The sequence below is a fragment of the Acanthochromis polyacanthus genome, chromosome 6 (assembly GCF_021347895.1).
Source record: "Acanthochromis polyacanthus isolate Apoly-LR-REF ecotype Palm Island chromosome 6, KAUST_Apoly_ChrSc, whole genome shotgun sequence".
NCBI lineage: Eukaryota > Metazoa > Chordata > Actinopteri > Pomacentridae > Acanthochromis > Acanthochromis polyacanthus.
In genome coordinates this window covers 23,188,676-23,427,168 of record NC_067118.1, presented here as the reverse complement: position 1 = coordinate 23,427,168, position 238,493 = coordinate 23,188,676, and the positions used below count along the sequence as shown (strand labels likewise).

At 40.2% G+C, this 238,493-nt stretch overlaps 1 long non-coding RNA gene and 1 pseudogene across 1 annotated transcript; both read right to left on the bottom strand.

Annotated features, from left to right (window-relative positions):
* Positions 1 to 15,459: 15,459 nt before the first annotated feature.
* Positions 15,460 to 220,163, bottom strand: LOC110952971 (IQ motif and SEC7 domain-containing protein 2-like; annotated as a pseudogene).
* Positions 56,092 to 64,079, bottom strand: LOC127534582 (uncharacterized). Its single transcript, XR_007942753.1, has 3 exons — positions 63,733 to 64,079; positions 63,504 to 63,648; positions 56,092 to 62,601 (listed from the first exon to the last, which is right to left on the bottom strand). It is a non-coding gene; the product is annotated as an uncharacterized LOC127534582 (long non-coding RNA).
* Positions 220,164 to 238,493: the final 18,330 nt, after the last annotated feature.

The following is a 238,493-nucleotide window of genomic DNA, read 5'->3' as shown; positions in this document are numbered from 1 at the left end:
CAACCTCGTTTTAATATCATTTTGATATCATTGCTGATATTTTGTTGGATTAATATGTGAAATGTAACAATGCTAAGCAAAATTTGGATCTTATAATACTATGTCATTTGGTAGATCCTGCAAGCATATATCATAGTGTCAAAAACGGTATCATTAAAAAAATGAACAAATACATAAATAAAATGAGTGCAGTTTAGAAGTGCTGTTATAATAGAAACTAAAATAAAAACATCATAGCACACCACTCCTCTAAAGCAGAATAAAAAGCTAAAAATAAATAAATGTTAGGTAGTGCACCATAGCAAACAATGTATAAATGCAACGCTAACTGAAAAAATAATATTCATTTATATTATCGTTATTATGATTCAGAAAGATATCTATAACAGAATATGTGCAGGTGATGATGAACAAAATAGATGGGGATATGCACAGATCAGTGAATATTCATCTTCATGGGTGTTAGCAGTACAAAAAGTCTGTGGTTGGCACAAGAAGAGGCACTGACTTTGACTAAATGCTTATATAATATCATCAGTGATCGTACGATGCTGTCTCTGCATCAGGGCAGATGTGTGTGATCTAGAGCATTCTGTTTTTTGCTATATCTGCTGAACTAAACTGAATATTTGACCCACTGAGGAGCAAAGTGAAGTCACATCGAGCAAATTAATTGTTATTTGTACAGCACATTTAAAACAACAGATGGTGAGCTAAAATTATTTCCAATAGAGAAGTAACTTCATGACAAATCTACTTAACAAATTTAAATAAATGAAGCCATAAAACATTATCCATCCATTATCTATACACTGATTATTCCTCAGTAGGGTTACAGTGGGGGCTGGAGTCTATCCCTACTGACTAATGGCAAAGGAAAGGGACACCCTGGACAGGGCAACACATAGAGACAGTCACACTCACAGCACATCTGTTGACCATTTTGAATTATAAGTTAACCTCAGCATATTTTTGGACAGTGAGAGGAAGCTGGAGAACCCGGAGTAAACTCACACATGCACAGGGAGAACATGCAAACTCCATGCAGAAAGATCCCAGGCTGGGACGCGAACCGGGGATCTTCTAGTTGTGAGGCAATAGTGCTAACCACAGTGCAACCCCACACAACATTATGTGTAATGCAAGTGTATGTGAGCAGTGTAAATGTTAAGGTTAATATTCCAATTGGAAAACGCAATCTAAAGACTCCGTATGAGCAGCATATTATCAACACAGAGAAACCTCCAGCGGCAGCAGGCTCAGGGAGGGCAGCCATCTGCCTCTACCACAGTCAGCCATGGTGTCTGCAGATTTGCTTGATTATGTGTGATTACGTATCTTGGCAACAGTACTCTCCTGTAGGTCTGATCAAGCATACTTTGCATATGTTTGGTCAGACATGTGGTTTATAATATACATATGAGCTGCTGAGCTTCAGAGTAGTAATGACAATTGTCAAATTTGACTTTCCTTCCGCTTAGCATTGTTTTCCATCATCATGTTTTACATTTGTTTTCATGACATGTTTTTGTCAGCCGTTTGGAACTGTAATTGCTGCTGGTTTATTTCTGTTTGATCTACATTATCTTTTGGGGGCCCCCAGAGTCATGACTCAATCAGCTATGTCTTTGCTACCAAAGAGTTATTTCATAGATTTCTAGTCATGATTCTTTCAAGTGGCCATTCTTTCCCTCATAATGGCCCTAAATGGTTTCTTCTCTTTGCCTTACTGCTTCCACTCTTTATGCTAAGTTGAGTGAACAACTACAGCCCTGATTCCAGCTATGTACACAAACATGAAATAAATTTTCATCAAACATCTCAGTTTGAGCATCAAACACTTCATTTCCTGCATTCTGGTGAATCTTCTTCAGATAAGATAAGACAAGGTAAGATAAGATCTACTACGTTATTCCCGGAGGAAAATATATAAATATATATTTTTCATGCATGACTTTGTGTCATTTTTGCATCAATATATAGTGGGGATGTCTTTTCTTACATAAAGAAAAATAAAGTCACCAGGTCAAACTGTAATGCAACATATATTGATCTAATTACATGTTCTAATTGGATTTAATTAAATTCTGTAGTTGTATGAGCTCATGATCAGGGGTGGACTGGCCATCTGGTATACCGGGCACTGTCCCGGTGGGCCAGTGTCTAGTGGGGCTGGTCAACAGGTTCCCCTGGACCTGTAATCAGTAAATTTTAATGACATTTTAAATTTCACGGGTGGCTTCTATTATCTCAGCGCAGCTTTTCCAGTGTTTACGTCGTTGGTTAGCAGCTCAGGAAACACACAGACCAATTACATACGAATTCAGGCATCCCCCGTGACGCTACTCAGCCAATGAAATCTCTGCATTGTAGTCGCTAAGCAAGCTCAGCGTTCAGAAAACAGTTTAGAGGCAAAGGACAGACAAGAGGACAGAGTAGATAGAAAGACAAATAACGTGACCCCAAGAAGAAAGTAGCCCTGCACATGCTGATTATGTTCGGCTAAACATACAGTTATGAGGCAATTTTCTCAACTATGAATATAATCCGAACTAAATATTGTACCAGACTGAGCAATGAGCTCCAAATGTGTTTGAGAACGACCCTGACACCATTCGGACCACGATTCAAAATACTCACAGGACAACCTGCAGCTCAGCTCTCCCATTAAAGGCATGAATCAGAAACATTAGCATTGGCTGTGTATGGCTGCCTCACCCCCCTCTAACCTCCCCCCTCTTAACATTTACGAAGAAACGCCCCCCTCCAGAAACTTGCGTAGGACTTGTGAAGTTGCCTACAGCCGCAGTATAATACAATAATACATTTTACCTGTCCAGAAGGAATTTAGCAACCAAGGCATCTGTCTTTAGGTCTATTTGTTGCTTGAGCTGACGCCATCGCCCAAATGACTCACCAATAATCACTTTTGTTTTTGCATTCTCGCGATCCAGTTGTCTTTTATTTTCTCTGACCTCAAAAAATAACTTTCTTTTACGGCTGGGTCCCCCTGGATCTTTATCTGCCATTATGTCAAAAAGATGAGCAAATCAAGTCTCCAGCTAACTAAGAAGCTATACCAAAGCAACACATACAGAAAACACGTAAGTCCAAGACGTACGTAATCTACGTAACTAGGCCTGAGCCGGAAGATTTTTGATTGACAGGAAAGGGAGCAAAGCAAACGCCTCGGTCCGAGTGCGTTGATTGGCTGATGTTTTTCAGGTCCTGCCATGTCCACAGTTTTTTATTTTTTTATTTTTTATTTTTTTTAGAAACCATACATACAAGTCCACTAAAGGTCAGTATATTCATTTTATGTAAATCAGACAAATTAAACAACAAAAACATCCTCCATAATGCCTTTAAGCAGCAGGGATATACATACATGCATATAAGGGGAGAGATATAAGACGGGAAAAATGTGAAAGCCTTCAATTCAGTGGCGAATCTTCCATGGGGGCACGTGGGGGGGCAGTGGTCCCCTCGTGATCTGATTGGTCACCCCGTGGCCCCCCCCCAAAAAAAATTTAGTTGGAAAGTTCCATCCATCCATCCTCTATACACCGCTTTATCCTCATTAGGGTCGCGGGGGGTGCTGGAGCCTATCCCAGCTGACTTGGGCAGGTCGCCAGTCTGTCGCAGGGCTACATACACAGACAAACAATCACACCTATGGGCAATTTAGAGTACTCAATTAACCTCAGCATATTTTTGGACTGTGGGAGGAAGCCGGAGTGGCCGGAGAAAACCCACGCATGCACAGGGAGAACATGCAAACTCCATGCAGAAAGGTCCCAGGCCCACCCCTGGATTTGAACCAGGGATCTTCTTGCTGTAAGGCGAAAGTGCTAACCACTACACCAATGAGCAGCCCTAGTTGGAAAGTTACATTACTGAAACTAAAGATTTCCGACGCTCATGAACGCAACTTCGTTGTCCGACTGCACTTGAATGCACCAATGACAGTTTGATCTTTTGATTATATTTCCTTTTGATTCGAAGAAGCTTTGAAGACATTTCCTGATGCCAGAGGAGACATCTGACAGCATCACGTCAACCAGAAAGAAAAGAAAATGACTTCTTTCTGATCACATCTGTTCCTCTGCTCACATTCTTCACCTTTATAGTCTACTTTTAAAAGTTCAGCAGACAGGTGCTCTGCTTTGGAGTGTGACGATGTCGTTGGTGATGTGGAGAGTGAAGTTTCGGGTGTCCCCTGCCTTCGCCCGAGTCAGCTGAGATAGGCTCTAGTGCCCCCGTGACCCTCGTGAGGATAAAGCGATGGATGAATGGATGTTCAAGCAGTTACTCTGATTGAAGCTACAGTGAATACATTCTGGAGCTTTTTTGTACAAGTTCTTCTGCACAAAATAGTTTAACAGTTATAAGTCACATAAATAAAACCATTCAAGATGGGTTTCATAGTTGTTGATTCACAATTATTTATTGAAGAGGAAGTAACATAACAAGGTTCATGTTTCAACAGCTGAAATCAATAAAACAGAAAATAACATGAGGAGTTAGCAAAAAGGCATAACAGAATGACAGTTAAAAAAATTATAAGCGGGCGAAGACAATCAGAATCACATCACTTTCTGCCATGTGATCATTATGAGTTTTAAACAATAATGAAACTACAAAGACAGATAAAGAGCAAATTACAAGTTAGAATGTATTTTATACGCACAGATATGAGAGCAGCCAGGATTTGGACAAGTGATGGACAAGGGTTGATAGTTTTCTAATTTAGAAGAACAGTCTTGGTGAAAATTATTCCTTCTAAAAATTAGTACGTTGGGATTATAATCATGTTGTCATGCGGATGTTAGCATTTAGCTCAAAGCTCTGTTGTTCCAAAGTACATTCTTACAGAGCTACTAGAGACTATTAAGTCTTGTTATTTTCATAATTGATTCAATTGTATATTAGCACTGAATAAAATAGCTCACTTTAAAGTGAAATAATTGTCACTGAACTCTGCAGCTCTGTTCATATTTTCAGATGTGTTTAGTTTTGTCCTAACAGCTCCTTTACTGCTTGGGTCAGCCTCAGTGCTCTCATCAGCTTCATCTGAAGCCTCAGCAGACTGGTAAACAAAATCCAACATCTAGCATTTAAAGACCCAGATATATTTCTACGAAGTAGTTTGAGCTGGGGCGGGTGCCTGCTCTATGGAAAACATCCTGTATTGTACCGGTACCAAAAATCAAATGTCCGGCTGAACTAAATGACTACAGACCTATTGCTCTAACCTCACACATCATGAAAACTCTGGAGCGGCTGGTTTTACGTCTACTGAGGCTTGAGGTCAAAGACAAACTCGATTCCTTGCAGTTTGCATACAAAGAACACATTGGAGTGGATGATGCCATCCTCTTCATGCTTCACCATGCCCTGGAGGAACCTGGAATTTATGTGAGAATCATGTTCTTTGATTTTTCAAATGCATTCAACTCCATCCAACCCACCATCCTCAAAGACAAGCTCACAGAGATGGGAGTGGATCCTTCCTGTGTTTCATGGATTATAGATTACCTGACAGGAAGGCCGCAGTTTGTCAGGCTGGGGAACTGTGTTTCTGGGACATTAATGAGTAGTACTGGGGCTCCACAAGGAACAGTCCTGGCTCCATTCCTGTTCACTCTGTATACATCTGACTTCAAATACAGCACTGAGTCCTGCCACATTCAGAAATACTCTGATGACACTGCTATCGTGGCATATATCAGAAATGGACATGAAGCTGAATACAGAGATCCTGTTAAGTGCCTTCAGTGACTGAAGTCACAAAAATTGCCTGCTACTGAACGCCTCAAAGACAAATGAAATGATCATCGATTTCTGCAGATCCAAACCCCCTCTTCAGCCAGTGAAGACTTGTGGCGGGGACAACGAGATGATGACATCATATAAATATTTAGGTGTCCACCTTGATAATAAGTTGGACTGGTCTACAAATGTAGACTTCATCTACAAAAAGGGCCAGAGCCGACTTTATTGCCTCAGAAGACTTAGATCACTAGACATCTGCAGTAAGATGCTGCAGATGTTTTATCAGTCTGTGGTAGCAAGTGTTCTGTTTTATGCTGCAGTCTGTTGGGTAGGCAGCATAAAACAGAAGGATGCAAGGATGCGTCTGAACAAACTGATTAAAAAAGCTGGCTCTGTGGTTGGAATCAGATTGAACACATTGGAGGATGAGGTGGAGAGACGGGTACTGAGCAAGATGGAGGCCATTCTGACAAACATGGATCATCCACTTCACATCTGCCTCAATGAACAACGAAACATCAGTGGACGGCTCCTATCCCTGCGCTGCAGGACTGAAAGATTTAGGAAATCTTTCTTGCCATCAGCAGTCAGGCTATTCAATTCAAAATTAAACAGATAACAACCCTGACAACTGAATTTCCCTTCGGGGGATGAATAAAGTGATTCTGATTCTGATTCTGATTCTGAGACCGTCCATCCATTCATTATCTTTACACTGCTTAATCCTCATTAGGGTAATGAGGGGGCTGGAGTCTATCCCAGTTGACTTGGGGTGAAGGCAGGGGACACCCTGGACAGGTCACCAGTCTATCCCGGGTCTACATATACAGACAAACAATCACACTCACAGTACCACCTACGGACAATTTAGAGCTACCAATTAACCTGAGCATCTTTTTGGACTGTGGGATTAAGCCAGAGAACCCGGAGAAAACCCACATATGCACAGGGAGAACATGCAAACTTCATGCAGAAATATCCTGGGAAGGCGGGGACGTGGACCAGGGATCTTCTAGCTGCAAGGTGAAAATGCTAACCACCAAGTCACTGTGCAGCCCCAACCAGACGATTTTAAGCAAATTTTTAAAAAAATTCTAACTTCTTTTGGCAAAACAAAATTGAAAGACACTATTATGTTCAACTAGTATCTGTTGTGTCTTTGTTACATTATTGTGTCATCAAGACAAAAAAATCACCATTACTATATTGTAATCTTTTTTGTCTGTCATTCTCTGTATCTTATGGGATGCAAATCTCATCATTTTGCATGTTCAGTGTTGTTTTTCCAACACACTAACTTTCTTGCTCTAAATAGAAACAGCAGAGGTAACACCAGAATACTGGGCAGATTAAACCAGATACCTGTTACCCTCATCACACAATGAATACTTTCTCCTGACACATACAGTACAGCCCAAGCCAGATTCCAAGCAAATCTCAAGACCAGCACTCCCAGTATGGCCATAATGGTGTAGAATGCCCTCTGCTTTGATTGGTCAACCCTCTCTCTGCCCCCACCCTGTTCCCCTGGACCTGGACGAATCAGAACACAGAGAACAGAAAGGCTACAGAAGGAGACAGCTGTTACAGATGATATCAAGAGGCAGACATCCACAATGATGAAGACGTCCTCGAGCATCAACAGACTCATCACCACAAAACTAAGCAGCCATACACAGCCAATGCTAATGTTTCTGATTCTGATCCCTCTCTCTTTTCTCAGGCTCAGGTAAGTGATGGGATGAACCACAGCCAAGTAGCGCTCCACACAGGTCAGGACATGGAAGAACATTTCTCCGAACCAGGTGAAAGTCAAGAGAAGTACCCCTGCTAACATTATGTTCAAATGATCAGTGTAGATACCACAACAGCAGAGAATACACCCAGAGAAGCCAACCAGCTCAACAGTGATCAAGTGGTAGGTGAAGCTGTCATAGTGACTCATGGTTGCTGCTGAGGAGGTGGAGAGCTTTTGTCTCCATTGTTGGAGACCATGGTGCACGATGAAGATGCAGAGAGGAAGGATAAGAAAGGTGACGGTGATGAAGAACATGACAAAGATGATGGAGCCTGGCCAGATCATGAGACAATACGTGTCTAAAGGGAGGTTGTAGCTGGTGGAGCAACGATTTGGACAAAGAAGGGAGTCATTGGATGATGATGAGGAGATTACAGACATGTCTGGAAAAGAAAAAGATATGCCGATCAAATCAAATCACTACATTGTCATTCTCATCCACTACCTTGTTGGTTTAAATGAATGTCATGCAACACAGAAAACATTAAACATCACTGAGTCCTGCAGAATATTGACCCAGATTTCCTGCAGTTGTGTATCAAGAAGCACTAGATGTCAGTAATCCACCACATTTCAGTCTGCATCCAAGTCATGGACACACATAGGTCATATGACTTTAAAGTATTATTTTAACATGAGCTGTAACTTTAATACATACACTGTCCTACATCAAGGCAGACTATAGGCTGTTTTTGTTTCATATAATCATTATTATGAGGAAAAAACAATCACAGTATTTGAATTATTGTGAATTAAAAATATTTTTTCTTTTTCCAACAGACTCCCTGCAGTTCTATCAAGTGAGATGTCATTCAACACAGTGCAGCTCATGCTAAAAAGCTAGTGTTAAGTTAGCAAACGTCACCTTTTTCACTTTTTGTGGGATGTAGCTAAATTACTCAAAAACTGGACTAAAGTACAATAAAGTATTAAGTAATTGAAATTAGTCTAAGCAATGATTCTAATTAACTAATTTGTATTATTTTGAAGTTGGGCATTTTGCAAACGCCTTTGACTTCAGGTACTTGAATATATTTTGATCTCAATATGTTTGTACTTGTACTCTTGTAGGATTTTGAATGCAGGAGTAACTCTTGAGTATTTTTACCCTGTTTAATTGCCACTTTTAGTTCAGTAAAGGACCTAAATCCTTCTTCCATCAGTGATTTGGACTAAAGAAATAGTTTGAGTGCCACCACTGGCACATGACACAAAACATTATCACTGAAAAAACTAAACAAAAACAAAACTGTATTACATGCCATTGCTTTATTCTCTTTCTCCTGCTGTCTGTCAGATTCAGGATGCTGAAATACTGGCACTCTTTACACACAAGTTACTACACATCTGATTTGGAGGAAGGACTGAACCACTTCCATTTAAAAAGAAAACATTGCAATCATGACGATAGATGAATAATTAATTTAGGAAAAAATATCCAGTGTTCGAAACAATTTATAGCTCAAGTTGGTCACAGGTCCTTTTATTATCTTTTCATATTAATCAATATGAAATCATTCATTTCAGCTCCAAACAACATGAACTAAACCTGTGATACGCGATTTAAAGGACACCCACCTTGTCAGTAGTGTTTCTTTCTGACCTTCAACCTGCTGCTTTACAGAGTCACAGACTGCTGGAAACTGAGATCTGATCCTAATAAACAGAACTTTAAAATACTAGTTTGTGCATGATTGTGTAACAGGTAGAAGGAGGTCTGAGGGATTTTGCATGTTTAGTCAATTTACACCTTGTCATTATTTTTTATACAGTTCATTTCTGTAGGCAAATGTTCTCCTTGTTCTCTCCTTTTCCAGGGAGACGAGAGCCCAAACTGCGGACCGACTCAGACTTGTTCAACAATACGTCAGTGGTTAATGATCTGTCCATTAAGGTGAACATTTATCAAAATTCAAATAACTTTTACATCATCAGTGACTGGTGTATATTCAAATCAGATAAAGTGGTTGAGCCTGGAGTGGCTGTTCATTCAAATATGAACCTGCAGATAACTAAGCAGAGTTGATACGTGAGATGGTAGATTAACTTCTAAAATTACTGAAACACATTTTATTTCTGTTTGTTTATCGCTTTAAGTTTAACAAGTTCAGTTTTAAAATCTAGTAACACTTTAAGATGACATTAAAGTTGCAAAGAGGGTGACAGACAGCAGCACAGACAAATAAATAAAGAACAGAGGATGAGAGCAGCAGATGAAGGGTGAGGAGAAGGAAGAGAGAGGGAGAGAGCAATGTCACCTAAAAGAAAGAAAACCTCCATTTAGGGAGTAAAAAGGAAAAAGGACAGATCCACATGTGAGTCATGCTCATACTGCGGTGGATAAACTGTCCATCATGGTGTCAACGGGTCAGTGTAACAGCTAAAAGTGTGTAAGAATGTGGATCAAGGTAACCGTCTTTGCAGTTTTTCACCTTCAGAGCTACAACAGCCACAAAGAGACAGAAACTGAGTACAACTGCAATAAAGTGAAGCAGAAGAAAAATGAGCAGTGAATCCATAGTAAATAAGAATGTTGTGTTTTCTCGACAAAGAAACCTTTCAGCAAACTTCAGATGATCCAAAATGCAGCAGCACGTCTTCTTACCTAAACTTAAAATAAACAACACAATTTTTTGGCCCCCTGTTCATTTTAGAAGATATGATTTAATTTTCCTTTCACAATCTCTAACTTAACTGGCTTTTCACTATTTTATCAGGTGGTGAGGTCTGCCTCCTCAGTATCATTAAAGTCCTTTCTTAACTCTTAAGAGTTGAATCCCTCTGCGGAGGTCCATTGTACAGTCAAGCATTTGGTCCGCAAGGCTACTTATCATAAGTTGTGTGCATGTAGAGAATACGTAGACAACAGTCAATAGTGATGTGCTGTGCACATAATGTGTCTCCAAGCAGACTACAAAGTAGCATAATTTAAAACAGCATGAGTTTGGTGTCTGCAGCTGAGCGGCTGTAAAGGAGGTAACTAATTCATGTAAATACATTCATGGCTCTAAAGGTTATTAACAGAAAAATAGTGTGTCTTTGTGTAACAGCAGTAGATGGAAAAAGGTTAATTTCCATAGTATTTTCCTGTTGCTGTCTGAAAATTAGTACAAAGTTCATGAATATAGAGTAGCTCAATGCAACAAACTGATATGTAATAATCAGTGGTGTGCAGTCAGGGTAGGACACAAGTACACTGGCTGTTCTGCTTTCCATGTTTGCTGTTTGGCAGCACCACTGAAAAGGTCTGGACTAATGCTGGATATTGTGATTTGAACAACTTGCCCTGTGCCATAGCCAAACATGAAAAATCGATGGTCCACATTCAGAGCCAGATTGCACTGAAAACATTTGGCCACAGCAGAATTGACCTGGCTTTGGACGAGCAAAGGCAGCTGAGCATTAGCATGCACAATGAGAAGGTTAAGAAGAACAGAGAAAATCCTTAAGAGTCTCGTATATGTTGTATGTTTCCTTGGTAAACAAGAGCTGGCTTTGCATGGGAACAATGAAATTGAAAGATCATCCGGGGAAATTACATTAAACTGCTGCACCTGCTAACCAGCATGGATGCAAATCTTGCCCCCCACTTGGCATCATCTACAGTGTTTTTCGTCACTTCAGACAAATTCATAGTGACTTGATTGAAGTGATTGCAGATGTTGAGCGGGGCAACATTAAAGAAGAAGTGAGTGTGGCGCAGTTTTTTGCTGTGGAGGTAGATGAAACTACATCACAAATAAGGCTCAACTCTCTGTTATTTTAAGGTACGTGCCTGGCAGTGAGGTAAAGAAGTGTTTTCTAGGCTTTGATGATATCAGTGATGACAGGAGAGTGACAGCAATCGCTAACTATGCTTTAGGTGTACTGGACAAGTTAAACTGTGCACAAAAGTTGGTAGTGCAAACATGTGACGGCACATAAGTTATGCCATTGCAGCTAAATGAAATGCAGGCAAAAATAACTGTTCATTGTCAGTGTCAAAGCATTGTTTACTTACTGTTATGGGCACAAACTGAACCTTGTCTTATTGCCATCAGCACAGTTGATCGCTGAATGTAAAGTCTTTTTCAAGACTCTGGAAGGCCTTGCAGCTTTTTTCAGCAAGTATACAAAGCACAGCAATCTGCTTGATGAAGTGGTGAAAAGGCGTTTTCCAGGCGTAGCAACTCAATCTCCAAACCTGTTTAGACCATCATGTTCCACTGTGCAGAGCTTTGTGAGGTGTTCAACCTTATTCAAGAAAACTCTGATAACTGGGATGGACAAGTTCTGACTATGGCCTCTTGATTCAGTCTCTGGCTCTCAAAAGCATCTAGCTCAGAGACAGAAGAATTGTTCCGTGTTCTTCAGGCCAAGGTGATAGACACAGGATCCTGCTCCCTTCGAGTTAGTGGTACCATGAATGCCTTGAGCAACCAGTGTGAGTTGTTTGACTTATTTTATGAATTTTTTCAGGAGCGGTACAATGCGCTGAACTTGATCGACAGCAACATGCCCAGGAAGCGGCTGACCACAGATGAGAGACAAGAGCTGTTTTACAGCGTCCTGGACATCATCAACTTGCAAATTGAGGCAAGATTCAAAAATTTGGGAAAACTTGATTTTCTGACTTTAATTAACTGTGAAAAGTTTGATAAACTGACAGCCCATTTTGATGATGCAAATTGCAGAGCCTCACTAAATATGGCAAGCATTTTGATTTTATGAGGCTAAATGCTGACCTCATTGGAGATCACATTTGGATTTACCAGGTGTGTCCAGCAGCCTTCCCTGCCATCACATCCAACTCAGTTTTGATCAATTGACAGCTCTGCTCCTCACGTCACCCAGGTCTCAAAGACATATGGCCGCTAGTCTGGTGATACAACTACAAAGTAAATCATCAGCCTTTGGCCTAAGGTGCTCTGGTACCAATTACACTTCTGAGGCACCGTATGCTCGAACACGGTGTTTGCTATGACAAATCCGTCAATGCATTGATTTTCATTTTACTGTACAAAGAGAAGGATTTTAACATCTTTTTCTTAACAACAAACTAAAATCAATTAATTGGTATAAAAACTAATTGGCAAATGATTTGTTAGCTGACAACTAATCATTTTATAGTGCAACTTTATTTGAAAGTGCCGCTACTGTTAAATTTTCCCTCTTGACATTTTATCTTCTTTTCCCGTCTTTTCTTCTAATTTTCAGGCTATTTAAGTGTCTCAATTCCTCTTAATCATCTAATGCCCTCGTTTCTCCCAACTTGTAACCCTTCTCTTTTCACAACAACTTCTTGATCTGTCTCTACTCCAGCACAGTGGCCAGTCTGTATCTACTGCATTCAACATACCACAGTCCTCCTCCTCATCCCTCACTGCATCCTCATCCTCCACGTGAGACACGAGTGATGGCTGTATTAGAAGTAGTACAGGCCTTTATTTGTCATATCTTTATCGCACAATGAAATATTTTTTCAGCATATTCCAGCTTGTAAGGAAGCTATGGTCAGACTGCAGGAATCTTGAGTCTTATTTACATTCATTTCATTATGTTTTTATATGTACATTAAAAGACTACATCTCCCATTAGTACGTGATAAAGAAGCAGGGATATTTTAAGAGTGTGGCCAGACTTCTTAGACCTTTAGTGTGCTAATTTAAAAATATACCAACAGTAATAGATTGTTCATGTAAAGCAACTTTAAACTGCAGTCACAATTATACACTCAAAAAAATATATAAACGCAAAACTTTTGCTTTTGCTCCCATTTTTTATGAGATGAACTCAAAGATCTAAAACTTTTTCCACATACACAATATCACTCTTTCTCTCAAATATTGTTCACAAATCTGTCTAAATCCGTGATAGTGAGTACTTCTTCTTTGCTGAGATAATCCATCCCACCTCACAGGTGTGCCATATCAAGATGCTGATTAGACACCATGATTAGTGCATGTGCTGATCGCGCTCCGACAAGACTGCTGCTCCTTTGGTCATGCCGCCTCGCCATGTGCTCTCCACTCGCGCAGATCAGTCCGAGTTTTCACTATAATTCCTCCAGGTACCGACAGACACAAGTGGCTTTCTCAAACTGATGAATTTATTGAATCCACCGATTCATAAATAGCACCGTGAAAACTAAAACACAGACGAGACAACAATTAGCTTAAAGAAAACAAAGACAACTGACAAACTAAAACTACTACATAATAAAACAGACAAAATACCTCGTTGGCTGAGTACCGAAAGAGGAATTAGCCTGGGTTTTCTTCTTTCTTATCTTAAATCTTCTTAAACTTTTAACCTTTTGTCTTAGTTTTTCTCTGAGATCGCTTCTTCATGTGAAATTAACCTTACTCAGCATACAACATCTTACTCTAGCGCCACAGCGCCTTCTAGTGGCATTAAACATAACATCAAAATACACAGAAAATACAGGGAAATGAAAATGTGGCAGTTACAACTATTAAATGTATAGTGTGTTGCTTATTGTTGTTATTGTATTTGATTTAAGAATATGGAGTATTGATAGTGTTTATTATTGTTCCCAGGTTTACTATTAAATGTACAGAGTGCTACTTACTGTATTTTAAAATTTACATTCCTGCACAGAACATTTCAGATTATTTTACCACAGATCAAGGGTACAGGTTGTTGTTGCGCACTGTGTATTGGGTAGTACTCATTTGATTTAGACTAATTAGTATACAGAACCCTATGATGTTTCTGGTAGACAGCTGAGAACTAGTTGCTAAAAGTACAGAATATTGTTTCTTATTGTAGGTGTGATAATTGTCAGTAAACATTGTAAGAAGTGGAAATTGACAAGGTTTTATATAGTGCTGTTCTTGCACAATATTTGTCATTTAATTGCCTTCAGGATACTGTCGTTGAGCTTACTAGTTTTACAAAACAGGCAGAGGCTGCAGCTAATGATGTTGTAGTTCACATAAACAAGGAAAAAAGTCCATCATAATTTGAATGTTAACAGTCTAAAATGAAAAGGTCATATACAGCTTTCCTATTGGGTTTAAGAGCCAAAAAAAAACACATGAAAAATACTTTTTAAAAGCGAGAGGTCGGTAGCAGCTTTCATTTCTTCTTACAATTTACAACCAAATATCTTTTGTATCCCCCCCCCAACTAAAATTAATCTGGATCCGCCCCTGGTTCAATTGTTTACATTTTTCAGATTTAGGCATTGTTAACGATGTCTATAAGTTGGTTCGGGTTGTTCAGTCATTTTTTTAATTTCTGCACTTTAAGATTTATAGTTATATAAAAAGTTATTTATAAAAAAATGTTGCCAAAATGGTTTTTGAACCGTACTGAATTTTTTTGGTTTTGATAGTTATTGGTTACATGCACATGCTAATAAAACGAGTAGGTTACATCAACATATAGCTATCGCACTAATTCACATTTGACATTATAATGTTCTGGACCTTTGCTTTAATACATTTTCTCAGACTGGACCGCTTTAAATTTTAGTTGAATACCCCTGCTCTACTGGATTGCAATTGTTTTTTTCCCAACTTGTCAACAAGTTTGTATAGGTCTCTTGGGATGTTTTTGACTTTTTGTTCTGAAAAGCCGATCTCTCTGTCAGTTTTTTGCCATTCCAAAGTTAGTGCTTGATTCAGTCAACCGACAATGTTGTCTGGGACAAAAATGCCACAGCTGATTTTTTTTGCCCCAGTCCACCTCTGCTCATGACTCATATTTTGAGGGTAAATAAAGGCCCAGCGCTGAAGAAAAAAAGACAACCTCTGTCTGAATATTTTTTTCTTCAGTTTTTAAAGACTTTTGCTTCTTTCATGTTTCTGTACTAATTATTGAGGGAGACGTATCCCCTGAGAGTGTGAGTGTACAGCCACCCAAACAAAACAGGACACATGTTTCCATCCACATGAACAGATTTTTATATCTTTAGAGCAATAAATATTTCCACTTTTTCCATATCTCTGCAATTTCAAAAACAAAGTACAAGTAATATATATTTATATACACAGCTAAAATTTTCCATACATAATTTTTAAAATAATGTCTCTGTTGACACATATTTGACACTTTACTCATACAATTTTACAAGGACTATTCCAGTCTCTCTTTGCTCTACATTATAAACAAGAAAGTTTTTTTCTCCAGAAAGCGGTCCATTGTATTATCACGAACAACTTAACCCCCCCCGCCCCATCCTTTGCCCTTGTATAGATACACATAACATAGACTGGCTTTACACAGGAACAGAAGAATCCAACTTTTTTAACTTTATTTGACTCAGATCTGATGTGCTTTGATTTTTAAAAATGTTCCCTGTTTTGCCTGCAGCTGTCAGACCAGATCTGTTTCTATTTGTGTTAAAAAAAAATAGACCTTCCATTCCCGAGGTAAACCCAGCCACTGACAAACCACCCGCTGCGGAGCAAAGTGAGTATTCGCATTGTTATTTTTAATCTAACGACTGTTATGTACATTCATGTTTATAATACAGTTTCATTCAGTGCAGATACTGTAATAAATACCACATGCAAACCGATAGTGGAGAGCAGACCCGGGCAAGAAATAAAGACTTTAAACTGAGCATTTAAAGGGCCATACCTGGCTTGCTGCATGTTCTTCAATGGTATGTACTGAACATTACCTCTGCAAACCACTGAATACATTGAACATTGATTTCCTACCTTAAAGAAAGTTACAGATTTTAGTATGTTTCATTAAAAGTGTACTTGCAGAGACTTGAATCCTGCTGCAGATAACAGCCAATTGCTGGCAAGTATTGCATTGACAGGCTTCGCTGTCAGTAAATCAATTCTACAGTCAACAAAGAAATCAAAAAATGGACTTTGTACAATGATGAAGGAAGGTTTTTGTTTTTTTGTTGCACTGAAAGTTTGCTTACAGCATTCCTCACTTTCCAAAGGTCGGTGGAGTAAACCTGGAAGTGGGTATATCAGAGTCCAACCACCAGAAGGAACTTGCAACTAGAGACTTTTTCTGACTTCATTATTAGTTTCTGTATCCTTTATAAATACTGATGGGAGATCTATCTGCAGCAAGTGTCCAGTCCTCTGCCAAGTGAAGGTAGCAAATCTGTAAACTGTAGGGGTGACTTGGAAAATGGTTTCTTGTAATCTAAAGTACATACAATTTGTAGCGGATGTGCTACAACATGTAACAGCACAGATATGGACCTCTAATATGTGACTGAGGATGTGCTTGATTTAGCTCGGCCATGCACTGAGACAGGGTGAAATGTGTAGTCCTGTACGAGGAAGGTTTGATCCAGTACTCCTCGAGAACTTCATTTTGATATTTCAACTATTTGAGTGGATGTAGTTACTGTAAGGCCCTTGCTAATAGGCAAACATTTCCACAGGCATTTGTAGATACATGGTGGGGACTCAGAAATCCTAGCAGCTCAGCATGAAGTGCTTATTTGTATGTTGTTTGGTAGCAGAAGTGTTGCTTGTTTCCATTAAAAGGTTGGTGAGAGGCTTCGCGATGATTCAGTGGTGTGCAGGCGTGTGTGTTTGCTCGAGCATGCCGTGGGTTGTTGAGTGAAAGTAATTATCACAGTCTGTATTAAAAGTATTAGAACAAGTTGTATGTTAGTCACAGAAAATTGTTGGTTTCGTTGTAAACATATTAAAAATTAAAAAAAATTTAGTACTTCCATAAGATGCCCAAATTAGAAAAGAAAAAAAATCATCTCACATCGTAAGCACATAACAAAATTAAAATGCTAAAAATACAAAACAGCCCAAGGAGTACGTTATGTTAGTAGAAGCTTGTCACACAACAATATTGATAATATCAGTAGCACACTCTAAAAGTCAAAGGGGTTCTTCAGGTTGAAATAAACAGGGGACCCAAGATGGTTCCCTGAGGAACTCCATCAAGTATTATAATTCATGACAGCATTTCCACAAGCCTCCAATGCCAGAAAAAGGAAAAATAAGAAAGAAAGAAACATCTTAGAGATTTTTATTGTTTTGTTTTACTAGTGAGGAACCCTAAGATGCTAAGAGCGACTGAAGAACCCACATGGACTTTTGGTTTTTAGAGCGTACATTTTGTTAATTCAAGCAATTCTGAACCTCAGTTACAGATCAATGCTGTTGGCCCCATTGAAAATAGAACACACTGTACAGTTTATATCTACAGTTGGTGCATTCACGTCATCACAGGGAAACTAAAAACGTGTCATTGATGTATGCATTTAGTGGAATTTCCCATCATCCACCAGTTAAACGCTGGTAAATATTTATATGAGGCTGCCTAAATTAGCCTCTATGACAGGAACGCAAACAGAACTGAGAGTTTTATGTCTTGTCAAAAAATGCAAATGGCTGATAAAATAGTTCAAGTGATGGATGAACTTTCTACAAGCCATTGTTGGCTTCCTGCTCTGACCTCTGCTGATCTTGATTAAACAGAAAAAAGGAAATACACTTTAATACTGGCATGGTATGTTCAAACTGAAAGTGCAAAAATAATGACTAAAAATGACATAAAGATTATTTCCCTTTAAAAGATGTTCTGCACTCCAGTTCTGTGAGATGTTAGCTAGTCCTTCCAGAAGATATGATGAGGTCCAGGTTTCAGGTTCCTTTTTGTCTTTTGTCCATGACGAGGGCAGCAAAAGGCTCAGTCAGTCAGCCAGGTTTTAAAAATGCAGTAAATGGCTTCATATTTTCTATTGTGAACAGACACAATCAATCAATATATTACTGATTTTGATGTTGAATTGTCTTTATATTCTTAGAATCATTATACATTGTACCATTCGTATGTCAGAAGGCACCTTATTTTCCATTTCACAACACATTGAGTGGTGAATGTTGGGTTAAACTTCATTCACCCTCGAGTACACCAGAGTTTTTTTTAACTATTGAGAGATACTAAAGCAGTCTAGACTGGGTGGGAAATTATTTTAAAACATTTTTTCCACAAAACTATTGGAAAAGTCTTTGTCTGTGCTGCTGAAAAAGGTTGGAACTTATCTTCTGACCTCAGAACCAAAATATTACCCAGAGCTGCTGACCAAAGGTGAGGGCTGGAACGTAGATCTCTTTGGTTTTCCAGCTCCTCCTGAGGGGTTCCGAGGCATTCCAAGGCCATATGAGATATGTAATCCCCTCTAGTGAGTTCTGGGTCTACCCTGGGGTCTCCTCCCAGCTGCTTGAAAGGGGTGTAGCCCATAAGGCATCCTAATCCTGAACCACTTCAACTGCATCCTTTCGGACATAAAGAAGCAGCAACTCTCTTAGCTGGCCAAGCTTCTCATCCCATCGGTGTTATCCTAACACTGAGCCCAGTCACCCTACGGAGAAACCTCAAATAAGCCACTTTTATCATTAATTTCATTCTTTCGGTTAATACCCCAAGTTCATGACCAGGATTGGAACATATACCAACTGGTAACATATACCAACTTTGCTTTCTGGCTTAGTTCCTGCTTCACCACAGCAGTTGATTCTGCACCAATAAATCTGTCCACCTCATGTTCCATTTGCAATAATTTCTAAACAAGATCCTGATAATTACACTTATTCACTTGGGGCAGTAACTTACCCTCAACTCAGACCACAAGGACAAAGGAGCAGTAGCACCTCGCACCAAATAGGTAAATCAAGGCCACTTCTGCAGCCCGTCCTGGGAGGGCAGCTTGCCCGTAAGGGTCTGGTGGCAAACCTGAAACCTTTGGGCTCAGCTGGGCACAGACCGAATTAACAACGTGGATCCGCCTTCCGATGAGCACGCCTCCTGCAGGGATAGGGGTTTAGGTCGTGTACACTGCAAACAAAGGTTGGGCACAGAGGTATGCAGCCTGGTTCTAGGGACATGGAATTAGAATTTATAAACTGAATGTAACCTTTTTTAATTTCCCATCCAGTCCTGTTAACATACCTGCTGAGAAAGGTACAGAGAAATTTATTTTAAGAAGACTTTGCTGAACATAACCTGAAATGACACTTTGATTACTTTCCTTATGTTCTGCAGCTCAGTGACTTCATTAATGGCAGACAAGCCACTGAAACCAAAGGCTGCATTTCCCTGTTTGGCACCTTTCAGCGCAATCTCCTTCTCTGGCAACATTAGACAGTTTTCCACTGCAGGAACTTGCATGTCGGTTTATGGGGCAGACTAAATCTTAGTGTGGGTTCCAACCACAGAAACTGCCCCTTTAGAACCTGTTTCACGGCCATTTTGGGGGAAGAAATAAGTACATGTACATACTTCTGAAAGCTGCTTTATGGGTTGCAAAGTTGATTTGTTTAACACTCGGGGGACAAGACTTGATATTTTTCTGCCCTCTCTATGTCCTCATCTAGTAGCAAATGTCCCCTTTTAACATAAAATACACCACATAGGTTAGCATAGCAAAGCTGCATTGTTCTATTTTCTATGTGCTCATAGAACTAGAGTTACACACACTCACTACTTATTCGTCATTGTTTTGGTGCAATCGGAGTTAACATTGCAGTGGAAGCTGTTGGATCCTACAAAGCAATGGAAACAGAAAGGCTGAAAAGGCTGATAAGTCCATTCCTTTATATGTTCATACCACCTTATGTCTGCCCTGATTTCCTGCAGTGGAAACTGCCTATAGAGGGTCACATACAATATGGAGCATGATACAGCTAACATATATTGTATTATAATTCTTACAAATTGAGGTTTACACTCTATATATACTTGATAAGTAGGGAGAGCTTTCACAGGTTTAATACAAATTATCAAATAAATACCCATTTTACAAGAATAAACAATTGGGAAAAGTCCCAATCCAAAACAACAGTATTGCGCCCCCTGCTGAAACCCTGTAATCCACAAAGGCTTTTAGTAATTTTTGCAAAACACAAAGATAAAAAGACACCTGTAGTTTTTGTTATGATGGCTTATTTAAAGGTTTTAGAGAGTTTACTGTCCATTTAGAAAGTCTTCACTTTTCGTGGCCAAATAAACACACTGGATTGGGGCTTTAAATCACAACAAATCCCTCCTCCTGCATATAGGATTTAACCATAGACACACTGACACTCATTAGCTATTGCACAGGTCATGCATGCCTGTCTAAGACACAGAAACTGCACCATATTAATGCTAACCACTTCTGCTTCTCAGTCACGATTCATGGCTTGTAAATATGTCAACAACCAAAACAACGATACAAGTGCTCTTTGTGCGGAAAACAAGGTGCTGTAAGACTACTGTGATTTTTGGAATCAGGACTCTTTGTGTTCTCAGGCTACCTAAAAAAAATCTGAACGATCCCTTCAAATAGTGTTAGCATCGAGTGCTAACCTTTGTGTTATGTTCTCAGGCACTGTTCCCTTTACGTCTGGTCCCTGAACCATTTGTCCATGACAGCAACACACAGATTCGTACTCACAATATGACATGAACACTTTCTCTCAATGAAGAACTACAAGCATGTCCTCCGGAGTCCTAGCTCACCTCTGAAGGGCAAGGGAGATGAAGACGTTTTCAGCGAGACAGCAGGACTATGTGGGAGTTTTCTTCATCTTCATGTGACTGAAAATGCCATGATTCTTGGTGCTTGTTGCTCCATGGGCAGGTTTTCCAGGAAGATTTGCCCCTGCGGTGTGCAAGTTCCCCGATAAACATCTTTCAGTATGTAAGAGGGTTTCTACCTGCGTGGGAAGTGGATGTGAAAATAACATAGGCTGAGCAATTTCCTCTTCCCCGCTCTCAGTGCTCTCTTCCTCACCAGGTGGCCGCTTTGATACACCTGCATTTGCCCTCCCGCTCCTCCTCCTCTCCTTCTCCCTCTCCTGCTGCCTCTCGCTACTGCCCCCCGACGGCTGACAGCGGGGTGGCGCACCACTGTCCTCAGCTTCTGCCTCCTCACACGACCGTGCTGATCCGGCTGACAGGTTTCGATTTGGGACCGCCCCCTTGGCCTCCCCCCGCCCCTGGTGGGTGCGGCGAGAGAGGAGCGGTCGATGGCGGAGGTAAGGGGGAGTGCGGAGGGGGAGGCGGGATGGAGGAGAGGGGTGGATACTGAGGCGTATAAGGCTGCGGAGGTGTCTGGGTGACGAGGCGTGCCGAGGGAGTCTGGGGCGGCGGGGTGGAGAAGATGAAGTGGGTGGACTGGGAGACGGACGGGGAAGGGCTGAGCGGGGAGTGTGTGTGCACGGCGTGGTTGTGAGAGTGAGTGTGAGCGTGGGGGTGGGGCTGCGAGTGTGAGATGGTCAGTGGGAGCTTGCCGCCTCCACCCGGTCGTCCCACCACGGGGTGCGAGTGGAAGAGTCCGTGTGGGGTAGTGGGGGTGACAGGGGAGTGCGGAGACAGCGGTGGGGGCGTGTTGAAGCCGGACGCCATATTGTAGCGCGGGTGCTGGGCAATGCCATGTTGCAACCTCTGATGCTGCTGGATATGAGAGGGAGCGCAGCCGGATGGACCTTGCCGTCGGGGTGCGGAGAACCTGTGCGAAAGGGCGTGGTGCTGTGGGACGCTCTGCATGTGGTAGCGGTGATGGTGGTGGTAGGGTGGGGGCGGAGTCTGCTGCTGCTGGTGCCCAGTAACACTCACTACGCCTCCTCCACTGTTGCCGTGGCAATACTGGGCGTGCAAAGCCTGGAGCTTGGACGGCACCCCTCCCGTACCGCCTCCCCCGCCAACTCCTCCTGAGTCCGATGGCCCGAGGTTGGCCGATGGGGAGGGGCATGGGGAAGGGGAGGATGGGTGGGGGATGGGAGGTGCGGGGGCGGGGTAATGGGGGGTGATGATATCATCAGGGGACTCGGGGGACCCTGAGGAGGGGGCGATGTCATCGTCAGGGGACCAGGAACCTTGCCTCTGCGACTGCCGAAGAAATTCCCCAGCAGGCCGCCGCCAGTCGGACCGCCCCCACCCGGCATCCCTCCTCCGCCCCCAGCCCCTCCCCCGCTCACGAGTGGGGAGGTTGTAACCCCTCCCTGGTTGTGACAGAGCCCCGGCCCACCCCCCACCCCCGTACCGGGGCTCTGAGTAGGGCGGTGCGGCCGGTAAGCTGCTGGAGATGAAGGGACCATCATGGGGCTGTAGGAAAGACCTCCGGCTGGCAGTGGGCGCTGCTGGTGAGGTCGGGGACTGCTAATAATGGAACCCTGAGAGGAAGAAACAGGAATGAGAATGAGAATGAGACACCGAACCAGACTTCTAATTACTCTAAAGACACCTACCACCTCATTTCATTATCAATCATTAATCATGCTTTTATTGTTTTTCTAAAGAAAAGTTGTGAAGTATATTGCTGCAAGGCCAGAAAAAGAAAAATGATTAGTTTCATGTTATATTGTAAACAGTTCATTGGTATAATAATATATTTTCACATTATAATGGGAAATCTTTCACAGTAAAATATCAAAAGAAAAAACAGATTCCTGTAGTTTTTCAAGTTTGAATTACAAATTAATTTAAGGATTATCCAGTGATACTCAGGTCATACGACTACTTCTATGAACCCCAATGATTTTAACATCTGCAAAGAGCCTGACAGGAGAGAGTATGGGTCTGTTGACTGATAGACTAGATACAAAAGAGTAGGTATCAGTATTACTGTATTTCATGTTTCACTTGTACAAGATAAAAAGCTTTAATGATGAGGTCTCTGATTAATTAAGATACATCAGAGAACTTTCTTAAAATTTTGTGTTGATAAAGCTTGATCAGAGTCATCCTATATTCAGGCCAATGTGATACTTCAATTTGTTCCAGAGTTGAAGACACATCAATGCATGCAGACAGATTTCAGCTGATGGAACATCACAGTACATGTAAAGAAATATTTTCACAAACAAACGCATCTATCATGAAAAAGACAAACGTGCACTGGACAGGTGTGACAAATTGCAGCTGCATGCTGGGAGATCAAAGATGCATGCTTTTAGCCCCGCCCCCCACCACCAAACTTACTTCAATGGTACTGTCCAATGACCCCACACTGTTCCTACGACCTCGCTTCCCTGTTAGCCAATCAGAATGAGGCGGGTTACAATTTCAACATGTTATCAAAAATTATAACCACAGTCTTGTTTTTACAGTCAGTTAAATAAACAACATAAATGTTGATCCCTAAGGTATTGATAAGTGTGTTGTTGTTTTTTTACTTTAGACACAGCATGCCTAGTTGTTCCCCTCTGCTTCTAGTGTTTATGCTAAGCTAGGTTAACTGTGTCCTGACTACAGCTTCTTACACCACACTATACTAAGATTTCTTTAAGAATTTTCAGCGGTGAAATGTAAAGTAAATTAGTTTTATTCCTATTTAATTAATCTTTTTGCTGACGTACACTTCTATGCCATTACATAATACACAAAAATATTAACGTAATGCATTTATTTGACAGCTCTAGCTACTACTTGCTTTATAAAAACTTCATACTGTACAGAGCCCCCTAAAGGCCACAGTGAGAATATTTTGAGAATGAGGAAGTTTTCCATCCGTTTGTATCAACTTTACTGCTACTTTTGCATTCACTCAAAAGAAGTTTCCTGTTGCCTCGCGAAAAGTTTTGCGGCCCTTTTCAAAAAGCTTCCTAATGCCTCGCAATTAGTTTTGCGTTCCCTCATAATAAGTTCTCCATTAGTTTATAAGGAATTGTATTCTCTTGCAATATTTTTGCATTTCCTTGCTGTAGATTTTGCGTTACTTTGCGATCAGTTTTGCATTTCCATTAGAAGCTTTGCGTTCCCTTGCAATAAGTTCAGCATCCCCATTGAATAAGTTTTCAGTTCCCTCATAATACTTTCTGCATTCCCTTGTAAATTGTTGAGGTAAATTTGTATTACCTCGCTACATGCTTTCCATCATTCTGAGCCATTTGGTGTGTTGGTCCAGTCTAATTGTAACATACTGCCAGCTGAGGTAGGCAGTTTAAAGACAGGAAATATGATGTAACTATTCTGTTTATTTATTATTAGTCATATTGGGGACTGGAAAAGCATTGCAAAGGAAAGCAAAAGCGTTGCAAAGCTAGGCAAATCAGAAAGTCTCCATAGTGCTAAAACATATGAGCACATAATAAAGTATTATGTAATGGCACATACTTAACTGTCAAAATCTATACGAAGCAGCTATTTCAAATAGATGCTAGCAGAAAATTAGCTCCACCTCAACTAGATAAAGCATGAAAATACTGCTCAGATATTTGTGAATATGTTTTTTATTGGATTGCCCTGCATTGACGTAAGAACACCATACAGTAAGATTTAGAGATGCACGACAAGCAGATAGTTCAGTTTTTGTTATAATGCTTACAGTAGAATTATAGTAGCGCAGAGAGTACCGATGTACATTTAAAACCCCAGATAGCAGCAGAGCCCTGCCCATGAGAGAACAAGGGCCTGAGTAGAAATGGCATTTGACAGTGTCCTTCATAACACTGGGAGGAAAGGGTTCCCAGCTTAGCTTTGGAGATGGCCTAGGTTGTAATGTTCCCTGATAACATCCTGACAACAGCAGACTGGTCAAAGACCAAATAGTTGATTTGTTTCTGTTTGATGTATTCTTTACCAATAAAGGTTTTCATGTGTTACTCTTGCACGTCCACAGGTATTTTATTTGGCATTGGCACCACACATATCTAAAGTTTATTAGTATTATTTATGTGCTTTTATTTGGCTTAGTGATCCATAAATCAGTAGTGGCTCTGTATGAGACATATTCTAATATTAACGTGCAGCTATTAATATTGGCAGGATATCATCTAACAATGTTAAGTCACACCAGTAGTTCATGAAGTGCAGCTTCCACAGTAAAAGCGACTTCTTTTTATATTGTAGTTCCTTCAGTTGTCCATTAGGTGGAGACGCAGCACCCTAGCATCACATGAAACTTCCATCTTACTGTAGTATTTCAGATTTCATCACTGTTTCATCAGTTGCATAAGAGCGCAGATGTAGGTTTGTTCTGAGTCATACTAAAGCCATTTGCAGTAAAATATCCCATTTGCTGAATTTCGGTTAGGATCTCAGAAAAAACATGTGCAGTGTTACATTACAGGAGAAAGAAAACAACACTTTGTAAGAGGCTTCCAATGATATATCCGTCACAATGATCTCACCTGTCTCTGAGAGGTCTCTGAGCGAGGAGCTGAGCGCCGTGCGTTTAAGTCCGTCCACAGAGGCGTATGTGTCGTCGAGGCTCGGCCTACCCAGGGTGCCGTTCACCACCTCACTCTTGACGGGCCCCCCTCCGATGTTGGGCCCACTCCCCTGCGTCCCCACTCCTCCCGGTCCTCCACCCGTCAACATGCCAGGCCGCATCACACCTTTCTGCTTCTCGAGTTCAGCTGGAGGAAGAGAAATAGGGCGTTAAATAAAATAGCAATTTCCCTCAGAGTGGAAAAGAAAAATGTGGATGTTCTTTGAATATTTATTCTTTATAGACGAGAAAGAAAAACCTGTGCAACAACATGTACAACATTTTTCCAAGGGCCCACAGGTGTTGGTAATACTGGAAGAAATGTTGGCCCTGGATATTTAGCTATTTACAGTTTTAATTGGCTTTGCTTGTTTTCTTCCATCTGCTCTACAATGCAAATGGTTTATTTTTAAAAGAGACATGAAGAATTAAGTAATTTTGATGAAATTGTCATTATTTTAAGTCTAGATGTGTGGAAGTTTGCCAACTGCACTGCATCTCATAGAAAGGTAGTTTGAGGGCCTTGGGAAACACTTTGGGTACAATTGTCCATCGTGCCATTTATGTATGAGTGAAATGTGTACATAGTCTGTTAATGGAGCTTTGTGCTAATTCATACAGTCACAGAGTCAGGGTGTCACAAGGCCCTCTTCTGTCCACTTGTTTACTACTATATCCAGCCTATCCACTTAGCGTGCTTTATAACCGAGGCAGTGTTCATTCATTCTGCCTGCTTCACGCTCACCACGTCGCTGCTACATTAGCCTCCAAGGATCTGCAAACATCCCCCTCCTCCTCAACCTCCTCCTTTTTAAAGGTTCAGTTTCATAACTCATAATTTTACAAAGACGGCTTCAGCAAACCTCTGCATCTACTCTGTTAAGCCAGGCGAAGAAGACCTGGAACCGGCTGGGTGCAGTGCACATCTGGTCATTACATCTTGACAAACTGCAAACCTAAACTGCTCTTCCAGAGACAGCTTCTAATCCGTAGAGGAAAAATTAATTAAGGGAACGGATGTTTCTCATATTTTGTGTGACTTTGGAACACAGATTGTTCAGGATTGCACGTTAAAACTATGCAAATTGGATTGTGTATAATGACAGCCATTTAGTTGGTCTCCTTGTTTCTGTGTTCACAGTGTGTTCATTCAAACGTTGTGAATCTTAGGCTCTGCTGGGGGGTTTGTGATCTCAGGGACTGTCTGTGTCCTGCTTGTTTGTATTGAGAATCACTGGAGCAGAGTCACTGCCAAACACAAATGCACATCATTCCAAAAAATGGTTAAATCTGACAATGTGTCCTGTCTGAACTATCCTTAAATATGATCTCTATTCCACTTTTGGATTTTTGTCTGGTTGTTACTCTACCAAGGAACACGTTGGAGTTATGTGACAATCAGCATATGTATGTCTATCTGTGCGCAACATTACTCAAAGACGGACAAACGAATTTGGATGAAATTTTCAGGAAAGATCAGAAATGACACAAGGACCAAGAGCTTAAATTCTGGCAGTGATGCGGCTTATAGTCTGGATCCATGGATTTGTTAAACATTTCTGTATCATTGCAAGATAGCAGCATGGTGTCACTGTAACTATGACAACACGTGAACACTACGTCAGTTACCTGCTGACGATCACATGATTGAAGTCTCACTACAAATCCACCGCTGTGGACTAATCCATCAGAAATTATACTGTACTACGACTGAGCAGCCTTAACGGAGTACTGCGCTCTCCTCTTGTTTACTACGCTTCACTTTTATTTAGCTGCTACAACATTGTAAATTTCCGATGAGGGATCAATAAAGTTTATCTTAAAGCTCAAAATGATTCTCTCTGTGTATACAGTTTCTGGCGGACAAATGATGTCACTTTAGTGATTCTATAACAACAATACTCTTTTCAAATTTGCCTGTGAGTTGTAAAAAAAATTGTTGTCATACTGAGCAAGTAAACACATATCTGTGAGAGTTATTAAGTTGGTGCATCATAGCATGTTTCATGCGACATTCTTTCTGTCAGAGTTTTCTCAGACGAATAGTACACTGACTGCAAGAAAGAACTGTAAAGCCATCTCTACTCTGAAACCTGAGTGCACAATTCATAGAAAGAGCCCCCATATTAAAAGTTTAACAGGATTACAACCTGCTCTCACTCTCAAATTGATTGATCTTAAAGCCGCAGTTCAGTTTCTATGATGTATCTACAGTAAATAAATGATGCTCTGTCCAGCCTAGGTTTGGAGATCTGGTGTGGATGAGGTCAGCAACAAACTCTATGTATTTTATTTTATTTTTAACTGGCGCTGCTATATTGTTCTCTTTAAAGCAACCAGACTTCATTGACAAAAACAGCAATTTTGCATGAACACAAGAGTAACTGGTCTACTATTGCCTTACTCACTTAGTTTTATTTATTGTACAACCTTTACAGTGTTTGTCAGTAGAGTGTGGTAGTTTAGAAGAAAGAAATGTAACATCTTAATTTTTTCATTGGACAGTGCTGTCTGGTGAATATATTCTAAATTTCAGTTTCAAATTGTAGTTGTACAGGTTATCACTGGACATAAGGACATCATATAATCCCACTTCAAAGAACACCAGAAGTAACTTATCTGTGGTAATGACTGGTCCACAAGTACTACTACAGGGTGACCCAAAAGTTTGGAAACAAATGAAAAGTCTATAATCCAAATAATATATGTTATTTCAATAAATCCGTATCACAGATATATTCAGAAGAGTATCAGATTTGTGTAAAACAAACATATTTCAACATATTCACGTTTGTTTCTTATAGAAAGACGTGAACGTTTCCACCAACTGGTTACACTGGTTACACTGGTATCTTCTGGAATATACCTTCATTTATGCTTAGGAAGGTTCCTCAAACTGGCCAGTAAATGTTGCCTCATAGTACTTTTTGATGTTTAAAAAAAATTAAAACTGTCATATACTTTACCATCAAGAGTTTTGAAATCTGACACTGATGGCCTGCATTTTGAAGTTATGCTCCAGCATACCTGGACCTTATGGTTCTATTAATTTTCTTCCGAGTTATTGCACTCGGCAAATACTATGCTTTTAAGTTATTTTATTATGATGTAACAAAAATGGGTAAAATAAGAGTGAATTCATGCACCCCCAACTGAAATAGACACTGCAGTTAAACTTTGTTTCCAAACTTATGGGTCACCCTGTACTACATATTCCATAATATTATTAATCCCATAAGTATTTGTAGTACTACCTCTGTATCCTCGGCTACAATGACTGCTGCTTCTACAATTACTAAACCTCTGAAAATAGCAGTGCTAGAATACTGCTAATTAAATACTAAATCAATTAATGTAAAAATCTGTTATTAAAATAGCATGACTACTGTCACTACTGCTATCAGTAGTGCTGCTATATTACTACCATGTCTATGATTACTACCAGTACTGTGACAGGAACACTTACACTCCACTCGGTACTTCTCCATGTCCTGCACCTCTGCAATGCTCTCCCGGAGGTCGGAGGTGAATCGTGCTCGGTCCTGCTGGCTCGGAGCTGTGAAGACAATCAGCACCTTCCTCTCTCCTCCCGGGTTGGCCGACGTCAGCCTGATACCGTGAGGGTAGTCTGAGTGACACACAACACACAAACACATGTAACCTCTGCTCAAAAAAAAAAAATCCTCTGAGCTCCCTGTGAAGAGCTGGAATGAGGCAGCCGTGAAAACCAGAAGAGGTGACATGTCCAGCAGCTGCAGAAAAAGGTTCAGGATCAAGGTTTAACATGAACATTTGTCAATTAAAAAGAAAAGGATATCAAGAAGAGTAAACTAAATATAGTGTTCCAAACAGGGTACTGCTGTGCTACCAGCTGTGGGGCATTGAGCTTAACGCTAACATTCTGAATTTTGTTCTAATTCATGCAGTCAGCATGAATTAAACTGAAACTAAAAAAAAAAGCTGGATTGTTTCACACTTTAAGGTTGCATTTGAAGACAGCAATACTGTGATGAAGACTGTTCCTCTTTGAAAGCTGTTTCAAATACATCCTTCTTTTAACAGGCAATGAAAGATCTGGATGTTTCCAACCTTTAGAAATACAAATGTTAAAAGATTAAGGGGATGTTAATAATGTTACATTTTGTTGAAACAATCAGTGAAGCTACGAAACATTAGTGATTGCTCACATCCTTTGAAAGTAAAGCCTTTAAAGCTATCACTTTTAAACTTAAAGGCTTCAGATGTTGGCCTTTATTTTCATGTGACTGGGCAATTCTATTGCATTGTGAATAATATATATACTTCATATTGCCACAACAGAAAAAGCATCCCATTTACAGACAGGGGCTGCACAGTGGGCTTGGTGATTAGCACTTTCGCCTTGCAGCTAGAAGATCCCCGGTTCGCTTCCCAGCCTTCCCAGGATTTTTAAGCATGGAGTTTGCATGCTCTCCCTGTGCATGTGTGGGTTGTCTCTGGGTAATCTGGCTTCCTCTCACAGTCCAAAAACATGCTGAGGTTAATCGGTAACTCTAAATTATCTGTAGGTGTGGATGTGAGTGTGCTTGTTTGTCTCTATGTGTAGCCCTGTGACAGACTGGTGTCCCGTCCAGGACGTCTCCTGTCTTCACCCCAAGTCAGCTGGGTTAGACTCCACCCCTCAATTGTGACCCTAATGAGAATTAAGCAGTGTATAGATAATGGATGGATTTACAGACAGAAATGTAGCAATCAAGATGCTCCACAGCAACATCACCATCAACAGCAAAGACCCCAAAATGCAAGCGGCTCATTCACTCTTGCATTGTTTAATATTAGAAATTAGTTAAAACCTTTTTTTTTAAAAATCTATAAAAATAAACACTATTTTTTTGAAGGAGAGCAGCCTTACACATAAAGATGAGAAGATGTCTGCTTCTGAGACATCCTCCCACCAGTCTGAATCTGAATTTTGGCAAAAAATAAATAAAAATAGTGTGTTCATGTCTGATCATGAGTCCTGACCACTGAAGGCTGATTAAGAAAAGAAGTTTTCATTACACACACCTTCTTACCTGCCTCCCACACAATGCACACACACATTCACCCGCCCACACGGCCGATGTATGATTGTGCTGATGAATCATATGGGACAATCTGTCCTGGTCACAGTCATCACCACAGTCTGCCAAGATCCATTTAGCTCCAACTGGAGAACTGTCAACAACAACAACTAACCAACTGAACAAGCTCTGAGACGACACTGTGGATCCCTCAAGTATCTAACACAGTACATGATGCAATAATGTTGACCTTTAAATGTGACGCAATCTCACTTAATCCAATGAAATACATTTTCAGGGAAAACTAACTCGAGAACTGCAGGTCAATGAAAAAAAAATGCTACATCAATCTCCTCTGTGCTTGTCATGGATTTGTTGCCATTTTTGTCACTAGTTTTTCATAGATTATCAAGGAAGCTGGCAGGGTATGAAGGATTGTGTCCACAATAAAATCCTTCTTACAAAGCTCGGACTAAACATAGAGAAGCAGCATTTAGCTGTTATGCTGCAAACAAGTGGAAGAAACTGTCAGTGGAGATTAAACTTTCATCAAACGTAGACACTTTTAAATCCAGGTTAAAAACATTTCTTTTCTCACTGGCTTATGCATGAAATCTGCACAGGCACTGACATGCTGGACAGTCAGGCGCTGCGTCTTGCAGCGGACCACATTTCTGGTCCTATATGTGACATCTTAAATAAATGTTTAATGCATGGCATATATCCCACTATCTGGAAAGAAGGTAAAATAATTCCCATACCTAAAGATGGCAGACTAGCACTTACTGGACAGAACTGCAGACCCATTACCATCCTCCCTGTACTCAGTAAGCTGATGGAGAAAATTGTCAATTTACAAATACAGGAATATTTCGACTGCAATAGTCTATACAAAATATCAACATGCTTACAGGCGCAACCACTCTACATGTTCTGCACTTACACAAATGACTGATGACTGGTTAAAAGAGATGGATAACTCTAAAATGACCAGAGCAGTGCTGCTGGATTTTAGTGCAGCATTCGATGTCATTGATCACAATCTCTTGACAGGTAAACTGGAATGCTATGGATTTAAACCAAATGCCATCTCATTGATTAGGAGTTATCTTTCTTGCAGAACTCAATAAGTTTATTATAATGGAAGCTGGTTGAACTCTAAAGATTTAGAGTGTGGTGTGCCGCAGGGCAGCTGCCTTGGACCACTTCTGTACTCCATTTTCACAAATGACTTGCCATCTATTTTGCACAAAGCGAGTGTACAAATGTATGCCGATGATTCGACACTGTATTATGCCGCAAATACTAGCAGAGAGCAAGACAATGTTATGACTTCTGAGTTGGATTTGGTCTTTGATTGGATACAATGAAACAAGATGGTATTGAACATCTCAAAGACCAAATCTATTATTCTGGGATCAAGTCACAAACTGTCATCTAGACCAACATTGAGACTGAACTTGTCTGGTGAATTTATAGAGCAGGTTGATCAGGTTAAATTATTAGACATTATAATTAGTCAATTGTCATGGTCAGAACACATTGACACTACAATCAAGAAAATGGGTAATGGCATCTCCATGGTGAGAAAATGCCTTCCTGATGTTACTGAACACATTTTGGGTCAGGTAGTTAAGTCTTTAGTTCTAAGTCACTTGGATTATTGCTCACCCGTTTGGTCCTCGGCATCAAAGAGCCTGCTAAATAAATTACAAATTGCCCAGAATAGAGTCACCAGACTTGTTGTACATTGCTCCATCAGAGCAAATACAGAAGGTATGCATCATAAACTCTCATGGTTAAAAGTAGAAAAAAGGCTGTCTTCAAGTACAGTCATATTCTTTGGCAATGCTGTTTATTCCACCAAACCTGAGTTTTTACATAATCAAATTATCAGATGTAGTCAGATTCATAATCATTCCACTAGATTAGCAGATGACGGTCAAATTACATTACCATGTCCAAAATCCAATGCTTTGAAAAAGGCAGTTATTTATCGTGCCATTAGACTTTGGAATAACTGCCCCCTCCACATACGACAATCTAACAGTAAGGCCTCATTCAAATACCATCTTAGAATGCACTACTTATTGGCTGAGCAGTAATCCAGTCTGACAAGTATTATGTCCTATTTATGTGTTGTTTCTTGTTCTGTTTGTTGATGTTGTCTGAATGACTGGTCTAACATCAACTTGTCACCGTAAACAGATGTACATCAAATGTGTATTTTCATAGATGTGATCTAGATGCTTGATCTTTAAATGTAACATTGTTTTTTAGGACCCCAGGAAGACTAGCTGGTGCCACTGGCATCAGCTAATGGGGATCCTTTTTAAATAAATAAATAAATAAATATCCATTAACTTATCTAGACTGTTGCTTGCTTTTAATCATTTTAATATTTTAATGTTTCTATTTAGTTACTGTACATGATTTTATTATGATTTTTGCAATGTCTTATGTACTTTTTAATGTTTTATCTGCACCCCACTGTCATGCTTTTACCGCTGTATGTAAAGCACTTAAAATTGTTTTGGACATGAAGTGTGCAATACAAATAAACTTGCCTTGTCTTAGTCAATTCCTTCTCCAATTGCCTTTAATAGACAAGACGGAGACACAGCTAGAACAAGAGGCTGAAAAAAAAATCTGAGTTTCACTGTCCTCTCCGTTAGCAAGTTTTAAAGTCCCCTTAGTCTGCACATTTACAGGTTTATAACTGTATTTTGGAGGTGGATACTCTTAAAGGCCCTTCTGCCGAAAAGCCCAGTCTGCTCTGATTGGTCAGGTGGACCAATGACAGTGAGATAACACTGACTACGTGTTGTTAATGATTATAAGTTGTTAAAGTTTAAGTTGAACAGCCGTCTCTAAACCTCTAAACAGAGGAGGGGATCTACGACACTGCTTATCAGGTACTTAGAAATGCAGTTCTGAAAAAAGTTTCACCACCAAATAACACCTGGAGTCGTGTCTCACCAGGCAGTTTCACAACCATTTACACTCTGAGAGTGAGCATGTCTTGAGAGTCTTGAGTCTTTGAGCTATTTGATATTGGGGAGATAATAAATATCTGGTACTCTCCACCAGTCAGTTACAGCTGACGAAACCTCGTAGATAAGAGGTAAAAAGTCTTAATGTACAAAGAGGAGAAGTCTGAAGCACTTAGGATTGTAGTTTATGGTTATTTTTTACGATAGTGAGTCCACTTGCCAGCAGTGTGAACCAAGAAATATATTGAGAATTCAGGTGAGTTATATTAGCATATTAGCATACAGTGTGGATCCCCAGGAGCTGGATGCTAACTTGCAAAGGAAATTTGCACAATTGGCAATAATGTGAAGCTATGTGGACAATATTTCAGAAGTTGCATGGTTGATATGGGCAATACTAGATGTGTTTGGTGTACTAAGGATGCAGAATGCATTCAATAAATGCTACGTATAAATGCTAGGGAACCATACTGTGCACTTCTAACACCAAATTTGGTTGTACTCAACATTTCTGGGTTCTCAGTTGGGCTATATAGGCTGGCAACAGACTACAGTATATACAGGCTATTCTAAAGTGGTGGAGAAGTGATTGTGCAGCCGAACTCACTCTGTGAGTGAGGCATCCTGTTAACAGGTGCTGAGGCACATTTGAAACTCCAATCTGCTGCACAGAACTGAGAGCCAATTCATCTCCGCTCAAGTAGAGGCTTGGAAACCACACACACCCACAGACACATACACAACCCTATATGATTGTGTAAACATCATTATTGAATAATGTGTCAGGTGAATGAGTCATGATTTGAGGAATACTGCTAAGCAGCAGTGTTTTCAGATTGACAGACGTATATTTTGGAAATCCTGTGATGTGTTTCCACAGTATTGCTTTGAAACAGGCTGTCGGTGTTCGGCGGTGTACCGACTACACTTGTGGAGACTGACGGTGCCTTACATTTAATGAAAAGCCTGGCAGACAACTGTAATTGGAGAGGGAAGTGACACTATGTTTTGCCAAGTGATTATTAACAGATTGTTGAGAACATTTCCAACTAGGACAGAGCCTCCAAATTTTGTCCCACATGCATTTTTGGTGCATGTTTCAAAATCGAACATAGTGTCACGCTTTGACCAAGTTCTGGCATATTAATTTAGATTTATGGGCTCAAAAATTACCTTCTGCAACTACAAACTGCAGTGACAAAATTAGCTTACAGTGAGTAAAAAGGGACAAAATCTGCTCACGGTTCAGAGGGTTTATGAGCATCACTGATGCTTTGTAGTTTCTACAGTAAACACAGAAAATACCTTAAAAACTGACAACATTCTGGATGACTTCATTCTTATTTTAGCATGGTTGGAATGAATTGTAACATTAACCCTCTGAACCCTAAGTAGATTTTGCTTCTGCCACATTTTTCATCTTTCACTGCAATATAAAGTCCCACACCTCTATGGAAACAGCACAACATGACTAGAAGAAGAGAGAACTCAAATATGTCATTTGTGCAGTGTGACACACTTACAATGCTATAAATCATTAAAAAATGCAAAAATTAAAGAAAATGTACACAGCATGTACAACATTTTGTTTCAGGGTTCCAGAGATATTTTAGTGTTACATTTTTAATTTATCTTCACACTTGTCTCCTGTTTGCTCTGTGTAAACACAGCCTGAAGTTTAGCCCAGTTCATCTGAAAAGTTGGCTTCATGGTTTGCAAAGATATTGACTTTTAAATGAGACATGAAGATTAAAGTGAATCTTATGAAATATCAGAATTATTAGCTGAGATTTGGTTAAGCTGTCTGACAGAAAGGCACGTCACAGAGGAGTAGTTCAAGGAACGCCTGGGAGTAGAAAATCCAATGATTTTTAGCTGTAAAATACAGGACCCATGAAAAAATGAAGGAAAACTGTAAAGCACAAACTATACAAAGCCCTGGGCAGTGACAAGTGTACAAACAGTCTTATGTGTTCTTTGTATCTCTTGCATTTCTGCATGTGTGTATTTTCAGGGTCCCTGCAGACTGGGGAGTAAAAATAGAGAGTTGAGCTCGGAAATAAATAGAGGTTTAAAAAAACAAAACGGCGAGAGACTGAGACAGATGGAGAGAACAGATGGATGAGAGCCAACAGAGAGTGGTGCTTACAGGTGTTTTGGAAGGTGTGCACCTGCATGTCGACCAGCGGAAACGATTGTCTGAAGCTGTATGTCACCGAAGTCTTCTTCTTCTGGAAGATCTTCGTGACCTGGAGAAGAAAAATAGGATCCGAAGTTAAGGACTGAGGAGAGTGACAGTAAAGGAGAAGCAGAGTGAAATGAAAGGATGAAGGGAGGAGGAGAGGAAACAGCAAAAGAGACACAAAGGAGGAAGGAGTTCTGATGAAGTTAATCTCCATCTCTATTTGTTTTGTGTTTTCCTTTCGAGATGAGAGATTTTTGAAATCCCCCACTGTGACGTTTTAATTGCTTTCCCATAAAGTGCAGATGTTTCCTTCTGCATGCTTTTCACATTATAAACAAAATATAAATGACTGAACAGAGCTGAGTCAGAGGAAAAAATCATTTAATGTAAGTACAAACGCAAGACACACTTTTGGTGACGACTGTATAGGGAGACCCAGAAGGTAGTTTAAATCATTTAAGTAGAGGAGAGCTTTTATTCAAATTTACATATTCACACCTGCAGACGGTTAGGCTGTTTGTTTTCATCTTTGTGGGACCTTTTTATTATACTTTTCCAGATTGGCTTACATTCATTTCATCAACTCCAAGCATTTTTTAGGCCTTTTTCTGCATATGAGATGTTTTTAATCACTGTGGGCTCATTTGTCAAGTCCTGCACGTCTATGGAAACAGCACACCAATGGCTAGGAATAAAGAGGGGTTGAGAACATCCTCTGTGCAGTATCAGACATTTATAATGCCACAAATCATAAAAAGCTCAAGCTGAAAGTCTTTGACGATTCATTTAACAAAAATTGAGGAAACCCAGAATTGACATTGACAACATTTTTCCACAGATGTTACCAACACTGAAAAAAATCATGAATGTACATTCTAGAGATATTTTACTTCTTAGATTTTTGAATTTGTTTCCATACTTGTCTCCTCTCTATGTGAATGCAGTCTGTAGTTCAGCCCAGCCAAAAAGTCTATGAATTTCTGTCATTTGACTTTTGGTCATTACTGTCTTCTCGGTTGTGTTGAGGAACACAAGAATGTTTTCTTTTTGTAGAATCTGGCTTGAGACTGATCATTTTGGCACATTTTTAAATGAGACATAAATAAATAAAATAAAACAGAATAAAATGACACAGATCAAATATCATGACTTTAAAAAAAATGTCAATTTGACCTTCAATTTGGTTCATTTCAAGGACTGGCAGAAAGACTGTAATACAAATTGATGCTTTGTTTTTGTTTTTTTGTATTTTTACAGTTTCTGGCTCTGACAAATGGTGTCATTTTGACAATATAAAAAACAAACAATACGGATCCCCAGCTGCACCAGGGGTCAATATTTATATAACTCATTTATTTGTAATTATATTTAGACCTAAAGTTATACATCATTAAAGGCATGGCCACAGTTGCACAACAATATACACTTCAGCCTCACTTACTCCACGTCTTTGCTCATTTTTGGATTATCTGTGACTTAGCACGACTCAGACACTGCTTACATAGCCACTCTGAGCTTCTCTGAGCTTCAATACCGGTCTGCAGGAAACCTAGGGTGATGCCATCTGTATTTACAGTTTATGGCTTATATAATACCACCATGATCACATTTTAAATGCAGCATGTAAAGTTAGCAAACACATCTCGCTGTCACAGAGCAACATTATCATCCCATTAGAGATGCGTTTGTGTCTCAGTGATGTTCACTTGAGGTTGGCTCCCAAAATGAGTCAATCCCCACAGGACCCCACATTAAAATCTCAAACTTTACAGCAGAAATTAACATGTTTACAGCCTGGCACAAAAAACAACTGTGGTCTCTAATTTTCACATTTGTAACAATTGTGAATACGGACTTTCTTTTAGCTTTGTTTTTAGTCCCTACCATCTCATTCTTCTCTGTTAAATGCTCCACTATTTCCACCAGCTCATCTCTAGCTGTGTCTGTCTATCAGGGCGGATGCTGCTGGAAACACAAAGACTCAACCAGACAGTGAAGTGGGAAACCCTAAAACCTAAGCTTCAATGGAAAAACATGAGATTTGAAGGGTAAAACTTGCTGACAAATCCTGTTTATTTCCCCTTTCTTTAAAATCCACACTTTAAGACTTTCTGACATTTCTGGAGCGTGGAATTAAACTGCAGCATGGCATCATGGGATAAACTGGTGCTCTAGTGAGGCACAAGCTCTGGATCTGCCTCTTTAGGCTCTGTGCAGAGAATTTGTGGCGCACAAAGAAGCGGTGATTACCATCAGCAGGTCGTTGAAAAGGAAGACTTCTCTCTGATGGACGCCGCTCCTCTGAGCTCTGTTTGGATCAGGAACCTCGAAGAGCTGACAGCAGCACACCAACCTGCGATGAGGCAGGGACAACACCTGCAACACACACATTATACTTCATGCATATAAAGCAGACACATACAGGGGTACAAGTTTTCAGTTTAAGCCATTAACTGTGATGATTACATAAGAAGCTGCAAAGCATTTAATATGGACCAACTGGTTGGTTAAAGAAAAGGTAAGATATCAAATATAGCCCTAATCCTCGCTTTATCCTTAGTGCCTGAAACATTCGTGCACGTGTTCGTGTGTTTGTTCGGGAGCTTCTTACAGGCTTCTTGCCGACGACCATCCTCTCCACCGCCTGGACCTGTGACACGTGGTCATCATTTGTTCTCAGCTCCCACTTCTGGATCCTCCCATAAATTGCCACAAGCAAGTCTCTGGGTATGTCCTGACCGTTATCAACACCTGATGGAAACATACGTATACATATATGACGTAGTGGAACAGGCTAAACAGTGAAAAGTAAGAAGTGAGAGTCTCTTCCAGTCCAATCTTTGATCTACATTCATCCTTATAACCTGAAGTACACCACAATTTTTGCTCCTGCACCCAGCTCTCACACAAAACTGGATGGTTGGTTTTGTTCACATTATCCAAATGTTGTGAACCTCAGGCAGGATTTGGTCAAGAGCGGAACACAAGCAGTTACCAACCAGCATTAATTTGTGTACATTTGGAAATAAATGTTTGAATCTGACAGAAAGTGGCTCACCTAAGCCTGCTGCGTGTCTATAAAATGTGAATTTAAAACAGATCCAAACAGCTAAATTACATTAAAATGAATAGAAAACTGCTCTTCCTTTAAGGCTCTTGTAAAACTTTACAAAATGTAGTTTAACTCTCTGTTGTTGCCAAGCTCTTCTGGCTGCAAATCAGACACTCCAATCTGCTTTTAGAAAAGTCTTACTGTTATGAGTGAAGATGACAGCCTGCAGCATTTCTGCCACTTTCCAGCCAAGTAGTTTTTAAAACTTTTCCAAACCTGGATTATTTAAAGCACTGCTTGCATGAGATGAGCTACTGACTTACCCCGCAAGTTTTTGATGAAGTCCTCAAGCTTCATCTTCCTCTCTGGCTTGACGTTGGGGCTGTACATGTCCGTGTTGAGGAGGATGATGGCAAAGGCCAGGATGAAGATGGTGTCTGGGTTCTGGAACTGCCGGATCAGCACTGGGTTACAGACACAGTACCGCTGACTGCAAGGACAGAGAAAGGCAGTGAAGGACACATCACAAGCTGTAAAACTTGTCCAATTCCTACCTGCAGTGCAGTTTAATACCTGAAGGCCTCGACTAGTCGCTCCACCCGCTGAGCTTCACCTTGAACTTTAATCTGAGCTTGGAACTTTCTTAGAGCGTCATCCAGATCCATCCCCGAGAAATCCATCTCATCCAGGACACAGCTGCACACAGAGACAGAGAACACTGATCATCATATATAACTGCAACCCATGAGGTAGATCACTCCATACATTATATCACACTGCATTTTTTAAGAACATATTGTGAACAATAACACACAATAGCTGTTCTTTGGTCAGCCGTGGATAGATAGATGAGGCATCTCAGATGTTTTTGTGGGTGTTTTTCAGCTGAAGACTAAAACCAAAGGCGTTTAAAGCCTCCATCGGCTTTTGAAAGTCGTGGCTTATCTTCCCTTTTCTGCAGCTGTGGCCACAGCTGCTTTTCAAGTTAGAAATTTGTCCCAGAAAACTACTTATGCATTTATGACCTCAGGGATGAGGCAGCTAATGGAATTATGATATTCTATCATTAGTTGCAACTTCTCGTGGCTCCTAACTGAACAATATCTTGACTCTTGGGTCTTTCAGAGGTAATAACATCTGCAGCCTTAAAGACATCATCCTCTGCAGAGATATGGCCATTAAAATCCTCCAGTATCAACAAAAATGCTGTCCTGCACTAAATCTGACATGAAGTTGCTGCGCTATCGTGATTCAGTGACGATAAACACTAACAAACAGGCCTTTTATCGTCGTACCTGTATTTATTTACAGTAACAACGAGATAACCACACCATGATGAGGTGAAATGGGAAAAACAACATTACTTGCTATTAATTGCTTTCAGAATAATAACATTAATAATAACAATAATAATATTTTATGAAAAATAAAAACAGCTATCACTTTTACACATTTTGGATTGCCAATAGTACTAGAAAGTTGGCATTTTTGCAGCAGAACATTGTTAATAGTTTGAGAAATACCAGAGAACTGAGAGCACAAATAAATGAATAAAACAGGGTGTAACATAGTCTACCACAGCCTTGAATCAGATCAAAGTCTACTGGACATCAATCAGACAAAGCCCCAGGCTAGTTTTAACATTTAAACCTACATAAACCTGCCTATGTTCAATAAGGAATAGCTTCACAACTGTAAAACCAAAATGAACAACTTTTGTCTCTATGAATATGAGACACGAGAGAGAATTTGGAAATACCACAAAAAGAGACGAAGACAACCACAAAACTATCCTAAAGACGCACAAGTTACACACAAAGAGATGAAAAATGACCAAAGAAAGATGCAAACAACCAAATGAAATCCAATAGCACTCCTCAAAATTGCACATTTAAACATGAAATGACATTAAATTCCTGACCCTTCACCCAAGCCAATGAGATGAGAGGAAATACACACATGGACAAAATTGTTGGTACCCCTCAGTTAAAGAAGGAAAAACCCACAATTCTCACTGAAATCACTTGAAACTCACAAAAGTAACAATAAATAAAAATTTATTGAAAATTAAATAATCAAAATCAGCCATCACTTTTGAATTGTTGATTAACATAATTATTTAAAAAAACAAACTAATGAAATAGGGCTGGACAAAAATGATGGTACCCATAACTTAATATTTTGTTGCACAACCTTTTGAGGCAATCACTGCAATTAAACGATTTCTGTATTTGTCAATGAGCGTTCTGCAGCTGTCAACAGGTATTTTGGTCCACTCCTCATGAGCAAACAGCTCCAGTTGTCTCAGGTTTGATGGGTGTCTTCTCCAAATGGCATGTTTCAGCTCCTTCCACATATGTTCAATGGGATTCAGATCCGGGCTCATAGAAGGCCACTTTAGAATAGTCCAACGCTTTTCTCTCAGCCATTCTTGGGTGTTTTTGGCTGTGTGTTTTGGATCGTTGTCCTGTTGGAAGACCCATGACCTGCGACTGAGACCAAGCTTTCTGACACTAGGCAGCACATTTCTCTCCAGAATGCCTTGATAGTCTTCAGATTTCATCGTACCTTGCACACTTTCAAGACACCCTGTGCCAGATGCAGCAAAGCAGCCCCAAAACATTACTGAGCCTCCTCCATGTTTCACCGTAGGGACAGTGTTCTTTTCTTCGTATGCTCGGTTTTTGAGTCTATGAACATAGAGTTGATGTGCCTTACCAAAAAGCTCCAGTTTGGTCTCATCTGTCCAAAGGACATTCTCCCAGAAGCTTTGTGGCTTGTCAACATGCATTTTTGCAAATTCCAGTCTCGCTTTTTTATGAGTTTTTTTCAGCAGTGGTGTCCTCCTTGGTCGTCTCCCATGAAGTCCACTTTGGCTCAAACAACGACGAATGGTGCGATCTGACACTGATGTACCTTGGCCTTGGAGTTCACCTTTAATTTCTTTGGAGGTTGTTCTGGGCTCTTTGGATACAATTCCAACGATCCGTCTCTTCAATTTGTCATCAATTTTCCTCTTGCGGCCACGTCCAGGGAGGTTGGCTACTGTCCCGTGGGTCTTGAACTTCTGAATAATATGAGCCACTGTTGTCACAGGAACTTCAAGCTGTTTAGAGATGGTCTTATAGCCTTTACCTTTAAGATGTTTGTCTATCATTTTTTTTCGGATGTCCTGGGACAATTCTCTCCTTCGCTTTCTGTTGTCCATGTTCAGTGTGGTACACACCTTTTCACCAAACAGCAGGGTGACTACTTGTCTCCCTTTAAATAGGCAGACTGACTGATTATGAGTTTGGAAACACCTGTGATGTCAATTAAATGACACACCTGAGTTAATCATGTCACTCTGGTCAATTAGTTTTCAATCTTTTATAGAGGTACCATCATTTTTGTCCAGGCCTGTTTCATTAGTTTGTTTTTTTAAATAATTATGTTAATCAACAATTCAAAAGTAATGGCTGTTTTTGATTATTTAATTTTCAATAAATTTTTATTTATTGTTACTTTTGTGAGTTTCAAGTGATTTCAGTGAGAATTGTGTGTTTTTCCTTCTTTAACTGAGGGGTACCAACAATTTTGTCCACGTGTGTATAGCAAAAGCTGGCTTTTTTTTTTTAAAGTTTTTTTTGTTGGCCTACTTTTACACCTTTGTGATGTCCAATTACAGTAACCCATTTTCACATTTGCTAGCTGAGTTTGACTGTCTGGAATTGACAGTATAGCTCTCAACATTATATCAACAGTTAGAGATATCTGTATTTCAGTTTTGACAAGCTGAAATAATAGGATGTCTCAAACGTCACAAGTCTGAAATGTTGGGCATGACGACGCTCCTGCAAACTTAATGATATCTGAAGTCTGAGATGTATCTGAAATGATGACTTAGAAGAACTGAAATAAGGATATCTGCAATAAACATCCGGTGGAGATAATAAATATTAAAATAGCTTGCCATAATCTGATCGTTTCTTCCTGATCTTACCTTTCTAAAACCAACAGTCTAACACTCTCGCCCACTTCACACAGTGACAGGTCAGTTACATGAAGGTGCGTCTTCAGAGTTCATCTGAATCATACCAAATGCTCTGACTGATTACACAGACAGACAGGAAGAAGCAACACAACGCCTCTACAGAAAACACACACACACAACCAGAACGTTAAGACTATATTTCCAACAAAAACATCAACGGAGAAGATTTTGTGATCATGTCAATCAAGGCTAATGTGGGAGAGAGTATAGGCTAGTGTACAGTCACATCAGCCTGTAATCTCACTCTTCTTACCTGCCGTTCCTTGTAAGGACTAAAATACCATACACAGATCTGAAGTCACATAAATGTTTTGACTCACTCAAGGACGTCCTTGTTGAACTGCTGCCGGCTGCCCAGGAACTCTCCAATCATCTGCCTGCTCAGTCCTTTCCTCTCCAGGATGAATCTGGCAATGCCCACCGGCGTGTCAGACACGAAGCCCCTCTCGATCAGGTACTGGATCCCCTTCTCCGGCTTCCTGTATGGCAAGTAATCATGTCCTTTTTAGCTAGTCTGTTGCTTGTCTACACATTCTTTTTTAGGCTTGCACTACACATGATAGCTGGAGCATCTTAAAATGACTGATTTCTTACCATGTACACAGACCTTTTTCCACAGCACACATTTTACCTTGTCACAGTATGAGAAGGGCAGCCTAAATCTTTATGCTTGTTTAGATCACCAGAACCATCCCAGCAGAACCTCTTTCAGGGCTGGGTTCAAGAAGAAAAAGTCTCTACTCCAGGGTAGACACTTCGGATTAACCCTTAAAAACTGCAGTGTAGTTCTCGATGCTGACTGGTTAAAGTAGGAGTTGACGATTTCTAATCAGTTAAACTCAGAAAGGAGAACAAGCAATATTTTACGACCCTCTCAATGTCCTCACCCAGTAACAGTCTTCTCCTCTCTAACATCACCATGTTCAATGTAAAATTCACCACATAGGCTAACATTACATACATTTCTCCATTAGCTACATACTCTTAGAATTGCAGTTATATCAAGTAGCTATTGTTTGTTGTTATTTTGGTGAAAAGAGAAAGGGGAAAGTTCTTGTAGACTCTGAAAGACAGAAACTCCAGTCATCTTTGCCTTATGGTTTCTTTTACTGTCGACTGCAAGCAATTCCAGAGCCATGTTACTATACTATTGGCCTTTATATCGGAATATCAACCTAAAACAGAAACTGAATAAAGCAGTCAAGCTTTGTGCTTATTAGATTTGCATTAAACCTGGCTTACGCATGAAATTTTGTCTGCTGTATATCCAGATAATTCCCTTTAAGTTGCACATTCATGCCTGATGTCAGGTAATATTTAGCCTTCAATTAACTCTGAATGAGAGGAGGAAGATCTGGTATCTGAATCAGAGTTTTATTGTGGACTATTACACTAATGTTTACAGACAAACAAATGCTCACTTGTTAAACAGGTTGAGTCCAATTCGGTACTGCCGCCGCTGCACCACGTCGTTGTTGAAGGCAGGTGAGTCCCAGCTGTGACGGCTCTCTCTCTGATAGGTCTGCTTCCCCAAAGTGGCTCCTCCGATTGGCTCCCGCAGGCTGTCACGCGACGAGGAGCCGGAGCTGCAGTTGTTGACCGTCGTGTCGTCGTTGGAGTTGGTGGTGGTGGAGTTGACGCTCTCGTTGTCGCCGTCTGAGCAGAGCAGGTGGTGATGGTGGAGGTGGGGGTGGTGGCCGTGGTGCTGCTGCGCCTCCATGTTTTGTAGTGCCGAGGACGAAGAGGAGGACAGTGGCGAGGGCGTGAGCGGTGGCGGCAGTGGCGAGAGAGGTGTGAGAGGCGGGACGGGGGAGGGTAGCGGGGAAGAAGGGGGTTCTGGGTAGGCGTGGGGGAGGTGGTGGTGGTGTTGGTGGTGCAGGTGGTGGTAGTGGTGCTGGGCGAAGTGGTGCTGCATGTAAGGGCTGCCGCCGTGTCCGTGGTGCATGTGCATGACGTGCGGCTGGCTGTACTGCGGGTGGTGGTGGAGGATGGTGGGGAGGTGGGGGATGGGGGAAGGGTGAGGGTGTTGGTGGGGGTGAGAGTGCGTGTGTTGGAGGGGGTGAGGGAGTGGATGAGAGGGCAAGGTCCGGGCTGAAGGCATCGGCAAGGGCACGTTGGATGGGCTGCGAGTCTGTCCCTGCGCCGTGGCGACCGAGCGGCCATTTGGTTTGTGTTTGATGGTTCCCTGCGGAGAGTCAGCTTCACTGCTTACTCCACCTCCTCCGCCTCGCTCGTCCTCCCCACTTTCACCTTCCCCTCCTCCTCCCCTCCGCTCCCTCTCTCCTCCACCTCGCTCGACTCCTGAAGTCTCCTGTTCGTATACCAGGCGTCCGATAGACCCTCGCTCTGACCTGAAGATTTCAAGGCAACAACAACAAAACACAGGGTAAGACGTGTAACACACTGTCGTCACGTGCTGCAACTATTCAACCACTGAGGAACGCTAACAATTAATTGATGCTACAAAATCATCCCAGGCAGGGTGAAAATGAAGTTGAGAATGTAGTAATGTTTTCAGGTAGCTTCTGTATTTATTGTGACTACAAATATATGTATATGTCACTCTGCATACCTCACCTTTCTGCAACGCCCCCTGCTGTTTGGATACCAGCATTGCATATCAACTCACTGAACCCCAGAATGATTCAGCTGTGACCAACAGCCATGGGATCAAAATTCAGTTAGGGTAATTAGCTGAACTGCAGAATGTGTTAACACGGAGAAAAGAGTAGTAATTGCGAAAGAGCAAAAATCATGCAGAAACTGCTTTGGGTTCAGAGGGTCAATGAGCAACATTCAACGTCCACATAGAAAGGGGTGCTGCAGGAAAAGCTTAATTGTAGTCACCACAGAAAACACCCTGTCCTGGACAATGTCCTTCATTTTCACCATATAAGGAACGAGTGTCAATCACCAACCCTCTAAACCTCAAGCAGTTTCTTTGCTCCTGCCACATTTTTACTCACTGTGGGCTCATTTTTCTCCACACAATAAAGTTATGTACCTCTATGGAAACAACATGGTCATGGCAAGAAGTAAAGGGAAATGAAAAATGTGTAATGTCACAGTTATGATGCCAAAAATCATAAAAAGAAGAAAACCAAAGTTGTTTTTCTCTAATTATCTATTTGACAAAAATCTGAGTGAGCGGTTCAGAGGGTTAACCAAAGACTAAAATATATTAGGAAATATTCCCATATATATAGAGGGCTAGGTGATGTGCTGACCTGTCACTCATGTCCACTGAGCTGTCGCTGGGCGGTTCGATGGTCAGGACAGGGAGGTGTCCGCCTCCTCCTCCTGTCCTCCCTCTGTACTCCCCTCGACACTCTGTACAGGGAGTGCTGCTCCTCCGGCTGGCATTGCTGCCTCCCTCCGTCTCTCTGCTGTCCTCCCTCCCCCCTGCACCTCCTCCCCCTCCTCCCCAGTATTCTGTATCAGAGCTGGAGGCGGGGCGAGAGAGCGGCGAGGAGGGGAGGCAGCCCTCGTCCATGTAGAGCGTGACATCACTGAAGGAGGTGGTGGTGCTGTCCTCGTGCATGGCGGCGCTTCCTCCCACGCCTCCCCTCCCTCCTCCGACCCGGCCTGCGGCGCGTCGGGAGGATGCACTGGTGTTACGCCACGCACACTGTCTGTAGTCTTCATCCTCGTCTTCCTCTTCGTCCTCCTCCCCTTCTTCCTCCTCTTCTTCCTCTTCCTCATCTCCTTCCTCCTCATCCTCATCGTCGTCCTCTTCTCCCTCTCCTCCTGCTTCTTGGGAGTCTTCGCGGCCGGATTGGCAGGTGAGCGAATCGTCCATGGAGTCAGCCAGGGACTTAACCTGCAGTGAATGCACATTGAGAAGGTCAGCTTGAGAAAATAATGGTCAGAATTAAGAGATGCACTTCAGTTTGAGGAAATGACAGAAAGAAAGGTCACAGGAGCCAGAACTTGCAGGTTGGGATGAAAAATTGCTGTTTTGGTTTCATTTCGCAACAGGAGATTCTGGTACACATCTGTGTGCATGTAAATATATATATATATATATATATATATATATATATATATATTATATATACAGCATGCATCTATCCGTCCCTGCAGCCCAAGGAGGGCATTCCAGATTCTTCCTAGCAATGTTTTTGAGTTCCTTCTGAGGATCCTGAGGCATTCCCATGCCAGATGAGGTACAGCATATAATCCCTCCTGCGACATCTGGGCCTCCCCTAGGGAAGGCCCAGATGTGAACAACCTGGAAAGCAAAAGACATCTTGAATGCATCCTAATCAGATGACAACCTCGGCTGGCTCCTTGCGTTGCAAAGGAGCAAGGACTCTACTCTGAGCTCCGTTCAGATGTCTGTGCTTCTCATCCTATCTCTAAGGCTGAGACCAGCCAACTTGCAGAGGAAACTCATTCTGGGCACCTGTATCTGCAATTTTTTTTGGTCACTACCCAGAGCTCATGACCAAAGATGAAGGTTGAAACACAGATCAACTAGTAAATGGAGAGCAATGCTCCCCAGCTCACCCTGTCTTCACCATGATGGTCTGCTAAAACCCTTGCATTACTGCTGATGCTGCAACAATCTGTCTGTGCATCTCATGCTCCCTTTTACAATCACTAGTAATCAAGATCCTGAGGTACTTAAAGTCATGGTGCAACAAATAATCCCAGAACAGGACGGACTCATTCACTAGTTTCTGACAGAGAACCTCATACTTGTAGGTAAAGACTCTTTTCCGGCTGCTTCACACTCAGTTGTAAACTGCTCCATTGCATGCTGAAGGTCGCAGCTTGATGAAGGCAACAAAACCACACCATCTAAAGGAAACACAGACAATGTTCCTTGGCCAATCACCTTCCTCATCCCTGCTGCCCCTTGAGATCCTTTTCAGGATTGGGAGCAAGGGGTAGCCTTGGTGGAGTCAACACCGACCAGAAATATGCTTGACTTTGTGCCGAGAATACAAACACAAATCTCACTTTGGTTGAACAAGGATCGATGTAGCAGTGGTCCAACAGTATCCTGACAGAAATGCAGTTATAGGTCAAAGCCACCACACACATGTACACTAGATGGTGAAGCTCCCATGGTCCACTGATTGGCTCCACAATGGTAAAGAGCTGCTCTACTGTGCCACTACCAAGACGGAGTCCTCTTTGCTCCTCTTGAATGTGGATTGGCAAACTGTTGGAGCCTGGTAAGACTGTCCCATCTTTTACAAACCTTTTTTAAAACACATTGCACCGACTGATCTTCCTGATATCCTTTACCATGTCTACTTAGACCTGTGCTTTTGTCCAACTGAAATTTGTGTTTTATGTTGTATTGTTTGACCACTGTAACTTCTTGTACTCCTTTTTTTGCTGTAAGTCATTTCTATAAGGCATCTTGTGTTAAAAAAAAGAACTCTGTCACTGTCATTATTACTACATTGAATGTCAAGGAAGAAAATGTTTTTACCTGCTTAGAGAAAGAGTCGTCCACATCTCCGGCATCCTCTGAACCCTGTTGACCCGCTAATCCCTGACCCTGTGGCTGACGCTCATCGAATGAGTACTGCACCCACCAAAGAAACAACACAGAATTAGACGTTGTAAACTCTGACATGAATGTGGTTTGATTTTTGTACTTGTACATGTGTATACCTGCATCCTCATGTTAGACAGGATGATGCGGCGGGTCATCCTGCTCTCTGAGGCAGAGCTGCGAAGCCTCTCAAAGTTCTTGTTCATGCGGTACTGTCTAAATGCCGTCTGGATCGTCCTCGCCGCCCGCCGGGACACGAACTGGCCCCCGTACTTCCTCTCCAGCATCTCCACCTATCAGGGTCATACACAGATAGCCAATCAGAGAAGGTAGAACAACATGGATTTCTGCAATTATAGGAAGTGATAGAATAGAAACCAAAACACCAAAACAGATTTTTACTTTACGGTGAAGCTGTAGAGCTTTAAAGGATAATTACAGCTCATTTCTAAATGTTACATTTTCCCTTAATGTGGTTAATGTGTCTGTATGGTTCATGTCAACTTTTCACTCTTTTTCTGCTTCAGAGGTTTGATGAAATGAGGAGTTGCACAAAACAGCTTGTGAATGGCATTTAGTTGGACAATTAGCAGAAACTACCTGTAGACATGAAGCATTCTATTTCTTTTCAGTCTGACTGAAAGAAAACACAGACGGTAACCATCCAGAATGGACATTTCCCTATGTGTATTTACTTCTACTGACAGTACTGATACAACGGAGCAAACTGTAAATCTCCTGTAACACATCTGCTGACTAATTTAGATAATAGCATTCCATCTTGCCTCATTTATCTTGTGTGCCTTTCATTTTCTTCTGTACATTTATGGTTCATTTTTAATTTCTTTATTTTTCCAGACATGTTTTTCTTCTTCTGCCTACCATCTGTTCACTTCCTTTACTTGTCCTTATGTGACTCTAAGCTGCCGGTATTAGCACTGCAGAAAAGCTCAAACACTACAAAGAAACAACAAATAGAATGCTTGAAAAGAGGTAGCAAAGAATCGGTGCTGGTAATAAGACAGGCATATCCTGACACGTCACCAAGCTTCAGCCCACGAAGGTGTCCGTGTGAAAAAAATCGGTGTGAGTGGGTTGAGCACATTTGCATTGTGCTCTGCTGGTGTGTGTTTGCAAAGGCTGCACTGGAAGATGGAAACCTCACAAGAGCTCCCCATAAGGCCAGGGAAGTTTTTGATCTAAGAGGCTGACTTGATGGAGCATCGCACCTTCTTGTCCTGGAGGTCTGTAGAGAGCTCATAGCTGTCAGATAGAGCCTTGCAGCGTTTGCTCTCCTCCTCCTCTTGCTTGCGGAGCGCCAGGCTGGCCGGCTGGTGTCGACTGCGCTGAGCCCAGGCGAGGCTTGCCGGGCTGGGTGGAGAGATGGGAGAGCTGCCCTGGAGGAGGGGGAGACAAGAAAGAAATCATCAATATAGATGTTTCTATTTTATATATTCAGGGGAGACTGACTGAGTGTTACATATGTATGCAATGAGAAATTCAAACAACAGCAAATAAGTGTGGGGATAGACACACAGCTGCATGCAGGTTGTACAAATAAACCTGATGTAAATTAAATTTTACATTTCACACCCACACTTTATTACACAAAAAAGCAACTGGCACCGTTGGAAAGGTCAATTCACACGGTTACATTTGATATGTACTATACCTCGCTGCAATAAATACTTCAAGAGCAATTCAACAGAGAAAAAGTGATGTGAAAATGGATGCAAAGTGTGTCCATCAAGCATACACTGCTACTAGAGGCCAACTGATGATTAACCTGGTCAATTTTCTACATTTGTCTGAATATCGTAATGCCTTTTGTATTAATTCCGATGAATTAGTTTACCATTGTGCTACTCTGTCTCGAATGCAGCTGTGGAGCTCAATCTATAGCAATGTCCTGTTCACAGCACTACCTGATTATTTGTCAGATATTGATCACTATCTGATTATTGATCATTGGCTGTTACATCAAAAGTAATATCCAATAATCAACAATGAACGATAAACAGTGAAATGTTGTCTTATAATTAGTGCTGTCAAAATTAACACATTAATGCGGATTAATCCATCATCACAATTAATCTGATTACAAATTTTAATGCAATTAACCCATCTACAGCGCAGAATGACTCAAAATGTCTCTGGCAACGCACTTTAGGCAGTTTGTCCAAGTAGACTTACTGTCGCACATGCCACCACACATGCGCAAATGGGCAGTTGATCCGGTAGGGCCGGACCAAGTAATTACAAATGGAAAACACTAAAACAGCACGTTGGCCGCCTCAGTGGGAAATGTAAATGCAAAAAAAAAAAAAAAAAAGTTTTTTTGCTAACACAAACCTTTAAAGGTGTTTAATAAACATGTTATGTGGATATATATTCCCTTCTTTCTTGAGACTGTTTGCTCGTGCAAAATGAAACGCTATTAATATACATTAAAAATGAATGATATTTAATCATGATTAATCAAAATTAATCCACAGCAACCCCGTCATTAATCTGATTAAAATTTTTAATCGTTTGACAGCACTACTTATAATTAAACATGTCAAGTTTGTATCTGAATTTTGATGACTAGAATTTCATTTTTACTGCAAAACGATATCCAAATATCATTTACTACTCTCCCTGATTACTAATAATTGGTATTCAAAATGAAAAACATATTGATCTAAATGGATTTAGTTTTGAACAGCAAATTTTTTTAACGTCAAATACTTTCCTGTATTTCATGCATTTAATGCCTTTTCTACATCAGTTTATGAGGGTTATGTCTTCATTTGTTTGACAGAAAGCATGAAATCCACAAACAATTCAAAATGCTTTCTACAGTCTAAACTATCTTTTTAATATGGAAACCCCATAATGGTACAAAATCATAAAAAAACAGACCAAAACCATTTCTATCCACCCAATTCAAGTAAAGTTGCCCAACTGGGGAAAAAAACAGACAATCTGGCGACGCTGGAGGTGATACTCATCATAAACTTCATGCACCTTGAATGGCTGCTGACCTGTTGTGGTGTGCTTGTTTTAGTGTCAGTACCTGTGTGTGAGTGTGAGAGGCTCCCAGGGGCCCACTGGAGGAGGGGGAGCTGTAGGGGTCACAGGGGCTGGTGAGGGGACTGTTGCTATAGCGATGGAAGGGAGGCGGATGGCCAAAGGACGAATCAGAAAAAGTGAGCGCCTCCGGACACTGAGGGTCGCCCTCCACACTGAGAGAGAGAAAAAGGGAGAAAGAGCGTTACTCATCTGCTGATGCTCAAGGTCAAACTGTTTTGTTTCCTGTCATACGAGAAGAAACACAGACATAAAGAAGCAAAATGTGGGAGAAAAACAACAGCATGGACAGGAAGAGGAATGGAAAGTTGATCTAAATAACAGTGAACAGAATTAGGACAAGGAGAACGATGAGAAAGAATGGAGAAAATATGAAAACAACAGAGATGGAAAAGCGGAGAAAACTGCATGGAGGAGAAGAAGAGTGGATGGTAGAAAGGGAACACAACAGGAAGGGAAGGACATAAATAAAACAGAGTAGAAGAATAAAGTGGTGGCAATAGGGGAGAAAAAATTCTAGAAGACAAGTCAGCAGCCAAACAGACTAAACAGGTCCAAATCAGACTTAACCTGAAAGAAAAAAAAACTAGACTAGACTCAAGGATGGATCACATGAGACAAAGTGAACTGAACAAGCCAGAAGAAGGGGAAGAAAAACTCCAAAAATATCAAACCAGACTTGACTGAAATAAACCAGATAAAGTCGACAAAAAAAGCCAAACAGACCAGATCAGACTAAACTGGATAAAACCAGACAAGACTCATTGGAGGTATGAAATAAGCCAAAAAGATTTTAATCTAAAAAAAATGGAATAAACCAGAATAAATTTTACCAAGCTAAACAGACTAGATAAATCAGTTGATCAAGCTAGTCTACCTTGGACTGTACCAAAGAAGAAGATAAGAGATGAACAGACTACTGAGTATGAGGCAGCTTCTTGAATTAGAGATAAAAAAAACAACCTTCAAGAGCCAAACAGACCTGAAACTAACTAGAACAAACACATCAAACTGGATCAATCTAGACTAAATTAGTCAGTTTAAACTGGACTGGACTGAATGAATAACATTAGTGAAAGTGAACTTGGCCAGAAAAAAAATGACTAATCCAGAACAAATTGATCCAAACTAGACAAACTTGAATAAGCTATACCAACCCAATCAATACACAGTAAATTGGAGTAGATCAAACTTTAACCACATAGAAAAAAATGAAACTGGTCCAAACTAGACTAAACTAATCAAAATGAATGCATCAAATGATAAAAACTGAACTGAACCTGAAAAAACTGAAAGGATCCACAATAAACTGTCTGAAAAGAACAGAAAACTAGAACAAATGGATAGATCGGACGCTACCACATGAAAAATGGTCAAAACTAGTCTAAATCACACAAACTGGACTAAAATATACTAACTGGATCTATCTAGGCAAAATTGGACTAGACCAATTGGACCAAGCCATACTTAGCTGAACTAAACTAGACTCAGTTACAAAATCAAATGAAACAAACTGAAGAAAGCCAGAAAAAGGGAAACAATCAGAATCAGCATTAATGGCCAATTACGTACACAACATACAAGGAGTTTAGTTTCAGCTGTTGTTGTCACCCTATGAATAAGGAAGGAGAACAATAAAAATAAAAATATATAGTAGTAACAAAAAAAATACAGCACGATATATACAGACATTTACAAATCTCGAAAGGAATATATAAACACAGCAGTGCAAAATGAAAATTGCTACAGTGATGATACAGTGCAAAAAGCAGAGAATGATGTTCTTAGTGCAAAAATTAACGTACATATCCATTGGTATATTGTATATTGTACAGGTGTGGAGGAATGGTTCAGCTGTTTGCCAGGGTGATGGCAGTGGGGAAGAAGCTGTTCTTGTGTCTGGTGGTCTTGGTGTACATGGCTCTGTAGTGCCTGCCAGAGGGGAGGGGGAAAACAGTTTACATCCAGGGTGACTGGGGTTTCTGATGATGTTCCCTGCCCTCTTCCTGGTTCTAGTGGAGTACAGTTCCTGGATGGAAAGCATGGTTGCTCCAATGACGTTCTCTGAAGTCCGCACCGTACCAGTCTGTTTCTGTCCTGCTGTGTGGCTGATCCAAACCACACAGTGACAGAGGTGCACAGGACAGATTAGATGACTGCAGTGCAGGACTGGATCAGCATCTCCTGTGACAGGCCGTGTCTCTTCAGCTGTCACAGGAAATACATCCTCTGCCGAGTCTTTTTTTAAGACGGAGTGGATGTTCGTCTCCCACTTCAGGTCCTGAAAGATTGTAGTCCCCATCAGCTTGAAAGACTCCATAGCTGACAGGGCTGTTGCTGATGGTGATGGGTGAGCAGTGACGAGGGCTGTCTCCTGAAGTCCACTATCACCTCCACAGTCTTGAGCTCCAGGTTGTTCTGGCTGCACCACATCCCTAGCCGCTCAACTCCAGCCGATTTGCAGACTCGTCAAGGTCCTGGATCAGGTCGATGACTGTTGGGCCATCTGCAAACTTCAAGAGTTTAACAGCAGGGTGCTTGGAAGTGCAGTCGTTGGTATAGAGGGAGAAGAGTAGTGGAGACAGGTGGTCCAAAACCCAGCACTTATTTAGCGCTGACAAAGTTGAAAAAAAAAAACAAAAGAAAAAAAAACAAAAAAGGGGGGGTTGTCAATTCTTCTGCAACTTGATGGCAACACCTTTGATCAATCGCACTTGAAGCACTTTTGCACTTACTACAGGTTTTTCCTTATGTCTGAATTCTTGCTTGTGTTGTACGTCGCTTTGGAAAAAAGCATCTGCTAAATGAAATTGTAGAATTGTAGAATTGTAGACTGGACACACTCCTGGGGGGTGCCAGTGTTGACAGTCTGGGTGGTTGAGGTGACATCTCCCAGCCTCACCTGCTGCCTCCTGTCTATGAGGAAGCTGGTGATCCACTGACACATGGAAGGAGACACATTGAGGTTGGGAGGGTTTGGTGGACAGGATTTCAGGGATGATGGTGTTGAATGCCGAGGAAAAATACATAAACAGGATCCTTGCATAACCCCCAGGGTCTACAGGATGTAGTGCAGCCCCAGGCTGACTGCATCATCAGCTGACCTGTTTGCGCTATAACCACTATGGATTTCAGTTAACTCAACACAAGTCTGTCGAAGGACTCCATGACCACAAACGTCAGAGCCGCTAGCCTGTAGTCATTTAGTCCTGTGATGGAGGGTTTCTTGGGAACCTGGATGATGGTGGAACATTTGAATGTAGAAGGGACTTCACATTGCTCCAGGGAACTGTTGAAGATCCTGGTGAAGACTGGAATCAGCTGGTCAGCACAGGCTTTAAGGTCGGAGGGGGACATTCCATCTCAGCCTGATGCTTTCCTGGTCTTCTGCATCTGGAAAAGCCAGTTCACTTCTTCTTCACGCACTGTGAGTGTGCCAGGCGGGGCAGTTTGGGGTGCAGCCTGAGGTGTGACAGGGGTTGTTGGGTGGGTAAGGGGTGTGAATGTGTCCCTTTCAAACCTACAATAGAAGGTACTGAGGTTGCTGGCCAGGTCTGTGTTTGTCTCAGCAGGGCTGGAAGGTCTCCTGTAGTTGGTGATGTCTCGAATGCTTCTCCACACTGAAGCAGGGTTGTTAGCATAAAACCTGTTCTTCAGCTTCTCAGCTCTTCTTAGCCACTCTGATCTCTTTGTTCAGTGCGTTTCTGGCCTTCTTAAACAGGTCTCTGTGCCCACTCCTGTAGCCATCCTCCTTGGTGTGGCGGAGCTGTCGCAGTTTGGTGTTGAACCATGGAAGAGTCAAACTGAACCAGAAAAACTTGAACTATGCAGTACCAAACTGAACCAAAAGGCAGATCAAATGAGTCATCCTAGACTTGTACAGAAATATGTGATATAATTCTGTCTAACCCAAAAGAAACACAACTAAACTGGAAGAAAAAGTGGATTAAATTGGAAAAGCAATGAACCACACTGAACTGTAAGAATTAATGTAAACAAACAAAAATAAACCAAATGAAAGTAGACTCAACCTGAATGATCCTGATCTTAATAAGAGAAAATACACAAACTGCACCAAAGCAAACTAAACCGGACTAATTCAGATATAACTGGATCAAACCAGACAAGGATGAAAACAACATAAACCGCATCAAACTGGACCAGAATAAACCAGTCCAGTGGTCAGCTGACAGCACAACACCGTTCATTGGTTAAACATCCTCAGAGAGATGCTGCCAGCTCCGCCCGTGCACACGGATTACTGCTTACAGAAACATTAAGAGAGATAGGTGATCAATCAACTTATTGATGAAACGAACAGCAGATGAGGAGAAAAGAGGAAGAATCTGTGTGATGGATAGCTTGTGCCTTTCATCAAAAAGGCTCTTCAGTTTTAATCTAAGACACCCGTGAAGCTGGCAAGGAAGCTAACGTGGGCACTGCCAAGCTAACATGCACGCACACATGCGCGCACACACACACACACACACACACACACACACACACACACACACACACACACACACACACACACACACACACACGAGGGTGACTCACGGCTAACAGCAGTGTGTGTCTTTGTGTGAACGTGCGTGTGTGTGTGTGTGTGTGTGTGGGCGTACAGTGTGTGTGAATGTGGGTGTTCAGTGTGTTGTGTTTGTGAGAGGCACAGCATGAGTGTGTGGGAGACAATGTGTGCGTGTATTTGTACAGCTATCTTTGTGAGGACAGATTTGAGTTTTAGACCTTGAGAGTGAGGACATTTTATTGAAGGTGAGGACATTTAAAGGGTTTCGTCTTCGTTTAAGAGTTCAGGTTAGTATCAGGTTTAGGTTTGCATCACAATCAAGGTTTGGCATTTCTTTGTGATGGTTAACCTTTTCCAACAGATACAGGCCGTATCTGTTTTTACAACACAACACAACGGCATTTTTAGAAGGTTGCCAAGTTTGGCACATTCCTGGAAGTTTTCTCCTGGTACTGCTGTGATGGAAATGGATGCAGCGTTGATGTGCTGCATCAGATTTTGTGGAGTTGCACTTGAGAATTTGTACAAATGGCTCAGTATCATCAGTGTCACTGACTCACTGTTATATGGCTGTTATTTTTCTCTAATTTACAGTTTTGATCCGCCAGAAGTTTAATTGTCATGTTTTGCTTTAGTTTTTCAGATCTCACTCTGACCTGGTAATGAGGACACAGTGAGCTAATATGGTTTAAAATTCTACTAAACATGTTTGTGATGCAAAAAGTCCAAGTTGTTAACTTTAGGTTTACAGCAGACGAGCTGTGACTGACTATTTGGGGATACTATTTCCAGTGGTGCAACTGGGGCTGATTTTCAGGACTTCTTTTATGCGCTTTCAGTATGCCCTAATAGAAAAGCGCTATATAAATCTAATCCATTATTATTATTAATATTTTAGAATAGAGGCTGGTTAAAAACTGCATTAATGTGAAAGTAATTAATGAGGTGATTGCTATACTGTGTTGTAAATAAATACATGTTGTTTTTTTTAATGATAATGGATGAGCTGCACAGCTGTCTGGCTACTGCATCTCATGCTGCTTTCACTTGCACTCGAAAATGTGATTTTTGAGTTATTGTGAATCAGCTTGACCTATCAAATCTGGGGTGGCTACAGGGAAGGCTAATGGGAATTCAGGGGTGGCTGTGCCCTCTAGGGGTAATTCCAGTTGTATGAGTGTGTAGGAGACAAACAATGGAGATTTGCTATATTAATCTATATGGTCATTTTAAATTTTTATGTTGCTGTTGGTGATGTTTGAGAGGACAAGACTTGCTACTGAATGAGACATCGAGAAGGCAGAAAAGTGGAGTTTGGAATGCTCCCTAAGCTTAACCAATCGACATTTAGACCCATATGTTGCTTTATCAAGGACACTCAGAAGCACCTATCATGGAGTAGGTCATGTTTTCTCCGCTGCAAACAGCCCAGAAAGAGTTCTATATTGGTGGTTCTTACAGTTGGTCGCCCCCAGTGTAAACTGTCCTTGCGGTAATGTGTTAAAGCACAATGATCAAAAAACAAGCAGTGCATACAGATACAGCTTTTTTAAATGCTGGCTGAGATGAAATGCTGCCAGTACTCAACCCATCATAAACACTATGCACTGCAAGCCCACAGCAGAACTTCAGCCCAAACCTCTGAGCAGGGACGTTTTGGAGGGTAAATTAATTCTCCAGCAGCTTAATTTAGTCTCTGGTCTCTGCAGAAAGTTGCTGTAGTTGAAGCAACCCTAAAGGAGGCAACTGGAGTCCACTGAAGTCATTGTCATGATCATGAGACCAGTTTGTAAGATGGTGCATTATCCTCCTAGAAGCTGTCTTTAAGGGAACGTAAACTGTGGCCATAAAGGGATGTACAAGCTCAGCAGCAATGCTCAGACAGGATGTGGCATTCAGTCCACAACTGACTGGTATGAAGGGAACCAAAGGACGCCAACTAAAGCCAACAAGGGGTCAACTGATTACCACAGATTATCAGCTTGGATATCTCACAGTTTACCAGGTATTGGTATTTCTTTATCTGATCCCTGATGATAAATTAAAAATTGCTACTTTGGCTCTGCAGCTGCCTCTCTCTATCTGTAGTCAAAATGGCAATGCCTAACCTCCAGACAGTGAGGCACACACAACTAACAGTGAAAGACAAATGTTCTTTTAAAATTAAAATTTTGTAAATCAAATTTAGTACAAAACATATTGTGTTGCCATATTGTATCTTTCTAAATTTAATATCAGTTTTTGTATTTTTACTGCAAATGTATATCAGCTCTCTTAATTAAGTGTGTCCTTGATTACTAATAATCAGTACCAGCCTTGAAAAAACAATATTAGTCGATCTCTTATCATGACGCCTCCACCATGAGCCTGGACTGTTGACACAAAGCAGGTCGCCTTCGTGGATTCATGCTGCTGATTCTGACCTACCATCTGCAGCCTCAGCAGAAATGGAGATTCATCGGAGCGGGTTACATTTTTCCATCTTCAACTGTTGGGTAACAGCATGAATAAGCAGGTGTTCCTATTAAAGTGCTCCACTCCGTCTGTGTCCCCACAACATGAGTAATACAAACAGACACACACAGCCGAGCAATGGCTGCACTCATAAATCCCAGCGTGACTCTGCAGTAAAAACTGAGAGGAAGCTACTCTAGATAATTGCTAACTGTCTCTGCTTTCCAAATCCTCTCATCCTCATCATCGCTCTTATCTCCTCTGTCACTACCTCTGCTTTCCTCACTTTTTCCTCCCGATTCCCCTCCTACTTCTTCTCCTCTCCTCCCATCAACTCCTGTCCTCCCTCTGTCCTCCACTGCTGTCTCATTTTCCTTCTCACTTATCCTCACCTGCTTCCTTCCCTCTTCTCCTCCCTTGTCCTCTCACATCATCTTATCTTGCGTTCTCCTTTACACATTCTGTCCTTTCCCCCTTTTCCTTCCTTTTACTTGCTCTCCTCTCCTCAGCCAGCTGACGCTGAGCCAGCTGCAGGGTTGAACTGAAGAGAGGTGTGTTTGATTTATACCCCAGTCGTGCACTGAGCTCTACATTGCCAGCCTCCTCTGGCAGGCTGCTGCACACTGAGGTCACACAATAAACTTCGGATGACCCCAGCACTGGAGAGCCATCACATCTGTGCCAGACTCTAGGCTTTTTAAAAGTTCTGTACTTGAAAGTTGTTCATGCTACCTACATTACATCACTGGAATGAGCTGCAGCACACAATCTATACACAATACTTTTGTGACTTTTTTTTTTTGCAAAATTGATCTTTGTCTTCATTAGATGTCCCACATAATTATAGCTTTGAAAAACTGAACAGCAGCTATTGGTGCTACAAGTGGTCTGCAGACATTGTAGCCCCATGTTTTATCTCTCAAGCTCATAAGTTATGGATAAAGGAGCAAGAATCAATACGAGGGACTCCCCACCAGTCAGTGAGAACTGAGGAAGCCTCTTGGATGAGAAGTGAAACATCGTCGAGGACCAAATAGAGAAATCCAGTTGAAATCCACTGATGCAATTAGGATTACTGTGACCTGGATGACTGAGAATTGACACAACCACTTTCACCGGTTGTACCGATGTGCCTGACATTTAGCTAGTGTGTCTGTGTGTCTCAGGGCAGCAAAGCGAGGTAGATAAAATTACTCAGTTAGTGCTGAAGTAAATGTGATATTAGAGTGCCTTATTTTATGCTTTTACGTAACTTTAAAGTCTAGCGACTGAGTCGGGACTATACGATTCTCTGTGCACAGCTGTCTCGTAGCATATCCTGATGTGCATGTGATATTTAGGGAACATTTGTAAATTCTAGAGTCTATTGATGCATGAAATGAGTTTAGAGAACATTAGCAAATTGTAGCTTAAGAAAACAACTTGGGCTGCACTCTCCCCATCTACACTGCATCGCTCTCTGCATGCATATCAGTCACACCACGCCACCCACCACAAGTAAATTCTCAGCCTGTGGGAAACACTGAGATATGATACAACAGCCAACATTATGCAATTATTACAGAGTGCAGCCAACCAAGCTATGGCTGGGAATAGAGGATTTTAAAAAAGCACGATGTCTCCTAGAAACTCATCCTGCACCATGACAGGTGCGTGGCCGGCAGAGCAACCCCCGTCCCTGCAGTGTTTTAGCATCAGGCAACAAACTGAAGCAGTGAGGAGGGAAAAATGAAAACAGTCACTGCTGCCAATATAGCCAAATATATATATATATACATATATATGTATATGTGGGTGTATGTGTAGTTAAAGCAATATAGTGAAAGCTACTATATATCTGCAGCTTTATTCCTATTTACAATCATTTACATGATGTGTTAAAAAATCATGTGTGCTGGATCTGACAAAAGAAGATAAAATGTTTCAGTCAGTATCAAAAAACGTGGTGAAAATTTTTAAATAGAAAAGGTACACACACAAGTGTAATTACTGAGCCCAGTCTGCATCACTGCAAAAAAAAAAAAAATCCTTCACAAAATCTACTTTTGCAACCACAAAAACACAATGCCAACATGTAGAATCCAGCACAGTCACTGTATGTATAAACCTGCAGCAGCAGGCAAACATGACGACACTCACATGTAAACCTTGGCTCTGCTCAGCAGCTTGTTTTTCCTGTGAAGCCACATGAGTCCAGGTGAGACTCACTCTCACGCACGCACACACACACACACACACACACACACACACACACACACACACTACCCAGGTTCAATACAGCTTTTCATATTTACTCCTCTTTCTGATCTATATCTGGTATTCCTTTCAGACACGAATCTAATTTTCATTCACGCACAGGAAAACACACTTAACTACACACTGTTCTGTTCCTGCATTCATAGCCAGGGGTGGTAACTAACAACACACTGGTAGCAACATCACACAAACGCATACAAGCTGATTGGAAAACAAACTGCTGTGCTATCTGATTTATGTGGGTTACAGTGTCAAAGTAATGATGCCACTTCCCACACAAACGCACGCTGATACACCCATGCAGTTAATAACGCACACGCACACTCTGCTTCCTACGACAAACAGTCGACTTCACCGATGGACCAAGAATACAAAGACAATCCGCTGCCCACACGGCACGGGGATCTTGAAATATTCACATCAGGCAGCACCGAGTCGATTCTTAGAGGCACCTCCACATTTTCGAAACACAAGAGTCACCCGATTTTACAAACCGTTATTTGATAATTAATAACTGCTTCTGTAAATTCCACAGAACTATATACTTGTATACTTGAATATGAAGAAAATGACTGGATTAGGACATCCAGTGGGACATAAAACAGAAAATTGCTTTGAAGAAATCTTTTTTTAATGAATTACATATTATTGCAATTATATTCACAATGGCCATTTGTTGCAGTTGTTATGTAAATACTATTTTAGTGAGAGAAATAAACGCCTCCAAATGACTTTTAATGTCCATAAGGAGCACTCAATTGTAATAAAAATAGGATATTTTTTCATTTAAGTGGCCTTGTTATGCAAAATCCAGTTCTTCATTGTTGCTGAACATAATTACCCGGCTTCTAGATACCCAGAAAATATGAGAAAAATCCATCCCATTATGTCTTTCTTTTCCCAACAGATCATTAAGTGTTCTTCTAAACAAGCAATTCAGGTCTGCAGCCTGTTGTGATGTCACTGCTGGAGAAGAATCAACCCAGGCTGGCTCCTGGAAATAAAACTACAGACCCTTGAACAGCCCGTTTGGAACATGACTAAAACCAGGAGCACTAGAGACATGGTAGAAAAAAGCATGATTATGGTTTCCACATGAAAATGACATGTGGAATCAGCATGAAAGAACACGTGTGGCTTTTATACTATATTTCAAATGTTTTTGTAAAAAAACTTAAAACTGGAGTGAAGAGGAATGGGAGCAGGCGTAAACAACTTGTTGGACGCTGGCTGTCTCAGCAAAGCGCAAACAACTCATGCTGCAATCTCAGCTCGATATAGCTTTAAGTCATTCTCACGCCACAGAGACTTGCACCCTGGCAGGAGAATGTGTTTAGAAAAGCTGAAGAAGGGTAAAGAAAATAGAGGACTGCATTGAATTTGAAAATGAACACTGTTTTTTAATGCAAGTAACATTCTTTTTTGTCAAAAACTGCGACAGAGAAAATAAGATGTAAAAAAAAAAAAGGATGTAAACATAACTTTTGTATCTGTTTGATTGTCGTCAACTACGATACGTCTGGGTGAAGAGCCTCATAAAGCAGTGTGTAAAGTTTAAATTTGACTGCTTCCCTTTTATGATGTGGGATCCTTTGCAGCATGTCAATAATAACACGGACAAATCTTGCGTCTTCAGTGTCCTTATGGGTGGCTTTCTCTTCACCCGTGTTTTCAAGCCTCTTCAAAACCGTATCTTCAATCGTCCTCCTCTTCACGTCCGGTTCTGACCCCACGCTCCTTGAGCCCTTCCTTTTCCCTGAGCAGAGAGGCAGTAGTGATACAAGTATTACAATCTGAAATATATGAACATGTACAATATAACATGAAAAAATGTAAGGCAAGCCAAGTTTATACACAAGGCAATTCAAGGTGCTTTACAAAAAATACATTCAGAAAATTTAAAGGTAGCCACACATTAAAATCATAGCAATAACATAAAAGTAGACATTAAGATAATTAAAATACATTAAAAGACAAGAGACAGCTGCAGCAAACAATATGGTTTCCAGGCTTGATTTAACCCTCCTGTTGTCCTCATTTATGGGCACCAAAAAATATTGTTTCCTTGTCGGAAAAAAAAAAAAAAAAAAAAATCAGCAAAAAATTCCCCACATTTCTAAAAAAATGCAAAACCTTCAGGAAGAAAATTCCAATAATTCCTTAAAAGCTTCCCTTAAAAGGTTTATTTAAAAACATTTCCCAAATTTGTCAAAAAAGTGATTACAGATATATCAGCAACACTTCTAATATTTTCTTTAAGAACATTCACAAAAAATCAGCCAAAATCCAGCGAATTTCTTTGTGAATGTTCTTAAGAAACATTTAGAATATTATTTTTTTCCACCAAAAAATGTCTAAACTTTTCTCAAAAAATGTTGAAAATGTGGACATCACAAGTTCAACTGTGAAAATACCCCCACCACCACCACCACCATATTTTCAAACTTTAAAACGGGTCAATTTTGACCCGCAGGACAACACGAGGGTTAAAAGACATGTTGAGCAGAACCTCAGGTGTTCAGGAAGTTTGATCCACAGGTGAGGAGCATAATAGCTGAATGCTGCTCCACTGGTCTTGGTACAGTATGCACCTGTAGTAGCATACCAGTATGCAACAACATAATTACTTCAGTTCACTGGAATAAAAACGGCACCTACCACCACTGAAAACAGAAAACGTCTCTTCCACAGCTGCTCCAACAGTATTCTCCAAGGCTGAAGAGCAGACTGAGCCCAAATCTGGTGAAGTTGAGGGTAAATTGGTAGATTGGGTGACGTCCATTTGTGACTCCTCCAAAGCAACCTTTAAATACAAAAATGTGAGTAATTTAGCATTTACCGAATAGTTGCATTTCAGCAGTTCGTGTTCTGTTATCAATACACTTACCTCTACCTCAGGGAGATTTGAGTCCGTGTTCCCGTTGTCGTCCGTCCCACGCATCGGCCTCAAATTCTCCTCCTCGTCCTCATCTTGGCTCCTGCTGCGGCGTAAAGGACGAGTCGACCACTGTCTCTTATTTTTTGGTTTTAGCAGTAATAAAAGGCAAAGAAGTTCCTCTTCTTGACGAAGACGAGCGAGTGTAGCCATGTTGGAAGCGGTCTAAACAAAGGCAAACTTGTTCTGTTCTAGTGTAGTACTGTGGTAGACGTGACTTTGCGGTACACTGCCCCCTGCAGTTTGGGAGCAGACGGTGCGGCGTGTAAGCTGAGCCAGTCAAGATTTTGATAGTTAGGGGCTCGGGCATGAAATGCCAGAGGCCCTATTGCTCTCCCGCGGGGCTTCTTATTAGGGGCTCGGGCATGAAATGCCAGAGGCCCTATTGCTCTCCTGTGGGGTTTCTTATTTTTTTTTTGTTTTATTATTCTTCTTCCGCCTAAAACTTTGGCTCGCTACGGGGAATCGATGGCTATCTATTTTCTAAGACATTCATTCATATTTGCCAGAGTTATGAGCAAAAAACTGCATTAATTTTCCACATACACATGAATGGGATTACTGAATCACTCAGAGTGAAGATTCACCTGTTTTCACAACGCCACTGCTTCGCCATACTTTCACCTAGAAACGTCATTTAACCATCAAAACGTAGTGATTTTTCTTGTCTACGCAGGGATGTATTTTATGTCATGCTGACATTTACAGTTTTTGCTCAGTGAGTCCTCAAAAAAGTGAAAATTCTCAAAATCTGCTCTCTTTAGAGTGTGTCATGTGACTCGACAGAGTGGAGCAGAGATGCAAAATCCGCCTAAAACTTTCACGATTGAATCGCTCTCACGACCAAACCATAAATGCTAGGGAAATGAAATTCGGCCAGATTGTAGACAATTTTCCTGGGATTCAAATGAATCCAAGTTTGAAGACCTTGCTCTTTCTGAAGTGAAATGACAGGCAGCAGTTTAGAGCAAAGTCGCACCGTTCTCTCCATAGGCGCCCATGCAAACTGAATCATCTGGCTCATGGAGGGAGAGTGTTTTTAAAATCGCCGGCGCTCGGTCATTTCTCACAATATCTGGAAAATAATTACATTTCTGGTTAGCCACAGGCTTCCTCTCGCTCACGGTTATTTCACTTTTCAGCTGAGATTAACGGTTATTTCGTAATTATCGGCAGAACTCGACATCGCGCCGTACTGAGAACCAGGAAGTACAACTAACACTTCAAATGGGGCAAGATACGCTTGCCAGTATCAGTCACTGATAGGTGAATGGATTGGGTGCTCGGCTTTGGTGTGGGCGGCTTGGGTTCGAATCCCGGTTGTGATTTTTCCTGCCGATTTTCCATCTTTTCTCTAAGTCATGTTTTATGACGTGCTTCGTCAGAATTTCACCTACACACTTCATTTTAGTCTTAAAAACACCCAAATCTTGTCTTTTCAGGCATGTATATATTGTGATGCTGGGATTTATGCTTTTCCATACATAATTTCACCTACACAATTCATTTTAGTCTTAAAAAAAAACAAGCTCTTCTTTTCAGCCATGGATATATTGTGATGGCGGGATTTATGGTTTCTCATAAAGAAGCCTCCAAAAACCCCTGTCTTCAGCAACAAACAAACAAAAAAAACCCTCTCAGGCCATGTGCTGCAGTGCCACAGAGGCGTCACTAGGTTTAAAGGACAGGGGGGCTTAGCCCCCAGATGATGCATAGGATGTGAACACACATTTCATTTCACAGCTAACAAAAACCTCTCTGCTTGACACAGCCTTTACAGTAACTCCAATCCACATTTTCACCAGGTGACATCTTCCTGTCTCCGCCTGTCAGACATAAAAGCACCGTATAATTTCTAAATGAAAGCCTGTCACGGCCCGGAAAATGCCCAAATACGACTCTCTGGATGGGGGTCGCGCGAGGGCCCGACGGGTGGACGGCCCGAGCCCCTCCAACGATTTCCGTATGCGGGAATTGTCTAGTTTACTACTATTGTTAATGAGAACATAGCAGAAAATTGTAAAACAGAAGCTTTTTTATTTTAATGACCAAATGACCTCAAATTCCGGAACAGCCCCTTTGTTAAATTGTGTTTAACAATATCTTTGTAAATGTTGTGAGCTTGGATTTAGGAAAATAGTGCAAATTGTCGTTATGCTTGTGAAGTTGACATGCTATTGGAGTTAGCTCTGAAACCATGGTAGACACAGCTTTATTCAGCACATACAATACATGAACCTACATGAAACAACTATACTGACTTCCTTCAGTTCTCTCTCATGGAAGAGCCTCCACCCCCACCCTATATTGTTGCCTGGTATCAGCATCATTAAGGTGACCATTCTGCTTGTTGTCAGAGATATCTCCAGTAGGCAGCCTTTTCCTAATGGCCTTGTAGTAGACTACTTGTACCTTAGTAGGTTCAGAAGCCACAACTCAGTCCATAGTTGTGGTACTGGCTATGCTTTTACTTGTTTTTACTCACTATTTGGTAATGTTCTCAGTTGCTGGAAGGTTAACCAAAACCACTTTAGGCACTGAAACTTCTTTAAAAGAATAAACAATTTACCACCAAAACTACTTGGCAAATTAAATTTAGACAGTAAAACTACTCGGTTAAGTATAGACACCAAAGACACTATTTGATTCCATTTAGGTAACTAAATTTGGTACAGTAACACCATGTCGCCTTTGTACCCACTCACTTTTGGTGTCTGAAACAATGTACTTGGCTAAATTTTGGCCCTGAAACTACTTGGTTTGGTTCAAAAAAGATCATCATCTGTGTTGAAATACATCCTGTTGTTAAATTTACCAAAGCTCCATGGAACAAATTCTTAGGGCGAGTACACTAGAAATTTTACATGCACTAATTCACATGACTGCAAGAGATGGCCAGTGTTATCAAGGTTACGTTCTGCTTGTCAGTGATCTGAATGGATGATAACATGCCTTCTGGTCTACAAGTATGTGCAGAGTGGTGCCTGATGCTAACTACAGGCATGATAACAACATATAACGGTTATTTAATAGGCTAGTAAAGTCCAGATTAGATGATGGTGATGACAACAAATATGGCTGCTATTATTATTATTGGTTTCTTTTCCCCTTTTAATTCTGTATTACAGTTCAGATGAACACTCGTCAGTTTTTTTAAACAATAACTCCAATGTTTACTTCTCAACAATAGCTTTCTTTTGATTTCAAAATATCATCTTATTTCATGTCTTACCTTTAAAAAATAAAAAGACAGAAAAACAGAGGCAGAAGTTGAGTTTTTGTAGTGCCCCCCTGCGAGGCGGAGTGACCGTGTGAACCCGACAGGCTGTACCTCCATGTGGGACGTAAACCACAGCCATGACAAACGGGAAGTGAGGGCGCAGCAGTGTGAGACAACAGGCAGCCACTCCTCGTGAGACGAGGCTGGTCTCACAGTCTGACACCAGCACACCAAGGAGGAGGAGGGCGAGGAGGGGCAGGAGCATGACCAGATGATTCACTGACCTGAATGTCTCCCTGACTCACTGACTGTTTCAAACTGACAGACCGACAAATGCTCCGCTGCTCCGTGGGGCCATGAAATACTGCAGAGACTGAAGAAGGGGAACAGGCTGATCTCAGTAACCTGATATTTAAAAGCAGCTTTGGGATGGATTTATATGATGATGGGGTCTCTCTAGTGCTGTCAGCTCTTAAACTCTATCTCCAGGTCATTCTAAGGTGCTTGAAATTTGGAAATCACAGCTTTCAGTGTGAGCAGTTTTGAGTCATCACCCAATATGAAGTCAGATAATGAAATATGCTGGAAGACTTTAGTATGACTCAACCCTGCCCAACGCTACGCTGAGTGGAACTTCTCTAGTCCACGTTTGCACTCCAATCGGTCAACCTGATAAGAAAAGCAAGACATCGGAAGTGTGCTATTGCTGGTTGTTCAGTAGCTAAAAAGTGTTGACAGAGGTTTCGACGGGATGAACAGTGATAAACGTGATGGTCAACAATTTGGCCTAAAGATCACATGACAGTCTTTTGGGGTAGAATCAGTTGAGTTGATGTGATGATAGGATAAGTTGTGCAAATGGTTGAATGGTTACAAAGCTTGTCACTTCAACTCAAAGCTCAAAGTCCCAACTCACAAGTCCCTGCATCCTGTTTTCACTTTGATTTTGTAAGTTAAAACCATAGGTGGTGATTCATATCACCTTCACCTTGACACTTGTTAAAGTTCCACCATATAGACCCATCAGATAGTCAATACTGATCATTACAGAGCTCCTAACAGGGGAGCACAAAGTCACAAATTATGTACATCTTCACTCAGGACAAGGGAGACAGAATGCCAACAGAACACCAGTGACGGAGCTCACATAATTAACAGTAATGATTCACAATCTTTCATCAAAACAAAGCTTCTTTCAGGATGTTGATCCGTTTGCTGCTATTCTTGGTCCTCATTTCTGTTTACAAGAACACTTCACAATACGTCAGGTGAACTTGGTCCTAAATGTGTCACAAACAGTCAGGAGTTCAGCTGGACTATAAAAGTTTAGACAGTGCAGTTACTATTCTGTCTAATGACACGATCTGTATTCCTCTTAAGGCAGGTCATATGCCAAATTAGGATTGTTATACAAGGATATAAGAACCTGTTGCATGACACCACAAAGGAAAATGTATGTAGATTTTTCTAAAGGGTATAACTGGGAGGGTGGGTTAGACTTTTTTTTTTTTTTTTTGCCAAAATCAAACTACAGTTCCCAAACACAACTTATACTGCAGAACTGGAACAGGACTGCTTCAGAATGAGGCTCAGTAACAAAATAAAGTGAACTACAGAATAGATAGAGCTCAATTTTATAGGTATAATCACTTCTGCAGCAGATGATTTGGAATTATTTTGATGACTCTGAAGAAAACCTCCTCCTGTACACGACAAATAGCAGCACCTGTTGGACAGTGTTGTATTGAACACTGGAGCCTCCAGGTGACTCCAGCTAGGCTGTTGGGTTTAAGACAAGCTGCTTTTTTCCAAACTCAAATGACATTAACAGTTAAGTAATCGAGCCTTTGATTGCCTTTTGTTTGGCTACTGCTTTCTTCACTGCATTTGTCCCCTGTGGGCTTCTGTAGCCTCCAGCTGTAACACTGCAGACGGCTGCAGTTCAGAATACAGACTGAGTAGGAGGAAGAACCCGTGCATCTGTGTGTGCTCCCATGTGGCTCCATGTTGTCGGGTTTATAAATCACACACACACCCATGCACGGACGCACGCATGCACACATACATACACACACACATACACACACACACCTGCAGCTCTGTCAAAGTCATTCACACAGGAGGTCAGTGTGTCAGCCAGCTGTAATTAATAATGTTCTGTGATTAACTGTTGAGCTCAGTAATTACAGACACACATCAGGACCACACTCCATGTGTAGGTGTGTGCAGCTATTATATTATATCATGTTGTGGGGACATAAATGTGTTTACACAGCTACATAGTGGGGATGTGGCACACTTCTTGGGACCAAAAGCAAGTCGTCAAAATAAACCAGTAAATCTTAGAAATCAGGGTTTGGTTTAAGGATAGAGTAAGGCGAGTTTTAGTCAAGTAAGGTTATAATAAAGAACACACATGATAAAATATTTCTATCTCAGGATCATAACTTGCTCACATTTCATAATGCAGTCTAAGTATAAAACAACCTCTTATTATGTTATGTAGGTAGGCCACATAATAAAAACTGATCTTCAGTAAGAAGTTCTTGAGGTAAAGTCAAGACAGTGATATGGTTTCACATTCTGCTGTGTTGTGATCCCTAGTTTCATTTCTTTGTGACAGCACACTCTAGGAGATGTGGTAATTACAACAGGAGCAAAGGAGGAGGTCACATGACGTTATAGAGCCACAGTGTTGCATATGAGGAGGTCTGGGTGGATGGATTGGTTAATAAAATGCTGCACTTTAACACGGAAGGCCACTGTTCATTACCTGCTTTAAAGTAAAATTTTGCGTTGCTTCTGCAACCTAATTGCATATTTTGGTCTCTAACCTTCACCACTTTCTGCAGTTCCTCATGGCCTGTGGATGCCAGCATCTATAGTGTATTTACATACACAACAAGATGCCTGTAACTGTAAATTTAGCTGTATAATACAAATGCAGCCTTCAAAATTAACATATTAGAAGCTACAAATATGGGAAGTTGTGAGCTTTTAAGTGCTGCTGTTGGTTTGTAATTAACAACATGTTAAAACACCCTATTTTCTAGCACTGCAATTACAACCAAGTGTGTTTTCTTGACATTTAAAGGCATTCAAAAACTCTACAGACATTCCTTTCACCATCAAAAAATTACAACAGCAACCTTTTCATGAAACATTGGGCAATCAATATCCTATATTTTCATGGAGGTAAATTCTTCCATTCTTCCACATTTTTACCCAGGAGTAAAAATGTCACCGAACAACATCCACGTTTGAACGCCAACATCAAACTTCAGCAGCTTCAGCAACAAAGGGACCAATGCTGACCAGAAAATGACAATGAACATGCTTCTGTTTTATATCACAGTGGATCCTGCAGTTAAAGTGGTGGCTGACAGTTGTCCCTAATGTGGTCTGCAGCACAGTATAAAGTCATCAGAGACATCCTGACATTAAAAACATGATTCACAGTGAGGAGAGGAGAGGCCATATTGTCTGAGAGACTGGAACCAGCAACCTCCTCTGCCCTGTAGGCTTGCAGCGCTCTACATTAGGACACAACCGGGACTCTCTGGGAAATGTGTGTTAGTGAGACACAGCTTATCCAGGCCTCGATCTACCAGAGAGTGAGAGTGTGTAAATGGCTTGTGTTTCTGCATTGATGTGTTGCTGTGTGGACTTCCGTGTGTGTTTTCTGCTGCTGGTCGTCCAAACAGGCACCAAATGGCACCAAACCCCGAGGCATTGAGCTGCTACTCAACGCAAATACATGTGTGCCATCCCCACCTCTCTCTCTCTCTCTCTCTCTCTCTCTCTCTCTCTCTGTGTCTCTCACTTGTCTTGTGTTTTGCCTTGTTCTGCCCTACAGATGGTCTTGTGTCTTTCCCCCTTTAATGTCTCTTTTAGATTGTTTGCCAGCCTATATGGCCCTATTGTGGGCAAAGAAATGTTGAGTGATCAGAATTTTAATGTTAGATATGGATCATATTGGCCCACAGAATTAAAAACAAATGCTGGCTGCATATGTTGGATAATTTACATAATTAGTGGGGATGATCTGATCCAATCAAGGCATTTGCTAACTCATAGGGATCAGCTCTAGCTTACGCCAAATTTGCAGGTACATTAAAATGATAAATAATGTTGTACAATCTTCACTTTAATATTTAAATGAATCTGGTATATTTATATTAAGTATATCTGTAATATATATATATATATATATATATATATATATATATATATATAGTATTGTCTTTTTAGTTGGGTAAATGTGTGTAATAAATGATATTACAGTTAATTTCTATCACATATAATGCTGTTGCCTTGTAATCCTACATCGATATTCAAAAAGCACTTTGTTTAAACGTCTGTTCCCAGATAGCAAACTATGGTTGAATCAATGTTGAATCTATGTTGAGACCTAACGTAGAAATTATACAGAAAGCGCAAGGTTGATAAAATTTTGAGTCAACGTTTGCTTTTCAACCATAAATCACACTTTACCCAGATAACAAAAGATGTTAAATCAATGTTGAATTAGGGTTAAGAAGGTTGAATTTTGGTTACGGTTGAAGACTGATGGTGGGATCAACGTTGATTCAACAACATTTTGTCAACACTGAAGTTTGTGTTTAAAAGATACCATTGAATCTACATTGTATTTTGGTTTAATTAAAATGTTTGACAGGTCAATGTTTAATTAATGTTGAATCTATGTTTGCAAACATGTAATCTATGTAAGCAAACGTTGACTCAACATTTTATCAACCTTGCGCTTTCTGTATAATTTCTACGTTAGGTCTCAACATAGATTCAACATTGATTCAACCATAGTTTGCTATCTGGGTTGTTTTGAATGTGCTGTATAAATATCAGTGACTTGTGCTGAACTGAAACCAAATCCGTGAGTTTGTGACCTGCATCAGAGGCTGTTGGGTCTCTGCAGAGCAGAAGGAGAGAACACATGTTAACCAGCCATCTTCTGCTGCTGATGTGGTTTATTCTCTTGTGGCTTTTTCCTGCTCCTCTCTTACCGCCTGTTCTAGTCTGCTAGCTCCGTCAGTAAACTCTCAGAGCGCCAGAAGCCCAGCACACAGAAAGCAATCTGTGATTTGATTGGTCCAGACTGGTTTTGGCCCCGAAAACACCAACGAATTCTGCATTCCTTCTGTTTCCTGTCCTCATCCTGTTTCCACCTGAGCAGCAGCTGCACCAAACACATCTGGATGCCAAACTACCCACCGTCAGCCACCTGTCCACCACTGATTCATAAACTGGACAGCGCTCTTTTCTAACCCCTGCTCATCTCATCACTTTGCTCTTTCTTTCCATAATTCCAGCCCATCATCTCATGTTTCCCTCTTCTCATCAGCTGTGGTTGGTCAAATGAAGCCAGGCAGCAGAGCATAATGCTCACATCTCAAAATTATTATGGCTGAGCTGAATCGAGGTGCGACAATGAGTCTCATTGGCCATGTATCAGACCTGCTCTCGTCCCTGTCTGCAGAGCCGAGTGGTGGAGTTAATGGGACCAGACAGGTAGCCGTGATTGGTCGGATGAGTTATGGCAGCGATGTGATTGGATGAATAGGGTAAGAGATGACACTTAGTGGATGAATCAGCCTTTCGTTTATGTGAATGCCAAGAGCTTAATAAAACAAATTACCACTAAAGCATACTCAGTTGTTTTTCACCTATTTTTTTTCTCTCCAGACACATAAACCTTCTAAGCAATAATGGAGCATTTATCAAAAATGCTGGGAACACTTGAGGCGACGAGTCGCTTTGACCCAGAGGGAGATGCTTCTTATCTTCTGGAACCAACGTTTTTATTGACCTACCGCTGTCTTTTGAATACTTTTAAATAATTATTCCATTTTAATTCTTTTAGACCGCTGTGTGACTTTTAATATGACTGACCAGTGCAGTCTTTGATCTCTCTTAAACTAATAACCTTTGTGAAAGCATGCTGTCTTAAAAAAACAAAACCAAAACCAAAATTACACCGTCTAGCAGAGACAGAATCCATGACATGTTGTTCCACTGGAATACGCAACCAAATCTAAGTCTAACATCATTGCACTTCATCAAAACCATCACACTTCACAGAAAACTGTTTCGAGTTCCTGCACTTCTAACCATGCTAGTCAAGCATTCAAATTAAATTCACCCAATGAAAGGATTGTTTTACTTCGATCTTCATTCATTACCTTTAAGTATTAATAGCTTCAGCCTCCTCGCTAGCTGACATATCTAAGTAATTCAGAGCGAGAGATGAGCTGATCGCGTTTATCTGCTCTTTGTCAGCTTGTCGGATTCAACACTCTAAATGTCTTTCATTCAGTCTAATCCAGGTCTGTACCCTTCAGATGACCTTTAGCTCTCCATCCATCAGGCTGTCAGAGCTTCAGTTGCTCCAACGTGTCATTATGAGTAATGGCTGCTGCACATTCGGTCAATCAAGTCTTAAAAACTACCATTTTTCAGAGCCGTTGTTGCCGTCAGCCTGATGATGACGGATACGCAGACAGCTTGTATGCTCCTGACCTCAGGTAACCCCACTTATGGGCTTTTGTCTTTTAACATCAACTGTGATGAATAAATGCTGACTAACATATATTACTTTATAAAGGCCTGCAGGTATTTTGGCACATGTATCAGAAATCAGATCAGCTTGCAGCCATTGTTCATCTGTTAGAAATATGATCATACCATTCCAGAAGAACATTTCTTACAAAGTGGCATTGTGATTGTGAGAAACATGGCATCAGAATTAAATGACAGGGTCTAATTGTTATTCTGATGGCAAAACTGAAGGTCTTTAATGGGGCAGTGCATGAAGTTCTGAAACATTCTGAGGGAATTGAATCGGGTATATACAAACATCAGTGCATGGAGATAGAAAAGCAGCTTCATCACGGATGCATAATTTACTAGATATAAAACACAAAATTACAATCACCAAAAGTCCTCTCAAAAGAAGGCTGTCTAGTCTCATGAGGACAAAGAGCTTCTCTAAAACATGTCTCACAAGAGGAAACAAGGACAAACACTGAGGGTGAGCTGAGAAATAGCTGCATTTCACAGTGGATGATGGCAAAAATGATGGCTTTCAGTTATTCAAAGTAACATAAGAGATCAATAGATAACAGAATGATACCACAGTGGATCAAACCCACAGTGAAACATGCCAATGGGAAAATTCAAGTTTAGAGTTGGACACTCAAGTACATGTCTGGTAGGTGTTGGATTCTGCAAAGTTTGCCTTCTGTCACTGATCCTGATTATGATATTCATAGACAGGACCTCAAGGTGCAGCCAAAGTGAGAAACCTATCTGGTTTGGACCTCAGAATCGCATTTCTGCTTTTTGAGGCTGAAGTGGTTCTGCTGGCTTCATGAGTCTATGTCCTATGGCGTGCACTGGATTGGTTAGCAGCCAGTTTGCAGAAAATCAGCACCTCCAAGTCTGAATTGCTCCCTCCGACTTGGGGGTGTGTTGCTGACCAAAGAAAAGAAGATTAAGCATTTCAGGAAGTTGTTCATGAGTGACATGAAAATGCAGCATGAGATGGACAAGTTGATCTAAGTTCCAACGCTCATCTATGGTCCTGAGTTCTAGGTTGTGACCAAAAGAATGACATCATGGAAACGAGCTGAAATGCGTTGCCTATGGAAGGAGTCTGGACTCAGCCTTAGAGACAGAATGAGGAGCTCAATATAGTCACTGTGGTGAGGTGAGCCTGAACATCCCTGAGTTATGCTGCTATAGTCTGAGACTGCTTCCCACGATACACTAAGTACTGTTCCTCTACTCTCCCTCTCTCTCTCTATATATATATATATATGTCACCATTGCATTCCACAAACTTTGTGTCTTACTTCTCCTGTAGCTTGTATTTTGTCTTCGCTGTAATTATCTCTGCTTGTGGAACTACACAATTCTAACGTGCATTTACTGGCCTCAGTGATTCAGATGCCTCCTGGGCTCCATTGTTTAAGGTTTTTAAAGTTTTCCAACTAGGATGAGACCACTCGCAGACCCAGAACTCATTTACATAGCTCACCTGGCCTGGGAAGGCCTCAGATTTCTTCTGGAAGAGCTGGGAAAAGTATCTGGGGAGAGGGACTCAGGACAAGATGAAGAAAAAGAATGGCTCTATGAAGTTGGACATCGGCACTGAATTGACCAAGGAGAAGCAGCACTCCATTCTTCAGACGTACTCTACCCCCTGGTTTGCATCTTTGTGGAGAAGAATTCATACTGTAGAAGAACACTGAGCCTAAACCCACTTCAGAGCTTTGACCTGACAAAGAATGCTGACTGTCTTTGACAACATTTTATGGATTTTCGTCCAAAGTAATGAGACCTCAGCCCCACTGAAGATCATAAGAAAGCCAAAATTCCTGACACAAGAAGAAGCCCTTCAGAGGTCTTTTTATCAAATTCAAAATGAATGAAACACAGAAGACTCTTTACTATTTACCACATATAACATATGTTAGATTACTAACTTTGCCATTTATATTATCTGGAAGCTTCTGTATTCCATCCTACATTTTTTCTTCAGCTTTGCTGTAAACCTCCAGATCACAGTTTCTACCCAGAGGAGTGTATATTACAGCTAAAAGTACCTGCTCTGCTACTCCCCTGAGTGTCAGCTGACACAGGAAGAATCAAAGCCAGAAAAGCTTAACTTATCCCAGTAGAAACACTCAGATCAACCCTTTTTCTAATGAAAGTGGTTGTAAAAAAAGCTGTAAAAAATAAAAGATCCAAAACTCAGTCTACAGAGTTATAGAACTACCTGAGCAGACTACAGACAGTGACAGAGCCTGAGATAGGATCTAAAGTTTATGGACTGTCATAGTTTTTCCCTGCCACCACAACAGGCCATTTGAAAACAGTGATTTCAGAATTTAAACAACTACGACTGAAATGGAGATGATACAGGAAAAAACATAGTAGTACATTCTATGGCTGCAGTCTCCAGGTTTATAGGTTGATCATTTAGCTGATATGCACCTCCAATGAGATTCTCTTCCTTTTATCTATAACAGCTTGCAAATGTATCCACATCAGACTTGCCTTGCTTTGATTTTAATTTCGTAAAGAACTACTTTAATCTTCTTTTCAACTTCCTTTCTTTACACCGTTCTTCTGGTTAAAGCAGTTTATGTTTTGATTGCCTGTGAAATTTCTGTTGGGTCCTGGGTGATCTCAATCCCAAAACAATTTTCTCATGTGGCTGCATATTGTTAAAACGAAAGGTCAATACGTCAGGTGTAAACTAGGGCTAAACAATATGCAAAAAATTCCCTGTGTTTTCTTTTGACAGGTATTGACAGGTATGACTTTGGATTTTAGTGTGACTAGTTCTCACTGAAAAGAAAAAGCATAAAATTTCTGAAGTGATTTTGGGTGCAGCCACATATGTTGGAATATGTTGACACACTTTACCTTCGTCAAAAAAATCATTCTTGTGCAATTTAGATATCGCACCAACTCTGTCTCAACAATCGACATGGCATATTATCTAAAAACACTCGGCTAACATGTCCTTGTGCTGGTATCGGCAGTAATAAAGCTCTATTTTTAAAATGTGGTCCAGTTCATCTACAGATAACATGCAGATATTTTCTGAGTGTCAAACTGATTGGTTGAAGAGTAGATATGATGTCAGTCTATTGCAACTTTCTTTGGTTTACAACAGCATGAAGTAGAATCCTTAATTATTTTTAATCACCATCAGCTCACTGAAAGTAATTTCTTAACTTTGAACACAGAAACACAATCTCAACACAAGGCACAGTTAACAGCTTATCTGGAGCTTTCAGCTGTTTCATGATCTTCCTCATCAAGTGGTGTTTGTCCAGTCATAATGAAGAAGGAGAAGTCCAAACTGGACCTTGGGCTGACCTTGAGTTTTGCTGGCTGCTGCTTCCGCAGTCAAGAACGCCGTGTCGATCTAAAAACAACACCAGGAACCAAAAAAGCTCACATCTTAATTCCCTTGTAATAAGCTGTTATCTTTCCCTCTGCAGTTCTACTATCAGCAAACAAAGCATTAACATTTTATTCTGGCGGAGGAGAGCTGAGCTGCTCCAAAAACAAACACACCAAATAAACCATTACCGCGTGTTGGTTTAGTGGAGAAAGAAGCCCTCTAAGATCTGCAGCTCTATTTACAGAGCAGACAAAACCAAAGTCTTCATGAAAGTAGATGCAGAGAAAAGGCTCTCACCAGAATACGTCAACAATGCATCTTTACAGAAGTGATTAACTGGAGAAACATGACATGGTGACGGATTTCTAAACTGCAGGATAAAGGCCCTCAACAGAGAGGGTAAATAAATAAATGCAAGTTGACATTACGGTGCTACAGACACTTCTAAAACACTCAGAAATTACATCTGCTATGTAAAATTTGGAATAACTAAGGGTTTTGCATTGTGTCTAAAGTCAATGCCTTTGTAATGAGTATGCTGAACATTGAACATTTCAGCACTCCCTGCTCTAAACATGAGCTAATACACACACTATAATTCTTTAAAGCGATGCATCAACCTGGAGTCACACTTTGTCTCCCTTTAAGTGTTTGCAGAATGTTCTTATATGCACACACATGCATTCATGGGATGCTTATGCAAATGGTGAAGTCATATACTTTGTAATGTCGGTTTTGTAATGAAAAAATGGCAGCATTTACAGGAACAACCCCCTAATCTGCCTTTTCAGCCTCTCTTTTTCCACTGCAGTTAAGGATCCAACAACCCCCCAAAAATGGTACAGGGGACGAAATAAAATATCTGTGGTCATAGGCTCTATGTGACTAATCTACGAGAAACAAAAAGGTGTAATTTCACTTCCATCTATAGATGTGCTACTTGCTCTGTCGGGGCTGCATGTAGGCACAGCTATGCATTATGAGACACATCCTAAACTCAACATGCTTCTGTAATGGCCTCACGATGACTAGCATGCAGGTGCTGAGGAGGTTTACCATGTTCCATGTACCAAGTTCTAGAAAAATCTGACATTCTGGCCTTGTGATGGTTCTACAGGAAGACAGAGCATCTTTTTGCGGGTTGACTTGCAGTAAAGGTCCAGGCAGGCTGGGAATGGAACCTGGGATTCACTGCTGAGGGCATTTGAGACCATTAAACTACTCAGTCAACCCCTTTTAGGTCATTATTCTGGCAAAAATTCCAAATATCCTCTAGTCTCAACTCCCTGTTGGTAAAGATTTGCTGGTTTCTATTTTGCAAGTGAAAGCAAATTGATTCTCTTTGGCTTTTGGACTACTGGTTTGACAAAATACCCAATTTAATGAATCCTCTAATGAGCGTTTTCTACAAATTTTCACTATATTTCATATGCCACGAGATTAACAGATTATCTAAATATTTTCTAGTTCATTCAGTGATGAAAACAATCATTAGCTGCAACCCCTTTTTGCAGAATTTCATGGAAATCCTTCAGTCCGACTGGCACTGCCATCCCTAGAGCCATGCTGCTAGCGTAGCTAAAAATAATTAAGCAGCAGAGAGACCCTTTTCTAAGCTTCTCAGTCCAACAGAAACAATCACAGTTCAGACTGAGACGACTGTATGTTCACGCCTGTGTGACTTTCACGCAGTATCAGTGTTTGTTTCCTCACCTGCTCTTTATTCACTCCTGCTCCCATAATTTAATTTTCCCTCAGGGGTCAGCAAAGTTCATTTTGTCTCATTTCATGACATTGATCTCATTTATGTCCATTCATTCATTAGGAGGTTGTAGGAGAAAAAAATCAATATCATAACAGTATTATATCCAGCATCATTAATCTTAACGACAGCCATAAGGCAGCCCAGAGGAGGATCTGTGCAGTGGAGCAGCTTGGAAGTCTATTTCAGGAGGCAGCTGAAATCATTTGGCTGGCTCGCTTCAGTCCAGCATCGTTGCCCTCTGCTCCCTCTGAAACTGGATGAATCCTGACGTCGAAGGGGAGTGTGTGTATGTGTGTGTGTGTGTGTGTGTGTGTGTGTGTGTGTGTGTGTGTGTGTGTGTGTGTGTGTGTGTGTGTGTGTGTGTGTGTGTGTGTGTGATAAGGGGGAAGAATCCAAATGACAAAACAAAAATTTAATATCAGTAAAATGTTGAATAAAAGTACAGAATTTTCAGAGCTGTTCAAGGATGAAAGTGCTGTTTCTGCGTTCGGGAAGATTCAGAGCAGCTGCTCCCTGAGGCACCTTATAATTCATTCCTGTTTCATTTTTTATTGTAGATTTTTATTAATGCTTCACAGTATTAAGAAAAAAGGTGCATCAGAGTGTCGAAGATGTCAAGGAGACAAAAAATATGTACACTTGTGTGCACTATTTTGTCACAAGTGCTGCCCATGTAATAATTTGTTCTCTCTATCACATTCATGACAATCTTGTTTTGCATATACTCCTCACATGGTCAATGGACTTTCAGTACAGTTCTCAATTACATTTCAATGCAAACTTGATTAAGGGGATAACTCATGATAATTCATTTATAATTAATAGATTTGCCATTATTCTCTTGAAACTCAGCTTCAAGGTTCTGCAACACTTCAGAAAAATATCCTTTGTTGACAAAAATCTTGAATTATTTTTAAATTCAAAGCACCAGTCTGTTATATAGTAGCCATGACACCTCCCCAGTCCCAACTAAACACTGAACATTAAAAACCCTGTTTTTATGCTTCAGTGTAGACTGGTGACAACAGTGCACAGCTGCCTGCTAACACCACAGGCTTTCCAGTTCCTTTTTTGTTTCTGTATTTTTTAGGTACAGAGCAGTCAAAAATAAACTAAGGGATGGAAAAATTTGTCACTGGAAATGCAAATCACACAGATATGGCTCAGCCCTCAATACAATCTGACCAAAAGAAATAAAATCAATCTGCAGCTTTTTATGAAAGGTGGATACTTGCGGCTTCACTCTGCATTTTCAGGGGAAAACTGTCAGATGCAACACTGCTGCTCAACCTGAAGCACGCAACCCTCTCAGCCAACAGCTTAAAAAAAAAATCAAATCTTTCTGAAGAGACAAATAAGCAGTCAACGTAATACTAGAGTATTTCTGCAAAATGCTTGACACTTTGGGCCAGTATAACTCAGAGGTTGATACTTCTTATTTTTTATATGACAAGAATCAGAGAAATGTTTATAATGGCTGTGTCCTTAGATTTTAGTAATTGTGTCATTTCAATTATTTTAGACTACAATGTGGCATTTTCAAATGGTTGACCTCTGGATTCCTTTAAGTCTCTGAAGCTTTTGGGTTTGAAAGAAAACCTAACTTTAAAAAAAATCATTAAAACTGCAAAATTTAGAGCTGTAAAAGCAGAGAGAATCATCACATTGGCAACATTTCAAAAGCCCTTGAACTACTCATCTATGACATTTAGTTTGAGTGGAAAATTTACCCATATCTAAGTTAAAATCGTATGTCATCAGAGTCACTTCATTCTACATCTCATTCTAAAATTTAACAAAAATGGACCATTTGCACCACTTTCTGTAAAAAAACAAACAAACAAACAAAAACATTTCGGTAAGAAGCCATGAATGACTCAGCTGTGACTAACAGTAATGCCACAAAAATTCAGGGGCTAATCTGTTGAGCAAACTAATAAAATCCTGATTGAAATGATACAGAGGCAGGAGAGTTGGTGATCAGAGATTTGTTTCAGCACCACAGACAGCTCCGCATGTTTCAGCCTCATGCTCTCCAGTGAGATCAGTCAGAGAGTTCAGCACCACAGACAGCTCCTCCATCCACAAACAGCAGCACCAAACTAGCAAAACTACAACCTGGTTTATTTTGGTTGAAAGTGGGTATGAGCATTTAAAGGGAGGAGCTCTGGGACTACAAGTGGTCAACAAATCCTATGACTTCCACTACTAATAGGAAATTGTTTTCTTTTTAACCATAAATTTGATTAATAAAGCTATAATCTGTTACATTTCCTTGTCAACACCCTGATCTACAAAACCTGCCAGTGTGTTTGAAAGGCATGTTATATTCAAAACAATGAATTTTGAAACCATTCTTGAACTAATCATGCGTGACATGCAGTTTTGTCAGGAAACTTAACTAAATATGACCTTAGAATATTAGTATTTAATCAAAGTTGTGCCTGCTTTGGTAACTGATAAGTGAGAAGTAGAATAATTTTCTCATGAGCGTCTGTACAGTGTGATTTCTTGGGGGAACCACAGGAGTTGCTGCCTGGTGACTGATAGAAGGAATGCAGCAGAGGCCACATCCTTCTTTTATGTACAGTCAAAGATATCAACAAGATAATTTTGGTTAGTCTGATATTATTTATTTGATTGATCTATAAATTTATTGTGAGTCAAAAGTGCTGAGATATCTGTAACTCAGTTGGGACTAGTTGCAATAATAGCTGCAGACATATCAAAACATCATTATGTCTAGTCTAAATTGGTGTGAATGACACTACTCACGTGTGGCTTCCCATTGGATGATAACAAAGGAAGGTATTTGAACAGTGTAAACAGGGTGACTGCTGTGCCGATAAGTTTGTTAGATAATGCAGTAAAATAGGAAGAGGTCATCAGCGAGGAGTTTGTGGAGAATGAGAGCTTCATTCATCAGACACTTGTGGTTGAAATTTACTAGACCTTTGGCCTCTGGCTGCTCTGAAAATGGCTGTCACATGTGGTTACAACTGCAGGGCTGTAGTATGTTTAAAAAGCTCTGCCTCCCATATTTTGTAGGCTCTAATTACAGATAGCTGCACTGTAATTTCACTACACCAAAATTCTCATTCAAGACAGCTGCAGTTACATTTTGCCTTGTCATATATCCAGTTTGAGATATCTACAGCATCATTCTCACCAGTTCATGCCTAATTTAAAAACCTAAAAACAAAATGTGTGTAGATATGTTGGGAATAAAGGCATACTGAACTGCAATTCTGACGAGTCAGAATTGAACTGCAAATATCAAACTGTAATTGCAACTAGTTAGAATTCAGCTACAGATAAGTGGACAAGTCACACTGTGGATATCTGCAGCTGAATTGTAGATTTTTGCACTGAGAAACATACAACTGGTAAAAGTGATGTCATTTTTACCTCAGAAGAACAACACTGTGGATATCTGAAATGTTCTTTTTGACTGGAAAGAATTGAATTACAGATATCTGAATGTGTACTACATTGTATTGAAATACACATTCAGTGTTTTGAAATTTTCTTTTTTAAGTTATACATCAGCATTGTCTCTTTTTACCGATGTTTATTTAGTTAAATATTTACGTTTGTCGTTATTCTTATTGCTAGTATGTGAAAGCATTTTTTAAAAACAGACATTCATGGAGTAATAAAGCTGAATTCGAGTGTGTTGATGTGGGCGATACCAAACCTAAACTGCAGTCTTGGTGTTCTTAGCGGTGAAACGTGCCTCTGAGCAGATGCTGTGGTTTGCATTTTACAGTGCAGCTGAACATTTATCATCTTTTATTCAGGTAATTATTCACCACTATCGACCTATTGTAACGTACCAGCCTTTCAAACAAGAACAGATACCATTTCCAAAACCTTATTAGACTCTTGTCATGTTTTATTTAACATCTGACAAGACATGATCTGTGGCATCATGCCTCCTGCTGCCCTGCAGCACCCAGAGGAGCTGTTTGGACTAAAATGTGAGCCAAGGGACTCGAGGTTGACGATCCTGCAGGCTTTTGGTTCTGACATTCTCACAAGAAGCAAACAGGCAGGAGGGCAAAAGCCAGAGCTCACAGCCACACGACAACTCATAAGGAAAAGTGGAAATAAGAATAAGGGTAAGACTGTCTTCAGCTGCCATCTAGGTAGATGGCTGTTTGACTTCTCCAGCTCACCCGTTGGTGTGGCCATGGCAACCACAGCACTACCTGGGATTGCCAACCAAGCTCACAAAAGGTGAGTGTTTTCTATCTGGCCAACATGAAAATGAAATATGTAGCAGATGCAGAACAAGAACTGGAAAGGCTATCTGAAACTGGGGGAATGAAATGAAGAAATAGGTGATGAACAAATAACCATAACAAGCAGCATTTCACAATTTATTTCTTTAGGTTGACTTTTAAGTCCAATATTTCCTGCCTTTCTGAGAGATGTTGGACAACAATAGATAATGCATTTTACAGTTATAAATAAGACAATCTTTACAACTACTTCAGACAAGGCCAACTTAATTTAAGATCATACTGAATCAGGAACCTCCCTTGTCCTCCTATAATCCATTTTGTACCTCCCATTCTTCCTTTTCATTCCCCGCCGGCCGTAGGCACGGAGGGGGATATTGGCGTGGGCACGTCTGTCCGTATGTCCGTCCGTACGTACGTACGTATGTCCGCATTTCGTTTCTGGAGCATATCTCTGAAACTACTTGCGAGATTTCATTCATATTGCACCCAGGCCATCTCTATATAGTATAGATGTGCCTTTTGGGGTGTATGACCTTGACCTGATTTTCAAGGCCATAGTGAGGCATTCCAAATATTTTTTGGTTTCCGGATCATAGCTCAGAAACTAGTTCAGGGATTTCATTCATATTGCGCACACTAAGCCTGTTGGTAATGTAGATGTGCCTTTTGGGGTGCATGACCTTGACCTGACAGTTTTTTTTTTTAATTGTAGTGAAGATGTATCATTTTGTAGGTGTATCGTCCAGTATATATTATTATTTCTTGCACTTAGAGGTACTATATATAAGGCGGGGGATGTTTTAAGCGCAGCATGTTTATTCTTTAGATGGAATCACTGGAACAGAACAACTGACCACATGTGACCGTGGAATTTGTTGTGGTAGAAAATGGCTACACTTGTTTCAGTAAATTTGAAGTCAGGCAGAAAAAAATTGAGGAGCTGAAAACTTGTAGAATTTCTCTCCCACAAACTCCACTGTTTCACCTTCTCAAATCCTTCATTGTTGGTGGATGAAACACAGATTAAGAAACCTGCATTTTTCCTACAGATGTCGCCTGAAAAATTTGCACATCCACAAATCCGTACGTGAATTCTCACATCCGTAGATGATTTTATCACAAATATATTGTGTTTGATACTTTTTGAGCTCAAACGCAAATCAATAGCTACAATTGCTTCAATCTGCAAATCTTTTAGTCTCAAATGCTATGTTTTCATTCCCAAATGACACAGTCAAGTATTTTGCGACATATTTTGGTGAAATGTCAAGGAAATATGAGATCTGTAGAGGATTGGCCACTGTTCAAAGAGCCCTTGGCCAATCAAAGAAGCTCATTTGTTCGCCTGGAAGCAATAAAAAACAATAACAACAACAATAAAAAAGGCTTGTCTTCCAAACTCAGCAGCAGAGGAGCAGGTTGCTGATGTTTAAGATATATTTCATTGGTGCTCTGGTTTATGAGCGACCCATGAACAGGGGCGATTCTCTCCGGATCAGCAGCCATGGGTTTGAATCCAGCACATGACCATTTGCTGCAGGTCCCCGCACTTTATCCTACCTTCCTGTCTTCCTCTCTACTATCCTGTCTAACTCCAGTTGTTGGTCATGGCTTTGTGGTTGTGCTGAGGAGTGCAAAATTTTAGTTTTACATCCATAATCTGATGTAAACTGTCCTATTTCTAAAGATTTTGATGGGTGCCCAGATAGCTCACCAGGTTGAGCGGGTGACCCATGGACAGCCCCCTCCATCACATCACACATGATTAGTTGAACGACTATCGACAAGTTGAAAATTAGATGACTCTTTCTGTATTTTCAATTTCTGGCTGTTAAATGGTGTAGTTCTTGTGACTATTTTGGGGTTCAGAGGGTTGTCAGTCGCTCATCAGCTACACTGGTACTTAACGTTGTTTTCCACTGCAGGAACTTGTGGCTCACTAGAAGATCTATTTTCATTGACAAGTGAGAGAAGACTGAATGACAAACTGAGGTAACGGTATAATTTATTAGCTACTGTTAGTGTACCTCTCAGGGATTCAAGATTCAAGACCTTTGTTTATCACAAGCATGAAATGTATTGAGCCAACAGGAGCATTCCTATCTGAGTACCAACATAGCTGAAAGGTGCACCAAAAGTTTTCATCTCACAGCTTGTGTTATGTGAGTGATAAAACTGGATTTCAGATTTTTTTTTTTTTATCACAGTTGTGAGCTGCACTTTCACAGCAGTTTGGTGAGAACAGGCCAAATGTAGAGTGCAAACTTTGCAAACATCCAATCCTGTCTCCAAAAAATTATAGTCCTGTACAATTACATTTTCATTAAAATTTTGAAAGAAAAATATTTACTTAGTGGCTGGGTGAAGTAGGAAAAGGTTTCAGCTTGGAGTCTGCATGAGGACGTATGAGAGAGGACTTTCATCCAGAGGGCCGAGGCCCTGGTCTCATGTGGAAGCATTATTCTTGACTAAAGTTTTGTTTAGGTACCAAAACTATATAGTCAAATTATGAAAAATATTGCATCTTTCACAGTGATACCTCATCGTGAGAAGGTTGGTTAAGTTTAGGCACGAATATTGCTTGGTTAGGTTTCAGAAAACATCAAGGTTTGGGTGACAATGCCACCCTTTGATGACATGTTTGAAGCTTCTCCTCGATTTTTCAAGTTAACTGAGTTACTTCCTCTCTAACCCTAATGTACACTACTCTTCAAAAGTTTGGGGTCATCCAGACAATTTCATGTTTTCCATGAAAACTCACACTTTCATTCATGTGCTAACATAATTACACAAGGGTTTTCTAATCATCAGTTAGCCTTTCAACACCATTAGCTAACACAATGTAGCATTAGAACACAGGAGTGATGGTTGCTGGAAATGTTCCTCATTAAAAATCATCCGCTTCCAGCTAGAATAGTCATTTACCACATTAACAATGTCAAGACTGTATTTCTGATCAACTGCTTTTCTTTCAAAAATAAGGACATTTCTAAGTGGCCCTGACTTTTGAACAGTAGTGTATGATTGGCTTGCCATAAAGGAGAAACAGTAAAGCAATAGAATAAATGACAAATATAGGTTAATAAAAAGCTGCAGTAATGAAATGTTGGCATAAAATTAATCATCACTAAAAACGCATTACAGATGCAGGAAGGTCAGCTTTGGTAGACGGTGCTGCTGAATCGTGTGTCTGTTCGTTTAGCACAGGAAGCCTGTTTGTCACATCTTTCTGCTCTAGTGGTGATTTCTCTCTGTGTTGTTGATGTGATATTGGCTGCTTTGTCGACTGATCCTGTGCGCTGCTAAAAATAAATACTCTCTCTGTCTTCTGTCGCAAGCTGCACTGTCGCCAAAACACTACCTGCAGCACGGCCGCCCATTCGCTCAGCAGAGTCACCGCAGGTCACCGGCTGCACACGCTGCTGCTGCTGCAACGAGACGGCACATCGCTGAGCCTCCAAACACGTCTATATTTGTGCTGACGGAGGGGCGTTGGCCGGAACAAGGAAGAGGATGGGTGGGAAGGAGGAGGAGGAGGGAAAAAAAATCCAAAAGCGCTAATGACGGAAAATAAGGAAGGTTTAACAAGGGGAGGCAAAGACAAGGACATGGTCGAGAGGAAGGGAAAGAAGAGGCAGAAGGTTAAGCAAGGATTATAAGATGAAGGAGGGGGAAAACAGGAGAAGGACAGAGGTAAAGGAGGACCAGGGATGCGGAGGAGGGAAAGAGGATGCTGCCTTTTAAAACCAGATAATGCGAAGGGCAGAGATGAGAGGGGGAAAAAAAGGAGGCTTGTAGATGAAGGGAAGGGGAAGCATCAGGCTGAAGAGGATAATGCAGAGGAATGTGGCAGGTGATGAGAAGCACAAGGACACGAAGAGAGAAGAGAAGAGGCTGGTGAGGAAATGAAGCACAAATAATGAGGGATGAGGAGGACAAGAGGACATGTTTGGAAAGGAAGAAGAGGATGTATGCTGTCATGTGACTCCTGATTCCTGCCGATTGCATCCCACCTCCAACACCATCTCCGCGAGAATTCAGTGTCTTAAATGTCGACTGAAAATCAAAATGTGCTGGACAGACAGATTGCATGTGGTTGCTAGGAGCTGTGAAGGGTTTTCGTGACCATCTATTTAAGAGTTGTTATTCCTGCAGCAACAATCTGCACAGCTGCGTCTTTCAATTCTGTCGGTGTTTTTCCACTGATATTTAGCTTTGTTAAAAAAAAGAGGGGGGGGGGGGGGGGAGGAGAAGCACAACATGCTCCCATTTTAGCTCAAAAATGAAAAAGGAACGCTTCCTGTCACAAAAACAACAAATGAGAGCATTTTTTACTCATACATCCGCAATAGAAAGACACTGTGTCAGCATGAACATGTGTGAAAAGGGCAGAATCAGAACATGCTCTGCGGTCGTCAATCTAATTCAGCCCCCGCTCGTTTGCACATTTTGTTGACAGCGCTTTGGTGCTTCATCGGGCAGAAATGAAACTCAAAACATTTGAAACTTCTGGAAATGCTCATCCATCTCCTACGCACCTGTCTCATGAAATAGATGTGTGAAGAGTTCCTTTGTCTGAATTTTTCAAATTTTGGATGGAATCTGGTCCAAACTTTCCTACAACAAATGAACACCATGCAAAGTATTACAGGCACTGCAGGGCATACATGTGTCAATTAGTGCTGTAGTGGCTCTTATCTGTTATTTTTTAAGCTGAGTGATGTTGAACCTCCTTCCAATCTGCTTGTTTCGACACAATGGGTTGCGTTACATTCAAGCTAAGCAAGTTTGCACAATGCTGATTATGCTTTTGATAGTTTTATGTCTTAAAACTGATTAAAAATCTAAATTTGGGGGAGTTGTAATTTCTTTTAACCTTCAATCTATTTTTTTTTTATTTTGAAACTGCCTAGTTCCTTTCTATTTGATGTGCATGCTAATCTAGCTAATTATTCATTTAACATATTGTATTTGTAGTATTTATTATAATTGCTTGGTCTTCTTATGTTTTGCTTGATTGTTTGCATTTTTTGACTGTCATAGCACCTTGTGAATGCTGTTCTTGAGGATGCTATATAAATACAGTTAGTGTTATTTGTGGTCATTTCATGTCTCTTCATGGTCATTTTGTGTTTTTCTGTGGTCATTTGGTGTCTCTTTGTGGCTCTTTTACATCGCTTTGGTTGTTTCACGTCTCTGCGGTTGCTTCATGTCTCTTCGAGGTCATTTTGCGTCATTTTTTATTGTTGTTTTATGTCTCCAGTATTGAGGAAACAAACATTTGGAACCTCTTTTTAGACACAAGTGTAAAGAAAAAAACTTACTTTGTACCAATTCCCTTTTGGTTCTGCGTAAAATAGGTGGTGACAGATAAGAAGAAGAAAAAATGACACAAAATGTTTCACCTGGAACCTGATTCAGTCATTTTTCTGCCACAACAGACTGCAGTTTTTAAGCTTTTTTCTACAGGGAATTGCCAGCTAAATTAAGAGCATACACACGCTCCTGTTCACACACTCTTCACACACACTCCATCACATGCATTCAAACGTAATGCGTGACTCTCAGCTCTATTTCTGAGCTGAGAAGTCAGTTGCGTTTTAGGTGAGAAAATGAAGCTGTTTTTAAACAGTGGCATAGACTGATCACCACAAATCTCTTGACTGATTATCTTTGTAAATGCTCCTGTTCTGTAAATCTTCTGTTTCCAATCCATCAGTACAGCCTGTAACAGCTGAATGTTCTGTTTCACAACATTAAGGTAAGTCATGATATGATTCTTGTTTCAACAAAATAATATACATTTATTTTCTGGGTCATAGTTTTCTAATCACTTACTAGAAATACAAGCAGGCCTAATTTCCACAACAGCTCTTAGAGAGAAATGTGCCACTGATTACAGGGAAAACACTGTTCAAATGGTACACACACCATTTAACCCTTTGAACCCTCACTTTAACTCCATTTAATTATACGGTAGGTCTTGCTGGAATTGCCAGCTAGGTGTGCTATAAATGGGTATAAAAGGGTTCCCAGGTTGTTAATGATTTTAAATTAGTAAATATCTAGATGTGATTAATTCTGTGCATTCAAACTGGAGTAGTGGGTGTGGAGATTCTATGAAAACAGCACAACCATGACTAGGAGTAGACAGAACGTGAAAATGTCTTGGGTACCATGTGATGCAGTTATAATGCCATAAATCATAACAAATAAAAAAGAAAAATAAATATTTTTTAAATGATTTATTTTAGAAAAATGTTTAAAAAAAAATTTAATCAAAATGTGCAACATTTTTTGTGTGCTGTAGTGACTTCAGGTGTGCTCTACATAACATAAATGTTTTACTACTTAAGCTTTTAAACTATTTAGCTTGTATATTCCCTGCTCTGCATAAACACTGCCTGTAGTTCAACTGAAAACTCCCTGAATTTGTGACGCACGACTGTTGGACCCAAAAGGTTTTATGAGTGTACATTTTTTTTCCTACCAATTCTAGTCTAAACTGTCTGTTTTTGCTAAATTTTGAAAAGAGCCATGTAGAATTAAGGGATTAAAATAAAATATCAAACTTTTAATCTTAGATGTGGTTGACTTTCCCAATGGAACACCAAGTTACAGATGTGTGGTAAACCTATAATTGGTCTGAACCATCCCAAAAAATCTACTAATCATACTAGAGACAAAATAAAACATTCTTCAGTTTGATCTGGACTAAAACCACCTCTTTCCATCATACCGAGTTTTGGCTGGTAGGTCAAGGCCACTGAATGAAACTTTAAACCTTTACATCTTGTTTAAGAGATTAACATAGTTTACAACAACTTGTGCAATCAGAATTCCCACATAAAACCAATTAATTCCATGCTTTTAGTTCCACAAGGATCCATTCTTGGGCCTCTCATGTATATATACATATATATTTATACTTCACCAAGTCACCCTGTAACAAAAAGTCCTCCACCCACAAAATTTTTTAGCTTTTGCTATCAATTACGAAAAAGCAAATGCCAATTCTGTTATGTGAAAGCCCACAACGCCTGAAACCCTGGTGCACTTATGGCTCCGCATCATCACAAAAACAGTTACTAATTTCTCTCTTTCTTTCCGTCCTCAGCCTAATTTCCCTGCTCAGGTTTTGGAAGTGTTTTCTGTCAGCGTTTGAAGGTTCGGCCAACTGATCCTGGTACAGTTCCTGCACAGTTACACTAAACTAAAAAGTAGGTCACATAATGATTACCTGTGCTGGGTAGATTAAATGTAATGCATGTCATGTTGAAGACACTTTCCTTTCACAGTAAAGAGAAATATGTTTTAAATCTGAAACACGTTGTAATCTACGGCGAAAAAGTGATGCTGTTTTTGCATGCTCACACTAAGAGACACGCCACATAACTGCTCTTTTCCTAACACCTGTTTATTAGTAATAGAAAGTGAGGAGGAGTGAAGCATTTGGGCAGCAGAGACCATGTGCAGCTCATCAGTGTCTTTAAATGGCTTCCAGGTGGTGCGACAGCCTCAGGCGGCCATGCTGGAAGTCCTACACTCTTAAATAACAGTAGCCACGTGCAGATGACGTCCTTGTGTTCAGATTTGGTTCATTTCCGTCTTCTGACGATTTCACAACTGATTCATCTGATTTTATGTTTAGATAACGACTCTTTGTTAGCTCTCTAAACATAGTACCTGCTTAGCTAGTGTTGCCGTCATTTGCAAGAACAATCTGCAGCCGTTTTTAACAGCTGCTCTCTCCCGATGTCTCTTCACGCCATCTCTATAAGACGTAAGCTGTGGAAGAGTCCTTTTGGACATAATTATTCACAATACCTTTACGGTTTCATTATAGCAACTCCATGGTCTGGGCACGGCAACATCCAAAAGTAAAAAGGAGTGTGAAGCCATCAGCGCTAAACATTAATGATACTAATTGGGGAAATAAGCTTGTGCCTTTTGGGCCCATCTGCACTGTAATGTCCACACACCTGATACACACAGTCCGTAACCATAATGATGACAAACTTTCTCCTGCATCCTCAGTATCACCTCTTTAACTGAAACAGGCTGCTTTTTTGACCACTTCATGACTTTCCAGGGTTAATATCTGTCATTTTGTGGTTGTTTTGTTTTTCCCTTTGGTCATTTTGTGTCTCTGCAGGTGCTTCGTATCTCTTTAAGGACATTTTGTGACTCTTTGCAGTTGTTTTGTGTCTTTGCTGGCATTTTTGTTTTGTCCATTTGTGGTCATTTTGTCTCTCTGTAGCCATTTTGTGTTTTTTTTTTTTTGTTGATAGTCTAATTTCTCTTTGTCATCATTTTGTGACCCTGCAGTTGTGTTTTGTGTCTGCAGTTTCGTGTCTCTTTGTGGTCATTGTCAATCTCTTTGTAGTTGTTTTGTGTCTCTGCAGTCATTTTGTTTCTCTTTGTGGTCATTTTGTCTCTCTGCAGCAGTTTTGTGTCTCCTTTTTGATAGTCTAATTTCTCTTTGTGATCATTTTGTGACCCTGCAGTTGTTTTATGTCTGCTGTTTCATGTCGTTTTGTGGTCATCATCAGTCTCTTTGTAGTTGTTTGTGCCTCTGCAGTCATTTTGTTTCTCTTTGTGGCTGTTTCACATCTCTTTGTAGCTGTTTCATGTCTCTTTGTGGCCATTTTGCACATCTGTGTGTGTTTCTTGTGTCTTTCCAACAACTATTAAATCACTTCACTGCATCTCTACCCAGTAGGCCCTTTCATTAATCCCTCCATGTCTCTGCCTAATGTGCGTGCTTCTACAGATCAATAATTAGCAGTGATGGCTGGCTAGAAGCTTCAACTGAAAACCCCATGTATGACTCCAGCATAGAGCACTGAGGCAGCACCAGTCTGTGTTTATGGAGCCTGCAAGAACAGATTGTAGGAATATTTAGACTCTGATTCAGTCATGTTGTGCTGCAACAACGTTAGCCGCCTCGGTTCATTTTTACCTGCATGTGGAGGGTTGGCGGGTGTTAATTTCAAGCCCTGGAAGGCTTGCCGTCCTGCTCAGCCAATTATTTTCTCAACGCATTTAAACACACACCAACGTACACACACATTTGAGCACCTTCTGGTTGTTCTGTTCTTCTGGGGGTGTTTGAAGCCCACAAAATACTGCAGAGCAACAAAACACTGATTAATCTCTCCACACGCCACAGTTGGAGCAGTGCAGGCTGTTTATATGAGCCTGTTTCTCCCCCTGCTGCAGTAAAGCTGGTCACTGTGTATATAGGATCTGAGCTGAGCAGACATAATAAGCCCTGATCATCCACCCACAGTCCTAAACACACACACATACATGCACACACAGATACTGTATAGTGCAGGGTAGTTAGCATTTTGCTGCATCATGCCTCAGTCTGTCGGAGGAAACAGGAGAAGCAGAGGGAAGGACTCAACAGTGAAACTGCCAAGGACACTTTCTGTCCAACACAGTCAGACAATAACAAGCTCAGGCTTCTACTGTCTCTATTAGGAACTCCTCTTTCCGGTGTGCTTGTCATTAGGAAATATCCCAGTTTTTCAGCTCTGCCAGCAGCAATGTCCAACACTTTGGAACAGAGTGAAATATCTCAAAACCAACTCGTTAAATTTCCAAGAAATTTAAAGGAACGTTATACGTGATTTTGAACATTAGTTACTACGAGAACAACTAAAGACATGTGAGTCCCTTCATTTGAAACTGTTATTCCATAATGCGCCTATAAACAGACAGAGACTGACCCCCGCACTGCAGCGTTCAGCTTCAAAAATCCATTTAGCAGACATTTTTATAAAGGCTCTGTACATCTGAGAGTAGATGCAGCACTAAGGACTTTACCAGGATTTGAACCACCAATCATCTGTGCTAAAGTCAAGGGTGTTAATCACTGAACTATCCAGCTCCAGTTTGGTCACAGTGACTGCAGGCTAAGGAGATAGGAATCATGAGGTGTTCTGAGGCCAGATGAGATATGTAATCCCTTGAGCAGGTTCTGGGTCTCGCAAGGTTTCCCCCAGTTGGACAGAAAACCTCAAAAGGAAAGTCCCCAGGAGTCACCTTCCTTTTGGTGCAAAGAAGCAGCAACGTTACTCCAGGCTTTCCCACTGATGTCTGACCTCCTCTTCCTATCTCTGAACCTGAGCTCCACCATCTTACGGAGGGAACCCATTTTGGACACGTATGTCCTCAATGTCTTTCTTTCGGTCTCTACACAGAGTTCATGGCCATAAACGAGAGTTGGAAAGAAGACTGGGAAATGGAAATTCAATGGTCCAGTCTAACACCCACATTACTGTTGACACTGCAAGTTGTCACTGTCAAGTACTCAAGCATTACAGAAACTAAGTATAGTACAGAAAGTATAGTGATGACTGTTTCACTGCATCTTGTGGTCGGTTAATACACATCTGTCCACAAAAGCACTGCAGCTTTAACTCCTACATGATTTAACTATGCTTTCTCTTTAATAGTAAAAAGTACTTACAATAAAGTGGCAACAGGCATCAGAGATTTAACAGAAATACAGCTGAAGTTCAAGCAATAATCAAATCCACAGCTTCACCCTGCACAGCTAGGCAGAAAAACTGCAGCTGCTCATAGCCTGTGGCTGTATGCTCTTGTAGCTCGGCCTTTTTTAAGGACTAATGGGCAATAAATGTATCATGCAGTGTCACATCTTTGCTCCTTGCTGTAGCATCTGCAGGACCTTTTCCTCAAATGTATTACAACCGGACTGGACCAACACACTTAATGTTCGCATGAATCAGGGAAATGTAAAAATTGTGATGTCGTGAGCTCTGTAATGTCTTCTGGAGCTGTTTTTAAATATTCACATCTTCAGTAGCAACCAGTGGAGAGCTACATGTAATAGAAGTCTGATGGAATTTATTTTCATTGTATAGTATTGACCATAAAGTTTGAACACACAGTAGCACTGGCACAGACAGACATACGGTATATGCCAGTAGAAACATCCAATCTTTAGTGCAGTCTGCAAACATCAGTCAGCAATTTGTCAGCATATAACTACTTGCTCGCTGTGTTTTGTTCACTGTCTGTAAGCAGCAGATGAATAAAATTAAATAAAATAGGGATTGTTGAAAGGATCAGTGCCACTTTAGGCATTTTTGAACTGACTGGCGCAAACCTTATGCAGATCCTTTGTTGCTGATTGTCTGTCTGCCAGACAGGAGTTGTAAAGAGAAGAGACAACTTGCAGCAGGACGTGACGTGTAATTTCAAATATCAATCGAATCGTTTCATTGAGAACAGAAACTGAGCACAGTGGACATTTCTCATGTGCTGTTATCACTGTTTTAGTAAACAGACACATGACTTAGGCTGCAAAAGCAGATGTGTTACGTGGCATTGGGCAATAGGAACACCATCCCTGTGGATCCTGTACTGTTATAAACACACAAGCCCTGGCTGGAGGCCATTAAGCATCACAGAAATCTTTGTCATCATTCCATGGAACTGCCTCCTCAGATCGCTAGAGTAATAAACAGGAAAGTGCTCCACCTGGTGGAACAACCAGATACTGCTGCTAATCTACAATACATTCTTTGACAGGAATGTAAAGAACACAGCTGGTCCTTTGGAGGTTATGAAACCACAGAACACCATACCCTTCCTTACTGCATTTCAGACAGCACCCTACTGGAGCTTTACAATACGCTTCCATGAGGTGAACACATGTAACACTAAGGAATGGCTTTGTTTTTCTGAATGCAGTGCAGAGTAGTTTAGTTGTCAAGCATGTACATGACTTGATCAGGACATCCCTATTATGAAAATAACGTGAGGCTTAAGCATCCGAGTTTAATGCAATAAGTTGATATCAGCCACTGTTCAGTATAAAATTCCCTCAGAATGGACTATTGGATAATAAACATGAAGGTTCTGTTCATTTATCACTGAAATACTGTATATAAAAACAACATTATTCCATTTTAAAAGGAATTACACATAAGAGCTCTCACAGAACACACAGAAAGTAATTTGGTGTGTTTACAAAATGTTAGTTTGTGCATTATCCAGGGAAATGGTATTGAACTGAGACTTGGTTTCAGCAGACACTAAAACTTAAAACTTGATCAGGACATGCATAAAAATAATTTCTGATGTAGTAAACTACCTTCAGCATGTTGGTGTGTCTTAGCTTGCTACATTTCTCTGAGGGTAACTTCAGGATAGAGGAACTGCTAGTTTAGCTCACCGAATCTTCCTGGTAGCTTATCAAACACTGGTTTAGATGTACTGTAGCTCTACACTGTGCTGAGGAGTTTGTTCCAAACATAAGAAGTCAGAGCACAGCAGATCTCTAAATAAATACTGTACAGACTGATGAAATTGCTGTTGATATTCACAGTCTCTGGAGGATAAATCATCTCCTGTAGCATCAAAAAATTCCCTCATATTCAAGAAATACTTAAATCTAAAGGCCAGATTGCCATGAAAAATTGACAAATCGTCCTACTGTCCTACTCCCCAGACGATGAACCTTTCAGATTATTTACTCTAGCGCCACCCTCAGGAAAAGCTTTGCGTCTTTAGCTCCCCTTCTCTCTAAGTCGTCAACATGTTGCTCCTTTACAAACAGTAAAGTGATGGTGTGTAATGAGCGCAGGAGCCTGTAGGTTCCTTCACCCTGCAGCTTCCGTCCTGCTCAGCGTTTCTAAAGCCTGAATGTGTCCCAGAAAGCGTGAGCGGGGAGTCGGGTCAGAATCAGCTCGGAGGTTTCCAGGCAACAGCCTCGCTCTCCTCTGGGATTAAAGCAACAATGCCGCTGAGTCAACTCCTTCAGCAACGCTCCCCCAAACAGCCTGCATGACTCAGTTTATGTCTTTTCTTCCTCAACACTCCCACTGGCAGAGCAGAGAGCTAATGAAGCGCCTCACTGCTGGGGCTGGGGGTTGGATTCCCACCTGTACCGGCAGGCTGAAGATGACTCCTCAAGGTACTGAAATGAAGCTGCTTACATCAGAAGCAACCATTAGAACAGTCCAGACTCTGAATATGATTATCTGCAGTAATTCTACATAATACAAGATCCTGAAAGGAACAAAACACAAGAAGGAAGCACGGCTCTGCTCCGAAAATACCACATCTGTTCTGACAGCTGAACTTAAACCCTAGCAATGCGGCAAATGTCCTCTGACTTCATTCAGGAGGACATAGTCATATTTAAGTGACTTTGGTAAAACATGTGAAGGGTTTTTCATGCTTTGGGGGATTTTGGGTGGGCTTTAGCCAACCCCAAAAGAAAATCACAAGCGCTACAATTATAAGAATTAAGAATACAAATGGCAATTCCTAGAAAGCAGCTATTTTTGAAGATAACGTTATTAACCAGGGTTCATTCATTTAGGCATAATGTTTTATCAGATGGTCAGAGATAATATGAAAATGCAGATTTCTGTCATATGAGGTAACACAGACTCAGCGCCTCTACTGTCTGCAGACTGATCATGCTGACTGTCACGCAAAAACCTTAATATGGTGAAAATTAGCTTCACTATTTATTGCTTTGTTTGAGAATAACAAAAACTGCTATAACAGCACTACAGGTACGCAAATGAGATTTGTCGAAAACTCCTGGCTGTAGGTGGAAGTACGCATACTTTAAGTGCAACTAGAGCTGCAGTCTGACATTTCAGAATCTCCATTGCAATGTGAAGTGTGGCAAATTAACTCAAACACGTTATGCTGCAACTTTATTTGCTGCTTGATCGGAAAAGAGAACTCAAGACTTCTCATCTCCATGACTAATCTACAAGTCTGTCTGATGCAACATTATTTACTCAGATTTAAGGGCGCTCAGATACACTGAGTTTTTAAAATAATTTTATTTACAAGATGCTACATCTGTTTGCATGGAAGCTTCACATCTGCACAGCAAAATGAGCATGAAATGGGAGCGAAATACTGAAAAGGGAGATTTGGTGGAACATAGAAAGCTGTATGGAAATATTTCAGCTACAGAAATGATGATGTTGACCAAAAACGGGTACGTAGAGTGTTACAGGCGACACCACTAACTTGTTTAACCATTTAAAACAATGTCAATTTTACAATGTGTAGCTCTACTGTTACAGGTTAGCTGTACACATTGGTTGGAAATATAAGTTATCTGGTTTCTTTATCTCATTTTGCAGATGTTTTATAATGACTGCTGAAGAGAAGTGTTGCGTGCATATTAAGTGTTCTGTATGCTGCACTACTGACAGTAAAAAGACTATAAACAGCTGATGTCTGTGATTACACTGTCACATGATTCAAGCTGTGGAATTTACTGTCTGTTTGCGGGAGAAAGTTTCCAACAGACAAACATATAGACAGACTGTCTTCATATCTGAACGTGTGCAGGATCACAGTGAGAGTGTGAGGTCTGACGGGTCAGAGAGGAAAATGTCAAAACAGCGATCTGCTCCTCAGTCGTCTGATTCAATCTGCCCTGACAGCAGACTAGTTACTGAGGCAGATTAACCCCACAATCTCTCATAAAAAGGGAGAGCGAGAGGATGAGAGACATAGAGGAAGAGCGTGTGCTGCGAGATGCGTGAACATGCTCTCTAGTTTCGAAAATTCAATAAGTAATTAAGAGAGAAACACGGAAAGAGAAAATCAACCAGTTGTATCCATTTATAGGAGTCGGCCCAGCCCTCTTTTTTGCTTCATGAATCACTGATTTTTATCAATACTCAGACTTTGCCCTGTACTTGCTAACCTTCCATCTCAACCCTAACTGTCAGAAAAATCAGAATGAGATATTATCTCTATATTGTTTAGCCACAGGAGGAGTTTGTTTTTGTCAGAGATGATTTATGCTGTGAACAGTCTAACCAACTTGCTACTAAACCTAGAATAAGTTTAAACAACTCAATTTTTTTGTGTTACAACATAAAATAATACAAATTGCTAAAATGACTAGAAATTGGTGTAACGTCAAGACAGACTTACAAGCTGAGGGCAAGATGACCTGACAGGACTGTAAGAGTCTCAGATTATAACTAACTTCCTGTGCTGTCTTATCTGTTACATAACAAACAATGAGTGTTTACCAAGGCTCTTTCAGTTCCACTCTTAACATGTAAATAAATCCACAAGATTAAAGCCCATTATTGCCAAAAATATCTCACCCAATTCGGCCCAGAAAATGATTGTTATCACTGTACATCATTCCTGTCCAGATGGGTCCATAGGGACCTTCTCCACCTTCTAGGTGTGCTATCATCCACTAAAGCAACTGGACTTCTCTTTTTGGTTCTTGAAATATGTTTCACCTGTCAGCCAAGAGGCTTCTTTATCTCTGCAGAATCAGAACTCCTTGGTTAATTTCAGGCACATAAGTATTTGACGAAGTTTAGAAAAGAATCATGGTTTTGGCTTAAAATACTCCCTTACTATGCTTACCACATGTTACAGAGCTCTGTTTTGTACACATCACTCCAATCACTGATTAACAGAAAGTAACCCTGGCAACATTGGTGACCTCTTGCTGTTGTGTGAATAAGTGCATTTAAAATCTCAGGTGGAATCCATCATCTTGGAAACATTAAAAATGGAGCTTTGTAATGGGAAAAATGTAGTAAAAATGAAGTATTTTATCCAAACCATGATGTTTTTCTGAATCTGAACTAGTAGTATTAGTGCTTAGACTTAAACAAGTAGTTCAGCAGAGAGGCTCAAGGGCAGACAGGGGCAAGATGTTGTTTCTGGAAGTCGGTCTGGGTAATTTGCTCCTCATGAAGGTTGCAAAAGACTGCACAGATTGACAGATGGCTGATGTGTCTCTGTCTCTACGATCATAAAATCTGACAAATGAACCATCTAGTAGTTTGACATTAAAAGACAGGTTGAAAGTGATATCTCCCAAAGCTGCAGTAGTCTGACTACACACTTAATTCTCTACGGTCTCCTGGACAGTATGCTGAGCTGCAGAGGAGGGAGTTAACTTAAAATACTGCGAGACATTATTTGATTTGTCCGACACAGATCAATGAATCCTCTCATTAGCTTCAAATAAATGAGAACTGGATTCAGTTTCTGATCACTTCCACAGGATGAACAGGTGAAATGATTCAGTTTAAAACAGACTCAAAAAAAAAACTGCAAAGACATTCTTTACAACTGCCAAGAGTTCCCCACATCTGCAAAATGTCAACATGCACTTCATTTAACCCGGACTTGATGCCCACTTCTCCTAATACCACATCTGAGCTAAGCATATCTCACAATCCATCACTGTCCACTGTGAAACACCAGTCCAGCTGTTGGAGGCCGGTTTCAGGACTGACGATAAGTATGCAGCTGTTGAAGAGGTTCAGAGAGCCTATATGCTTGAGGATGAATCATCGAACTGATTCCATTATTCCTCCCAGCATCAGTGTTTGTGTGCAAAAAGGTTTATCCTCCTAATTTGTTTTTTCATGTGAAAATAAAATGAAAGTAATCCACTTGGGTACAGTTGGCAGCTGCAGGAAATGGAAACAAATCATACAAGCAGACACTTAACTGCTTGAAAATCCTGCTAGTGTACACGGATGGATTACCGAATGGGACTACCAGGCACTGGCCCCAAATTTAAAGTGACTGTTGATATTTTTTGATGGAAAACAACTGCCAAAAGACACAATCTGACCATAACCAGACTCAAGACTGTTTCAAAAAGTCAACAACAGTACCATGAAGTGATGCAAAAACAACCACAGAGACATAAAGAGGCCTTTAGCAATCCAAACAAGCCACAAAGTTAAACTAACCAACCACAAAATGGCCAAAAATTGACCAAAAAATGGCATAACACTAATAGAAACAATCATGAAATGAAATCAACATTACCTAGGAGAGAAACCCACTAAAAACTGACCAAAACATGACACATAACAACCATAACTGATGAAAAGAAACACAAGGAGACCAACAATAAGAGAAACTGACAACAAAATTATCAGAAAGTGACCATAAATTGACATAAAAAGAACATGAAAACAAATTAAACAATGACAAAATGACCAGAAAAGAACCAATGATGGAAAATGACAACAAAGGACTGCAAAAGGACTATAATATAGAAATGCAATGGTAAAAAATGACCAAAAAGGGACCACAAAGTCATATTGATTGATTGCCAATTGGCAGAAAATCGCTAGTTACTTCAGAGAAACTGAAAACAAAATGACCAAAAAGTTACCATTAAGCAACATTAAACAACCAAGAAGACAAATAAAAAAAAGTTAACCAACCACAAAATGACCAAAGTGAAACAGACAACAAATAGAGACAAAATGACCAAAGGTGACAATAAAGTGAAGACAATGTGATGCAAAACAACTACTAAAAGATAACCACAAAGACTTGCAAAATGACCATCAATTGACATAAAACAACATCAGATGGAAAACAAAGACAAAAATTTAGGAAAGGTTACAGCAATCTGACATAATATACGCACAAAGAGCCATTAATTGACCACAGAATGGGCAAAAAAAAAAAAAAACACCACACAGTGATGAGAAATGCCAACACTGAGTGGATTGGAGGGTTCTCGCTCTTCGGAAGGGAGGGTCACTTCCACATATGAGCGCATGAAACACAACCAGCTCACTGTTTATCAGCTGCTAAACAAGATGGACACCAAGTCCTATAACTTCTTCTTTAAATGACCTCCCATCACCAACACTGCAGCAGCTTTAGCTCTGACTGTTTTGCCAATAAAGCATATTTGAGCTAGATTATGAGAAGCCGGTCTCATTTTACTGTGTGTCAGCAGGTCATTAATACTGCAGACATGTTTGCTGCTTCCAGTTTGGAGCCAAAATTGCTCAAAAATCTCTCTCAGCGTGGCTACATATCAATTGAACTTCTTCCAGTGGATTCATTTAAGGATTTAAGTTCCACTTGGACTCCAAAAAGGATCCAACATTTGTGCACTAACAGCTCATAAGCTGAAAAGTTGAAGCTCCTACAAGCCGCAAAACCCCTACAAGACACAGGTGGAGAGAAAAGGCCACGCACACAAGCTCACACGTGCCCACGCAAAGCGACAGGTCATTAGTGGCAAAAGGCGCCTGTTTTTGCGCACATTTCCAGCAGTCCGATCCCCGCTGATCCAACTCCAGCAGCAGTAATTCTGCTAGTAAGAGCAGCGTCGGTGCCCCTCCAGCAGCCCGCCGCGCTGTCATGTCGCATTTCATTACCATTTACAACCATCAGCTGCTCGGGAAAAAGACAGAAAAGCTGCGCAGCGGTGCGGCATCACGGGCGGAAAACACGCAGTCAGTGTGGAGGAGGCAGGAGAGCGGCGAGGACGGAGCTGCTGGAGGGGATGTTTGTGTCCCCGGGTTCCTGCTGTTGCGGTTTGTTTTCTTACCAGTAGAGCAGCTTGTTGTGCAGGATCGCGGGCGTTTTGTCCGAGGCGCAGTTGATGCACCACATTGTTGCTGCTGCCGCTGATCCACCGCCGCTGCAACAACAAGCAGGAGGACACCGACAGGAGAGACACGGTGATCCGGTGCTGCCTCAGCTCTCTCTCTCTCTCTCTCTCTCTCTCTCTCTCTCTCTCTCTCTCTCTCTCTCTCCCTGTGTGTGTCTGCCTCCCTCCACCCGCCTCGTCAGAGCATCATCATCACCATCCTCCCTCCTTCACCTCCCTTCTCTCTCTCTCTTTTTACACGATTGTGTCTTTGTGCTCTCCAGTCTTCTTCTTTTCTTCTTCCTCCTCCTTTTTTATTTCCTCCTGTCATGATCTTCCACTTAGGGACTAATTTGGTGGCTAAAATGACAAATTTCCACGGCTGTGGCTCATGAAGCTGCAGGGAGGGAAAAGTTTCCTGTCAAACTATCAAAGTCTCTCATGTTATTTATATCCAACATTTACAGCTGATCCAGTGTGAAAACAACCGAAAAACACATCTAAAGTTTCAGATTTACCTGTAGCCTTGAAAGACCTCAGCTTTGGTTGGGTTTGCATTTTAGATTTCAGATAGATAGATAGATAGACAGACGGACGGACGGACGGATAGATAGATAGATAGATAGATAGATAGATAGATAGATAGATAGATAGATAGAGATAATTTCAATATTATAAAATAAGGAAATTTTACTTTTGTAAATATTAAGGATAAACCCCACAATAAAATTTATTATATACATTTAAATGACTTTAAATTATTAAGATTTAGTCCCTATGGTATTATTTATTCTATAAAATGAACTCACTACTTCAAGCTTCACGTTAAATATCATATAAGGTTATATATTATGCTATATATTATAAAAGTTACCTGACTAATTTTGACATTAAGGTTTAGGCCATGCAGTATTATATAAAATACTTATTTACCCCACTAACTTGAATATTTTACCCAAGATCATGGAATATTATATATTATATATAATTACATGGCTACTTTAAATTTTCGATTTAAGACCCAAAAATATTATTTATTATAAAAATCAACCCAAATACTTTAAATATTAGTGTTAAACCCCTACAATATTATCTAACACAGAAAATTACCTTTTTATTTTAAATATTAAGGTTGAAACCCCACAATAACATTTATTATGCACAATTAAATGACTATAAATATTAAGATTTCAATGCTACAATATCATATATGTTATTAATTTTAATGACAAATTCAAATATTATACTTACCACCCCACAAAATTATAGAATATCTAAAGTTAACTGACTCCTTTAAATTTAGTTTTAAGACCTGATAATGTTGTATCTATACTAAACCTGATCAATTAACAAATAAAATTAGGGCCCTACAATATTATGTAGTATAAAATACAAATTCCTTCACCATTTTTTAAGCAAAGCAAAATTTAAGCTCTAAATCTCATCTTCAGTAAAGGGACGTTGAAACAAACTGAGGGTTGTTTGTCCCATTCCATATCTGTGTTGTCGTGTTCCATCTCTCATCCTCCCTGTGTTGATAAAGCTCAGGTCCAACATTACAAAGCTTCAGCAGTAATAATTCCTGATAAAACCAGCTCTAATAGCTCTGCCTCAATGAATTATTGCTCTCTCTCTTGACATTTACATTCTGTTTAATAGTCATTCTGCCACAAACCATAACCCTGACCTCTCTACTGTTTCTGGCTTTATGTGTGGAAAAAAAGCGCAGATGCATGTAAAGAACATTAAACACAAAAGTTGAATGGTAAAACATCTTGTATGGTTTTCTGTAAAAACAAACCTTAGAATACACCTGACTATTTTGATAATCACTTGTACAGCTGTGAAGGTTTCAGCTCTGAGCTTTATCTCTGACATCTGGGCTCAAGGTCGCACTCTTACATTGGACACAAAAACCTTTGCTCACATTAAATCCAGACTTTGATCAAAGGATTATTGAGCTTTTGCTGTTCCAGCTATTAAACTGTGGAATTAATTGATTGCTCTGTATTTTCTACAGATGTTTGAATGTGCTTTTGTCTGACTTGTATTATATATATTTTACCTTTTGTTATTACTGTGAGAAATTCAGTCTCATATTTTATTAATCATTGAGTTCTGTGAGCTGTGATTACTGTCCCACGCAGGCTTTGTAACTTTATTTATACAGCACTTTTCTTGACACTGGTCTTACTATTATTATAAACTGGGCATTTCTCTTTGTAAGTAGGAGGCAAAAAAGAGAAAACGGTCACGATTCTTTTTAAACGTGTAGTTACAGCACACGTCACACTGAGTATTCACCTAAAATAACAGTTTCAATATGATATGGAAGAAACTCTCTTCTGCTTTCCTGATGAAAAAACAGCAGTTGCATTGTTTGTTGCACTAATAACTGTAAATAAATGTAAAAAAGTGTCTTAAAAAATATCTCTAACCCTGATCGGTCCTCTTTATTGGCATAAGTGTCATCACCAGATCCTGAGCTGCCTCTCTTTCTCTCTCTCTGGGATAATATTCATTGACATGGATATAACGGATATAATTCACAGCAGAAAAGACAGTATCGATCCGGTGATTGTTGTACAAATTAAAGATCATTCAAAGCGGTTTACAGCTGCAGGGTCATCGCTTCTGAAAATGGCAGTTAAGTCTGAGCCTCCTATTGGCTGTGATCATTAAACAGTAATCAGCTTATTGCCTTTTGCATCTGAAACCATCTTTGCGAACATAATCACAGACTCTCTGGTAATTACGTCCACTCAGTCACTGACAAAAGACACACAACAGTCTCAGCTCCTCAGCCGATCGCACCGGCTGAGAGGGCAACAGACCTGCTCTCACAAGAGGCACTCGGACTTGTGGAAGCAGTAAAATCACAACAACAATACGGAAGATTTCCTTAGCTGGAAATAGCTAATGTCCCTTAAAAACAGCGAATCAACTGACAGCTGTTACTGCATCTCAAAAATATCTTCATTCTCCGTGGAGCCTCTTAGTGCTTTTTAGCTCGTAGATTTGGCTCATTTCTCTGTCTCAGTTTCCCTACTTAGACAAGGAATCCATAATATTACTGTTTACAGCTTTCTTCAACTATATGAAGACAAAGAATGAACCACATGACAGCTCTGTCTCTCAGAAATGACACATTTGATCTACAAAACTGAACTGCAGTCACAAATCAGCGGTAGACATTTGTTTGTGATGTCTCATAAATATGCTTCAAATCAACACATCTTTTGCTTTGCTGTTACTTCTTTTTAGCCCACCTTTGGTACATGTGAGCATACCACATTAAAAAGAAGATAAAGTAGTAGAATCTATGTACATTTACTCAGATACTGTAATGTAGAATGTTAATTTTGTACTACTTCTGCTTAACTTGAGGTGTAGAAGTCTAAACTGTCATCATCATTTCTCTGTTTTAAAATTCTTGCAAATACAGTGCTAGGTAGTAGCTGCTATGTTCAGTAGTAGGAACATTCATCTTAAAATACTCCTGAATCATGCCTCTATTCAAGACTTAAAAGGCACCATTCATGGAAAAATAACAGGAAGCAGGCTCTGCACTTCTAAGGTGACAGCTACGGCAGGCACACGCATTAAATATTTCATATAGTTTTAGAAGGTGTGAGAATACATTTCTGTTCAGACTGTTGACTGCTGCATGACTGCCACTCTGAGCAGCTCATTAGCAGAGAAGCTGCGGCTCAGTTTCAGCTGAGAAAGATGAAAAATATACAGTAACTGGAAGAAGAAGTCACAGATTTATTTCAGGTAATTTAAAAAAAAACTGCAGGAAAATGACACTTCTAACTCCAACGGCCGTGAAATGGGAATCTCACGGGTTGTCACGCTATCAAAACAGAAATCTGTTTCTTATTTTGGTGATGGGACGCTGATTGCTCTGCAGAGAGAAGCTCCTCGGTCTCAGTTCTCTGACAGCAGCAGAGGAGTGACTGGCAGCTGACTGTTGCTGTGGATGCTGATGATGTGCAGACGGGCTGCAGCCGCGGGGCAGCAGAGAAAGAGGGCGAAACGCCAGCTGTAAAACGACCCAAATATTCAAGCAAACTCTCCTCTGAGGGCATGTTTATTTGAACGTGCTGAATAACTGACATCTGTGAAAATTAATGCATTTTAGTGCGAAGTGTGCAGCGCTGATGAGGTTTTACTAAAACCCATACAAATCATCTCAACAGACCGTAAACACGCCCCCAGCACCTGCTGCAGGTAAACGTGTAAACAGACTGTCCTTTCTACAGACAGCACTGACTGTTTGCTTAACCCTCTTGTTGTCACAATTTACAGGCGCCAAAACATATCGCTTCCTTGTCTAAAAAAAATCCCAAAAATTCAGCAAAAAAATTCCCCAAATTTCTGAAAATTTGCAAAACCTTCAGGAAGAAAATTCCAATAATTCCTAAAAGTTTCCCTTAAAAAGTTTACTTTAAAAAAATCCCCAAAATTTCGCAAGAAAATTCTTGGAAATATTTTCAAAAAATTAGTACAAATCTTCCAAAAAATGACTAAAAATATCTTAAGTGACTACATTCATATCAGCAAAACTTCTATTTTCTTAAGAACATTGACAAATAAGTAAATTCCGTTTTTTTGTGAATGTTCTTAAACATTTTTAACATTTCTTTTTTCCACTGAAAGAAATTCAAAAATTTCCTAAAAATGTGGAAAATGTGGACATCTGAAGTTTCACTGTGAATATATATAGATATTTTTCCCCCTACATTTTCAAACTTTAAAATGGGTCAGTGTGACCCGCAGGACAACATGAAGGTTAAACCCCTGAAGCATCAAGGCTTCAAAATCACACTATTTATCTCAGAAAGAAACACAAAAAAACTACTACTTTCCAACAGTTGTTGAACTACTCATCTGTGACGTTCTCGCCAAATCTAATCTTAAAATCATATCAAGGTTTTATTCTACATGCTGTTTGCATTTACTAGATTCTGTCAAAACTCAGTGCAATCAAGAAGCCATTGATGTCTCAGATGCACCCAACAACCACTCGACAAAAATCTGAGAACTTGGCTAAACTGCAGGCTGCGTTTACACATTATTTATGGCACTTTAACTGTGTCACACAAAACAAGACATTTTTGACCTCTCTTTACTTCTAGCTATGGTTGTACAGTTTCCATAGAGGTGCAGGTCTTTATATAGCCGTCTCAAATAAACCCACAGTGAGAAAAGTATCAACAACTGTCCTGAAATTGCCTAGAGTTCAGACGGATAAAGGGAAACTCAGCAGATTTTACATGTCCAGGTATACGACTGGACTAACATGTGAGAGACCCTTGATCTTATTTTCATTTGTCTACAACCCAACTGTCAGAGAGCAAGTTGCACTGTGGGTAAAGTAAGGGTGATGTTTGAAATTTGTTCTGCACCGCTGTGACCTTTGTTTTTTTTTTTTTGTTTTTTTTTTACAAAAGTTCGATGCAAGAGCTGGGAGTGTGAAGTCAATGTCACACTCATTTGAAAGACATATGCCACAGGAAACACAACAATTTAGGTTTGTTATATTAGCTTAAATTTTAAGTTGTTGATGGCAATGCCTGAGAGAAGACGACTGCTACTCAACAAGGACACTGAGAGAGCTGAAAAAACAGTGCATATTGTCTTCTCCTAGTCTAACTAAAAGCAGTGTTTCAGAGCTACCTAAAAGAACCGACCCTGGACTAGGTTATTGATTCCTCCCATAAACAGCCCTGAAAAGTTAGTTCTCCAGGGATGGTTCCTGTAGTCAGAACACACACAAAGTTTTAAGCCGCCCTAATCCACTACTCCTGGAGTAGAAATCGGTCTAATTGTTTTACGACTCTCAGCTTTATCATCATCCACTCGACTGGAGTGAAGCGTCCTGTAGTGGAGACAAGAGTGACACATGAAAACAGCTTTTTACATACATCAGCGGACTGATTTGTTAAATCTGCCTGAGTGGAAACACAAACAACAAAAGGTATGAAGCAACCTTTCAGTTCCTTAAAAAAAAGTACCTTGAGCTAAAAGTGATTATTTTGGATGTAAATGCAGCTTTAGAGAAGCGATTTCAATCAGAACCAGAATGTCTTCATTGTCATTGTATGAGAACAACGAAACTGAAAGTGCAGTCTGTAACGTGCATGAAGCGATCATTTCCTGCTGTTGCCATAGAAAATATTAGGTGACTCATAGTTGGAGCTCTTCAGTGGCAGAGAAATGCTCCTGATTAAAGTCCAAATGATGAACAACAGGCGGCTTTCCACTCGGGAACCTGGGACTTGTTGCCCCTTTCAGCCATTCTGTTTCCATTGCAGTGTCAGATCTGCTTCAACCATGATGTTAACATTGTAGCAAAGGGACTGAACTCCAGTCCTAGGAAGGTCTAGATAGCAATTTTTTGTCAATAGTGATGTTAGAGAGAAGGCTGCTACTTGATGAGGACATTGAAAGGACAGAGACAATGCTGCTTTTTGTCCACTGTGAATTTACCCAATTGGCATCAAGTTCTGCCAAGGAGTTTTTCAAGGTCATTCAGAAGTACCTACTCTGGAACAAGTTCTTTTTTCCCTCCTGAAAACAGCCCTGAAAGGAATCTACAGGGACAGAGACACACACAAAGGTTCAGGACGCCCTATTGCAGCGCACTGGCAAGTAAAACAAGTACATGTGATACATGTGAATTGCTTCACAGTTTTACACACGTCAGCTTTAAAATGTTTACGTTGCAGAAGGCATTCAGAAACACCTGGAGCACAGATGCATCCATAATTCAGATACTGATTATTGATTGGTGTATCACCAGCCTCTGCAGCTCTCTGCTCCCTCTCTCTATCTCTATCCATCCTTCAATCTCAGGACAGTTACCGTGGGCAACAAAGCGTGAAACATGAAAGAGCTTCCCCTTCGTTTCCGTGGCAACGGGAGACATGCCATTACATAGTTTTCTGCTCTGCTCGGTGACAAAATGTATTGACCCACACATCCTTCAGTACCTGCTCTTCAATCCGACCACTCGTCTCTCCTTCATCCTTTTATCTTCCACACTCCCTCATCCTCCGTTCATTTTGCTTTTGCCTCTATCCTTTTCATCGGCATTTTTCATCTCCTGCTTTCTGTCTCACTTCATCTCTCTGTCTCATTCGCCATCCATCCCTCCGTCCATCCCTCCACAGTAACTCTTGAGCCTGAGGACAAGCTTCTATAATTCATCATTACTTTTCACAAGCCACCCTCGTCCTCCTTCTCCTCCTCCTCATTCTGCCTTTCCTTTCTCCTTCCTCTTGTCTTCAGTCTGTCCCTATTCAACCTTTCGACTCCTCTTTTCCAGATTTTGGAGTAGAACAAAGACGAAGAAAAGGAAGGTGAACTGTGGGGGTTATTTGAGGTTAAAGGGTCAGTTCACTGTAAAACTAAAACCTACATGTTCCTCTCTGACTGCAGCCGCATTATTCACAGTCCTACAACACGCCTTCTAGAGTTTCTGCTCAGCTGGTTCTTGATGGGCTATTGTAAGGGTAATATCACGATGCTTTTCCCTCTTATCTTCATGTCTTACCTTATTCATGATAAGGTATAGCAATACACGCTGTATCTTTTTTTCCCCAAAACAATCTTGGTTATCCAAATCTATTAAATGATACGACAATCCTTGCAGATGATTTATATTTTATATTGAGAAAAAATACTATGAAATTGTTATGTTTTTACATGTATCTCAGAACAAAATGCTGGCAGTAGGGAGATTCTGAAAATAATTGTGTAGGGGAAATAATCTCAAATCTGGCAATATCGTTTTATGACTAATAAAAAATCTGCAGAAAATTTTATTCTCTCTAAATGTACTTGCAGAGGTGGTTGGTATACATTAACATCTTGCAAATGTATGTCAATATCCATGTAATGATTCAATTGCACAGATATTAACATATCTAGATTATAACATATATAAGCAATGATGAGTTCATCAGTAATGCAAACAAGAGCGATGGCTGTGGAGATTGACAGAGAGCTCGATGCAGGTTGTAACTGCGACTAAGTCTGATGTAAATTCAAAATTCGTTTTCTCACTGACACTTTGTAGCACAGACACAAAAACTGTCATCGTTGGAAAGGTCAAGTCATGGGGCTTCATTTATTACATGCAGTAAATAGTTTGAGTGCAATTCAGTCAAGATGAAGAGATGTGGATGTGGCAAAGTGCCTCCATCAGACTGCAAAGGCTGTAAGGGTTAATCACTCCAAGTTTTATAACCCACTCTCCCACCACTGAATAAGTGCATGGCTACAAGACACAACGCAGCACATTTACTAACTTAGATAACTATTAAAGATGCCAAACAGTATTTTGATCAGCTAGGTTGATTAATGATGAATAATGTTGGTGATTGTGTCATCTTAATATTATTGTCTGTGTCAGTTGATTTAAGGTGTCAGCTGATACCTGAATGAAACTGGCTTAATAACTTCATTTTTCTGTCACTTTCAGTTCCTGAATTTCAGGCCCCTTGTCTATCTCAACGTGCCAGAACAAACAGTGGTAATGTGTTGTAGAGGAAAAGCTTCATTCTCCTAAGTCAGTGCAGTCAGTTGGTTTCTTTAGAATTTGTCATGACTTAAATAAAAAAATACATAGACACAAACACCATTTTATAATAGGTACAATGTCTTGTTTCAGTTCTTGCAGAGATATAGATTATTTAATGCCTGTGTTTCGAGTCCGGGCAAAATTTTTGGTTCAGGTAAAGGATAGATTTCTGTCTGCAAATTTAGCCGATATGTTTACCAGGCAGTGACACAAGTGTGGACCTCCTTCTTGTAGAATCCTTCAGTTTATTACAATCACATAGCGTCTTCTATACAACTAACAACTAACAAAACCATGTGTGGGTAGTAGATGAGGCGCATAAAGGCAGCACTGCCCTGATAGAAAACTGTCCTCTGGTGAAATTGAAATCTGACATTACACAGTACTCTGAGTTTCATTCATTCACACTATTACTCTCTTGTCTTCAAATTCTCCTTTGATTTGTGAAAGGAATGAAGTCTTGGGAGGTCAGTCTGCAGCTTAGTGCAGTTAGATGAGTGATTCTCAGAAGAAAGGTGGGTCTCTGCAAGATTTATGAAGTGCTGGAATAGGTCGGACTGCAGGTCTAAAGCAAAGAGCAAAACTCCTGAAATGCTGTACAAATCACCTGAAGTGTCACACAAGGATTCTGTTAAACCTCTAAACCTCAAAAAATGTCATCAGATGTGAAAAGCATGTTATCTTAACAAACAATCACCACAACTACACAATTTATCAGAGACACAAAGTGCAAAAACAGAACTACGTGTGACTTGAGGTTGCATTAGGAAAATGAACAAAACAAACTGAAAATACTTCATCAAAACCACTACATTCTACATTTCTTATATAGCCTCCTAAGACCTGAGCTTTGGTTGGGCTTACATTTTAGATGTCTTCGAGTTATTTGGGAGAAAGAGTTACCAATAAATATAATAACAGGATAATATCTAATATCTTATTATAATGTTTATATTATTATTATTGTTATTATTAATAATGAAAAAAGGATCTCTGTATATGCGGATCCCAGGTCGTAAAAGGAAATAGTGTCTGCACCAGATTCTGTGAACAGCAAAACATTCAGAGCACCTTAACAACAACAACAACTGAAACGTCATTAATGACTCCTGCAACCAAGTCGTCATGTGACAAAAATGTTTTTCTGAAATGCAAATGCAGACTGTGTTTTCAAGAGCAGACAGGAAATAACAACAGACAGAGGAAATGTAAATCATAAAATCAGAGAGTTATTATTTTTTCCAGTGCCGGTAACACCTGTGGGTGATTACTGGACATGTTGATTCCAAGGCTTTTCTTTTTTGGCATTTAAGGCACAATGACCGTGTCATAGTGCAGACAAGCCATTTCTGAAAAACAATGAAGCATTATACCTCATGTTTTTAAACATTCACATCTTCTGGCCACAGTCGTTTTGTTTACAGTCCTTCAATCAAATTGTAATCAATTTCATTCACCAGAAATTTGCTTTCATTGAATGTAATACAGAGTTTTGCAAAACTGACCCAAATAAATGTTCAGATTAAACGTGAATCAGAATGAAAAACAATTTTTCATAAATGCACCTTTACATGCAGCCATACAAATTTAAGTGTTTGATATTCTTCTTGGTTCTTGTGATGTATTTTACACAAAAATGTAGAGAAAGAAAAGTCTGGAGAGAGGAAATGGAAAACCTTTGGTGAGAATCAAGAAAGAGAGGGAGAGGGGTAAAAGGTAGGGAAGTGAACTTTAAAGTGAAGAGAGAAGGACAAGATGAGAGGGACAAGATAAAAAAGGGGGAATTAGGAGGAGAAAAGTGAAAGAGGAAAGACGAGAGGAGAAAAATAAGTGGAGATGATAGAAATGAAGTCAAAGCGGGAGATATAATGGGAAAGAAAGAGAAAGAAAAACTTGGAATCCAGTAGAGGGAAGGAAATAAATGAAGAAAAAGAGGAAAGGAGATAATGAATGAAGGAAGAAAATGTGATTAATAATGTAAACAGCAGCTCTCCCTCCCTTTTATTTATTCCTTGCTTTCTACACATCCATTATTTACTGATCTCTCCATCTTCCTCCAAATTGTCATTACTTTCTCTGGGACTACCCCTCTCTTTATTCCTCAATTTTGCCCACTTTCTTTTGCTTTGGCATCTTTCTGTCTTCCACTTATTCCATCTTGTCTCCTACTTCATTTTCTCCAGTATTTTCTTTCTTTCTTTCTTTCTTTCTTTCTTTCTTCTAATGTTTCACTTTCATTTTGCTTTCCCTTTCCCTTTTCTTTCTTTCCTCCTCCAGCTTCCTTCCTTCCATTCTTTACCTCTCTCCATTTTCCTTCCCTCCATCCATCCTCTGTTTCGTTCCCTCGTTCACGGTTCTAATAATCAACTTGGCTCCAAAAATTAGGGAGAGAGAGAGAGAGAGAGAGAGAGGAAGAGCAGTGGGAGGAGGATGTTGCTTGGAGACGGTTGCTGTGTAACAGGAGGGGAGGGGCACAAAGAGGAGGGGTGGCTGAGAGAGTCAAATGAGGGGTTGCTATGACGACGCAGGTTTCATACTGTCACTCTGCGTGTGTGTATGTGTGTGTTACTGATTTTAGCACAGAGTGGGAGGGGCCTGGGATCAGAAGCATATGGAGGGAAATGCAACACACACACACACACACACGCACACGTGCACACACACACACACACACACACACAGAGCGAGCGAGAGAGAGAGAGAGAGAGAGAGAGAGAGAGAGAGAGACGTATCTTCAGCACTGAGGACAAAGTCTTCCTCACAAAATTGGACATTTATATTATTATTATTATTTCTATTATTACCCACAAAAAGAAGTCAAGTCTCCAGTGTGTGACTGTATAAACAGATTTATGTCCCCATAATATAAGTAAAACAACACAAACATTTGGGAGAACATAACTGAAATATTTCTTGCTATGCAGAGAGGAATGGAAATACATGCAAATAGCAACACGTGACTTGGAGCAATTGAGGTACAGCGCCACCTGCTGGCAGCAGAAAAAAGACTGGTTGTAGTGCTGCTGGGTAACTTAAAATTCTGGATTAATTCTGGATTAATTCCTTCCATCCGTACACCATACAAGCTTTATCCTTTGTAGACTGGTGGGGGGCAGACTAAGGGTGAAAGCAGCTGACATCCTGGACAGGTCACAGTCCATCACAGAGGGAACATTCAGTAAAAAATAATTAAAGCTCAGGATGTGTAACTTTGCCTATGACTTCATCAATGTATCAAGCCTTGACTTAACTGATAAACGCTGACAGTTAGCATGTGCTCCCCATCTGTGTTCATGCTCACCTGCACACAGATGTGGCTTGCATGCTTCCTCCCAGCTAGAAGTTAGTTTGTAAATCAACTCAACCTTGAGAGGCAGCGAGCAGAGCAAGATCAACACAGAAACAGAGGCAGTGATGACTGCAGACCACAGGCTGTATAGGAAGCAGATGGATAGTCTTTTTGTGACACCACCCACTGCTTTCCTTAAAGGCGTTTTGTTCTTTTCTTTTGTTCTTTTCTTTAATTTTTTTTTTTTACTGTACTGTAAATTGTATATTGCTTCTTTTTACTGTAAGGATGTACTACGTAAGCTGCCCCAGCTGTACATAGTGTTCTATGCAGTATGTAAAAAATTGGGACATATTACATAATACTGTGTTAAACTTTGACTGTAGTGTTGAATGAGCTGTCATATGTCTGCACTGTAATAGCATAGTGTACAAAAATACAGCCAAATACTCATGATAGTGTACTGTTTTTCCAAAGTGCTGTTAATAAAAAAAAACTCTAAATCTAATGGTTTTTATGACATTGACACTTAAACTAATGCTCAGAGACATGGCTTTACAAAAACAAACAAAAAAACCATTATTTTATTATTCTTATTATCTGCAATCCATTATACACTAAATACCTATTTAAGTAATTACAGTAGCAGCAATGTAAAAATACTGTAAAATACTGGCTGCCAATAATCTACCATAATTTGTGTGGAAAGCTTGATACAATGTGTGCACTCTCAGCAACTCAAACTTGTTTATACTCATGCAAGACACCATGATGGATGTGACACCATGGCACACAGGATTATGGGTCAGAATGGCCAGACAAGCACGTTGGATTGCATACTGCAACATCCTACCGGATGGAGGTGGACACCGTGGTATTTTTTGGAATGCTACATTTGATTTACAATGTTTTGTCATGTTGTAAATATTTCTTTGGTATTCTGTATAGTACAGAAGTATCTGTATCGGAGCACACCCTGTGAAGCTCAGTGTGGTGGCTCTAGCTGTCACCATCATGGCTGCACCTGACTCATTTCAACTCCCAGCAAATCCAAAAATGAGCAAAGAGGTGGAGCGTGAGCAGAGCTGAGGTGGGCCGTGGACTGTCCTACCACAGCGCCTGCTTGTCAGTCAGCCACTGCACAGCCTCAGGGCATGATGGGAAATGCCTGCCTCTCACAGCTGATTGGTTTGGATGTTTCCTCAACAATAGAAATGCTTGATCTTGAACTTTTCAAGTTTACTGAACTGGAGAGATGCAATTTGAAGGTTTATTCTGTGAACAAAATGCATGTTGTGTGGTCGATGGAGGATCAGTCAGAGAGGATGAATACATTCAGATCACACATCATATATTGCATACACTTTGACACCTGTAGTTTATTCTAGTTTACCATTGGACTGATTGAATACTTATTAAACAAGACATACAAGAAACTCTGGTACATGGGATGTGAGGATTCTGATGGGCATCTGTACAGATGTTATAACCCTAACAGTCTAAATATGTCACAGATCAGTAATGAAAGCTATCTTGTATTTGACAGTTTATTCATGTTTTTGGTGCAAATCGCAAGAAGAAATCACAAATCACCTGCATAGTATTAAGTCTTCCCTGTCACAAGTAAAACTATAAGAGACTTGTTGTGAAAGTTCAGTGAGGTTGACAGAGAACGAGGAGGGAGACACAAAGAGACACACTGGAGACTCAGATGACTTAGGCTGTGACTAAGGTTTACTGATATCAGGAGAAGTGACACTGACAGAGCAACAGTACAAGCAAGCAATGCCAGCATCAGTTCTGAAGATTCTCTCTGACCCTCGGGTACATACTGTAGTTCAGAGAGAGGTCAGATTTAGACTACAGACCAATGTGAAGACAACTCGTCTGCTTTGTCAGAATGAACAATATCTAACCTTGATCATATCAGAGAGTCCTGGCATATCTTCCTCCTACAGCGTCTGCCTGTTGGAAGGCCATATTAGAACGAGATAAGGTCCAAACCTGAAGAAGGACTCAAGCCTGCAGAGGTTAAAGGGAACAGGAACCAAAGGTGGTAACCTGCTCTAACCTGTAGGATAATTTGGGATGATGTCAGCAAACAGCTGCAAGTACATATTTTAGAAAGGGGAAAGAGTAAATTTTCCTTCACAAGACTGTGCACAAAGTGATATATGTGTCTGATAACATGTAATAAATCTGTGTTTCTGTAACTGCATGTACAGACTGAAGACTCCTTTAAATTGTCCATCTCGACTGTCGGCTGAACACCACTCTCTGCTGCTGCAACCTGGTCCAGACTGCTTTTCGTTCAAGGTGAAGTTTTTGTGAGTGAACCTTTTTCTAAGCGCAGACACAATGCCCCTTAGCTTAACCTGAACCATCATGACTAAAGTTCTGACCCCAACCTTAAACTGAACACAGTCCGCATCCCTTTGAAGATCTGCACCAAATATGCTCACTTTTCAAAGTAGGCCTCACGAAGAGGAATATGCAAACACAAATACACAGACTAGTCCAGAGAGACTTTAAATATGTGTGTATAGACAAGGCTCCTGTGTGTGTGAATCTGCAGGTGTGCTTTTGTGTGCGGCAGCTGGATCACACCTCAGGACAATCATCTCTCTGCAGCGTTCACCTCTGCACCCCTGCTCCATCTCAGCGCTGAAGTTTTATTACATTCCTACATTCTCTCAGCGGAGCTCGGTGTTTTCAAATTCCAGCCGCTGAGCTGCTGTGCAGAGCCAGATCTGTCTCCCTGCAGGAGGAGATCACAGCAGACACGACTGCAGGAGACGCGACCAGAAACACAAACAGACAGTGGTCTGACGCAGGATGTAACACCCCTATCGAGAGAAAATGTCAATCACTGAACTGTATGGAGGATGGCAGGTGTCACGGGAAACATTTGGAAACCTGTACGCACACAATCAGGTATCACAAAGCTTAAATACAGTATTTCAGGGTGCTCAGATAGCACAGCCGGTTGAGCGGGCAACCCGTAAAAAGGGGATATAGTGCCTGACACAGCAGTCATGGGTTTGAATCCAGCACATGGACATTTACCCATGTTTCGTGTCTCTCTCTTCACTGTCCTATATATAAAAAAGACCAAAAAATAACTTTAAAAAAAATGCAGTACTTCAGAAAAAGTTTCTTTCCAACAATTGGATGTGTGTTCTAAGAGCAGACTTTTGGTGCTGACAGCTGGGGTTACTAAAAAGAATGAGTCACACAGAAAATGTCAAAATTATAAATGCATGACAAAACTCCCCAGCATGGTCCGGTGACTAAAACTGACAATTAAAATGACTAAAATGTGACTTTAGCTAATGCACATTTTGCTAAAGGCTAAAAACTCAGGGACTAAAATTAATACTTGAAATTAAATTAAAAAAACTGTTATATTTAAAGGAACAAATCTTAGAAAACTTGGAGTTTGGAAACTTAACTCTCTGCTTATAGACAGGGCTGTGCAGTTTCCAAAGAGGTGCAGGACTTTATATTGCAGTGAAAAATGATACCACAGTGTTCAGGCAACCCGGTCAAGGGAAGGGCTTTGAGTGTATTTAACAAATTTTGCTTCTTCTAATCTTTCCCAGTTACAGTAACAACTTATTTTACATGATGACAACAGGGAAGTTTAATTTATTCGAACTTACATGTGCTTCACAAAGTTTTTACCCTTCATTAAAGTGCTGTGCTGCTGGCAGAATGGCCCCGATTACTTTACATAACAGGTGTGTGAAGTACAGAGATCAGTGTCTGCATCATGGTAATTCTCACCAATCTGACTCCTCTTGAGTATTAAAAGAAAACTGTCAGTTCAGTTCATTGTGTCTAGGACTTGTTCAATCTCTAACATAAAGGGTGCATTGATAAGAAAAGATGAGCAGTTCTGACAAGAGTTATGACCCCACAAGCTAAAAATCTCTCCTGCAAGCTGCCACCCAGAAGCCTGATCACAACCGGGCTACTGGCGCTCCATCAACCAGCTAATCAACAAAGTACGAACTCCTAACGTGACTAATGAAAAGCATACAGCTCAACCTAACATGAGCCATATCCTGTATAGAGAAGACACATAATTCCCTCTACAATGCACCAATTCTGAAGAATTGTAATTGTATTGCTTCTCTTATTTGGAAGTGTATGCAAATAAGTTGACAATGAATTTAAACAACTTAATATGAGGTTAAAGGGTGATTCCAGTTTACTGTAGCCTGCTGCATTTCCCAATAATTTGTCTTTTGTGTCTATGGATCCTGCTAACATTGCACTTTCCTTTTCTTTTATACAGATTTAGTGTATATCAATGTATATGAGCAAAATGCAATTAGCAAAAATGTCTGTTCCATTTAACAAACAAGTCTATCTAATATTGTTTGTTTTTAACTTCTTTTCTGTTTCTTAATATAGCTAATTTTAGAAATACATTTATGGCATTAAACTTGAATTTAACAGTTTCATCTAACACCTAAAGAATGAATATTTGTGAAATTGTTTTACATGCGTACGTGAATCTGTCTGTCCATGCACAACATTACTCAAAAACAGACTGACGGATTTGGATGAAATTTTCAGGGAAAGTCAGAATTGACACAAGGACCAACTGATTAGATTTTAGCAGTGATGTGGCTTATAGTCTGGATCCAGGGATTTGTTAAAGATTTCTTTATCATTGCGAGATAGCAGCACGGCGTCACTGTAACTATGACAAGTGAATGCCGAGTCAGCTGCCTGCTGGTGATTACAATCCTACAACAAATCCACCACGGCAGACTTATCAGAAATCAGGCAATGAACAATTGATTAAATTGTGGGGGTGTTTCTGAGTCCCATCTATTCCTGCCGCCTGCTAAATGTTTAGGTCACGTGATTCGGTATCTGTAAATAACAATAAATATACATGCATAACACATGGCTGTGTTCAGCGCAAGGTCATTTTGTTTGTGGTTACATCTATATTAAATGGCCACAATCTATGTTGCCTTGATTTCTGATCATCAATAACTAAAAAAATAATGCTGCATTTCTACAAAAATATACAGTTTCTCTGATAATGCCATATGGGGGAATGAACAGCTTTGGCGGAGTACTGCATTTACTGAGTGCTTTTCTTGTCTGTAAATGTGTCAATTTATTCATTTATTTATTTATTTTTTGTATTTCAGAAACATTTTGAAAAATCTGCTAAATCAAAAGAAAACGTCAAATTACAGTTTTCGCTACATTTTAAAGACTCACGTATTGAGCTGTAATGAAACATAAATCAACATAAATCAGTAAAAGAACACAAATTAAATACCGTGTTTTTGGTATTTCGGAGGGGGGGGGGGCACTGCTGAATATTAGACTTCATTTTCGCTTTTCCAGTGCCAAGCGAGATGTCACTGTAAGTGCAGTGAGGGTCTCACATGCACAGTTCTTTGCTGTTGTATCACTGCTGTATTTATATTAAAAATCTAGCAAATTGCACCAATAAGTAAAGCGGATATAACCTTTTTAGAGATTTTACAGTGCTTTACAGCAATAATCTAACTTTCTCACTGTAAATTAAATCTAAACTGCTGCTCATTTTGTAACTTGGAGGTGTTATTTATTCCAAAGAACATGATCTGCAGTTTAGACATTTAATCAGGTTTAATGAATGTCAGTACTCCCAGCATGCCTCACACTGATGCCTGAAGGTTGAAGAGGAACTTTCGCAACACATTTATGTGTGTTCAAATCTAAATTGGTACATTAAGATTGCTGTATAATGGGATGCGCATCAGCTAGTGTCCCCCAGCTGCACAAGACACTAATTCAAGTTTCGAAATTCTGTTTTAGTGTGGATTTTTTTTTCTCTAATTTGGTCCCATTTGCTGGTAACTTGTTTCTGTCCTGAAGCGAAACCCATTAAGACGCATTTAAATTGTCCCAGCTGACACTGAGGACAGAATTGCATGAAATTATCTGTTAACTGTTCCCTGATGGCGGCATGGTGTGTTGCTCAAGGGTACCGGCAGGGAGTTAAACCCTGACATTTCTGCATTGGTTTGTCATCTTCATTATCCGCCAGCTCTCATCTGTTTCCCATAATTCCCAGTGTTGTTGAGGTACGTGTTTATCTTTGTTGTGCTTATTCAAACTACAGGAAAGTATTCAAAAACAGAAGCCTGGAGCAGCCTGAGGGAGCGACGCAGCCAGCCATTAAGGTTTCATTCAAGTGTGGAGATGTTTTGTTTTTTTAATTCAACATAATGAATATTAAACAATGAAAAGAAGCTTTTATAGGAATCCAAATAAAACCAAAGTAGTAAAGAGAGGAAAAACAAATAAAACAGACAAACAGTCTGTTCTTCCAGGAGAACCCCCAGCCTGAGTCAAAAAGACCTCTGACTCCTCTGAGTGAAACTTACATCCATGATGCATCCAAATTAATGCTACTGTTCCTTTACTCTGGAAAATATGACAAACGAAGAATGATAAATTTCTTCCTCTTAAAATGGACATGCACACTGTAGTTTATTTCAGTCCTCTTTACACTTTCCTGCTACTACAAACACCTGAAGAACACCACATGTGGATTCATCCACCACTGAAAATATAAAAGTGCTTCATTATCTACCTCATAGACAGATAAATGTAAATATAAAGATAGGTGTAAATGACAACATGGGCAAGCGTATACAGCGTGAACAAATAAGCATAACTTATATGCAATTTGCACGTAAATACTGTGGAAAAAAAGCTAACGACAGTATCTACTCTCATCTCAGCACTGCAGCTTGATCTGAGTAGAAAAGGAAAGTATATCACTTTCTCTCCACTGCTGACACTTTGGGAAGACACTGTATATTGATACTGTGATATAAAATTACATAGACTGCAGTCGTGGACAGATTATGGCACAGTGAGGTCCTTGAAACAGCACTTTTCCTGTTTCAGCTGCATTTTGTTTTTGAACTGCACATCTAAACTGCTGCTGACGGTTGGAAACTGCTTCAGACATTCAGTGTTCTGTTACACTGGCGATAAAAAGAGTTAAACTCATTTGACTGAATTTTGGTATGAAGAATTGCAAAATCACCGACTAAATAAAGAAACTGTGGTTGTGACAAAAACTCTAACCTACAGACTGAGGCGCAGTTCAACAGCTTTCATACGCACAATCAGTTACATCAATCTTTTAAAATGATATATATATTTTTTTACTATACGTTATTTCCTTAACCACCTCCCATATGATCTGGGCCATTAAATATTTAGCATCTGGATAATATCTAGATAATACACACTTCAAATGCATTAAATTTATTAAAGTCGTAGTATTAAAGTCCTAAACTGTAAAGAAATCATTTTTATGAAGAAAATAAAATTGCCTAACCTGGTTGTTCCACCAGGTGAAGATTCCTACTGTTATTGCAGTACTTTAGTGACCAGAGGAGGCGGTCACTGGGAGTATGGGAGGTTCTGTGTTTGCATTCAATTCAGTTCTTTAGTTCAGTTTCATTTGTATAGCACAGAATCACAACATATCAAATCATCTCAAAGCTCTTTGCATACTACGTCTGTAGCATTGTAGGGGTTAAGCTAGCAACAGGCCACCATGACAAATACTTCTGTGATGCTTAATGGCCAGCAGTGACCAGGACAGTGTTCTTATAATACAGTGGCATATGAAACAGAGCCACCTGACAGGCCAAAGTCATGTCAACTCACTAAATGGACTGTTTACAACAGCTGTGTGATAGCTGACATGAACAAAGAAACAGCCACATGTTAATGTTGATTCTAGTTCACAAAATGCCTGATCTTGATCTTTAAAACATCCCCAACTTAACCTCAGTCTCTCTGAACATCAGCCTCATACCTATTCACACCTGATAGCTGCCTAGTGTGACCACAGTCTAGTCTACTGGCCACCCAGCAGCTCCACTGGTGTGAATGAGGGAGGTGGTGCTGGTTTTTTATTTTCTCACCCAGATTTTTTTTCCTGCTTGTCCACAGATTGAAGTTTTCTTCTTGAAAAACACAGTAGAGGTCAAATTTCCCGCAGTAATATGACAAACAGAGGCTTCTGTGCAGTATTTAAACACAACATAAGCAGTGTGTGTGTCTGTATTGTGGCCTCAGGCATCTCCAACATGACTACAACCAGACAACACGCAGAGCACAGTGCTCACTGGACTGCAGCGTCCCTGTGGAAACACGTCAGCTGTCACTTTGAGCTTGCTGAAGAGCAGCAAAGACTCCAGCCTGATATCTCTGTGACGTCCTGCAGGACAGTTTTTGTCTTTAAAAACACTTGCTGGCAAGACAGGCCTCAAAGGCAGCGGGAGGACAGACGCAAAAATCCTGCTGCGGTCGGCTTTAGAGAACACAAAAACACAAAGCTCCACTTCAAGGTCGGAGCTTTCTGTAGCTGTCAGTCGGTCAGATGGCGGCTGCTGAAGTCAGAGAGCAGAGAATTTATCTTAACTCTCTATTCAACCCAGTTTATTTCATTTCATTTCATTTCATTTATATAGCACCAATTCACATCATAAGTCATTTCAGAGCACTTCACATAGTAAGGTGAAGATCTTTCAATATAACATAGAGAGAAATGCAGCAAATCCAAGCATATTCCTTTGAGCCGCTTTCTAGTAACAGTGGAAAGACAGAAATCCTTTTAAACACCATTCATCCACCAGAAACTGTAAAACCACAAAGAATAGTTGGATTTGCCTCATGTATGACGTACAATTCTGCTGGGGAAAACAACCAAACAACAACCAAATCTCAGCTTAAGATTGTGATATTTAATCAAAACCACCTTTTTCTGCACGCCTCTTTCAAAAAAATTCACCCAAAATAAATAATTTGGAACAGATCCTCTAAAAACATTGCTGCTGTGCAACCACAAAGCCATGACTGACTCAACTGCAATGAGGAGTCGTGACAAAATTTCTGAGACAGAAAGGAAGAGGAAAATGCAACATAATTGATCAATAAAATATAATGCAGCATTTCTCGAAAGGGTATAGAGAGAAGAAAGATGGTGACAAGTTGTTGGAAGATATATCTATTATGGTGAAATATCTTTCTACAGGTGCAGAGCGATGTGAAAAAACCTGAGTTTGTAAAAGTTGTGAAAATGTAAATAGTTAAATATCTACGGTATGTGAAGCCCTCCCTTTTAATTGGTCACACTTGAGAAAAATTATATACACCTTTTTTCAATTAAATTTTTATGACAGTTTAACTTTGGACAAAAATGTGACTGTAGCAACAAACATCCAGAAATTGCTTGGAGTTCAATGAGATACATCTATCCGGATTAGCCTAGCACACACACACACACACACACACACACACACACACACACACACACACACACACACACACAAACCCAGAATAACATTACCACACAGCTAACATTCTTAGCTTTTGTCTTACCATATTACCATAAAAATATCACACTACATAAATGGCAGCAAATGGCAGTAAGTATAAGGTCTTAAGAATCAGCGTACAACTTTAACATACACTCACAGGTGTTAGCTTAGCAGTTAGCCGAAACAAGACCAGCTTACTGTTAGCCCACAATCAATCTGGGCCGATAATGCTAGCAGTTAGCATGACAGCACAGTGTCCAGTGAGTGAATTCACTGTAATTAAAAAAAAAAAAAATCATGCCACAGTGAGGAAAAAGGTGACAGGAGCAAAAACACTTCCGAAAGTGAGTGCTTAGAGAGTTAAATCAGAACTCTATACATGTATTATAGTTTCAGCCTGACTGATAGCTGCACACTTAAATTATTGTTTGAGTTCATGGGTAAATACACACAAAACCAAACACAAATCCAGTTTTTGTACTGCAAAACAACATATGAACTAGAATTCAGGTTTCTTATATGCACATACACTGCAGATGTATAAACAGAGCTGCTTTAACCTATATGACTTGGAGCAAAGTGGAAAGGCATCTGCCAAGTGAAGGTGCAGGAAGAAATGAAACATCTATCTTGTGCAATCTGGTGGAGAAAAAGCCAAAAAAAATAAAATAAATAAATAAAATGTACCTCCTGATGTGCAAGTGCTTGAAACAGAGTTGGGAAACAGCACCACCTTCTGTAGGATTGAGGTACAAACATGGAGCAGAACCATTCACACTCCCCTCAGCCCTGTAGGCAGAATCATAACTCAATCATTTATATATTTAACTGCACAATACTTCCTTTAATATTGCTATATTTAACTTAAATCCGCAATAATTCAACGGTGCAACACTCTGATGTGTATTTACACTGCATCAATCCAATACATAGCTCATTTTGCATTAATTTATAGAACATCTCGCATCTGTATTATGATAAACATGTTCTGTATGTCTGTGCAGATATTTTATCTATATATGTACACATTTGAAAATATACCTGTGCATAAATGCAAAGCTTCCTACTTCATTTGACTTTCAGGTACGATGTAGCAGTGGGTACTGACGAAAAAGTTTCAACAGGATGGAGCAGAAAAATTTTGCTTCACAGCACAGGAGGGACTTTAAAGCAGCACATCGACACTTTAGACGACAGTGTTCCATTTTTCTACCTTTTATTCTTTCATTATTTTACTTGTCCCTTCCCTGCTCTTTCTAAACTTTCCATCTGTCTTTTTTCTCACCTTCTTTCTAATCTCTATTCTCTGTTCGCCCAATCTTATCTTTGTCCTTCACATTTTTCTTACATTCTGGTCTTGCCTTCTTATCTTTCTGTTTATTCTTCTCTCTCTCGCTTTCTTTTCTCTTCTTCCCTATACTTATGTTCTTTCCTTAGTGTCTTTCTGGTGTCTCATTTTTAAAAATATGTCTATTCTTTTCTTCTTAATTTCCTTTTTTCCTCTTCTGTTTTTCTTCTTCTTTACATTTCGGTTGTTTCCAGTTGCCCTTTTAAATTCCTTCTCTATTCTTTCCTTCTGTCTCTTTTTTCTTGCATTCTTTCCCCCTTTTCTGTTATTCACCTCTTTCATTCCTTCCTGTCTTCTCTTTTTCATTCCATTTTACAGTCCTCCTCTTTCTCAGCGCTCTCTCCCTTTTTATTCCGTTTCTTTTTTCTTATTTTTTCCCTTTTTCATATCCTCTCCCTTTCTTAATCGTTCTGTTTTTTCTTTGTTTCTTATCTTTTATTTTACATCTCTCCCTTTTTGTTCTTCACTTCTTTCTTTCTTCAATCCTTCCTCCTTTTTCAGTCTCTCCACAGCCCATCCAACCAGCAATGCTTCTATTTCTCTTTCTATTCCTCCCTTCCTTTCCTCCTCATCACCTGTCTCCCCCTCCCTCTGTCCTCCTCGCTCCCTCCATCATCCTCTGTAATTACCTCCTTCATGTAAAACCTGAGAGGATTCGAAGCAACGGGAGACTCGTCTCGCCCCCGTTTGCTGCTCTTTTATCTTCCTCCCGCTCTTCTTTGTTTTTCAGCTCCTTTTCTCTCCGTCTCCTCCTCTTCATTTCCCTGTTCCTCCCCAAACAAACTCTGCCCGAGTTACAACTTTATACACATGTAACCTTGTTTACGCCTCACTTGTGTCTGCGGTTCTTTCTGATCTCGTTTCCGGCATCTTGTCTGTTTTTGTGCCATCCCTTCTCTCAGCCTTTTTCCACAGCATGCGCTTTTTCTGACAATGAAGCAAAGCAGAGTGATTATGCCATGTTCAGGTCCTGTTGGAAATAGCAGACTCAGTGCTTCATCTTCTTTGCATAAGAGGGAATTTAACGCTGCAGGTTTTATCTTTGCAATAATCCTCAAAGGAAAGCTTAAGTTTCTGTCAGTATTCAAACTTCTGCTGGTAATGCACACTTACATGAGATGTTAGAGCTCATTATTAGCAGATATATCCTACTGTGAAGTCTGGTGCTGGGTGAAGGTCTTAAACAAGGTTCGTATAGGAGGATCTCAGGTCCAAACTCCATTTAATTGTTTCAGATAGGGTTTTGTTTTACTGCCCGTGCAGTGACATCATCTTTCATTCATATTAACCGTTCTTAGGCTGTTTAAAATTGAGGGACTTGCAGGTCATGTTTGGGTGGCCTAAAATTTTGTGTGTGTTCCAAATGCAAAAAACACCCTGAGGAACCTCTTCCAGGGCCATTTTTTGTGAAGAAGTACCTGGGGTAAGTATCTTTGGGGCAACAATGAAAAACTGCTGTGTGGGTCTTAAAGGCATTATGGAGGATGTTTTTTTGTTTGTTTAATTTGTCTGATTCACATAAAATGAAAATACTGACCTTTAGTGGACTTGTATGTATGGTTTCTAAAAAAATAAAAAATAAAAAAAATAACTGTGGACATGGCAGGACCTGAAAAACATCAAATCAAATCAATCAAAGCGCTCGGACCGAGGCGTTTGGTTTGCTCCCTTTCCTGTCAATCAAAAATCTTCCGGCTCAGGCCTAGTTACGTAGATTACGTACACCTTGGACTTACGTGTTTTCTGTATGTGTTGCTTTGGTATAGCTTCGTAGTTAGCTGGCGACTTGTTTTGCTCATCTTTTTTTACATAATGGCAGATAAAGATCCAGGGGGACCCAGCCGTAAAAGACAACTTCACGAGTCCTACGCAAGTTTCTGGAGGGGGGCGTTTCTTCGTAAATGTTAAGAGGGGGGAGGTTAGAGGGGGGTGAGGGAGAGGTTGTATGTGCGCATGCGCATGCTACGTTCAAAGTCGTAGGAAATTAAATCTCCTCTAATGCCTTTAATGCTGATTGGCTAAATACTGAGAAGGAGAAAAAAGTGCCTCTCAAACATCGCTACCAACAACATAAAATTCCTCATTTAGGCTCACATAACAAACCCTTACTCTATTTTTAACTACTGTTAGAACTGGAGGTAGCTATTTCTATTTGTCAGTGTTTTAGCTCACTTTGAGTTAGTATCGCATTCAAACCTGTTGGATTTTGCAGCACAATGGAAGCTGAATGGGTTGATCGGGGGCCATTCCTGTAACAGTTTGTGCAAATTCTTACATTTATTCAAAAATACACAATATGAATGTTACTAATCATCGCGTTGTCATTACGCCAGCTCCCATGCTGTAATTACAATTCCATGAGTTTCATTTGAAGGCAGGAAAGCAAATCGCTGGGCATGCCACTGTTCATTTATACTGCAGTTTCCAAAAGTCAATACCACCTTCTTGACATCACGCAGGTTGGGATAGGTGATTGGGATGACTGTAATTAAGAATCCTCCGTTGCTCTTCAATGTGAACCTATTTCTTAGCAGTCATGATGCTAAGGCAGCACTTTATTTGGAAATGATACACTATTTGAACTGTAGCGCACAGCACTTTCATGTAATGAAGTGGATTTAGTTCACGTTGACCCTTTTTATCAATTCAAATCTCTGCCTTTTCCCTGCCGTCACCGTCATTCTTTCTGTCTGACATTCGGTCTTTCTCCTACCCATCAATTTCCGGGCAGCAGACAGTTGTGCAGCGTCAGACTTTACATTTATAGTTTAGGTTGGATGGTGCGTGCGTGCGTGTGTGTGTGTGTGTGTGTACAGCCAGCCAGCAGGGCAGAGGATGCAGATGCAGGACTACAAACCTCAGCAGTCTTCACTAACACTGCTACAGCTCCGCCTTTTTAAGTCTGCTGTGTTGAAGCTTGAGTAAAGTTCATTAAGAAACCCCCTTGCCATTGTTTACTGATATGAGGGATGTAAACTGACCTCGACATTATGGCTCAGTCTAAAGCAGCTGTCTACTCCAATGTCATCTCATGCAAGACAGTTCAAAACATCCACCGGGAAGGAGACTGACTCAAGGTGGTTGCTCTGTATATCATATATGACACCAACATCCATGAAGCAGTAGTAGTGCTCACTGAACACCATCCAATATGAATAAATTATTAAGTTAGCAGTAGAATTTAAAACTGTAGTAATACATTGGCATTGCTAATAATTAACTTACCACAGATACTGAGTATCACAACATATGTTAGTCCTTCACAACAAAAGCTGAATGAGTGCTCCATTAAATGACTTTACCAAATAAGCCAGATTTATTAAGTCAGTAAGTTAGTCTGACTGATTAAACTACAAGTTTAGCCTGCGCTGTCATTTTATGTGACTTTATTTACCAGTAGCAATCCAAAAATGGAAGTTTACAGGAAATCAACTTCAGAATAGTGCAGGCCATTATCTTGATTGCTTGAACCTGTGACAAAATATTGTGATTGTGCGAACTGATCTTATGAAACCCGTTTAGTCCTGACTGATTTGTTAGGTTCATTCAAGTCAAGTGTTTGTGACTTTAATCTTCAATTTTTTTTATCATGCTTTACGGAATAGGCCCCAGTTCACTATATATCTTGGGCACTCGATCTTTAAGTCGGTGGCAGCAGGGTCGTAGTATCAGCAGCAGTTATTAGCAGCAGCTAGCAGTGCATATCCTGTCACCGTTTTTTGAGGTTAAGAGCAGCAAGAAAATGTATCACTAACAACCATGGATAGCAATATGCATTGCTTTTAGCACTACTAACAGTAGTTTTCAGTGCTCACTGTGGAGCAGAAGTAGAAGCTGGATGGATCAGCAGCAGTTGTAAGTTTTAAAAGTACTTTGTGGTGACAGAAGCTGAAGGAAGAGTTAGCAGCAGGAGTTTGTGGCAGTCATAAGATTTTGCAGAATCAACAGCAATTAGTGGCATCAGCAGTAGTTAGTGGCACCAACAGTAGTTAGTGGCTTCAGCAGTTAGTTAGTGGCATCACTGGTAGTTATCAGAAGCAGGGAAAGCAATTTTTAACTGTAGCCAATTTGAAATATCAAAGACAGATACTGGCACAACTTAGCAGTTGCATCTATAGTAAAAAGTATCAGTAGCAGTTAGCAGTGGCAGAATAAGTTAGCAGTATCAGTCACAGTTGTGAGCTGGAGCACAGGAAGCTCAAATCAAATTTGTGTTTAGTTTTACAATATGGAGCTTGAAAATACAGACTTCAATGTGGACACTCAATGCAACAAAAGTAAATACACCAGAGATCAGTGACACACAAGTTAGAAAAAACAGAATTACTCAGACAAAACAAATGCAGCTGTTGTTTTCAATTGTGGCATAACAATGGTTATAAAATGACCCTGAACACTAGAACATTGTCAGCTTTAAATCTATGATCTGTGTGCAACTGCATGTCTGCACTAGAGCTCCACATGAACAAGAATTGCCAGTGGAAGTATGAAAATGAGATTGTGAGATTTCACAGAGATGGAAAAAGGAAAGCAAGTTGAGTACCTAACTACTAATCAGTCTAACCACAGTTGTAGCAGCAATCAGGAGGGCGTGGACGAGCTTTAGTACCACTAATCAGAGCTGCATCAACTGTTTTCCTAAATGATGCCACAGAGAGTGCACTATTTACACAATCTACTTTTGAAAAACAGTGAGGCAAGCGCTTCAGATTTGGCACAGGGGTTATCACTGTAAATCAGTGTTTCTGACACTGCATAATGTCAACCTCTGTGGACAGCGTTCAAGAAAAACACTTGTGCTTGCTGTTCGGAACAAAACTGCAAGATGATGGCTCCATAAAAATGCCTGTGGATAAACTAAAAACATTGTCTGACAAAGCATCCAGCAGCTTGGAAGCTGAGAAACATTCCCCCATGATAACAATCCAAAGCACATTGCTTAATCACACAAGGATTTCTAAAGAAGAAAAGTGAAAACCTTGACCTGGCCAAGTATGTCAGTCACCTGGCATGAATCCAATAGAACAGCTTTGGGGTATTTTTAAGGGAAAGGTACAGCAACACAACCCCTCCAGCAAAGAACAGATGAAAAAACTAGTGTCTGAAGAATGGCAAACATCTCTGATGGTCTTCAGATCACTCGTATTTGTGTTTTAGAGAAATCTGCCCTGTACCATTACTAAATATCATGCTCCATTTTCATAAGAACAACCAGCATCCTTAGAACTGTAACTATGAAAAGTTGAAAAAATTCCACTACTTCATGTAAATCACCTTCCAGTGTGATCATCAGCAACATCTGGAGACAATGAAGACAAACTACTTAAAACTGAAAGTCTGAAGGGACAATTTAGCTATGCTAATGCAGTTTAGCACAGTGTGCTACTTTCCAAACCCTTACTTTCTGCTGCATGCACAAGTCTGACAAATAATGGAGTCACAAAACAAATGTCTGATAAAGACCCACACAAACATCTGGGAAAAATGACAAACATCATCATACCTTTCTTTTTTTTAAATTTAAAGATCCTCGCTGTTTCTGCCTTCGCCACCAATCCCCCTCCCGGCTGTCCTGCTAGCTACAGAGGCTAGCAAACATCCCAGCAGCTCATACGCTAAATAATTGAGCGGCAGTGCTCTTTATTGCCTTAACACTTCACTTCACTTCACCGCGGCCCCGATGGGACCAGCTTATTTTGGGCTGCTGCCTCTTCTACACAAAGATCTGCCCTCAAAATTCACAATAATGAAACAATATCCTCAATTTGCTTCTGACTAAAATGCAGGAAGCAACACTAGCATTCACTGATACCACAGCAACATATGAGCAAGAAAAATATGATGGGCGTGCTAATTATTGAGAGAAACAATAAAGAAACAGCAAATAAAACAAATAATTGGTGAAAATGAAGACAATATATCAGAAAATATGTTGTTGAGATGGTGTTATATGGACATTTGAGCTGCAAATAGAGTTGTGCTTTTGTTTTTTTTTTAGGTGAATTTCTGAACAAATAGGTCAAGTTATGAATATTTCATGGTATTTACAATTATCCTCCCATTCTGCTGGGGGTAGACAGCTGCTAAATGAATTGTGGAGAGGAAACACTGACGAATTGGACCAAATAGTGTATCACTGAATCATCACATAGAAATAATTTTGGTGAATCAATGCTTTACATATTTTGTGTGTTGACTTCTGCTCAGTTTTTTTGTGACTGTGGACCTTCTCAAATGTGAACAGCATTTCCCGTGTGGACTTCCATGACACATCACAGGTATGCTCAGCAATGACCCAGAACATGATACTGCAAATCAGCACAGCCCTGCATCTCTTTGAACTTGGCCTATTTTAGTCACAGATCAAGACATGAAATTTATTAATAACTACAAAACCAAGAAAAATCTGTGCCAGCAGTACTAGCAATTAAAATGAAAACCCGACAAATATCTTCTTGGAAGTTGTGAGTGCTTTATTTTGGCTTTAATGAAAGAGAGCCTCCTCTGTTAATTTCATCAGTGCAGTTTTAAGTAATGCTTTACAGATGAAATTTTTGAGATGTTTTTATTTGAACGGTATCAGTGCAAACTTAATCCTTAGTTTACATCCACTGGAACAGAGGTGTTGTAAAAAGGGAGAGCACAATTTTGAATAATTTTCTAAACTGTCAACATTATTAAGTGGTAACACAAACACAAACTGATATTCACCCTGCGCTGATAATGGGGTTATAGTCAATGAACACATGATTTGTGTTGCAAAGGCAGCTCTGTTACATATGCCGCTGGGATAAAGGAATGCATTCCCAGTCAATCAGAGGTCATTAACCACAGCAGAAACCTTTGTCATGGTGGCCCATAATGGCTACACTCTGAAAATGCTACATACAACGAACATCATCTTGGATGCAGAAATACAATATGTTTCTTTATGGATTGTACATCTTTTCAATTGTCAAATATCTCCATCTGATTTATTTTAGAAACTTTAATGTACTTTAAGTATGTAGTATTGAGACATGACTTTTGATGCAGTGGATATTTAACCACTAAGCTGTTTCCACTCATGACTGATATCAGCTAACATGGGAGAGTAATTACAGCTTTACAGACTGAAACAATTATGGAAGGCTTCTCTAAATTTTTCTGTTTTAGATAAACAAGGTTTTGTTTTGTTTTGTTTTTTTCTTCTCTTTTTAGGTTTTTGGGGGTTGGCAACTGTTGTCTTGATATGAAGCTTAATAGTTCGACATATATGGACACTTTAGGGTCCCGGTTATGAGAATGATCAAACCTTATGCTTAAGTGGTTTTCCTCAAATGTTGAATTTACAGATATATGCAGTTAATGAATCAGTTTAGGAACATTCATATTGACACGTCAAAACCAAGAGAACTTAAGGCTAGTAATTTAAGGCTATTCTTGTCTTTTAAGTAATATCTTCAAACATTGTTATCAGTACACCATCTTTTTAAGAACCACTGCAGGAACATCTATCAGATGTAGTTTGGAATTAATCCAGAAAAAAACTGAAACCAATTCATCTTCCAAAGAAATAAAGAAACGTATCCCCAACCTGCAGAAACTGAGTTGTGTGATTCCTCAAATGAAGGAGCCCTGTGTGCTTCCCAAATTAGGCATGGACATGATGAAAAGATGCCTCTTTTTTAGCAGCGTAGGCGGGACACTCATACAGTTCATCTGACCTAGTTCAGGTGTGTTTGATTTAAATTGTCCCGCAGCTCAAACAACCAGAGCAAAGCAGGCAGCAGGCCTTTAGTACCAGTATGGCTGACATGTTTCAGTAGCCAAGTGTCAGTATCGCATTTCGTCCTGAACATGCTGACAGATGATTGCCAACGGGCTCTCAAGTCCTTTCACTAAACCTTCACATTTTTCGAGTTATGGAGAGAGAAAGAGTCTCTTGCAGTCTGATGAGACAAGAAATCAGATAAGATAAATTCTGTCCTCAATGTCACAATTGATCTTTCTTTCTTTCTTTCTCTCCTTCTTTCTTTCAGACCTAGACTGCAGAAACATTTTCAGTAACTGAAGGAAATCCTACACACACGTTACACTGAACAGCTCCTATCTTCTCTACTGGAGTTTCTTACCAGAAACTGAATACACCATAATGTAAACATTGTAACCCTCTAAACAATAACTGCTGATGACTGTAAGAGACCTATATTCTTTATAAAATGTCCAAAACCCTCAAACTATTCATCGGTGACATGCCATTCCGTCTGCAAACAAAGCTTGGCTTAAAATTTTGACATTTCATTAAAATCCCTTTATTCTACATCTCTCATTTAAACATTCGCTGAAAATAAAATGTGTTACTTTGCCAGATTCTGTCAAAATTTTTTAAAAAGTCTCAGCTCCTCAGCACAACTGCAAAGCCACTAGTGATTCAGCTGTGAGCAACTGTCAAAAATTCTGAGTTTTCAGGTTTACACAGATCAGAGAGGAGACTTTACGTACATACGCAACATGCTTGAACAACAAAATAAAGACAACATGGCTCAAAAATGACATAAAGGGGTACAGGTTTTTGGGAGATATGTGAAGCATGGTGGAATTTATTTGAATTGATGTGCAGAGCAGTGTGGATAATGCCAAGTTAGTAGAGACTGTAGAAAAGTTTAAGAGTTGAAAATCTGTAGAATCTGGAGCTACAATTTTCCAGTATTGGTAAAACCTGTGGGCACATGTACAGTATTACATACATAAAATACAAACCTAGCTGACTAGATTAAATAATATTTATAAAGAAAATTGCCTTGACTTATATAAATATTAAAGTCAACAATGTACGCTGCTTAAAAAATATTAAAGAAACGATGTTATAGAACAACAGCAATTGCTGGATGCAGCCTTACAGCATTTCTACAAAGGAATAATATCATCTTAATTCAATACTTGAGACAGAAAAATATAGAAGGTCTTGGGTGTTAAAACTAGATTTTTACACCGAGTTACTTCACAAGAATGGTTGCATCTGTGCTGCAAATTTCTAATATCTCGAGTAAACTTAGGGGTATTCAGGTGCCCCTAGGGGTCTGTGGCCCCCAGGCAATTTCTTGCTTTCACCGCTTATAACCCAGCCATGGTCAAAGCTAATTCCAATCTTGGACCTTCATCATATCTCTCTTTTTCAAAGAGAGTCTCTCTCAAAACATCCCGAAAGAGCATAAAAGATGCAGCATGCTGGAACAGACAAATGGGTCGTTTATGCCCCAGTTGCTTCAGTGTGCTGGTGTTACTGGTGAGCTCCCAGCAGTCACGGCTCAGCATCCTCAGCTGAAGAAAAAGAAAAGGAAAATGAAGAAGCAGAGCTGCTCCGCTGTGTGTTTGCAGTATTTAACATGAATTCATGTTTGATTTAAAACGAGTTGCAAATTTATTCAGCTGCTACTTCACACAGGACTGCTTGATAAGGAGGAAGAGGAGGCGGAGCTCACTGGTCTGGATTACTCTACTTCTGAGGACCCTGTTAGAAGATGATGCATTCCTCAGCACCTGTCTATGTACTAACCTGTTCTTATCTAAACCTACGATAATCTGCAGATGAACACTCAAACCTAATTCTAAACTCAGCTTTAACCTCACCTATCAACTTGATTATCTCATCTTAGTCTTTCCTTGACCTAAAACTAATTCTCTCAGAACCTTAAATGTAATTCACATCCAACCTAAACATATTTCTAACTTCAATCTAAATCTAATTTCAACCCAGCCTTAAACTAAACCACTAATCAGCTTAAATGTGATTCTTATATAACTATAACCCTGCAATTTTGACCCCAAAATAATTTCTAGCCTCTGCGTGAATGAACCTCTTTTAAAACCTATTTAAATTAAGTTCATTGTAAGTGCAATATAAAGCTGCCAAAGATGACATGCGTCACAACTGTTGTAAACATGCAGACACAGCAAAAGTTTCGACAGATGAAATGGATCCCAGTGGTCCCTTCCATACAGGCGGATAGATGCAGTTTAACACTTTGTTTGTTTAGGCGAAACTAACTCTGGCTCCAATGTCGGCACCAGTGGTTCCTGGACTACCATTGTGATCATTTGGAATTTTGATGTCTCCATCTCGTTATTTTGAAATGGGAAGGAGTGGATCTAACTGAGAACTCGAGGACACTACACATGCCCAGAAACATACCCCACTTCATCACCTATTTTCTTCTGAATTAGACTGTTTCTTACAAAATGAACACAAGGTTGTACTGAAGGAGACTTGAAACTAGGAATTAAGATCATAAACTCATTATGAAATTGATTACTAAGGTAATAATTCAAGTCAGAAATCATATTCTCTTAGACCTCTAGAAAATTACACTTCATATTAGACACGTCTGTCTTTTCTGTACAGTTCGTGGTTTATTCGTCTTGTTGATGATGCTATGTCACATCACACAATCAACAACAAGATCTGTGTTAAAGGGTTTTTGTAAGTGGGTGGTGGTGCTACACCATAATGAATCTCAAAATTAATTAGAGAACCAACATTACATTCTGTTTCAAACTCAGGTAAAGCATGAGTCAGGCGACATATTTTGAGCAGCATTCTCTTTGCAAGGTGAGCAAAATGGCACTGGATGGTGATAAGGGCACAGGGTGACCCATCCTCCAGATCATCAAAAACGTACAACAAATGGAACAATTAGGATCATTGGCTAACCATCATCATAGTGGAAGAGCTGCAGTCTTCAAGACCAAAGAAGATGTGGCAGATCAAGACTGCTACCAAGACGATGTTCATCATTTTCTTCAACATTTGAGGAACTGTGCACTCCAAGTTCATCCACCAGGGTCATAATGTCAATGCAGAGGTCTATTGTAATGTCCTATTACATGTCCCATTAAAAACATTTACTGTAAAAGACCTCAACTCTGGTATGATGGAATGTGTTTGCTCAGTCATGACAAGACACTCGGTCACAGTGGACTGAAACCCTAGCAACGTCCACTTGTCCTGTTAGCCACATCTGGGTACCTATGACTTCGTACTGTTGTCCAAAATGAAATTAAAGCTGAAGGGTGGATATTTTGACACTATGGTGGAAATTCAGTGCCGCAGCACAGATGGTGCTTGACAAACTCACAGAACAAGACTTCCATGAAGAATTCCAGGTGTAGCAAAAGCGCAAGGGTTGGTGTGTAGCTGCACATGGAGACGGTGTACATTTCTGAGTTGTGTAGTGTTTTCGATTGTTATAGAGCATCTGAACTTGATGATTAATTCTTATAAAATATTGTCAGGTCTTCACCTTGCTATGTGAAGTGCCCTCAGATGACTTGCATTGTCCTGTCAATTGGCATTATAGAGCAGGGAGGTTTTTCCAGGTTAGAGTAAAACAATAAAATAGTACAGCCATGGTCATAGCTAAGTCTTAACCCCCAAACGCCCCTTTGAAGGACTGCCCTAAATGGGAAGACTGGCCAAAACGTCCTAACACTCAAGATCTAAAACTCAAATGGGTCATCATAAAGACGGAAGCAAACTTAACCTTATCCTCACCTTAAAAGTCTGCAGACTAAAATGCAATGCTGCGGGGACTGCGCTTTGTCCCCATGGTGTGACTGTGCAAACAGATCGATGTCCCCACAACATGAGGAAGTATAAACACACACACTCACACATATATTCCCAGCCTACTACTGTACAATTAAACCCCCTGCAGCAGACACACACATAGCAAAGATTTATATCCGATGTACGTTTACGTCCTGGATCTGAAATGCACAGAGCCTTACACATGTCACACATGCGCACACACCCACACATATTGGTATACAGGTATTACATGCATGATGAACTTGTGGTCACACACTCACTCGTACAGCCTCCTATTATTAGCAGCCAGATGCTGAGCAGCAGCAGAGCTTCTTACCGTTCTGAAGACAATGGATACGGCTTCCATTCATTTACACTGGAGAGAATTAAACACACACACACATACACACCTTCAAACACACACCCCTCTCTCTTTCACTCTGTCACTCGCTCGCCCTTTCTCCTCCTCCTCCTCTTCTTCTTCTTCTGCTTCTCTCTGTGAGCCTTCACCCCCTTCCTTCTCTCTCTCTCTCTCTCCCACCTCCTCCCTTGCTTTGTCTACCTCTCTCGCCCAGCCACTCCTCCAACTCCTCCTCCTCCTGCCTCGCCCACCCTCCCTCTTTGCCTCTTCTTTCAATTTAACCTCTGTCCTCCTTTCCTTCCTCTCTTCCTTTGACTCTCTCTAGCTCTTGGCCACACTCTCTCCCTGCCTCTCTCGCCCCCTCCCTTTCTCTGGGTGTATCCTCCATGGAGATGCATGGCTGCTTTCTTGACAGCCTCTTCTCCACGTGTCGGCTCGTGTATGTGTGTGTGTGTGTGTGTGTGTGTGTGTGTGTGTGTGTGTGTGTGTGTGTGTGTGTGTGTGTGTGTGTGTGTGTGTGTGTGTGTGTTTTCACTCTCCAGTGCACACACTCAGCCTGTCAGTCATATTCATGTGCACTCAGCCATTCGCACACAAAGCAATATTCATGTGGCATCGTACGCTTTCTTTGACCCACATCTCATATCTTTACACAGACACACACACACTAACTTCATCCTCTCATTAACTCATCCTGTCTGTGTTTACACACCTTCTTCTTATGTTGCAGCTCACGGTAGAGCAGCTGGCAGCATTGCAATTCCAAATTTCCACTGGGCTCCAAATTTATGCGTGCATCGTCTTCACGCATCCGTTGAAGATGTGTGCGGCAGGCTGAATTAGCATGTATGCTTATGTACAGAGCTCGGTGACAGGTGTGGTTGAGTTTTTGCCTCTAAGCCTCTGTAATGTGACTGCAGACTGTAAATGCTGTGGCCTGTTCACAAGGAAACTCGTCCTTGTCCTCTATTTCCAGTACTTACTCATCTGTGTCGCCTTCTCCTCCCTCAGTGTCCCTCTTATTTTCTCCGGTTCTCTCCTCTTCCTCATCTCTGTTTGTTCACTTCTATCCTGTATTATCTGCACCTCCTCTGTTTTCCTTTTCTCATCTGTTTCTTTATGTATCTGTTAATTTTTTAAATGTTTTTTTTGTCTACTGCATTTTTTAACAAAATGATCAATCTCAGCAATAATTTAAATGGAACCTAGCCTTAATGTAAATTTAACTCAAAACCTTCACCGTTTTCTTGCAGATGATTTCAAAATGAGGATGTAAATAATTAATTGTTCAAGATAAATTGTTTGATTTAAGATGTATTAAAGGTCCTCTATGGTGAAAATTCATGATTTTTTTGAGAAAACTAAAAGGTGTAGAAAATAGCAGCTGTGAAAATATGAAGATGCATACTTTTGCCATTCCTCTAGCCACCCCTAATTAGATAGCCTTCCAGATTTACAAGACAGTTGGAATTTTATTCATTTGCTGGTTAATAGTTGTTGAGCTAAAAATTTGTATAATCCTGCCTCTTCACAGCCTGCTGCCAGGTGAACCATTCAGATACAGCAGCTGCCTCTCAACAGGATTATTTGCTTTCTAAAGCTGCTTCTGCTTTAAAATGTCTCAGCTACCAGCAAAGCTCACCAGAGGTCTTGGTCACAAGAGTCTTGATGTGCTCCCAGTATCTGAGGAACTGAGGACCCGCTGTCTTGTGCAGCTAATGTGGCTAATGTTTAGATTAGCTTTCATTGTGTTCTCACAAGTCAGAACTCTGAGGGACATTCACAGATGGTTTTATATGTAGACAGGATTTAAACCATTAAACAATGACTGTGTTTTCATGTCCTCTGTTGTGCTTTGGTCCAACCCAAACTCAGCTTGTGTTTACAACTGCTTGCTTCTCTCCTGCTCACATTTACTGCATTTCAAAACAGTTGAATTCCCAAAAGTGTTCTCATTCGTGTATTTTTCTGTTTCTGTTATCAGAAAATCAAGCAAATATAAAACAGTGACTCAAACACATTAAGACTACACATGAATCATAAATCAATTCAGAGCCAAGCTGCTGTTCTGCATTGCTAAAATGCTAATTTTATGTTCTTTGACAAACTCAGTGTGCACATGAGTTTAAAACAACAGGAATTAAGGAATACTTCTATGTAAAATGGTCATCAGAAAAGTGATAGAAAGTCCTGGTCCCACACACTAATCTATGTCATCTGTGGTGTGGTCAATGGCAGAGGGAGTCTTCTTCCTGAAAGGGGCGTGGATAGTAGCAGCTCAGCTGCCTTTTAAGATAAAGACACTGAAACAGTCTTCAGTATTTTGAGTTGAAAAATTGAAGCACACATTCTAGGGACCTGTGAGGCTTTCATTAATTTGCTGAAAAAGGGAAAATATGGGACCTTTTATTAAAACACACTCACTGATGGCATTAATTACAGTTATTGCTGTCCTGCTGCATTCTTCATGTTTCAAATGTTGTTGTTGTTTTTTTACTGAACACTTTCAATTTAGAATCAGTTCTACACTGGTGGAAATGCAGACTATACACAATTAAATGTGTTTATTTGTGAAAACCATCCTTTTTTCTTTAATTTTCTTCTACTATTCTACTACTTCTTGCCCTCCTCTTTCCCCGTTTCCTTTCTCAAAGCTTTCCACGTGGACTGGTAGGCAATAAACTTTTCAAAATTATATGAAATGGGTAAAAAACTGAAGGGAAGGAAGGGCTAGAGAATGCTCAGGTCAAAGTTTATGCACTAGAGTTCAAATGTCAGCTTGAAGGTCTGCTTACCTTCGGAGAGGCGACCAGGTCCCAGAGGAGCGCAGACAAAACATAGGGCAAAGATCACAGACGCCCGGCACACCGAACATGCCAGAGATCCTCTCATTCACCTGTCTTGTGTTTGTCTGAAATCTGTGGGGTCACCATTTGTCATCAGGTTTTAGGGACACACATCTGCCTCTCAACACTTCCTCTGTGTTTGAGAAGTTTCATGATTCCCACCACGTGCTTCCTCTCAAATGAGCTGAGTCACTTTCACTCTGACAGACCAGCAGCTGTCCCATCACATCTGTCAGCCATCAGCAATTAGCATCCGCCTTCACACTCTCAGGAATTAACTTTTTTTTTTTTGTGAAGAGCCAAATGCCACAAAAAAGTGATGGGCATTTACCTCAAAGCTATATTTCAGTCTGACTACACTCCAGTGGGGTGAAACTTTCAAAATGAATTACTTTCTACAGCTAATTTAAGCCCACAGGGAAACTGCACTCAAGAGAATGTTCTTCTGTCTTGTAATGGAGTTCTTATAATGCACTTTTCAGGTGTTTTCCAAAATACTTCATGAGGCTGCACACAGCGTGGATGAGATGGTGTGTTTAAATCCACTGGTTTCCATGGTTTCCTTGAAGGTGATGATTGGAGGTGCGTTGCGTTTTATCTCCCTGCTGTGTGTCCTTGCAGAGAGGATAAAAACATCGGCATCTATTGATGCTTTCTGTCTTATCTGCCGAAAACAAGCTGTGAATGTCAAATAGGCAGTAAGTTTGTCAGTCAGATTGATAGACAGCAAGTCAGCCGGACTTTAATGAAGGTGGGACTTAAAAACCACTGGAAACTAGAATATTTCAGTCAATCAGTGGCTCAGGAAATTAAATTATAGTGTATATTTTGAATCTTCAAAACAAAGATCGTGATGTACTGTGTAATCACTGTACAGTCAAAAATAAGCATTAAGAAGAGGAATGTTTGTAGGTGATGAATAGCACTTTTACTACCAGAATGTTTTAATTTTTTGACTGTTTCCTGCAAAAACACACAACTTTCTGCTAATGTCAGAACAAAACTTGCTTTTCACAAACTCAATCGGACCTGTTCATATTTTATTTTATCTATATGATTGGTTTAACTTAAAATGTTTAATGGCTGTCTTCATAATTGACATCAGTGTGTTGTCTTTCAGGGTTTTCAGTCTATTCAATTGTTGAAAATGATGTTCCACAAGGTTCTACCTTAGAACTTCTCTTTTTTCTATCTGTACGGTTCAGATTTGCTCAAATTTGTCTGTCCTATTTTTATTAGAACATAATTTTAGATGATGGGTCAACCTGAGGAAATTTGATTTGTTTGAATATCCTGAACAATGGATCACCCCTGAACTCTCGTTTAGGATCCTCACTGATTTTATTGCAAAAAATACTGTACTCTGAGTTAATTTTTAATACATTTAAGCCTCGATTGAAAAAAAAATCTCAGTTTATACTACCTATTATTAATCATATAGTATTGTTAGTCCAAACACTTCAGACACTTATTTGACAATATTTGTAGATTAAGTGTTTGCATGTCTTTTGAAATTGCATCTTTAGGAGCCCCTTCAAAATTAAATGCTACATCTTAGGGATATCCTTTCAATAAATTCAAATTCAGTCACTGCAGTGTGGATATATTTAGACAGCTGGTTGATATAACAATTGAGAAGAAGATGTTCAGTAGATCACGTCATGCTTTTCTTACTATGTAGAAATGATGAAGAAAATAATTGGGAGATGGCTCGATAAGGAACATAACCAATCAAATCTAATTAAACTACACAGACTTCATGAAGCAGTTTAGTTGAGTTTTTGCCTTATAGCATTTTCTTGACTCAGATTATTATTTACTTGCAAACATTTCATGTTCCACAGAAATATAAAGACTAAAATGGGTTGTAGAGCACGTAGAAAGAAGGAAAGATATCCTCTCTGCTTGAGCAGATTACTGTAAATGTAATTACAGTTACACTAAAGAAGATAGAAAATATCTCCAGGTAATGACATAATTAAGTCTTCGTGTTGAGATAATGATCCTAAAAACTGTTCAGTCTGCAGCTGCACCAGAATACATGATGCAAACACTATTTCTTTGAGCGAAGTGGTTCTCAGTATGGGGGTCGGGGCCTCTCCAATGGCTCACAGAATAAACCAGATGTCCCAAAATTATTCACATGATCTAATAGATAATAGAATGTTAGTTTAAGGTGAAGAAATGGAAACTTCCACCTCTTTACCTTTATAAAGATAACTGACTCATTTTTAAGGGTTGAGAAGTGTCGCTATAGCTGATTTCAACCTTTCTCCAAAGGCATTTGACAGAGTTTAAGAGAACATTGTGATATATCTTTAATTAGATTTGTTGAAACTCTGACAGACTGGCAACAATTTAACTTTAAAATACATACAACATACGCAACACAATCCCAATTGGTGGTTCTAAAATTGTCACGACTCGAACAACGATTTTTGTTTTTTAAAATATATCAAACTAGCCACAGAAACCTCCTAAAAATCGATTAAATGTTTTGATTACTTTCCAAGCAAGCATTTCTTGATTCCATCCTCTCAAATGTCGATGGTTTTGCAGATTTTCTTCTCACATATGACAGTAAATTGAATATCTTTGGTTTTTCAAAAAGCTCTTTTCATTATTTTCTGATGTCACACATACTAATGAAATATATCAATTGATTAACCAAAAAAGTAATGATTAGAATTAAGAAATAGTGAAACTGTTTTTAATTATAGCCCTATGGAAGTTATTGAGCACATCACATAATTAGTCATCTAAAGATTATTTTTACTGTTGATTAAATTGTCCATTATTTTCTCGATTGAGTTGTTTGACCCATAAAAAAGAATGGCGATTAGTAAATATTTATATCTAAGTAGCTGCAATCAGATCTTTGACTATTTTTGCTTAAAATAATACTTAAATTAATTAATCAGTTATCCAAAAGATACTTTTTTAGTTGACAGTGAATGGCTGTTTAATAGCTGTATCTCTCATCTGTTACAGTGTTAGTAGAGCTGCAGCTAACGATTATTTAGGTTGTCAACAAAACTGTTGATTATTTTCTAGAACATTCAATAAGTTGTTTGGTCAATGAAATGTCAGAAAATACAGAAAAATGTCAACACTGTTTTCCAAGAGCCAAAGTGATGCTCTATTGTTTCGCTACAACCTAAAGATATTGGATTAATCACTATAGTGCTGACCAGTTAGTTACAACATTGATCTGTAAGTTACACTAACCATATGCTGTCAGCTGGAAATTGACTACAGCTGCCCATTATAATCAATGTGATGCACAAAAAATCCTTACGTTGTTTACCGGATGAACTTTAGAACAACTGACATTTCACAAAGGACAATTAGGCTCCAGGAAACCTATAGAAACAAGTTGTGTAGTCACAGATGATGAATGCTGGCCAAAGTTGCTTCAATAAGGGTTCACCTCAGCTTCAGAGACAGCTGACAATGGCATTTAGCTAAACGCAATAGCAGGCAGGAAAGACTATTGACCCATAATGCTAAATGCTACCAATGGCAAGAAGTTCACCCACTCTAATTTAAAGCCTTCCATCTGCAGCTCTCAGTGTGAGAGGCCGAGTAAACAGAGATTTAATCTTTGTGGGAAGTGATGGTAGCTTGTGGCTACAGATTAGCTTCCTTGCTAGCAGGAACTTAGCTTGTTTAAATGGATTCAGACTCCCTTAAAGGCAAAAGCGCGAACACAGAAATGTTCTATTTATTGCTCCTTCCCAACTAATCCATCCTCTTTATTAGCTGCTGGTGACAGATTAGCTGCATCGTTAGCGGGTAAAACCATTTAATAACAAACTCTGTACGTGAAGTGGAGCCAAGTAAAGGAAAGCATCCAAATATCACTAGTTTATCTACTTTAAATTCCTGGTTTCACCTCCAGGCCTGTGCTGTCACTCACTCCTGAGCTGTTGATGAGATAATTAGAAAGCTATACTGAGTCAGTGTTGGTGAGTCAGCTGAGTCAGGTAGGAAGTAGAAATGGTCACAAAAGATGTCAACGCTAAAGTTACATAAACAGTTTAAATAGTCGGAGGTGTAGGAGGTGTTGAGGTCTGAAGTTGACCTGCCGCTCTTGACGATACTTCCTGGTATTCAGTCCTTCCTGCTTCCCTCCTCAGCAGGTTTTTAAAGCTCGATAGGAACAAATTCCCGTCAGGTTTGTTGAAAATCCTATTTGATCCAGCGAGTGAGAGAAAAAAGTGCTGATGTGCGTTTTCCTCAAGTGTGAATGAGTTCGATCTATTTCTCTCTGCAGACCTGAGCCTCTCCTCCTCCTCCTCTTCCTCTTGGCACCTCCTTCTTTCCTCACCCACTAAGACTTTAATCGAATTATCTCTCACTTGCTCGCTCACTTTGCCTCCCCTTGACCTCGGCCTCAGTCAGGAGCACCCTGGAGCCGAGCGATAAATGGAACTCTGAGCTCTCACTATGACGTAAGTAAAGTCACTGTTATTCACGTAGCACAATTAATACAACAGGCACTGACCCAAAGTGTCTTCCAATAAACTCTGTAGTATTATACGTAACACACATTTTACTGATTATTCAATAAATAGGGTCATTTTCAGATCACATAATAAAAAGTCTAAATCCACTTTGAATGTATCCTGCTAACATCCTGCTGATGTTCATCACCAGCCTGACATAGTTAAACCCCAAATTATTTATAACTATTGCAAATTTTTTGTTTATAATGATTTTTTGTTTAACCAGTGGGTTTCTTCTGGCTGGAAATTGCTTAAACGAATGACAAAAGATAGTAAGACATGATGCAAATGATTCATTATAACTTCAGACTGAAAGTGTAATGTCCCAAATAACTCTTGTGCTTTCTCAGTAGAAACTGAAAGACCATTCTCCTACTTCTTAGGATTTACAACGTATAAAATAAAGAAATAAACTCTGTTGGGATAGTTGGAAAAAGTCACCAAGATGTAAAAAGGCTGCTTTTCTGAGCTCAAGCCACCAATTAAACCACCCAGTGTTATATGGATTTGTTCAATATGTTCACCTTTAAAAATCTACAGCAGTAAAACACAATGAATGCAGCACTAATGTGAATGCAAACACTTCATAAAAAGCAGTAAAACACTTTATTGCAGAATATGCATTTTTACTTTTTTTTATGCTTTAAGTACCTTTTTGTTAGATTGGTATAAACAATTTGTGGCTTTATTTAAATATTAGTGAGTTTTTAGGAATTTATATGGAAAGTTTCCAAGAAATTAGGTTCTTCAAGAATACATTAATTGCTGGTTTGTTCTGCAGAGTGAATTTAGAGAAAGGGCAGAATAGCAGAGCACCTTTAACCCCCTGGGTTTCAATTCATTTTCTGTCTAGACATGTTTTAAAATGTATAGACAAATATGAATTATTAATGCATCTTGCATTTCCTAACTACAACTCTAGTGTGTGCGCTGAAAAAAAACATTGAGCAGCATTGGAATGAAATCGTTTCATGACACCTTTCTTTTGAATCATAAGAGTTTTTAATCTTAATCTTCATCATTCACCACCATCAGCATCCTCATCACTGACCAGTGCAATAGTCATTGGCATGACATCATCTTCACAGTTGTTAATCATCACACAGAAACAATCATCAGCTCCTTCTTCATCATCACGTACATTCTCATTGTTTTCAGTTCTTTTGTATTTCATACTTTTATAATATATTGTATATCATCCATAGTCGATCTCTTTTTTAAATAATTTACATAAGAATAAAGTCAACAGACTGAAGAATGACTATCTGTATATTTACATAATGAGACACACAGAAAGAGAGAATCAAGAAGAAAACAGCAGGTGACTGGAAATCAAAGAAAAGATTGAGAAAGAGGAGTACGAAGAGGAGGGGGGAGGGGGAGAAGCAGCTTGAGGAGAGAGAGAGAAGAGAGGGAGGGCAATCGACAGGAAGCCTCTGTGTGTGTGTGTGTGTGTGTGTGTGTGTGTGTGTGTGTGTGTGTGTGTGTGTACTTGTTTCTGCTATACCGGTGGGGACTTTGACCTGACTATTTGCTATAAAGGTGGGGACTTGTCTTACGGTGGGGACCTAAAATGAGGTCCCCACGGGTGGCAACACCGTTTTCTTGGCCATATTGTTGTTAATAAAAATGTAAAAGTGCAAAAACGTTTGTTTAGGGTTAGGCATTGATTTGGTGATGGTTAAGGTTAGGGTTAGGGTAAGGGTTAGGAGTTAGATATGAATGGGAGTCAATGGTAAGTCCCCACCGGTATAGAAAAACAAACATGTGTGTGTGTGTGTGTGTGTGTGTGTGTGTGTGTGTGTGTGTGTGTGTGTGTGTGTGTGTGTGTGTGTGTGTGTGTGTGTGTGTCATTCATGTGACTCCTCGCTGAGTATCAAAGCGAGGCTGAATGGAGCTAACAAGGTCGTCATATGATGATGACCTACCCAAACCTCTGATTTGTCTCCATGACAGCAAATTACAATGGCTGTTGCCATGGTAACAAGTAACATTCATAATATAATGTAAGAGTTTCTGAGAGTAAATTTAGATTAAAGAGGAAATAAAACAGAAGGTATGTAATACTTTTTTTTACTCATATAAGATGTAATTATGATGTTAATAATTTTCCTATTGGTAAAGAGAACCCAACATATTGGATTGATCAAGAAGGGAAAATCCGGATTATCTCTGTTCCGAGTCGCTACTTTTATGTAAAAATACCTGCCTGTGTGTCACATGAAAAAATGGCTTCTATTAATCTTCACTTCTCATCCTTTTATGAGCTAAAATGATAAGATTAACTGACTAGTAGATTATTGGAAGACGAGCTAATTGTTTCAAATCACTGTTTTTACTCACAGTACGCCATTCTGGACTTGTCAAACTGCACTAATTTAACACTGTATGTAACCTGAAGTTGCAAAAACCAAACACCATAGTGCAATGACGCCAAGTGCCACTTAAGTCTGCATACTGAATTGGTGTCATGACACTCCGGACAACATCTGGTGCTGAATTAATGCTATTATACGAGTTCTACGAATATTGGTGTATTCTCAAGAAAAGCAGCATCTAAAAACACAAGTTGTGACATACTGGGCTTACAATAGTATTCATTTTCTTCTGTGTACTCAGAGAAGGGTTGTGATTGCAGCAGGCTGAGTAAGACATTCCAGATGTCACTCTTCCTTGTAATGCTTTTCAGCTCCTCCTGGGGTCTCCTAACAGTTGCCTTGAAAGCCTTCAAAGGAAGGCATCTTGGAAGGCATTAGAATCAGATGCCCCAACTACCTCAGCTGGTTCCTTTCAACAGGAATCAGCAGCGACTCTACTCTGAGCTCCCTCCACATGTCCGAGGTCTTCACCCTAGCTCTTAAGATGAGCCCAGCCACCCTACAGAGGAGATTTGCTGCTTTTATCTCATTCTTTTGGTCAGTACCCAGAGCTCATGACCACAGATGAGGGTTGGAACGTAGGCTGACTGGTAAATTGCGAGCTTTACCTTCTGGCTCAGCTCCCTGTTCAACAAGTCAGTCCGGAACAATGCCCACATTATCTCATGCTCCATTTTCTCATCACTTGTGAACAAGATCCCGAGATACTAAAACCATTTCGCTTGGGGCAGCAGTTCGCCTCCAACCCCGGAAGGAGCAATCCTCCAGTATCTGGCAGAGAACCACGTCTTTAGACCTAGAAGTGCTGACTCTCATTTTCATATAACAGCATTTACTGCAAATGCATATGTGTATTTTGTCTTAAATTTGATGACAGTATACAGTATGCAGGCCACACTGTGCATTTCACAATCACTGTCAAAACGCCTTCTTTCCAATGCCGCTGTGTTGGGAAAAGGAAGCTAAAAATTTGCCTCTGATTATATCAGATGGAAACTGGGTGACAAAAAGTTTGGCAGCAGAGATGCTAAAATGTTACGAATAAATAACCCGACACCAAGCGAGATTATCATGCCATGTTGATGAGCGCCAACAAGACAACTTCAGCTCCCTGCTCCCAATGCATACACTTCTGACTTTACAACATGACTCATCTGCCATCCCGTGTGCAGGAAAGTAGTTATATAATCACCACAGAGACCAGCAGTGCCGCTCTCTCTGACTGCAGATGCGAGGTGGCACGACGTAACGAGCTGCAGGGAAAACAGAAAAGTGCTGCTGATGAGGAGGATATTGCCTTCAAACAAGAAGAGCAACAGCGAAGTACAAGAAGCAACAAGCAGCGACTGATCCTCTGAGAAATCTACATGTTGCAAAATAAGTAAGAGATGCACAAACACACACAACTATATAATACGCCTAAAAGATCACTAAGCATGATGTAAGTCTCTAATATAGTGCTTTATGGCTTTAAACAGTGATGTCTGGTGTACGGTGCAGCTCTGTGGAAACTCTAAGAAGTGTTGCAAGTCTATTGATCGGGAGATGTTATATGATCATCTCCTGACTTGTTATTGTTGATAAAGAGTTTTTTCCAATATCAATTTCATTTATAATGTCCAGCTTTGTTATATTTAATGAATCCCTGCATGGCCTCTGCTTATTAGTGCAGAACGCTGGTGTGTCTGTGTGTGAGTGTGCGTTTGTGGGTGTGTGTTAGCACCAGTGAGTCTTCGGTGAATTAGCAAAAATATGTGAGAAAACTAACAGACCACTACAGAATCTGCATGAGAAGAGCGCATGAATGCTACTTTATGGACTCGACTGAGGAATAGAAGTTCATGTAAACGTACAGGACTATGATAATTACCCTAAAGACGCTCTCAGCAATATCTTATAAAAAAACTCAGAGTCCACGTTGTGTGAAAGAGTTTCTCGGGCTCCCAGTTCCACTAAGAATCAAGACGTCACACTGCAGCTCTGGGCAGCTTTCTGCTTCCAACAACTTTGCTTTAACAAAACCACAACAGTCAAGCTTTGTACAAAACTATCTGTAGCTTCTGGTCGATCAGGAGCTACATTAATACATACAATGTATGCTAGTTGGCTGGCACAAAATTGAAGCAAGCTCAGTGTTACCACACCAAAGCGAGACAATTATGTTTTCTCAGAAGTCAGAGAACAAAAGCAGAACTAAAGCGACTTCCAGTTTATCAGATGGAGGACTACGCATGCACGCTGCATTCATGTCTGATTGTTCTGACTGGAGTTCCAGATAGCTGAGTGTGAAGAAATCTGTAGAGCTCTGTAGCTGTGTTTCCTTAAACTATTTCAAGAAAATGTGAATTAGTTAAACGAATAAGCTAAACTCAAACAAATAATGTAGGCCATGTAGTGTTGTCAGAAGGTGGTGTTGTAACCTGATACATAGTTGTAATAAACACAGCAGAAGCAGTTGTTTTTGACAACCACTATTAACATCAAAGAAGAAGAAACAAACTAAACCTTGGCATCTATGCAGGAAAAATGGAGACATTTGGGTTAAATGTTCACTCCATCAGAACTCAGTACAAAAGTGTTTGTTTGTATGTTTTTATCGGTCATGAAATACATTAATTGTTTTTCAAAAAAAGTAAAAAATTCTTTTTGTGAAAATAGAGAATTTGCATTAACCTTTTCTGATGTGATTCTTCAAAATGAAATTACATTATGGAAACACGGCTAGTCTCTGTTTGCCATCAGGTTCTCGCAAACAATTTAGACACAATAGCTCAGTAAGCTGAAGACTATTGATCCTCTTTTCACAACAGACATTTTGACTCTAAACTGCAGGCAAGCACAGGTGGTGTGACAATCAATAAAGATTAATTACCTAATGACAGTTTAGGTTTGGTGTCTCAGTGGAGTTGGCATTATCACTAGCAGGGAGCTGATATTTAATTAATAATCTCATTAATGAGACCTTAACATGTAAAAATGTCTGACGGAAAGTTGTTTTGGACTGTAATGCCCCAAATTGGTACATATTACCTAATACAGCTTTAAGTGATTTCTTAGTGTATTGCTACCAAATGAAAACAAGAAAAAAATGTGAAATGCTAATAGACTGAGCTGTAAAGTGAACCATACAAAGGTACTGCTTACCAATATTTGGTAATATCTGTATGACAGTAGCTGTAATGAATGATTTTATCTTAAAGTAAATTGCGGTAATGACTTAGATATGTCCCTGCACATAGAGAAAGTGCTGCCATGCAGAACTTTAGTCTACCAAAATTCTGATCACAAGGTTGATCATGTTTTAAAGAAGTTTAAAAATCTCTTACTCTCCGAAAAGAGAAAATTCTAAGCTTCCTGAACCATTCTATAATAAACTATGCAACAGCACTGAGTTCACCCCTGTGCAATATTAATTAAATGTCAAATTATTTAAAACTGCACCGCTTTTCAATAATAACATGGTGTCCAAGTTGACAAACACAGTATTTCCTCTAATGAACAATCAAAAACTAATTCTTAAAAAAGCCTATACTGAAAATACAGTCAAAATAAATACAGAAAATCAATGGACCAGAAGTGAATATATCTGTATTCACCTACACCCAAGTTAGAAAATCTGTCATCTTTGAAACCAAACTGAACATGCCTGTAAGTTCCAACCAGGCTAACTGTATGAACATCATCAGAAAATGAACTGTGAACACCAGAATTTTCTCTGTTTTGGACCTATGAGTTGTCTGTAACCAACACAGATCAGTGACAACACAGTAGCAGCAGTAATCAGAAAGTACAGAACAAGCCACAGTATCACTAATCAGTCATTGGCATAACATGACATCACAGATAATACATTATTTTCACAATCTAGCTCTAAAGAACAGATTTGCGAGTGCTTCACACTTGGCACAGGGGTTATCAGCAGGAATCAGAGTTTCTGTGATAGCTTAGATTGTGAGAAGGACATTGCATAATGTCAACCTATACAGACGGCATTCAAGAAAAATACTCTTTCTCAGTGTTTAGAGTGAAAGTGCAAGATGAAACTTTGCTAAAAAACCATGAAAAGAAGTGTGTATGGAATATTTTGAGCGGATTCTTTGGTTAGATGAGATCAAGTTAAGTTTGTTGAGCTCAGATGTACAGCATGTATGGTGCAGGACTAAAACAGTAAATGCATATTCCTGACACTGAAGCATGGAGGTGGAAGTATTGGTGTCGGGGGAGTGACATTTACATATGGTATTGCAAATGCCAGTGGACAAAACACTGTCTGACAAGATCATGGATTCTGTGAAGCATCTTGAGACACTCTGAACTGTGACTGGCACTAAATAACTAAAATTGAACTGAATTGAATCACTCCAAGTCTGCAGAAGCTTTGCAGAAGAAGAATATTCTATGATAATAAAGATCCAAAGCACACTGCCGTATCACACCAGAGTCTCTAAATAAGAAAACTCTGAAACTATGACCTGGCCAGGTATGTCGCCAGGCTTGAATCCAGTGGATCATCTCTGGAATTTTTTAATGAGAAAGGCAGAGCAATTTAACTGCTTGAATAAAGGGCAATTGAAAAAAAAAAAAGTCTCTGATATCTGCATGGACATTTGTATCCTCCCATGTCAAGGAGGATCGAGTCCAACTGAGTCAAAAAAAAAAAGGTGGACATATGATGCACTAAAAAATAATTAAAATAATTTAATTATAATTAAAATTAAAGACAGATGAATCCACTTTTTGCTACACTGAGTTCCCTCTGTTCTGCTTAGGTAGGTGAGGTAAGGTGACACAATTTGGAGTTATTTGACATTTAACTGATATTGCACAGGGGTGACCTTACTTCGGTTGCATACTGTGTATTTCAAACTTATTTATTCTTAATAAAATGATTGTCTCCACATCATTCAAGTCAATTTTTATGTGTAGGTACATTAAAATAAAAGTGCATCAAAAAACACGAAGTGTCTAAGTAGGGGAACGTCTGAGTTGTTAATGGGGAAAAAAAAATACGAAAACATCACTTATTTTCTTGGGCTAAGGGTTCTACAATTACCAAACGACTCTAATATATCACTAACTGATTTTGGTTAATTGCAGCATGTATCATTTGGCAGAAGTGCAGAGTGTGCTGGATAATGTATTAATATAGAGTATGGTGCATTAGAAGTTCTATCTTATCAAATGTTATATAATTTCCCTGCACACTGAGATGACAGGACAATTACTAGGATAAAGATTTTGCATTTTTATCTATTCTCACCGATTTATTACATCATTTCTTCCCAAATGTAGTTTCCACAAATCACTGCAGTTTCACTGGCAGCCAGCACTTAATGTGATGGAAAGATCCTCATAATCATGACGTCCAAGTTGGAAAGCTGACAGACTGTCACTGAAGATGAAGCTGATGAAGCTGACAAACTGTGCAAAAACTTCAAATAATCTAAACAAACATAGAGGCATCTAATTTATGGTCTGCTGTTATCATTTACATCAAGAAAAAGTAGGGCAATAATGAGTGACGAGCAGGACTCACCAATTTACTCTTTACTGCACAGCAGATGTGGAGAGTAACTATGTGCATTTACTTAATTACTATAATAAGTCCAGAGTAGATGTCTTTTATTTTACTTTAAGTTAAACTATGTTTCAGAGGGAATAGTTACTGTGGATAAATATAATAAGAGAAAACTGATCAGAGCTGAATATAAGTATAAATAACCACTGGGACACACTAGCTGTGTTTCTAGAATGTATTTTAGGTGGATTTTTGAGAATCGCATTAGAAAAATTCAATATACAAAAAGAATTAATGTACTTTGTGGGACATGGAAGGATCTTTACTGACTGTGTTCTAACATAGCATACATTTAACCCACATTATTTTTCAGTCAGACCAACCTGTCGCTCACTACATTTGACTTTAAAAAAAGAACCCAAGCCGGCAGCAACTAAATTCCAAGCTTCAGGCTTTAAAACAGGAATAAAAGTCCAGAAACCGATGGGGGATGTCATGGAAAATATGTTCATCTTCTCTTTACAGTGTACGGCAGAGTTCTTTGACCTTGCAGAAGGGACACAGGGAACGGAATATTAACTGTAACTAAGTATTGACTGTATATAAAGACAGCTGAACCCTCTGTGATGTCACCCATAGGTTTCCTGAAGAGCAGTTTCAAAACTCAGTGCGATGACTATTCCATGTTTCTGGGTAATCCAAAATTAAGCACAGAGGTGGAGTGTGAGCGGAGCTGAGGTGGGCAGTGGACTGACCCATGACAGTGGATTGTAATTCACCTCCCATACAGCTGTCACGAACGACAAAATTAGCTACAGAAACCAACAGCATGTTTATGTCTGCTGTGATGGTGGAAATAAAAACATGTGGGTCTTTGGGGATAGACTCACTTTTGGAACCAGTTCCAAGTGGCCAGTGGAGGAACTACAGTTTTGGGCACTTCATTTTTCAGCCCACTTAGTATGGCCTGCTGGACATCTTGGAGATGCATGACAAACAGCAGTATGGACCGCATGGTTGTTCATGTGTGTTTAGGTTAAATTTTAAAACCAAGTGTAAAGAGGGTCAATCATGTTTTTAAAACTGCTGAACTGCAATCCTGTGCTGCATAATGATAAAACACCCCAACCCTCATAAAGCTGGATAAATTAGAATCAACTTAAATAACTAAATTAAATTGCCTACAGATGAAGCATTCATAATTAGGATAAAAAATGCGGATATAGAATACACTGACAGTAGTAAAACTCTGAATGTACGATTTTTTTTATTGTATCTGAGTATTGTTATAGTGTGGTGTAGTGTGGTATTTGTGCTTCATCCTCATTTTGTGTCATCATTTACAGGTGCAACGCTGCACAGCTTTTACTTTTTCAATCTATCTAATGTACTATGCAGTCTTGTAGTAGCCTGCTGTTCATTAAAAGTAGTGTACAAGGGATGGACGCTTTCATTTAGTTAGCTGCGTTTCCACCAGAGGATGTATGTCTACCAAGCTTCCAAGGAATTAAACCCATTTTGATATCTCTGTTTCCACTGCGGTCTAAAGGCCCAGCAAAGATTAGGCAAATATGCCAGCTGAAACAGCTGCTTTGCTACATTATTTATGCTTACAACAATACAAAAACAAGAGGCTTAAAAAGTTTCGCCGACTCAAAATCCCACTGGGATACTTAACAATGCCTGGACTTTGTCGTGGGTCCATCTATCAGAGGGTTTTTTCTGTAGCTCCATATGTACTATGAAGAGTTTTTTTTCTCTTTCACGTCTTTTCTTTGATTTACTTGAATCAGAGGGATGTCTTTCTTTCTTTCTTTGGGAAAAGGGAAGGAGAGAAAAAGAGAAGGAACAGGAAGGAGTAAAAGCTACAGTTAAACACACAGACAAAGAGAAGACGAGTGACAGCGTAAAGAAAATAGAGAGGAGAAAAGATAAAGAGCTCCATTGTTGCTCCCTTCATCACCACCTCCATCAGCTTCCTCACTCTCAGAGAGGAAGTCACTGAGTGTGTTTACGTGCACTGTAGTAATTAAGGCAATACTGTGACTTCTGAAACCGTCACATGAAACCAAATTATCAGAATTTTATCTTAATCTGAGCAGCCATACATGTAGACCAAGCTTCATTCTAATAGATGTCTGTGGACATGTTTATTTATGGATGTTTTACCCGACCAAGCCCCCCAAGTGGTGACAGCCAATTAAATTTGATTAAGAATGGACAGCCAATCCTGTTCCACCATAGTTAGAGCTAATCTTAGCTGCTTTTGAGATATTCTGGCTCGTGCTAGTCACCTGTTTTCTGCCTAATTCTGGTTCGTGTCAAATGGCAACCAATCAAAACCGAGCGATGAAGCTGATGTTAATATATCTTAAGCTGCAGATGTTTCTTAAAGTCAAGTTAAAAATTCAAACTGTCAACTTCCATTACTGACAGGATAAGGTCACATTTAACATAGAAAGTAGGAGCTAGCTAGGCCAACTTGCTAATGTTTGCACTCAGCGTTATGCCAGAACGGCCTGGGTATTTTATGTATCAAGCAGGATGACAGTAAATGACCAAAAACCACAACTAGCCACCTGTGCCATACTGTTCAAAAACAAATACACAGTATTAAACTGTAGGTGAAGAGTTATCAATGTGAGAAAAAATTGAGACTAATCTTCAGCAGTTGTTTTGAGTCTGGAAAAGTGAAATTATTCTTCCATGTCAGTTAGTGTTGGTCATGCTTTTAATCAGTTTCAGGGATTGGGGAATTTTTTCTCAAATTGTGTTGTTTCTATAAACCTTTTGGAATGTGAAAGTTCAAAATGCTTATAAAAATATGTTATGCATGCACAGATCTTGGTTACTATAGAGTCTGACTTCTTTTTGAAACTAGATGAGTCGCCCCCTGCTGTATGTTAGGAAGAATGCAGGCTTAAACCACCTCTAAGTTGGGGTCGTCCATAATAACGACCAACCCCCACCAGGGTCCAATCTGCACAGCACTGCATTAAAATTTTCTTTGTCAGTGAGTACTGAACATAAATGCTCACTGACAAACAAATCAAAGTAGAAACAATGAATGCCAATTACAAACATCTATGATATACACAAAACTTTCTAAGCAGGGCTCTTTGTAGTGTGTGACTTGACTGACATCCAGCCCTGGTGCCGGCTGCTTCCCTTCTTTTTTGACATCTTTTAAGTGACGTATTCAAACCTTAACTTCAGGCTCAGATAGGTCACCTCTGGGTGGCATAAATACTTGACACAAGATCCGCAGCTCTAGCTGAGTGAACAGATGGGACTGTCTGCCTCATTAAAAAGAGCTTGGTCTGCATGTAAGATGGGATCAGAAGCAGTCGTCATGTCACACTACATGTATGGTAGATTAATTATTATTACATGGACACATTTACTGTAGGTGACACCATAAAAATATTGCCTTAAAGCTGGTTGCTCCCCGTTGTGCATGTAAACATACTAAATGTCATTGTAATATCACTCATACCATTGTATTATCTCTGAGGACTCTTGTAGCTGCTGTGTGTGCGCTTGTTTGTGTGTTTGTGTGTGTTTGTGTGCGCTGTACACATTAGGCACCAGGGTTCTCCCTAAAACTGTAAACGGGGGGAAGCACTTCAAGTGTTTTTCTTTCTCCATCACCTTAAGCTGACTAACTTTGCATATGGCGCCCAGAGCCTCAGCAGGACTGACCGCTACTTCACCTTCAGCGTGACTCGCTTGGCAACAAGGGGCCAGAAATTAGCTTCTAATTGTGGCCATGCCAACTTAGCACCAAGCTAGTTATCATGATTTATAGTTCCTAATTATCCATAGTCATGCCAATTTTGATACATAGTGACTATTTATTTAAGCAATAGGTTTCTTCTGGCTGGAAAAGACATAAGCCAGCGACATTGTGTTAGAGATGTTAACAATGAATCCCAACTGCATTCTTGGTATGCATGTTTCAACTAGGCTTTTATTCCACTTGTCTCTGAGATTAAAGACCTTCTCGCCATCACTCTGTTCTTCATTCTTAGTAGTATTCAGGTCTATGTCTCCAAACCAACCCTGTGGTTTCAGTCATGACTTGCAATTGACCAGCAACTGTCTAGAGAACTCCTGCATCAGCTTTTCTCAATTTAGTGTATTAGAATGCTCTAAAAGATGATCAAAAGCAAGAAGACCATTTGGAATGTTTCAGAAGCTGCATTTCCTCCAAGGGGCATAAATTATTATGGACTTGACATTTTGTTTTGGCAAAAATGTAAAAAGAAAAATCTAATCCACAAACATAGAAGTAGTTGGAATTAATCATTAAGATCTCTAACACAACATACTGTCTTTTTATATTTTGTCATTTCCACACAGAATAATTCTACTCGTCAAAAAAAAAATCACTATAAATCAAAATTTGGCATGGGTATGCATTATTTCTTTGCATAACTGTTCATGGTTGTTGTAATTATTTTTCAAGAAATGTCCTTCCTGTAATCTTTACACCAAACTCCAGTCACCCTTCTGGCACTTCAGTGTCATTTCTCACACCACAGGACAATGAACATGAACTTTCCCTGATGTACTTTAGTACAGTCTGGCAAACATTTGATCCACTGAGCAACACTTTGCTCACTGAGCACACTGGCCGCTGCTCGCTCTTGCTCCAGTGTTGCATTGGGTGCAAGTAGATTGTTGAAATAATAAAAGAAGCAGTTGTAAGGAGAACCCAGGTTGCGGTATGTAGGGATGATAGTAACTCTACAAAAGACAGAACAGGAGACCAAATTCATGACTCCAGTGGCGGGTTATTTAAACCGACCAGGTTTACAGAAGAGGACCCCAAGTGATGTGTGGTTACCTGCCAGAGTGGCATGTACAGTTCATGAACTTGCGAACAGATTCTTTCAGTCTCAGACTAGCTGAGTCTTGAGTCCTTCCTTCCAAAGAGTTTGGTGTGATGCAGTGAAGACATGCTGTACAGCAGACCAGAGCCCTGCATAGACAGAGTTGGGACATCGCAGCGCTTCCTGCTGATGTTTCAATGCTATCATGGTGATGTTGTGGATAAACCTGGGGCACATCGTCGCATCGAGCGCCGTCCAACCCGTGCCGAACTCTGTCTACCTCGGGCTCTGGGCACAGCATCATCAGGAAACAGCGGGGTCATGGCTTCATGCTTGGACAGGGAGGATAACTTCTTAAAGTCCCCATTCAGACCCAAACCAGGAGGGAAGAGACACTGTCTGAATTTGTTCTCAGAAGGAGGTCATAGACCGTCTGATGTGTTCACATTATGCACAAAATTGCAGACTCATCGCTGACATTCAGCTGAGTCGGCTGAAACAGGTGTGAGCTTGAATGTTTCCAGGTGGGAGACGAAGATCGGCTCTGTTGGATTAAAGCTGCAACGCAACTTTTACTGTTCAACCCAGGGTCGTTAAACTTTAAGAAAATCTGTCACCAGGTTTAAAAGAAAAGAGAAACAAGTCGGATCAGCAGCAGAGTTGCAAAAGCCAGCTTCATCATTTTCTTTTAAAGGTTGAGTTTTCTTAATTTTGCGGCCTCAAAATTTTCTCAACAAACAAGCTTTTAATGTGAAAAAATTCCGTGTATCTTTTTCAGCTCGTCAGTTTTCTTGCTGTTTGGTGTTTAGAGGTCAAAAAAAGAGACAGAGACAGCCGTGGTGCAGGGAGGACCGGGGTTCGTAATCACCCCTCGATTTACCCGGGGGAAGTTGGACAAGGGAGCGTCTCATGGTTGCCCCTGGTTACCTAGAGGAGGGGCTACTGCACTCGGAGGCAGGGCAACAGAACTGATGGGCGATGTCGTCATCTTCCTCCTCTCTGAGAGACAGACAAACAGACAAGAGAGACAAAGAGGAAGGAGGGCAAGAAAGGTAAAGTAGTAGAAGAAAAAAGAAAACAGAAAAAGGTGGGAGAAGAAGAGTGTAATCAGAAAAGAGGGAGGAAATGCAGAGCAGTCTGGTGGTGGGGTTTAAAGTTTGGGGCTGCAGTACTGCAGTCAGCCACAAGATGTCAGTGCTTACACATCTTTGACTGAAGGACTGACCTAAGTTTTTGGCAGAGGTGAAGCAGCGTTCCCTCGTCGCCCCGGGACACAATTAATCCCTAAAACTTTACAGAGTCAGAGGTGACCAGACTCACATCTCAGTTTCCTTAAGGGGATAGGACAGGGAGAGAGGAAGAAATGAATGGATGACGTGAGCGGAGGGGTGAGGTGATGGAGAAGCCAAGCCTTTGGTAATTTTGAGATAGTGTCCAGTGCCAATAATACGCATTAATGCAAATGTAATGCCGGCAAAAAGTGCAAATTAGTGCGATAATCATGGCCGCTGTGATTTTTAAAAATGTGGCTGTAATCCATCACTTTGATCCTATTCAGCAGTTTTATGTTTCCATGACTCATTTTAATAATCTAATGCCCTGAAAATTGTGCAATGTCTGACTGAGAAGATCAACAAGATGTGGAAACACTGGAAAATGTGTGTTGCATTTCTGTAATGTCACTAAAATGTCTTTTTAAGTTCAGTTTCCTGCAGATGTCACTTGAAACCAACTAGTCTGATGTACATTTAGTGTAGATTCAGAGAAATGTCTCTTACTGTAGGTAATATAAATTTGCAAAATGACACCATGACCTCACTTCTCCTGTGCAATATGCATGTAGAGGTTCTAAATTCAATGTGATCAAACATCTCTCTCATGTCTGGAAGTGAATGCATCTCACAGTATAAATTATGCAAATAGCTAAATCAGCTGAGACTTTCAAAGTGAGTATTTATGTTGCAAATAGGTTAGAAAGGGGGTTGCAAATATCCCATAAAGAGGTGAAGAAATGCAAAGAAGAAAACACAGACATCCTGGTTTCACTGTAGATCTTCAATGAGTTTCTCTCGGCGTCAATTTCTACAGATGTGCTCAGGCCAAATGAAAGCCTGCAAGAGCTTTAAAATGTGCTTTTCTCCTGTAGTAAAATTTGTTTCCATTCACACATGGAAGTAATCTGACAAAATTTGAAATAAATAAATAATGATAGAATTTAATACAATTCATGTTTTAAGGCTTCTAAAAGTCTTACTTCAAGGTCAGGGTCAATGGAGTCAGAAGTGTTTGGAATAAATAGTGCATGAACATTTCATGAAGTTTACAGCATTACATTGGTAAAGTCTTGAAATTTAGAGTCTCCATTAATGCTGTTCTATGGACACACGCTGCAAACAAGTTATCTCAACAAACATTTTAGTAACTTTTCAGGTTTAAAACTAAAGTTTTAAAAAGCAATGCTGCATTTTATTATTGACTTCAAACCTCATTATGTTTTGCTTTTAATTTTCATTTAAGATTTTTAATGTGATCATTTTCACTTGGTTGCGTAGATCAGACGTCCTAAATTATATTCAGTTTAAATGTGTCGTAGGGTCTCCCTGTATGGCTGCAGGTCTCAGGTAAAGATTGACCTTTCCACTCCGCACACCTGAAAGGTCTGTCCAGACATCCACATGGTGTAAACGGGAAAAGTTTCAGAATTCTTTGAGATCTGAACTCTTTACTTTGAAAAACTGATTTGTGCACGTTGGATTTGTGGAGAGTTTCCCACACGTCAGTTAGGGACCTGGTCCACAGTTCTTGGGCTCAAACAGACCTCGTGTATGGTTTTTTTCTTGTCATTGTAACTAACAAACGGCTAACAGTTATAGATGTCACTGCCACAAGCACAAAGAGAATAATGCTAACTGATAGGGAGAAGAAGACTGACAGTCAGAGAAGGATTGACATTAAACGTCTGACAACTGGAATGTTATAGTATTTTTGATCTGCAGAAGGTCTTTTATCAGAAAGAATTTGGAAAAGGAGGGCTTGGAAAAATCAGGTCCTATTTTTCAATATTGTTCTGTTTAAAGGTTTGGAAACCAAAATTGAAAAAAAAAACAAAAACCGAACTTGCAACCATGTAACAGCTGCAATGAAATCCCACAGGGCATTTGGACATACCACTGGCTTATTAAGCAACTGCTTTTGCTAATATCCTGCCATACCAAGTCAACAACTTTGCTAATTACATTACCTCCACTCTGTCTGCAGCAGTTCTCTGCACTCTCAGTATCACAATTTTTGGGGAAAATGTGCTGTGACTTTGGATTTCTTTTCCTACTTGACTTCCAGCAGTCATCTTGGTCAAAATATTCACTGCAGACATGATGACCTGAATGATGCAGCGAACAGACAGGATCGTTTTTGTCCATTTCTGGTGCAACTAGTCTCAACTTTAGCATGCTTCTGTCTCTGAAAGGTCATATGTGAAAGCATCACAAAGTATGGGGTGCCATTTCTTTGCAACAATTTGGAAAAATGCTAAAACATATTCATTTTGGTAATCCTTTAGAGAGTAGCAACCTACAATTTCTGTATTCCATCTCTTGGTAGCTTCAAATAGGGTCACATGTACCATGTTAATGAGAGGAGCCCATATGAATGCTCCCCCTTGGTGTAGTCAGGATAACAGATAGTTTAAAAGTTTTTCAAGAGTTTTCAGATGTAGCGAGTGGCAGCTAAATGCCCTTGATTTGCATTAAGTAGCCTGGACATCAATTTTATGCAGATGAGGAGTGGAAAACAAGACACCCCATCTCCTAATGGAAAAAACCAACACATGTGTGACACTTCTGTTACGTGTTACACACATCTGTCTCTTTAAGAATCAAATCCATAGCTTTTAATTAACAATCTGAGACTGTCAGTGGCAAAAAAAATAAATAAAAAATTGACACAGATAAATGACCTGTGAGATTACAGCAGCCATTTAACGGTTAAAGGTTAAAGTGTCAATGTCAGTACTGAACCAATTCCAAACATTTTCATCTATATAAACCATCTGAGCTCTAAGCAGATTGTGGCTATTTCTTGCACTTGTTTCATTTTGGCTGACAGCTCAGTTTTCATTGCAAAATGAAGTTCTGCACCTCTGCAAAAACACCACAAACATGGCTAAAAGTATACAGTACCACAAAAACATTTTTATGCAGTATGACACAGCTACAATGCTATAAATAGTTTAAAAAGTTGAATTTACTTCATTATTTTACAAAAAATTTAAAAACTGGCCACAGGTGTTACAAATACTGAAAAAAATAGTGACTCAAGGCAATATATATATTTCATATTAGGCATATTTTACTATTTGTATTTTTAGTTTGTTTATATTTTTCTCCTGTATTGTGCAAAAACAGCCTGCAGTTCAGTCCAGTTCAGTCAAAAACATCTCACTAATGGCTTCTTGGTTGCAGCAAAGAGTGCAATTTTTTTGTTTTGATTTTTGCAAAATCTTGTTAGTGTAAAGTGTTACTTTCAGCAATTTTTTAAAAATGACACTGAAAAATAAAGTGAGTCTGAGAAAATATCATGATCTTCGGCGGAGATTTAATGAGGGATTTACTGATGGAACCAGAAGTCACACATGGTTAATTCAAGGACACTTGTCTACGAAAATATGACAATTCTGTCTATTTTACAGTCTCTGGCTTTGAAAAATGCTGTGATTTATTTATTCTTTTAAAAAAGAAAACATTAAGTTCAAACTGGCCCAACGGTTTTGGGGTTCATAAGGTTCATCATATAGAACCAAAAAGCAATAAAAAATAGGGCCAGGGTTTAAAAATAATGGAAGTATCCTTTAAGTAAATGATACATCAACGTGATACTGTATATGAGTTTGAGTAGCTTTATCATTATGCTTTTAATAACACTCTGGCAGAACTCAGCTTATGCATAATGTATGTCTTGTTACACCTTGAGAGATCATTCTGTGTTAAAGAGGATTTCACTGAATGGTAAAACGCTGTCGCTGTGTTCGTATACGGTTTAAAGTGAAGCTGCTGCAGACAACAGGAGAATCTAAGCTGAACGAGGTCACATCAGTTCACCCTGTCATAGCAGCTTGTTAGTCATCTGGTGAATCCCACTGCTCTGTGTGTGTGTATCTATCCATAACACCCCCTGAAAATCTCCCTCCTCTGCTGATGACGCATCCTCTCATAGCCCTCACACACACACACACACAGACACACACACACACACACCTTCTGCCCTTCACACGCTCACTCTGCATCTTTAATTTGTGACTTTAAAATGTGTTATAGCGGCTAGAATTTCCATTTAAATGAAGGTTGGATGGGAATAACATTTTGAGTAAAGCAGCAAAAGAAAACACAGGTTAAGGAGCCTTCAATATAACAAAACCACTGTGGCTAAGTTCTGGGGCTAAAAAACAAATAAAATGTGGAAGAGCCAAAAACTGCAGCTCCTTGAATGGCCACCTGAGGCTGGCTCCAAATGCAAGCCAATCTTCTTGGATTAAAGTTTACAGGAGAAATGAACCTGGTTTTGTTCTCTATAGCTAATTTTAAGATACATGACATAGAGGTTAAGGGTTATGCATAATCATATTGTGGCTGCTTTGACTGAACAGTGGTTGTCCATTCATGTATTGTTTTTAAAGGAGGAGTCGGGCACTGCTGATAAAAGCATGATTGGTTCATCCATCGTTATATACAGATACAACAGAAGTGAGAGCAACGCCACCGAAATGTCATATGCTTCAACATTTGTATTGCTTTTCAATAACTGTATAACTTCGAAATTCAACAGGAGGGTATTTGCGCCAATGTAAAACTAAACTACACTTCTGTCGGATTCAAGTCATTGGTCATTGCTTACATTTTTTTCCTTTTTAGAAACTCTTGTCATTTTGGCAATGTGATTTAGAACCTTATACTAAAATATTTATCTTGTGCCAAGCTTCTGCAGACTGGTAGCCATCTTGTCAGACAGTATTTTGGTATTTCCAGAAGCCTTCATGGTGTCAGCTATTATTACCACCTCAGTGCTTTACTGCTGGGACTATACATTCACTGTGGTGTCTCCTGGCCATGTTCCAGCAAGTTGCCCATTTGTTTTGCAGAGCTTTATTGTGAAAGGACTGAACTGTCTGTGGTTGCATCTTACTCCTTGAGGAATTGTTTTCCATGTGGAGCCACGATGCAGACACAGACAGACAAAGCCCATTGGTAAAAAATGAAACCGTTCTGATGTTCGCAGGACATTTTATAACTCTGTTAATGTAATTAAGCTAACTGGAAACCACAGCTCTGCTCAGTTTTGCTTCATTCAGTTTTCTAACTTGTGTGCCAACAATCACAGCTGTATTCCCTTTTGTTTCAATGATTGTGGTTTTTATAACTTGTTGCATTTAGTTTCTACTTGTATTTTCAGTACAGTCAGATATTATTGATATTTCACAAAAGTAAATATTCTACTGTTCAACTTAGGACTAACACAATTATTAAGAAGTGATGCAATTTATAATCGTCTGACAGTTACGAGATATTGCTCAAGAGTGTATTCACTTCTGTTGTACTGTACAGTCTACGGATACGGCACATTTAATCTACTAATGGAGCCTTAAATTAGTTTATCCCGACTTCGAATAGAGCAAACACTTACATTTATTGTTCATTTGAGTCTGCTTCTGGGATTTTTTGACATATAGAAAATTTAACTTTCATTTTAGAAAACATGTTGATATTATGTGAAACCACTGTTAACATCTTCCTGTTGCGCCCCCTGCTGTGTAAACACCGGCACCTACAGTTTGTTTCCGCATAAAACAAGTTCCTAATTAACCAACACTCAAGTCTATTTCATGCTAATGAAGATTTCAGAATTTTTAGGAACTTAAAAGCTAAAAATAGAACAATGTCATATGCTTGTCAGTGTTCGTATCACTTCACAAAATCTCGTTTCCATTATTATTACATCTAACCACACCATTTAAAGTTATTTAAAGCAGTTCTAACCCTGAATATTAACCAATTAAATGGAGGCTCAAGCATTCGTCCAATTTGACTTATTTTTTGAGGTTATTTTGTTCTTTACTTTGAACTTTAATTCTTCTTTAATATATGTCTTGGATCTTGTTCTTTCATTATTGGGATTTTTATTTGTTTTTCTGTGTAAACACCATTGAAGTTTAATGCCCCCCCCCCCCCCCCCCTTCTTTTTGCTAATGATACCGTTAGCAATTACAACCTGCAGCAAAACACAAGTAGACTGAAAACTAAGATAGCAATTGTTGGAAGAAGTATTGAAACAATTAATGTAAGATCCTTTCTTGTGTTGCTGCTAGCTCTTAAACCAGCCTGCTAGTGGTGCTTGGCTTCCAGATGGGGTTGGGGGGAGTGGAGGGGTGATGATGAGGAGAAAGAGAAGAAGAGGAGACGGATGAGAAGGACGGAGCGACTGGGCCGGGGATGCTGCTTCACCTTCAGTGCTGTGTGTGAGTTGGGGGTGCTGTAAATTATTACAGGTTATTATAGCACTATGGGGGGAGGCGAGGTGGGGGAGGGAGCAGGGGTGAGGCTGGGTGAGTGACAGTAAAATGCATCTAGAGCGAATTTGACCACAACATGGAGGGAAAGTTTAGACTTTATTATGCAACTGAAGCTGTTCCGCTTGTTCTGGAGCTTGTAAATGGACTTTGAGTTTGACTTATCAAGAAGTGAAGTTTTGTGCTTTATTTAGACTTAATATTTTAAATTTCTCCCATTTCAGAATACAGAATAAGTTAAATGCCAAGATTTACAAAATAAACTTTGATTAACTTGGATTCAGGAACTATAATTTACATCCCAGCCATACAACAAAATTTACTATAACAAATCCATTCAGTATTTTTTATGCAAGTAAATATGTGAGCTCTGCATGCTATCTTGTATTTTTCTCCCCTAAATAATGCTAATAGAGCTGTTCCATTAACAATTGCCTATGTTTTCATCAGTACAATATACCTCCGTATATGTGTCTGTTTAAATATATTTTGGTTCAGGGTTGTTAAATTGGAAAAGAGACATCAGAAGCCATTGCTTGTGCAGAAGAGAAAAGGCTCTAAGAAGCCACTGTGCACTACCTACCGAACACCAAACAGCCTCACAGTGAAAGAGACTGACTGAAGAACACAAGGGATCATTTAGAATCTAAACATGTTTACGTTTATCACAGTAGAGGTGGTGGAGACCAAATTCAGAGCTCAAAGAGAGTAAATGTTCGACTTAGATAAACAGAAATATGATCCCAATTAATCACTTATTCACTCAGCACATTATTTGTCTGATATGACAAATATGTAAAACACGCACAACTGTAAACATTTAAGGTTGAAATCGCATACATCTGAGCAAAGCTCTTTATATTTCTCCTTCAAAGGCATTAAATACATTTGTATTTGTAAAAGCTACACAGTAATGCTTTCAAATGGTTACAGTTGCCTCATGCACAGACAGAGTGCAGCTGTTTAAAATGTTAGATAGATCAAATGTTTTTTTTGCGAAAATTACTGGAAAATTGCTATTGCCACAAGGCCCTTCATCTTGGGGAATGTGCTGTTCACTCTTTTTACATACAATATGTGCTGCTGCCACCTTTGTATCTTGGGGTAACATCCATTTTCAAGCCCGTTTTGCACTGTAGTGCAGATACTACACATTCGGCTGTTAAATCCCTAAGTAGCACTCAATATCCCTAAATTAATTCTAAATAAAGGAGATAAAATATTTATTATGATAATCTTGTCATCTCTACTAAAAATTACACAAATATTCAGAGTATAAATATTTGGATAAAAGAGAAGCTGAAGTTTAAATTTAATGGGACTAAAAAAGTGATTAAATTTAGACAAAAGAGTCGTTTTTGCAACAATTTCTACATACATGTCTCAACTGTAACTCATAAGCATTTAGGCATTCTCTTTCTGCATTAAGATTTAATACAAGTGATAATGACATGCATGTATGCCAAGGTTGGGTGCACCCCCCTTTCTCAGTCAAGTACAACAGGCACTGGGTTTTATTTACATAAAAGACCCCTATTGTTTGTTTACCCTCTTACATCAAGGGGCCTATTTCAATGGATTACATAGCAGGTGCTGATTTTACTCTGTTTTACTCGCTGTGTACCTGCTACCTGGAACAACCGGCAGAACAATCCAAAGCTGGAATTAGTTTCACCTCTTTAGGTTTGAATTCCCTAATTTGTTTTACTTAAATCTGTACTTGTGTAAGTTGATGTACTTGTTTTTAAAACTTAAATACTCTATTATTAGCTACTACTTCATTAATTAATAAATGTTTTTAATTTTCTTACTTGTTAATAAGACATCGATTGCTTAGTATATTCCACTTTAAATGAAGGCAGAATGAATGATTGAATGAATGAATGAAATAATTGAGAATCTGGAACTGACTTGGGGATAATTGGTCATTCTTGTTTTCTTGTTGATTATCAGGACTTGTTAGTCTTATTTCATTCTGACAAATAAGGGAACACTCGTTAGCATGTGTTGCTATGTTATGACTTGGATGAAAGATGTATGCAAAGTTCACAAAATGTCAAATGCAGACTGGTAACTGAACATGGCGGATGTCAAATTCGCTCTAAATGCACGTTGTGGTCTGGGGGAGGCTAACCAGGGGCAGTGTGGTGGGTGGAGGCAGAGTCGGGGAGAGCGGGTGAGGCTGGGTGTTGAGGAGGGGGGGACTCTGGCCCTTACCTTGCCTGCTCGTGGTGCTTGGCGGGGGGCAGGGCGCAGGGAGGCTTGGGCAGGCGGAGGCGCGCGGGACAGCAGTACTGATGGTAGGTGGCGTGGCTGTTAGGAGGTAGGCTGGAGGAGTAGAGAGAGGAGGAGGAGGAGGAGGTGGAGGAAGGAGTGGTGATGCTAGTAGGGTTGTTGAAGGAACGACAAGAGGTGGTGGTAGTAGAACAGGTGGAGGAGGAGGAATAAGACCTGACAGAAAGAGAAAGAGAAAGAGAGAGAGAGAGCGAGAGAGAGAAAGAGAAAGAGAGAGAGAGAGATAGAGAGAGTTGGGGAGAGGGAGAAAAAAGAGAGAAAAATAAAGTCAAGAGAGAAACAGAGAAAGGTAGACAACAACAACAACGACAACAACAACAACAACAGACAGGCACACATAAACAAACACCATTAGCACAGTTAGCATTACATCACACTATAAGCAACAGCTTAGCACACAGTATTAATAGCAGCATTAGCAAACAAGTAAGGCTAGTGGTGTTAAAGCAAAAAGCAGACTTAACCCTCCGAACCACAAAACACGCCGGCAGGTTTAAAGGTATCTTTAAAAGAAAACAAGATTGCCTAAATTTACGCAATGCAAAAGAATCAACGGATTTCTACTCTCCTTAAACTAACCGTTCCACTGGGAGTCCATCCTAACATAAAATTGCATTATAGCATCAAATCCTGGAATTCTGTATAAAAAAAAACTCAAATCTGAGCTCCTCTGCACAACCATGAAGCCATGACTGACTTAGCAGCAACAGTCACGTGTCAAAAAGACTTACAGCAGACTTTTCAGCGAAATTGCTGATGTGTAGGAGAGGACATAAGAGATTGAGAGGGAAATTATAATCAAAAACAAATGCAGCATTGTTCAAAAACTGCATGCAGAGGAGCAAGTTGTTGAAAGATACATCCAGCATGGTGAAATATCTTCATAGAGCTGATGTGAAACACGCTGAGTTTGTCATAAAATATCTACAGTATAGAGAGTCACCATCTTTTCGCTGTTAAATAATCAAGGAAATTCAACTTTATGTCTTGATTTTTTTGGCATCACAACTTTGTCATACTGGTTAAATGACCTTTTGAAGTTCTCATTACTTCTAGCCATGTTTGTTCTGTTTCCATAGAGGTGAGGGACTTTATACTGCAGATAAAAAAAGAGCCCACAATGAGCGAAAAAAGCGACAAAAGCAAATAAACATCAAAAAACTGCTTGGGGTTCAGAGGGTTAAATCTATCGGCATTAGCTTAGCACACAATAAATAACAGCAGCATAGCATTAGCACACAACTAACAGTCTTAGCTTATATCTTAACATGTTAGCATTACCATAGCACACTGTATAAATGGCAGCATACGGCAGTTAGTATAAAGTCTTCACTACCAGCATACAACATTAACATACAATCACAGGTGTTAGCTTAGCAGTTAGAAGACACAATGTACCAGCTTATGGTTAGCACACAGTCAATCTCGGCCGTTAGCGCTAGCAGTTAGCATCACAGCGGTACATGTATAGTGTACAGTGAGTCAGGAGAGGGAGGATGATGCACAGATAAAGATAGTTCACTGTATTTTCAGAGGGACAGATGACGCTTCCCGCTTGCTAACCAATGTCACTAGTTAGCTGTTCACATCAAATGCAGCTTGTGGTTGACTAAGGTTTGAATATTTTACCGATGATCTCACCAGGGAGAGGTTAATGTTGTGGAAAATTGCCATGACCTTTTGCTAGGTCACTGGTAAATCTGAATTTACTGGAATACGGAGAAAGACAGAATCTGTCCAGCATCTCTCTCAAAGAGAAGAACAAGAGTGACAGTTTTTCAGAGCATGGTAGTGAACACAAATCTCCTGAATATTCTGACAAATGTAACCTGGACCTCTTCTTGATCAAATCAGAAACTGTAAATTTGCAGTCATATTTGACAGAGCAGCTTCCCTCAGACTAAAAGCCTGTTCCTTATTTAGCCTTTATTGACTCCACTCATGTCACATGTCCTGATACTAAAGCACTGGTCACCTCAGGCCTTAAAATACATCATTTTGTTTAACTAATTGATTGAGTAATTGACTATAAGCTGATTGTTAAACATAAATAAATGATAACCTACAAGGTCCTAGCTGAGTTTGTTTTCACACTGGTACAAGGACGCAGTCACAGTCGACCTTGCAGCTAAAGGATGGTCGCTCTAACCGCTCACTGAACTCTGCCGTCAAATTACTGAATCCATCATGGAGGTGCTGGGAGAAGAGTCAGATGTGGCATTCACATGTCTGCTTGATAGGCCTTGCTGCTGTAATAGAAGGTTCTGATGTGGTGCTGAAGTGCATTTCTACTCTGTGACACTATGAGAAGTGAAGTGCCAGTGGTTAAAAAGATGTGGAGGACATTTTCTATACTATAAAAAATATAATTACACTATGTACTATGTCAAGTCTGCTTTCCTACTACCACATCTTCAATATGAAAACATTGTACTGTATCTTCACATTAAGGCTAGCAGTTTATACTCAAATTTCTAAATACACCAACACACTACCCAGCTAATATTCTGTCAGTCTAATACCCTGACTTACCCCTAATTTAAAACGAAAAAAGGGCATTTTCAGTGTCTAATGGTAAATCAGCAGCATTAGCCAGATATTGCCCTGTAACAAAAAAATTGAATTTTCTTTTACTTCACGATTCACCTACTATAAATAAAAAACTAAACATGCTTTGTTTGTATTACATCTATAGCAATAAAAAATATATTTTCTGCTGGTTCAGGGTGTAGCTACAGTGATAGTTTGTGGGGGGAGTAAAATTTTCTGTGATACAGATTTCAGATTTCTGTAAAAATACTGAACTGTGATAAAAAGTAAATCTATATTATTCTCTAAATAGTTTGCTAGTTCATTACATTTTCTTTTTCACTATAAACATATACCAAGGCAACAATTAATTCAAATCATATTAATACAATTCAAAAATGTCTGGAAAAAAAACGGAATACCATATACAAGAAAGCATTAAATATTCAGTCTTCTATGCATTGCACTCCAGCACAAGGGGCATGTTACTGCTTTACTGATGCCTCTTTCTGTTAGATGTAAACTACTATTGGGGTCTTGCTTGAAACCAGAGCAAACTGGTGAGCCTTGTTAAATGGATGTTTTTAGGATAGCTTTAGAAAAGTGAGCATATTCCTTCACATTTGACACATATCACCTGATCTAAATTATCTAGAGTGTATGTGTATTTATGTAGCAGCGTTACATCCATATCGGATCCAGAATGTATCAGCAGCTTTCTGCCCTCTTCCTGTAGTGACTCTTCTACGTAGCAAACATTATATAGTGAGTGAACATGTGGCCAATCCAAACACAGCGTAACTCTTTACTAACCTTTCTACAAGCAACCGTTAAGGTTATCACCCCGACAAACTCAGACAGTTGTGAAAAATGTAACTAAAACTTAGCAGTTGTCCCTCCCTTTTTAAAATATTACATTGGCACCATATACAAAGATCCCAGTGCAGCATGCTGTAGATGAGCCTCAGTTGCTGCATGCATGCATCACCAAGCCGAGACCTTATTCCTCACATTTCATCCAACTCATGATGTGACAGTTTGCTGGTCTGCTGCACACTGACTGTCACTCTGTATGGCTGCAGGCACGATGTACGCTGTGACACAGTGCCGCGTCTACAGTGTAAATCCAGGCTGATGTACACACTCTGCTGAATGTAATGTCCTGTTGACCCTGTGAGATGTCAGAGTGTCTCTGCGCTGAAGCCTTTTAAATTTAATCTACATGGTGGATAAAATGATTGTGATGTCAGTCTTCTGCTCAGGGTGTGTTAACGCGTTTTTTTGGATGCTGGCATTATTTCTGGGTCACTAAAGGTGAAACATTTGTGATTCCTAGAAGGCAAAACCGGAAATAGGAACACGTCTAGCTCTTCTAAACTCTTCACTCCTACAGGTCCAGTCCTGTAGTACAGGTCAGAGATATTGGATTTTACACTTTAAACGAAATAACAATGTTAAGGGTAAAAACATAATAAGAAACCATGACTTTTATTCTGTTTGTAGTTGCTGTTTGCTTTTTTTTGCACTACAAAAGTACTTAAGTTTTGGTAAAGATTATGACTGGAGCTAAAACACCCAAACCACAAAGCTCTCTATGAGTCCCACCTGAAGAATAGTCCCCACAAAATGTAAGCAATTTCACAGCCATTTTACATAATATAATTTGTGCTGGTCCAAATTAGTGAGTGCATTTGTGGCCTACTTGAGAAAAAAACGTTGTAACATTTAGGTGAACATTTCTCTTTTTAAGTTGATTTTAACACAGGCCTGGGCAATAAAAAAGTGACAGTATACTGTTGGTCGTCACCTCATGAATAGCAACAAGATAATTGTGTGATACAATGTTTGATAGTTTAATTTAACTGTATCAGATTTAAACTACCATAAAACATTTTACAGGAATACAAGGCTCTGCTTAGGGATGTTCGTGATTAATCGTTAATTAATAACTTGTCAGAAATGCATGTCAAAAAATACTGTATGTTAGCTGTAGTATCTGGTTAGGCCAATAGGGGGAGCATCTTACTGGTGTAATTGCTGGTAATGTAGTGATTTACACAGACAGTCTTTTGGACTACTGGCAGTTCTATGTTGGCAAGCAGAGAGCATTGTGTAGGCTAGCTAGCAATGGGCACCATGACAGAAACTTCTGTGACAATATAACGGATTCCGACCAGCACTCACGCAATGTAGACAAGCTGGAGTCTACTAGAATAATGTCTCTATAAACAAGTGGCTTACACAATCAAGCCACTTTTGCTTTGAGGTTCAAAAACAACAACGACCCTGAAGTCCAGGTCAGCCACTCTGAACTTCAGCCTCAGCATGATGCAACGGCTTCGTCCCACTCATCATCAATGCATCTCAGTGTTTTGCCTGCTGTCTTTATTTATTGTAAATCAAGGTGAGGTCTTTCCTTTATACTTATTCATTCATATTCATGCTAGTAGATGTATTAATTTGAGGGTTTCTCATTATTACTCCGCCAAGGAACGTGGCAAAGTTATGTGGCGATCAGTGTATGTTTGTCCGTCTATTTGTCTGTCTGTCAGCAACATTACTCAAAAACGGGCCAACAGGTTTGGATGGAATTTTCAGGGAAGGTCAGAAATGACACAAGGACCAAGAGATTAGATTTTGGCAGTGAAGCGGCTTATAATCTGGATCCATGGATTTGTTAAAGATTTTTGTATTATGAAATAGCGGCATGGCGTCACTGTAGCTATAACAACAAGTGAATACTACATCAGCTGCCTGCTGACGATCACATGATTGCAATTCTACTACCAATCGACCGTTGTGGACTTATCGGGACTTATCTGCCAGAAATGATACAAGGAACAATTGAATAAATCGGGGGGGGGGGGGGGGGGGGGGGGGGGGTTTCCAAGTCCTGTCAATTCTTGCTGCCTGCTACATATTTAGATCACGCAATTCGGCATCCATACATAACATACACATGAATAACATGTCTGTGCTCAGCGCAAGGTCATTTTTTATTAAAGATTTCATCCGTCGGACACGATACAATGACTGAGCAGACTTGGAGTATTACGCTCTCTGACTGCTTTGTTCTAATTATTATCTGTGTACCTTGATAAACAGGCTAAAGTGGTTACATTCAAATGAAACCTTTTGTGTTGTAACCTTCATTAAAAATATGGAATTAAAAATAAATATTTGTCAACTGAAATGAAACATTTTATGGTGACAAACTTTCATTACATAAATTTTGTGACCTTTCTATCCCATTTTTTTAAAAATTATTTCCTGAATGTATGCATACATAATTCTTAGTAATGCAATTAATCAGCTAATGTGACCTGGAAGCAAACAAATGACAGAAAATTGAAAAATAATACCCTGATATTTTTTGCCAAAAATCGATTAATGCTGCTAATGCTGCATTAATGCAAACACATAACTCCACAAAAACACTTGCACTGCCACAATCCACTGTGGGAGCGATCTCACTTGTAGGATCTAACCACAGCGAACACTTAAGTAAATGAAGTGAGGATTTTTTTTTCAGAGAACTAAATTCAGTGCTTTCTCAGACTTTTCCCTCATCCCACTCCATCCCCCTTTTCCCTCTCCTCCTCCTCCTCCTCGCTCTCTCCCTATCCAGGCAGCAGTGCTATTAGTATGGAGTGAGTGAGCTGCTGCCACTGCAGAGCTGGCTGGAGGTATTCATTACCATACTGCTACCACACTGCAGAGGGCGAGAGACGTACATACCTACAGAGAGAGACCAGCCCTGCAGAATGGGTGAGAGGTCAGTCTGCTATCATCACTTATTGTATGATCAATAGTCCATATATCACTGTCAGATTAAGCGCTACCTCGGTCTAATTTGTCCAAACTAATGACATCATGCTGGAAGTAATTGGTCATTTTGTTAATACTGCTCATGTTTCTTGAAAATATTATTCTTTCTGCCCAATCGTGGTGATACTCCAGAAAAGAGGGGATGTTTGACTTTATGTTTGACAGTAGGTGGCCCTCAAAAGACAGTAAGTAAATCAAAAACTGACAGCATCTGAGACATTGTAATGGACGAGCGATGTTAAAATGTGAATTAAATAACGTCCAGGCCATCACCAATTTTTCCTGTTTGATGGAGCTACCAGTACTTGTGTGCTTTGAGTCTTTAAGCTAGGCTACGCACATCTTGGATCTGTCTTTGTTTAAATCAACAGAAAAATGTGGTTTTTTTTAGCAGGACTTTCCTCTTGCCAGCAATGTTCTCCAGTTAGTGTTTACCAAAGTGCTCCAAGTTCAGATATGCAACACCCCAGCAAGTCTTTAGGACCTTAGCTAGCACGAAGCAACAGCGACACTCTGGATATCCGAGCTTGTCTGTAAGGCTTAGTGCAGCCACCCTATGAGGGTTGGAACATAGATCGACTGCTAAATCGAGAGTTCTGCCTTTTGGCTCATCTTCACCTTCATCATGACGGTCCGGTACAACGCCCACATTACTGCTATCGCTGCACCAATCTATCTGTATCAACTCATTCTCCATTTTAGTATCACTTGTGAACAAGCTCCTGAGAAACCTAAACTCCTGTGCATGGTTCAGCAACTTTCCCCCAACCCAGAGAAAGCAATCCAACATTTTCCGACAGAGAATCATGTCCTCAGTACCAGAGCACCCTGAAGGTCACAGCCTGATGAAGTCAACAGAACCATGTCAACTGTGAGGCTTCCAAACCGGACACCATCCTCATTCCAACAGTGCCTTGTAATCCTGTTGGTCAACCTTGGTGGTGTCCAACACCCAATGGAAAAAATGCTTGACTTTGTGCCAAGAATACAAACAAATTTTCAACAGATAGGGACTTTAAACAGATTCGTCAACAGTTCTTAATAGTGGACTCTTCCATTTGCTGATTAAACAACTTTAACCACTGACATCTAATGTCTTGAATAAAATTGATATAAAGATTTGAAGAACAAATTAAAGTGAATGCCAGGTTACACAGCAAATGAACTGCAGTCTTTCACAGTAAAAAAAACCTGTAACATTATCTACTCACAGTAGTTTAATATCTGAACAATACTCATAGCTGATCTACATTAAAGAGCAAAAGACTATGGTGAACAACATGGACACACAAGTACCTATTCACATGGAGACGAGTAGTAACTCAGTGAATCTATATAGGGATATACAGATATACTGCTTCATTTTACTGCTTCATAAAAAGTCTGGATGTGAAGAAATATCTAGGTTTTGATAATGAAATAGTTTGAAAAAAGAGGTATCTCTGTGGAGCCCACATGCACTTCACGACGAGCTGATCATATGCCCTACATATACTATATGTGTAACAAAATACACAGATAGTACAGTAATAATGCAGTACTATGCTGTACATAAAGTAGAAATCAAAGTGAATAATGATATTAATATAGTGTAATGATATCATAACCTTGGATAAATCAGGTACTGAGCTTAGTCCTTCACTTTCTATACGAGGATATAACCAAAATAGGTAGGGGGGTGGATGGATGGATGGATGGATGGATGGATGGATAGATGGATGGATGGATGGATGGACGGATGGATGGATGGATGGATGGATGGATGGATGGATAGATGATAGATGGATAGATGGATAGATAGATGGCAGAGGCAATGTGCAGCTTTAACAGCTGTTATGTAAGCTACAAAATCTGACTAATTATGCTCAGAGTGTGTGATTTTGAAATGTCAAAGGGCTTATGTAAGCAGGACCCTCAGAGTGTGTGAGTGAGTTTGTGTGTATGTGAGTGTGTTAAATTGAGACATATAAGGTGATCAATGAACTAGAAACATAGTATGCCTGGACACTACTACTGTGCACAGGGTGTACTCACACTGGCACTCTTAACCAGATTACAAATGTTTTCAACAGTTAAATTCAAAGTAAAGAATAAGTACGGTGGCACTGTGTATTTTAACAAATGCAACAAAACTAAACTAACAAAACTGCTGTCACTCATGAATTCACTTGGCAGTTTAAAGTGTCTTTTTTAAATGCACAGCGTAGTCTGATAGGCCATAAACATCTGTGAAAGTCAGAAAAAAACATCATGAGTCAGTAGCAAGCATTCTCTGCTGCAGTCATCACTGTTGGTTCTTTTCAGGAAACACTAAGTTCACAGTTTATGTGGTTGATGTTGTTCAAGGGTAGTAAGATAGCTCAAACCATGACACAATGAATGCTGACACAGGCGCACCAACAGTAGAGGACACGTAACTCTGGCACGTCAGCTTTTTAGGTAAACAAAGTAGAAATCCAAGAAGCATATACGTATAATAATTTTTAACACTATAATATCAGCATGCCTGTATTACATATGATCTGCTGTTTGCAGCATTTGTCACTTCAAAAAATTTTTCGCAACATTCATGCACTCTGATTTTGGCTTGTATTTACAGTAACATAGTCAGACTAGACTGCAATACATATTTGCTCTGTAAAGAAAAGATCAGATTTTGACCAGCTATAGTTTAGTCAAGGCTAATCTCCAATCTATGGATCAGGATTGGCTCCCTGGTGTCTGGATGTTGGCGTCTACATGTGAAACAAGTTGCTTGTAAACCACAACTAGTTACTAACAACTAATGGTGGTGGCTCGGGTGGTAGAGTGGGTAGTCCACAAGGTTGGCGGTTCGTTTGCCAGCCCCCTCCACATGCCGAAGTGTCCTTGGGCAAGACACTGAATCCTCGGTTGCTCTGTCGCCATTGGTGTGTGAATGTAAAGCAGTGTAAAGCGCTTTAAGTACCAACAAGGCCGAAAGGCGCGATATAAGTGTGTCATATAAACAGAATTATTACCAACTTAGAAGCAATGAACACATTTACTTCAAAGTTTATCAGTGATAGTGTTGCTTTGTAAATAATGGAAGTATCCTCCAACACTCTTATTTTTCTTACAGCTGAGTGCATTATATGGACTATAAAGGTCATTTTCAGGATTTCCTTTTTACCATCAAGTAACACTAATTTTAAGGTATATATGTTCAAATAAATTATGTATTAAAGATAAACGGAGAAGTAACATATGCATTTACTTTTGATGGTAAACGTTTCTTCAATTTAACTCTTGAATCGTAGCTTTGTAATGTTCACATGAAAAGTTATGAAGTATTAAATAATGGTTTGTGAAATTAGGTCTTAAAATTGAAAAACAGCTGCTCTAGAAAGTAACTACACTGTAGAGAAAATAGAATAAAACTAAGGGAGTATAAAATAGCTGTTCTTTTCCATCACTTTTTATTATAGAGTCAAAATGAAATTAGGGAGGATGTGATGACAAGGTCAAAAGAGAAAGAGAGAGAGAAGGAGGGTTACATAGTGAATACACCTCAATCTACCTCGGTTGGTAACCTCCGGTATCAGTGTGACGTCTGGCTGTGGAAGCTGCTGCATGTCTCACACACGCACGCACGCACACGCACGCAGTCATGTTTCAATCATGTCACATTGATTTACTTTCCTTTCCTGGAGACTTCACAGTCTTCACAGTAAACGTTCACGTTCTTTTTTTTGCCTTCCCCATAATAATAAGTCACAATAATAAGTAATACACACACACACACACACACACCCTCTCTGTCCTTGACCTTCTCATTACTCACACTGCCTCTCCGTCGTCTTGTCGTCATCGATCACTCACAGCCCTGCTTTCCTCTCGCCTTCCTTTTCTTTCATTCTTTCTGTGAACAGTAAAGTCTGACGTCACATCTGAGTGATATTTTCAAACTGTAATTTCCTTAATGGGTCCCTGTGGCCCAGTCAGTAACCTGATCTCACCTCCTATGAGTCACATTTATTTGTGACTATTCTGCACTAAATGTGTATTTGGAGCAAAACTAACTCTTGAAAGGAAATTTATATCCATCTGAGATCATTTTAAGTGTGAGATGTGTAACTTAACATGTGCACACTTTAACATGTTTTTGAGCGTTAGACCTACCGGTATGACTGTACAGTGATGAAACACATAAACGTTGGTGTTAATACTGAGATTTTTGCCAAACTGCCAGCGGGTATTTTCAGGGTTTAAAATGGGTCAACATGCCATCTATGGATTATAATTATCCAGATCTTTGCAAAACCAATGACAAAGATTCATCATTTTGGGGCTTATTTACATAATTTGCTATCATTGTTATCATTAAGTCATCAAAATTACATCATTTATCAGTCAGAACCTGCAAAAGCAGGGAGAACCAACAGATTTTCAACTTTCTAATGGTCCTTGAGCTTATAACGTGTGTGCAGTCCAGTCCAGTAAAGTAGTCAAATCTAATCTTAAAAATGTGATTTTTCATGAAAATTTTATTTAACTAAAGAGAAGATCATTTGCGCCAACCAGATGCTGTAAAAAAAACGAAAAAATCTGTGCTCCTCAGGGAAATAATAAAACCATTATGTGCCCAGCTGTGGCCAACAGTCACGTGACAAAAGCTTAGGGAGTATTTGACTGAAGCGGGCTAAACTGGAGGCTGTGTTTACACTGAGCACTGAAGAGTCTGGAAACTCATTAAAAACGCAGGTAGTAAAATATCCATTGTGCCCGATTCCTCGTTCGCCAGAATTTCTACAATACAGGTGAAAAGTGCAAAGATAGCACAATCCACAGAGACACAACAGACACTTACATTCACACTATGGTTACATTCGCCCTAAGACATGTTTAATGTACAACAATCCAATATATGTAGTCATCTGTATGTAGATGAGATACATTTTACCAAAACTGGACGAAAATGCAGATGCAGAAAGACTGAGCGGACTCGTCCCTTCTTTACCCATCATGCCTCCTGCCTGTCCTCAGTTCAGCCCTGCCAGTCCGGCTCTGTCAGATTACAGTCCGCATTAATCTGATTACAATCTCATTTCAATCCCATTAGCTCATCCGACGGCGGACTGTCGCTGAGTCACCGCCATGTGTCAAACAGCCTGTCATAACACATCACACACACAGGATAATACACGCAAACAGCGCTGTCACTGCATCTCTGTGTTCTTTTCAAATCTCTGTTTTTCACTATAGAACCGCACACACACCTCCAGTTACTTGTAGACAGGTGTGTGGGAGAAAAATATCCACAGGTAAGTGAGGATAGAACTCCCACATACCGGCAATAAACTCTTTTTAGAGCTCTTCAGGAAAAAGTTTGTGGAGAGCTTTGTTCAGAGACTTTAGGATGAAATTTACCAGAACTTTGGCCTCAGGCTCATTCTAAACAGTTCAAATATAGAGTGGAATCACAACTAGTTAGAATTAGGTGCCAATATCCACAATAAATCTGGAATACATCTTTAAACTCCATAATTGCATTACACCTAAAAATGTCCCAAAAAAACAGAGGAAAAATAATTACAGTGGCCCCCTGTTGCAGTAAAAAGTGTAAAAATGAATTTCAACTGCAAGCAATAGCTTCATGCAGAGGGAACGCCGCAGAGGGAAATCAGTGCAATTTCACTTTAAAAGTACATTTTCACATAAATTTTATCAATGTTCACAAGAATCAAAATTAGCCTGTCTCAAACTTGTAATGCTGCCGTCCTGACCAGGCCTCTATCGAAATAAATTAAAATTGAATATCTAATATAAAACCAGAAAAACAACATATCACACGAGTATTTCTCTGCTCAAATAATGCAACAAGCAGTGTGTCTCTGTGCGTGGCCAGTTCACAGCCTGTGAGAGGTGTGAAAGACGCCCTGACAAGCTCACCGGAAAGAGGATGAAACATATAAGTGACATTAAGTGACATCGATTAATCAAATAATGGTCCAATCAGATGCGGTTACTCATCAACTCTGTCACAAGACCATGTATGAAACAGACAGATGTGGACAGATTTCTAAACTAATCATGTCTGACTTTCAGATTCACTGGGAAAAACAACCAAACCTATGCTTGAAATCACGATATTTATGACAAAAAAAAATAATAATCTGCTCTCTTCATCACGACTAAGAAGCTGTTGGTGGCTCAGCTACAAAGAAAAGACAGGTGAGAAAAATTCAGGAAATTTTTGGCTGAACTGCAGACCGTGTTTGTTGATTAATCTTTCGCTTCTTTTATTGGTTAGTTGTTTGGTCTATAAATAGTCAGAAGATAGTAAAAATTGTCGATCAGTGTCTCCCAAACTCACAACCCGACAACTGTCAGTGAGGAGGAAAGAAAGCAGAAATATTCACATTTTATATTCTGAACCTAAAGAAATTTGTAGTTATATTTTGCTCCATTATGTGGCACGTTTTTCACTGCAATACAAAATCCTGCACCTCTTTGGAAAGAGCACAATCTTGAATAGAAGTAGAGAGAACCTCAGTAGAGGAAGCTCATCCAAGTTACAATGGAATAAAAAAGAAATAAAAAGAATAAACAAACATTTAAGGTGCTTTAATAATTTATTTTGCAAAAATTGAAAATACCTGGAACCAACATGTACAATATAAAGGGGCCACAGACTTTAGCAATAATGGTAAATAAATGGTGACTCTACATAGAGTAAATTGTTTTCCATTTACATTTTTCATGTGTTTTCATACTTGTCTCCTATGTGCACTGTGTAAACACTGTCTGCATTTAGGCTGAAAAGACCCTGAATGTTTGGCATGCGACTGTTGCTTGCAGATGAGTCACTAATGGCTTCATGGTTGTGCTGACGAGTGTGATTTTTACAAAACAATTTTTATGCAGAATCTGATTAAAATAAACAATTTATTTTTGGCAAACTTTAAAATGAGACATGTAGTGTCATTGATTAAACCTCATTTTAAGCTTAGATGGTAAAGCTTCCAGATAAAACTAAAAGTCACACATGATTACTCCAAGGACTGTTGGAAAGTTGGAAATCTAGAAATTCTATTTGTTTTTACAGTTTCGAAATAGTTGGTGATCAGTTTAATCGTTGACAATAATCAGATGTTGCAGCTGTAGTTTGGATCAGGCAAAAAGAAACACTGTTCTGTGTCTGAGTGTAAATGGAAGTGTTTTAAATTTCATCTGGATCTATCTGGCATGAGACAGCTGATGGGATACATGGAAGTGTGGCCTCAGAATAACTGAGCTGTCAGTCGAATCGGACCAATACTGAGGATGAAACGAGCTCTGCAGCCTGTGGGGGACACTAAAAGATTCCTCATGGTTCTGACTGTGTCTTTCTCTTGACATTTCATAGTTTCTCGCTGTATGTCAAGGTTTAAAAAAGACACTTTGGTGACCTGCTGATTTAATGAATCTGTGCAGGTTGCAGCACTGTCTCAGCAGTGACCCCTGAATGTCCTAAACATTAATCCTCAATGTGCAGAATTGGGATCAGATACAGACACAGACAGAATAAAAAGATCAGCACAAAGAGGCAAAGAGTGAGAGATGCTGCATTTCAGACTTAGTAGCTCGAGAAAGGAGGCCATGCCAACAGTGTTGTTAAGGGCAACCGTTGCAAATGAAGAAACATGTTGTCACGGTAACAAGGACTGCGCGCATGTAAGTGTGTATGTGGGTTTTAAATAGATCCTCCACTGCTGCTGCTGCTGCTGCTCACAGTCGATTTACTGTTTCCAATAGGTTACATCTGGAAAGTTTCCACACAAACACACCACACACACACGTATGCACACACACTTCAAACACTTTATTGATTTACATTTATTTTCTGGACAATTACACAAACCGTCACCATGACCACTGCTTGCCTTAACATGAAGCTAGCTCTAACCTAACTTGGAGTCAAGTTCTCCCAAAAATGCACTACTATAGGAACTCACTCGTTCCTACATGTGACTGTGCAAACTCATTAAATAAAAAATACAAACACGCACGCAGTACATCTATCTGCTATGCATTGTGTAAAGTGAAAGCATATACACTGTGGCTGTGGTTTCTTCACTCATTCACTGTTCCCCGTACAGTGGATACTCAGCTGTGAATTCAGATTTCAGACATTAATCATGCTTCTTTACTCTGTTCACTCTTCTGTCCCGTGATGCTCATGTTTGCATCTGTAAAATGCAGCACATCACACTGTGGGATTGCTAGCAGAAAGAACTGCACATGCTGTGAATGCCACTGAATTTGTGGGGGCTTAGTGCCCAAATATCTATGTGTATGCTCAGTTAAAATGGCAAACAGCAAATGCACAATAAACTCAGAGGGTTTCAGACACAGCCTGTCAAGAAAAAAGAAAAAAGTTTACTATTGTGTACAATCAACTTGAGGGGACATCCTTCACAAACAGGCACGAACATCAAATTCACAGTCCTCATTTTGGGAAAAAATTTTTTTCAGGCTATATCAAATAGGGATTAGCTGATTATCAGTCTAGCTGATTACTGGGCCAATAATGATAATTTTTTTGATTATTGGTATCATTATTTTTATTGACTAATTATCACGATATTAATTAAATGCACTATTTTGCCTCTGATGCTCTGTCTTTCTTTGCAATCATTCTGTGATGTTAAGCAATGGAGTGGAGTGGAAGATGCCGTCCTCTATCTCCTACACCGTGCCCTCACATACCTGGATGTTGGGGGGTGCATGGTGAGGATGCTATTCTTCGACTTCTCTAGTGCTTTTAATACCATCTATCCCAGCCTTCTCCAGGAGAAACTGAACATCATGGCTGTGGACCCCCACCTCGTGACCTGGATTTCGGATTATCTGACGAACAGACCACACTTTGTCCGAGTGGGGGGCTGTAGGTCCTCAACACTGACCTGCAGCACTGGAGCACCTCAAGGCACAGTGTTGTCACCCCTCCTCTTCACTCTTTACACCTCTGACTTTCAGTACAACTCAGATACATGCCACATGCAGAAGTTCTCTGATGACACTGCAATTGTGGCGTGTATTAGGGAGGGTGAGGAGGGGGAGTACAGGGGCCTGGTGAAGGACTTTGTGGAGTGGTGCCAGCGCAACAAGCTCCAGCTGAACACCTCTAAAACAAAGGAGCTGGTGCTGGATTTCCGCCGGGCGCCCCCTGCTCTACAGCCCATTAACATCAGTGGATCTGAGGTGGAGGTGGTCTCCACCTACAAGTATCTGGGGCTGCAGCTGGACAACAGTCTGAACTGGGCAGCAAACATGGATGCTGTGTACAAGAAGGCGCAGAGTAGGATGTATTTCTTAAGAAGGCTGGCGTCCTTTAAAGTCTATTCTAAGTTATTGTACATGTTCTATCAGTCAATTGTATCTAGTGTTCTTTTTTTATGCTGTTGTGTGCTGGGGGGGCAACGCTAAGAAAAGGGACACTCTAAGGCTGAACAGGCTCATAAGGAAAGCTGGCTCTGTGGTTGGACTCGGCCTGGACTCTGTGGAAAAGGTGGTGGAGCAGAGGATGCTCTCTAAGATCAGGGCGATCCTTTCCGATCACAGCCACCCCCTAAATCCTGTGGTCTCTGGGCAAAGGAGTTCTGTTAGCTCCAGGTATCTTTCATTGAGCTGCTCCACAGAAAGACTTAAAAACTCTTTCGTCCCTCGTGCCATCAGGCTGTATAATACAGCCACTTCAGGGAGGAGCAGGAGAGACTGATGCTGGTCCTGAACTTTGTTTTTCAGTGCCTTAATTTTAAAGCACCTTATGGAGTTGCACTTGACTTTTTAATGTTGGATTTATTTATTATGGCTGTTGCTATTTGTCTTTTTAATTGTACTTTTTAACTTTATTTCTATTTCTGTGTTTATGAATGTGAGCAACGGACTATTGTATAATTTCCTTCGGGATTAATAAAGTATTTATCTATCTATCTATCTATCTATCTATCTATCTATCTGTCCCGCCCACAATACTATATGATTGATTGCTTGTCACGAGTAACAACCAATCACTGATTATTATTTGCAGAGAGAGCACATCTGCAGAGCGGAGCAGCTTCTGTGAATCAGAAAGATGTCTCTGTGTAACAAACACCAGTTTTACTCAAACATGTTTAGTTTCCCTGTTACACAGAAAAGGTCCCGATAATTCACTTTGTCAGAGTGACTGGAATTTATTTTGCTGATGGTGCTGGACAAACACTATTACTAACAGATTTGCTGTGCCTCTTAGCCTGTAGCTAATGCTATCTAGCTAAAGTCAGATTAACTTTAACCCTCAGCTCAAACTCACACGCCTTTCTGGAGAAGAACAGACATAACTGCAGGAAATAAGTTTCAATCTCAATCAGTTTAGCTCACAGTATACAGAGGAGAGCATCCTAGCATCATGTCATGAAATTTTTGTTGCACATACTCAGCTGTAGTAATCAGTGTCAATGAAGAAATCTAGTTATGAATGCCAGGTTCCCTGCGATCACAGGCTGTTAATATATAACATTTAATATACATCAGCCTTTCCTGACCAACCATAATCACTATTGTTCCTTAAAAAAAAACTAATGGTTCATCCCCTGTATTTATGCTTCATTTCTATGACTGGGATCATGGCAGATTAAGGAAATTTCTGATACATATTGGCTTCACTGAGCATGAGCTAAGACCAGAGGCCATTTAGTGACACAAAACTCTTTGTCATAGTGGCACATCACAAACTCAACCCCAAAAATGTTTTCTCCTTGCCAATATGGTACTGTAGTCCGAATGACGGCCTCCTCAGGTAACTATAGCATTAAACATTAAAAAGCTCCACTTAATGGTACAGCGAGGTACTGCAGCTAATCTAAACTACACTGTCTGACATGCAGAATGTAGAGAATAAAGACTTTTGCCGTGTTTTAAAACTTATAGTACACTACTGCTCTCTCCATGATACATGCCAGACAGTGCTTCATTTGAGGTTTCATAACATTAAGGAATGGTGTTGGTTGCAGAAATGCATTTTTTTTCCTGAATGCATTGCAAAGAAATGTAGTTGTCAAGCAAATATGCTGGACTGATTTTTTTTTATGTTGAACTGGTTGTTTTTCTGTTCTGTGTTGCTTCTGTCCTTTATTGCAGTCAGTTTTTATAATACAGCGACTGAAAATCAAGTTGGCACACTCATAGCTCATCCTTTGGCTCTATAACTGCTTAAAGCTGCTGTCCGGAGTTTCCGTTTGTTTTCAATTATGTATCATTTTTTAACAAAGCTTAAATGTGTTAGTCTAGTTCCATACTATAATATAAAGTTAGTATAATGCGATATGAAAATTTATTCCTGAGCTCCGCCTTCCTCTCATAGACCCCCATGTTATTCCAAAAAGCGCCGGTTGCTGCCGACCAATCAAGTTCGAGCTTCAGCTTTGTCATGCTGTCAATCAACGGTTACGCGCACAGCAAGCAAGCCCATGCAGAGGTGGGCGAGCTACGCACTACGCAACCGCGCGCACATTTGTTTTGCTTGTGGAGGAGAGAGCATCAGGGATCAGCAACTTCCAGAAAAGTTACCAATCCCACGGCTTGTCAGGCCAAGAGACTGCAGGACGTTTTTTTGGCTCGGGGTGCTCGCGTCGCTCCCCGACCACGGCCTCCATAGCCCGGCTGACGGCTTTGTTTAGATGCCCGACCTCTGGAGGAAGATGTTGGGGCGTCTGGGACATACTCTTCGTCAGAGGAGTCATGCAATTCTGAACTCTAGATAGAAATAAATAAACAATGTAACACATATACACGCGTAAATGCACTAAGTTTGATAAACAACGTCATCGAGAGGGATACACGAGTGTAATCACATATTGAAACTTTACTCGTTCGTCCTAGCAGATTCATGTTATTTTGGTATTAGGACAAGTTAGACTCAATACAGAATTCTAACGTAATTCCTTTATTATTTACTAAATGTACTAAATGTAGAAGAGTGGAAAACAGCAAAACAGGCGAGATGCAGCAGCACTCCGGGCACTCCTCTCATGTACTGCGCGCGTGCACAAATAAAGGGGCGAAATCAGAGGGAGGGAGGGACCAACAGTGTTTTGGGAGACGCTGCGATTTAAACTCCGGACAGCAGCTTTAAGTGCCTTTCTGTTATTTCAATGTCAAAAAATTGTGAATTTTGAATTTCCACTTGCTGTATATCTCAAAAAACCTACCTTTATAATTGGCATAATGGCAGTACTGTAGATGGAGACGAGCATTCATTTGCTTTAGTTTTTTTTTTTTTGCCAGCTTCCTCAAAATTAGTTGAAGAGTTGCCCATCACTTAGATGGAAAGCAGACATGAACACGAAGAGACCCCACAGGGTTAAAAGTTCAATTTTGATGACTGCATACAGCTAATATGCCATTAAAGGCTGACATGGTCTGGGCATTTTTCTTCTATTCCTGTCACATTTTTTTCACACTCTGGCATCATTTTCACTGCAAAATTAATTCCTGCACCTCTACAGAAACAGCACAATCATTTTTAGAAGCAGAGAGAACTCAGAAAAGTTTTTGTGCAGTATGACGCATTTAAAATCGCGTAAATCATAATAAAATTAAAATTAAAATTGAATGTCTGACTTTTTTTTGGTTTATGGAAAAAACCTAGAATAAACAGTTAAAACATTTTCAAAGTGTCCAGAGGCATTACCAGGACTATGAAACTCTATGTACAACAGATATTTTAATACTTACATTTCTAATTCGTTTCCATACTTGTCTGACATGAGCTCTGTATAAACACTGGATGCAAATCCCTGAATATTTGTCATCTGACCATTACTCACAGCTGAGACACTAGTGGTTTCACAGTTGCATCAAGAAGCACAGCTTTTTGTGATGACCAGAATCTGGTGCACATTTTATTTTAGATTTTACTTTTAAATGAAACATGTACAATAAGGTGATTTAGAAGAAATATCACAATGTTGTGTTGAGATTTAATTATATTTTCAGATGAAACAGCAGGTCAGAGAAAAATATTTGATGATTTTATATTCATCCATCCATCCATCATCTGTAAACTGCTTAATCCTCACTCGGGTCGCGGAGGGGCTGGAGTCTATCCCAGCTGACTCGGGCGAAGGCAGGGGACACCCTGGACAGGTCATCAGTCTGTCATAGGGCTACATCTACAGACAAACAATCACACTCACATTCATACCTACGGACAATTTAGAATAGTCTCAGCTTATTTATGGACTGTGGGAGGAAGCCAGAGTACCTGGAGAAAACCCACACATGCACAGGGAGAACATGCAAACTCCATGCAGAAAGATCCCAGGAAGACCGTAACGCAAACCAGGGATCTTCTAGCTGAAAGGCGAAAGTGCTAACCACCACGCCACTGTGTAGCCCCATGATTCTATATGTTTTGACATTTTCTTGTTTAGATAAATATTCTAATTTTGTCTTTAAAAATGGCTAGAAAGTTATGGAGCTCAAAGGACTAACTAAAATAAGCACAGCAGCTTCAACTCTCTATAACCCAGTGAGCTATAAGTGTTCCTATACTGTAGTAAACTTCACAGACAACTTTCTGCAATTGTACGCACGAGACACCCCCCAACAGCAAATATCCAGTGTCAAATGGCTGCTTTATTGTAGGCCGTTGTGTCCTACAATAAAAAAAGCAAGTCTCCACAAATTGTTCTTCCTCTCTGTCTCTGTCTTTGTTGTTGTGTACCTCTACAGTATCCTCATCTCCTAACTTTTGTCTACGCTGCCTGTGCTAGCAGCCGGCCCTGCATACAAACACACACACAGTCGCACCCCAGGGTGTTGTCCTGCGGCTCGGCTCTGAGAGGTAATTCATCACCTCTCTATTCATATCAGCTAGCCTACTTTCCCCTGCAGGACACACACACACACACACGATGGCAAACAGATGACCAAATGCTAACACACACACACAGGGCAGGCAGCTGATATTTAAGTACAGTGCAGCTTCATTCAACAAGCCTGCGGCACTCAGTGTTGCTGCAGCCACACACACACACACACACACACACACACACACACACACACACACACACACACACACACACACACACACACACACACACACACACACACACACACACACACACACACACACACACACACACACACACACACACACACACACACACACACACACCATCAAGCTGCAACTGCTTCTATTACACTCTGAACAGATAGCAGATACGGTAGCTCACTTTCACCATCAACTCCTGCCAACTCTGCCCTTCCCCAGGGTTCCTACTGTGCATTAAAGGGTCACTTCACCCAAATTATATTAAACAGCCGGCCCCAGTTACCCCTTGTAGCAAGCAATCAAATCTAGATATAAAGTACAGGGGGTCCTCGGTTTACAACGTCCTCTATCTACGGTGTTTCACTGATACGTCGGAACTAGTGTCGTGGAACTAGTTGGCGAGCGGAGCAGACAAATACGTCATCACACAGCGTTATAAGAGGAAGACGGCTTTGTTTTCATTCGCCAGTTGTTGGATTGTGGTACATTTGCCAACGCACAGGAGAGTGTGAGTTATGATGTACGGCAAAAATCAACTTGAATCGTGCAATAAGAACAGAATTAGGACACCTGTATTAATAATCGAGTACACCAAGAACCTATTTATACCTGCATTATACACTCTGATAAAATTGTTTTAGGGATCTATTCCAACTACTTAATAAAATGCAAGACAAAATTTCTCCTTTACTGATTTGGGTAAACCTTTTAGGTTGCCAACATTATTTAATGGGTTGGTTTGACATAATATTGGTAATCGCCTCAACTTAATACTGAGTGTAATTTCAACTCAAACATTAGTTGACTTAAAGCTAAACGTAAGTTGTAGTAGCTTATTGATTAGTGGCGGTTTTCCTGCAGACATGACATCTGAGGAAATAGTAGTGTTTTGTTGTCAGCAGCCCATACCTGTACAGGAGTCCTTGGCCTCAGCCAGTTCAGAATTAAGTGTCATATAATGTGCCAATTAAGCAGGTGTGTGCGTGCACCTGCCATCCCTGAGAAATGAAACTGATTCTCATCCCAATTCTTATCCTGTCAGGGAAATGTATCATCTTTAAAACACCTTGCAGGCTTAATTCAATAATTAATGAGTCCAGAAATCATCAGAATTTCTCCCATTTTTTACAGCAGCGCACACAATTCACACCACCTCTGTTCACCTGCAAGACATGTCTCACTTGACGGCCAGTTTCTAAGCACGATAACGTCAATGCCTTGTTGTTGGTGTACAGTTTCACGTAAATCACAGGGATGAAAAATAAATAGCTATGAGTCAGGGAACTATGTTTGTGTAAGACACATTAAGCGCTAATTGATGTAGGAAACACCCTGCCACTGAGAGACTGTTACAGATGATCTAAAGATTGTTAAAATGCGGACATTTTCCAGGTTTAAATGTCTTAAAAAGCAACACATTCAAGACACTTCTCTTCCCAGCTATATTTTCCAGTTCTTCTTGGGTGTCCCCACAACATCCCCAACCAAAATGAGATATGAAATTCTTTCAGCGAGTTCTGGGTCTACTCTGGGGTCTCCTCATGGTTTGACATGTGATGATGAAGCCAACAGAACCACATCATCTCAAAAAAGCAGAGGTTCTGAGATTCCCAAATCTTGACACCTTTCTTAGTCCAGGTGCACCTTGAGATTCTGTCCATTAACATCACAATCCATTTTGACAGATGGCTTGTTGCAACGGCCCTGGGACCCTGCTCTCTACCAGTAATCTCCACAGGGTTCACCGACTGCAAGGCTTCTTCATGTTTACAGGTAACCCATCTTGCATTAAAACCAACTGTTAAAGACTGAATATGCAACCTCTGAATATTCAGAAAATGCATGAACGTTCAGACAAACACTCAGATAACACAACCAATCCTGTCTCATTGTTCATCTGGTGATACATAGATCACTCACTTTTTAATGTCTACATCGCCTATACACAACACAATACTGCTCCTCTTTCATTATTGTGACCTGAAGGGTCAAAGAAACAGTGAGAGAGAGTCCGGTCCACCTCGACCACTTTTACGGATGGATGTTGCTTTAAACTGTGTGGCTGTGGTCTACCGGACAACATGACAAATTTATTGTCTTTTTTATTGTCAATTATTTGGTTGTCTTTAATAAATGGGAAAAAAAACAAGACAATGATAGCGAGGACTGACAATTGATTCTTGTATTGCCTGCTGTGTATCAATGTGAATGACAAAAAGAGACGAGCCTGTCAGAATTCTTTCCTCGTATAACAACAAAGAACTTGTGCACACAACACGGCGAAGTGAAACATATAATAGGTTCCCACTGCAAAAAGTTGTGGGGCATTTTAGGACGGACCAAACCCTCGTGTCTGTTTCGACTGCAAGATCTCTCCCTGTAGAATCTCTGTAAGTGCCAGGTCCATAGTACGTTTGTCTCAGCATCACTGAAAAACTACTGGGTGAGGCTCAACGCTTAGAAGACAACATCAGTAAGCTCCATTTTTTCAGCCCACTCGACATGTTCATTAAGTGCTCGTCTCCACTCTAAGATTAGCATCAACAAACAGGCCATATAGGCAAACACAACAAGGAACGATATAATGCAGCAACCATCTCAGTTCCCTCCATTGTTGTATCTGTCAGCACGATGCCAGTCAATCACATCAGTTTTATGTATGTGAAGTTTTGGTACATGCCCAAGATACTCCCGCCTGTTTACAGCTCATAAGCAACTGGATGCTAATGAACTTATTGGCAACTAGACTCAATAAAGACTAGTTTTTTGAACGTCACATAGAGAACCTTCAACAATAAAACTGTTTGTGACTATTAGAAACTGACATATTTTCTGATATTTCCATTTTTCACACTAGAAAATCAAATTTGAAATGCCAGCAGAAACAATCTGGTTATGGTGCCTTTTCCTTACGACTGATGTTCAGTAATTATAAACGGGTGAGGAGGCAGAGCAGAAAACAGACCAGAATGCACTGCAACTGATCGACAGGTTGGGGTGCGATTCTCACTCCCACATCACTCCTGCTCTGTCTGTCGGCCTGCACATGTCAACGACAACCAAAGCTGAAAGCAACAAGTTGGGGCCCACTCTCAACCAGCATCCTTGGAAACAAATGAGGCAGAGGAGTCAGGCTGAGGGAAATGGAGTTCTGTTAAACACACTCATTTCTGCAGTGTGTTGGATAATCTCAATGACACTGAACAGCTCAAGACATTTTTCTCCTTCCACGCTGTGCGAGACCGCTGGCAGCTTCTTTCCCAGCATGCACTGCGACTGTCCTCTCGGGTTTTGCAGTAGTGTGGATGGATTACCGCCGATGTCATCAGACCGAGACGCACAGCAGCAGCAGACATTTTCTACCAACGACACACGAGATACTGCACTGCTGGCCTCAATATGCTTACACACTGCGTGGCCTCATTTCCAGCAGGTGGGGATACTGTACCTCATTTGTTTTATTTCAAGATCTCTTGGATGTCGCATCCAGACCAGAGAGGGGATGAATACAGCAGGAAAAGCCGTCATGTTTTGTTATGCTATTGCTGATTTGAGACGTAAAGCATCAAGCACTGTCACAAAACCTAAAATGGCCCATGTTTACTGAAGAAGGCCTCTGGAAACAACCATATGCTCATAATTTATACAAAATAACACTAATACACTCGTTGCGTTTTCCATGGTTTCTTTAGTAAATGAGCATTAAAGTGCGTTTTTTCCTTTTTCTTCGTTTATTAAATTTATGTGTCTAAATGTATGTATGTGTATGAGCTACTCATTGTCGTATTTTCAAACTAAATCAACTATTTCCTGATTGTCATAAAAAATTGTTCACTATAAATTGTCAATAATTAGAGACAGAATTAAGTGACAATTGGCATTGATTTGTCTGTTCGCAACATTACTCAAAAAATGGATTTGGATGAAATTTTCAGGAAAGGTCAGAAATGACACAATTACCAAGTCTTTAGATTTTGGCAGTGATGCGGCTTACAGTCTGGATCCATGGATTTGTTAAAGATTTCCGTATCATTGTGAGACAGAGGCACGGCGTCACTGTAACTATGACTACAAGTGAACACTACCTCAGCTGAATGATGACGATCACGATTGTGATCCTACTAAAATTGATCACTGCAGATTTATCGGGACTTATCTGTTGGACATGATACAAGGAACAACTGATTAAATTTTGAGGGTGTTTCCGAGTCCCATCAATTTCTGCTGCCCGTTACATATTTCGGTCATGCGATTCAGAATCCATACATAACGTACACATGAATAACTCACGCCTGTGCTCAGCGTAAGGTCATTTTGTTTGTAGGTACATCTATATTAGCCACATTCTATAGTGCCATGATTTTTGATCATCAATATGTAATAAACAAATGCCGCATTTCTAAAATAAAATGCATTTCTGACAATGCCATATAGGAGAATGAACAGCCTTGGTGGAGTACTGCATTCTTTGAGTGCTTATCTTGTAGTTGATATCGACTACAGACATGCTAACAATCAAATGTTATTCAATTAATTGCTGGAAATAATAGGGCTGGCATGAACAGCAAATTCTGGCTTCGGATATTTGGCCCCGATTAATGACGACATCCAAATATTCGGATCGGATCGTAACATCCGACAGTCGGTGGGGGTTGGGGTGATGGAGGGACAAAGGGATGAGTCAAATACTGATCCCTCAAAATAAACCGAATATTCAGATATTCAGGTCCAGCTCTAGTAAATAACCAACTAAAATCTGTTCCTCTCTATTGAGATGGAACACTGTAGCTCAACTGTGTTTAATACTGAGAGGATGGTCACTCTGACTATAGGCAACTTTTTATTGGAAAGCACAGAGCACTACGGGGAATAGGCTAGCAAGAGGCCACAATGACAAACAGTCTGTGGTGGCAACAGCTTCTGATCAGAGCTCACAGAAACAAGAGGAGCCAAAGTCTACAAGGACAATGCTCCGATGATCAGTTGTTGATTATAATCATGTCTGGTCTCTGCTGTGACTGCTGTGAGCTGCACAGGCCCTCCATCTACCCCACCACTTCAAGCTTACCACCTCTATTATCTTGTCAATGAAAACTATGTGTTTATTGGAGGAAAAGAAAACTAAAAAATAAAATGAAACTATTACAATTCAGCCGACAGAAGAATTGTTTGGACATGGATATGATTGGCAGTTTGGTCATAATACACAGTTGTGAAAACATAAGAACACTAATTTAAACTTGTTTACTGGCTTGCTAATTTAGACAACTTCACTGGTTTACTGATTTAGACAAGTTCACTAGTCTAAGTTAAGATTTTCATTAAAACAAGAGGGAAACTGGCTGTTAGGAACATACCTACCATTTTACGCATTTAGCTCACTTTTGTCTGATTATTTCCTCGAGCCATACACAGCTTTATCAACTGTACACATGAGAATAAAAGATGCCTGATAGAATCATGCTGATTCACAGGTAAGCTCCAACATTTGTTTTGCATTTGGCTCAGTATCAACGTCTGCATCACTGCCTTTAAGTCTGCTGTTCATTATAGAGCTGGACAGACGCACTGTGAAATAAAACTCACATCTTTACATCAGCTGGCTGCCAGAATATTCTCAGTGCCATCTGTGTCCTGTGAGATCTGCTGCCAAAAATCTGCTTTTACAACAGGACTTCACACGCCGATTAATGTGCTTTTATGCAACAAAACGTTTACAAAGGAGCACATATTAAAATATTTTAGTCATGTGAATATATATGGAGCTGGTTAAGAACAGAAGGTGTTAATCTTAGTCCAACATGGAATTTTCCTATCATCTCCAAAATTCATACTGAATTCTACAAAATGTTTCATGCTTTAAAACTACAGACCTTAGCTAGCAGTTAAATCACACCTGTTGTCCCTGGACAGGTAAACAAAATGTAACTCAGAACAACAACTACAACATAAAACAAGAGATTATATGGAAGTGCATCAGCGTGAGACAGTAAATTCTAAAATTTCACGAGCTAAGTAAGCTTAGCAAAGTTAAAACAAATCTTTTTGGATAGCGTACTACGAGAAGACATGTTTATACTTCATAAAAGACTCCTATCTGCAGACTAATATCTGAACATTTCATCCATTGTGTGGGTATTTTTGGAATTTTATTTCATTCTGGTTCTGAGAAAACTACTGCAGATCAAATGTACGGATCAAACAGCCTGTTTGCTTTTATATTTTTGAGGCAACTTCAAAATCAAAAATTGAAACAAGACTTGTGGATTTGCACGGGAATGTGGGGTTGGAGTAGGCTGCTGATAGCCTGGCATATCATTTCCCTTCGTGTACCATGCACATTTGTTGCTTTCTAATTGTATTTTTGGGGCATAGGGGTTTGTGTATTCCTGTAATTCTGGAGCTTTTTTTTTTGGAGGGGGGGGGGGGGTGGTGGTGGGGGGAGACACGAGAGTGCCTGTATAATGAGAGTGGCGACAACTGGGGATTTGACGCCATTTTGTTTCCATTCACTCAATATGGGACGCGCAGCGCGAGGTGCACATTCATGAAAACTATGGATTGTTTACTGATTTCAAGACATGTTTTGGACAAAATAATTTACTGGCTTGTTTTGTCTGGATGTCCAAGGTTGGAATATGGCCGTTTTGTGGAATATTTTCATCTGTGACTAGTTTTGAGCCTTCAAAGGTGAGTTGTGCTGTTTATGTTATTTGCTGTTTGTTGGACAAATGTGTTTATATTACCCGCTGTGGTAATCACATCTGAAAGTGGTTTATACCGGCGGATTCATGAGAATCTAAGCTTTCCATGGGTGTATAATGTTTCTATCATCGAGCTTGCAGCTTCGGTCAATTTAGTAAAATATGTTTTCCCGTCCGCCTGTACGGTGCTGCAGCTGTAAGCATATGGCTAACAGCATCCTCATGCTAACGGCGGCTAACAGCCCAGAAACAGGTGAACAACACGGAGCGTGTTCGGGTCATATGAGGCTGATAAGTGACTGCAGGTTGGACGGAAAACAGAAAATAGGAAACCGAAAACTGTCAGCTGAATTGGAAATCGTGTGAATGAACAGGGAGGCTGTTGTCAAAGCTCAGATGGGCCGCTGAAGTTTAACGGGTTACCTCGTTAAACTTCAGCGGCCCGTATTTCATGCATTTCCATGCATGAAAATGGTCAAAGTCAAAATAACCACAACTGCTTTTAAAATCACATCAAACATTTCTATCTGTCATTCACCCATATATCATAACATGAAAGTACATACATGGGACTAACCTGGCACAAAAATCATGATGAAGTCGGTTTCCATCCCACTCTCCGGACTTTATTTTCCCACAGTTTCATTCTTTCACTACTCCTGGGAAATCTAAACATGTGTAATCCCTTCTCCAATCGATTTGTGCACCCAAAGGCACAACAGCCCGTCATTTTTCAGGTATTTATGAAGCCAAAAAAGACCTAGAATTACTCTCTGCGTCGTAAACAACGTTAACAGGCATAACCGGCGTTCATGAATTGGAAACAAAATGCCTTCTATAGATCACGTGACCAAAATCTTTTGGACCCGTCATGTCGCCACTCTCATTATATAGGCACTCTAAGAGACACCAGTCTCTCACAGGGACTTCCAAGACAAACTGTCCTATGATTGAGAGCAATTGCAGCATCTGGCCAAGAATAGCTAAATCAGGGTCTGTTTCAAGAGCCTACCCTGGGAGAGGAGCTCTGGTGTCCAGTCTTGACCTAGGTGGCTCGCCAATTATATGGATAAAGAAATGGTGGGCGCTGAGGCATGCTGATCCCTGGCATCATGGACTGGTACTTGGGCTGTGGAACGCCACCGGTCAGTATATGCTCCAACTTTCACCTCGGGCCTTGTGCTCTGGGTAGGGACTCAAAAATTAGATGATGGATACAAGCGGCTGAAAGAGTTTCATCTTTGAGATGCCTGAGCTTAGGCGTAAAGACGGGACATCTGAGAAGAGTCGCTGCCTTTTCATGTCAAAAGAAGCCAGCTGAGGTGATTCGAGGATCTGATTAGGACAGTAGACTCAGAACTGGCCAAAGGGGATTACATATTTTATCTGGCCTTGAACGCCTCAGGATCCCCGAGAAGGAACTGGAAAATGCTGCTGAGAAGAGGAATGTCTGGAATGCCCTACTTAGCTTGTTGCCACAAAGACCAGACTCTGATCAAGTGGAAGAAAATGGATGAGAAGAAAGATCTTACTTTTGAATCTGTCGTTTTCCTACTGGCTAGCAGACTTCAATGGAATCTGTTGGCGTCCTGGTTTGCTGATGTGTTTGCTACTCGCTCGCTGTGACGTCACTCTGGATCCGAGCAACTCAGCTGAAAATGTAAATGCGTGATGGAAAAGCTGCAGAGGAGTTGAGTGTGTCTCCACCAGCACTCTCTCCTTCCACCTCCTCCTCAGGAGCTGTTGCTATGACAACGTAGCATTTATCCCTCCTCCTGGACCCCCCTCCATCCCACCGTCACCACCACCTCCAGCCAACTCTGTGTCTCATTTCCATGTTGCGAATATATAACAGACAGACGGACTGACAGAGGGGGAGAAACAGAGGGGGAGGCAGAAACATGACGCTGTTTGTGTGTCTCAACATCCAGGTCAGCTGTTGAATGATTACACCATCAATCAACAAGAATGATACCATCTAACTGCTGTCACACACACACATACACACACACACACAGACACAGCCTTTCTAAGTAGATTTTGTGAGTTGCAGGGTGACTACGGCGAGCCAGAGGGGACAAGTGTTATTAAGATAGATATATTGTGACTTGCTAAATTTAAACTGGACTGGAAATGATTTAAGAAATGATATAACGCGATTAAAAGTTATTTTTAACTATAAAAAGATGATGTGAAGGTTTGAGAGGATTTAAAACGATTGACTTTGACAAGCTGAGGGAATGTTTTATAAAAGATGTCCAATTTAAACTGCAGACAATAAAGCCGACCAAGTTTGCACAGCTGTAGATGGTGGTTAGCATTTGATTTAATTCCGTGTTGCTAGCTGTTCCTCAGAACATCTTGCTTTACTGTACCTCTTTCATGAACCAACAATCTATATCACTTTACACACTGCTTTTAAGGAACAACATGCATACACAGTCATGCTATGAGATCTGTGAGACTTCAGTATCTGAGCTAAATGCTTCAATCAGTATGGTAACATGCTAACATTGACAATACTAGCTGGAGCAGCAATAATAAGCAAAAATGCAAACTAAACCTCTGCAATTACATACACACACATTTTTTTTTACATTGCTAACATGAGAGTTATTTGGAGGGGTTTCCATGAGTTTGAACAAAAAAGAGACTTTTTTATAATTAAATAAAGTATGGCAAACTACAGCTTCTCAAATGATAGATTTGCTACTTCTTGCCGTCATATATCTTAGTAAACATAAAATCTTTTAGCTTAGACTTTTGTTCAGATTTCAGACTGGATTGTCTGATGGATCATTAAACAAAACCTTGACAAGCAGGAGAAATTTACAAATATAATCCATGAATTTAAACCTTTGAACTCCTCTGAAATCAGTTTCTTTGCACTTTTTTTTTTTGCTTTTGTCACATTTTAAGTCCACCAAGGAACGCGGAGGAGTTATGTGACAATCGGTGTTGGTTTGGCTGTCTGTCTGTCTGTTAGCAACATTACTCAAAAATGGACAGACTTGGATGAAATTTTCAGGGAAAGTCAGAAATGACACAAGGACCAATTGATTAGATTTTAACAGTGATGGGGCTTAAAGTCTGGATCCACAGATTTGTTAATGATTTCTGTATCATTGCGAGATAGCGGCAAGGCGTCACCGTAACTATGACAACAAGTGAACACTACGTCAGCTGCCTGCTGATGATGACATGATTGCGATCCTACTACAAATCAACCGTTGTGGACTTATCGGACTTAAATGACAGAAGGAACAATTGATTAAACTGGGGGTGTTTGAGTCCCATCTAGTCCTGCCGCCTGCTACATATTTAGGTCATGTGATTTGGTACCTATACATATGGAACACATGCATGACATACGCCTGAGCTCAGTGCAAGGCCATTTTGTCTGTGGGTACGTCTATATTAAATTGCCACATTCTATGGTGTCGTGATTTCTGCCACTAATTTTTTCAAGATTTCAGCCATTGGAAATGATATGACGGAGTAGCTTTGATGGAGTACTGAACTCATTGTGAGCTCATTTTTCACTGCAATTTAAAGTCCTGCATTTACAATTCACTGATAGGAGACATGCTCTGTGTAAACACACCCTGCAGGGCTTCACCACTTTTGGTTCATCAAAAATGGTGTAATGATGGTGAGGGGCACCGATTTATTTTTTTAAATCCAGGTAAAGCAAATTCACTAAGAGATGAAATATCACAATTTTAAGCCCAGATTTGGTTTAGTTTCCCATTTGAACAACATGTTCCAGATGAAAACTAATTTCTGGCTCTGATAAAAATGTGTCATTTTGTGAGTTTTGTAAAGAGGATATACCCTTCAAATTTTCCTTCAGGTTGGAGTGCAGAAGGTTGCCTTCATCTAGGACTCAAACACTGACCTCCAGAGAGAAATACGTGCCTCGAACCTACTGTGCCACCACACACTTTTGTTGCTGTGGACTTAATTGTTTTTTCCACTCTCACTTGAAGCCCTTCAGCCTAGAATCAGGAGGAGTTGCAAAAGTTAATCTCAAATCACTTGAATTACAACATGATTAAAAAGTTATCAGGGAATGTAACACAATGATGACACAAATATACTGCCTACCCTGACTTCAAGATGAAGATAATGTATAAAATATATGTACACTCAGTCTGACACCTTTGTAGCTCCTTTGGCCTTTTCTGAGTAACCTGTTACCCTGTGCTCAGTCTACAAGAATTTTGAAATCTAACAGACTTTGAAATCAGGTTGCACATACAGAGAATTTTTTTTCTCTCAAACCTCAGATGTGCACACACGGAAAGTTTGAAAATAACGGTGCATCATACAGTACAGGATATTAAGATCATCATGCCAGAGACAGCAAAGCGTCACCTCATGTGATCTCATGGGGAAGCAGATGGAAGCAAAATTGAGACAGTGGTATAACAAATTGCTGTGACTCTAATAATACTTTGTGATGGAAAAAAAAAAAAACACAAGCGTGAAGCTAAACAAGTCTGGATGAGACAACAGTTGAGGAGAAATGATCAACATGGTTCGTCTATTCATCACTGAAGGTAAAATGTTAACGGTCAGTATTAACATCTGTACCCTCAAGGGCAAGACTGTTAAGCCACAGTATCTGCTGCTTCAGGTGCTAGCATGATAATCTTAATGCACATATTTTAAGTTACAAAGATCAACATGATATTTGATGTTATCATGGCAGCCCTTCTAACTTTACTAAATAATCAAGGGTCAACATTGGTTCAGAACAAGATCCCAGACCAGATTTGTCCTCCCACTTTCAGGAGGTGAAACAAGGGTAAAAGACTCCAAAATTCCTGTGGTGTGAACCACAGTAATGAAGTTAGTTTTAAAATTACAGTTAAGCTAAAGCTTTTCTGCATGCAAAATACTGGTCATTATTCCACCACATATTCTACACAATTTGTAGAAATGATTTTGTCCTCCTATTCAGTCCTTTGCTGTAACTACAACCCATTTTATTCATTATTTATCATGAATTTGATCTCTGATAAACGCCATATTGCTGGGAGATTAAGTCCAACATGGATGCCTGGAGCCCCGCTGCCACGTTCGTCATGAAAGTTTCCTTCATGCGTTACATGGTGAGTCACGCTGCTGACGCAGACCTCAGAAATAGCAGCCTTGGATTAAAACCAATCAATGAGTGATCAATAAACAAGCTGATCTATGGCCTCGATAAGGCCTAACATATTGATCCAGACACATTTAATCTTCCAGCTGGGGGTGAGATTCATCTGAAGGGAAGAAGGTGAGAGACAGAGAGATGAGAGGGAGAGTGAAGGTAGAAAGAAGCTCCAATTACAAACTGATCCTTTCAGAGGCAGAAAGATACAAAACTTTTTCAACAGTGAGATTTATAGTTTGCATCTGCTGATCAGAAAGTCTGAAAAGCAGAAGCTGCAACTCATCTGCAACTTTCTAAGAACATACATATACCTGGAGGGCAGCATGGACTGACCCCATTAAAAAAAGCCTGTGTCTTCATCTTTGCCTGACTCGCACCGTTTAATTGGTGCAGCATGTTGGTGGGAACATGTTTAGCTCAGGACTATCAGGCAACAGTCAGTGCTGATTAGGTGTTTTAATCCACCTCTGATAAATAACTGAGTCGAGACTTTTAGCTCCCCCCGACACACACAGACACATACACACAGGACACGCCGCAAAATCACCTGAAACAACCCAAGCTATGTTTTTTGGGGGTTTTTTTGCTGTCAGAAAAATGTGTCATGGAATTTTGCTCATGATTCAAACACTCACAGGACTCTGGCTAAGCCTCCATCACTTGGCAGGACTCGGTTTCCAGGACACTGAACTGATGGGGTGAAACCACACACACACTCACATCTGGTGCAGCAGCGTTGCTGACCGAGCTCATTTACACTGCTGCTATCGTCATCAGCACACGGAGGACGAGATGTCAGCAGCTGTTTACAAAAACAGGGTCAGAGAGAGAAGCGAGAAAAGGGGGAGGAGGAGTCATGTTATGTTAACATGTGGAAATTAAAAAAAAAACACATGAATGTAGGTGTCAACGTGCCATTCTAATGCCCTAACCACAAGAGGAAGCAGAGATCATACCCAGGTGTAATTCATACACCACACTAACATAACACTGCCTCATGTGTATGGCTCTGATGCATATTGAAACAGCTGGAAAACAGACGGGTGTTTTTCGTACAGGTGCAGCGTCCAGGTGGACTGGTTGAATGGTTGGTTGATATGTTCTCATCCTGAATTCTAATTGGAAAAGCAAAGAAAATCTTAATGTACTAAAATTCTACCTGCTCTTTATCCAATCAACTGGTCGCAGGAAAGAAAAAAATCTGCACGTTATCTGCAGATGAACTAAATGGACCACAATGCATTGTGTGCACTCCTCCCACCAGCCTTCTTAGCCTAAATGAAGTCTAAATAAGCCTAAAAAGATAATATTCCCAGCATATTTAATCATTTAAACTGTGTTATTTTACTTTTTAAGCCTATCCAGACCTTCTGTCCCTGTAGAACCTTTGTCAGGGCAGTTTTTCAGTAGGAAAAAAGAGAAACTACTGAGTGGTTCTGGATGCAGATTGGTTAAACTAAAACAGGACAACCCGTTTGGTTACACAATGGGGACAATAATCTCTATTTTTGTGGACTCTTGATGTCCTTGTTGAGTAGCAGTCTTCTACTCTTTAATATCACCATCAACAACATAAATTCACCATACAAACTAACATAACAACTTTCCATTATTCTATTTCTACGTCCAGTAGCTGCTTTTTCTTATTTGGTGCATTTTGAGATAATGTTGTAATTGATGCTGTTAAATCCTACGCTGCAATGTAAATAGAAAGGCTGACAGGGTCGATTAGGAGACGTTTATTTTCACCCCCAAGTCACATGGCTCATGACCGAAGCCTTGGCTGACTCAAGATGCTTTTCTTTAACACATGAGCTCTGGTTCAGGATTTTCCCATCTTTTAGACCTTGTGGAGCCACACCACATCCTACCATGTACACTATACATTTCAGACAGTGCCCTGCTGGGGCTTTACAACAAAGCTTGTTACCACCTATGAACAGCCTGAATGCTGAAATGCATGTTTGGGATTGATTTTAATAATTTTACTGTACTTGAACTAGGGCTGGGCGATAAATCGAATTAATTCAATTAATTCGCCTTTTTAAAACCTGCTGATTTGAAAATTTGCCAAATCGTAAAATAGAGGCAAGCTTAAATATATAACAATACAGATTTTTCTTCTGCCTTTCACGACTTGTGCACTGGTGTTTGCTTCCGCCTCTCATCTCCTTCCGCCAAAACACTCACACCCCCACCCCCGTCATGGCGGACAGAACAGCAGATGAAGAGTTGGTCGCGAGAAAAGGGCCTCATGTTACATCGATTATATGGAAGTGGTTCGGCTTTGACAAGACTGACACAGAGCAAACTACAGTCATGTGCAAGGTTTGCAAAAGTACTGTGAAAACGAAGAGTAGCAGCACAACTAACCTCTTTCAGCACCTCCGGCAGAGGCATCCTAAAGAATGGGAAGAGTGCTCGCAGCTACGGGAGTGTGGCATGGCTAGCACTAGCCATAGCAAACAGACCGCAAAGAAACAACAAAAATCGATTAAAATTGTAATCGTCCAAGATGACTAAAAAAAAATAAAAAAAAAATCGAGATTTTATTTTTTGGCCATATCGCCCAGCCCTAACTTGAACCTAGCTTGGAGTTATTTTCGATCAGGATGTATCTTTCAACACACACATAACTCTAACTACCACTACTTCTTGGCTGGACTATTATAATGACTTATTATCAGGATGTCCCACTCTTAAAAACCTCCAGCTGCTACAAAATGCTCTAACAGGAACCAAGAGATCATGTTTCTGGTGTATTAACTTCTCTTCATTGGCTCCTTTTACCATCACCATTTTCTTTGCCATCAGAAGAGTCTGATTTACACCTGGGAGGGCAAAAAGTTAGCCAATGTAACACAATCCAAGGTGGTGTATGACTGGTGAATGAAAACAAAGTCGTCTTACAGCGCCACGTGCCGACGTATTCGTCCGCTCCACTCGCCAACTAGTTTCACATAACGACGAAACTCCATAGAACGATGTATATACCCCCCTGTATAAGGTTCATTTGCCATATACTGGTTCATTTTGGATTAACATGAGCTGGATGACTGAGAAGCTACACAGACATATGTCTGAAAGTTTAAGTCTGCAAGGCACATGTCACAAACACGCGTCATCAGTGTTTGTGTGATTACTCTTGCTGCCAGAACAGAGAAACAAAAGCTGCAAACAAAAGGTTTAAGTAGCATCAAGATAATGAAACGCAGCACCTTACAGGCTCCTTAAAAGTTTTTCCGCATCCTTCTCCCCGCTGACCTGAGCTGCACCATTTGTTTGTTGACAAGTCTGCAGCTCCTCCTACCTCATTTGCATAGTGAGATCTGATCACAATGCGGGCAGGATGGAGATGATTAGAACTCTTATGAATAGCAGGCATTATATGCAGCAGCCCCCATAATCACATGGCGTTATCTAGATAATGTATCCAGATATATTTCCGGGGTTAATAATAGGAGGAGATGGGGTCAGATAGAAACATTTCAAAAGAAGAAAGGGATCTGCACAGCCGAATGATGCATCCTCTTTTAATTTCTCTCTCTCGCTCTCTGTCTCTCTTCTCTTCATCCATCTGAATCCTACAGATCTGACTCCTGTGACTCCTCCACACCCACACTGCAGAAATAACATCACTCTCTCTGTTCATTACCATAACTGTCCTCCATCATTCTTTTCCTAGTGGATCAATGCGATGTAACGGCAGCACTGATGGCTGATGATGGTTATAGCCTTTTCACAGTCACGTGTGGTAAAAATAATTTGCTCTGGTAACTAATACTACTGACATCTAGAAAAAAAAAATCACACATGAGCACCAGTAAAGAATGTGGTCCTTTATTTGAATTTACTGTTTCTGCCAGTAATGACTATGTATATTGCACAGCATGGGTAAGGGGTTGACTGATGTGGTTGTTTCAGCGCCAGTACTGATTATTAATAATTAAGGAGAAAATTGATATGTGCAAGTGACATAGATTTCCAGTAAAAATGAAAATAAAATTCTGAGTTTTCAGATGAACAGCAGGATGTGTTTACACAGAGCACAGAGAAGACAAGCCTGGAAACAAACTGAAAGAGATTGAGAGCAAAATAAAACATACCGGATTAATAAAATACATGCATGAGGCTCAAAAATGGAATACAGAGAAGCAAGTTGTTTGAAGATAGCTGATATGCAGAGTGCTGTGAAGAGGAGGCTGTAAAAATGGAAGTAGTAAAATATCTTTAACGTGGGGAAACAACATGTTTTTCCAGTTTTGGGTACTTGGAAAAGTGTTGTACATGATGATCATATGATATTTCAGCCTTTGTGAAATATACAAGTGAAGAAATTCAACTTTTCAGAAACTGCTCTGGGTTTAGAGGCGTAATAGTGGGCAAAAATGTTGCTTATATATAGCTTCAGGGCAAAATGTCCCACTGTTGAATGCTGCTGAACACGAGGGCTACATGCTGTTGAGTTCACTGTATCCTCCTCTTTAATCTTTCATAAAAATGTTCAAGGAACACACCAGTGTTGTACATTTTTAATTCTGTTTACTCCACTTCAAGTACTTCAGGCTTCTCCATGTGTAGCTGATACTTGGTGTGTTGTGGTAGTGTGGCTGTTTTTGCTTTCAAGCTAATTAGCTAATATTACTTTACTACTACTACTTTGACTGTGGCCTACGGTAACTTGCCAGGTTGGCTAAAAAATGGTAGATGTCTCAAGAAGTATAAACTCTACAATGCTCAAACTTGGTGGACCTCCAATTCCATTGCTACACTAAAAAATGGCAGCAATAACACCACCAAGTGATGAAAAATGAGTTAAACTTTGACTGATGTTTTGGTCAATGTCTTGGCAGCCATGAGTGTCAGAAGAAAGCTTCTTGTCAATACAATTGTTGAAGAGGCCATGCCCACTTCCATCATAAATAAATTGTACAACCACGACTGGACAATGATGACCATTGTCTGTACTGCCATTTGAGATATTATGTATCGTTCCATGATTCACTAACAAACATTCATTGGTGTGGTCAAATAAATGCAAAGTGTTGCAATTCTTGAATGCTTCACCCAAATGGAAATTTGGCTCTACACTCGACTGATACTACAAACAGCAATGCTAAGGTTCTTGCAGCTTTGGCCACTAAGGGGCGCAATTGTAAATCAACAAAAAGGCCAATCAAATCATTACTATTGACACATATTAATGGCTACATACTGTACATGGTTCTGCTTTTAAAATCCCAAATGGGACTTTGTAGCATTAGCTTGTTAACAGCTTGTGGCTGTTAGAACTAATGAGGTATTCTGTTTCAAATAAAGACTGCATAAAAATCACAAATATGCTAAAAACTGTAAAGGCTTCAGACATAAAGCTTGGCAAACAGCTAAGCCATTATGAAATCCTCTACATAGCCAAAAAACCCTCGACAGTGCCACTGTGTGGCCAGTGACGATGTTGTAAGTTTTATAGGCTTCTTCTATGTACATTAACATACAAAGGTGCTTCCAAATATCAATTTTTCAACAGATTAGTTTCATCAGCTGCATATGAACTGCGACACAAGAGTCTGTTGCTGTAGCAGCAAGCAAGTTGCTATAACTGCAAGCAAGATACAGGAGCTGCAAGCAAGATGTGACTGCTGAAAGCGGTCACATATTGCCTGGAGAAAATACAATCTTGGTAAATTCTTTAGATCCACGTGTTTCTGTTTGCAATCTGCATGTGGAAGTGTACTTGTAGCTTAGTAGGACCACAATAGGAGACAGCAGTTTGACAATCAACCATTACACTATGAAAGTTTCTGCATCCGATTCTCAGTCCCGTCAGTTGGAGCTACTTTGTTATGTCCTGCAGTATTTACAGTACTTCCTTGTGTGGGCCATGTATTTTCCTACTTCGGCCTGATTTGCTGCAAGATAAATCTGTGTGAGGGTGTTTTGCATTTTGCTGCATCATGTCCTATACAAAATAACTCCGAGACCAGTGTAGGCAGCTCTGCAACATGCTGTCATGCCTCATGCCATAATCTGCCCCAGTGCAGTGTGGGATTTATTGGCTCACACTCAGTCAGTTGAAGAGGCAGCAAGCAGCCGATTGTACTGTGAGATTTCATAACGAATCAGCCTTATCTTCACTGCTGTCAGACTTCATCATTGTTCTGAGCCTGTTACATCATTTGTAAGCTTGAGGTCAGCTTTTTCTCATGATATCAGCTGTACCTGAACGTCCCATGACTCAGAGCTTAGGAGATTTTTTTGATGGCTCAAGATGCCTCAGGTGAACCCAGATCTAAGAGTCTGAGTCACACTCTATGTACCTCTGTGCACAATCTACTTTACTTTTTGGCTGCACATATGAGAGCTTATAAGACAAAGCAATAGTACTGTTAAATCTGTCTCCATGAGTCATCACTGCGTTTCCCCTGCCTTCATTTCTGCAGGTCCATCAGGAGCCTTTCCTCTTCTGCACTCTGTATTTGCAGTGGAAAGAAGGCAACGCTCTGTGTTCCCAACAGTGCTGCGAGCTTAGCAAAGCTCCGAGCGAGGTTAAAACCATTTCAACTGTTAGCGAGAGTGCTGTCCTTCAAACAGGTTTTCCACAGTTGCATAGCAACAGAGATCGCCATGACCAGCGCTTCCCGCAGACAGCGGTTCAGTGTTACCAGCTACAAAGGAGCTCCCTGGTAGAGGCATGGGACAACCGCAACCCTGCATCCTGTTGCCTATAGCGGCGCGTGTACATAGACGACTACCACAGACGGCAGCGAGGATCCGTCATTCTTAGCACTTCCTAATAGGATGCTCCTAAGATAGTGTTGCCAGGCAACAAAGCCAATTCCAGCCAGCAAACACAGTACAGTTCTCACTAAAAGTGTATTCAGAACAGCAAAATTACATCAAAATAAGAGCACAAAACGAAAGAGGAAGATACTGAGCTACCTGGTAAGTGGTTACCATGGTGATTAGTACAGCAAACAACTTAGGGAAAGCACAGAGTGTTTTCTTTATAGGCTCATAGAGAACAACCACTTCTATGGCTTAGCAAAAAATATCTGTTACATAACACGTTGAGTTGTTGCTCCACCAATTATCAGTGTTTGAGATGCTGTAGTTCATCTGTCTCTGGAGTCTCACGCATTCCTGCTCTCTTACAATTTATAAATTCCCACTACAACCTTCCACTCTGTAGCCCTATTAGCTGATAAAAGGATGAATATTTATCAGTCCTGTACACCCACCAGAGCACAGGGGCATGAGCTGCATGCTCTTGTTCAGAGGAAGAAACATTTGTTTGAGTCCTTTACAATAAGTCATGTTCAGCAAAACAACTCAAACATGTGTCGGTCGCAATTTTGTGCTAGCAACAAGATGTTTCCAGGTCAAATTTAGCAAGATGGCACATATTTCTAGGCTTGCACAAAACCCTGTGTGAAAGAAGCTGCAAAGTTAGTAGCGAACAAAGTCAAAGATTAGCACGAGATTTGGCAAACTAGACGATGTGGTGAGAAGCTGCAAGGCAAGGTTAGTGAGAGGATGCTGTATACTAACGCTACAGTGTTCCACTGCAGTTTTATCATTGTCAGAATCAGGTTTACAACTATGACAACTCTTGATCTCAAAAGAAGCATTTAATGGTCAAACTGAGAAATACCTTTTAAAACCTCTTTCAAATAAATGAAGAATTTTCAGTGTCATTATTTTTTCTAATAATGAAAACTACAGCTCTAGACTGACCAGCTAGTTTTACCGATTTACCAGCAAAGTTTGTCTCTAAATAAGGTCTGGTTTGCCTTCCTCTCATGCTACCTCAGGCTTTGGTTGTAGTAAAAATACACTTACGATTTGTGGTGGTGGAGGGTGTGGGCATGGTGGTTGTTGGCAGCGTTGGCTCTGTGCAGGCGCTCTAGCCTCTCCTTCTCTTTCTCCACAAAGTTAGTGTTGGTGCCGGTGCTGGTGGAGGGCATTCGGGTCAGCCGGCTGTGGGCCCGTGGCTGATCCCTGGGTGGGATCGGAGGAGGGGGAGGTGGAGCCGGGGATGAGGAGGAAGAGACTGGAGCCGGGATTTGGGTCGGGATAGAGATGGAGGTCGGGATTGAGGACGGAGCAGGAACCGGAATAGCAGTTGTAGTGGTGCTGTTGTAGGAGTGGTGGGTTGAGGAGTGGTGGTGCTGGTGGTGGTGGCTGTGGTAGAGAGGGATGGAGGAGGGAGGCTGGGGAGGAGCTTGGCTGTTGTGGTGATGGTGATTCTTGGTAGAAATGGACGTTGTCTGAGCCGGTGGAGGTGGCGGAGGAGGAGGAGGGAGAGGAGGCTCGGGAGGAGGAGCAGGTGGAGGAGGAGGCTGTCGGTCCAAACGCAGGTCCTTATTCTCTTGGCTAAGCCGGTCAAGTTGGACCTCCAGCTCCTCGATTCTGCGCCGCTGGGTTTCCAGAAGCTTCTGCTGGCTCTCGATGATGTTGTTGAGTTCAAGAAGGTACTCCACAGCCCGGTTAGGGCTTTCTGGACTGCCCTGGCCTGGGCCTTGATTAGCTTCCATGGCTAGCTGTTCTGAGAGTGAACACACAGACTAATAGCCAGTGGACCTCAGGCTAAATGATCAGTGATGGTTCACTAATGCTAAAGTTTAACTTAAGGACCTAAACACTGTTGGCTGTCACAGTTGGTCAGATCCAGGTAGGACGCTGCCAGCTAGCACTGAGGCTAAATGCTAATTTCTGCACTAGAATGGAGCCAGCAGGCCAATGGCTAAAACTAGCTGACCGAACTAAACACTGAGGAGAAGCCTGAACACAATAGAGAACTGATTACTAGTATCTGAGAGCAGAGCTTCCTTACTACGTCTACAACCTAAAACCTACTGCCTAAAAACTACACCCCACAGCCCAAAGTTCTACACCTTAAAAACAAAAGTACCCTTCACCCTCCCCCCCACCAGAGGAAAGTGGGGGGGAGGAGTTCTTCTTCTTTGAGTTCTGATTCAAAGATCAAGATGGACCTCGTCCTTGCGTGCTCCAATCAGATGGTTTTATTGAGTCGTTGACCATTCCCTGGTTCACTCAGGGGATCCTGTTGGGCTTCGGACCCATGACAGTTAAAAACAGAACAAATATCTCAGAGCCAAACGTTCTCTTCGTCTCCCTCAACAGTCAGAACCGTGTGTTTATCTTCCTATCTGTCAGTGAATCTGTTGTATCCACTCCCTGCACTCCATGCAGCAAATCAGAACACTGGTTTCCAAGCAGCAAGTGTGGAGAGCATAGCTGAAAGAGGATTTATTTGTCCCTCCGTGTCAAAGATATTGCACATTATCACTGCTGACTGTCCAGCACACACGATGCAAGTGATATTTTTTTACTCAACATCCAATGCAAGTCTTGGCAACCAGTGTTGCAACAAGTAGATTAATCACTGGTTTCCCCAAAGAGCCTCATAATATATTCCTTGGGTCAGATGCCTTGTGGTAATTTTCCAAATCAAACAGTCTGGAAAAGAAAATTGCCTCAGCTCAGATCCTCTCGATCATCAAGATGTCCATGCTTGAAGAAATCAAGGCAACTCAAATCTCCACAAAATGAAGACCTCCGTCAAAAATCATCTTCTGACAAACATGGAAGAAGAAAGCATCACCTCTTCCTGGTCCATAGGATAGTGAGCAGGACTCAACCCACCATCCTGCGGTCGGTCTGTCACAGAAGGGGATGTGCAAAGGTTAAATGTCATGTCAGATCTCCTTCCTGGGTACAGCGAGGCATCTGGGATTTACCATCATTATTATCCCATTGGATAGCACTTCCAGATCCTGTCACATGAAAAAGAAGAGAAAAGTCAGTCATATTTCTTTCTAAACCACATTTAAAGACAACAACAGAACAAGAGTTGAACCAAAGTGCTGTGCAATTAAAATGACAAGTGACAGAAACAAAAGAAAACAAAACCACCATTAAAATATTGGAATAAAAGTTACAACATAAGAAAAGATGAAGTCTAAGAGTCAAGCTTGATTTGAATCAAATGTCAACAGGAAGAGGGGGGTCTTGAGCAGCAGCATTTGAAAATCTGATCATTTCTGGTATGAATACTGTTCCACAGATTTTTAGCAGCTGCTGCAAAGGCTCCGTCACCTCAAATTTTGCGCCTAGATCTTGGAACATCTGGTTCCTCAGTGCCCTAACAAGGAATGATGATACGGGAGTTCAGCTGAATAAGGTGGCGCTAAACCATTTAAAATCTAAAAAACAAGAAAATCATAAAATCAATCATGACGAACCAACTGTTAATGAAGGAAGGTCAAGTGAAGTGATCACACTTTCTTTTTGCTGTTAGAAAATGAGCAGCTTCATTGTTGTTTTTTGTTTTGTTGTACCCGCTTTATATACGGAGATGATCTGCTTTATGCTAACATGAAGAAATATAAAAGTCTAACCACGTGTCTACAAAGGCATCAATTCATTTTTCAAAGTATTTAAGAAAGAGATCGGCCATCACAAAGGCAAAAGTCTTAACTGAAATAGTTGGTTTTGACCACTGAGTTCAACTGTGTATCAAATTTTAAAGAGACATTAGCTTTAGTAGCTGTTTAAGGATCACTCAAGGTTTTTCACAAAAGATCAATTGAAGCCAAATGGCAAAGAGCACCTTTAAATCATCCAAATGGTCCCATTGACCAAACACAACTATCTCAGTCTTTATTAAGAGTCTTAGTCTTTCATTAAGAATAGCAACATTTCTCATTCAGCAGTTAAGTGAAGTTTAGTAAAAACTCTTAAAAGAGCTGTTCCAGTATTGTTACACTGTTTAAAAGCAGACTGAAACTTTTCGGAAAATGAAGAGTAAATGAGAAGCAGAGTCAACAGAACCATCACCCATGATACTGTCACTGTGTTGTTTCAGGAACAAACACCTGTTTCTTTTCCTTCTTTCATGTGTCTTTCTCTGTTCTTACTTTCATCTTCACCTCCTGTTTTTTGTTGTGTCTTTATCGTCGCCTTTTCCTTGCTCTCTTACTAATCCTCTTTTTGCTCATCTTCCATCTGTTGTTGTCTTTCTCTTATCTCTCTCTCTCTGTCTGCAGTTGTAATGAGTGTGAGGTCTCTCGGCCCATAAATACCAATGACATGCTCTGTCTCCGCCATCAGAGACAAGAAAAATCATCACACATCATCAGCCTCTCCTCCTACACTCTGTCACTTTCCCTCGTCTGTCTTCGTCCACCTTTTTTTCCTCCAGTCTTTGGCAGATCTTCCGCAAATCTCGACCAACTCCACTCAATGCAATGCTAAACATCTAAAGATATTTTGAAAAGATCCCTTAAAGCTTCAAAGTTTCGATAGATATCTCGTGAAGAAACTGTCAACAGTGAAGTCAGTGAATCGTTGACTGATTGTGTGACACTGTAGCCTGCTTCCAGACCTTTGAATCACCAAACACAACCTAGATTTAGTATGATGTTGTGCTGATGCCCGTGTCAGCCAGTTAGAGATCAATACGAGCTTAGTAGGTGGAATTACAAGGTCAACACAGTACAAAAAAGTCATTTTAAGAGTTGAAGAAGCAAATATCTTGGATAGTAGAGTCCAGATTGACCGGTTGATTTGGTTGGTTGCTCTCATCCAATAGAATTGTAATTGGTTGGAAAACTGCTGGTGTTACTTTTATAAGGGGAAAAGTAATACATCAGTCGCCTTCAAGGATTAATCCATTCTTTTGGGTGGTAGGAGAAAAAGACTACCTGTGAACACCCTCACATTTTTACAACTTTAAACTATGCAAATCTAAAGTAAACTGCTAAGTCTAAGTGTTTCACTGACGTAGTCAGAGTCGGCTTCACGCTAACTAATACCATGGTGTCTCACTTGCTAGCCATTTAACAAAAGGACAACAGTAAACCCTCGGAACCCCAAAAAGTTTCTTGGTCCTGCTGTCACTTCAGCGATATGTTTTAAGTTAACATGCATTTCAAACAGACAGATAATATGTCACCCGATAAACTACTGAAAAAAAGTCAAATTGTAAAATTACATGCTATTCTCCTTTCACCTAACATGACTTGAGAGTAATGAAGTTCTTCACACTGCAAAAGATTTACACATTTATCACCAGCTGCCATTAGGAGTCAGTAATGTGCAAAGTTGATGCTTTAGAAGAAGTTTCAGCCATCGTACCACATGTACACACACACACACAAACAGTCACACACTGACACACACTCATGCCTTCTGGACTCTATTGCAAAGCAGTCAAACAGTTTCAGCTTTTATATCTCCTCCCATTAAGCACATTCAATTATTCATGACTCACTAACTGACCACCATTCCTCTCTGCCTCTCTCTCTCCAGCTGTCCCTCTCAGGGTCTCTTGCCCTCTCTCTCTGCAGATTGTTGCTTCATGCCAGAGTTGTCAGTTCCAAACATAGCGTATATGAAGCCAGGCAGGAAAGAGGCGGTGAGCAAGTGTTTCGTCTGATTTTCGCAGACCGAGTAGCTTTTGATTTGTTCTTTGCATGGACACTTCACTGCCAGCAGTCATCATACTTGAGAATTGCGCCTCCCCAAATGCTCTTGGGACAATCGAAGGGGGATTCGGAGGGAGCAACGTGAGGCATAAGCTTCAATCTGCATCACAATTTGTACTCCTTCTGAGTCATTCAGATCTAAACATGCAGACATGATACAAGTGCTTTAGGATTCAGCGTGACTTACACTCCCTGGGGACATTGTCAACTCTACAACTCTGAAATCCTTCCCAAACGTCAACAAATCCACTTTGAAAGATAGACACTCATAAGAACTCCGGAATTTGTCAGGTTTTCTTCAAAGCAATAAAATGTGATAGTTCTCAGGAAATCCTATAGTACATTGCAAACAGAAGCTGCTACTAGACTATTTGGCACCCTGTTAATGATGCCAACTGACTCCGAGGCGATGCACATCTGGCTGTTCAGCTGCTAGACCCAGCTAGTCTCTAAGTGTGTCTGTCCGACGGTTTGCTACTACTGGTAGCGGGGCGGCATCGCTCAGTGAGTAGTGTGGCCGTCTTGTAACTGGAAGGTTGCCGGTTTGATCCTCGGCCCGTCGAGCTCACGTCGAGGAGCAAGACACCGAACCCCTAATTGCTCCTGGTGGGTCGTGGTTAGCGCCTTGCATGGCAGCTTCTGCCATCAGTGCGTGAATGTGACGTATCCTTTAAAGCGCTTTGGATAAAAGCGTGATATAAATACAACTTTTTACCATTTGGTAGCGTACAGAGGCTTTATCAGAGCATCTTTGATGATTAGTTGCCTGTGGAGAGGCTGATGGGAGATTGAGAGACCAAATAGCTCATGTTTTTTGTTATTCACAGCTCCTTACCAAAAGACATTTTCCATCTACTGTTAAACATACTGTGGTCAATCCATTTCTATAAAAATCTAACTTTCATACTTTTATTCGCTACAACTTTAGATCAATTTTTAAACTTGCATTTTTTTTAGTAAAAGCTTTACAAAAAGCAGTTTCTACTAGGGCTGGACCTGAATATCCCGAAAATCCGAATATTCGTTCACTACGGCACTATCCGGATATTAATTTTGGTATCCGAATATTCGCCCCCCCCCCGCCTTCGAACATCACCGGGCGGAAAGAGTATGCAGCGTTACTGTCTTCCCTCCGCCTTCGGCCCACATCGGCGCATATCGGCTCATCTCGTCGTGTGATCACATAAACATATACACATATGTCTATAACATATACACATATGTCTATGTGATCACCCCCTCCTCCCCCCAGACGAAAATATTCGGAACTCGTCTCTTCCCTGCGCTCATTCCGCCGTGTTCTTCGGCTCATCTCGGCTCCTCCATTCGTGTTTGTAAACACCACCCGAATGGCCGGGTGGCTGCCGACTCTGAAGCCACGCTTCACTTCGTTGCATAAACACAAGACAAGATGCTGAAGACCGGTGTTTGGGAATTTTTCAGTTTAATTAAAGACTAAACGAAGGCAAAATGTGTACCCGGGAGACCAGACGAACAGATCCGAATATTCGGGCAGTCTCCGCCGCCGCTGCGTCGCGCAAACCAGACGAACGGATCCGAATATTTGAACCGTCTCCGCCGTCTCCACCCTGTCATTTCAATGGTACTGCGTTTCCATTTCAGTAAGACTTGCCTCGAACATTTTTCGACCACTTGGAGGCACTTGCATTTATTTTTTAATGAAACCACTATTTTGAAAATTGTTGGTGAATTTTCACGCTCAAAATCTTCATGATCATTTAAGCCTCTGAACACAAAAAACTCTCAGATGAGTCAGAAACAAATGCTTCTTCTTTAAAGTCAAAATTGTACTATTTACAGTTACAGAAGTTGTAAAAACAGAAACAATTCTTGGATTTCCAAATTTTTGACGGTCCTTCATCTAAGTGTGAATTGTATAATTACTCCGCCAAAGAATGCGGCAGAGTTATGTGACGATCGGCATATATTTGTCTGTCTGTGTCTTTGCCGGCTAGCAACATTCCTCAAATACAGACAAACGGATTTGGATGAAATTTTCAGGAAAGGTCAGAAATGACACAAGGACCAAGTGATTAGATTTTGGCAGTGATGTGGCTTATAGTGTGGATCCACTGACTTGTTAAAGATTTATGAATCATTGCAAGATAGCGTCACGGCGTCACTGTAACTATGACAACAAGTGAACACTATGTCAGCTGCCTGCTGACAATCACATGACTGCAATCCAACGACAAATCCTCCACTGCGAACTTATCGGGACTTATCCATCAGAAATCATACAATGACTGAGCAGCCTTGCCAGAATACTGCGCTCTGAGTGCTTTTATTGTTTAGATCTGTCATAAAATTTAACCAATTCATCAAAGTGACTACATTCTACATGTTGAGTCTCGGAATTTGTCAAAAATGAATTATTTGCACGACATCCTGCAAAAAACTTCTGCACTCTTCAGTACATCTGGGACTCCAACCAACAGTCACTGAGTTTTCTGGGTAAAATGAGAAAGTATTGGCGATAAAAGTTGAAATAAATTATACATGATAATGGAGGTAGCTTGGCTCAGAAACAGTATACAAAACACGCTGTCAACAAGTTCTTAGATTAGATGTGCAGCATTCTATGAAAAACATCAAATTTTTGGATGTTGTAAAAATGTAAAAAGTAAACTATCCATAGTATGTAGAGCCACTGTTTTCTTTTTGCAGTACTGGCAATACCTTTGCGCAACATCAAAACCAAAAAAATAATTAGACATGTTTATTTGAGGATTTTTTCAATTTCGTAAAATCAACTTGTTTTTCTTAGTTTTAGAATTCATGGCATTGTGACAGTATCATACTGCAAAGAAGACACGTCTGAGTCCTCTCCACTTCTAGCCATGGAGGTGCTGTTTCCACAGAGGTGCAGGACTTTCTGTTGCAGTGAAAAATGAGCCCACTGGGAATAAAAATGTGACATGAGCAGAGAAACTGCTTGGGGTTCAGGCGGTTAATATGTGCTCCTTCCATGAGAAAAATGCCCTCAAAGAAAGTAGACATTTACTGGCAGACATAATTACATTTTACAAGTTTTAAATTTTAAGCTGAAATAAATCTCTCTGTGCACACGCAATGAGTGTTTTTTTCCTAGTCTTTTATACAATTTCGATCTCATTTAACAGTAGCAGGACTGTTTTAATTGGCCAATTTTCCAGTCATGTTATCTGCCATCCGCACACGCACACACACACACACACACACACACACACACACACACACACACACACACACACACACACACACACACACACACACACACACACACACACACACACACACACACACACACACACACACACACACACACACACAGTGGTTCATACAACCCACACACAGCAGTTCACACAGCCTCCTTCCACTTGCACACACACACACATCACATGCATGCGGTTAACACAGGCTGCACATGCACATATAGTACACACTCATCATTGTGGCCTATATAGCAAACAGTTATAGGACACACATATAAGCACACACACACACACACACACACACTCATGCAGGCAGATACGATGCAGCATCCAGAAAGAAAAAAATAAATAAATAAAAAGCAGGCAGCGGAGTCTCACAGATTTCAGCCGCTTCTGCAGAGGTGATGAAGGGATGAAGGTGGAGGAGGAAGAGGAGGGGTAGGAGGAGGAAGGAGGATTATCGATCCAAGCTCATCCCTCTCTCCCCTCCTCCGCCACCGCTGCTGCTGCTGCTGCTGCTGTCACCATTATCTCCCTCAAAAAAAAACTACTCTCTTCTTCTTCTTGATCAGATCATGATCAATTCAATCCCTCTTTCTTTTCTCTCTTCAAGTACGCTTCTGCTCGCCCCTCTACTGCTGCAGGCCTCTCCTCCTCCTCTTCTTCCTCTTTTTCTTCTTGCTGCCGAGTCAATCTCTTTCTAATTATCATTCCTCTGCGTCTGACAGCTCGGCGATCCGCTGCTGCGGCGCTGATGATCCCCCTTCTCCGTCTGCCCGAGAGCGGACGGCGCTTTGGTTATTATCACTGCTGAAATATGAGGTGTTTTTTTTTTCCCCTCCTCCGCTATGTTGCCGTAGAAAGAGGAGGAGGAAGGAGGGAGGGAGGGAGGGAGGGAGGGAGGAGGTGTCGAGTCCAGACAGGCTGCCTGGATGGAGGGATGGATATATGGATGAAGGAGGAAGAAACAGTGGAGAGAAGAGGGGAAAAGGAGGGAGGAAGTGTGTGTCTGTTGCAGAGAGGGGAAACGTGCACCGTCAAACATCGGCAAAACACATCACCGGCAAGCGCATGTTTACTGCACAACCAGCAACAGCACATTTATGTCACACAGGCTGAATGGAGGACTATAGATTCTGGATATTTTAAGGACAGTGTTGGGATAATGTGGTCCATAAACTCAATTCAAAAAGGTTGAAAATTGTGAGATATTTCACACGGACGGAATACTGCCTGAGCCAACCCCTGGGCAAAAACTTTTCCTGTTGTGGTAAATTATTGATGTTGTTCATTACAGATTAATCTGGCAATTATTTTCTTCAACTATCAGTTAATTGTTAGTCTCTAAAATGCTGAAAGAAAACGAAAAACAGAAAATGGCAGCCACAATTTCATCAAAGCTGCAATAACAGTTGTTTTTTTTGGGCCACTAAAGGACAGTGGAACAGGTTGTGAACACAACACTGACATACCATCACCTTGTGGTGATATAAAACTCTAAACCTGTTGCAATCATGTTAATGATAAATGTAAGTTTAATATTTACTGTCTTTGAGCTCAGTTTTTTGTCTCCACCACCACCTCCACTGAGATGGAAAAATTAGTTGTTTTTTTAAAAAAAAGATACAGATTAATTAAAAAAAACCATGAATATCTAATCCAATAAATGGTCGGACAGAAAACTGGTTAACCCCTATATTTTCCACAAGTACAACGCAACATCTTCACAACTCTGTGGTGGGAAATGAATGATTATGTTCACTACTACTACTGTAAAAGATGACGTAGTTTTCAGATCTGAAAAGTGAAGTCAGTGTAGGAGAGATTTAAATCTGCACTGTTTCTAATTGCCAGCAGGGGTTGACTCCTCAGGTTGCAAAAACAATCTGACAGTATAGACATCTATGAGAAAGTGGCCGTTCTTCTCACTTGGTCTTTTACCAAAGTAAACATTCTCCTCACAAGTTGATGGTCTCACTTGGGAGTTTCAAGTTTCTTTCATCACAGTCATTTTCTAATTTATGGTCCCATTATAATAATATATACACGACCATTCAAAAGTTTGGGGTCAATCAGGCAATTTCATGTTTTCCATGAAAACTCATACTTTTATTCATGTGCTAACATAACTGCACAAGGGTTTTCTAATCACCAATTAGCCTTTCAACACCATTAGCTAACACAATGTAGCATTAGAACACAGGAGTGATGGTTGCTGGAAATGTTCCTCTGCACTCCTATGGAGATATTCCATTAAAAATCAGCAGTTTACAGCTAGAATAATCATTTACCACATTAACAATGTCTAGACTGAATTTCTGATTAATTTAATGTTATCTTTATTGAAAAAAGCGACTTTTCTTTCAAAAATTTTGGACATTTCTAAGTGACCAGCCAAACTTCTGAACGTTAACGTATATCCTGCTGTTACAATGTAACAGTATTAATCATCTGCAACCATGTCGGTGTCAAAGTGATAAATGTGAGCCAATATTCACCTTCTTCTAGCTCTGCTTCTGATCTCCACTGGGAAAACATCTGGCTATTCAGCTGATAAATCTATGGTCACCACTCTGTGATTTTAAACAATGTTTGGCGAAACAAGACAATCTGATTGACTAGTCATTAAGCAAAAACCTGCTGTCAGCACTGACGGTGAAGACAAGTATGAAAATAAATAGAAATATAAGCAGCAAAAAAATTTCAATTGTATATATATATAAAATGAGCATTTTGTCCAGTAACAACCTGTGGCAATTTATATAAATAAAGCTGTACATAGTGTTCATAAAATAATTACCCAAAGAGGATCAATTCTATTTTCTTCTTTTTATGGCATTATAACTTTGACATATGCCACAAAAGGCATTTCTGATTTCTCTCTTCTTCTAGCCATTGCTAGCTTTACATCACAGTGAAAAACAAGAGGCAAAAAACGCTAAGAAACTACTTCATAAAATGCCTGCAAATGGCAAAGAACTGTGTCAAAAATGTATAATATATTCAAATTGACTGAATTCTTGTTCCCAGCAGATGACTCCATGACTATAACTCAGTAGTGGCATGTAGATGTGTTTACGTCAACGCTCTAAAATGTGAAGTTTGGTCTACATTTGAAAACGTAGATTTGAGTTACCCAAACTTCTGTTTTCATCGTAAACCCCTGACACTCACCACATCGTCCAGGCAACAGCATTCAGAGAAAAGTCAGAGTTTTGATCGCTTTGCATCAAAAAGGAATTTGAAAGTGCTGTGATCTTTTCTTTTGGAGGACTCTGTCAAAGTACAAGGGTTGCAAATGACAAGGATAGCGCCAAAATGGCACAGCAAGTTCAAAATGATTGATTTTCTGTTGGCTCCAAGAGGCTTTTTCATACATCTGGACAAAATACATGTACGTGTCCATTTTTGTCAATATGGGTGGAAGATAATGAGCGAGTTGTAATGCCAAAGTTTGTCTAATTCATGCCACAGAAACATAAAAAAATACATTTTGATCACCTGTGAGGCCAGTTTTCATGAGTTTGCGAGCACTTTTAGCACCTCAAAAATGCCAGTCATTTGGAATTATAACAATAAGAATAATAGGCTACAGAAAAGAGAAAGTACACCTAAGATTTTGCTAAGAATATTATATAATATTCTGGGCAGATAACTGACAATCCAACCTAGTACCTCGTTCATAAGAGATCAAACTACTTCAAGCTGTGTTTCATCAAACTACTGATTACTTATTTAATCACAGTTTTATTCGGGGATTTGTACCATGTGTGCAACTAGACAGGGACACGAGCAAGACTAAATCTGCTTTGGTGGATTTAGCTCAAATTCCCAACAGATGTGCATTTAATTAGATGATCATAAACCACTCGATTCTCTGTAGGAGTTGCAGCGCTGACGGAGACACCGTAAAACATCCAAGAGTCTTCACGTACGTGAATCACAGGAGATTTACGACATGAAATTCATGCACGGACTGCATTTAGGACTATAAATCTTACAGCCGTGTGATATGGTGGCCGTATGTCAACCCTAAACACAGGAAGCCACACGAAAAGAGACGTCACAGGAACAGAAGTCGACAGCAGAATTATGAAAATTGCAGATGGTTTTGTTAAATACTGTAGGTAGTGGAGGTTCTACTGAGCTGACACTGGACAGTAACAACAATAATCCAAATGTGGGATGGTACAATGATCAATTGTGATCCGGGATGCAAACGGCGTCACAGAGCATTTAAAGGAGGAAATACCTTAAGCCGATCTAAGTACCTTACTCGTCTGTTAGTGGCTCTTTGTCTCTGTTCATTTTGGTCTCTTTGTGTTCACTTTGTGTCTCTTTTTGTGTCTTTTTTTGATCCTTTACAGTTGCTCTGAGTTTGCTTCGTCCCTTCTGTGTGGTCATTTTGCATCTTTTTGCACACATTTTGTATCTCTTTGTAGTTATATTGCATATTTTCCTGATCATTTAAAGTCTTTCTGAGGTTGCGCGGTCTGTTTGTTGTGGTTGTTTGTCATCTTTGTGATCATTTTGTGTCTCTGTGTGGAAATTAAAGGTTCTGTGTAGTTGTTTGATTGTTGTTTTGTAGGTATGCAGTTGTTTTGTGTATTTTTTGTGGTTGTGTCTTGTATGTTTTGATTCACTTTGTAATTTTTTAGCATTACATTTTGGTTGTTCAGTCGAATTTTGTGGGTAGTTGTGTGTTTGCAATTGTTTTTTTTCTGTTTTTGTGGCTTTCTGTTTTTACATTTGTTTCAGATTATTTACGGTCATTTTGTCTTTCTCTATAGCGGTTCTATGTTTCTGTGGTTAGACTTCTTGTTCATTTGGTCTGATTATGTGGGTCATTTTGTATTTGCAGTGATTTTGTCTGTCTATGTGTAGCTTTTTGGGGTTGTTTGCGTCTCTTCGAGGTTATCTGGTGTCTTTGAGAGTTTGTGTGCTCTTCTTGTCACTTTGTAGCTGTTTTGTGATTGTCTTGCGTGGTCCTTTAGTGCTCATTTAGTCTCCTTCTTTTTCTTCTCATTTGTTTTAAATTCAAACTACCTTTCACTTGTTTGGTCTCTTCTGAAGATTTTTTTTTGTCCGTTTGTCGCCATTTTGTCTTTTCTGTAGTCATTCTGTCTGTCTTTGTAGCCGACCTGTAAGTCTTTGTGGTCATTTTGTGTCTCTTTGTAATCATGTTATGTCACTTTGTAGTCACTGAAAGTGTTTTTGAGCTACTTTTGGTATCTTTCTGTTGGCTTTTTGTAGCTAACTGTCTTTGTAGCTGTTTTCTGTGTATTTGTGGACATTTTACATCTCTTTATAGTTGTTTCTGTGCCTCTGTTTCTCATTTTGTCTATTTGTAGTTCTTTAAGGTGTCTTCTTTGGAGTTCATTGTGTAGATTTTTGTTTTTTTAAACCATTTCGCCCTTTCTTTTTTGTCATTTTGCCTGTCTTTGTCACTGTTCTGTGTCTTTATGGTTATTTTGTGTCTCTTTGTGGCCATTCAAAGTCTGTTTGAGGTTGAAGGTTCTCGTTTGCAGTCATTTTGCGTCATTTTGTGTTCAACTAGTCTAATTTTCCAGTTGCTCTAGGTGCATTAAGTAATCCTGTCATGCACACAAGTAGCCTCACATTTAATAAAATGGAGAGAGGCGACTGTTAAAACATTATATAACACAACATAGCGACACTTTGGGATACAAAAAATGCCTCAATCAGTGGCCTAATTAGAGCATCTGGGATGTTATATTGATTGTGAGATACATTACAGAGGCTGTGCACTGTGTGGGGTTAACTCTGTGCTTATTGAATTATCTATAACAGTAGATCACACACACATTTACCATAAAGACAGACTGAACACTTAAGGCTCCATTCAGATCGCATAGGGGCTGCATTAGGCCTGCACCTATCAAACCACAATATGGAAATAATACGGAGGATCAATTCATGGCTGCTAATCAATAACTCCGCTGCTGATGATCACGCGTGAAGCTTCAGGAAGGCGATGAGAATATTTTCGGTTTCGCTCTGTCCGCACTATGTGACAGGAAAACCAATTAACCGTATGCGCTAATTAACGATGCCTGCACGAGCTTCTCTGACGTGAAAACAGCGCCGCGGAAAAAAAGGAAAAGGAAAAAAAAAATCGGTATGAGCGTCCATCACCGCCGGTAAACACACCGTCAAGCATCAGATCCGCGGGAGGCTTCGATCATAGCTCACCTCTGGCTGCAGCTCGTCCTCCGTCCTCTGCCGTGGAGCCTCAGTAATCCCCATCACACTCTCACTGTCACCCAGAGCCGCTGCTGGGAGCCGTGGACGCTCCGAGATCCTCGAACTATGACGAGATGCTCCACTCCATCTGGGGAAGCTGCTCCTTTTCCACTGCTTTCCCTCTGTGTAAACTAGAACAGAGAATATCAGAAACATTCAGTGAAATTTTTCCTCTTACTAAGAGTCACGTGAGAATATTTGATGTGCGTAACGGATTTGGATGTAATTCTCAGGGAAGGCTGGAAGTGACACAAGGGCCAAGTGATTAGATTTTGGCATTGATGTGTCTTATAGTCTGGATTCACAGATTTGTGAAAGATTTCTGTATCATTGCAAGATAGTCGTACAGAGTCACTGTAACTATGACAACAAATGAACACTAAATCAGCTGTCTGCTGATCACACAAGTTACAGACCTCCCAGGTGTGTGGGAGAGCACACCTGGGACGCCATACTCCAGAGGAAATAGGACGGTCGAGGATGCAGCCTGCCTGGTGGGGTGCATGGGTCCGTTAGGTTCACCACGGCATTTCATTACGGTGTGGGTGTGGTTGGCCCGGTGGATCTGGTGACTCTACTGGATGTGACGCAGATGCCGACTGTCAAAATCTGCCGGCTGACACGTCACAGGCTGTCAGTGAGACGCTTCTGAGGAAGGCGAGAGTGTTCGCCGAAACTGTCAAGCAAGTATTTAACATCTATCTATTCACCTAATGTCTGAACAAAAGAATCAGAAACCATAACTTTAACTGCATCTTATAGTTGGGTAAAGTCCTCCTAATAAATAATGCGGACCTTTAGTTACGATTTTGATTTACTAATTTTTGTCAAATTCCAAAGCTGACTTGCCAACTGTGCAAGAAAGACAGCAGGCGGTAGTTGCATTTCCACATCTTATCCAGACTTGTGAATATTGCTTACCTAATTGACACAAGGAAACACCAACAATTACTGTAGTGAGAGCTTCACTGGAGCAATTTTAAGAAAATGAATTTAGTCTTTGGGTAATGGCCACTCTTTGTAGATAAAGACTGACATGTTTACAGGACTTCCAGCAAATGTTACAGATACTGCAGGAGCACCAGGAGCGGTGTATGGCTACACAAAGAGACAATAGGGATGGTGGCCAAATTATAGGCACAGCTGTTAAATTTATGATTACACGTTTCATCATATGTATATGGATGTGGAAAACCAGATGTCTCAGGGTTCTACGTAAAAGACATATCTTAAATATGACCAACACTGTGATGTTTGCCATAACTAGGATACTCAGTTCCAAGTAAATTTGTTCACTGACCTTTCTGTCAATGCTGATGAGTAAAAAGCCCAATTTTATGCAGGTGACAGTAGATTGACTTACTGCTTGCTTCAGATTCAAAATTGTCCAAAACTTTAGTTTGTGACAAATGGCTGTAAACGGAAATTTGTTAGCGGAACTTTGGAGCGATAGAGGGTTGAAAACTGCAGCAGAGTGAGACCTCACTGTTTTGCTCTACTCTCTGATGACTCTGTTCTGCTGTTGCTGCACCTGCTGCAGCCTCCTCCTCCTTCACCTCCTATTTTCTTCCTTCAGTTTCTTCTCCTCTTTCTGTCACACTTTTTCTTTCATTCTTTTTCTCCTCATTCATCTTCACCTGCTGTTCCTACATTCACTTTTTATCTTTTCTTTCTTCATCCTTCTCTTTCCTCTCCTTGACATCTTTTATACCACTTGCTCCCTTTCCTTTTCATCACTACTTGCTTCTTTACCTCATGCTTTTCCCCCTCATCTTCTCTTTTATCTCTGCCCTCCTTTTCTTTCTTATTTTACTCTCAGTCACTTCCTTCACCTCCTCCAAATATTTCTTCTTTCTGTATCCTTCCATTTGTAGAAAATCAGGTTACCTACAACATATGCACAGTGTAGATGAAAAGGGGGCAGAGAAGAAGAAAGAAGGAAAGAAGAACAAGGAAGAGGAGAAAGGACAATTTGAATGCTCTACTTTTTCTCTGCCTGCAGAAATTTGACGCATAAAGATGACGTCGCACTAGGAAACCAGAATCCCACTAACCGCCATGTTGGAGCCGATAAGAAGAAAAGGGGAGACTTACAAACATGAGATTATCATTGAACCACTGGAGACACCTGTCAGAAAAAAAGCCTCAGCAACATCCATGCAACACTGCATCTGAATAAGGAGCTTAGAAATACAGGGATTAAAAGCCCATCCTGCATTTACGCTCTCTGCACTTGTGTCTGTTTCCATGGTCATGGACCTGTAGACAGGCTGGTGTTTGAATTTCAGCAAAAAACTCTCAGCCTTTTAGAGTAGAAGTTGTGGCTTTCTTGATATAAATAATATATGGCACTATTTTTTGTTGCATTTGTAAAAAATAAAAATAAAAATAAAACAATAAAACAAAACACACAACAGTTTGCATGAATCTTTTTGAGTTATGACAGCTTCCAATGAATTATATTAAACCAACAAACTACACTGAATTAGAGGAATGAACTTCTCCACTGCAGCTAAAGAAGAGCAGAATGATTGTAGTACTCCACCAAGGCAGCTCAGTCGTATAATTTCTGCCGAATAAGTCCCGACAAGTCCGCAGCAGTGGATTTGTAGTGGGATTGAAATCATGTGATCGTCAGCAGGCAGCTGATGTAGCGTTCACTTGTCATAGTTACAGTGCCACTATCTCACAATGAAATCTTAAACAAATCCATGGATCCAGACTATAAGCCGCATCTCTATCAAAATCTAATCACTTGGTCCTTATTTCTGACCTTCCCTGAAAATTTCATCCAAATCTGTTATTCCGTTTGTGAGTAATGCTGTGCACAGACAGACTAACAGACAGACTAACGTACAATGATCGTCACAGAAGTCTGCCGCATTCCTTGATGGAGTAATTAACATTAGTGTTTAAGCTGATTGTTCATAAAAAATAATATGTTCTAGCTTGTACTTATACACTATTTATAAATAGGACTGGGACTTTAACGCATTAATTTCAATTAATTCATTACAAAGTCTGTAATTAATGAGATACATTTTTTAATTGCATCCACCACTTTTTAAAATGCATTTTAAGTGATAATTATGAATACAACTTTACAAGTTAGCAAATTTTAACCATAAGTAGGAGAGGGAACATACAATCCTGATGTCAAGGCATAAAAAAATAGATCTCTTTTGCAGTTTGACACATAAAATGTTACAAATCATGAACACAGTCTGCAGTTAAGCTGAAAGGTCTCTGGGATTTTGGTCACGTGCCTGCTGGATACAGCTGAAACACTAATGGCCTCTTACACTCAACAAAAATATGAACCCGATACTTTTGTTTTTGCTCCTATTTTTTATAAGATGATCTCAAAGATCTAAAACTTTTTCCACAAACACAATATCACCATTTCAGCCAAATATTGTTCACAATCTGTCTAAATCTGTGATAGTGAGCACTTCTCCTTTGCTGAGATAATCCATCCCACCCCACAGGTGTGCCATATCAAGATGCTGATTAGACACCATGATTAGTGCACAGGTGTGCCTTAGACTGCCCACAATAAAAGGCCACTCTGAAAGGTGCAGTTTTGTTTTATTGGGGGGAGGGGGTCCACTCCTCTTCAATGGCTGTGCGAAGTTGCTCGATATTGGCGGGAACTGGTACACGCTGTTGTATACGCCGATCCAGAGCATCCCAAACATGCTCAATGGGTGACATGTCTGGTGAGTATGCTGGCTATGCAAGAACTGGGACGTTTTCAGCTTCCAAGAATCGTGTACAGATCCTTGCAACATGGGGCCGTGCATTATCCTGCTGCAACATGAGGTGATGTTGAAGCCATTGAAGAGGAGTGGACAAACCCCCCCCCCCCCCCAATAAAACAAAACTGCACCTTTCAGAGTGTCCTTTTATTGTGGGCAGTCTAAGGCACACCTGTGCACTAATCATGGTGTCTAATCAGCATCTTGATATGGCACACCTGTGAGGTGGGATGGATTATCTCAGCAAAGGAGAAGTGCTCACTATCACAGATTTAGACAGATTTGTGAACAATATTTGAGAGAAGTGGTGATATTGTGTATGTGGAAAAAGTTTTAGATCTTTGAGTTCATGTCATAAAAAATGGGAGCAAAACCAAAAGTGTTGCGTTTATATTTTTGTTGAGTGTAGTTGTGCCAAGGAGCAAAATTAGGAAACTGCAAATGCAGATTTGCATTTAGGACAAATAGGTATTAATTAAATAACGTAATTTTAAGCTTAGGTGAGGGCAAGTTTCCTGACAGAACAGCAAATGATGGATGCATAGTTGAAGAAATACTGCAAGGTTCTTTGCGTTTCTACAGTTTCTGAAGAATGGCGTAATTTTTAAAATTTCTTTCTTATTTATTTATTTTTTTACATAATATTAAATGTGCTGGTAGGTTTTGGTGTTCAGAGGGTTAAAGGTTTTCTGTGCAACCTTTCAGTACCACTGGATGTCATTACAGCACCCAACAGGCATGTTACCTTCATAAAAGACAACAGAATAGAAGACTTTTATTGTCAACTTCTCTATATATCCAGAACCTACAGAGGAACCGGAAATACATTTCTCTCACACCTTTCTATTAGTGTCAAAAAAAGATCAAAATACAATATAAGTAAAATTAATAAAACATATCAATATCAACCTTTGAAGTGGTAGAAGTGCAACATAGAACAGGTCAATGCCGCTTTGATAAACACCATTAGAATAGCCCAGTATCTGCATTCAGTTTAAAGTATCATAGTAAGGCATATGTGTTTGTATATTGTCTTTCAAACCCAGAGGGAATATGAACTGTCTTACAAAGAACTGAGGCACAATAATGCTGCATTGTCAAAGATAATGGAAAAAGAAATAGAACACAGTCAGAACAATAAACAAATGTTCCAAAAATAATCGCGGTTTGTTGAAAGAACGTGGTCACAGCTGTTCACCTTGCCGTAATTTCGTTTTCCCATTCGCTATCTTTGGATTTCTCTTTTCATAACCCTCCTCCTCCTCCTTCTCCTCTCTGTCTCTGACTCCCTCCTCCCACTCTCGCTGTAGAAACTGATTGCAAAGAGAATATCAAAAAAATCTAGCACGCAGCCCAAAACGTGAAGCGGTTCTACTGACGTTGAAATGTTTCCATTTGAAACACTGACTGAAAGAAAGTTCTACAGAGCAGCAGCTTCATGGTAGATGTGCAGTCTGTCCTCTGGGTCAGCAGACAGCAGCTATCATGGTACTAGCATGCAAGTGTCTTATTCTATATGTAAACTGACTGGTGTAGAATTACTGACTGTAAAATAATGATGGAGTGCAGTTCATTGGGCTGCATCACCATGACATATGAGCTTATGTGGCTGACAATTGCTGTGTTGCTATGTGTCTATCTCTGCATTAGCACTGAAAACTAAAGGTTTGAAAGTAATTGTTTGACTTTTTGGGACTCTCTTTAGCTTTCTTGCCACTGCTAAGGTGAGAAGTTGGATATTATTTTCATGTAAACTGAAAGTAGAACAGATGTTGCCTAGCTTAGCATAAACACTGAAAACATCAGGAAACAGCTACATCCAGAGGTAGGAAATGGACACTTCAGGTTTATGTATGGTTTTAACAAATATGACATGACATGCACTACCAGTCAAAAGTTTGGACACACCTTCTTATTCAAGGGTCTTTATGTAAATATTGTGTACATTGAAGATTAATGGGTCAATATATAACTGAGGGACTTTTTGACTCGGGACTCAGAAAACCAGTCAGTATCTGGTGTAACCACCATTTTCCTCATGCAGTGCAACACATCTCCTTCACATAGAGTTGATCAGGTTGTCGATTGTGGCCTGTGGAATGTTGGTCCACTCCTCTTCAATGGCTGTGCGAAGCTGCTGGATATTGGCGGGAACTGGTACACGCTGTCGTATACACCGATCCAGAGCATCCCAAACATGCTCAATGGGTGACATGTCTGGTGAGTATGCTGGCCAGGCAAGAACTGGGACATTTTCAGCTTCCAAGAATTGTGTACAGATCCTTGCAACATGGGGCCGTGCATTATCCTGCTGCAACATGAGGTGATGTTCTTGGATGTATGGCACAACAATGGGCCTCAGGATCTCGCCACGGTATCTCTGTGCATTCAGAATGCCATCAATAAAATGCACCTGTGTTCTTCATCCATAACAGATGCCTGTCCATACCATAACCCACCGCCACCATGGGCCACTCCATCCACAACACTGACATCAGAAAACCGCTCACCCACACGATGCCACACACGCTGTCTGCCATCTGCCCTGAACAGTGTAAACCGGGATTCATCCGTGAAGAGAACACCTCTCCAATGTGTCAGAAGCCATCGAATGTGAGCATTTGCCCACTCAAGTTGGTTACGACGACAAACTGGAGTCAGGGCGAGACCCCGATGAGGACGACGAGCATGCAGATGAGCTTCCCTGAGACAGTTTCTGACAGTTTGTGCCGAAATTCTTTGGTTATACAAACCGATTGTTTCAGCAGCTGTCCGAGTGGCTGGTCTCAGACCATCTTGGAGGTGAACCTGCTGGATGTGGAGGTCCTGGGCTGGTGTGGTTACACGTGGTCTGCGGTTGTGAGGCTGGTTGGATGTACTGCCAAATTCTCTGAAACGCCTTTGGAGACGGCTTATGGTAGAGAAATGAACATTCAATACACGAGCAACAGCTCTGGTTGACATTCCTGCTGTCAGCATGCCACATCTGTGGCATTGTGCTGTGTGATAAAACTGCACCTTTCAGGGGCCGTTTACACGAGGACGCTTGCAGGTGAAAACGGCAAAATATTTCAACAAAACACCCTACCGTTTATACGAGGATGGCGTTTTGGGGGTTTGAAAACGCAAAAATTTGAAACCAGCCTCCAGAGTGGAAAAGTTGAAAACGCTCCGCCGTTACGTTTCCGTCTAAACAGCAAAACGCAAAACTTTGCTGAGATCTGACCACGTCGCGTACGCGATTACGTCACATACGCGATTACGTCACATACGTGCTTTACAAGGACGTAAACAAAGATGTGTGATTATTTCCATCCTTCGTACCTTCAAGCAAATCTGGCAGCTCTATGTACACTACAGGAGTCGTACCAACAAACATACAGAATCTGTACAGATTCCATTCATGGACATTTACCGCTGCGGAGATCCGAAAAGGGAGATAGTACGCAAGCGCGTAGACATGGCAGAGTTTTATCACAGCGCCACCCAGCTGCCTGGCATGCATATCCAATCGAATTCCACACACTATAGAGTCACCGTATATACGCAGATTTCCTTCAAAACCGCTCGTCTAAACGTGAAATGACAAGACGCCACTTTTGCGTTTTCTGTTAAGACGGTCCTCGTGTAAACGGCCCCTCAGAGTGGCCTTTTATTGTGGGCAGTCTAAGGCACACCTGTGCACTAATCATGGTGTCTAATCAGCATCTTGATATGGCACACCTGTGAGGTGGGATGGATTATCTCAGGAAAGGAGAAGTGCTCACTATCACAGATTTAGAAAGATTTTTGAACAATATTTGAGAGAAATGGTGATATTGTGTATGTGGAAAAAGTTTTAGATCTTTGAGTTCATCTCATAAAAAGATATCTACAGTGCACGTGTCTTAAATGTGTTTAATAACGCTCAGTAGGTGGTTAGTTTATAGTAGCTGCTTTTCCACAGTTAATGCCATCAATGAGCATATCAACCATGTCGTGACATCTGACATTGACGGGTTGCTTGAAAACAGCTTTGATACTTTGTCAAGCTCTGAACGCCTCTTCAGAGGGCTTCCTTTCCTGCTACTACAGATTTTATACACTGAATATCACTACGTGCTCACAGGAGCCTCAGTATTATTATATCACGATCATCATCATCAGTTCCAGCTCTCAGAAACTCCGAGCTGCTCTCTGTCCTCCTCTGCATGTGTTTAGAACAGCAGAGAGTTCAGGAAAGTATAATTAGTTGGAGCGATTTGTGGGAGGACGGGGTGTGTGGGGCAAATGTGATGCCATGATTTATACAGTACGTTGCTGTATGTGTAGGTGCGTTTAGATAGCACAGTGTGTGTTTTACTGCACAGACCTAAAGACGGAGAAGACGAGCATCCCAGCTATGATTATCCCTGCAGCTAATTTAAATGTACATCTCTGTGTGTGTGTGTGTGTGTGTGTGTGTGTGTGTGTGTGTGTGTGTGTGTGTGTGTGTGTGTGTGTGTGCGCGCGCGCAGTTAGCTCCATGTTCCTGTGTGGGCGACATGAATGTATGTGTTCTTATAGAGAATGCAACTACCACGGCTTTAAAAATGTTTCTACATTTTGTACCATTAGGAGATCTCTGATACTTTTTCTTTGTCACAGCTCATTTAAAGAATTCTTTCACAAAACTAAACAGTTTTAAAACTCTGATTTTACAGTAATGATCTCTTCTCAACTTGAAAAATGCTGCATCTTATGTATCGTGCTTACATTTTTTTCATTTTTTTTATTAATTTCTTATTTGCGATGCACTCCTGTTTCACAACATTTCACAGAAAAAGCGCTTTATAATCAACAACAGTATTCCACAGCATTTTGACAATTTACTGTCGTATACATTTTTCATGAATTTACTGAAAAAAATAACTGTCAGATTAATAAATAATGACAATGTTAGTTTTAAACTACAAACTGGGGCGTGTATTTGCTTTTTAGTCTTCGATTAGACAGTTAGCACCACCCTCATACAGGCAGTTAGCTTAGCCTAGCATAAATACTTAAAACTAACGGAGACAGCTAGCCTGCTTCTTTCTTTCTGAAGGTGTAAAAATTTTCAGTTTGACACTTTTTCTTTAAGCTGATGTTGAGCCAAAGTGCTTTCCAATTAGAAATATTATAAAAATCTACCTAACATTTTCTGTATATCATACAAATTCACCTGACTAATAATAAAAAAAATGAATCAGTTTCTTTGGTCACATGTCAGCTCTTGTCACTAATATACTGAAGTTGATTCAAAATCTGTTGTTGGAGCGTTTTTGCACTGGAAACGCAACGTTATCTTCCCAAAGAATAAATTCGGCTGACTACCTGAATATACTGAATGACCAGGGCTTTTCATCAGTGAAGTTTTTCTTCCCTGATTTCATGGGCATGTTCCAAGATGATGATGCCAGGATTCATGGGGTTCACATTGTGAATGAGTGGATCAGGGAGCATGAGACGCCATTTTCACACATGGATTGACCTCCAGAGAGTCCAGACCTCAGCCCCACTGAGAATCTTTGGGATGTGCTGGAGAAGACTTTGCGCAGCGGTCTGACTCTCCCATCATCATTACAAGATCTTAGTGAAAAATGAATGCATCTCTGGACAGAATTAAATGCTGTGACGTTGCAGAAGTTTATTGAATGAGTGCCATACTCCAAGCTAAAGGCAGTCCACCAAAAATATTAGTGTGCAACTTTTTTGTTTTCTGTGTAATCATAAAACAGAAAAAGAAACTCTACAAACAATAGAAATCCTGTTAAAAGTGAGGCTAAGACTGAGAATTAGTGCAGTTTTACTTACGAATGTGATGCACATTGGAGAAACATTTATAAAAGTAACAATTGTCAAAATAAAGACAAGGAGAATGCATGCTGTCAGTCCAAAATGAAGCATTTCTAATCCTGGGAGCTAATTAATATCCATCCATTATCCATACACCGCTTAATCCTCATTGAGGTCACGGGAGGCTGGAGTCTATCCCAGCTGACTTAGGGTGAATACAGGGGACACCCTGGACAGATCACCAGTCTATCACAGGGCTACACATCAAGACAAACAATCACATTCACATATATGAACAATTTTGAAACACCATTAACCTCAGCATGTTTTGGACTGTGAGGAAGCCAGAGTCCCTGGAGAAAACCCATGCAAGCACAGGGAGAACATGCAAACTCCATGCAGAAAGATCCTGGGAAGGCAGAGACGCGAACCAGGGATCTTCTAGCTGTGAGGCATCAGTAGTAACCACCGTTGCACTGTGCGGCCCTTGCTAATTAATAGCATGAGGGTTTTTATTTCTAATAACAAACGAGTTATTCTGTTCGTCTCCATGTTATCGTGACCTGCAGAGATGGATGCAGATTGTTTGCATATCCAGCTACCAACATCTGGGATACAAATGTGAGCAAGAAAGACTCCTAAGAGTTAGAGTAAGAAACTTTTGGCATGTTTTTTTTTTTTTTTAAGAAGAAGAATGCATCATTCACATAAAATATAAATATACTACTCAGTGTCATTTTGTACAGAGTGAATGACATGTGCTGCTTTAAAGGAGAACCTGCAGCTGCCTGTGATGTGTGTGTGTGTGGTGTGTGTGGTATGTGTGTGCAGTGTGTGGAGGCTGCAGCGTCCTCAGCTGGCCTCCATGCTCGCAGATACAGAAGAAGTCAGAGTTGGTCCGTTACTCCTATGCTGTTTGCTAATGCAGATCCACCTCTGAACTCTGATCAGCGTGTGGGCTGCAGAGCTGTGTGGGAGAGCAGCAGAGCGTGATCCAGAGAAAATGTACAGCAGATATACAGCAGGTGCGGAGTACAGTAACATTCACATGAGATTATTCTCATGGAAAATTCATAGATTTAACAGATGAAGGTGAACAGTTTGGGAAAAGGATCTTTAAAGGTCATTAATATATTCTAATGTTCTTTTTTTTTTTTATTCACGTGTGCATTAGCATTGCATTTTGGCCCTTAAGTACTGATGTGTTGATACCATCATTTAATCATAGAGTCAGAGTCTGTTTCAGAGCAACACAGTATTGAATGTTCCCCATATTTTGTCAATGAGATACAAGATAAAAACAATGAATTAAAGTTTCTCGTATATAAACAATGAATTTATGAGTCATAATATTCTAATATATTTTCTAACTGTAAATCCTCAAGTGGGCGCCCATGAGAGTCATTCATTACACTGTTCCACTAACAGTTTAAAAAAAAATCCAAACGCAGACCTAATACAGGGTGAAAGTTAAAAATAAGGAGGAAATTAACAGTTCGACAACCTGGTGCAGCTCACTTGCTGGATCTGACTCCCATCCAATCATCACCCCTCTGCTTCCCTCACATCTTCTACTGTCAACAGTAACAACTATATTTGTGTTGAATATCAGATAATCTTCCTCAGAGAGCTGCAGCAACAACACCTCAGCTGTGTGAAGAATATAAAATGTCACTGTAACTCATGTTAACATAGTTTGTGTAGCTCCTCAGCAGACCTCAGGAGGCAGCGACTCTCTGTGCTGATCTGTGCTGCTCTCTAGTGGAGAAAACATCAACCTGCAGCTTAAATAAGAGCTTGGATCACCTTGAGTTCTGGCTTGTTTCAACCACGAAGTAAAATAAAGTGATTGTCGATGTGAAATGCCATTATAATTTTAACTGAAAACATTATAATCATGGGAGCATTTGTTTGTGTTTTTCAGTGAAATCTGAACCTCTCACCTGACCTCAGATTTTTTTTTTTTTACAACAACTCTAGCTTATTTATTAAAACTATGCTAAATCTTATCTCCATACTGTGTAAATACAACAGGTTACAGGCCCTCAAAGTGTACAAGGCTAATTGTGTCATGACTTGTTTGGAAAAATACTTTCTTCTGTCATATAAAGTCTACAGCAGGGGTGTCAAACTCATTTTAGTTGAGGTTCACTCCACATTCAGCCCTGTTTGATTTCAAATGGCCTGCACTAGAGTGCCTATATAATGAGAGTGGCGACATGACGAGCCCAAAAAATTTTGGTCACGTGCTCTATAGGAGCCATTTTGTTTCCAATTCATGAACGCCGGTTATGCCTGTTAACGTTGTTTACAACGCAGAGAGTAATTCTAGGTCTTTTTTGGCTCAATACCTGAAAAATGACGGGCTGTTGTGCCTTTGGGTGCACAAATCGATCGGAGAAGGGATTACACATGTTTAGATTTCCCAGGAGTAGTGAAAGAATGAAACTGTGGGAAAATAAAGTCCGGAGAGTGGGATGGAAACCGACTTCATCATGATTTTTGTGCCAGGTTAGTTCCATGTATGTACTTTCATGTTATGATGTATGGGTGAATGACAGTTTGATGTGATTTTAGGCAGTTGTGGTTATTTTGACTTTGACAATTTTCATGCATGGAGATGCATGAAATACGGGCCGCTGAAGTTTAACGGGGTAACCCGTTAAACTTCAGCGGCCCATCTGAGCTTTGACAACAGCCTCCCTGTTCATTCACATGATTTCCAATTCAACAAACAGCTGACAGTTTTCGGTTTCCTATTTTCCTATTTTCTGTTTTCCGTCCAACCTGCAGTCACTTATCCGAACACGCTCCGTGTTGTTCACATGTTTCTGGGCTGTTAGCCGCCTTTAGCATGAGGATGCTGTTAGCCATATGCTTACAGCTGCAGCACCGTACAGGCGGACGGGAAAACGTATTTTACTAAATTGACCGAAGCTGCAAGCTCGATGATAGAAACATTATACACCCATGGAAAGCTTAGATTCTCATGAATCCGCCGGTGTAAACCACTTTCAGATGTGATTACCACAGCGGGTAATATAAACACATTTGTCCAACAAACAGCAAATAACGTAAACAGCACAACTCACCTTTAAAGGCTCAAAACTAGTCACAGATGAAAATATTCCACAAAACGGCCATAATCCAACCTTGGACATCCAGACAAAACAAGCCAGTAAATTATTTTGTCCAAAACATGTCTTGAAATCGGTAAACAATCCATAGTTTTCGTGAATGTGTACCTCGCGCTGCGCGTCCCATATTGAGTGAATGGAAACAAAATGGCGTCAAATCCCCAGTTGTCGCCACTCTCATTATACAGACACTCTAGCCCGCACCAGTAAAATAAGAGCATAATAACCTCTAAATAACCAGAACTCTAAAATTTTCCTTAGTTTTAGTAAAAAAGTAAAATCTAAAAATGTTCACATTGATCTTTTTACAAAACATATTGAACAACCTAAAATTCCTCAAGAAAAATAAGTTCAATTTCAAAAGCATTATGCCTCAGTTTATCATTTACACATTACAACTTTAAGATCGCAGTCTGTCTACAACAGCACAAAACATTTAGTCACAGGCATCTGGAACTTAATAATATAGTATTTTACTTTATTATGAAAACAACAAAAGTCAGACAAAATAAGACAAAAAAACCTACAAAAACAAGGCAAAATTTACAAAAATGAGACACAAAGTGACAAAAAAATGGACAAATGACACAAGCGAGACAAACACAAAACAACAAAAACAAGACAAAAACCAATGAACTAAGCGAAACACAAGATGACTAAAATATGAAAAAAATGCAAGCGAGAGAAAAAGGAAACAGAAAATGACAAAAATGAGGAACAAAATGGCAAAAACAAGAAACAAAATAGCAAAAACATGAGACAAACAATGAAAGCCAGACAAAAATAAGACAAAATATTACAACAACGAGGCACAAAATGACAAAAGCACAATGAGCAATACAGTATTTTGCTTTATGATCAAAACAACTTGTCATTTTCTTGGAATTATTTTAAATTTAAAGTTTTACAAATTTACAATTTACAGTTAATGTCGTCTATGTCATTTTCGCACTGGCCCCTGGGCCACATTTTTGACACCCCTGGTCTAAAGGTTTTGTAGTTGAGATAAAACTGTCCTTTACTTTTTCTTTGAGCAGTAACTATTGTTGGACACTGAGCGGCAGTAAAACTCTTAAATTTCCACCAGTAGGAAACTAAAAGGAAGCCTTAAAAGTGCAACAAAGTAAAACATGAAAACAAGCAGATGATTAACATCAAATGACAGTAAACAATATGATCTAAATCTATGAATTCTAACCGACAAATTAAACACAATCAAAAATCAGCAAAGCTTTAATTCCCACAGAATAGCACAGTTCAGTTCCATTATCTTGTCAGTAAACCTGTTAAATTGTTCCTCGGTGAATTCCTTGTCTGTATTTAACCGCATGGTTTGGAGTTAGGAAGTCACCCCTGCAGAATTAATCTATTCTCTTTAACACATCCTTTACTTCATTTCCACGTCTCTAATAATCCCCAGTTCTCTTTGCCTCTCACCTCTCTGGGATCTCCCTTCAATTCTCACAGAATACATCTTAGATATCAGGAGAACAATTAACAAGACTTACTCCTTTTAGCCTTAAAGCCCACTGACTAACTCTGTGCTTCTAATCATGGGTTCACAGAGAACAGATTTCCTTTCTCATGAATAGAGCTGTAAGACACTGCCTTCACTTCCATGAGTGTGCTGCTGATTATTTTCATCAGGTAAATCACTGGGATTAAGATTATAAATCTACTTTTTAAAGGAATCTTGACTTATTGTATTTTAAATCCAATTAAATAATTCAAGGACATCAAACTCGTTTTAGTTCAGGGGCCACATTCAGCCCAAGTTGATCTCAAACTGACAAAAATATGGCAAGAATCACAAGCAAGACAAAAAAGAAACACAAATGACAGAAACATGAGACTAACAACAAAAGTCAGACAAAAAAAACAACAAAACAAGACAAAATATTACAAAAATGAGACACAAAATGACAAAAGAACAATAAACAATGGAGTATTTCACTTTATGATCCAAACAACTTGTCATCGTCCAGAAATTATTTGAAATTTACAGTTTTACAAATTTATCATTTGCAGTTTGTGGAAAATGGTGTGTTTTATAATTTGCTAAATGTGCATATTAAAGAGTTGTATTGGTTCTGAGGAATAGGAAGGTCAAGAGCATCATTACCACGGTGTGACTGTAATGAAACAAAGAAGATAAGTCCAGCTTTATTTTACTTATTACTCATGTGATTGAAACCAAGGATGATCAAGACATAAAGTGATTGATAATCAAAGTACAGACAGTTTTTGATAATAAAGGTACAGATAGTTTTTGACGTAAGCCATAATCAGTAAAGAACATGAGCTTGTTGTGTGTGCAGTCTCTAATCTTGCTTTGCAGCGGTGAAGTCATTCCTACGTGAGCGTAATGACAAAACATCTGCTGTGACAGAGGAGAGCGGAACAACGCAGCATCGGAAGGGGCGGCCAGCCTAGATAGATAGCTATACACACTGTTAGAGTATAAGAAGACTGGGTCAGGAACAGTTAGCAGTCTGATTCCATCCGAACTGACTGAACACTTGTTGTCGGTTAGGGACAGAGGATTCAGGCCCAGAGCTCTGTATCGCACATTCAATTTTGCTGTAATAAATATTTTTGATTTTAAGAAGAAGTCTCCTGACTACTCCATCAAAAGAACTGGGCGGAAACAGCCTTACACATATTCTGTTGGTTTGTTTAATTGTAGGATAGGCTGATTTCCAACAATTTGGTGCCGTGACCCGGATGGAGAAGGAGAATTGACAATAGATGTACATTTGAACAAACAACGGACATACAAAGGACAATGTCTTCTCAGTAGTTTTTACACTTTGAGGACCGGATTGGACCCTCTGGAGGGCCGCTTTTGGCCCGTGGGCCGCATATTTGACACCTCTGAAATAACTGGTTTGTGGGTTCAGGATCTTTGCTCTTTACAGATAATGTGTTTCTGTTTCACTGGGAAAGTCTGTTACAGTGTTAGGGTCACCTCCAAGCTAGAAGCCACAGTTCTTAGCTGAAATATGGTGGACTGATCTCTCCATGTCGTTGCTTGAAGCAGACAGACATGGAGTCTTTTCTGTCCAATCATTTATGTCTTAAGTCCAGCCCACCCACTAAGCATGCTATAACTGAGGCTGTGTTCATTCATTCTGTGTCCACCCCAGCCTCTACCTGCAGATCTTAGCCGCTGTTCATCTCGTCTTCAGAGATGTCTCCTACAGGTTATTAAACTCAGTGTTTGGGCATTTATTTGTTCTTACCTTCTGACACGCGGGCCGGTCGGTCCATCCTTATAGTAGATGTCTGTGTTGTTAAAGCGCACCAACCTTGCAGATGTTCTTGATGACGTTTCCTAAACTTCCAGGCCAGAGAGCTGTGACTTGAGACAACTTGAAAATCCAGCAATAGCTTTTAGCAGTCAAATCCAACCTTCAAGTCATCAAGAACTTTTGATTCGTTTCGGCTACTTCAGGTCATAACTTCTAATCCACATCAGAAAACGTCAGGCGCTCCAGCTCTGCCCCCACGTCCGTCCACCGGCTCCAGCTCCTCTCGGAATATCCGGGTCTAACCATTGAAATCCTGCTCCTCACATCCAACTTCCCATGAACTCTATTTCAAGCACCAAAATCGTTTCCTGCTGTGCAACTTCCGGGTTCAAGCCCGCTGTCTCCTCCCACCATACTGACGTCTTAGCCGAGCCATCAGTGCACTGTAACGCCTGCAGTTCTTGCCCCCTGCCGGTGTAACTCTACATTTACTCCGGTAAATTCACATGACATTAACTCTAGAGGGACTCAAACACAACACTTACACTTGTTAGGTAGTTCATACTTCCGATCGTATTTCTTTACTGGAGATTACTTTGGCACAAAGGCTCTTGTTTTAAATGCTTTATACTGTCAGTGACTTGACTTTATCTGTAGATTACAGCAAATGAGTATCTGCCCCAAGACAAGTTCAATTTAATTAGAAACGTTTTTGCAGATGCTATCATCTCAATCTATGAGGCAGTTTGAGCATATGGTCTTTGTTAGGGCACCAGAACCTAGTGACACTAATCATTTCTCAGGCATCACTTTTCTGTCCATACTTCTCAACCTTTCTAAATTGTTTGTGGATACGTTGATCATCATCTTGACATGATTACTCACAATCAGATTCACACTGGGTCTTCATTAATAACTAATGTTTTGAAGGTGTTTGGCCAAGGGGCTTCCATCCTTGCCTGCTAACTTCCAGCCTACCACTCCTTTCGATCACTTCCCCTTCCTGCTTGCAGATAAATGGTAGAGGAAACAATCTTTGTGTTTTGCGACAATGAAGCATCAGTCAATATTACTACGAGTACTCCTCAGTCACATATGTGGATTACATATCACCTCTGGGCTAGGAACACTTCCAGATCCCTCCAAAGGAGATGGGAAACCTTGCTCGATTTATCCTGCACTTTGATCTGACACTATGTGAGTGGAAGAAAATAACAGTGTGAAAATAATGGTCCCACATGGAACTAAAACCCCCATTGATTTGGTGAAAGTTCGGCAACTGACATATGCCAAAACCAACTCCTCTGTCGCTGAAGAAGACTTTCAGTGAATATTCATTTGTATTTGATTACTGCCATCTTCACAATGGAAGGTGATGGAGCAGGTGGGGGAGGTCGCCACATCTATGGAAGTAATAACGGCCATTTAATGGCTATTAACAATTGAATCAGGTGCACCAGAGGAGAAACATTAGGGTCATTAATCCCTAAACGTTCATCCAGTGAAGAAAAGTAATATGATGAGTAAATTAGGAAATCAGCTCGACGGATTTTCAAATCTCTTGTTTCAAAGTGAAGTGTGTGGGATGTGCCAAGATAAGCCTGATAGGTAGGTATGTCCTGCTCTGCAACCTACAGCATTTACTGCCACCATCCCGGTGCCACAGGACATCCCCAAAGGTCCTGTGTCCATGCCCCGCTGGGTCAGAGGAGTTTTAGCAGCATAAAGGAGACCAACATAATATTAGGCAGGTGGTCATAATGTTATGTCTGATTGGTGTGTATATTTATCATTGTCATTGAAAAACTGCTGAAAGAAAGTATTGAGGGCTGTATTACCCCATTGTGAATGACTGGAGCCAGTGCCAGAGTCCAACAGTTCTTACATGGGTGGTCAGGCTGAGATCATTACTCAAAGTGAGTTGGGACAAAGTTTTTTCTTTTTTTTTTTTACTGTTAGCCCAATAGTCCTGTTTTTCAGTTTCTCACATATATTTCCTTATTCAGGCACGACTGCCATGTAGAAGCACAAAAGAACTCACATGAAGCAAAATATGTTTTTTTTTGTTACTCTTAACTTATTAAAAAAATCTGTAATAGCAGCTAAAGTTGTACTTTTAAAATTGTCAATAAAATTCAGATGATGATTACAGTCTACAGAAGAAAAAGAAAGAAAGAAAAAGGCGGCACATTGTTAATTGTCTGCACCTTATATCATTGTAAAATTTGTTTTGCACCTGATGAGCCACGTATTTTCCTTTAGTTGATTTTAGGTGTGTTTACATGTATTGTCTGCGCACTGGCACCATTGAAAATGTGTTATCATGGTTTAGATCAAATTAATGAAATGTTATATAGTGTATTATTATATTTAAAGTGCTAGAGTTTGTTTTCATGTTGTTGTTTTGAGTAAAAAAATAAAAGCTATTCAGTTTACTACCATGACACCTAAAAGAGAAATATTTCCCTGTTTGAGTATC